The sequence below is a fragment of the Odocoileus virginianus genome, chromosome 33 (assembly GCF_023699985.2).
Source record: "Odocoileus virginianus isolate 20LAN1187 ecotype Illinois chromosome 33, Ovbor_1.2, whole genome shotgun sequence".
In the NCBI taxonomy this organism is placed as follows: domain Eukaryota; kingdom Metazoa; phylum Chordata; class Mammalia; order Artiodactyla; family Cervidae; genus Odocoileus; species Odocoileus virginianus.
This window is the reverse complement of record NC_069706.1, coordinates 18,901,722-19,190,079: the sequence shown is the minus strand read 5'-3', so window position 1 is coordinate 19,190,079 and position 288,358 is coordinate 18,901,722. Positions and strand designations below refer to the sequence as shown.

At 43.6% G+C, this 288,358-nt stretch overlaps 6 protein-coding genes, 3 non-coding genes and 1 pseudogene across 16 annotated transcripts in view; 4 read left to right on the top strand and 6 right to left on the bottom strand.

Moving 5' to 3' along the window:
• EEF2K (eukaryotic elongation factor 2 kinase) overlaps positions 1-54,727 on the bottom strand; it is a 68,345-nt gene extending 13,618 nt beyond the window's left edge. The window contains exons 1-15 of one of the 6 annotated variants that reach the window (XM_070461015.1): positions 54,405-54,727; positions 36,683-36,998; positions 21,286-21,386; positions 18,361-18,421; positions 17,422-17,459; positions 16,924-17,095; positions 12,830-12,979; positions 12,468-12,600; positions 12,105-12,232; positions 11,209-11,407; positions 9,151-9,218; positions 5,975-6,052; positions 5,089-5,151; positions 3,618-3,752; positions 3,319-3,507 (exon numbers count right to left, since the gene is read on the bottom strand). In XM_070461015.1, coding sequence (XP_070317116.1) covers positions 3,319-3,507; positions 3,618-3,752; positions 5,089-5,151; positions 5,975-6,052; positions 9,151-9,218; positions 11,209-11,407; positions 12,105-12,232; positions 12,468-12,600; positions 12,830-12,979; positions 16,924-17,095; positions 17,422-17,459; positions 18,361-18,421; positions 21,286-21,386; positions 36,683-36,922 — 1,755 coding nt within the window. In that variant the 5' untranslated portion in view covers positions 36,923-36,998; positions 54,405-54,727. Of the gene's footprint in view, positions 1-3,318; positions 3,508-3,617; positions 3,753-5,088; positions 5,152-5,974; positions 6,053-9,150; positions 9,219-11,208; positions 11,411-12,104; positions 12,233-12,467; positions 12,601-12,829; positions 12,980-16,923; positions 17,096-17,421; positions 17,460-18,360; positions 18,422-21,285; positions 21,387-32,494; positions 32,630-36,682; positions 36,999-50,179; positions 50,279-53,643; positions 53,763-54,404 lie in introns of those variants that run through there. The other 5 variants (XM_070461011.1, XM_070461014.1, XM_070461012.1 and 2 more) reach the window with 5 other exon arrangements.
• A 9,265-nt stretch (positions 54,728-63,992) lies between these two features.
• TRNAL-UAG (transfer RNA leucine (anticodon UAG)) lies at positions 63,993-64,074 on the top strand. The gene has a single exon. It is a non-coding gene; the product is annotated as a tRNA-Leu (tRNA).
• Positions 64,075-68,310: 4,236 nt separating this feature from the next.
• Positions 68,311-89,193, bottom strand: SDR42E2 (short chain dehydrogenase/reductase family 42E, member 2). The gene is made up of 11 exons (XM_070461010.1): positions 88,499-89,193; positions 87,930-88,025; positions 86,437-86,494; positions 85,654-85,772; positions 84,912-84,987; positions 81,100-81,182; positions 79,179-79,316; positions 78,569-78,634; positions 76,983-77,046; positions 74,904-74,977; positions 68,311-70,182 (listed from the first exon to the last, which is right to left on the bottom strand). Exons 1-11 carry the CDS (start codon positions 89,162-89,164, stop codon positions 69,943-69,945), a joined length of 1,680 nt encoding a protein of 559 aa, XP_070317111.1. The 5' UTR covers positions 89,165-89,193; the 3' UTR covers positions 68,311-69,942.
• Positions 89,194-94,262: 5,069 nt separating this feature from the next.
• On the bottom strand, positions 94,263-152,840 carry VWA3A (von Willebrand factor A domain containing 3A). Its single transcript, XM_070461009.1, has 36 exons — positions 152,782-152,840; positions 152,131-152,289; positions 151,322-151,406; positions 146,626-146,713; positions 146,178-146,301; positions 142,070-142,194; positions 141,895-141,972; positions 139,909-139,963; positions 136,098-136,196; positions 133,981-134,087; positions 131,653-131,778; positions 131,241-131,349; positions 130,963-131,028; positions 128,490-128,615; positions 125,619-125,754; positions 125,407-125,510; positions 123,956-124,036; positions 123,066-123,160; positions 118,103-118,222; positions 113,243-113,317; positions 112,894-113,038; positions 112,279-112,474; positions 111,020-111,090; positions 107,843-107,995; positions 106,313-106,403; positions 105,514-105,624; positions 104,885-104,982; positions 103,858-103,995; positions 102,821-102,929; positions 99,918-100,062; positions 98,824-98,968; positions 98,260-98,411; positions 97,379-97,502; positions 96,056-96,153; positions 95,839-95,904; positions 94,263-95,555 (listed from the first exon to the last, which is right to left on the bottom strand). The coding sequence occupies exons 4-35, from the start codon at positions 146,685-146,687 to the stop codon at positions 95,853-95,855; spliced, it is 3,516 nt and encodes a 1,171-aa protein (XP_070317110.1). The 5' UTR covers positions 146,688-146,713; positions 151,322-151,406; positions 152,131-152,289; positions 152,782-152,840; the 3' UTR covers positions 94,263-95,555; positions 95,839-95,852.
• On the top strand, positions 115,149-115,256 carry LOC139032921 (U6 spliceosomal RNA). The gene has a single exon (XR_011485559.1). It is a non-coding gene; the product is annotated as a U6 spliceosomal RNA (small nuclear RNA).
• Positions 152,841-156,694: 3,854 nt separating the features above from the next.
• MOSMO (modulator of smoothened) lies at positions 156,695-239,476 on the bottom strand. The gene is made up of 3 exons (XM_070461005.1): positions 239,189-239,476; positions 168,246-168,458; positions 156,695-163,562 (listed from the first exon to the last, which is right to left on the bottom strand). Exons 1-3 carry the CDS (start codon positions 239,292-239,294, stop codon positions 163,378-163,380), a joined length of 504 nt encoding a protein of 167 aa, XP_070317106.1. The 5' UTR covers positions 239,295-239,476; the 3' UTR covers positions 156,695-163,377.
• Positions 197,143-197,223, bottom strand: TRNAG-UCC (transfer RNA glycine (anticodon UCC)). The gene has a single exon. It is a non-coding gene; the product is annotated as a tRNA-Gly (tRNA).
• Positions 216,323-233,347, top strand: LOC139032846 (E3 ubiquitin-protein ligase RNFT1 pseudogene; annotated as a pseudogene).
• Positions 239,477-239,573: 97 nt separating the features above from the next.
• Positions 239,574-272,564, top strand: PDZD9 (PDZ domain containing 9). Of its 3 annotated transcripts, none has more exons than XM_070461002.1 (10): positions 239,574-239,794; positions 240,806-241,028; positions 245,257-245,494; positions 247,555-247,734; positions 254,974-255,163; positions 258,867-259,480; positions 263,369-263,522; positions 264,251-264,381; positions 265,898-266,022; positions 271,849-272,564. In XM_070461002.1, the coding sequence occupies exons 3-6, from the start codon at positions 245,464-245,466 to the stop codon at positions 259,258-259,260; spliced, it is 795 nt and encodes a 264-aa protein (XP_070317103.1). In that variant the 5' UTR covers positions 239,574-239,794; positions 240,806-241,028; positions 245,257-245,463; the 3' UTR covers positions 259,261-259,480; positions 263,369-263,522; positions 264,251-264,381; positions 265,898-266,022; positions 271,849-272,564. The 3 variants fall into 3 exon arrangements, with proteins under 3 accessions (XP_070317103.1, XP_020755029.1, XP_070317105.1); XM_020899370.2 differs by lacking the exon at positions 271,849-272,564 and adding an exon at positions 266,312-266,872; XM_070461004.1 differs by lacking the exons at positions 264,251-264,381; positions 271,849-272,564 and having other exon boundaries at positions 265,898-266,067.
• Positions 259,772-287,392, bottom strand: UQCRC2 (ubiquinol-cytochrome c reductase core protein 2). The gene is made up of 14 exons (XM_070461001.1): positions 287,262-287,392; positions 284,018-284,101; positions 283,771-283,920; positions 282,624-282,688; positions 281,236-281,292; positions 280,890-281,014; positions 278,460-278,557; positions 275,945-276,002; positions 272,461-272,556; positions 271,937-272,136; positions 267,418-267,498; positions 265,519-265,595; positions 263,355-263,508; positions 259,772-260,042 (listed from the first exon to the last, which is right to left on the bottom strand). The coding sequence occupies exons 1-14, from the start codon at positions 287,292-287,294 to the stop codon at positions 259,959-259,961; spliced, it is 1,362 nt and encodes a 453-aa protein (XP_070317102.1). The 5' UTR covers positions 287,295-287,392; the 3' UTR covers positions 259,772-259,958.
• Between the last annotated feature and the right edge of the window lie 966 nt (positions 287,393-288,358).

Genomic DNA, 288,358 nt, shown 5'->3' with positions numbered 1-288,358 from the left:
TTGGCAGCATCCCTGGCCTCTGTCCACTAGACTCCAGCTGTACTTCCAGAGCTGTGACAACCAAGGTATCTCCTGACACTGCTAAGCATCACGTGGAGGAGGAGGATGCCTGATTGAAAGCCAATGGCCTATGGAATCTTCATAGCAGAAATGCTACATAACAATGCACTGCTATACGTTCCCTCCAATTCTGTGCTCAGTGATGTTATGTTAGTACCTGGACACTGGCCACAGTGGGAGCATTTACACCAAGAGATGGTAAAATATTAAGAGTGCAGATTCATTTCAAAGTATGCTGTGTCTATAGCCATTACATTGTGATGAGTGCAAGAAACTGGAGTCTCTTCAGTATTTAAAACTATCATCTGATTCAGCAAAGGAGTCTTGCTCATGTCAGCAGCAAATAAATGAAGCTCCAACTCTGACAAAGAGCTTGCTTTTTTCACTTCCATTTTACTCACTAAAATAAGTGAAAGTGTCAACCAGTATCCACGTCAGAACTTCACTCCTTCTTCATCAACCACAATCAGAGGGAGGCTACAGATATGAGTGCCACAAAAGTTAGTGAAAGAATTCTGTAAGGATAAACTAACCCTATGGAATTCACAACAGAATATTTTTATTATTGTTTGTAAACCGTACTTTCCACTTTCATCACTAAATGTCTAATAAGCCTACATACATATATGAACAAACATTCCCTCCCCACCTGCAAGAACCAGTCATTAAGCATTTGCCAGCATACCACTGGCTAAATGAGATGTATTCAATCCAGCCCTCAGGGAGCATGGAGACTAGAGAAATGAGGGAATTTTCATCCACCTGTCAAATCCCCCTCTCCCCAACCAAACTTGCTCTTTCACCATCTAAAACAGGAAATAAAAATGGTGTAGGGGCTTCCCTGATGATCCAGTGGTTAAGAATCTGCCTTGCAATGCAAGGGACACCCATTCAATCTCTGGTCAAGGAAGATTCCACATGCCACAGAGAAACTAAGCCTGCAACCCGCAACTACTGAAGCCCACAAGCCTTAGAACCTGTGCTCCACAACAAGAGAAGCCACCACAATGAGAAGCCTGCACATCACAAACATCCATGGCTAATTCATTTCAATGTATAACAAAAACTACTGTAATGATGTAAAGTAATTAGCCTCCAACTAATAAAAATAAATGGAAAAAAAAAAAAAAAAAGAGTAGCCCCCGGCTCACTGCAGGTAGAGAAAGTCCACGTGCAGCAATGGAGACCCACCATAGCTAATAAATAAATAAATAAATAAATAAATAAATAAATCTTTAAAAAAGGCTTTGAGTTATCCCTGTGCATGCATGCTTAGCTGCTAGTCACAGCCAACTCTTTGCAACTCTCTGGAGTGTAGAATGCAGGGTCTTTCCAAATGGACAGATTTAATTAGTTAAGATGAGGTCATACTGGAGTAGGGTGGGCCCTAAACTCCACAGGACTGTTGTCTTCATGAGAAAAGAGACACAGAGACACAGACGGAAGGCCATGTGAAGATGGCAACAGACTGAAGTGATGTGCCCACAGACTAAGGAACACCCCAGATTGCCTCTACCCACCAGAAGCTAGAAAATCACGGGTATGTCGACACCTGATTTTGGACTTTGACATCTAGAACCGTGAGAGAATGAATTTCTGTTGTTTTACGCCACCCAGTCGGTGGTTATCCCTTATGGCAGTTCTAGGAAATGAACACCCTCTTGGAATTACATGTGAGGATGAGAAGATGGAGGAAAAGGTAGGAGGGAGATTTTTCACTGTAAACCTTTTTATATTAAAAAAAAAAAACTTTTTAGCCATAGGGTTGTCAAGGGTCTTCCCACACCCTCTCCCAGTCTGAGACCCACGACTGTCTGGGCCATGGCCAGGCCCACAGAGGAGGCCTGGTACCCTGTGCCCATGACGAGCCCAGCCTCATCCAGCCACAAGCCTGGCCTACATGACGGGGGGACGGGAACAGATAGCTGGGGGCACACGCACACCAAAGGCCTCTCACCTTCTCTAAGTACGGGATCACACTCCCCAGGACTCGTCAGGACCTGTCCACCGTGCCCATAGAGCAGGGGGCCCAAGAGGGAGCAGACACCCTCACGGATTCCTGGCACACCCGTCCTGTCTGGGGCCCCCTCTCTGGCCTCGTCTCCTGCACCTCCTCCTCATTCCCCATGCTCCAGCTACACTGATGCCCTCCTGTCCTCCAAACCCCACCCTGGCTGTCGCTGTTCCCTCCGCCCACAGTGCTCCTCCCACCCTTTGCCTGGCTGACTCCACTGGGTCTTCAGCTCTACCTTAGGGATCACGTCTTTCATTCATTCCACAAGTGAATGCTGAATATGGAGTCTGTGCCAGGCCTATTCTAGCCACTAGGGAATGATAATCAGGAAACCCCAGCTAAGGCCCTTCCCTCATTTGGGAGGGAAGCATCTGCTTCTCCCATCGCACCAGGTTGTAATTGCCTGGGAACATGACAGTCATCTTAACTCAGTCCCGAAGGCCAGAGACCAATTCTATCAGAGTCAGCTAACTTGGAAGTTAGCCGGGCCCCAAAGTGATGCTCAGGAAATTTCCAGGGCATAAACCCAGGGAGGGAAGGGTGATGGGTGGACTGTCCATGGGATGCTCCAGGCAAGAATATTGGAGTGGGTTGCAATTTCCTTCTCCGGTGGATCTTCCCGACCCAGGGATCGAACCTAGATCTCCTGCACTGCAGGCAGATTCTTTACCATCTGAGCCAGCAGTTCAATTCAGTTCACTCACTCAGTCATGTCTGACTCTTTGCAGCCCCATGGACTGCTGCACGCCAGGCCTCCCTGTCCATCACCAACTCCCAGAGTTTACTCAAACTCATGTCCATCGAGTCGGTGATGCCATCCAACCATCTCATCCTCTGCCATCTCCTTCTCCTCCCACCTTCAATCTTTCCCAGCATCAGGGTCTTTTCCAATGAGTCAGTTCTTTGCAGCAGGTGGCCCAAGTACTGGAATTTCAGCTTTAGCATCAGTCCTTCCAATGAATATTCAGGACTGATTTCCTTCAGGATGGACTGGTTGGATCTCCTTGCAGTCCAAGGGAAGCCACCAGGGAAGCTCACAAACCCAGAGAAGTGGGGAGGGAGGTGGGAGGGGGGATTGGGATGGGGAACACATGCAAATCCATGGCTGATTCATGTCAATGTATGGCAAAAACCACTACAATATTATAAAGTAATTAGCCTCCAATTAATAAAAATAAATGAAAAAAAAAAAACAAACTCAGAGGAGGAAGGGTGATGGGTTGACTGAGCCCCCACCCACTCACCTTCAGAGAGACATCCGCCAGGATGTGGTGGGGCAGCTGCGAGTACATGAGTCCCAGGCCTACGATGGCCTCCAGCTCGCCCAGGTCGGCCGCGTGCTCCAAGTGGAAGACCGCCGACTCCCGGTCCCACTCCTCGTCCTTCTCGCAGAAGCGGCCGGCCTCGTGGTAGCGCACCATGGCCAGATGGACCTGCCGCAGATGGCGGGTGGGCCTGGCTGCCTGTAGGTCGCAGCCACAGCCCAGGGGCCCCCAATCAGCCGGGGAAGCTCCGGGTTGGTGCAGAGAGGGCATCACCATACCTTCCCCAAAATGGACTTCCCGATTTTCTTCTCGAGGTCCAGAGCGTTGAGCCTCTGCACTTCCAGGGCCACGGCTGAAGGTCTCGGCAGGTGGAGGCGGGAGGAGTTGAAGAGATTCCACTTTTCCACGCAGACCTGGGGAGGACCCAGTACTTACAAGCCAGAGAAGCGAGAGGCTAGGGATGGACGCACCCTCCCAGCTACGAAAGCCAGCCTGGCAAGTTAGGGGGCGTGGACCCGTGTGGTGTCAAGTTTTCTTGGACAAAGGGGGCCTATTTCCAGTCTCCCGAATGATGCCAGCTCATGGGCACTGAGGCAAAGCTGAAGCACTAGGACCCAGAGGCTAGCACCACACACTGAGCAGCTCGGAGAAGGGTCCCCTCACTTAACCATTTGAGTTGGTCAGGGAGGCTCAACCCTGAGCTGCTGCCCACACAAGGCTCCAGAAGAGCCTGACTACAGAGCCGGCAGCACATCCACTGTGCTTTCTCGGCACAAGCCCAGGGTGCTTCTGCTGTTGGGCTTAGAAAATACGCCATGTCTCCCAGCTAAAGACACCCTTGTCCCACGTTCTCACAGGACAGAGCCAGGCTGCCTGCTGTGTGCATACATGAGTGTGTGTGCACGCATGTGCTAAATATCCTACAGTGCCCAGGGCAGCCCCCACAACAAAGAATGACCTAGCCCAGAGTATCAGTGGTGCTGTGGTTGGACAACCCTGACTCCACACCATGCTGTGGCCTTGACCTGATTGACAGATACCTCACGGTAAGTAAATATTGCATGTATTGCATGGTAAGCAAATGCCATGTGATACATAATCTGTGTTCTGGAAGCACCAAGAGACAAGCCTGCCCTGGTTATCAGGGAAGGCTCTTGGGGGAGGTGCCAGAGGGGTCCAGCCTGGGAGAGCAGACAGGCTTTGAGGAGATAAGACCATGGAGGAGGAAGGACCTTGCAGGCGGGAGACACTCGCCTTAGCAAAGGCTGGAGGCCAGAGGTTCAAAGTTGTGGCTCAGAGTCAGCTAGAGAAGAGGGTTCCTGAAGCTGGTCTTTCCCACACTTGCCTGATGATAATCACTGAGCTGCTGCTTAGAACTATTAGCCAGGACACCTGGGGAGAGTCGCTTAAGACCCTCATTTTCTTATATGTCAAAAGGGGATGAATAGGGTTAGCCTGTCTCACTGGGTGGCTGCAAGAAGTGTTCATAAATTAACACTAGAAGGAGCTGAGGGGCGTGACCACCCTAATCTCCTCTAATCCTCGCTGCTGATCCCTCAGCACCCCACCCAGGGCAGGAGCTCGAAAAGTATTTGCCAAAGGGATTGGCTCCTTTGCAAAATCTTCTTTTAGGAGATGTATGAATTGCCCGGGCAGGCAGAAATGATGTGACATGAAGGGGGAGACACAGAAAGAGAGCCCGGAAAAGACAAGCAGCAGCCACGACGAGGACTCCTGGGTGTGCATTACCCGTCCGGAGCTGCCCAGGCTGTCTTCATCCGACTCGTACCTCCGGTTACCGTTCGCGTGGCCCTGATGGAGGCAGAGATCAGAGTGATCCAAAGAGCGGCCCTTCCTTCGAAGAGCCGCCTCCTGGGGAACTGGCCCAGCCCTCCCAGGGGGCCCTCCTCAGGGAACTGGCTCAGCTCCAGGAAGCTGGCACATTTGCCAAGCAGAGAGGATGCTGGGAGACAGGCAGGACTGATGCGCTGGTCTCACGTGTGCATAGATGGGACAGATTCAAAGGCACAGGATCCTGGTAGGCAGGCACTGAGAAAACTGGCTTCTGAGAACAAGCGCTTCTTCCCTTAGCCAAAGCCCCCAGTCCCTGTCTATATTCACAGTATCAAAGCTGAGACCAGAGGCTCCCAGCAAGGCTGCCTTGATGCCCATGCTCCATGCTGGCATTGGGGAAAACCTAAGCAGCTGTTACTACCTAAAATCGCCCTCACCTGAATGCTGCTGGGAAGACAACTTAGGGCATTCTCCATCCTCCGGAACCTTCCCGAGGGACTGCTGGAATCCTGTGCCTTTGAGCTGGGCCCTTCTACCTACACCACCACCATTCTGGCCCACTGCCCAGCATCCTCTCTGCTCAGCAACCAGAGGTCCCAGCTTCACCGTTCCATGTGCCCACCATTTTCAACCTTGTGTCTAATCGCCCATGCTTATCCCCTTACTAAACTTACTAGTCCCCGTTACCTGTTTTATCTTCTGCCCTGCATTTATCTCAAATGACTTATATATTAATATACTTTATGCTCTTAAGACCCACTCACATTCCCCCCTAGTTCTCTATCCTTCTGGACAACTAGGCAACAGGGGACTCTGCTCTCATTTCCTGGGGGTTCCTTACATGCTCTCTGGGCTCTGGGTCGTCCAGGTCACCCCGCTTCTCACTGGGGTATCCGCTGTCCCCACTGTTCTCAGAGTCCTGTGGGGAGAAGATGGTTCTAGAATCTCAGAGGTCCTCTGAATATCTGGCGGTGACGTGATACCTGGAATCTCATCCATTTGCTCTCTCTCTGTTGCCCCATCTCCTCACTTAACATTCTCTTCCTCCTGGGTATTTGGCTGGGTAACAAGGGAGCAGTAAGAAATAGTGGCGAAGAACGTGGGCTCTAGACGCAGACTGCCTAGGCTCAAATATAAGCTTTGTGACTTGCCAGTTGTGACCCTGGACAGTTGTTCAGCCTCTCTTGAGCTTGATTTCCTGAGCTGTGGGGATTCATTATAGCATCTTTATCAAGGGGCTCTGAGGATGAAATGAGGTGTCACACTCAGAGTGTGGATCACAGTAAGTGCTATTATTAAGTGACTCACCCATTTCACAGGCAGAAAAACAAAGGCTGGTTTAAAGGAAAAGACACAAGGATAAAAATGTAGCATTGCAAACAATTATTTACAACCAAGCCCTTTGCCAAAACTGCACAGGTCAGTTCGGCACATTTTTTATTCTTCTAGATCTGAATTCTGTTGTAAAAAGGAATCTGGTATAATTTAGAATTTCTAAAACTTCAGTCATTTGTCTTTCACTGTTGAGTTGCGATCATATCTGCATGTCACCTGCATCACCGTTCAGCTAAAACTTTTATTTTCTTCCTTCTTTATTTCACTGAGAGACATTTCAAACACACCAATAAGAATAGAGAATTCAAAAATGAACTCCTGTGCCCAGTTGCCAAGTTCCAACAGCTCTTAACACTAGGCCTTAGTTACTTTAGATCTTTTATTTCTAAAAGGAATTGAAACATTTCTGTTAAAATGTAGACTTCTTAATGAGTCTCTTCCTCACCCCATTCTCTTCTTCCTTGAGATAAAACTCCTCTCACAAATTCATACTTCTCTTTTGTCATTTTTCCTTAAATAAACCATTTTATTTTACTTAATATATTTTTAAAAGCAGCTTGGTATCACTACCATGAATGTAAAACTTGGATCAGTCTCCTAGGCAGATGGGAGCCATGGGACACACACAATGGAATCCTTGGCCTCCAGTCTGGCCAGGAATCTGCTCCACCCCAGGAGCAGTGTTACCCTAAAAAGGCCTCTGCCCTGGTTTCTAGACGCACCCCAGGCTTTCCACTGCCCTCCCCCAGGCCTTGCTCTCTGTGAGTCAAATAACTATTCTATTTTTTTTAACTATTTCAATTTTTAAAATTGAGATATAACTTACAGACAACTAAACTGAAGTGTTCAGTGTGAGGAATGAAAGGCTGTTTTTGAAATCAGATCACAGGCTATACTCAAAAGCTCCAGGCAGCCCCCGCCTCGCACCTACTCTCTGAAAGACCTTGGGCTACATGTCCCATCCTTGGTAACCACCAAGCCAGGCAACACAGTGCCTCACTCAAACCCCAGCTCTGCACTTTCCAGCTCTGGGACCCTGGGCAACGCAGCCAGCCTCTCCAAAATACACCGTTCTCATCTGAAAAATTGTGGAGAATAACATGAAGGACAGCAGTACGCAGAGGGGTTCAAGGCCAGATGGCCTGGGTTTGAATGCTGGCTCCATCACTGATTGACCACGAGCAAGCAGCTTACCTTTCTGTGCCCCAGTTTCCCCACCACTAAGTCAGGGATATTGGGAGCACTGCCCAAGCAGTGCTGGGGACAAGCTGGTGGCTGAGGCAACAGATGGGAGGGAGACTTTTCTCCTTGCTAATCTTCCGAATCTTTTCCTTTTCAACCTACTCTGAATTTCTAAAACTCATCCTAATTCTACAAAGAAAAGTGAAAGTGAAAGTCGCTCAGTCGTGTCCGACTCTTTGCGACCCCATGGACTATACAGTCCATGGAATTCTCCAGGCCAGAATACTGGAGTGGGTAGCCTTTCCCTTCTCCAGGGGATCTTCCCAACCCAGAGATCAAACCCAGATCTTCCATATTGCAGGTGGATTCTTTACCAGCTGAGCCACAAGGGAAGCCCTAATCCTAATTCTAGGGTAAAATATAAAAGCTATTCTGAGAGGAGAAGAAACTATCAACTACCTCACAAGTTATGTGAGAATTAAATGAGAATTAAATGAGAATTATTTATCAGACTCTTAAAACTGTCTGTCCATAGTGACAATTCCGTATGTGCATCTCTTCCTACTTTCTTCTGTCACACAAGAGCTCTGCGAAGCAGTCAGGAGTGAAGCTGAACCTTCGGAGCTGAGCGGGCAGCTTAAGGTACCATTGGCTTGTGCAAGGGTGACATTTCTGCAAAGTCTGTTTAAAAAATTCTGATGAGCTTCTTTTATCACACAACTTCTTTTTTTCTTATGTCACATAACAACAGGCATATGTGAATCTACTCTTTCAACTGTAAATTCTATGAACTCCAAATGCAGAATAAGTATTTCTGATGTAAATAAAATAAATAAGTATTTCTGATGTAAATTAAACTGAGATATGCTAGTAAGTGTAAATTACTCACTGGATTTCAAAGCCTTTAAAAAAACCCAACAACTTTTATTTCTTTGTTTTGGCCCCACCATGCAGTACGTGGGATCTTAGTTCCCCAACCAGGGATGGAACCCGTGTCCCGTACAATGGGGGGTGTGGAGTCTTAACCACTGGACTGCCAGGGAAGTCCCTCTAATTGATTTTTGACACTGTGACATATGTTCCTCTGAACGCAAATATGTCATCTACGGTGTCTTACAGTTGAATCACGAAGAGGCTGCAGGAAATCTGTTTTGCTCATCAGACCTGGGCGCATCACAGCTGCCTGTGCTGTGCATTACACATTGGACACCCAGCAGAGCCCCTTCTCCCCCAAGACACACACTCGTGCCAAACCAAACCCAGGGCCGAGCCCAGCATGTACCAGCAGGTCACACTGCTGCTGACTTGGATTCTCTGCTCCAACCACCTCCGGAAACGGAAATGGACCCAGCTCTTCCCAGAGGCAGCTGCCTGTGCCTTTCTGCCAGTGCCCCGAGCAGACCTGGGCTGCCCACCTCTGAATCTGACGACTCACCCTCAGTTCCCAGAGGATGGTGTCCACTCCTGCCCATCCCACCCCACCCCACCCCCTCCACTCACCCGGTGGTTGTCCAGAGGGTCCTGGTCTCGAGGTGCCATGTTATCGAGATCGCTGAACACAGGCCAATCTGGGTGGGGAGAAAACAGAGACAGGCAGCAGTTCCACGGCTGGAACAGTTCACGAGATCTACCTAACCCAAACACAGCTGCTGCCAAGCCTTTCTTCTCTTTAATTTATACTTATTTATTTTTTGGGCAACACCACATGGCTTGCAAGATCTTAGATCCCTGACCAGAGATGAAACCCAGGCCCTCGGTAGTGAAAGCACAGTCCTACAGAAAGCACCACTGGACCACTAAGGAGTTGCCAAGCCTTTTTTATTTGACATTTATAAAGTACAAAAATGGGAGAAGAAAGTTGTTGGCACCTGAGAGGCCTCAGTTCCTCTTCGAGAATTTACCCAGACTCTCTATGTGCCAGCTGCCTGTACTTGTCCTGAGTAAGTGGCTTAGCTGCTGCATTGCCTCGGGGTTTTCATAAGGCAAATGGTGATATAATTGTGTATTGTATTGATCAGCATTATACACTTGACCTATGGTTAGCCCTCAGTGAGGTGCAGTTGTGAATGAAAAAAAAGGCATTGGTCCATTTGGGGTACCAATGGGGGTACAAATGGGGTACAAATGGGAAGTAGCTACAAATGGGAGAAGCCTTAGGTGGTTTAAAAACCAATAATTTTCTCGTAGATTTCAGCTTTTATCTCCTATCTCAAACTCTCACTAACCAAATCTGGCTTGTCTGCTGTTTTTATGCTTTTTTTAAATAATCTTTTTTTTAAAGGAAAAAAAATGTATTTATTTATGTTTGGCTGTGCTGGGTCAGTGGCCGCGTGTGGGCTCTTTCTCTAGTTGCTACAAGCAGGGGCTACTCTCTGGTTGTAGACGGAGGGCTTCTCCCTGCAGTGGTTTCTCTTGCTGTGGAGCATGAGCTCTAGGGCAATCAGGCTTCGGCAGTTGTGGCGTGCGGGCTCAGCAGCGGCAGCCAGCAGGCCCCAGACGTAGGCTCAATAGCTGTGGCGCATGGGCTCAGCTGCTCCGTGGCATGTGGGATCTTCCTGGGCAGGGATCAAACCGGCATCCCCCACATTGCAAAGTGGACTCTCAACCACTGGACCACCAGGGAAGCCCTCTTAAGTTTTTAAGAAAGTTTTTCATATTTTTAAATGGCTGAAAAAAATCAGACCTACTTTGTAACATGTGAAAATTACATGAAATTTAAAATTCAGCAACCATACAGTTTTTTGGAACACAGTCACACTGATTTGTTTTAAATATTGTCAGTGGTCATGTTTATGTTGCCCACAAAGAATAAAATATTTACTCTCTGGCCTTTTAAGAAACAGTTTGTCAACTCCTGCTCCAGACTATTCCCAAGGCCTTTTGGTGGTGGTGTACAGGCTTCTTTAAAAAGCATCCTCTCCTGCTCCCCTGGGGCTTCTTTCAGCTGAATAACTGACCACAGTCCTGCCAGTTCTTCAGCTCAAAACAATGGAGTCAGTCTTGCCTCTCCTCTTTCCTGCAGCTCCCACATCTGTATCACGAGTAAAGTCTGTCCATGAGTAAACTCTTGTCACTTCAGCTTCAGAATTAATGATCGCTGTTTTGCTCCTGTGACCTAATCACATGATGCTAATGAGTTTCTGAACCCTAAACAACCTTCAGATTCCTGCAAAAGCCCTCTTTGGCTGTGACAGACTTTCTTTTAAGATACTAGTCTTTATTTGCTAATACTTTATTTAGAACTTTTGCCTTGTATATTTTTAAGTGAAGTTGGGATAAAAGTTTTCTTTTTTGGTGTTTTGTCAAATTTTGGTGTAAAACTTTTTGCAAATTTCAATCACTGAAAAATGTTACCTTGCTTTCTACAATACAGGTGGTTTTGACAGCATTTGGATGACTGCATCTTGAAAGTTTATTAAAAGAACTCATCCATAAAGCCATTTGGGCCATCAATCTCTTTGGTTGGCATGTCTGATTTTCTAACAGAAGTGAAAGCCAATTTAGCCCTGGTGCTTGCCCCCTCCAATCACAATAACCAGGGGCCAAACCATCACTCACGGAGGTGGTCCAGTTTCTGGCTGTGTGGCGTGGCTGAAGATGGCGAGGAAGGGAGAGAGTCAAAGGTCACGTCACTCATGTTGTCATCTCCGGAGTTCTCTGAGAGGCGAAGGAGCAGTGGGGGCCGGCTTCCCGAGAGGGTCCTCACCCGGGGGCTCCCGCACTTTTCCTCTGTCCCCCTTAAGATGGTCTTGGCTGACTGCTGGAGAATTAACAGGGACATGGAGGTCACACAGGGACCTTTTGGGAACAAAGGGTTCTTCCTGTTGCCTGTTGGTCCCTCAAAACTTGAGACCCTTTCAGCCACAGAGGCCTTAGGGACTGGCAGAAAATCTAAAAATAATCAGAGGGGGATTAACCCAAAGGCCTCTATAAGAAGGGGCATCTGGAACATGAGCTCTGAGGGCCAGCACTCCCAAAGTGATGACCACCATTCATAGCCCTGAGCTGGGGGATGTACTGAAGAATCCCAAGCTGGTCTTTGACAACATGGCCTTATATCTGGTCCATGTACTGGGGGTGGTAATGGGGGTATAACAGGGATACAGCGAGGTGCTCAGTGAGCCAAGTTCAAGTCTTTTTTGTCAACACATCACACAAACCACAAATCACACACACCGCACTCACTATCTGTACACATCTGGTCCCCTCACTCTGGGCAAAAATGGACCCAAATCAAGCAGACCCCAATTCCTCTATTAGTGGGGATAGTTAGGAGGGCTGTGTACACTGGTTCAAAAGGGGTGAGGGACACAGATGGGACTAAGATTCTTCTAGCCACAATATTCCTCAATTAAGCATCACGGGGCCTGGGCCACCAGCACACAGGAAGCAGTTTTCTGGTCCTGCAGCAGAAGGGCCCTGCCAGTCCGCACATGCTCATACTGGGTACCTACCAGCAGCTTGGTGTTCTGATTCACTGCATCCCTCTCTCTTGGGGACAGGTCAAAGGGAGCGAGGCCCATGCTCTTGCAAATCCGGTTGCAGGCATGCGAGTGAAAGAAGAGAGCCATCCCGCGGACACCTGCAGACAAGAGTTGGGGGTCTGGAGCACTGTTCTGTTTTGGGGTGGGGGCAGGGCAGTACTGAGCACCCTAAATGTGGCAGGGGCAGGTGTAAAACATGCTAAGCAGGCAGGGGCCAGACGTCCCAGACTCCCATCTCCACATCTAGGGCAAGCCCATATATGACTTTGGCCTGCTTGCCCGGGTGAACAGGGAAGCATGGTCTCTGGGGCCATGCTGGCTTTCCCGGCCTACCGAGGTTTCCATCTCCAAAGTCAGTGCCCCTCTCGGTGTGGATCTGCGGGTCAGTGTAGAGGTCGCCCACGCCCTGGATGTCCACCACAATCAGCTGGTGGCCAGAACGCTCAAACGTGAAGTGGCTGAAGGCCTGTGGGGCGAGAAGAAGGAAAAGGTGACCGCAGAGACCAGGCTGTGGGCTGCGTGGACACCGGCAGACACTGCTCCGACAGGCTGCGGTACCCCAGCTCTGCCCACGTTGGGGGCCTTTCTCTGCAGGGAGGAGCATACAGAGGCAAGGACAAAGCAAGAAGCCCTGTTTAACTCGGAGGGGCCCGAGGTCTGCTGAGAAGGGACACGGGGCTCTGCAGGGGCCTCACCTGCGGTGTCAGGCGCACGTTGTCATCACGGACAAAGCCCGAGTTAGAGTTGTACTTGATGTACTTGCCCTCGATGTAGTGTTCCAGGTGGAACAGCGGCCGGCCCGGTCTCTCCGTCAGCTCTATGACGCACATCTGCATGATGTCCACCTGGTGGGAAGGCGGGAGGAGTCAGGGGAAGGGCAGGGCCCAGGTGGCACCCTCCTCTGATAAGAGGCTGGAGCAGAAAGGTTGAAAGTACTGATTGTCCCCAGAATCCATTCCCCTTTTCCTTTAGAATGAAAATTCCTGCTAAGGCCTGAATAAAGAAAGTGAAAGTGAAGTCACTCAGTCGTGTCCGACTCTTTGCGACCCCACGGACTGTGGCCTATCAGGCTTCTCTGTCCATGGGATTTTCTAGGCAAGAATACTGGAGTGGGTTGCCATTTCCTTCTCCAGGGGATCTTCCTGACCCAGGGATTGAACCCTGGGCTCCTGCATCGTAGGCAGACGCTTTACTGTCTGATCCACCAGGGAAGTCCATGGCCAGAATGGATCCCTCCAAATTTCATCCGTTGAAATCTCAATGCTCACAGGTGATGGTATTAAGGAGGTGGGGCCTTTGGGAGGTGATAAGGTCAGGAGAGAAAAGCTCTCATGAATGGGATTAGTGCCTGGAAAAAGAAACCCCAGAGAGCTCCCCTACTCCATACACTCTGTGAGGACACAGCAAGAAGGTGCCAGCATGAACCTATAACCCATTCTCCTGTATTTCGTTACAGCAGCCCAAATGGACTAAGACAACCTGAGTTGTAACAGGATGCACAGCCATCCAGCAGCGATGACATGGCTTGGCTTCCCTTGCAGCTAGATGTGGCCATGTGACTAAGCCCAGCCAATAGGAAGCAAGCAGCAGGGATGACGCAACTCCAGCCTGCTCTCTCCTTCTGGCCTTCCTGAGGCTGTAAGGTGGATACCTGCCAGTGAGCCAGAATTGACCATGCAAGCGGTCCGAGGCAACTTCTGGCAGATGGCAAACAACAAGATAGAAGGAACCAGGCCTCTGGATGACAAGGAGGTGAAGCACCAGCCCACCCTGAACCCCATCTAAGCGAGGCTATTTGATGAGACGGAAGGAAACCATTTTGAGCTGGCACACAGCTGTGAGTTTGTCTGCTAAGCAACTTAGCCTGTACTTTATGCTAATACAGAGAATTTGGGCAAGTTATTTCCCTAGTTTGTGCCTCAGTTTCCTCACCTGTGGAATGGGTGTAAGGATGAAAACTGTTGGTACAGGAAACAGTCTGCCAATGTTTGCTGATGTCATTATTATCAGAAGGCACAATTCTAGAGTGATACATACCAAACCATAACAGTGGTTCTTTCCCTACAAAGGGGAATCACAGGGAGCTCAGACATTCCTTGCTAAATTTTGCACCAAGTGTATGTTTAATTTTGTACTCAGAAGAAACTGTGTAAGTACTGTATATGTCTGTAAAGTAGGACAGGGAAGAGCTGGGACTCTAACTTTGACCTGTTACACAAGGTCACACCCATTGGTACCCTGTCAGTGTCGACGCCACCCACAACAGGAGCCAGGTCTGAGTTTCCCAAGGAAATGACCACCTAGGAAACTGTTTGGCTGAGTCAAGGAAGACAACAGCTACAGAGGCCAAAGGGGTCCAGAGCTGGGAGCTGAGGACCTCCCCAAACGTGGCCTCAGTTCTGAGAACCAGCCAGAGGGGAAGGAGCAGCTGGTTCCCAGCACATTCCTGTCCCCAAACTGGCTCTATTCCTACAAGGAAGCCTGTGGCAGGGCCACTGACTTGGCCAGGAGACAACTGGATGAGGGTCAGTGGCAGAGACACATCCTCAAGGCGACGGCCAATTCCTCCTCAAACAACCACATTCCTCTCCCTTCATCAATTCAACCACCTTATTATTCACTGAGCACCTCGCTCTGGGATAGAGCAAATAAGATAGATAAAATCCTTGTCCTCAGGGGAGAGAGACAACTGAAATATACATGAATAAATACATGAATAAGACTCTTTCAGATACTGCCAACTGCTCTGAAAAAAAGAAACCAAAACAAACAAAATGACATGACAGAGTTACTTCACCTTCATTTAGGATGGTCTAGCACAGCCTCATAGCTCAGTCAATAAAGAATCTGCCTGCAATGCAGGAGACCAGGGTTCGAATCCTGAGTCGGGAAGATACCCTGGAGAAGGAAATGGCCATCCACTCCAGTATTCTTGCCTGGAAAATTCCATGGACAGAGGAGCCTGGTGGGCTATGGTCGATGGGGTCGCAAGAGTTGGACACGACTTAGCAACTAAACCACCACCACCAGCACAGCCTAGCTGAGGAGGTGACATGAGCTGAAACTGAAATGTAAGGACTGAAGAGATCCAGTGATGCAGCCTTGGGGCACAGCCAGTTCAAAGGTCCTGAGGCAGAAACAAGCTTAGGGAAGAAGGGAAAAGTGGTCAGGCCTGAGTGCATGAAGTCACAGTCCCTGAGCGTGGGAATGTGACTTCCTGTGTTCACACCAAGTATGCTTAATCAAGGGCTCTGCAAACACTAGGCACTCAATAAATTCTGCTGGTTGCCTGGAAACGTGGCTCTCCTGAGGCACTCAGAAGATGGTACCTTATAGCTAGCAGGTACACCAACAGTAGGAGAGCTGAGTTGTGAATTTAGGCAGAGCAAAGGCCTAGCTCTATTTTCTAGCTATTTCCTCAAATGCATGCAGGCAACAGGAAATTGTGCTTGGGCTCAGGTCACCAATACCCTGGGGGCTCAAGTGAAGAAGCCAAGAAGCCTGCCTTTCCAAGGGGCTTGGAAAGTCTGAGCTTTCCAGGAATAAGCCCTGGCTCCATCCCTGCCTGTTTGGGCAAGAAACTTTACCCTTTTGTGCCCTAAATTCCCCAGGTACAGATAAGGAATCCATCCCGCATGCCCTCTCCTGCTTTTTCTTGGGAGAAAGCAATCTCAGCCCATCTAGTCTAAGAGGAAGGACCCATAACCCTGGCTCTAAGGGTGGGTATAAGGCTCAGGCCTGCCCAATCTGCATATTCCCACCTCCTGGCCATTATGATTGGCTCAGTGATAGGCATCTGACCTAATCAAGCCAATGAAATCCAGTTCTGAGACTTTCATAGAAACTTATGGGAAAACATGTCATTCCATCAAGGTTGCCAAGAAATAGAAAGGGAGCCTGCAGCTACTGGGGTCAACATGTCACTGCAAGTTGAAAAGTTGCCTAAGTGATGCCAACACAGAAGAACATTGAAGCTAGAGCTGGAGGAAGACTTCCAACAACCTCAATTTGGTCCTGGATCCAGCTGTGCCTGTGTGTGTGCATACTAAGTCCCTTCAGTCATGTCCAACTCTTTGTGACCCTATGGACTATAGCCTACCAGGCCCCTTTGTCCATGGGATTCTCCAGCCAAGAATACTGGAGTGGGATGCCATGTCCTCCTCCAGGGGATCTTCCCAACCCAGGGATCGAACCTGGGTCTCTTATGTCTCCCGAATTGGTAGGTAGGTTCTTTCCAACTAGTGCCACCTGAGAAGCCCCAGCTGTGCCTGCAGTCAGCCCTATTTCTCAATTATAAGAAGCAATCGGTTCCCCTTTTGGATTAAGCCTATTTAAATGGATTTCTGTCATTTGCAAACAAAAATCCTGATTAATAGACCCTATGCATAAATGAAATAAAAACATTCCAACTTGCACCAACGTCAGAGCTCTGTTTTTTGTTTTTTAAATTTTCTTTTTCTCCTATTTTTTGGCCACACTGTGGAAGCATCCAGGATCTTAGTTCCCCAACCAGGGTTTGAACCCGTGGCCACTGCAGTGGAAGCATGCTGTTTTAACCACTGGACCACCAGGGAAGTTCCAGAGTTCTGTTTTTAAGAATAAATAACTTTTGGCATACAGAGGACTTGACCTGTCAGGCTCCAAAAATGATGGGTTTTATTAGCTGCTGCTAAGACAGGAAAGAAGGGGGCCTGTGACCGGCACCTCCATCGCCCTCATCTCCAGGTCTGAGCTACGCTGTCCTGGGCTGCGCTGGTGTAGGAATATGGAAGGCAGGGGTGCCACACACCTGCTTGGGGGGCTTGTGCCGATTATATTCCTCTCCCCAGAGCTTGGCCTCCATCTGTAGACGCACGTCCTCGAAGTACACGTCCCTGTCCACGGACTCGATGTAGCGTTTTGCCACGTAGTTGGAGGCCCCCTTCCACTGCTGGGTGTGCAGGAAGTTGGAGAGCTTCTTCCTGAGGGGAGAGGCATCAGGGGGCCTGCCTGACACTCTGGGGCTCACTGGGACCCCAGCCCTAGTCCTCAGGACAGGGAGACCCTGTCTGATCTGGCCAACAGAGTCAGGAACAAAATGCAGGAGGTGAGAGGGGCTTCCCCACCCCACAGCATCCTTCAGAGATCTGGGAAGGAGGGGTCAAGGGACATACTCCCTGTTCTGCCCAAACCCATCCCTACAGCCTGGCCCAATGTGTGGTCCAAGTAGACAATGTCACAGAACCTCTGATCTCAGGAGCCTGAGGGCATCCGGGCAGGGCCCCCAGAGGCAGGCTAAGTCACTTACGTCCTGAAGCACTCCCTCATTGCTCCCCGGCCGAAGGGCTGAAAGACATGACACAGATATGTGCAAACCTCATGGACAAAATGGTGAGTTATACATGTACTCTATGTGTATGGAGCTCCATTTATACGGAGTACAAAAACAGGGAAACCAATCTCAGGTAACAGAATTCAGGGCGGTGCTCACCCTTGGGAATTAAGGAGTAGTGACTGGGGCTGAGAGGGTCTTCTGGGGGGGTGCCAGTGATTTCCAGGGTCTTGATCTGGGTACTGGTGACACATGTGTTCACTTGGTGAAACTCATCAAGCCAGACACTTTTCTGAGTGTGCGACACACTACAAAATGCTTCGTAAATCGACCCTGCTGCTTCCTATGCAGGAACTTCTCTTCTAGTTGATTTTTTTTTTTTTTTTGCAACCCACTGAGTTCATCTTGTTAGACGAACAGTCTTAAGTGGTGACTTGCAATTTTTGAAAACTGATACACACGTTCACAGTTCACTGATTTTCAACAAGAGTGTCAAGAAGAATCTTTGAATATATATGATCAACATATGAAATGTCCAGAAGAAGTAAATAAACAGAGACAGAAGTGAAATTAGTGGTTGCCCAGGGCTGGGGAAGATGAGGGAACTGGAGACTGACTGCTGATGGGTATGTATGAGGTTTCTTCTAGAGATGGTGAAAATGTTCTGGGACTGATCAGGGTGATGGTTGCACAACCCTTGACTATACTAAAAATCACTGAGCTGTTCACTTTAAATAGGCATGTGGTATGGCGTGTGAATTATATTCAATAAAGCTGCTATAAAAGATAAAATAAATACACAATAGAAAATACCCTAAAGCTTAAAAAAAAAAACAAACCAGAGGATGTGGAGGACAGGGAGTGGGCACTGCAGATGGTCAGCCTGGACCGCGCTGAACTTGAGGCTCTGCTCACCTGAGATGCCATCTTGATTAGGACTTCATCCTCCACCCACTCGCCGGTGACAGCATTGTACCTGCAGAGATCAGAACCCACCCCAGGGCGCAGCGTCCATCACCTGATCCTGTCACTCACTGGCTAAAGGTAGAAGACTTTTCTGAGCTTCCTGCCACCCTGAGGATCAAGTCCACTCTCTACCCACAGGCCCAGCTGACCTCCTGGGTTCGGTCTGTGGACACGCTCCCTCCTTCCCAGGCTCCCACCACAGTGGCCTCCTTCCCTTTCCTCAAAGACAGCTGTTCCTTCACCAAGTACCCTCTGCCCTCTACGCTACTGCTGCGCTGTGGGGAGGCTACAGCTCCTCCACCGGACTGTAACTCCACAAAGACAAGCCATGTCTGTGCTGCGTACTGCAGGGCCTGGTACTGGGGTTGCTTAATAAATGCATGCTGGCTGCACAAGTGATAAATAAATTTCTCTATTGTAACTGGTCTAGATAGTGAATGGTGTGTCCCAGGAAGGAAGGCGGCAGCACCCTCGGTCTTGCCAGTGTGAGGCCCAGCCCAGGTAGCTAGGCCAGTCTCCTGAAGTCTGTCCCGGTGCAGACAGCAGCGGTGAAGGGTCCCGCCTCTGAGTCCAGCCAGGAAAGGGGCCACTGGCTACACACCCAAGATAGAGAGGCACAGAGAGGGTTCCAGAACATTTTCATTTCTCTCTTTCCCAGGGATCCTCTTTCCCAGAGCAAATCTGCCCCTAGGCCTGGCTGGGCCTTAACAGGTTTGTCTGGTAGAAAGCTCTTCGGCTCAGTAAGTCCTGAAAATCTAAAACCTCCCCCAGGGCTGAGGCGTTCTCAGCTCTAGCAGATGCACCCCTGGTCCACCCTCGGTGGGGAGAGACTCCAGAACCTCCCAGCTCCTGAGAACAGCTTCCTCAGAGCCTGAAACCTCTACCAGGAAAAACAAGCAGAGGCTTGGCAGGTAACCTGCCCCAGGCCTGGGGGGGTGGGGTGGGGGAGGAAGGCTTGTCAGAGCCGCACATCTGCTGGCAACAAGCTCATGGCAAGTATTGCCTTCAATAAATAATGGCCATCATTATTATTAATTTTATTACCATGTAGGTGCCAAGGTAAAGCAAACAGTCTGCCCTCACTTCCAAGTAGACTGAAAGCTGAGAGGCACCCAGAAGGTGGGGGAGGGTGGAGACAAGCCATACTGGGAGGATCTTAACTGTCCTTCACAACCACTGACCTCAGAGGGGACAGAGGTGCTCTAAGTTCACTGAGCATTCACTGCAAGCTGAGTGCTTACACAGAACTCCTCAAGAACCATCACTCAGCCCAATGAGATCCATACAAATACTGTGCCCACTTTCCAGATGGGAGAACTGAGGTTCAGAGAGGTGAAATAACCTTCCTGAGAGCCAAGATTCAAACCCAGATCAGTTTCAATTTGACCTTTGCGATTAACCAGTCTGGGGACAACTCCACTGAATAAGAAATCTGTCCCAGTGAAGGGCCAGCTTGCAGCAGAGTTCTCTAAAGACCAGGAGAGGAGGAGGAAGCCTCCAATCTAGAAATCTCTGGACACTCTGGGCATCAAAGTCTGACCTCCCTCTGCTGGTAGTCAGAGCAGTTGAAATCAGCAAGTTTAGCTAGGAAATCAACACAGTTTGGTGTGGCCCCTGGTCCCTGTTCCTGAGGAGCTCTGGGATACACAAAACTAGCCCAGCATGTGAGTCCTGCTTCCCAAGGGCCTCCCTGTTGGTCTGGAAGCCACATGTCACCAACCAGCCACCACACTGCCCTCATAGGCAGGAAGAAAGAGAGTCCACATCCTGGCCTTCTGGGGCACCCATAATACCCAGCTGCTGGAACAGACCCCAGAGCCTGCTAGGAGGTCAGCCTCCAAAACGGGAAAGGGGTGCACGCCACGCTCTAAGCCATCTCCTCACAAGGTGTGAGCAGGAACACGTCGCAGAAAGGTGGAGGGGGTGCCACTGCTTCTGCCTGCCCAGCATCCACTCTTCTTTCTTCTGGCAACAGCACCCCAATTTTCCTTTGGGGAACCACCATCCACCATTCTCAGAACATATGGACTGGGTGGAGCTGATCCCCCAGCACTTTCTGATGTGTAGTATGTGATCTAGACTTGGCTAATCAAGGCAAAGCTCCTGGCACAGTGACTGGTTTAGTGGTGGGCCTATAACCAAAGCCAGGCCAATGATATTCAAATGTTACAAACTGAGTCAGATTCTTTTCCATTTGGTGAGATGAAACATGGGGCTCCCAGGGGCCATCAGTACCATTAATGCAAGAGAGTCTATCTGGTGTCAAAGTCAAAAGCATCCTTGGAGCACCTGGAATGAGCTATACCTGAAGCACACATAGATAAGTCAACCATTCCTCTTTGCTTAAGCCACTGTGAATTGGGTTTCTATCACTTGCATTTGGGCTATTTGTTACTGCAGCGTAGCTCACCCTAGCCTGTTGCACACTGTCTTATAGGAACACTGTGAGGATTAAATGAGATAAGGCACAGTGCTTGTCTGTGTATGTGTGTTAGTCGCTCAGTTATGACCCGACTCTTTGTGACCCCACAGACTTTGGCCACTGGGCTCCTCTGTCCATGGGATTCTCCAGGCGAGAATACTAGAGTGGGTTGCCATTTCCTCCTCCAGGGGATCTTCCCGACCCAGGGATTGAACTCAGGTCTGCTGTATTGCAGGTGGATTCTTTACCATCTGAGCCCCCAGGGAAGCCCTGCACGGTGCCTAAACATGAGTAAATACTCAAATATTGACTGATATTATTATTATTATATTCCCTTTTCCTTGATCTCCAGGGGTACTTAAGCTTCACTGATTACAAGCAAAAAAAGGACCCAACCCCCAAGGACCCCTAGAGAACTGGGGTCATACAGCACCTGCAGACAAGGAGCTGACCTGTGGCGCGTGGCGCATTCCGTGGCAACGTCTTCCAGGTGGAACTCAGCCCAGGGGTCAGGCATGTGCTTGGCTTTCTCGATTGCATGCTTCCAAGCTTCCTGCAGAAGCAAAAGGGACTGTTAGGCTTCTGGGACAGCGGAGGCCAATTCCTCCCGCCATGCGATTTCCCAGGTGTCTCCAGCCTCTCAGGAGGCAGACAGCATTATTCAGACAGAATTATAATCACCTATTATCCTTGTAGGAACACAGTTCCCAAAAGACCTCAAAGGGCATAGCCTTCCCACAGCCAGAAGTGACCTGCCTCAACTATAAAAATGAAGAAGAAAACGTAATACGCATAGAAAATACATACTGCTTTGCTTGTTACCAAAGAGTTGAGAATGAAAATATTATTCCCCACCCCTCTGCTCAGATTAGAAGACATTTTAACAGCTGGTAACCAGGAGTCTGACCAGGATGTGGGAAAATGAGTTCTCAAATACCATCAGTGGATATAAACCTCTTCTAAAGGTGGCCTGGCAATGTACTAAAATGGGAAAAAATGTATTCCTTCATTTTTTAATTAATTAATTTTTATTTTGGCTGTGCTGGGTCTTTGTTGTTGCAAGCAGGGGCTACTCTCTAGCCGTGGTGCATGGGCTTCTCATTGCAGTGAGTTCTCTTGTTGCAGAGCACGGGCACAGTACTTGTGATGCTTGGGCTTAGTTGCCCTGCAGCATGTGGGATCTTCCCGGACCAGGGATTGAACTCCTGTCCCCTGCTTTGGCAGGCAGATGCTTAACCACTGGGCCACCAGGAGAAGTCCCTATATTCCTTTATTTTGATCCAGCAATCCTATATCTAGGAATGTACCGTACAGAAATACAAACATAGGGACTTTTTTGGTGGCCCAGTGGTTAAGAATCAAACCTGCCTTCCAATGTAAGGGACCGGTTGGGGAACTAAGATTCTGCATGCCACAGGGCAACTAAGCCTGCACATCACAACTAGAGAAAGCCTACGTACCACAAGGAAGAGTGCATATGCTATAACAAAGACCCAGAGAATACAAAAAAAAGCAAGTAATACAAATATAAGTGTGCACACTTGTGTATGAGGGGTATTGTGATTGTACAAAACTGAATTCAACCCAAATGTCTGTCTGTGGAGACTGGTTAATACACTTTGACCATATTTAAAATGTTAAATAGCCCTGTGGTGAGAATTCTGGACTCTTACCCGGTCCAACGTCACTTTTTTATAAATATTATATAAATCATAAATACACCCCATTTTACTGCCCCAAATGAAATTTATAGACAATATAAGCTCCTCAATCTCAAAAAGTATATTAAAAAAAAGAGTATATCAAACTATGCAAAATATACATTGCCTTTACATTAACAAATGGCTAGATTCTCAGTTAACTACAAACAGATTCCCAGGAGACATTTCAAGGTCCTGGGGTGCAGGATCACTCCTGGTGCAGATCTGCTCTTCCATTCCAGGATTTAGCATCCCTGCCCTTCAAACATCCGGTGCCTCAGTGCCCTCCACTGTTGTGCTGCCCAAAAACACACGTCCCCAAATATTCAAACCCTGTTGAGAACTGGGCCTCTTGAGCACTATCTGGGAAAGATGACCAAGTCACGTGATGGAGAGAACACGCTGAGTCTCAACAGCATCACAGTATGGCCCCATTGTTTTGTTTGTTTTAAAAAGCTCATTTTACTGCTTTTATAATCCAAGGTGGAATCCTTTCCCCTTTAAACAAACACTCTGACACTCACACTGGGTAGTAACCCCCTCTCCATCTTTTCCTGCAGAGCTTGAACTGCTGCCTGACAGCCTCTACAGAATCCGTGAGACCAAAACTCCCTTCCAGGCCACAGGTCTGAGCCACAGGAAGGGGCTGGATACTGTCTGGGCCAGGCAGATTCTAGACCTCCTCTCCCCACAACAGCCTCCCTCAGCCTCCCAGGCCAGCTCTTAGGAGCTCTTCCATGGACTTGGGTTCAAACAGGACAGCTCCCCAGCCTTGGCCCGCCTAAGCTCCACCACTGAGAGCTGCTCAGAGGAGAGGAGGTAGAGGGACTGAGCTCATCAAGAAACTCACACAGAGGGACTTTCCTGGGGTCCAGTGGCTAAGAATCCGCCTTGCAATGCAGGGGACATGGTTTGATCCCTGGTCGGGGAACTAAGATCCAACATGCCTCAGAACAACTAAGTATGTGAGCCATAACGAAGATCCAACGTTAAGATCCAACACAGCCAAATAAATAAATATTAAAAAAAAAAAAAGAAACTCACATACATACAAGTACACACACACACATAGCCCAGGGCTCTCTTACTGTGGCTTTCTAATCTCTGCAAAGTCTAAAAACTTGGAAACTTAATAATTCACACTTAATGAAAACACCTGGGAAATACAGAAGACAGACAAAATTCAAACTTGCCACAGGCCATCCACCCAGAGCAACTGTTAACATCATCAATGCTTTGGAAATTAGTTATTTGCCAGATCCCTTTTGTGCATTTTTAAATAAAATTGGAATCACACTGCAGATATAATTTACAGCCTTTCAGGAGAGTGTTCTGCATCTTCCTTTTTTCTCCACTTTGCACAGGATCTTGGATCCAGTCTTTCCATGTCATATGTGCAGACAGGCTGGGCTGACCTCATATCCCTTCCTTGGTTGTAGGATATAATATAATTGTATAAATATACCTTAAGGTAGGGCTTCCCTTGTGGCTCAGCTGGTAAAGAATTCACATGCAATGCAGGAGACCTTAAGGTATTTCTCAGACCTAAGCTGATGGCTATTCGGATTCTCTCCAATGATCTCTGCTGAAGAGAACATTCCCTTATCTATATCTCTGTGCGCTTGTCCAAGAGCTCAGTATTTCAAGGGAATGTAATTGTGAGATCACATTTAAAGTTTAGTATTTTGGAGTTCTCTCCCAAAAAGATTCTCCTAGGTTACACTCCAAGAAGCGGAGAATAAACCACTCAAATTTTTTGACACAAACATTACATCATGAATTTACAAGTTAGCTGTAACAGCTCCATAGTAATCCACCGCATGGGTTTATCATTATTGACTTAACCTGTGGTTCTCCGCAGTGAGAATTTGAGCTTGTCACTGATTTTTCCCTCTTATACATAACCCTGCAGCAGACATGTTTACAAGAAAAACAGTTTCTGGATTTTGGTAATTTAAAAATGTGCCACAGTCCCCTCTAGTATTCCAGACGCTGTGAATGGCAGGAACGGCCTTCCGATCCCCGTACCTGCCAAGAAGCCTGCAGAGTTCTGTACAGGTGCCCTGTCTTCTGCCTGAGACACACGATTTTCCAAATGTATTTCTCAAAACCGATGACTAAGACATGCCCTAAGCCACCTAAGACAGGGCCCCTCAATCAACGAGGATTATCAACAGAAGTTACGTGCTGGCTGGGAGCTGTGGCATGAACCAAAAAAAAGTCAAAGAAAAAAGTATTTCAGAATTAGAGGGCATGATATGTCACAAGGTCAAAATTACCTTAAAAAAAAAAAACAAATCCAGAAAAGAATCAAGCCACACCTTACTGGCAACAGGTATGTTTAATGTAACTGACTTTTTTTTAAAGCACAATATAAAAAGTCTGGTACTAAGACTCAGTTCCCTGAGTTCTGGTTCCGGCCCACTGCTGACCCACTGGGGGAACTTCCATTTCCTCATTTACAAAAGACAGGGAAGAATGTTTTGACTACTAGTGGTCAACTTCTTTCCTGTCCCCACTAGAAATAGTGTCTCACTGAGTCCGAAGTGCTCTTTACAGGTGAACAAACTCAGCTGAGCTGAAATCACTGGTCCTGTTTAATCCCATCATGTTGGGAAAAACAGGTGGTAACTGTGGCCTGGGAAGTGAGTGCTCTCAGACACTGTGAGTGGAAGCAGGTATCGCCACCTTTGAGGGCCATCTGCTTATGCTAGATGGCTGGCCAGTAATTATGACCCTGCTTCATTGACTTCTGACCCACCCGTTCTGATCACCTACCACGTGTGACCGGCCGAGCTGGCCCAAAGATGGTTGGTGCTCATAATACTGTGTAACAGGCAAACACTGCAAACAATCGGCTCCTCCACAGAGGGATGATTATGTACACTCGGCATAATCCGATGCAGTGTTAAAAAGATGACGGCACTGATATGGGCAATCTCTAAAAGCTACTGTTTGGGTGGAAAAAAACAAAGTGCCGAATAAAGCAAGCAGTATGACACCATTTACTGGTGGATGAAGCCACTAATCAATACCATAGCTTTCTTAGACTCACAGAGATCAGCCTTGTGGTTGCCTAGAGGGAGGAGGGGAAGAAAAGGATGGAATGGGACTTTGGGGTTGGCAGATGCAAAGTATTACATTTAGAATGGATGAACGACAAGGTCCTACTGTATAGCACAGGGAATTATATCCAATCTTCCAGGATAAACCATAACAGAAAAGAATATATATAAAAAAGAATGTATATATGTGTATAACTGAGTCACTTTACAGCACTGATTGGCAAAACATTGTAAATCAACTATACTTCAATAAAATATATATGTGTGTATGTGTGTGTGTGTATACACACACACACACACACACATATATATATATATATATATATATATATATATATAGGCTTCCCTCATAGCTCAGTCAATAAAGAATCTGCCTGCAATGAAGGAGACCTGGGTTCAATTCCTGGGTCAGGAAGATGCCCGGAGAAGAAAATGGAAACTCACTCCAGTATTCTTGCCTGGAGGATCCCATGGACAGAGGAGCCTGGCAGGCTACAGTCCATGGGGTCGCAAGAGTTGGACACGACTACACCACCACCATTTGTATATATACATATATGAAAAAATACCATCAGATTTCTAAGGATGTGTGTGTCTGTAGATATATGCCTAAATGTACATTTACATATAAATGTATTTTCAAAGGTCTGAAAGTTTTACAGCACAGGGAATATGGCCAATATTTATATGACTTTAAATGGAGCATAATCTACAAAAATACTGACTCACATGTTGTACACCTGAAATACAATATTGTAAATAAACAATAGTTTAATAAAATGTTTAAAATAAAAAATAAAATACATTTAAGAGGTCTGAAAAATCATTTACACTAAGCTGAACCATGATTGTCTCTGGGAATAGAAGAGGAATAAGAGGTTGAACAAGGTGAATTTCAGCTTCATCTACATTGTTTGCATTTTTTTACTATGAGAATGTCTTCAGGCATTGCAGGTGTAAGTCATCGTTAATAAACCAAGATCACTGGATTAGATGATCTTAAGGTCCTAACAGCTCTAACATTCTCTAGTTGCAAAGATCCTAAAACTCAGTTGAGTGGACTAACTACTCTTCTATAAAACAGAGGCCTAGGAGTTTTCATAAAGAGGGAAACATAATCCTGGAAAGAGAACAAAATGACTTTGGTTCCTCAAAGCCTGCAAGTACAAAGTAAAAATAAATAAATACAAATATAATGATAATAAAAAACTTCCTGCTGTGTGGGTAATGTGTTTGTACAAGCGATGTTATCAGCTACTGTGGCTAGGAGTTTTTTTGTTTTTGTTTTTAGCATTTACTGACTGTGCCAGATCTTGGTGGTGGCACTCAGAATCTTTAAGTTGCGGCATTCTAACTCTTAGATGTGGCAGGTGGGATCTAGTTCCCTGCCCAGGGATCTAACCTGGGCCCCCTGCATTGGGAGCACAGTCTTAGCCACTGGACCATGAGGGAAGTCCCTATTGCTGCTGGGTTGCTTTTTTAAAAACGATTTATTTAAGTTTCTGGGCTGCGCTGGGTCTTCATTGTGCTTGGCTTTTCTCTAGTTGCGGTGAGTGGGGGCTGCTGTCCAGTGTGGACGTGCAGACTTTTCCCTGCAGTGGCTTCTCCTGTTACGGCACACAGGCTCGGGAGTTGCACTTCACAAGCTTAGTCGCTCCTTCGAAGGTGGGATCCTCCCGGACCAGGGACTGAACTCATGTCCCTTGCATTAGTGGGCAGATTCCTAATCACTGGAACACCAGGGAAGCCCCTTTTTAAAAAAATTGATGACTATTTTATTCTTACCCTATGACCCACTTATTTAGCTCCCAGATATTACCAAATAAAAACGAAAACCTTTGTTCACTCAAACTTATGTGCTGGACTGGCCAAAAACTTTGTTCGGGTTAAACCCCAAACTTTTTGGCCAATCAAATATGATTTGTTTTCTTATCATTGAATTTTAAGAGTTTTTCTATATATTCTGAATATAAGTTCCTTTATCAGATATATGACTAATAAATATTTTCTCTCCATTTATGGCTTATATTCTCATTCTCCTAATAGTGTTTTTTTTTTTTTCAAAGAGCAGAAGTTTAAAATTTTGAAGTCCAACTTGTATCAATTTGTTCCTCTATAGATCTTGCTTTTCAGGTCATCCAGGAAATCTTTGCTTTACCCATGTTCACATAGGTTTTTCTCTATCTTTATTTTTAAATTTTATTTTACATAAGTTTAGATGAAACTGTAAAGAAGTTGATTTACAATTTGTGTTAATTTCTGCTGTACAGTTAAGTGATTCAGTCATACACACATACATTCATTTTCATATTCTTTTCCATTGTGATTTAGTACAGGATATTGAATAGAGTTCCCTGTGTGAAGCTTTGTTCTTGAAACATCTGTTACATTCACAAAGTGTTAGTCCATCAGTCATGTCTGACTATATGCGGCCCCATGGACTGTAGCCCACCAGGCTCCTCTGTCCATGGGATTCTCCAGGCAAGAACACTGGAGTGGGTTGCCATTTCCTTCTCTAGCGGATCTTCCTGACCCAGGGATCAAACCCGGGTCTCCTACACTGTAAGGCAGGTTCTTTACCATCTGGGCCGTCAGAGTGAGCACTAAGAGAATGTTATAAAATGTTTTTTCCCCCATCATCACTTCTGTAGACTTTAAGAATAATAGCCCTAAGTCAGCCTTACTTGCCCCTCCTGACCAACAGTAAAAACACTTAAAACCACAGCCAAGGGCAAATAAAAGAAGCGGGAAGACGTGGGGATGCACAGTCACGCTCCGGGATGGGAAGAGGCCTTTGTGCTGTGTGGCTGCCCCACTCCGGGCCACACGCGTTTAGAGGATTCGCGCAATTTCCATGGAACCCAGCATTGACTGTAACAGCAAAGACCTGGAAACTGCCTCAGGGTCCTACAAAAGAAAATACTTAAAGAAAACGTGGCATATCTACACAATGGGCTGCCATGGGGCCACTAGAAAAATAATGGACTAGAGCCACGTTTACTGATGTGGAAAAATATGCATCATTTCTTGTTTGCTGAGGAAAAACTGTTATTAGAAAGCATACATGGCATTATCCTGTTATTGTAAGAAAATGTCCCTGTTTATTTAGTTGTGTCTGTATATTGAAATACACACTAAGACCTTAATAGTAACTGTATCTGAACTTTCATTGTTTTCTGTAAGGAACATACATTACTTTTATAAGTAACCAAACAAATAAGTATAAAAGAAACAAAGTTAAAAATCCTCAAGGAATCTTTGTTGAAAACAGTAGTTTCAGTTCATCTCCCCTGACCAGTAGGATTCAGAGAGGACAGGATGAGAAGGGTGGGAACAATAACCAGCAAAGTCATAACACTCCCTACGATTATGAAATGCCCTCTTTTCCTGGAAATCTTTCCTCAGACAGCGTCCTGGCTGGCACCTCATGGCAACCTTGCCAAAGACAGACAGGCGGGTAAGTTAGTTTTCTGATTCACTGATGAGGTACCCGAGGCTCAGAGAAGATGGAAGTAGCTCACCTACAGACCTGCAGCAACCATGAAATGGCAAACCCAGGACTCAAATCCAAGCCTGTCAGGCCCCAGTTGCAAGAAGTGGACTAAACATAGAGTTATCATATGCCAGCCATTCCATTCCCAAGTACCTACTTGACAGAAATGAACACATGCCCACACAAAGACTTGGGTAGCATTATTCGTAACAGCCAAAAGGGAGAAAACCCAAAATGTCCATCAGCTGACAAAGGGATAAACAAAATTGGTGTATCAATCATCGATAAAAAGGAATGCAGTACTGACACACACTTCAAAATTGATGAGCCTTGAAAACACTATGCTGGGACTTCCCTGGTGGCCCAGTGGGTAAGACTCCATGCTTCCAAAGCAGAAGGTGTGAGTTTGATCCCTGGTCTGGTAACTAAGATCCCACATGCCATGCAGTACAGCCAATAAATTAATTAATTAACAGATTAAAAAAAAAACCACCAACAATAACACTATGCTAAGAAAAAGAAGCCAGACACAAAAGGCCACATATCACATAATTCTATTTACATGAACTGTCCGGAAAAGGCAAAGCTATGGAGACTGAAAATACACTAGTGGATACTAGGGTCTGTGTGGAATAAGGATATGGGGGGGCAGGTGATGGCTAAGAAGTATGGGGTTTCTTTCAGGGTAATGAAAATGAGCTAAAATTGGTTGTGGTGATATGGATGCATAATTTTAGAAATATACTAAAAGCTACTGAATTGAACATTTTAAATTGGTAAATTGGATGGTATGTGAATTATATTTCAATAAAGCTGCTAAAAAAATCACAAAATAAAGGTAAAGAAGGGGGACTCTCCCCGCTCCCCGCCCCCCACTAATGAACATCTAGCATATGTCCATAAAGGGTCATGTGCTTCAAAAAGATGAGTCCCTCCAGCCAGTTTTGACACTCCTCAGACTCTTCCCATTTTCTAGACACCAGGTCACCGATTGCCAGAGGCAATCTCTTTTTGCTTCCACCACCCAGCAGGCCCTTGTTTTCCTGGAAGTCCAAATCTTTGTGGACCTAAGGGACACACCTAAGCTTCCCTTTTCCAGTTCTGTATTCCCAGAGCAGTGGGCGGAGCACCAAAATGGTCACCAGCTCTTTGTATGCACAGAGCTTCCTGCGGTCAGTGGCCAAAAGCTGCCAGGCCAGGCCCTTGCGGGGCTCAGGTGAGCAGGGACACCTCTCTTCCCAGTGAGTCATCAGACGTTCATCTGTCTCCTTCTGGGGTGATTGATGTACTTTGACCAAGCTGCCAGAGCCACCCTGGGTGGGTCGAAAGTATCAGTTTAATCACCAAAGTCTACAAGAAGGGCGTGGGAAGCTGGCGTGCCCATGTATCATGGGAGCTCCAATGCCAGTGCAGCCTCCTTGAAGGGCAATGGCCAGTGCTCAGCCAAGTTCAAACCCACAAATGTTTTTCTCCAGCCATTCCACCTCTGGGGATTTACCCAGCCGGTGCAACCTGTATAGGCACCAGGACACACACACATAAGAGACACAAATAAGAGATGCTTACAGAAGCACCATTTGTGGTAGCAAAAGCTTAAAGATGACCTTCACACCTACCCACGAGGGACTGGCTAAATATATGACAGTGCTTGCAGATAATGTCAAGATATTCAGCCATTAGAAAACTAAAACAAAATAAGCAAGACAACATACTGCACTCGTGAAGGACATCAAGCAATTAAGATCTCAGAACCTCGGGTTTACTATATGTCAAAACATCAGTCATAGGACTGCTGCACAGATTCAATGAGTTGATATGAGGAACCACATACAGAGCAGGCCTGTCCAACCCACAGAGCCGGTTATGTAAGTTCTAGCTGATGTCAGCTCGTGTGTGCCAATATGGAAGACAGCACAGGAGTGCAAAACAGGTAAAATAACATATCTGTGAAAAAGACAAGGAAGAGATTCACATATGTACATACGCTTATGTCACAAGAACATTTCTGGAAGGACATTCCCCAGGGAGACAGGGTCAGAGGTAGGAGGATTGCTTTTCACTGTTTATCATTTATGCAAGTTGAATTCTTTCTACAGAGTAGGTATAATATTTACATATTACAAATAAATGTATTTCAAAGTTTGCTCAGATATATGTATAGGAGATTTATTATAACACTGTAATAGGAAAAAAGGGAAAAAAACCCAAGTGTCCCTCAAGAGGAAGGGATTCCCTGGTGGCTCAGATGGCAATGCGGAAGACCTGGGTTCGATCCCTGGGTTGGGAAGATCCCCTGGAGGAGGGAATAGCTACCCACTCAAGTGCTCAGGTCTGGAGAATTCCATGGACAGAGGAGTCTGGCAGGCTACAGTCCATGGGGTTGCAAAGAGTCGGACATGACTGAGTGATGGACTGGCTAAATAAACCCCTGTACATCAAGTGATGGAATCCAACTTAATTCACTTAAATTAAAAAAAAAGGTGATCTCTGTATTTTGATAGGAACAATCTCTAAGATATTCTCAGACAAGGAAAACAATTCTTTTAAATGCAAATTTACACTTCATTAAAAAATTGAAAGCATACTATATGCTACATATGTTAATGCTAAAAAATGCAGACATTGTGAAAGAGAAGCAGAAACGGAATAATCCCACCCAAAGACAATCTCTGTTGGCATCTTGATGTATTTTCTTTCTTTTTTCCTCTTTTACAAACTTTATTAGAGTAATTGAAGGGAAGTTGGAAAAAAGCCCAAGTCTCTTCCAAATCAAAATGTCACATATAAATGATTTTGAATTATTGGTAAAATATTTGGAATATATTTTAGAGCAAATGTTTTATATTATATGAGTAAATCTTATTAGTAAAAGAGGGTCATTCAGAGTTATGAAAAAAAATTGAATGAGAACTATGAATAACAAACGTAAACATTCAACAAAACAAGATTACAAAAACAAGTCTATATGCAAGTACCTGTGAGAGCACATATATTACCAAATGCATAGATACATAAACATACATCTATGCATGTGAAAAACAGCATATATATACATACGGTGAGCAAAAATTGGAAGAAAAAATATGTCCATGTAAAAGTACTTATATAATATCGTACACAGAGACTTGATGTACTTTCTTTTAGGGTTTTGCTCTGTGTGTGTGTATTTACAGAGCTATAATCATACTCGATACCCTGTTCTTTAAAATTAACTCCAGAATGGAAGCACTTTCCCACATTATGATAGCATCCACTATAAACATCCTTCTGTTGTTGGCTGTCGGATATTCTACCCAGGGGAGGGCCCCCTGAGCGAGCCTGCTACCATCCCCCTGGGGATTCAGGCCACATTCCCTGGCCTTGACAGCGACAGACTCAACAGTTCACAATACATGCCTGGTACCTGCCAGGGTGGCGCCACCTTGGAGGAACGCCAGGTGGTCATTTTGATTAAACAACCCAAGTTGCCATGTCGACAGTAAATGAAAAACCATGTTCGGTTTGTTGAGTGCCAGGGAGAAGGAGGTTTGGAAAACTGAGTTGCTGCCTCCCTCTGAAGTCACCACTGGCAACAAGAATGCCATAGAGCCTGCCTTCTATCACCTAGGAGAGTGGGCAGCCGAGAGCTACATCTTGTCCTTAAATGGCCCTTCCGCCGAGAACAGGGATGGGAAGTGCAATGGGACACAGGCCCTCACCTTGCGGTCAGGGGCTGACTCATAAACAGAACGACATTCAAGAATGACAGATGGACAGAAAGGTCTGCTATGAGCCCCAGAGAATGTGGAGGAGATAGCCAGGGTAGGATGTCAAGGGAGCCAGACCAGGAGCTCGGTCATTTTAACAGACCCAGATGTCAGCTAAAAGAGGTTTCAGGCAGAGGTGAGAAAAGCAATGCCCGTTGCAGGAGCGAGGAAAGGTGCAGGGTCCCTGGAGGTCATGAGCTCCCATCCTCAGTGAGGGTTTTGACTTGCAGAATCTCTGAGTTTTGTGCTCACTCAGTTGTGTCCAACTCTTTGTGACCCTTTGGACTGTGGCCCACCAGGCTCCTCTATTCATGCGATTTTTCAGGTGAGAATACTGGAGTGGGTTGCCATTTCCTCCTCCAGAAGATTTCCTCACCCAGGCAGGGATCAAATCTGAGTCTCCTGCATTGTGGGCAAATTTTTTTACTGCTGAACCTTTGGGAAAGCCCATGAGTTTTAAGGGCAGCCAATTACTGATGTTTCTTTGGGGGAGGAGCAGTTACTGGCTCTGTTGCTCTCTTTATTTTTCTTCTTCTAAAAACATCCTTTTGGGTACATAAGCAATACATACATGTAATTTTATAAGTTTCAAATGTTTTAAAATGTATACAATGTAGGGACTTCCCCGGTGGTCCAGTGGTTAAGAAGAATCCTTAACCAGTGGTTAAGAAACAGGTTCGATCGTTGGTTGGGAAAGATGCCACATGCCGTGGGGCAACTAAGCCCATACACCATAACTACCGAGGTTGTGCTCCAGAGCGCAGGAGCCGAAACTACTGAAGCCCGCGTGCCTTACAGCCTGTTCTGTGCAACAAGAGAAGCCACTGCAAGGAGCCCATGGACCACAGAGTAGCTCCTGCTAATCGCAACTAGAAAAAGCCTGGGTGTCGCAGTGAAGACCCAGAGCAGCTAAAAATAATTAAAAAATTTTTAAAGTAGCATCTGTTGAAAAGATATATATATATATATAAAATATATATGCAATGTATTATAATAATCACAGTCCCCCTTTAGATCACTCTCCCGCAGAGAGAATTACCACTGATTCTCTGTTGGATACAAATTCCCTCTTCTCATTAGTAATTTTTAAATTTGTTTATAACATTATATAAGTGTTTGCTAAGAAAATACTAATATATGTGTATCTGTTTTTTGATACAAATAGGAATCATATTATATATTTCAACTTGCTTTTTTACTTCTCAGCACATAAAAATAAAAATAGCTAACATTTTGTTCTTATTATGGACCATCACTATCCCAAGAGCTTTTCATGGATTTTGGTTTCATGCCACAAAAAAATATATCTTGTGTATATCTTGGCACCATTTCAAGTCAATTCACATAGAAACATCTTTGCTTTAATGTAAATACAGCATTCTGCTAGGACCATGGTCTATAATTAAACAGGCCCCTCCTCAATGGAATATTTTAGCGGTTTCCATTCTTTCTTTATTACAAACAATATTGCAAAACACATATTTGAATATGTAAACTTCAACACTTGCACAAATGTTTCATTGCTTGTTCTCAACTGAGGGTGGTATCCTCTCATGTGCCCTTAGCAAATGTACAGTGGGGAACATTCTGGGTCATCATAATAAATAGGGAGGAATATAACAACGAATAGGCGGGAATCTGACATTTAGTGAGCTGGGATGAGACATGCTGAAAGTCCTACAATATGAGGGACAGTCCCACCAAATAAACAATTGTCCCCACCTGAAACTAATAGTCTATGTTTACTATAACTCTGACATATAAATACTTTTTACTTTAATAATGATTGTCAAATGGCCCACAGAGGTTTCTGTTTTATGTAAGTACCATCTATCTGTCCTCTGATGAGACAGCACCCACAGCAAAGTGAGTTTAGCACTCATCCATCTCCTCACTGATTCCAAATAAAGCACCTACTATGTGCATGGCACTAGGCATGAGTGATGAGCAGGCCACAGGGTCCTGCCCTCATGAAGCTCCTGTCCTAAGCCAGACCTATAGACAAACCTCCTTTTGCTGGATCACTCATCTGTGTTTCCTTTAAAGGATTCACCAGACTGTGTTTTGGGGTCACACTGTCTGAGACCCTCCAGCTCCTGGGCCCACAGGCAGCTGCTGCTTGATGGAGCCCTTCTGAGGGGTCTGCCCCACTAGGAGGCCACCAGGATCCCACTTCTCTGGAAGCAGCCCCCTGTTCTGTGATCCCCACTCCCACCCTGTGCCCTGGGCCAGAGGTGACTGGACCAGAGACAGAGGATGTCTGACTCAGGTGGACCAAACAGGCTTTCTCCTCCCACAGCTGGGATGGGAGAGGGTCAAATCCATCTTTGCATGTGGCTTTGTCTGTAATGAAGGGACTCCTGGGGATCCATTTTCCCACCATGTAGACTGAGGAGCAGAGAAGAATAAAGAATAGACAAGGAGATGGAGGAAGGGGCCAGAGAGGCAGTTCTGTGGCCTTCCAGGCTCCTGGATCTGTCCTCAGAGACCAGACATTGTTTCTGCTCCTGGGTCTCAAGAAACACTTCTTGACTGTTAGGAGAGATTTCCTCTTTTTTCCCCTTGAGCTAGCATGAGCTGGTTTACACTCCACAAGCCCTGACCCCTCTAGGCCCCTGGCGCCTGATTCCCTTGCGCATGGTGCGCATGGAGCTACAGGGATCAGGGTTTCCGTGCGCCCCCCGACTCACGTGGACAGACCAGGGGCCAGGATGCTCTCCCGTCTCCCCACGCAGCCCTCTGCGGGGGGAGTGTGTGTTTCAGAAGTTGCCTTAGGACAGGAAGGCAGGGCAAGCCGCAACCTGACCCTTCAGGGCCCCCCAACCTCAGAGGGGACCCACAGGCCTATTTCTGGAGCTGCCTGCCCCTGAGAGACTTAAGCTAGAACTCTGGCCTGAAAGGAAAAAGTATCCAACTGTCTGAGAACTAAAATTATTAATTTTCTAAAAACAGATTCTGCAATTAGAGAATGACTCCAATTTCAAATCCCAAAGTGGTAATAGGCCTTCTGCTCACAGTACAAATTGATACTTATTGTTTGTGAGGAATAAAAAAGGATGACAGTATTGCATTTTTAACTTTTTCACCACCAGTTATTATACAAAAGTCCAATAATGTTTGCCTTTCTCCTTCATCTCTATAACCAGCTTTGCCAGGGTATGAACACAAATTCCTAATAATATAAGCACCCTATTCCTCAATCCAGAAGAAGGATGTCCAACCTTAAGCAGAGGCTCTTTTGACCACAACCAACATAAAAAACTACATTTTACACCCTATCTCTGGACCCACATACACACACACAGGGAGGAAATAAAAATACTTAACAAACCTTATGTCATGAGAACCTTGTTATCAACAACCAATTTGGTCACTGAATATGTGTGTATAAAGGCATGTGTACATGTCCCTAAAATATGATCACGACTGTCAGAGCTGATATTTTTTTCCCTCTCTCTTCCCTCTCCAATATTTTCTGTTCTGTTCTATTCTGGGTCTTAAAAAACTAGACAAGGTTCCCACAACCCACACTAGTGGGCCCAGTGTAGATATTGGTAAAATACTGCTGGAAAGGAATGCAACTCGTATTGAAACAATGATTCAACGATTGAAACAAACAAACCAAAAACTTGTATTGAAATCTTCCCAAAAATAAAATAAAATAAAATTAAATTAAATTAAAAAAAGAAATCTTCCCACTTAACAGATACTGCCTCAGATCTAGAATTTACAGCATTGGCAAGAGTCTGGAAACGACCTCAGCCAGCGACCCCAACTCCCCATTCCTACGGCAGGTGAGCTGGGGCTCACCTGGGGTGGGGAGGGTGGCACCAGGGACCACTCACCTTGAAATGGAAGGAGCCGGCCGGGGACCCACTGGAGCCGTAGCGCTCGCTTTTTGCTAGGTTGCTGTGGCAGTTATTAACCTTGAAGTTGACATTCTGGTGTGCCCCGGGGTCATCGGTGATGGAGCAGATGAAGTAACCCTCCTCATCATCGTCGCTGTCTGTGTCTGAATCACCAGCCCGGGAGGCTGGGCCGCCATCCACGCCTTCCAGGCGGAAGATGAGGTCTTCCTCGGCCATGGTCCTGGGGCGCCCGTCTTACCCGAGGGCCGGGCGGCACAGCCAGAGTTACTGGGCAGATGCAGAGGTGAGGGTCCTGCGAGGGGAGCAAGAGAAACGGGGGTGCTGGGGCCCAGGGGCTGAGAGGTCGCCGGGCACCTCACCCCAAATACCACTGGCATAAAAGGAGCCGTCACCCTCAGACAGCAAACGACAGCTAGCCGGGGAGACACTTGGCAGGCAGTAGCTAGGAACATTTTAAAGGTACACACACACCCCTCCACCCAGTAATTCCACTTTGAAGCATTCAGAGCTTGGGACAGAAAATAAATGCTTCTTAAGTCACAAGGCTGATCTTTTCAGAACATAAATTACATCAAATCATGCTCCTGCCTAACACCCTGCAGCAGCTTCTCTTCACATTCTTAACAAAATCCACATGCCTTTTAAGGCTACAAGGCCTGTGTTAGGCTGGCCCCTGTCCACGTCCCCTCTGGCCTTGGCGGCTCTCCCAGCCCACGGGCTTTTTCTTTGTGTTCTGCGAATACTGGGGGCCCATTCGCACCTCAGGGCCTTGGTACTTGCTGTCACTTGTACCTGGAAAACCTTCCCAATGTCCCCACAGTGGGTCTTTCTCATCATTTGGATCCCAGTTCAAAAGTCACCTTTCCAGAGACATCTTTTTTGATTCAATTCAAAGAACCCCTTTCAAATGCACATCCAGTCACTCCCTAGCACGTCACCCCGTTCTGTTTTCTTCACAGAGATTTGCCCAAGCTGAAATCCTCTCATCTACTTCTTTATCATCTGCAATCCTGGTGCCTTAAATAGTGCCTGACACAGAGCAGGCCCTAACACACGTCCCTGGAATGGATGAGTGGTCTGAAGAAGTGTTCTCCATAGCATAATCAGTAACAGCAAAGAGAGGGAAAAGCCCACAGTGACCATCAAAGGAGACCTGTTACATAAACTACAGTTTTTCTACACCACGGAATACTATGTGACTGTTACCAAGAAAAAGGAATATAGATATACAAAGACTGAAATTCAGAGACTGTCAAGAAAGAGTTCAGCAACACTGTAAGATACAAAAATCAACAGTATTTCTATGTACTAGCAATGAAAACTCAAAAATGAAATTAAGAAAACAATTTCACCTATAATAGCATCAAAAAGAATGAAAAAACTTGGCTAGGGAATTTCCTGGCAGGCCAGTGGTTAGGACTCCATGCTTCCATGGCAGGGGGTACGGTTTGTTTTGATCCCTGGTCAAGGAACTAAGATCCCAGAAGGCACTCGGCCAAAAAATTAAACCCCCAAACCTGACAAACAAAAGAAGTACACGACTTGAACAGTGAAAAACACAACATGTCAGAAGAAATGAAAAAGAGACTGAAGTAAGTGTAAAGATATCCTGTGTTCAAAGATCAGAAAATTTAACATAGCTAAGTTTGAAATACTCCCCAAATTGATCTATAAATTCAACCCAATCACTATCAAAATTCCAGTGCCTTTATTGAATAATTTAACAGACTGGTCTTAAAGTTCACATGGAAATTCACAGGACCCAGAATAACCAAAAGAATCTTGTAAAAGTTGTAAGAATCATATTTTCTGAATTCAAAGCTTACTACAAAGCTAAAGTAATCAAGACAGTTGGTAGCGGCAAGAGAACAGACACAGAGATCAATGGAACAGTATTTAGAGTCCGGAAATGAACATTTACAGCCAACTGATTTCTGAAAGGGGTGCTAAGACAATTCAATGGGGAAAGAATTATCTATTCATTAGGACTTTTTTCATTTTTGCTACACCATGTGGCATGTGGGATCTTAGTTTCCCAATCAGCGATGGAACCCACATCTCCTACGTTGTAAGCAGAGAGTCTTAACAATTGGACCATCAATCAAGGAAGTCCCAAGAATAATTTTTTCAACAAATGGTGACAGACCAAGTGAATATACACATGCAAAAGGATGAAGCTGAACTCCTTCCTTACATTATACAGATTAACTTAAAATGGAACAAAGGCTTAAATAGAAGAGCTAAAACTGGGAAGAAAACGCAGGATAAAATCTTTGCAAAGCTGAGTTAGGCAAAGCCTTAAGATACTAAAATTACAAGCAACAAAAGAATAGATACATTGGACATCATCAAAATTAAAAACATTTGTGCTTCAAAGGACAGCACCAAGAGAGCGGAAGGACAGCTCACATAATGGAAAAAAAATTTTTGGAAATCATATGTCTGATATGGGGCTGTGACTCATACTATTGTTGTTGAATCGCTAAGCCATGTCCAACTTCTTTGCGACTCCACAGACTGTAGCCTGCCAGGCTCCTCTGTCCATGGAATTTTCCAGACAAGAATACTGGAGAAGGTTGCCATTTACTTCTCCAGGGGAGCTTCCCAACTCAGGGATCAAACCTTGTGTCTCCTGCAATGCAGATGGATTCTTTACCACTGAGCCACCGGGAAGCACCATGACACATACTACTTAACAATAAAAAGAAAAATAACCCAAATAAAAATGGGCAAAGGATTTGAATACACATTTCTCTAAAGAAAATACACATGGCCAATAAACACATGAAAAGAGGCTCAACATCATTAGCCATTGAAAGTGAAAGTGAAAGTGAAGTCGCTCAGTCGTGTCGGATTCTTTGTGACCCCATGGACTGTAGCCTACCAGGCTCCTCTGTCCATGGGATTTTCCAGGCAAGGATACTGGAGTGGGTTGCCATTTCCTTCTCCAGGGGATCTTCCCGATCCAGGGATTGAACCTGGGTCTCTTGTGTTGTAGGCAGATGCTTTACTGTCTGAGCTACCAGGGCAGCCCACTGGGAAGCACAAATGAGTCACAAGCAGTAGGATAGTCCAGTGGTTAGGCCTCCACACTTCCACTGGAGGGGGCAAGGGTTCAGTTGTTGGTCAAGGAACTGAGATCTCACACACTGTAGGGTGCAGCCAAAAAAAAATTTTTGTTAATGGAAAGTGACAAGTTTTAGTGAGGATGTGGAGAAATTGGAAACCCTCATACACTGTTAATGGGAATGTAAAATGTTGCAGTCACTTTAGAAACCAGTCTGGCAATTTCTCAAAAAGTTAAAACACAGAATTACCACTTGCTCCAGCAATTATGCCTGTGTGCTAAGTTGCTCATGCTCATGTACGACTCTGCAACTTTATGGACTATAACTGGCCAGGCTCCTCTGTCCATGGGATTTTCCAGGCAGGAATACTGGAATGGGTTGCCATCCCCTCCTCCAGGGGATCTTTCCTCACCCAGGGATCAAACTCAAGCCTCCTGCATTGGCAGGAAGGTTCTTTACCACTAGCACCACCTGGGAAGCCCTCCAGCAACTATAGTCCAAGGTATAATATACACAAGAGAAATGAAAACAGGTCCACAACAAAAACTTGTGACTTCTGTTTCACAGCAGTATTATACATAATAGTCAAAAGGGGGAACAACCCAAATACCCATTAACTGATGAACAAATAAATAAAATGTGGTCTATCTATATAACAGAACACTATTCAGCCAGGAAAAGAATGAAGCTCTGATGATACTAAGTGAAAGAAGAGTTCAAAAAAAGACGATAAAATGAATGATTCCATTTACAGAAAAATTCCAGAAAAGGCAAATCTATAAGAAAGTATATGAGTGGTTGCCCAAGGATGGGAGAGGCGAGTGTTGGGGGGAAATGGGGAACAATTGTGAAAGGGTTTCTTTTGATTTGATGAAAATGTTCTAAAATTGATTGTGTTGGTTGCATCACTCTAAATAGATTAGAAACCATGGCACTGTACACTGTAAACAGATGAGCTGGAAGGTTTGTGAATTATATTTCAATAAAACTAAAAGTTAAAAAAAAGAAAAAAATAAGATAGACAAGAAAAACCATTAAATTTAAAAGCAAGTTGCAGAAGAGCAGTTACACTATGGTGACCCCATCTGTGCTAAAAGAAAAGGTACATTTGTAGCTGTGTTAAAACTTCCCTGAAGGGCCCATAAGAGCATTACCAGCACTGAGATGGGCTGTGCCGCCGGGAGCTGGGGGTGGAGGAAAGTTTTTAACATTTTGTACACTTCTATACTGTTTTAACTTTTTATAAAGCTGGGTTGCTTTCAATATAAAATAATAAACAAGTGAAAGGCAAAAAAATTTTTTTAGATCAAGTCAGTAATTCCAATTATTCTTAACAGCTCTTTCCATTAGCAGGCAGGCTTATTGACCTGAGGTTTCAGCACTTTTCCTTTCTTTTTTTTTTAAAGATGCTTACTTAAATTTATTTGTATTCATTTATTTTTTTGGCTGCACCGCACTGCACGTGTGATCTGTTTCCTGAAGAGGGATCAGACCTGTGCCGCCTGCCACGGAAGCACAGATTTTTAACCACTGGATTGCCAGGGAAGTCCCCTTCAGCACTTTCTCGACAGTTATCACAGAAAAAAACATATTTATATTCTAACCCAGTGCATACCTACAAAATATAAGTTAAAATGTCGGGAAACTGAACTTAGCCTCACTCTGTACAATGCACTCTGCTATTTTCTATTCTTCTTGTTTTGCTTTTTTCTTTCTTTTTTACTCTTTATCCTTAATGCACCACCCACACTGATTTCTCAACTCAGTTTGAAAATCGCTGCTCTGGGTGTCAACGGCCGAGTTTGTCTCTGACCCTCTGGGCAAGACAGTCACCGCCTGGATCCGATGCCAGAGCCACCTGATCCTGCTTGTTACCAAGATCATCCCCAGGCTTGTGCCCACTTCTCTCCACCCTCGGCTGCTCCCAGCCCCAAGGCCTACTCTGCCCTGGTCAGCCCTTGGCCACGGTCCCTGCTGACCAAGACAGATGGTTGCCTGGGGCTGCACCCAGCCAGGTCACTGGCCTCTGGGGCCGCACCCATGCCAGGGGAGGGGCCGGAACCACAGCTTCAGCTTCAGACTGCAGGGCAGTAAAGCCCAGCGGTTAAGAGCCCGGGCTCAGAAGCCAGGCTGCCAACGGTTCGAATTCCAGTTGTGCTGCTGGCGACCTGGACTACGTTAGTTCATCTCACTAACTCCCCCATCCGTGAGGGCAGCTGAGTGGGAAAGTGGCCGGACTGAGGTTCCACAGTAGTTCACAGGGCAATTCAGGCCAGAACCCCAGCCCTCAGCCACATCCCACCGCCGATCTGACCTTTTCGTCAGTCCTGGGAAACAAAATGAGCTGCAGACAGCAGCTGTGACCCTGGCTGGCACAGTGCCTTGTACTCGGCAGGCACTTGATAATGGATTCCAGAACTGAGCGAGGGGGATCTGTTTTAAGGCTGTTCGGTGATCCTAAATTTGCTCCGAAGGCAGCCTTGGCAACGCCTGCTAACTGCCCCCCTCCGCCAACAGCTCTTCTCTCCTTAATAACAGAACCATGGCGTTTCAGCCAAGCATGTGGCCACTCAAAACAAAGTCTACATTTCCCAGATCCCTTTGCAACTAGGGGTGTCACCAATGCTCTGGCCAAAGGGAGTAGAAGGGCTGTATGGAACTTTAGGGAAGGGTTTTTAAATTTTATTTTATTCAAGGACAGATGATTTACAATGTTGTGTTAATTTCTGCTGTACAACAAAGTGATTCAGTTATACATAAAAATTCTCTTTCATATTCTTGTCACAGGATATTGAATATAGTTCCCTTTGCTACACAGTAAGACTTGCCTAGTGGTCCAGGGGGGTTAAGACTCTGCATTCCCAATGCAGAGGGCCTAGGTCAGGGAATCAGATCCCATACGCCACAACCAAGACCCAGTGCAGCCAGATAAATAAATTTATTTAATTAATTTATTTAATAAATATATTATTTAATTAATGATAATTTAATTAATTTAAGTAAATTAATTTATTTAATAAATATAAACTATCACAACATTGTTACTCAGCTATACCCCAACACAAAATACAAAGTTAAAAATAAATAAATAAATAAAAATTTTAAGAGAGGAAGTGTACCTTTCTGCTCTCTCTCCTTTTGGCTGGCTGGAATGTAGTTATGATGGCTGGAGCTCAAGCAGCTATATTTATCCATGAGAAGGAAGCCATGTGCTGAGGATGGCAGTCATGAAACAGAGAGAGACTGGAACAGCATAATCTTACATCATGGGGCAGCATCATTATCCTGGACTCACAATTTTCAGAGTTTGCTATCTAAACTTATGTAACATATTATAGTTTTCTTTTTTCCCTACAAGTTGCTAATTCTATCTGGTCCAGGAGCCCCATCTCTTCCCTGTCATAAAAAGTCATATCATCTCTCTTTTGACAAGCTGATGCCTGGGGAGGTCAGCCTGAGAAAAGTGTGGTCTGAGTCTGGAATCCTAACGTGGTAGCTGCTTCCACATCTGCCCATAAAGACTGAGCCCCTGGAGGATGTTGGATTCCCGTAAACAAGCAAGGAGCCCTCACTGGCCCATAGATGGGCCACTCATCCCCACGATGCCTGTTTCAATACCTACCCTCCTAGGAATCTCCATCAAACCTAGGCTTTGTTTGGCCCACAAAGGGCTTCTGTGTGAGCAGAGAGACTGAGACCCGGAGCAGAACCTCGGTTCCCAAGATGTCAGGATTCTCAAGAAGCTTTCCTCTGCCCCCACTCAGACATCCACATCTTTCCTTCCTAGTCCATGACACATCCTGGGAAAATACTTCTATGGAGAGGCAGCTGAGCAGAGTTCCGAGTCAGGCCTGAGTTCAAGGCCCAACTCTGCCACTTCCTAGCTGTGTGACCTTACCTCTTGGCCTCAGGTTTCTCACTATAACCTGGGATGCAGAGTTGCACTCACCCCTCTAACTTGATAGTGCTAGCACAGAGCAAGCATTAAGACCATAATTATCATCATCATTTTTATTACCATCACTAAACGGGGCTGAGTCCTGGGTCCCAGCCAGACTGGTGACCTGGATGCCTGGTTAGCAGCCAAGCCAAGCTTCTTTAGGGGTCCTCAGGGAGCAGGCTATCTTAGGCTCTGACCGCCGAACCACTGTTCACTGTTTCCTGCCATAAAGGGCTTCTCTGGCAGCCACAGGGGAGGAAAAGATGACTTCAATGCCTAGGTCAAGTCCTGTGGGCCAGGCCGCAGTGACGCCAGCCCTCCCTGGGGCTCCCCTCACCCCCTGGAGCTGACTTCCTGCTGTAGAAATGAGCTAGAATCTCCCACCTACCACTCCTGGGAGCCAGCACCCCAGAGCCAACATGGGCCATGCTGAGCTGCCAGGATAGCCACTAGTATATGCCCAGCACAGCAGAACTCACCAGTCCTTAACTGAACCACAGTGGACCAGGGTGGTCTGTGGGTCACCTCATGTCATACACACCTATTTCTGCTTGGGGATCTGCTTGTCCCCAGCTCTCAGGTCATGTGGTTAGGGTTGGGGATTCAGCCCCGGGTAACGGGGTGTGTCACATGACCCTGCTAAGCCCATCACGGCGTTCAGGTACTGTTCAAAGTGACCGACTCAGGGATGGGCATATGACTCAAGTCAAACCACTGTGACCCAGTCCCAGGTAAGCCTGGGGCTTTTGCTTGAGCAACTAGAAAAGATCAATCATTTCCTGCAGCATGTTAATCTGAGACAAGGGCTGAGGTCATCAGAGAACATCTGGTTGACATTTGGTGAAGCTGATATTTGGTGAAGAGCAGAACAAGAGATGAAGAGAAAAATGAACAGTGATGATACCATTTGAGATCCTGAATCCAAACATGCCTGAAGCCAAACTGCCTGCCTGGACTTCTGAATTATATGACACAATAAACCCTTGCCCTTTGGGGGTTGTGGGGGCCAACCTGGCTGAGTACACATAGGTTTTGTGTCACCCGCAATATGAAAAGTCCAAAACCCAACCAGGACTTAGGTCACTGTATGTTGTTTACATATAATTTTAAAAACCTTTTATTAAAGCACTGGAGAAGGAAATGGCAACCCACTCCAGTGTTCTTGCTTGGAAAATTTCATGGAAAGGGGAGCCTGGAGGGCTACAGTCCACGGGGTTGCAAAGAGTTGGACACAAGCGAGCACATACATACCTTAAAGCACAGGGTTAAAAACAACACCCCTTTCCTATGAGGGCCACTGTGTGTGCGCACACAGGTTAGTGAACACAACTCCAGTGAACAACCTGTGCAGCGGTACATGGGCAGCCCCGCTTCCCACCTCCAGGGGCAGCCGCTTCCAATCTTCTAGACGTGACTCTTGGTAGATAACACCACATCTCTAAGTAATATGCTTTCTCTGCCATTTCTTTTCTTAATTTTAATTATTTATTTCTGGCTTCATTGGGTCTTCGTTGCTGTGCATGGGCTTTCTCCAATTGCAGCATGTGGGTTTCTTATTGCGGAGGCTTCTCTGGGTGCGGAGCACAGGTTCCACGGCACATGGACTTCAGTGATTGTCGTGCACAGGATTAGCTGCCCTGTGGCATGTGAGATCCTCCCAGGCCAGGGATCGAACCTGTGTGCCCTGCCTGGGAAGGCAGATTCTTAACCACTGGATCACCAGGGAAGTCCTGTCTGTTCTTCGTTATCTATCGAGTTTCTGATATGATAAATGAAACTGTAGTTCCACTTCCCCTCATTACTTCCCTCCCCCATTCCTCCACTCCCAGACTGGTAGGTCTTCTGCTGCTTCCTTTAGATACCATGCCAAGAACTCTCTTTTTAAAAATTACTATGAGTATAGTTGATTTACAATATTGTGTTAGTTTCAGGTACATAGCAATGTGATTCAGTTGTACATACATATTCTTTTTCAGATTCCTTTCCATTATAGGTTATCTATCACAAGATATTGAATGTAGTTTCCTGTGCTACACAGTAAATCCCTGTTGTTTACCTAGTTTATATATAGTAGTGTGTATCTGTTAATCCTAAATCCCTAATTTATCCCTTCCTTCCCTTTCCTCTTTGGTAAGTGCGTTTTCTATGTGAGCCTATTTCTCTTTTGTAAATAAGTTCATTTGTATCTTTATTTTAGATTCTACATATAAGTGATTTCATATCATGTTTGTCTGGCTCTGTCTGACTTACTTCACTTAGTATGATGATCTCTAGTTCTATCCAGGAACTTTCTGTCTTATCCCACCAACCAGAAGGAGCGATGGGTTTCTCATGAGTTCATCTTACTCGAGACAGATGTGGTTTTTATGCTGCAAATGAGTGATAAGAAAGCAGAAGAGGCCTTTGCTCCCACTGGCTACAAAAATGCACAATGTTTACTGAACTAAGACAGACAAGTAACACATGTGGACAGCTTACTGTGTCCAAGGCACCATGCCAAGCTCTCAATGTGGACTTTCCCTTCTGGCCATGACAGGTGACACTGGGCAGAGAAATGACTGCCCACCTCCGACAGGGCCACCCCAGGGAGGGAAACGGAGCAGACCCAGGCTGCCCTGGACTGCTCCTGGCTTGTTCCAAGGATGTGCTGGGCTCTAGCTTGAGTTCTCAGTTTCCTTCAGACAAGAAACAGAAACTTATCTTGGTGCGTTCCCATGTTCACTGCAGCATTAGTCACAACAGCCAAGGTATGGAAACCACCTGAGTGTTTGACCCATGCCCAGGTAAAAGAAATGTGGTATGTCTATTTGTTGTTGTTGTTCAGTCGCTAAGTCATATCTGGCTCTTTGTAGCCCCATGGACGGCAGCATGTCAGGCCTCCCTGCCCCTCACTAGCTCCTGGAGTTTGCCTAAGTTCATGTATTATGTACACAATGGGATATTACTCAGTCTTAAAAAAGAAGGAAATCCTGTCATTTGCAATAACATGGATAACCAGGAGGACATTATGTTAAGTCAAATAAGCCAGACACACAAAAATACTGTATGATCTCACTTACACGTGGAGCCTGTAAAACCCAAACTCGGAGAAGCAGAGAGTGGTAGCATGCTGGTTGCCAGGGGCTGGGGGTGGGGTGGGGGAAAATGGAGAGATAATGTCAAAGTGTACAAAGTATCAGTTATAAGATGAATTAAGGCCTGGAGATCTAGTGTATAGCCTGGTGACTAAAGTTAATAATACTGAATTGTGTACTTGAAATTTGCTCAAGAGAGTAAATCTTAACTGTTCACACACACACAAAACAAAATAAAACAAAAAAAAAGGTAACTATATGAGATTATGGATGGTTTAATTAGGTTGATTGCGGTAACCATTTCACAAATATATGTATATCAATTCATCACATTGTATACCTTAAATACGTACAATTGTTATTTATATGTACAATTGTTGTTTGTTAATTATACCTCATTAAGCTGGTGAAAAGGCTCATAGGATGCTCAACATCGCTAATTGTTGGAGTATATGTGTGCTTAGTCACTCAGTCATATCTAACCCTTTGCAACCCTATGGACTGTACCCCACCAGGCTCCTCTGTCAGTGGGATTCTCCAGGCAAGAATACTGGAGTGGGTTGCCATACCCTCCTCCAGGGGATCTTCTCAACCCAGGGATTGAACTCACGTCTTCGTGGTCTCCTGCACTGCAGGCAGATTCTTTACCCACTGAACTACCCGAGAAGCCCAATCATTGAATAAATGCAAATAAAAATGACAGTGAGGGACTTTCCTGGTGGTCCAGTGGATAAGAATCCACCTCCAATGCAGGGAATGTGGGTTTGATCCCTGGTCAGATCAAACTAAGATCCCACGTGCCATGGGGCAACATAGCTCACCAGCCACAGCTAAGACCCAACACAGCCAAATAAATAGATAAATATTTTTTAAAAACCCACAATGAGATGCCACCTCACACCTGTCACACCTACCATCAAAAAGCCTATAAATAATATTGGCGAGGATGTGGAGAAAAGGTACACGTTTGTGTGGGAACGTAAATTGGTGCAGCCACCATGGAATACAGTATAAACTTCCTCAAAACGCTAAAAATGGAACTGTAATGTGGTCCAGCAATGCCACTCCTGGGTTTATATCCCCAAAAAATAAACCCAAACACTTAATTCAAAAAGATACAAGGACTCAATGTTCAATGTTCACAGCAGCACTCTTTACAACGTTTACAACAGCCAAGATATGGAAGTAACCCGTGTCTATCAACAGGTGAACTGATAAATAAGATGTATATGTATGTGTGTGTGTGTGTCTATAATATATATATATATATATATATAGATAGATAGATAGATACATAGATAGATAGTGGTGCTGGTTTAGTTTCTAAGTCGCTTCCGATTCCTGTGATCCCATAGACTGTGGCCAGCCAGGCTCCTCTGTCCAGGGGATTTTCCAGGCAAGCATATTGGAATGGGTTGCCATTTCCTTCTCCAGAGAATCTTTTCCACCCAGGGATCAAACCCAGGTCTCCTGCATTGCAGGTGGATTCTTTACCACTGAGCTATCAGTGGTATATAGGGAAGCCTATATAAATATATAAAAACATATACATATATACATACATATACACAATGGAATATTACCCAGCCACAAAAAAGTAATGAAATTCTGCCATTTGCAGTAATGTGGATGGACCTAGATATTATTATGCTTAGTGAACAAGCCAGAGAATACTATATGTTAGCACTTATTTGTGGAATCTAAAAATATAACAAATGAATGTTTATAGCAAAACAGAAACAGACACACAGATACAGAAAACACAGTGGGAAGAGGGTAAAATGGAGAGGCACCTTAAAAGATACAGACTACTATGTATAAACTAGATAAACAACAAGGATATATTTACAGCACAGGGAATTAGAGCCATTATCTTGTAATAACTTTAAACATTGAATTACTATGTTGTACACTTGAAAGTAATATAATACTGTAAGTCAACTATACTTCAATTTTAAAATAGTTGGAAAAAAAAAAAAGCTCAGTGTTGTGTCCAAGACCCTATATTCTGCAGTCACAGGACCCAGCTTGAATCCTGGCTCCCCAGCTAAGAGCCTGAAGTGCTCATCAAATGCCTTTCCAGGCTGTGTTTCATTTATTTGCTTGGGGGTGGGGATGGTAACAAATGTGTTGTATCAGGAGTTACTAAGTCAAGCGTCCAGCTAAAAATTCAGGTCAGTGTACTCCCGGCGTACGGTAGGTGCTCATAAATAAACATTTATTAAAACTATCTCAAGAAATAATATAGTTCGTGTCAGAATGCCAGAGTAAAAGGAACTGATTTACAGATGTCCCCACCCAAGAACCACTCACTATTCATGACCAAGTCCTCATGTCCCTGCCCCTGCACCTGAAGGACCCTCTTTCTGGAATGCCTCTCCCAACTGCTGCCAAATCCTTCTGTTCCCTTCAAAATCCAGCTCAAATTTTTACCTTCTCCAGAAAGACTTCTCTGGGTGGCTTCCTGTCTGGAAAACAGGGGGCTTCTAACGCTAGGAGTTGTTAGTGAGATCAGGCTTGTGGTGCCTAAGAGAGAACTAGCCCTCAAAAGTACTAGCAGCTATTATGCCTTGACCACACCCCAACCCCTAAATCACTCCCCTCCTCCCAAGCCCTCCAGAAGCATTTCCATTATATACAGAAACCCAAAAGTCTATGTCCTGGGAAGACTAATGCCCCCCCCAACAAAGATGTTCACACCCTAATTTCTAAAGCCTGCAAATATGTTCCCTTATGTAGCAAAATCAACTTTGCAGGTATGACTAAGTTAAGGGTCTTGAGATGAAAGATTACCCGGGATTATCCAGTGAGTCTTTATAAAACGGAGGCAGGACCGTCAGAGTCAGAGGAAGAGACGTGACAATGAAACAGGGGTCATAGAGAAAGATTTGAAGATGCTATGCAGCTGGCCTGAAAGACAGAGGAAGGAGTATGCAGGAGGCCTGTAGAAGCTGGAAAAGGCAAAGAAACAGATTTTCCTTACAGCCGCCAGACAGAACATAGCCCTGCTTTTGAACTTGGCTATCTTGGCTTTTGAGCTTCTCACCTCCAGAACTATAAGGAAAGAAATCTGTTGTTTTAAGCCACTAAATCTGTGGCAGTTTGTTACAGTAGCAATAAGAAACAAATATAGTCTAGACAGTAGGGCAATTTTGCCCTCGCAGGGGACACTTGGCAATAACTGGAGACACCTCTGGCTCTCACAAGACAGCCCCCACAACAAAGAACTGTCCAGCCAAACTGTCAATAGTCCTGAGGCTAAGAAACCCTGCTCTAGAAGGACTTTGGTGGGATTCCAAGGAGACTTCCCCCATCCACCTTCCCTCCTCTTCTCTTTTAAAAACACATCTCCATGCATACCAGAAAGAGACAGAGAAATCAGCTTACTCACTGATAAGAGCCGCGACCCACAGCTGAACCCAGGAAGACAAGTCAACATTCACTCTGCGAAGGCTCATAAAAACATCACTGCAGTTCACTGTGCTTTGTTCATACAAAGCTGTTATGATTCAAAGGTTATTATTTAAAAAACCAAAAATATACATTTTAGAATACAAAGCACAATATTGGAAGTACAGCTTCAATGAACAAAATGCACAAGAGGGCCTGAATTTTAATTTTTAATTATTTGCACACTTCTCATGTTCCCAGGTGGAGAAGGAAATGGCAACCCACTCCAGTATTCTCGTCTAGAGAAGCCTGTTTACGGAGGAGCCTGATGGGCTGCTGTCCATAGGGTCGCATAGGGTCGGACACGACTGAAGCGACTCAGCAGCAGCAGCATGTTCCCAGGACACTCTGTACTCTTGGTGGGTCGACCAGAGAGACAGCGTGTCTCACTTCTCAGGGCAACTCTGTGTTTACATAGCCTCTCGGTGCCCAGACCATGTGAGTGTCTGGAACAAAAGGGGCCGTGTCTTAGTCCTTCTACCTCCTAGCCTAGAGTACAATGCCTGGCACACACGAGGTTCCCTAGAAATGCAGCGTGCATGAAGGAATGAGTAACTGGAGAAAAGTGGGCCATGACTGCAGATATAATGGGCCTTGTAGACATGGAGGACTAGAGGGACTATCAGGTTACAACTACAAGGCATCTAGGGGTTACTTAGCCAGGAGACACAGTTGATTGTGTGGGAAAACCTGAGTGGGAAAGCCTGGATCATCGGGAGGCCCTCAAAAAGCAGCCAAGACCAGGATTGGGCCCAACAAGCTTTGAAGATGAACTGATCTGGGTTCAAGTCTGGGCTCTGCCACTACTAGCTGAGTGCCATTGGGCAAATTACCTAACCTCTCTGAAACTCAGCTTCCTCATCTGCATAATCCACTCATCTATCAAAGTGGAGCAGTATGAGCAAGGTGGAGAAGAGGGGAGAGAGCTGGTCTGTGGCATAGGAGCCAGCTGTCCATATGTTTTGTGCACCCTTGCCCAAATCCTTTTGCATCTAGGTGGGGCCAGGAGGCTACATTTGAGCTGGTGGAATGCAGACAGAAGTAACTTGTGCTGTTATCAGGCCCATCCCATCCCTGAGGCCCATTTGTGGCGCCCTGGCCAGCCTCCCGTCCACTGCAATCCTGTCCTGAGACACGTAGCCCAGAACAGAGTCCCAGTTTTCCAGCACCACTCACAAGAGAGTCCCAGCTTTCCAGCACCACTCACAAAGCTCCTGCTCCAGCGCTCCACTCAGCTCCCTGGAGAACAAGGGCTCCCCGCTCCCTGGGCTCACCCACACGGTGCCATCTGTTCGGCACACGCCCTAGCCTGCTCTCCCTACCCATGCCCTAGCCAATTCTGCTCATCCCTCAGGTCTCAGGTTAGATAGACGTCACCTCCTCCAGGAAGCCTCGCTGGAGCCCCAGGAGTTTGGCACCATTAGCTTCATCCTACAGAGAAGGAAGCTGAGGAACAGGGAGGTGAAGTGACTTACCCAAGTCACACTAGAAGGTAGGAGAGGTGGGTTTGCAGCCAGATCTATCCAGGGTTTCACTCAGCCCTGACTTGCTAAACCACTTTTAAACTGTGATTCCAGGGGCCATTAGCAGCAGCAGCAGCCTCACCTGAAAACTTGTCACATGTGCAAATTCTGGGGCCCCATGCCAGTCCTGCTCAAGTAAACTCGGGGTGGGCCCAGCAAGCTGTGTTTAAACAATTCCTCCAGGTGGTGTGGATATGCACCGAAATTTAAGAACCACTGGCCCAGAGACATGTTCTCAGTTGAGCCTCCTGCCTTTTGGCCACTCCCTGTGGAATCCTTGCAAGGTCTAGAAAGTGTCCCCGCTGGACAACTGGACACTGTCTGCCCTCTGATTTTCTAGCCATCTGAAATGCTTCTCTGGGTGTTCCACAGCCCTGGGTCTTTGGGGAACAAGAGACTGTCTTCTACTTTATCATCAAGCCTGTTGGTGACTCACTTCTTCCTTTGTTTGAAGCCTGCTTCTTGCGCCCATCAGCCTTGGTGGCAGGAGTTTAATTCAGCAACACTTGAAGGGCCAAGCCACTTTTATCCTGCGGTGGGCACTATAGCCACTTTCCTCTAGAACATTCTCAGTTCATTGGGATTATGTCTGCAGCTTCTTGATCAGCAGAACTCATCTCCCCAGCACAAAAATGTTTATTCTTAAATCAGTCCAGCAAGCCACTCTTACACTGAATGCAGTCCTGGTCATCAACTTGTCCTGTATCAGCTTTAAGAATCAGACCAGAAAGAGTAAATCTTAGAGAATGAGCCTGAACAAATCCAAGCTTATGCTGGTGACCCTCAGCTTTCTTCCACACTGCTCTCAATGTCCTGACACCTGGATGTCAACCCTGCCAAAGATTGGACCAGACTTCTTTGGGGAATCTGATCAGTGTGAGAAAAAGGGCCTAAAGACACCCTCCCTTGTGGAACACCAGATCACCCCAAGGGGAAAGCTGCAACCAAGAAGCCCCTCTCATACCCACAGACCTTTCATAGGGCTTCCTGGAGCCCCAGTTTCTTCAGCAGATAGTCACAGACCACCAGAGAGGTGGAAAGGAGAGCTTTCAGGGGCCCAGCCTCCTTCCAGCCTGTGGCTCTGCCCTCCTCCAGGCCCTCACAGTCCTCTCAACTCTGCTGGTAAATGGGAGAATGGGGGAGGTTTTTGGTGTCCAGCCTTGGGGGAGACACACACTATTTCTGCTCACATTCCAACAAGCCAAAACTTAGTCATGTGGCCCAAGAAATTGTAAGAGAGCCCAAGAAACAACCAGGATGCTATCCCAGGAAGAAAACACGGTGACCAACAGCCATCTCTGCCACATTATACATTAAAAATGTTTAAAATCATATCAGTGATACATCCTTAGTCAGCCAGAAAGTACCATCCTGTCATCCAGAGCGTGCGCGCGCGCGCACACACACACACACACACACACACACCCCTGCTGCAAATCACAGAATGTACACAAGTGATCATATGTAAACAGACCATTTCAAGGGATCCTTAGACCCTGACTTCCTCTCTCCTCATCCCCTGCAAAAGATAATTTGGGGCAGCAGCCCACATCCCTTCTTGAAGAACAGGAGAGGAGGGGGGATGGCAATCCCAACCATCATGTTACACCTGAAATCCCACTATCAAGCAGCTTTATTATATTTGTTGAATAACTGCCTGGAGTAAAAAATGAAAGGTGCTGCGGAGGCCAGGGAAAAGGAGGACACCTAGGAAACTCTAAATCCCACCTCCTCCTACAGGCATCCTTTCCATCACCACCTCCAGGAAGCCTTCCCCAGTGACCCCCCACTAGCCCCCACGCCCACGCCACACACAGGGTATCATCAGCTCCCACCTGCTTACTCTGTATTCCTTCCCTTAGCCCACCTTGCTCATTAGTACCTTCTGTTAGATTACTCTGGGCCTCAGTTTCCTCCTCTGTAAAATCAGAGGGGTAGGCAATTTCCTGGTTGAGCGGCCCCCAGGCAGCAGCTTCCAGGGCCGAGGACCCAGAAGTCAGGCTCCCACAGAACTTCCCCTCCGGCAGACTAGCCACCCTCCTCCCAGCAGCCCATCCGGCTCACTCGGGGCGCAGATGGGCGGGTTCCCCGCAACCCCCCACGCCCGCGCAGCGGAGCTAGGCCGGGACTCCCCCGGGGAGGCCCCCGCCCCGCCGCTCCGCATGCTGATGCCCGGCCCCTTGGCGCACTTGTCCACGGGGCCTGCCAACACCCGAGCTCTTACAGTCAACACTGCAGCAGCAAGGGTGCGTCGACATGTCCTTGAGGTTCCTGGAACTGGGGCCTCTTGTTCGGGGGCCCAGGTAGGCGATGCGGCTTCGGGCCCCGCGGGGAAAGGAAGGCAGCCTTCCCGCACCTCTGCGGGCCCCGAGGCGCCCCAGGCGGAGGCCCCCAAGCCGTGTCTCTCACACCATAGAGTGCCAAGTATTTTCCCAACAGGCACTGCCGTTAATCAGCACGACGCTCCCATTTTACAGAAGCGAACAGTGAAAGCCGAAGAGCTGAACCCTCACATTCTCCTTCCGCCTCGAGCCCCGGCTTTGAAGCACCGGACCCTGAGCGGTCCGGGCGCTGGCGGCACCGGGGCGCGCAGGCTTGCAGCGCCGGATCCCGGCCCCCTTGGCCAACCGCGGCCCCACCTACCTGCTTCGGGCGGACCGGCACGGCAGCCGCTGCCCACGGCCGCGAGGATCCAGAGGAGCTGGCAGAGGCTCGTGGCCCGGTGCTCCAGGGTGCAGGGCGGGCGGGGCCCCGAAGGTGCCGGGGAGCAGCGAGCCGGGCGCGCGGGCCGGCGCTCCGGGCAGGCGGCGGCGGCCGCGGGAACGATCCCGGGGCGCGAGGGGTGCGCGGAGCCGCTGGGATGATCCCGGGGCGCTAGGTGAGCGTTCCGAGGGCGAGTGCTGCGGCAGCGCGGCTTGCGGGAGGCGGATCCCCACACTGGCGGAGCTGGGGCTGGGGCCGGAGGCGGCCGGCTGGGGCGGGGCGGGGCGGCGGCGCTCACGTGGCCGCCCCCAGTGGCCGCCCCGGCTCCTTCTGCCGCCGCGTGGACCTCCCGGCGCTGCGTCTGCTGCCTGTCTAGTTCCTGTATTCAAATCCTTTCCCAAATCAGGAATGATCCGATCTCATTGTACGTCTCTCAAAATATTTTTTTTTAATCAGAAATCGCTTTTTTTTTTCTGATATCTGCTTTGCAAAAACTTAGGCATGTATGACTATGACAATTACTTGTGTAATTATTTGTATAGTACGTTGCTGTATTCATCTTAGCGCACGGCCTGGCATCTGCGTGCGTGCTAAGTTGCTTCAGTTGTGTCCGACTCTGTGTGATCCTATGGACTGTAGCCCGCCAGGCTCCTCTGTCCATGGGATTCTCCAAGCAAGAATAAAGGAGTGGGTTGTCATGCCCTCCACCAGGGGATTCTTCCCGGCCTGGCACCTAGTAAGTGCTTAATAAATACCTGGGAAATGAACGAATAAATATGGAAAAGTATAACGAAGAAAAGGAAATAAAACTAATGATAACCACTGTGAACAAGTTCATATTATATTCTTCCTGTTTCTCTAGTGAAAGTTTAGAAATTTCACCACTCTTAAATTTAGAAAGAAAAGACTTCGCTGGCCTTCCAGTGGTTAAAACTCAGCTTCCACTGCAGGGGGCACAGAAAAAAAAAAAAAAGAAATAACAGTGATATTTATCAAGGGTTTTTTCTCATACTATCTTCATATCAACTTTTGTAGCCCTACTGTTCAGATCATAAAACTGAGGTTTATAGAGATACACCTACCCAGAAGATTTCCAAGCTAGGGGCCCCAGGCAAACACAGAGAAACAAGTGCATGCAAACAGGCCAGAAACGGACAGGGTTATCTAGGTATGACTGTGGGAGTGTTTACAGTTTTCCTAACAAGAGTGGACTCTTACCTATTTCTCCTATCCACTCAACACTAGGTTGTAAACATGTGGTCAAGGGCTACCTGTCATTGGCAATGCCTTCTTTGATGAGCCTTTTTGGAGTTGTGATAAGAGCTGATATTTACAGGACATTCACTTTGTGTCAGGCACTGCGGTAACTGCTTTATGGACATTCTCTTTTTTAATTTTGGTCATAATCCTCTTATTGTCCCCACTTCATACACAGGGAGACTAAGGCAGGTTAAGTGACTCTCCCAAGTTTACATAGGAAGTTGCAGATTTTGACCCAGGTCTCCGTGTATATTGACCAACCCCTAGAGTGTCCTGTCCATAAGTCTTGACACTTCAGGTTTGTGTGTGTGTGCTCAGTTGCTTGACATGTCCAGCTCTTTGCAACCCTGTGGACTGTAGCCCGCCAGGCTCCTCTTTCCATGGGACTTCCCAGGCAAGAATACTGGAGTGGGTTGCCGTTTCCTATTTTAGGGCATCTTCCCGACCCAGGGATCAAACCCCAGTCTCTCGCGTCTCCTGCATTGGCATGAGGATTCTTTATCACTGCACCACCTGGGAAGGCCACTTCAGTTTTTGTGGCCCCTGAAAATTCAGATTCTGTTGGGACACAGAAGTCCTTCAGTTTACCGGCTGCAGTGGTCTCTGCAGGGAGTAGGTACGCGTTTATGAGGCGTGCAGTGAGGGTGACACTCAGGCAGCGCCTCATAAGGTGGTGAAGGGAAGGAACAAATAGAAATGGTCCTGAAACCATTGGTCATTGAGTGTTTCACCCTTTGGCCTAAATGCTACAAGTTTCAGAAAATGCAAGATCTAAAAGATACATATCAATTTTGCTTGAAATATTGGCTCCATTACTCATCTTGAAAAAAACTCTGGCTTTCAGCATAAAACAAAATTATACCTGGAAATTTTAACCATGGGAAAACTGGACAAGAACAAAGAGTCTGAGCTAGTCTGTTCAAGCCCAAAGAAAGGCCAAAAAAGAAAAAAGACTGCTCTACTTATAGCTCTGTGGCTCTGGACAAGTTATTTAGCTTCTTCTTTCCTCTCTTTGGTGTATGAGCATCTTTTGTCTTTAAGGAACCAGTACACCCTATTTTCAATTCATGAGAATAGCCCTCTCTACTCTCCTGGTCCTAAGATTGGACACATGACTAGACCTGGCTGGTCAGTATATTCCATCCCTTTCGCCCTGTTCATTGGTTCTGGGATGAGCATGTGACCCAAGTCAAGCCAATGAGATACTAATTTGGGTCTTTTATAGCTGCCATTTTAAAAGAGAATCTCTTTGAAGCAATGTAAATGTCCATCAGCAGATGAATGGATAAAGAAGATGTGGTGTGTATTACACACACACATGCGCGCGCGCGCACACACACACACACACACACACACACACACATGGGCTTTCCTGGTGGCTCAGATGGCAAAGAATCTGCCTGCAATGCTGGAGACCTGGGTTCGATCCCTGGTCTTATCTGAAAGATCCTCTGAAGAAGGGAATGGCTACCTACTCCAGTATTCGTGTCTGGAGAGTTCCATGAACAGAGGAACCTGGTGGGCTACAGTCCATGAGGTCACAAAGAGTCGAACTTGACTGAGTGAGTAACACTTTCATTTTTCATATATATACATACATAATGGATTATTACTCGGCCATAATAAAGAATGAAATAATGCCATTTGAAGCAACATGGATGGATCTAGAGATTATCATACTAAGTGAAGTAAGTCAGTCAGAGAAAGACAAACATATGATATCACTTATATGTGGAATCTAAAAAAGAAAAAATTGTACAAATGAACTTATTTACAAAACAGAAATAGACACACAGACATAGAAAACACACTTAAGCTTACCAAAGAGGAAAGGGAAAATTAGGAATTTACAGATATACACTACTATATATAAAATAGATAAGCAATCTGAAAAATAATATATATATGTATAGCTGAATCACTTTGTGTAACAATTGTGTTAGTTTCAGGCATACAGCAAAGAGCCACAGAGCTATAAGTAGAGCAGTCTGTTTTCTTTTTTGGCCTTTCTTTTTCACATTCTTTTCTATTATCAGTTATTATAAGATATGGAATATAGTTCTTGTGCTATCCTTGTTATTTATCTATGGGTATTTGTTCTTAAAGCAAATACTTATTAAGCTCCAATTGTGTGCCAAGTATTGTGTTAGGAGTTGGGGGAAAGACCTCCCTTTAGAGAGGGTCAAACAGGGGAGGAAAAGGGAAAACAAATTTCTCAAGCAGTCATGATTCCCGATACAAGTTGCAGGGTGTGCTATGAGAGAGAATTGTAAGGGGCAATAAGAGATTATAAAGGCAAATGCGGTCAGAAAGGATTCTCTGATGAGATGACATTTGAGTTGCACTCTGAAGGCTTCCCAGATGGCACCAGTGGTGGAGAATCTGCCTTCCAATGCAGAGATGTGGGTTTGATCCCCTGGAGTAGGAAGATCCCCTGGAGTAGGAAATGGCAACCCACACCAGTATTCTTGCTTGGAGAATCCCATGAACAGAGGAACCTGGCAGGCTATAGTCCATGGGGTCACAAAGACTCGGCACTGAGGTATTACTTCCAGGAGCTTCAGGTGCCCGGGGTGGCCTCAGCAAGGAGATGTGAACCAGATCATTCTTGGTTTTTACTTGATCCTTAATCACCCCATTTAACCACCACATAAAGCTGTTCAGACTTTACTGAAGAGTGTGGAATAACAAAGAGAATTAAACATAGGAGGATAAAAATTAAACTGTACCCTCATTTTTATGGTATCCAAGAGGAAAAATAAACCATTCACAGTGTTTCTTGGCACACTCTAATTCCAAGACTTACTCCATGTACTGAAGCCTGCCCTTTCTTCTCTCATGCGGACAGACATCTCCTCTCCAAGCACTGAAGGACAAAATCCCCACTTGTATTAGAAAAGCCCCACTCCTGGCCCACGGGATTTTTTTTTCCCCTCTCCCTCCAGCAGAGTAATCACGGGACTCACTAACCCACAGGATGCAAAAAATATCAAGAAAGTGAAAAAACAATTCAGAGAATGGGAGAAAATATTCATAAATCATACATCTGATGAGGGATTTATAGCTAGAATATATAAAGAACTCATAACTCAAATAAATAAAAAGATAACTCAATTTCAAAATGGGTTACAGATTTGGACAGACAGTTCTACAAAGAAGATATACAAATGGCCAATAAGCACATGAAAAGATCCTCAACATCATTAGTCATTGGAAAAATGCAACTCAAAACTGAATCCACTAGGATGTCTATAATCAAAAGTCAGGTAACAAGTGCCGGCAAGGATGTGACGAAACTAGAAAACTCACACACTGCAAGCAGGAATGGAAAATGGAAAACCACTTGACAGTTTCTCAGAAAACTGAGAAGCATGGGGTTCCCATGTAACCTAGAAATTCCACTCCCCAGCATATATCCAAGAGAGATGAAAATATATGTCTGCACAAAAACATCTGCAAAAATGTTCATAGCCACATTATTCATAATAGGAGAAAGGTGAAAACAACCCAAATGTCCATCAACCAATGAATGGAGAATTAAAATGGGGTATATCCACACAATGGAATATTATTCAGCAATAAAAAGAGTGAAGTACTGATCAACGCTAAAACATGGATAAAACTTAAAAACAATATGCTAAATGAATGGAGCCAGACAGAAAAGGCAACAGATATATGATTTCATTTATATGAAATGGCCAGAAAAGGAAATCCTTTGTGATGGAAGGCAGATTAGTGGTTGCTTGGGGGGCTGGGAAGGGAGTTTGTGGGGAATGGAGAGTGATAACTAACAGGTGTTCCTTTTTGGATGAAAAGATCCTAAAATTAATGTGGGGATAGTTGCATAATTATGTGAATATACTTAGCAATGAGCTATACAGTTTAAAGAGGGGTCTTGTCAAGTGCTTGGGGCTGGTGCACTGGGATGACCCAGAGGGATGGGTTGGGGAGGAAGGCGGGAGGGGAGTTCAGGATGGGGAACACATGTAAATCCATGGCTGATTCATGTCAATGTATGGCAAAAACCACTACAATATTGTAAAGTAATTAGCCTCCAACTAATAAAAATAAAGGAAAAAAAAGTGGGGTATGGTATGGTATGTGAATTACATCATGATAAAATTGTGACCCTCAAAAAAGGGTTCACAGTATCCTCCTGGTGCTTCAGGCTGTGACTCAGGAGAGAGATCATCAGCAAGAGTGCTATAGCCCAGTCTAGGTACGCGGCTGCTCCCCACTTCAAAGGATGGGAGTAATCCGCCCACAGGCTCAGGGAGGGTTGGAGAACTGCTCTAGCCACAAACGCCATGGGAACGAAATGCTTCTAAGCGCTGGCTCCTCTGATTCCCTGTTCACAGGAGGCCGTAGGAGTTATAGAGCAGTTTTAGGTTCACAGTGGAACCGAATGGAAGGATTTCCTGTACCCCTCCTGCCCCCACGCAAGACAAGAATAGCCTCCCCCATTATCAACATCCCCCGCCATGTGTTACAATTAACAAACCTACACTGACACATCACAGTCGCGCAGAGCCCACAGTTTACATTAGAATTCACTCTTGGTGGTATACATCCTAGGTGCCCGTGTGCTCAGCCATGTCTGACTCTTTGCAGGTTGCAACCCCATGGACTGTGGCCTGCTGGGACTAGCCCATCAGGCTCCTCTGTCCGCGGGATTTTCCAAGCAAGAACAATGGAGTCGGTTGCCATTTCCTACTCCAGGGGGTCTTCCCAACCCAGGGATGGAATCACATCTCTTGCACCTCCTGCATTGGCAGGTGGATTCTTTACCACTGGGCCACTTGGGAAGTCCCCTGCATTCTATGAGTTTGGTCTAATTTATAGTGACAAGCATCAGGTGTTATGTTTAGTATCATACAGAGCAGCTTCACTGTCTTAAAAACCCGTCATCTATTAATCCCGTACCTCCCCCTTACCTCCCAGAACCACAATGGGATGCTTTTAAGCAGAAGCTTAAAAAAAGTCCTTGCAAGTCCTCCTTTGCTCCTTGGCTCAGGAGGTCTAGGGCCTACTGTGCACAAAGCCATCACAGGGCCATTCAGTGACCCACCTGTAGCTACAGAAAGACTAGGAGAAGCTATGAAACCACTCATCTATCATTTGGACAGTGTCTTTCTCTCTTTTCCTGCACAAGGCAAATTCCAGGATTAGGGTGGGGCATGTATGGAACTTTAGATACATTTGCCCCAGTATCATTATGGACTTCCCTGGTGGTTTAGGCTGTAAAGAGTCTACCTGCAATTCAGGAGACCCAGGTTCAATCCCCTGGTTGGGAAGATCCCCTGGAGAAGGGGATGGCTACCCACTCCAGTATTCTTGCCTGGAGAATTCCATGGACAGAGAATCCTGGTGGGCTATAGTCCATGGGGTCACAGAAGTTGGACATGACTAACATTTTTACTTTTTTCACTGCATAGAAAAAGATCTAGCAGGATACAGCTAAACTGTTACTCATTTGGATTTGGTTTTGAAGGAGGGAAGTGGTGAGGAAGAGAACTTCTCTTTAACTTTATACAGATTTGACATCTGAAAAAAACTTTACAATGAGCATGCATTACATTATATTTCAAATTTTAAAAGACAAAAAAGCACTTTTCTTTACCAAAGTGTTGGCAGAGTTTAACTGTGTGGAGAAATTGAAGATGATTTTATTCTTTTATTTGAGCTTTTCTTTCTTAGCCTTGAGTTTCAATAAGAAACACATATTTATTACTTTAGTAAAGGTTATTTTTAACTGTCACTTCCATAAAAAAAAAAAGCAAAAGATAAACAGAGTCCAGTTGCCTTGGTTTCCACCGCCTCCCTACCCTTGCCTGCCTGGGCCTGGGTTTTGCATAGGAACAGTGCTCCCAGCCTCACCCTTAAGGCAGAACTCAGCAGGGAAGCTGAGTCAGCACTTCGGTAGAGGCCTGCAGGGAGTCAGGCCTGCTCACTGGAGCAGATAAGCTCACGGCCTTGCTTCCACTGGATTTTTGTTCTGTTGAAGCAACTGACTTGAGGGTTCTGAAGCGGCTCTGGAAACAGCTTTTCTCCCAGAAGACCTGATTTTTGCCTTATCTGGTCTAGGAGGTGCTGGATAAATGCTCACTTGAATTATCAGAGAGAGAGAGAGAGAGAGAGAGAGTGGGAAGGGCTAGGGTTGTGTTATGGAGTTCAAGTTCATACTACTCACACACACAACAGGCCAATAAATCAAGAGATGAGGTTCTGGGCCAGGGAACAGCAACTTTATTTGGAAAGCCGGCAGGCAGAGAAGATGGTGGACGAGTGTTCCAAAGAACCACCTTACTTGAGTTAGAATTCAGGTTTCTTTTATCCTAAAAGAGGAGGCGGGGGATGGCTGGTTGTTGCAAACTTCTTGGTGCCAGAATCCTTTGTTCTTAAAACTGTTCATGTAGGTCAGGTCACAAAGTTCCCGTAAACCTCCAACAGGACAAATGTCATTCTCTGTTCTGCAACTTTCTTTTGCCGTATGAATGGAAAAGTGTTATACCTTTAAAGATCAGAGCCTAGAGAAGGAGATATCCTGTATATTTCAGGTTGTAGGCAACAACACTTTACAAAAGATGCAGAGCCATCGTGACTAAGCACAGGCGACAGAACACAAAGGTTAGAACTAAAGGAATAGATTCAATATGGAGTCAGGTTTGTTCTTACCGTTACAGTTGCTGCTAGCAAATGATCCAACTACTGGAGAAGGCTTTGAGTCATTTGTTGGGGGATTACTCAAAGTGGGGCTTCCCTGGTGGTTCAAAGAGTAAAGAATCTGCCTGCAAGGCAGGTAGACCTAGGTTGGGTCCCTAGGTCGGGAAGATCCCTGGGAGAAAGGAATGGCCACCCACTCTCGTATTCTTGCCTGGAGAATTCCATTCATGGACAGAGGAGCCTGGTGGGCTACAGTCTTTGGGGTCCCAAAGAGTGGGACACTACTGAGCAACTAACACGTTCACTCACTTTACCCAAAGAGATCTCTACTTCCTCCTTGTGGCCACACGGGGTGACCTTTCAGAAGAGTTGAACAAAATGAATTCTGGGTGGCAGGAACTGGAAGTTGATGTGTTACGTATTTGCTCTGAATTTACTGCATTTTATTTTATTTTTATAAGGAAAACCACCATTTTGGTTCCCAATATTTATTCAAGATCTTACACAAAATATTTCAGATAATTGAGTTTTGGTCGTCATCTTTCTCCTCTTCATTTTGATTAATCTATAAGTAGCAATTTGTAACTTGGCTTTTAGCATACGTAGATTATTCTTCAAATATTTTTTGGTGAGATATTTCAAATACCTTTTGGAAAAGGGCACAATTACAATAATTTTGCTTTCTTTGCTTCTTCTATTGTTACAACCCCTCCACCAGCATTCCCAGCTTTCCCATTCACTTTCATTCTTTCCTGAAAAAACTACTCAAAATTGGCAGCATCCTTGATTCCATCCTCTCCAGGGCTGGTACAGTCCAAGGTAAACTTAGGACAGTACCCGCTTCTTTTTTGTTGCCCCGCTTCCCACAAGCTTTTTCACCGGCTCCATGGCGGCAGCAGAGGCAGAAAAGGCTACTGTATTTTTAAAATCTCACTGAAAATAGTCTCCTATGTGAAGAACACTGGATCTTGGAAGGGTCAGGAATGCTGGTTCTACCTGGGGCAGCGAACACAAATTTTTTAGCCTCTCTGAGCCTCAGTTCCCCGCTCTGTAAAAACAGAGTGGATACTCGTGATGACTGAGGGAGCCTACACAAGTCAATGATCTGTAAAAGCGTTCAGTGATATTCCTTCCTGGAATCACAGTGGCAAGGGCCAGGCCACGGGGCCGCCCAAGGCTGCAGAAGGACGAGAGAGTCCACAGGATGGTGACCCAGCTGGTTCCCCGAAAACCCGGGTTCCGCGCGGACCTGCAGCTCGGCCCTGAGCAAGCGCCAGTGCGACACTGCCCCCACGTGGTCATAGGCAGTATCTCACTCTCGCGGAAAACCAAACGCAAACATAGATGACGATTGACTATTAACATTTTGGAACTCCTTTTTTTCCTTTTTGATGCTGCGTCCCGACTATATTTACTACTGCGGATAACGAGAGCACTCCGATTCCGAAGCCCGGAAAGAAGCCACGGGGTTAGTACGTGGAAACAGGCGCCAGGACGCCAGGCTGATAGCTGGCAAACGTGGAACAATGGAGGCGGGGTTTGGAGAGAGCGAGGCGCCGGGTCATGAGACTAATATAGTACGTGTGGAAGACATTGCGAACGGGAGGTAGCGTGGCCGAGTGGTCTAAGGCGCTGGATTTAGGCTCCAGTCATTTCGATGGCGTGGGTTCGAATCCCACCGCTGCCACACCTTGCGGGTTTCACTTTTTCAAGTTCTGAATCATCTCCCAGTTATCCTTCGCCTTTTTTTGGTGTTTATTTTTTAACCTTCTGACGCTGTTTTTTCTTTTTAAAAAAATGGAATGGGGAAGGGAGGGGGAAAGGAGGAAACCGCAGCTCGGGGGACCTCACTCCTTTAGCCTTATACACAACCCCCACCAATCCTGCTACCTAAAAATACGAAAACGTCTCCCTATTTTCATGGTAAAGCATTTGAGATACTTTAAGAAGCTCTCAGACTGTCTGCGCTTTTGATTTAAGGCTTCAAAGCCTGAGGCCCAGGGAGAGGGCCTCTTTCGACCTTCCAGCGACAGAGGTTAGGTGGGGGTGATTTTAATCAAGACTTCACTTAGGAAGGGTCCCTTTCTGGCCTCCTCTGGTCTGCAGAGAGCTCAGGCTGACTCCATAAATCCCTGTTGGTAAAAACTGTGTCAGGCGACCTTACGGAGGGTCTGGGGGCTCGAGACCCCCGCCCCAGCGGGTTTATCAGCCTAGAGGTCCTAGCTTCATCGATCCACTTCCTACCTGGTTTTTGTGCTTGTTCATTTACTCATTCAACAACAATTTGTGAAGGGCCTACTCTGAATAGTTAGTCCTGGGTTGGGCTTTCTAGGTGGCTCAGTGGTAAAGAATCTGCCTGCCAATGCAGGAGATGAAAGGGACACGGGTTCAATTCCTGGGTCAGGAAGATCCCCTGGAGAAGGAAACGGCAACCCACTCCAGTATCCGTGACTGGGAAACTCCATGGACAGAGGAGCCTGGCTGGACTTACAGTCCATGGGGTCGCAAAGAGTCGGACACGAAATAGGAAGATCAACCTGAGGCTAAAGAGGAAGAGGGCAGACGGTCTTGACACGCACGAAGTTCACAGCCACTGAACTTTCCTCCATTGTACCTGTGAGGATTGTTATGCAGCATGAGGAAGCTGATCCCTCTGAGGACATTACATTTAGTTATTATATCTCCTTAGACTTCTGTTGGCTGTGACAGCTTCTTAGACTTTCCTTGTTTTTCATGACTCCCCCCCACCCCCACCCCAGTTCTGAGTAAGGCATTTTGTAGAAAGTTTCTCAATTACTTTGATTTCTTTTCATAATTAGGATTTGGGAAACATGTATATTATCTAGGGTGAAACAGATCACCAGCCCAGGTTGGGTGCATGAGACAGGTGCTCGGGCCTGGTGCACTGGGAAGACCCAGAAGGATCGGGTGGAGAGGGAGTGGGGAGGGGGGACCTGGATGGGGAATACATGTAAATCCATGGCTGATTCATGTTAGTGCATGACAAAAACCACTACAATGTGTTAAAGTAACTAGCCTCCAACTAATAAAAATAAATGGAAAAAAAAAATTTGGGACCTTAGAATCTTAAGGGATTTTGAAAGGAAGACCACAGAGGTAAAGCGTCGTTCTCTTCCACGTCAAGAGTACAGGCTATTGGGACTTCTCTGGAGGGCCAGTGGTTAGGATTCTAACCAATGCAAGGGGGTTGCAGGTTCCATCCTTGCTGGGGAACTAAAATGCCCCAAGTATGGCTAACAAAAAAAAAAAGTACACATTAGCAACATGATTTATTACTGTTGATGTTAACCTTGATCACCTGGCTAGGTCTTATTTGCAGGTTTCTCCACTAGAAATTCACACCCCCTCCCCAGCACTGTACTCTTTAGAATGAAGTCACTGTATACACTTAAAAAAATTTTTTTTTTAATTGGAGTGTAGTTGATTTACAACGTTGTGTTAATGTTTGCTGTAGGGCAAGGTGAATCAGTTATACATACACACATATCCACTCCTTTTCAGATTCTATTCTCATATAGGTCATTGCAGGATACTGGGTAGAGTTCCCTGTGCTCTTATTAGTTATCTATTTTATATATAGTAATGTGGAGTTGTGATATTCTCACTTTTCACTTCACTTAAGGGTGAAATGTTTACATCAGTTAATTGAAATTCTATACAAAGCAAGTGGTCTCTTCCCTCATTTATTAAATTTATTTGTACCACTATGGATTCCTAGATATTCATTTTATATTTTGGGAAATAATCCAATAATCATTTGTTCAAAGTGTTGTATCTTTAGCCACTGGGAGCTCTTATAGCTGGCTCAGGTGTCCTTTCAATATACCTCCATCATTGCGTGGTTGTTGTTTTGAAACACTTCTCACTTTGTGGCACCATAAGATGCTCCAGGTTCATCTTAAATGTTTCCTGTTCCAGAGTTTGCCGTTTATCTTAGGCGTCATGGGCCCTTTATTAGAGAATGGTATTAAGGAAACAAGATCTGGGTACCAGATGTGGTCTAGATACTGAGGTACTGATTGTTTCTAGGCCCTGTCAACTGATAAAACGATGAAATTTCCCAGGTGGCTCAGGGGTAAAGAATCTGCCTGCAATGTAAGAGACGTGGGTTTGATCCCTGGGTAGGGAAGATCCCCTGGAGAAGGAAATGGCAACTTACTCCAGTGTGCTTGCCTGGGAAATTCCATGGACAGAGGAGCCTGGAGGCCGACAGTCCATGGGGCCTCAAAAAGAGCTGGTCACAACTTAGCCACTAAATAACAACAACAAATGCTTAAAAAAATAAAAGGAATAGAGTCACAGATATAGAAAACAAACTTATGGTTATTAGAGGGGAAGGGGGGAGGGATAAATTGGGAGACCAAGATTGACATATGCATAGTACTTATGTAATAAGGACCTACTGTATAGCACAGGAAACTCATTGCTCTAGCGACTTATACAGGAAAAGAATCTTAAAAAGGGTGGATATATGTATATATGTATGTCATATATGTATGACTAAATCACTTTGCTGTACATCTGAAACTAACACAACATTGTAAAACAACTATTCCCCAATAAAAATTTAAAATGAAATAAAATATGAAAAGTATTAAAAAAAGAAAAAAGAAGAAGAACCTCATGGAGGGTGGGTTATCTGGACAGCCTCTAAAAACCCTCACTGGGACTCTCTCTGTTGGGTGGAGGTGCCCCCTCCTTTCCCATTGGTTAAAGACACTTGAGAGGAAGGAAGCTTTCTGATATAGTGACCCATACTCCAGGGTTTAGACATTCTACTACCAGGGGAAGAGATGATTTAGAAAAATTCAGAAAACAAAGAAATTGATTTTGCTTTTGAGTTTCACAAGCTGAGGTTTGTCAGTAGACAAAAGATTTAGATTATGTCAACAGTAAAAGCCTATTTTCCTTCTGCTAAGAACAGATTTCTCAGAGAAAGTCAGAGGGGAAGGTGAATTTAAATGCAAGCATGTTACTGAGAAGAAAGAAATCCCAAGGGCTGCCAGTCCCAACTGGTCCAAGGTTTGTGGATCTGAGACTGAGATATATCCTGGAGCTCAACCCAAGCTGTAGTCAAGGAGCAGAAAAGCAGAAATAACCCATGGGTCACGTTTAGCCCAGTGGGCCTGGAGCATCTCATCTACCTGCAGAGCAGTAATCCCCACATTCCTCCACTCTTTCAAGTTAGACAACCCCAGTTTTCTCATTTAAAAATGAGAATGATAATAAGCCCTATGTAAGAGTGGTCCTGAGAATTAAGTCTCAGAGCATATAGATGAAAGCTCTTTCAAACTGTCAAGCATTAAATATAAAGGATGAAGCATAAACAAAACATAAAGGATTATTGTTTTAAAAAGTTATATATACACATGCAATTCAACATAGTAAATAGAAGCACACATTTTTGAGCTGCTTCACAAATTTTCTTAATTGTTCAGCAGAGGACACCCCGTTGATGCTCCTGCCAGGGCCATGTTGGCCCTAACTAACGTATTTACTCCTCCCTATCACAGGTTTCTTTAGGTCTGTGATGGTTTTCTTCTCTGCTAGGATCCATAGTTTTATCAGCCAGTTCCACCTGTGTATATTATGATATATACACAAGTGTATGTACATACTAATATTTTGGTATCCACAATTGAAACCAAGATAATAGGGAGGCACTGTGTCTGTGGAGAGCAGGGCTGGATTAAGAAGTATTGTGGTTTAAACATTAAAGACTATGGTGATCACTACTGGCCCCTCAGGAACAAATAGAAGCAACACTAAATAAAAAAAAGTATGACCAATTAATTTCTAAAAATTCCCATTAAAACTTACTGCTATTTTTCCCAGAGAGTCGATTCGTTTTAAAAATTTTTTTTAATTTATTTATTTTTAATTGGAGAATAATTCCTTTACAATATTGCCTTGGTTTCTGCCTTACAACAGATTCAGTTCTTTAAAAAGTGTTTTTTTTTTTTTTCTGAGATTTAATTGACATGCAACATTATATTAGTTTCTGGTGTACAATATAATTATTTGCTATATGTATATATTATAAAATGGTCACAATGTTTAGTTACCTTCCATCACCACAGTTACAATTTTTCTTGTAATAAAAACTTAAGATCTACTCTCAGCAACATTCATAAACACAATATAGCATTATTAACTATAGTAACCATGCTGCATATTACACTCCCAGGATTTATTTACTTTTAACTGGAGGTTTTATCTTTTTATCACCCTAAAAAATATAGTTTTTTCTTTTTTGATGTCCCTTCTGGTACCAAAATCTGTGATTACTAAGCTGAATCATCCCCAGACTTATACCCTGGAAACCCAAAAAGGCCAAGTAGGACTAGGCAGAAGCCCAGGTCTCAGGTTTCCTTCCAACCCTGGCTATCAACACACAGGAGGTCTGATGAGTGAGAGAACCCAAAACGTAAGCCTAGCAGAAGATCAAACACAGTGCTCCTAGAATGGGTCTACTCCAAGATCCCAATCTGAGGGCAAGCCCAGGGAAGTTAGGGCAGCAAGGAGGGTCTGTGTCCCTACAGAGGTAGCAACAGACAGCGAAAACTTGCAAACGTCTGCCCAGCTTGCACAAGTGTCTGCAGTTCAGTTCAGTTCAGTCGCTCAGGCCCTACGAACTCGCCTACGTGACGTGACTGGAGGGGGTGGAACCAGACGGAAGGGGGCGGGGCTAGGACCCAATCGCAAGTAGAAGAGGGGAGGGACCCGACCCAGAGGGATAGGGCGTGCCCGCTTGCTCAGTCGTGTCGAAGTTTTTGCTACGCTCTAGACTGTAGTCCGCCAGGCTCCTCTGTCCATGGGATTCTTCAGGCAAGAATGCTGGAGTGGGTTGCTATTTCCTTCTCCAGGGGATCTTCTCGACCCGGGAATCAAACCCAGTCTGATGTCTCCTGCATTGGCAGGCGGGTTCTTTACCACTAGCGCCACCTGGGAAGCCCCTACCCAAAGGGCCGAGCAAGGCTAATTCCCTGGGGAGAAACCAGGGGGCGGGCTCAAGCTTACAGGTAGAGCCAGGAAGAGGGCGGAACTAGAGCAGGAGAGAACCCTGGGGCGGGTGAGACCTGAGTAGGGACGGGGAGAAGGCCTGGAAGGCGCAGCAGGCCGTGAGGCTAGGACCTTCCCGTGGCATCCTCTCCAGGCCAGAGGGAGCTCAAGACCCGAAGGGAGGAGCAGGGGCGTGGTCATGACTCAAGAGGCGGGACAGGGGCGTGTCTAAACACGGGGGCGGGGCAAGGGCGGGGTCAGAATGCTGGGGCCCAGATGATGATGGGTTAGTAGCTAAATCGTGTCCGACTCTTGCGACTCCGTGGACTGTAGCCCACTCCTCTGTCCATGGAATTCTCCAGGCAAGAATACTGGAGTGGGTTGCCATTTGCGCCCCGGGCAGACCCAAGCCCAGAGGGCGTGGCAGGGACAGGTCCAGGACTCCAGGGTGCGCCCAAGTCCGGAGGGCAGAGCAGGGTCTGGTCCGAGTCCTGAAGGCGAGGCGGGAGCAGGGATGGGCCGGCGATGACGGTCAGACGACGGACGGCTGCAGGCCTAGGAAGCGCAGGGCCAGGACGAGCAGGCCAAGGAACAGCAAGAGCCCGAGCAGAAGCCGCAGGAGCGTCCGCGCGGTGGAGCCGCGGGTCCGCCCGGCTGTTGACTGCACATATCGCTCCACTGCATCCGCGAAGCTGAACTTGTCCGGCACGTAGCCAAGCTGGGCGCGGGCCTTGGCTATCTGGAAGGTGTGCGTCACGGCCACACTGCGCACCTGCGGGGAGAGGCGGGACAGCCGCGGGGCTGGACTAGTGGGCGTGGGAAGCAACCTTTTTTCACTGGGACGGGAGAGGGTAGGGATTTCCCTTGCGTTGCACAGCGATTTGAAGGAAATGGCAACCCACTCCAGTATACTTGCCTGGAAAATCCCATGGACGGAGGAGCCTGGGAGGCTGCAGTCCATGGGGTCGCAAAGAGTCGGACACGACTGAGCGACTTCACTTTTCTTTCCTTTCCCAAAGTGTTGGATCTCGCGCCTTCGATGTCCTCAAGGGGAGGACTTCCTTTCTCTCTTCCGCCCCCATTTTCTTTGAGGGCGACGCCTCCAGGATGTCTTTTCTGCATCTCCTCACCCTATTGAATCTCTCAGTCCCCCAAAAGTAAAGGCCCCACCTCTGCACTCCCTTCCTTGGCCTAGAAGATGCTGGGGCTCAGGAGGACCTTGACACATTCTGCCTGTAGCCTGGGTGCAGCTCTCCGGAAATAAGTGTCTCCAGGGGACACCCTGGGCTTTTCAGCCCACAGCCCCAGATTGCGTCTGGGCAGGCAGGTCCCAGGGCACAGCCTTCACTCCCTTGCTGATTAACTGAGCTTCCCTAAGAGAGGAATTCAGTTATGCAGAAGTGCTGACTCTCCAGGGTCTGAGCAGCATTCCCTGCTGGCAGAAGTCCTGGGGTCCACAGGCTTCAAAGGTAGTACTAGCTAACAAGTAACTGAACTAGCACCCTGTGCCTGTCAGGCTAAATTCTTTCTGGGCCTTGTCGCATTTAATCTTCTGAAATGCTAATACCACCGTCTCCTCTTGAAAATTGATCAGAGAGGTTAAGTGACTTGCCCAGGGTTACACAAAGGAGCCCAATTCTAGCCCATGCCTTTCCCTGCTGTGTTAGGACTGGGAGGATACCCTCCCACCTGATTCATTTCTTCCGCTTTAGTCTACTAGCTGCTTGATTCCGCTGGGGCCCCGTACCAGCCCTTGGGTCAAGCCCCTGATTGTGGATGTTAGTGTGGGAGAGAGGGAGGGAGGCCAGTTCTTGTCTCTTTTTGCCGCAGCTAGCAAATTCAGGGCTTTGGGGGATACAGCTGTGAGCTAGATAAACAGGGGTCCCAGATCTCAGGCTTGGATGTCACCTCCTTTGGGAAACCCTTTCTAACTTCCTCAGAATTGGTTTATGTGCCTCTTCTGTGTACCCTGAAGTTTCTCATCACTTCCCCCAATATAGTCCTTACCACAGTGTGTTGAGTTGCCTGGTTGTTGGGCTGTCTTCCTCTTTGGATGGACTGTGAGCTCTCCATTAAGTGAGATTATAATCTTTTTGCCCTTCCTAACTTACCAGAGCATCAGGGACAGTCAGATCAGAGCGTGGACTGGAAGGATTTTGCAAATAATACCAAACACCACTTGTTGCTTTACTGTTTATGAAAGTGAAAGTTAGTCACTTAGTCGTGTCCAACTCTTTGTGACCCCATGGACTGTAGCCCACTAGGCTCCTCTGTCCATGGAATTCTCCAGGCAAGAATAATGGAGTGGGTTGCCATTTCCTTCTCCAGGGGATCTTCCCAACCCAGGGATTGAACCCAGGACTCCCACATTGCGGGCAGACTACTGGCTGAACCACCAGGGATAAACAGATTATTACTGTTTACAATCTGCATTAAAATATACTCTCTTTTAATAAACAACAAGGTCTTATATAGCACAGAGAACTATATTCAATATTCTGTGATTATGGACATCCCTGGTGATACAGTGGGTAAGAATCCACCAGCCAATGTAGGGGACATGGGTTTGATCCCTGGTCCAGGAAGATTCCACGCGCCAAAGAGCAACTTAAGCCCATGGGCTGCAGCTACTGAACCTGCACTTTAGGGCCAGTAAGCTGCAACTACTGAAGCCTATATGCCTAGGACCTGTGCTCCACAGCAAGAGAAGCCACTATAGTGAGAAGCCCGGGCATCAGGAAGAAGAGTGGTCCACACTCATCGCAACTAGAGAAAGCCCAAGTGCAGCAACAAAGACCCAATGCAACTCCCCCCAAAATTATATATCCTATGATAAACCATAATGGAAAAAAAGTGAAAGTTGCTCAATTGTGTTCAACTTTTGCGACTCCACAGACTATACAGTTCATGGAATTCTCCAGGCAAGAATACTGGAGTGGGTAGCCTTTCCCTTTTCCAGGGGATCTTCCCAACCCAGCGATCAAACCCAGGATTCCCTCATTGCAGGCGGACTCTACTGGCTGAGCCATCAGGAATAAACAGATTATTACTATTTATAATTAATAATTATATAATTATAAAATTTATAATCATTACTGTTTATAGTTATTACTGTTTACTGCATTAAAACATCCTCTCTTAATAAACAACAAGGGCCTGTATTGCACAGAGAATTACATTCAATATTCTATGATATGGACATCCCTGGTGGTACAGTGGATATGAATCCACCTGCCAGTGCAGGGGACATGGGTTTGATCCCTGGTCCAGGAAGATTCCATGTGCCAAAGAGCAACTAAAGACTGTGGGCTCCAACTACTGAGCCCGCATCTAGGGCCCACAAGCTACAACTACTGAGCTCCGCTGCTGCAACTACTGAAGCCTATATACCTAGAGCCCCAAACCATAATGGAAAAGAATATTAAAGAAAAGAATGTAAGGATATATAACTGAATCACTTTGCTGTGTAGCAGTAATTAAGACATTATAAGTCAACTATTATTCAATAAAAAAAATCCTCTCTTTTAAACTGTGTATGCAAATAGGAAGTAAGGACTGTCCTACCTCCATTCCTCAGAACAATGCCTGGCATACAGTAGGTGCTCAATACAAGTAAAATGAATGAAAAAAGGCTATGAAGTCAACTAGAGGGTTGGTTGGTATATCATAGACTAGCCAGCAGAGGGCGCCAGAGCCACGGTGCCCAGAAACTTCACAACTAACTAGGGATCCCTTGCCCCCAAATTGAACAAGGAAACCTCAAGCCAGGGGAGAGAAAGAGGAGCCAGCTCTCAGCCCGACCACAATTCAGCAGTACCTTGGCAGTTATTTTATGTGAATATGATACCTGACATTTCACAAGCTAGTGGTTAAGCTTGGAATCTTTTAGGTTTGGTCTGGGTTCAAATCTCAGCACTGCTACATAATGGTGATGGGCAGTTTATTTTACCCTCTCCCCCTCCCCTAGCCATGAGTTTCACTTCCTCCTCTGTACATGGAAGTGACAACAGAGTCCACCGTGTATAGTGGTTGTCAAGATTAAATGAGATAAACACAGTGCCTGGCACTTCATCACCACTCAATAGATGGTCCCTATTTTTATTTTTCTCTTCTCTCTGCTAGTCCGGATGGCTAAAAGGAGAAACCATAGGGAACTGCTTCTTTCCATGGCCCATTCTTGATTCTCTGAAGTGGGGATCACTGAGCTTTGAATGTGAAGCCAATTTTAGAATGGTGGGGGCTTGGTGTGTGTATGCATACTCAGTCGTGTCGACCTCTTTGCGACCCCATTGACGGTAGCCTGCCAGGTTCCTCTGGCCATGGGATTTTCCAGGAAAGAATACAAGAATACAAGAAAAAATACAGATCCTTCTCCAGGGGATCTCCTCAACCCAGGGATCGAACCCATGTCTCCTGCGTCTCCTGCATTGGCAGGCAGATTCTTTACCACTGAGCCACCTGGGAAGCCTTGAACCAATCAGTGATTGGTTCACTCTAGTGCTCACAATTTTTCACCATTAAATGAGATACTAATCTTTTTGGCCTTCCTAACTTAGCAGTGCATCAGGGACAGTCAAGTGAGAGAGAAAGGATTTTGCTTTACTATTTACAATCTGCATTAAAACATCCTCTGTTTTAGGACTTCCCTGCTGGTACAGTGGATAAGAATCTGCCTGCTAATGCAGGGGACATGGGTTCAATCTCTGGTCTGGGAATGTTCCACATGCCTCAGAGCAACTAAAGCCCATGTGCCGCAACTACTGGAGTCCATGTGCCTTAGGGTCCATGAGCCACAACTGCTGAGCCTGTGTGTTGTAACTACTGAAGCCCCTGCACCTCAAGCTGGTGCTCCTCAGGAAGAGTAGCCCCTGCTCATCACAACTAGAGAGAAAGCCTGCATATAACAACAAAGAGCTAGCACAACCAAGACTAAATAAAGGAAATACATGAAAAAGTAACGTTTAAATAAAAACATATTTTTCCCCCAAACATCTCTTTTATACTCTATATGCAAATAGAAAATGCATCATCATTATTTGAGAACACTGTTCTTAACACAGTAGGTCCTTACTTATTATTTACTTGTTCATTGAGCAGAAATTGTGAGCCTTAAACCGTGAGCTTGAATGTGTGTGCCTTGTGTGTGTGTGTGTGCGTGCACGTTGACAGTTGTTGGGGAGTAGAGACATTCCAGAAAGTGAATGTCATGGAACCTGCCTTCAGGAGCCTCCAGTCTGGCTGGGAAGGCAAGCTGCTTATGAATGAAATGACAGTGATGAAGGATGGGCTTGGAGTCGTCACCCCTCAGACCAAGAGAGCACAGCCTAAGCCAAAGCCCAGAGGCTGGGACGTGATAAAGCAGCTGGCCCTAGATCTGGGCACATATGGGAGGTTCTGAGACTTCAGACAAGCATCCAGTTACGGTGTCAGAGCGGGAAAGGAGAAGGGGCAGGAAGGCAAGTGAGGGGCACCAGGGCATAGGGGCTCCCTTACCTCACTCCGGGTGAGCAGCGGCGGGAGGCTGCAGATGGGCCTCAGGGCCAGATGCAAATACTCCATCACCGTGGCTGTGTGGGGAGAGAGGGACCAGTGAACAGGTGCCTGCTCTTCGCAAACTCCGGGGAGGCTCTCAGGGGCAAGTCAGTTGGGGGCATTATTTGCCTTGCTAGCGGTAATCTTCTCTTTGCCAATATTTTCCTGTTCTTGGGATTCCTTTAAATCAGTTTCTCGGCACAGCCTGGGGCACTTTGCTTGGTGATGAAATATGTCACAAGTAAGTTGTTATTAACATTAAAAGCCTGACATCTTAAAATAAATCTGAGCAGATTCAAAGTGATATCTACAACCATGTCTCTCTCACTTCTATTCCAGTATGCTCTCTTGAGTCAGAGAGAGAAGCTGGGGCAGTGATTGAACTCAACATGCGCTTTATACTGGATCACTTTTTTAAATGTTCCAGCTTTCCCCATCCCCTTGTACCAGCAGAATGCTGAGATAATAGGTCTGGGATGTGGCTGAGGCATTTCTAGATTTTAAAAGCTCCCAGGTGATTCTACTGTGCAGCGAAGGGTAAGAAGCTCTGAGTTACAGTTAGCTCACTGGGAACTGGGAATTTATAGATAATTCACTCAAACTGCCAGAAGCTGCAGTGGAACTTTTCTCAGCTGCGGGTCAGGAGTGTCACTCTTGGTGGCGATGCTGTGCAGGGGAAGCCATTCTGTGCGGGTGCCCCGGGAGACAGAAGTCTGCAAACCCCAGCTTTCAATGGCGAGCGTCCCAGTGCTCTTAAAGAGCAGCAGATCCAGCTGAGGTTTTCCAGAACTCAGTTATCTGTGACTGGAGGGCCACTTATCCCCTGGGGCTGATCACTCCACGCCTGGCACACGCTCAGCATTCCAGCTGGAAGGAGGCCAGCAGAGAGACACTGGAGCGTGGGAGTAGAGACTGACCTTCAGGGTGAGGAGGAGAAAGTGAAAGTGTTAGTCACTCAGTTGTGTCTGACTCTGCAACCCTACGGACTCTAGCCTGCCAGGCTCCTCTGTCCATGGAATTCTCCAAGCAAGAATACTGGAGTGGGTTGTCATTCCCTTCTCCAGGGGATCTTCCCGACCCAGGGATCAAGCCTGGGTCTCCTACAGGCAGATTCTTTACTGTTGAGCCACCAGGAAAGGCCCAGGGTCAAAACTGAACCTCCACATGTCCCAAGGCAGCCTTAACTCCAGGCTGACCTTGGTGGATGGGGCAGCCCCAGGGCTCACTCTCCTCTGCCTGGCTTAGCACTGTCCAGCACAGCAGTGGGGCTGGGAGTGGCCTATGGAGTCAGATGAGCCCAGTGTGAATTCTGCCTCTCCTGCTTTCTCAGCATGGCACTGTGGGCAGGCTGCTAACCTGCCTCATCTTTACAATGGGCCAAATCACACCCACCTGCAAGTGGGATAGAGTTTAAACAGGGCCAGGACTAGGGTGATGTGAGTAAGGTGCCTCGAGAGCAAATTTAAGGAGGCACCAGCTCTCAGGGCTGGGCAAGTGCAGATCAGGCTTGGAGCATTTGACGCCTGAGAGTGCGGGTCTTAAATTTTGTGCCTCTCAGCTAGGTCCTGGCTCTGGGTTTAAAATGAGGTAATGCATTGATGCTTTCCGAGCTGTGGTGCTGGAGAAGACTCCTGAGAGTCCTTTCGACTGCAAGGAGATCAAACCAGTCAATCCTAAAGGAAATCAATCCTGAATATTCATTGGAAAGACTGATGCTGAACTCGAAGCTCCAATACTTTGGCCACCTGTGAAGAGCCAACTCATTAGAAAAGACACTGATGCTGGGAAAGATTGAAGGCAGGAGGAGAAGGGGATGACAGAGGATGAGATGGTTGGATGGTATCACCGACTTGATGGACATGAGTTTTAGCAAGCTCTGGGAGATGGTGAGGGACAGGGAAGCCTGGCATGCTGCAGTCCATGGGGTTGCAAAGAATCGGACACAACTGAGTGACTGAACAACAACAACAATGCATGTACATCTGGCACGTGGAAGGTTTTCACACACACACACACACACACACACACACCCTTCCTTACCTGACAGGTAAACCCAGGAGGTAGGAACCTGGATCCAGGGCTGGCTGTACCCCAGCTTCTCAAACTGCAAGGAAACATGGCTTGAGGCGAGAAAACAGATACCTGAAGGGCTAGTGTGCAGAGGCCACAAACTGCCTTTACCCCAGAGTCATCAGAGCACCTCCTGGCCCCTCCTCATCTGCCCACCAGAGTGGGCAGTCCCCACAGCCAGCCCTAAGTTTACACCAGTCTTTAAATGAAAAACTATGACCTGGAAAACTAAGTGGGAATTGACGGCACAGAGCGGGTTTTTAAACTTGGGCTCATTCCCATCATTTAGTTATTTTTTTACATCTGCTTACCCAAACACACTCTAAGGCACTTATATAGAATTTACAGTAGTCTGCCAGGCTCCTCTGTCCATGGGGATTCTCCAGGCAAGAATTCTGGATGGGTTGCCATGCCCTCCTTCAGGGCATCTTCCCTACCCAGCGATCGAACCCACATCTCTTGCACTGGCAGGCAGATTCTTTACCACTAGCACCACCTGGGAATGTATGACCCAGGAATTCCACTCCCAGGTGTAGACCCAAGAGGAATGAGAACATATGTCCACACAACTATTTATACACAAATGTTCATAATAGCATTACTGATAACAGTAATTTGGGAAAACCCAAATTTCTATCCTATGATGAATGGATTAACAAAATTTGGCATTTCCACTGAATGGAATTTTTTTTTTTTGTAATAAAAAAGAATGAAGCACTGATATGACGCATCCACAGCAAGGATGAACCTTGAAAACATTATGCTAAATGAAAGAAACTTAACATGTTGTATGATTCTATTCATAGGAAATGTCCAGAACAGGCAAGTCTATAGAAGCAGGGAGGAAATTAGTGGTTGCCTGTGGCTAGGGATGGGGTGGGATGAGATGTAAACAGAAATGATAGCCAAAGAGTATGGTTTTTGGAGGGGTTGTTTTTGGGGAAGGTGACGAAATGTTCTAAAATGTGTTTCAGTGATGGTCATACTACTTTTAAAATACTAAAAACCGTTGGTTTGATGCTTTCAATAGGTGAACTGTATGGTCTATAAATTATATCTCAATAAAGCTGTTAAAAGTTGACATGCAAAGGGCCTGAATACCCTGAAGATATAGCCTCCAGTGTGGGGTTTCTGGTCGACCCCATCAAGGTGTCTGTAGCCTGCTGGGAGAGGAGGCCGGGATTCTCAGGGTGGGGGCGGTGCCTCGCTTTGTGAAGGCCAGCACCTCTTTTTGTGCTTTGCCCACCTCCTACTTACCTCTTTCAGGCCCTCCCTATAAAGTACGGAGGTGGGGGGCCCACAAGCCACACTTCACAAGACATCAACATAAGTCAGGAAGCAGGCTGAGAGGGACTGTGGCAAACTCGGGGAGCTCCTGGCCTCCTAAAGGCGTGGTCGTGACTCAGTTCCAGTGTCACCCAAGTGGACACTGTTTCCAAGCTAGCCTTTAATGTGAAACCTCCTGAGCTTTTGGAAAGAGGAAAAGGTGACAGGAAAGGAAGACGTGGGGATCCCGGAATTCTCACTTGGGTTGGTGGCGCTGTCTGGGCACCTACCAGTGGAGCCATCCACTCGAAGAGGTTGACGCTCTCCCCGTCATTGATGTAGTACGCCTGCCCGCTCTGAGGGGACACGCGGGGAGGGGGATGTCAGGCACAGGCAGTCACCTGACCCCATCCTTTCTGATGGCTCCTAGCAGCTGCCCCAACTCCCCATTCTCCTGAGCAGTCCTGGAGAAAGATCTGAACAAGTCCCTTTGGATTCCGGGGCTGCCAACTGACTAGCTGTATGACCTCGACGGAGTCACTTAAACTCTCTATGCCTCATTTTCTTCATCTGAGAAATGGGAGCATAATAATGGGATCTCCCTCTTGGGCTGTTCTAAAGGGGAACTATAACAATATATGTAAGATGCTTAGCATTTGGTGACTGTCACTCTGGGATCAACAACACCTACCTCCCAGGGTCATTTCAAGGAGCTAATGATGCTCTAAAAGGTATCATCCACCCCCCACCCCCGCCCCCCAGCTTTCCTGGGCTGACAAGCCCATGGGGTAACTTGAGTTGGGGAGATCTGTTGTGTGTGAGCCAGGGATCCCCTAGGGATGGGGGGGCGCCTACCTGCAGCCTTGGGGGTAAGGAGGGGGAGCACTGCGGGAGACTCACGGCCACGTGGCCCTTGGCGGCGGTGAGGGCTTCGGCGGCCAGCACGTGGGCCTGCACCAGATTGCGGACATGGACCCAGTTCATCCGTGTCCGTCGGTCCCCAAATCGGAACATGAACAACCTCTTCTTAATGTGGCTCTGGTGGGGGTGGGCAGGGTGAGAAACACAGACGAAGCCTGGAAATGGCTTTTAATTCCATCTCCAGGCCGACGGCTCCCCAGTTTCTAGCTTCAGGCCAGACCTCTCTGTCCCAGCCCCACTAAACCTTCCTGACAGCCGTCTCCACTTGGTGGCCCGTTTGGTCGCCAGATAGACAAGGCAGACTTGCCCTGTCCTGTGAGTGCTGACCCCACTTGGCCACCCCTGCTTTCCCTCGGCCCACAGCATCCAGGGCTCAGGCCAAAGCTCTGTAGCCCCCTCTGGCTGTCCCCTCCCTCCCTCTCTGCACCCAACCCATCTGCAAACGCAGTTGTCTCAGCTCTTACTATCTGTCCAGAATCTAGCCACTCCTCACTGCCTTGACGGCCACCCTCATCGCTTACCCGGACACTGAAACAGCCTCCTAACTGGTCCCCTGCTTCCACCCAAAGCCCCTGTGGGCTATTCTCCACACAGCTGGGGATCTTTCTGAATCCTAAGTCAAATCACGTCTCCTCTGCTCAGAACCTTTGGGACGCCTTTCTGGCAGGTCAGATGGCTAAGGAGACCCTTCTGCTCTGGATCCAGCAACTCTCTGACTTGCCTCCCACCGAACCCCTTGGTCTCACTCAGCTCCAGGCACTTGGCTTCCTCCCTGGAACATGCCAGCAGGTTCACACCTCAGAGCTTTGGACCTCCCATGCCCTCTGCCTGGAAGGTTCTGCCTACCTGTGTGATACACCTGGTCACCTCAAGGGCTCAGTGTCCCTACTCAAAGAGGCTCCCTGACTGTTGGCACCCTAGCTTTCCCCCATCCCGCTGCACTTTTCCTCTTTCTCCACAGTCCCGGGCACCTTCGACTGTTCCTTGTCATGTAAGGTGTTTTTTTTGTTTCTCTTCCTGTGAGAATATAAAGCCCACAGGAAGGGGGGTAGAATTGTCTATTTTGTTCACTGTTAGTGTTAGTCACTCAGTTGTGTCCAACTCTTTGTGACCCCGTGGACTGTAACCCGCTAGGCTCCTCTGTCCATGGGATTTCCAAGGCAAGAATACTGGAATGGGTAGCCATTCCCTTCTCCAGGGATCTTCCCAACCCAGGGATCAAACCTGTCCTGCACTGCAGGCAGATTCTTTACCATCTGAGCCTCCAGGGAAGTACATCCCCAAACCAGGAACTGGTTTTCATTTCCAGCATTATGCCCAAACTCTCTCCTCTGTTTGGATCACCTTCTCTCTACTACCTCATTTCCTTGGTTAGCTCATTCCCTATTCAAACAGCACAGGTGTCACTTCCTCCAGGAAGCCCTCCTGGACCTCCCCTGCCAGGCTCTCTCTGCTGTCCTCCCATTTTCTCCCTCTCACTTCAGCCCTTACCACCCTGAACCTGTGACTGTGGCACCTGTCTCCCTGACTAGGCTGTGAGAAATCTGAGGACAGGATCCAGAGCCCCTTGCGCCATATACCTGGCACCCAGCATTGTTTGGAGAGAGGTTTACTGTGTGAAGACCCTGGTGCCAGCAGCATGAGATGAGCCCTCTGGCCCTCAGGGAGCCCACATCTGAGCAGGGCAACAGTTTCCTCTGCCTCTCTGGGGTTGTAACTCCATGTCTACTCCATGGGTACCAGGCCTGGCTGGAGCACCCCCAAGAGCAGGAGTTCTCCCAGAACTGAGGGTACCCTGCTTGGGGCACTGACCCAAGACTGACATGGAGACCATGGACCTCATTCACACAATTTCAGCCGGTTCCTCCCGTGCCTTCAGCCTCGGGCTGGAACAACGTACCGCCACGCGGGGCAGGTGCCTCTGCTCTTCGGGGCCGTAGATCCCTGGGGGTCGGAGCACACACGTCCTCAGAGAGCCTCCTCCTACGACACAGGGGAGGGCAGTCAGGGGCCTAGGAAGCGGTGGATGAGCAGGAAGGGGGATGGAAAGGCTGTCCACATCTCCTGGTCCTTACCTGGACAGGCTAGTGGGATAGGCAGGTCCTTGGAGTTTCCTCATTCAATTAATTATTCTCTCAGTAGATCAGCTAGTCATTCAACAAACCCTATTCAGAATCATCCCCCTCCCCACCTGCTCTGCACTGGGTCCTGGGATGGACGGTGTGAAGAATCCAAGGAGGACCAAGAAATGGTCCCTGAACTCACAAAACTGACAGGCCAGTAACAGAGGCAACACCTATGTGCATGGCCCATGAGAGTTTAACCAGCTCTGACAGACGTGATCGCCTTTGACTCCCACGAGAGTCCTACTGTGCCCATTTTACAGATGTGCACAGACCCACGTGCCCTCATGCCAACAGCTGAAGCTCTTTCTTTCTTCTAGTCATTAGGTAAGGTCCATAGGGGTCTCAGAGAGGTTTTACTATGTGTCTGGTGCCCTCATCTGATGCTCTGGTAAGCCTGGAATTTTTCCCTCCAGGCAGTCCTATGAGGTGGGAGCTGTTATTATCCCTATTTTATGGATAAAGGAACCAAGGTTCAGAGAAGAGATGTGATTTGCAGGGCACACAGCTCAACCTAGTGGAGCTGAGATGGAGACCCAGGTTCAAGCTCTTTCCACTAACAGCTCTGGTGACACAATATTAACAACTAGACCCTCAGCTCTCTCAGCCTTGGTCTCTTCACATGGAAAATGGATGCTTTGTAACTAGTGGGTGCAGTTACTCTTTCCAGACAACCAGAAAGGAAAAGACTAGAGCCATTAGCATGAGAGCTGGAGGTCTGTTCCCCCTCTCTGCTGTGTCAGCAGAGTCTGCGGACTAAGATAGAGTTTGGTCCAGGGTTTCCCAAATTCTCTGCTGAGGGGTCCCCATTGGTGGAAGTGGGAGCCTGTCACCCTGTGGGGGGAGGTCTAGGGGTATAGCCTGAAGAGCTGCCCCAAACATATTCAAGCCTTAAGGAAGTCTACAAAAATTTCAATTTATTCTAATTTATTTGTGTTTAAGATTTAAAAATTTTCAGCTACTATTTGTAAATTATTGGACTCTCAACCCCATCTCCTTAACTGAGATGGAGCCTCCTGGTAGATGTTCCACTCCCCCAAGGCTCAGGTTCCCCAAGCAGCCTGCTCCCAGTTTGGGGAGCTGAGTGTATATCATCTTCTGGGACCAGAAGCCCACCTTTCTTTGGGATCTCCTTCCCCTTTGTACCAGGTCTGGGGGCAAATGTCAGTCTAGATACACCTCTTTTCTCTGAGGTGGCATTCTAAGACCCCGACTGAGTCAATGCCATCTTCTCACCCAGGAACATAACTCTGCATCCCGCTGACATGGGATCTAAAATCGTAAGAGTGGGCTCACCCTGAGAGACTGATCACCAGCTCCTGCCTCCCAGGTCCCTGGAATCTCCCTGACCCTGTCATTTCTAAGCCCTGGTGGTCATTTTTCTGGATCATATTTTCCAGAAGCTACCACATATCCTTCTAGTATAAATTCCCTTTTCTTCGTAAATTAGCCAGGGACGGTGCCACCAGGTCATAGCCTGCTCCTGACTGCTCCATAGCCTCCCTGACTGTTCCTTCTCCAACACCCTCACTTAACAAGGAAGCCCAGTGTAGTGGGTTGAATGGTGGGCCCCAAAAAGTTATGTCTGTGTCCTGGAACCCATGGATGCTACCCTACTTGGAAAAGGGGTCTTTGCTGATGTAATTAAGGTTCTAAACATGAAACTATCCTGGATTATCCTGTTGAGCCTTAAATCCAACGTCAGGTGTCCTTATAAGAGACTCACAGAGGGAGAAGAGGAGAGGCCACATGAAGACAGAGGCAGAGACTGATGCCAAGTGATGCGGCCATGCACCAAAGAAGGACCCCAAGCTCCTGGAGTCACCAGAAGCTGGAAGAGTCAAGCTCTTCCCACACACTTCTCCCACACACTTCTGGAGGGAGTGCAGCCTAAATGACACTTGGATTTCAGACATCTGACTGTGAACTACGGGAACTGTGAGAGAAGAAATTTCTGCTGTTTCAAGCCACCAGGTTAGTGGTGATTTGTCCTGGTGACCCCAGGATACTCACACACCCAGAGACATGAAGACACAACGCCTTCACATGGAGCTGGGGTCTGTAGGTCTCAAGACTCTGCTACAGGGTCCAGGCTGCTCCATGTCAGGCTAGAGGCAGAGTCTCTCCGGGACCAGCTGGGGGAGCAGGGACTGGAAATCACCCAGGGAGACTGTGGCTGGACTCCTGCGAGGCAGGTATCAAGTGAGCTTTTCTGTAGACAGCCTGGAGCTAATTTTAAACTCTGGGTCACCTGGGCATGGGGTAGGGGTCGGGGGTGGGGGGAAGGCTGGTCAGGCTGCAGCTGACATTGGCCAGTGGGGCACTGGGCGGCTACGTCACAGAGGGGTGGGGCCCAGGGTATCCGTGACTGTCCTGACCATGGAAAGCTGGGGATGCTTGCATAAATAATTCTCAGCTGGAGGATTAGGTGTCTGACTTGTAGGAGCGCTGGTCCAGCCAGGGGAGGCCCTGATAGAGAAAAGAGTTCTATTGCACAGGCTCAAACTCCTGGGAAACCCAGCTGGATGTTTCCACTGGGATAAACAACTGAGGCCTGACAGGTTTAGGGTGAGGGGGTGAGGTGGGGAGGATTTTAGGGGAAAGCATTCATGCTCAGAGACCACTCAGCCACAGCTAAGTGGAGCACAGTGGTTAAGCCCCAAGGCTCTGGTGTTAAGACTCCCCTGGGGGGAGGTGGGTTTTCAAACCCTAAGTCTGCCACTTAAGAGCTGTGTGACCTTGATCTAGGTCAGTTAACCTCTTAGCCTCAGTTTTCTCTCCTGTAAATTTGGGGATTATGATACCAAGCAACCTTAACCCTCTAAATCCACTTGGCTTCTGAGTTTAGACAGTGAAAGAAACCAGCTTTTCTGATTCTTTTTAATTTCTGAATTTCAGAAAGCAAATATAATTTGGATAGCCAGGCCTTTATCTGAATATATTTGACTCCTGAGTTTGGAAAGAAACTGGATCTCTTACCTTATACAGATGCTGTCAAGTGATAGGAGACTTTTGCTGAAAGGTGGTGGAGCTGGGATTTGAACTCAGTTCAGTCTGATGCCTGTATGTGGGTGTTTAGTCACTGCACCACACTGCCACCTGTGCTTATTCTATTATTATTTGTTTATGACAATATGATAAGAAGAGGCAATCCAGTTGGGCAGCCGGGGCCAATTTTTCTGGGAGTTCCTGAAGCACCCCTCACTTGCACAGCCCTTCCAAAGTGCCACACCTCACTGCATATTCATAAATTTGTACTCTTTTTATCTAGAAGAGGATTCCCCCAAACTGGATGCCCTCTTATGTGGCAGAAAAGAGGGCTAGACTTGGGCTAACCCAAGTGTCTCCCCACCAGACCATGAGCAACGTGAGGGCAGAGACTGGGTCTGATGTTTTCCAGGCTGTATCCCTATTGAATGTAGGTGCTCAGAATTTGTTGGATGTTGAATATCCAAGGCCCTGGGGAAGTGTCCTTTAGAAGGAAGCTGGGCCGCAGAGACATACCAGCTAAAAGCAGGAATCGCTCATGTGTTTCATGCAGGCAGCAGTGGACACGCATGTTTGCTGTGAGCAGGTCCCCGATACTTACCTGGGAGAGGCGTCCCATTGGCCATGAGGATCAACTGGTCAGCGATGGCTTTGGTTCGGGAGTAGTGGTCCGTATGCTGTTCAAGGACAAGGAGAACAGAGCCACCAGATGGGGTCAGGGACACTGAGGGTCACACTGCCCAGCCCTCCTGGCCCCAGGGCTGCACTTTTGCTTCTGACCAATGGGAGCTCACTTCTGGGACCCCCTCTGGGAAATGGCCAAGCCCTGAGCCCTACCGCCTCTCCTCTCCCTCTGGGTGGGAGCCACGAACAGAGGAGAGAGTTCAGAGCAGTAACAGTGGAGCTTCCCGTCAGCCACATCGCCTGTACTGGGACGTCGGCTGCACTGGGATGTGGATCTGGATGCGTGTCAGATGGACTGTTTACACGGAATCCTTGTGCTCACGTGGCATTTTCACATCATCGTCTCATTTCCAGCTCTCCACATCCCCACAGAGTGGTGTTATCATGCCCAGATGAAGAAGGAGAGCCTCCAAGTGAAGTGGTTAGCTCAGGGTCCCACGGCAGAAAGTCGCTTTGCTGGTTCAAGGCCAGGTCGGTGTGATTGCAAAGCCCTTGCTGGCATGACTGAAGTAGGAGAGTGCTTGAACCATGTCGTTTGAGGACTCTTTGCTCCTGGGTCTCACCCTGAGTTGTGAAGTTGACCCTGGCTCTGCCCACCCTTGCCCTTTGAACTGTGGGTCCCAGGTCTGCCCTGCCCACCTCCCCCAGAAGCCAGGTACCTTCTCCAGTGGGAAATATGGCACAGAGTCCTCATCGCCTTGCTCTATAGGCTTCCCGCCGAATGCCACATTGACGGTGCTGGTGTAGACAAGCCTTGGAACCCGCTGGCGGACACAAGCTGCAGTGACAGGTCACACAGCCACACACACACACACACACACACACACACACACACAGCGCTGATGTGAGCAGGGAGTCGGCTGAGGGGTGCCCATGGGGACCTCCTTGGATGAGTCCTCCCCCCACCCTCCAGCACACAGCCTGCCTCCTTCCCTTCACTTGGGGAGGGGCCAAGGCCCTGCTCTGAGAGTCCTTGGGGGCCAGGCTGGCTCACGCTTCCTTCTCAGTGTGGCTACCTTGCCAGGGACAGATCAGAAGAAAGTCTCACTCACTGGGGACACAAGGAAAACACACTCTAGAATTAGAGAGAAAAACAGGATGGAGGACAAGGCAGGACATGCCCAGAGAGCCCAGAGGTGGGTCTTCTCATTTGGACTTCAGCAACTTTTCTTGCTCCCAACCCCTAAGCCCTCTGCGCAAACTCCACTCCCATGTCCCCAGACACCCTGAGGTCACACTGAGCCCCATGCCAGGGCCTGGGCACGCCTGCAGAACAGGAAGGATGTGCTGCCAACAGGCCCTCCACGGGGGAGGGCAGGGGGTGGGAGGAGGCTCCCACCTTTGTCCCCCTGCCCTGGCCCCCAGAGCTGGGCCTACGGCAGCCCAGGTGAAAAAAGACGCGGCAAACACACAGCAGATCACACTCTGCCCTGAGCGCCTACCATCGATCACTAGTTTGGTGCCTCCAACGTTTATAGACTCGATCTGCTCTTTTTGCAGCTAAAAGGCAAGACGGAGGTGCGAGAGTCGAGGTGCTGTCTCAGCCCTGTAGCTGAGGCTGTGCGGCTGGGCTTGGGTGGGGCAGGGTTGGGGGCTGCAGCTCAGAGGCAGGGGTTCCGAGGGGCGCCTGGTAGTGGGGGGCCCTGGGCTCTAGTGCCCCTCTCTGCTCCCATCTGCCTGGGCTCCCTCACCTATGAAGTGAGGGACGAGCCCCTTGGGTGGTTGGCAGGATTTAATAAGCCCCCTGAGAGGACCTGATGCAGGGTGTGACACAGAAAAGGGCCTCAGATGTGTTGGAGTGCTTCCTGGCTCTAGAAGTTTCAGCTTCCTTCTCCATAAGACAGAGACAGTAATACTGTCTACCCAAGTGAGAGGGCCGGGGTGTAAAACGTAAAAACAACTGGGCCACAGTGAGAGTTGCTTGTGTATCAGGGACACGGTGAGGCCTTTACATCTCATTTAATCCCTACAACCACACAGGGAAGTGGGTGCCATACTGATTTTCCAGCTATATTTATTCTTGTTGCCGTTGTTTTCAATAGGTAATACAATCACAAGGTTAAAACTACTCAAACAGTAAAACTAATATGCAACGAAGAAGAAATTTCCCTCCCCTTTCTAATACAAATGTGAGTATATGCTTTTATTTTTTTAAAAAAATGTGTCAAATGCTGTTTTCGTACCTTGGAAATTGTTCTGTTATCAGCATATATTGAGCCACCTCATTCTTTCTCCTTCTTTTGAATGGCTGCATAGAATTTCATTGTTAGGCTATATCACAATTTATTTACATAGTCCCCAGTGGATGGGCATTTTGGTTAGTTCCTGTTTTGTTATTAAAACCAATGCTGCAAATATATGCTGCTGTTGCGGCTAAGTCGCTTCAGTCGTGTCCGACTCTGTGTGACCCCATAGACGGAAGCCCACCAGGCTCCCCCGTCCCTGGGATTCTCCAGGCAAGAATACTGGAGTGGGTTGCCATTTCCTTCTCCAATGCATGAAAGTGAAAAGTGAAAGTGAAGTCGCCCAGTCGTGTCCAACTCTTAGCGACCCCATGGACTGCAGCCTACCAGGCTCCTCCATCCATGGGATTTTCCAGGCAAGAGTAATATAAGTAAGTGTAATTTCTTAGCCAAAGGCTGTTGTATGCTTTGACAGATAACTCACACTGCTCTCTGGGGAGGTTGTGACATCAGCACTAGTTGTGTCCTCACTTAAGAGATGAAGAAACAGAGGCTCAGAGAGGTTAACTTAACTTTCCTAGTCACATAGCTAGAAAATGGCAGAACTGGCATTTGGTGTCACGGGCCAAATGTAGGCTGGGTGTAGCCCAGATCCTCCCTGGAATAGGTGAAGCGCATAATGAACTCCCAGGCATTAGGCGGGGGCAGGCAGAGCCGGGACCTAAGCCCTGTGTGTGTGTGGGGGGTCTCACCTGCTCAGCACCAGACATTCCGTAGGAGGCTACGTGGAAAACACAGTCCATGCCTTCGAAGGTACGGTGCAGGGCTTCTGCATTGCGGACATCAGCCTGAAACAGAGAAGAAAGACACGGAGGTAGCAGTCTGGGCCCAAGGTAATCAGACACAACAGCTGTGGCAGGTCTCAGAGTCAGCCCCCTGACCCCACCCAGGCCCAGCATCTGCAGAGCCCGGACAAGCTGTGGGGCAGGATTTACTAGGTGATTACACTGGGCGTCTGTCTTCAGCATCATCAGGCCCTCTATGGAGCTAAGTCACAGAGAACGTGCTCAGAGGTTTACACGCACTGTCTCCTCACCTCCCCACAATCTCTAGTGAAGCAGATACGGTTGGTGTCCCCTTTCTGTGAATAAAGACGTGAGGCTCAGAGGTGCGGGGCCCTGTGGCCGTGGCGGCCCAGCTGGGAGCTGGAGTCTGACTCTGGAGCCTGTGCTCTTCACTACCAGCCACCGGTTACACATCAGACACCAACCCCTGACCTCCGCCTGCCCCCCGCCCGTCCCCCAAGACATCATCACTGCACCTGGACGAACTCGGTCCCTGGGCACAGCTCCCACTGGGGTCTGCGGAGGTCGAGCAGGATGACAGAAGTGCCGCTCTTGGCCAGGCTGGAACCCAGGCTGAAGCCCAGGTAGCCTGCTCCTCCGGTGACCACAACCTTCTGCCTTGAGGCCTGCACGGGGGTGACCTGAGCCTTCTGCTGTTGAGCCGGTGTTGGGACTGTCATTGGCTCACTGGGTCTCTGCCCAGCCCCTGATCCCCGCCTGGGTCCAGGCCCTACCTCTGGGCCAGGGGAAGGTGAAGCTCCTGAATCAGGTACTAACCCAGCTCCTGAAGCAGCACTAGGCCCCTTCCCAGGGCCCAACACTGCTCCAGACACTTGTCTGGGTCCCAGAACATCACTAGGCCTCTGCCCGGAGCCTGACACTGCTCCAGGCCCTTTTCTGAGTCCCAGAACATCACGAGGCCCCTGCCCAGGGCCCAAGACTGCTCCAGACCCTGGGCCATGTTCTGTAGCAGCATCAGGCCTTGACCCAGGTTCTAGAACTACACCAGACCCCAGCCCAGGTCCAGACACATTCCCCAGGCCTGAGACCCCACCCCAGGCCTGACAGACAGGGCAGCTCTGCTGGCCCTGTCCTGCAGCTTTGCAGGCCTCTGGGGAGGAGGCTGCCGGGTTGGGCTTCATCTTCTACTGAGCCATGTGGCCTCGGGATCTATCCACCTGTAGGGAAAAACAGAAGAGCATATGCTCTAGAGTTGTCTTGAGTCGTGTGCATTATCAGACTCCTGGGGGCTTAGGGGACCTGCTGGTGGGAATTAGAGACCCTCTGAGTTCCCAAACCTATCCCTGTAGGAATCTTGAGAACTTCCAAGGTGGCTGCTGCCTTCCTCAGAGAGTCAGAGACAAAACAGCCAAGGCCTTGGGATTCACATCTCAGGAACCCAAGGCCCAAACCACATGGCTGAGATTTGCACCAAACATTCCCGACTTCTCTACCAGCTCCTTAAAAGCGCTGTTCCCTAAAAGCCCAGTTCCCATGTAGTATTAGAGGGAGATGGATCAAATCGTGCTACCTGGCTGGGGGGAGGGGGGCGCAGTGACTGCTTTCTGATGGAGAAATGGGGAGGGCTTCCTGGAGGAGGAAAGAAGGGAGGAGCCACGTGGGACCCAAAGGGCCTTGGTAACTTGTACAAGGGCTGGACCACCTCTGCCCTGGCAACTACTGCCTCCAGTTCTCCCAGATCCCCAGCAGTGCAGCTGGCTGACACCACAAGGCTTGCCCAACCCTCTGTGGGCTTCAGGATAAGGTCTGCGGTCCTTGGGGTCCAGCTCTGAGGATCCTGTCCTCCTCACTCAAGACTTAAAGCGAGCCAGGCTGTCAGTCACTGTCACCATCATCTCACCCCCTACCTCCTGCTCCTCCTGAGGATAAGGCTGGACCACAGGCCGGATCACCGTTATCATCATTAATAACAGCAGCAACATGTACTGTGTACTCTGGGTCTACCAGAGTGTGCCAGGCCCTGTGGATCCAGAGAGAGTAAACTCTGCTCTGCATAGTGGCTATAAAAAAAGAACAGGTGCGAGGGAGGGGACATATATATACCTATGGCTGATACATGCTGCTCTGTGGAAGAAACCAACACAATATAGTAAAGCAATTATCCTTCAGTTTAAGATAGAAAAAAAAAAGAACAGGTGCAACTGTGTGACTGAATGACCGAGTGCTGAGCCCACAGGTGTTGCTGGTGGTGGTCACAGGACGGCGTCTGGGACCGCTGTATGGGATGTTCTAGTCTCTGCCCTGCTGGCCACAGTTCTGAGTGAGGGATATGGTCAGGCCCCATAAAGCACTGGCGCTCACAGTGTAACGGGGAGGGGAGACACCCCAGATCTCAGTCATCACAGAGTATGAGTTCAGTTCCCCCAGTGGGAGGGGGAATGGAACCACAGGGTGGAACCCTCCTCGGCCAGGCCATGGCACTCTGCGCTGGGGAACAGTCTGTGGCTCCAGAGTGTTTTTCTATCCTGTGCGGATGCTTTCTGTGACAAAGGCTGGGACCCTGCCGCAGGTCGAATTTCCCGGATGCGCCCTTGGGCAAGGTCCTTCTAACCTTCCTGCACCTCAGCATCCACATCTGCCAGATGAACTCACATAACCCTGGCTGCCCTGTCCACCTCACCGACGGCAGGGCCCTCACAGGCCACCTGCACACATGCGCCAGGAGGGCTTGGATCAAATGGTGTCCGTGGCCCCCAGCCGGTCCTGTGCCTGGCACAGAGCAGGCTGTCAGTAAACAACCGCTGAATGAATGAAACCCCTGGGAGCTGTTCTGCCTCATGGAGTTTAGGGCTAAGCGCCGAGCTGGCCTGGCACTGCAGCATTTAATCCTCCCAGCAGCCTTGTGCAGCGGAGGCTTACCGCCCCCATCATCGGGGAGGGAAACTGAGGCTCAGAGAACATTTGCGAACTCTGATAGTCTCAGTGAATGGCTGGCCCTGGATCCAGGTCGCTGGGGACCCAAAGCGGGGTCGGGTGAAAGGCAACAGGGCAAGGCAGGGACCACTCCAGACCCATCGCCCTCGCTGGGTGGGTAGGAGCGGGGCGACCCATCCCACGTTGAAAGCCTCCTGCTGGGCGGCTCCGGGCGGGTCCTGCCTGCCGCGGCTGCTGCGCGCGCCCCCTCCCCGCGCCCCGCGCCCGGCGCCCCAGCGGCGCTCACCTGGCCGGGCTCCCGCGGCGCTGGTGATCTCGGCAGCACTGAGTGATCTTCGGTTGGTCTAGACGCTGAGCCGGGTGCTGCCGGGCCTCCGCCTCCACCCGGTCTCCGCCTCCACCGGGCGGGGCCGGCCCCGACTTCGGGGACTGCCCAGCGCCCGCCCCGCGCCTGTTTCCCCTGACCCTGCTGCCCATTCCACCACCTTGGTCTCTAAGGCGGGGACACTCAGGCTCTCCCAGAGGGGAAACGGAGGCCGGTCGAAGGGTGAAATGGGCCACGATGCTGATGGGGAGAGCTCAGGAACGTCCTGCGTGCTGGCCGGGTCCTGCCCGCACAGACGTCTTGAACCCCAGGATGTTTCTTTCTTCCACCCACCTATCCATCCACGTCCTCTCCCACGCGGTCCCTTCTGTTCAGCCTGCCTCCTGCTTCTTTCCTCCTGCCCTTCTTCCTTCCCTCCCCGCTTCCTCTCTTTCCATCTATTTATTTTCCCACCTACTCTTCCATCCATCTCTTGGTCTATTCATCCAGCCTTCTACCAATTTAAAACTGTTTTTTGTCCGTTCATCTATTCACCCGACATTCTGTCTTTCCACTTAATCCATCCAGCTTTTCATCCATCCAGTTCGTTCTGTATCTTTCTTTCCTCCCTTCCACCCATCTATCTACCTTTCATTTCTTGCATCCTCCACCCACCTCTGGGTTGTCCGTTCTCCAATGCCATCGTTCCACATTTAATAGGTTATTCTTCAGTGCTGTCCTTTCCCTTGCACTGGGGACCCAGATGGATCACACCATCCCTGGAAAACTCATTCGCAAGTGGCAGTGGCAGAGAGGCAAGAATGTGCCCAGGAGTGGAGCGGGGGGTGTGGCTGTGGGTGTGCTCCAGGGCTGACCCAGACCACCAAGGGCTGCTTACTTTGGAGAGGGCTACTGCAGAGGCTTCACCCGTATGAACCTCCTCTGTGGGCACGGGTAGGAGTGGGGAAGAGAAAAATCCTCAGCCAGCACATACTACGTGGCAAGTGGTAAGGTATCTTGCTCAATTCTCACAACTCTGTGTTAGCGCTGCTTGCTTCATTAATCAGGTTCAGAGGGATGAAAGGGGGCTCAGAGTGTAGTGGGGCAAGGCCATGGGGTCAGTCCTGGGTTTAAGTCTTGGCTCTGTCACTTTCTCGTGTGTGTTTGGGCAGCTACAGGGCTCGGTTTCCTCATCCATAAATCAGAACTGGTGTGTATTTTACAGCTGTGATGTTTTGAGGCTTGTGGCTAACAAGGTACCATAACAGAATGCTGAGTATGATGCCTGCCCAGTCAGTACTCAACCAATGGTAGCTGTTATCATTGTTATATGAGAGGTTGGGATTCAATCCCAAGACCTGTGATTTGCTGCTTTGCAAACCATGCATCTGGTCCGCCCTTCCATTCACAAAGACCCTTTCCTCTCCCACCAGCAGGGCCAGAGGACCCTTGTCCTCCAGGCCCAAGTGTAGTCTCATTAGGAAAAGCATAGTTTGCAACTATTAATGGGTATTACAGTTGAATTGTGATACCCTCAAGTTCACGGTGAAGTCCTAAGCCCCAGTACCTCAGCATGTGACCCTGGCTGGGAAGAGTCATTGCAGATGTAATTAAAGGTGAGGTCATACTAGAGTGTGGCCTTAACCCAGTGTGACTGGCATCCTTATAAAAAGGGGAAATTTGGACAGACATGTGCACAAGGAGAGCATCAGGGGAAGATTGGAAGCATGCTGCCAGAAGCAAGGAACTGGCAGAAGCCAGGAGAGAGGCCTGGAACACAGCTTTCCCAGTGCTTTCGGACCTTTTACAGTGCTCCTGGGAGCACTGTACCTTAATCTCAGACTTCCAGCCTCCAGAGCTGGAGACAACACTTCACACTCAGTCTGTGATACTTTGTCTCGACAGCCTGAGTGGCATAATACAGTGACCACAGGTTGTTTTCTCTGCACAGATGGAGATGATGTGGAGGGCAGCTGTCCAAGACAGAGACCAGGCTGATATCCACTGTGGCAGGGGTTGTGGTCACTGCTGTCTCCCTGGGCCGGTACAGAGCCTGGCCAAAGGCATGCCTTGTCAAGCTTTACTAAACTGTGTTTTCAAACAATTTATGAATTTTTACTTTCAATGTAACCATCCCCAGAGTGAGATACAGCCCTGTGGCCCCAACACACACACAAGGTAATCATTCTGACTTCTATCACCAACAAGAGTTTTGCCTATTCTTTTTTTTTTTGTACATTGCACACTTTGCGGGACCCTAGCTCCCCAACCAGGGATTGAACCCAGGCCCACGGCAGTGAAAGCATCAAGTCTTAACCACTGGAGGGAAGTCCCCAGTTTTGACTATTCTTGAACGTCATGTAAATGGGATTACACTGTACGTGCTCTTTCGTGTCTGGTTTCTTTTGCCCAATTTTGTTCATAAAAGCTTGCTGAATATTTTTAATTGATGTGTAGTATTCCACTGCAAATATGTATCACAATCTATTTGTCCATTCTACCACTGATGGGCATTTAATTAGTTTCCACATTCTGACTCTGATGAATAAAGATGTTATAAACATTCTTGTATATGTCTTTTGTCAAACGTGGGCACTTGTTTCTCTTGGAGTGGATTGCTGGCAGAGAGGAGGCATACTTTTTAAAAACATTATTTATTTAATTGATTTATTTTTGGCCGCACTGGGTCTTTGCTGCTACCCGCAGGACTTCTCCCGTTGCCAAGAGCAGGGGCTACTCCCTCACTGTGGTGGGCTTCTCTTGCTGTGGGGCGTGGGCTCTAGGGTGTGGGTATCAACAGTGGTGGTGCATGGGCTTAGCTGCCCTGTGGCACGTGGCATCTTCCTGGACCAGGGATCGAACCTGTGTCCCCTCCATTGGCCGAAAGATTTTTAACTGTTGGATCACCAGAGAAGTCCATATGTTTTACTTTAGTAAAATTTACTTCAGTCCATATGTTTTACTTTAGCAAAAATTGCCAAGCAGTTTTCCAGAGTGATTGGATCAATTTACACTGCCCTGCTTCCACCTCAGTGACATGTGAGAGTTCCAGTTGCTCCCTGCCTTGATATTGTCAGTCTTTATTTTTAACCATTCTAGTGGGTGTTGTGGTGATTCTCACTGTAGTTTTATTTTGCATTTCACTGATGGGTAAGGCTGTTGAGCACCTATATATACACCTATTTTCATATACATAAAGTTCATTTATATCTGTTTGAATCTTTTGTCCATTAAAAAAAGTTAAGATGTTTATCTTATTGATTTGGAGTTCATATATCTAGAGATGAGTCTGTTTTTCAAGTGTGATTTTACTTTTATAGAAAAAATAAAAATTGTATGCAATTTGAATATGTAAGTTTGCAATATCTAAAGTAAGTTAGGTGTTACATAAGAGCTGAAAGTATAAAAAATACTAGAAAGACCATGATCACAGTTTTTTAAAGATGCAAATAAAGTAAACCTAGCTACATAGAAAAGCTCATATACCACTTTCTAGTAAAAAAAATTAAAACATAGATGAGTCTTTTAACAAAGTTTATCTCACCAAACATTTACATACACACACCGCAATGATCACATCAGTTTAAAAGTACCTTTGATCCTATTAATTAACTAAAAGCAATTTTTCATGTCTTAGAAATGACCCTCAATGATGTAATACATGACACATTCATTTCGTGTGTACACAGTGGGGCTGGCCCAGCAGAGTCAGCCCAGTTTTCACAAGCTTGAGCCAAGAATTTGCTCTGGATTGGGCTCCAGAGCAGACTGCAGTCCAGTTTGGTTGAGCAGTTTGGGGGGTGGTGGCGAGACTCATTTATTTTTTCTTCCTCCAAGATGGGCTGATGCTGAGTCTGTGTTACAGCCGTGGACTGAGGCGGTGGGAAGGCATAGAGCAAGAGGATCGGGGCAGAAATGATCTCATCTGGCCGGTCTCCAGAGAAGGGCTCTCGTAACTAAGCTGCAAGCTCACAGTTTACTACATGTCTGCCACATGGCAGGTTCTGGGGACCCAGAGATGGTTAGGACACCAGCCTCATCCTGGGGGAGTTTATGGTCAGGGAGAAGAGACAAAGAAGCCAGGAAGCATGATGTGGAGTGCTAAGTGTAGTAAATGTCACCACTATAAAGAGAGATGAGTGGTCAGAATGCTATAGGGGAAAGGCTGGAGGCTCCCAGCTCTTGATGGATCCCAGGGGCATCTTCACAGAGAACCTGATGCCATTTGCTCTGTGCCTTGATGCATGAGAAGAAGTCACCAGACAGAGGGTGGCAGAAGGATGCTCCAAACAGGGGGCTTGGTGCAGGACTTCCAGCAAGGAACAGTCTTGTGACTGTAGTGCAGGGTGTGTTGAGGACAAGGCAGGAACATTAGGGTGGGCCCAGGGATAAACAGCTACTCTCTTGCAGCTTCTAGGGAGTCCTGGTGCCTGACGATGCTGATCTGGGAGTACCAGTTTTCCAGGGCACCTTGTGCTCACGGCAACTATGTGGTTCTTTGTAGGATGGCCTTTCTATGTGGAGGAATACTTGTTTTGGATCCCTCCCCATGGTTACTACTGTCCACAAAGCAGAGCATGCTGCCTGACCCGCACAGTGTTTGTCCCCTCCCCTTACCTGAGAACGCTTCTCTAAAAAGGAGAGACCTTCAGTTCTGGGTTGTTTTTCTTCTGGAGTTGGGACCTAGTGAACAGGAGATGAAGGAAGATGCCCAGATTTCTGGGCATGGAAGGCAGGAGTTCTTGGAGCAAGGGCGTCATGACTGGGGTGGGGCCCAAGGTCTGGGTGGGCTAGAGCTATGAGGCAGGGGAGAGGGGCTGCTTGAAGGGCATACCTGATGGATTGGGCCTGCCAGAGGAAGCCTCTGGCCTTGGTGATCTCCTGGGCCAATTTCCTTAAATCATCTCCTTCAAATAGTGGCAGCGCAGGATCCTTGAAAGAGGGAAATGAGTCTGAAGTTAGATTCATTAAATGAATGGGTGGGACGTGAAAATCCAAAATCTTAGGAGAAGAATTTTAGAGTGAACTCAGTGCAGCCTTCCTCCCAGTGCAGGGAATCTTGTGGGCCTCAGCTCGCACGTTTCCAGGGACAGAGAGCTTAATATATGCAAAGGCAGTCATTCTGTAAAGGGGACACTTTGCAATAAGATGTCTGAGAGTCACTGGAAACCGAGAGGGGCCCTGGACTTCACTGAAGTCAGCACTGCTCTGCCCTGTAGAACAGAAGTGGTATATACACCTTATCTCAATGTCAACCCCTTCTCTATTTCTTCCAGTAAAACAGCTCCACAGACATACCTTTTTCTTATGTCAACTAATGAAATTCCAGAGCTTAGCCTTAAAAATACAAGTTCTTACCATTAGTAAGAGAATGTAAGAGAGATGAAAGTGTTCCTTCTTCCTGGAAGCAGTAGTGGCAAAGGTCCCACTCTGCACCCAGAAACTATTCAAAGAATCTGATTTGATAAGGTATTAAATAGAGAACCTCCCCAATATTGTCAACTGTGTTTTCCTGTGTAGGATATGGATGAATATTTATTACTTTTACTTGTTCTGACCTCTATATCACTAGTAATATTTGCCCCCCAAACTGTTACTCAAACAAAGAAATCATGCAAAGCACTCAACTTCAAAAATTTTGCCATGCCCTGTGATAGTAAACTTTAATTTCCAAAAAAAAAAATTCCAGAATTCTGGTTGATTGTTCTACTAGATGATATGCTGGCTTGGAAATATTATGATTCACAGCAACACATCCCTAGAAGGTATGAATAGATACATAATCTTTCTAGCAGGTTGTAAAATCTTATTCTATATGTGTGATAAAACTTATGACTTTACTGTATTTATTTTTAACAGATCACACATTTGAATATCTGTACTTGAATGAATTTAAGGTGAGAAGACAGAAATATGCAGGAATGAAAGCATAGAACTTAGGAGCATGGATGTCTGGACTCCAGCTTTACCATCTACTCTGACTTTAGGTGTATTCCTAAACCTGGCTGAGCCTGTTCACTCATCTGTTAAATGGGTACAATAATGCTTGGTAGGATTAAAAGAGGTAATTTACAAAGAGTGAATTGTTAGTTAGGAAGAAAAAACCACACCTGTTGACACTGTATTGCACTGTTTCAACAGCGGCTCTACAACCTACCCTTTGGTGGAGGAAGCCCCTGGTCAGCAGGCCCTGCATTTCCAGAAGCGAGTCCTCACTAACAGGGCAGTGATAGCGCCCTCCGGTGAGGGTGGCCAGGTCTCTCAAGAAGTTAGCAGCAGTCCTGCGGGGAGGAACAGAGGGCTGGGGCCAGGCCCACCGATCTCTGTGAGCCCCCAGCCCCTGGGGAAGTCATGTCAGTGGGGTAATGGGTCTTGGGCCCGGAGGCTCTGTGCCATTGAGACCATGTCAGGATCACAAGCCCACTCTCCCAGCTGGTTTTTGGGTGGCAGAAGTGCTGCTGTGTGAATCATATTCACCGTATCAGGGTCGCCCTCTGAGCACATGGCCCCATTCCTTAATCTATCCAGTGCCGGCTATGTGTCTGGCCTGGCAGGGAGACAGTGTGACTTTTATGGAGCTCATGGTTTGGACAGAGAGATTAAATATAAATGTAAGTAATCACAGCTTTGCCAATTACATTAAGCATTTTTGTTTCAGAAGGAGCTGAATCCCTCCTGTTTAACACATGATCTTTCTTCCATGATAATTGTTTATGGAAGTAGCCATAGCTACTTTAAACTTTTCCCCCTAAATATTGACAAATGTGCCCCCAAGAAAGACGAAGTGGGAGAACACAGCGTGTGACTGACTGGGAACCGGTGCAAGTCTGTTTCCACACTGGAGAAAGTCGGGGTGCCCTGCTGACGGGTAGGCAGGGTTTCGGTGGGGTTCCCTCTCTGGTGCAATGCCTGCCCAGGGGCCTCCCAGCGGCTGACCCACGGGACTTGGGCCCAGGACAGCTCCGCTCATGGCCACGTGACCCTCAAACACGTGGCGGTAGGGAAGTGGTGCAACTCGGCCGCCTCCCCACTGCCCACCTGCAAGAGCAGTTCAGGGAGATGGTGTGCACTTTGACGTCTCTCTTCTCCTTCAGTCTCTGGACTTCACTGAGAACAAGGCTGCAGCTTGTGTCTGGCTTCCCGTCGGTCAGGAGGTATAGTGCTTCTACATCAGGAAAACTGAAAGCTTTCTGAAAGAGCACATAGGCTGTCTGGCTCAGAGAAGGGGCCAACCAGGATTCAGAAACCACTGACCTGCTATCCCCAAGTCTGCTTGGATCCCACCAACTTGTCATTAAGACTGTGAGCCTCCCCTTTCACCTGATGATAGACCAGGAAGCTGTTGAAGTTTAGGAAAAAGAGTGCAGCTCACTTCAGAGCTGGTTAATCCCAAGCAAGTCACTTAACCTCTCTGAGCCTCTGTGTCATCATTAATAAAGTCAGAAATTTGAGAAACTCATTCTCACTGGGTTGTTGGGAAGATGCAATGATTGAACACTTAGCAAATTCTAAAGTGCTCTCCTTAAACTCTAAAGCATCATGCAATGTCAGGATTAGGGGTTAGGACAGTATTTCTGGGTTGGGCTTGGTGGTGGAACTTGCCAGCAGTGCTTCCAAGACTGAGGTGCTCCCCTGAGCGTGCAGGCAGGTCACCCACTGCATGGCCTTGTGGCAAGCTGCGTCTGTGGCCTCCACCAGAGTGTCCTGCCACGGCTGTAGGCCCTCTGCAAAGCTGAGCAGGTTAAAACTGCGGAGCAGGGAAAAGAAGTGGGGGGTGGAGAGAGGAAAAAGAGATTTGTTTGTATCTGCCAGTCTATATTGAGGGCTTCACTGACGGCTCAGTGGTAAAAAATCCACCTGCAATGCAGGAGATGTGGGTTTGATCCCTGGGTCAAGATCCCCTGGAGGAAGAAATGGCAACCTGCTCCAGTATTCTTGCTTGAAAAACTCCATAGACAGAGGAGCCTGGCAGGCTACAGTACATAGACACGACTGAGCCCGCACACAGTCTATTTTGATCTTGGGAGAGTAACCTACACGAGGACACATGCTTATCCCTGAAGACCCTACAGCAAGCCCTGGGCCCCCTGCAGACCAACCAAGTTTGAGAAGGTACATGGTGAAAATTCTATATGTAGACAGATTTAAATCCCCCCTCAGTAATTGCTGCTTACTGGTTATATGATCTTGGGCAAATGACTTAATCTTTCTAAGCCCTTGTTTCCTTTTCTGAAGAAAGGGGATAATAACAGGATCATTGTGCAGGCTGAATGACCTCACACATGTAAAGTGCTTGGCACAAGGAAAGAGCTCTATAAATGCCTGCTCATTTTAATATTAGGGCAAGAATGAGTCCCAGCCTGGGGTCAGAGTTTCCAGCTGTCTCTTCGGGGTCAACCCTTCTGAGTAGAGAGAACAAACCACACCAAAGCCCCTCTTGAAAAATCCACAATTCAAGGCAGCCTGGTGGGTCCTCTGATCTGCTTGCAATTGTCACTGGGCCCAAGACGGATTTCTAAAAACCACTTTACTTCTGCAGTAGGAGGCAGTGTTCCTTCCTGCTATTCAGCTGAGCAGTTCAGAAGCCTCCAGGCCCCTTTGGAAGTGCGAGGAGGGAGTGGTCTCAGCCAGGGAAGCATCCAGAACTATTGCTGGATCTTCCTGCCCCCCACTCCACCTGTACCCCTGCCTCTTACCTGTCACAGTGCTTCCGCAGCTGTTCCCATATCAGCAGGGTAAGCTCCGTCTTCACCTGCTGCAGGTAGGGGCCCATGGATCCCGACGTGTCCAGCAGGATGCACACTTTCCTCTCCAAAATGACTCCGAACAGTCGGCGGCTCCCTGCTCCAGGGTGGGTGGGGACAGAGGCCAGGGAAGAGTGAGGGTGGTTTTTCCCACTGCAGCTATCAAATACACCGCACCAGCCCCAAATCTGATCATTTGTGGATCAGATGTGAACCCCTGGGAGATAGCCTCTGCGGTATTATTGCTGGAGTGGCCACCATTCAAAGGCAGCGTAGGTCGGTAGCCTGGGCTTTGGGAGATCAAGGTTTCCACTGTGACTTTGCTGTAGATGACCTGATTATAACCTTCCTGGGCTTGAGCTTCCTCACCCTAATGTTAGGTGATTGAGTTAAGTGGTGTCACAGCACTGTTTGGGGCTGGAAACAAAGTTACAGAGCACAGAGTCTGTACACTGGTCAACAGAAATCAAATGAGCATCCTCGGTGTGCCCAGCGCTGAGCAAAGTGCAGTGGAGATGAGGGAGGGTTCCCTGCCCTCATGGAGCTGCTAGTCGGTAAAGGAAAACGGATGTTATTCTAACAGCTACGCCTCTGCTGAGGGTTCTGACAAACATACAGGAGTATACACTGGGGGGATTCTGAAAGAGATGGATGTGGGGTGGGGAGCGGACAACCTCCGGCTGAGGATGAGGAGCAGCGGCCAAGGAGAGGAGGGAGAGGAGGTGTGTGTGGAGCAAACGGACTGAGAAAAGTTCTGAGTGGGAGAAGAGCATGCCACGCTTGTGGGACAGAGGGAAAGCTGGCGAGGTGGGTACAGGATTTTGGAATTATCCCAAGGGGAAACAGAGAGAGTCAGTGACTTGCCCACAGTCACACAGCCTGGCAGCGAAGCTGAGATTCACATTCAGGTCCTCTGATCCATGTTTTAAGGCAACAGCTAGCCCCAGCCCTTTTAGTGCCCCAGGGCTAAATGGAAGTAACACGGAGGAAGCCAAAGAGCAGAAGATGGCGTGTCAAGCGTTCCTGAATCACACCTCAGACCTCACTGGAGGCAGGATTAGAAAAAATGGAAACCTGCTGCAAAACGGGCTCACTGCTCTCCAGGGAAAGGCGGCCTGAGCTGGCTGGACCCACTGCCCAGGAATCTTCCAGGACTCACGTGGCGTATTCTCTGGCCACGCTCATGGCCACAAGAGGACAGGAGGGGAGCCATCCTAAAGCGTGGGGATGTTCTGTGAGGACAGCCAGCCAGCTCTCGAGGGCCCTCCCACACAAAAGGCCAGCTGATCCACCCTGGGAACCAGACAGCGGAAGGGAACCCTGAAAGCCACTGAGCCCTGGGATTGTCTCCCTAATCTAACTCTGCTTTCTTCGTCCATCTCCATCATCACTAACTTTCCCAGTTATCCTATTCTTATCCCCTGGATTCCTACTAGGTTCCCCTGACTGCCCTCCATCCCCTCAACAATTTATAATCCAGGGAGATTGGTTGTAACTTGATCACATTTCCCTTATTTAAAACCTTTCAGTGTCTGCCCATTCCTCTTAGGATAAAGTCTGGGCCATGGATTCATCTTCCTGGGGTGGATGCACCCTTTACTCTCAGCCAATCCGGCTTCCTTTCAGTCTTTGTACTCAGCCTCCTCTCCTGTTGAGCAGCTCAGCCACATCCTGGGAGTCTGTCTTCTCTTTGCTCAGGTGATGTCTATTCATTCTTCAGATCACCTCCTCAGGGAAGCCCTTCACGATCTCCCTGTGCAGGCCCGCTGCCCCTCTCTCCCTGCACCACACCTGTCTCCACCTTACACGCATCTCCGCTGTTCTTTGGGTACCATCCTTCTCCTCTGGACCACATGCTCCATGAGCTCAGGGACCACGTGGGGTGCTTCCCCTACCACCGCCCCAGCACCGACCGGGAGAACGACAGTCTTTGCTGATTAATGAATGAGTGAATCAGTGCAGCACCCTCTGGGTGTGTTTTGAGGTGTTAGATGGTGTTGGGTGTGTAGCTGTGTGTGATGTGGGGGTGCAACTCATGCTACACCATGAGCGACTGCATGGCTGGCCTTCACACTCTCTCGGCAGGAAGTGTGTGTCCGAGTGGGGAGTGCACACAACGTCACTGTTGCCCCACATTCAGCCGCTGACTTGACAGCGCAGCTGTCAAGGGACTTGCAGCCCCCTCCAGAGGCTTTGGAGAGCTACGGCAGACCAAGGACTGTTTATACCGGGTTCTACTGCAGAGGACTGGACTTAATGAATCTGCACAGGAGCCTGAGTGGCCCACACTGGGATGCTTCCTCCTATCATCCCAGGAACCCTCCAGGCCCCAAAGCCTAAACACCCTGCCGTTCAGTTCTAGCCAACCGCCCGGCCTTTCGGACTTGACGCTTCAGACCATCCTGATTCCCGTCCCCACGCTGCTTCTGGGATGTGAGCCTGGCTCCCAGCCAGCCCGGCCACTGGCCTCTCCAGAGGGTCCTCAATGCTCTCTGTAGAGAAGAACAGGAGCATCTTCTCTGCTGTAGACCCTCCTATCTCTACCTTCATGGACCAGTTCTTTGGAGCCCAATCAATGCTCAATTGAGGCTCCTGAGGGCCAGCCCCTCAAGTCACACCCAGGAGATGGGGTGTGGGAGACAGCCTGGACAGACCTGGTTCTCTCTGATGCTGTGGTCTGTGCTGCACCTCCTGTTATCCAGCACAATGTCTGACCTCTGAACCCAGAAGTCATGTTGCCGCTGGGTGACAGTTTGTGAGTGCTTAGCCTGGGAAGGAGTGACCCTGGGGTCCCTGGGGTTGCCCTCCTCCTGCCCCTCATGCCCCCCACCCTCCAGGACAGCAGGCAGGCTCACCAGACAGCAGCCACTGCAGCCTCTGGACGTAGCGGTGCATCAGCTTGTCCAGGTGTGTGATGTACACCTCCATTTCCCTGGGGGTGCACTCAATGTGTCTCACTGTCCCCTGGATTAAAGCAAGCAAAGAAAAATACTCCCCTGCCAGCTCTTTCTTCATATCCCCATCACCCCCGAAACAGTTTAGTCTATTGTGGTTCACAATTTTCGCAACACTGTAAAAGCATACATTTTTGTTTGTTTAAAAGCTTTTTTTTTCTTTTATTAAACTATCAAATGCGTGGGTTTAGGCAGGTGTGGGGGAATTAGGATGATGGTTTTTGTGTCAAATGTGGTCACTGTCATAACTAAAAACTAAAATAGTCTCTCTAAATTTTAAATAGAAAACCCTTAATGGTAGAATGGGAGGTCGATAAATTTCACATTAAAAGATGACCTCGGATGGAGGAGGCAGGCAGCATGATTAAATGCCCATGAAACTTGTATGGTGGATAATTTTTAGCTTTACAGTTGACAATGTTACATTAAAGGGCAAGGAGAGAAAATGGGGTCTTTTTTTTTTTAAAGCAGGATTAGATTTTAATTTTGTACTAAATTTACCTGTTCCAGTATCAAAGCAATTAAAAACTACCTCAAAACTAGGAAATAGAGAAGCCCCCCTGATCTCCTGCCATAACCCCTGTTTCTGGCCATCTTAACAGAACCACCATCAGAATCGGGGTACAGAGTTCTTACTTGTAAGGTATTCTAGCCACTGCTCTGTGATCTCAGCAACAGTTACTAATTCTCATCCCAGAGAGTACCTAGAACCTTGATCATGGTCTCAGGCATTCTGAGGGGCTGGCTTTCCTTTCAACAGGGTTCTGTATCCTATTCCTTGAGGGAAGTCCCCCTTTGCGGGGTTGGGGTTCTTAATAGGAGAAATAAAAGCTGGGGGCTCATACATTCGTGTGGACTTTCCCCTAACACACTCAGCCATCTGTGTCTAAGAAGAGACAGGAGCCAGGAGTAAAAAAACAAAACCAATCTTGACTTACATTGATCTCTATGCTGGGGAAGACACTGCAGTATTTGGCTGATGCTGACATCTGTACTGATTTTTGATGAGTGCAGTTGGGACCAAGGTATCTGGAGACCTCCATCTTTAGTTTCTTTAACCCATAATTTGCTACCCACTTTGGAATAAAGGAAAGAATGATTATCTTGGGTAATTTTGGCTTAATGGAATGATTGGCTCATCTTTCAAAAACCTCATATTTGAAATCTGTCTTGTATTTGAAATGTGGGGTTTCCCAGGTCCTCACCGAGACTACCTCACATGCATATTCCTGCCCCAGTGCTAGAGAGAGATGCAAAGAAATATGGGAAACAGGGAACAAAATTTACTGAGCACTTATTACTCCCTGGTCTGATGAACCCTGTGGCTTCCTCCATTTCCATTTCAGCCTCTTCCATGAAACTAGAATGGAAACCCTGATTGGTCTCAAGTTTAGATCAATAAGATATCACAATAAGAGATACAAGAATGACCAGGTTTAAAGCAATCAGAGTATGGTATCCAGGCCTGGACCAATCAGAAGCAAGCTCAGACTGACTGACTGGTTGCCAGAAGAAAAGATACCCTATCTTTGGATTCGAACAAGAAGCTGGGTTTTCAGTGCTTGCATCCAAAAGGACCTGACACCACTAAGGACTTTACACAAAATAGACTTCAATTAATCAGCAATCCTATTAGGTACAAGAGTCTTCAATTTATAAATATAAATGATATTATATTATATTTACATTATTTATATATAAATATATATATTATATTTATATTAATTATATTATATACAAATATAAATGAAGACATTGAGATTGAGTGACTAGCTACGGTCACCCAGCTAGGAAGTGGCAGACTCAGGTTCCCACATAGTTCTCTTTAATCATTATCCTGACACTTGACACAGTCATTCTAAGCAGATTTGGTCTCAATTCCAAGTGTGTCCACCTTCCCAGATATAATGGTTGGTGGGAGGAATGACTGCTTGGAGGCATGTGCTGGTACAAACAGCATAATACCTCTTGGCTGGAGCAGACTGTATCCTTTCTGGGCAACTCAATAGAAGATCTAGTCCTTCTTAGGCCCCTTCTTTGAGGGTACTTCTTGTATACGGAACCTGCGAGAAAGAGAGCAGTTATCTTGTGCAATTCTCTTATCCTCTCCTCCCTTCTCCATGTCAGTTTCTGTCAATCAAGTCAGTTGTAACATTCCTTAGGTGCAACTTGCTGAGAGATAGGAGGGACTCTTGGGGGATCTAGGGAGGTTTTCTGGGACCCCCCCACCCGACGCCCCTGTGCTTCTCAATGAGTTGCTATTGGGACTTGTGCCTCCTCACAGCTATCAATCCTGCTGACTCGGGGGATTCAAGCCCACTTCCTTCCCAGTCAGTCTGAGGACACCACCCCTCACAAACAGAGCCAGAGCGCTGTACCCAGGGACCCGGGGGAATGCCGACACCACCTTTTCCCACTCTACTGCTTTGTGTCAAGACTTTGCAAGCTCACTTCCCTGGGCTGGGAGATCTGAGTGGTTTGAGGATAGGCCTGCTCCGGGGGCACTGCTGTCCGTGTCCTGGAGGGGTCACCCTCCCATGGGCCTGATCACCTTCCAGGGGGCTGTCCAGACATCTGCTTAGCCGCCAACTCACCCACATTATTCCCCGTCTCTGTGTAGAACAGCAAGAGAGCTGTTTCTGCATCCCTCGATTGGGTCTTCTTCCTCCACTTGGCAGTCCCTTTCTTCACTGGCGGGGCTGCAGCTAGAGGACATTTGGGCTGTTGTCTGGATCTGTCTTGAGGGTTTATGTGGTGAAGCTGTGCAGTTTGGCTTAGAGACTTGTCAACTTCAGCTATGCTCTGCCCTCAGAAATGGGGCTCCAAGGTGGCTTTGAGGTCCTCACTCTGACTCTGAGTCAAATTGACTCTGGCCTCACCGGGATCAGCAAAGCTAGAGCTGCTGCTACTTACCAGGCTTGGTGCGAGGTGCCTCCCGGTCCCTGTCTGGTTTTATCCTCACAGTCCCCCAGTTTACAGATGAGGCACGGGGGACTCAGAGTCAGCAAGGAGCAGAGCAAAGAGTCTACCCAGGTCTTGCTGACTCCGGGACTCCAGAACTCTGCTCTGAACTGCTCTGCTGTTTCTGACATTAGAAGTAAGATACATGGTCTTAGATTGTATCAGCAGAATACCTTCATAAAAATACCAATGCCTTGTCATGACCGGCTGGCACTGGACACTCTCCTTAGTCCCTCTGAGCCTGAATTTCTTCATCAGTAAAACAGGAACTAATAGATTCCTTGCTGTATAGGATGGATGATTACAAGCTTTAAAGGGGACAGTCTTAGCAGAGGGCAGGCGCACGATCACCGATCACTTTAGTGACTGCCATCACTCATCCATGTCTTAGCCGTGTCTGTCCACCCCTCCCACCCCGTGCCCATGCCTTACCTGAGGGGATGCCTGCTTTGCCACTGAGTGGACGCCATGGCAGAGCTTTCAAGGGGGGCCTCTTCTCTCTGTCAGGGTCATCTTTAACACTCTAGAAAACAGGCAGCCTTTCCCATCAGAGGCCTGTTCTCTGTGGTGGGCAGTACCCCCATCACCCCAGCCCCAATATGTCAAGTAGGAACCTTTTCATGGAGAGGCCTGAGGAAGAAGTTTTCTCATATGTTCACCCCTCTCCTGCAGCAGATACGGAGAAGACTCTGGTGTTTGAGGTGAAAAATACGTGTGTGTGTGCATATATATGAATGGGTGCGTGCAAGTGTGTGTGTGTGTGTGTGTGTGTGTGTGTTATGAGAGAGGGCCTGTGGAAGTTCCCTGGTGGTCAAGTGGTTAGGACTTGGAGCTGTCATTGCTATGGCCTGGGTTCAATCCCTGGTCAGGGAACTGAGATCCTGCAAGCCATGAAATATGGCCAGAGAGAGCGCTTGCTAGGACTGCTGTGGGAATTTGCCTGAACCTTCTTCAACAGCTACCTGCCCCTCTTCCTACTGGCCTGGGACTTCTGGGCCTCCAGGATGACCAGCAACCACTCAGTAATTTCTGTGCCACGTCGGGCACCTCAGTTTTAAGGGAGGGGTTCCTTCATTACTGGGCACAGCTGGAATGTGGTGACAGCTGAACAGAGTCCCCCAGGCCCGGGGCCAGCTGACCCGCATCATCTACTCAGATCCTCTTCCTCGTTTCAGGAGGCCTGTTAGGGGCCCTGGTGCAACCCAAGCCCCCTCGCCCTGAAGGCCCAACCGGCAGACTCCGAGACCCTGGGGTTTCACCTCAGAATTCGGGAAGACGAGAAGGTGCCTGCTCCAAGCCCTGGTGGAGTCTGTGCACGTGTGGACCGAACCTCTCGAGAGTGCAGCCCCGGGAAGGGAGGGCGCTGTGTTCACCAGGGTCTGTCAGCTGGTGAAATGCTGAAGAGTTCACACACCTCACTGTGGCTTCTGCTCACAAGTCCTGTGGAGTCTGGGGTCTTCCCCCAGGCACACTCCTTCCTAGAAGCCCCTTGTGATTGTTACGGTGGACATTTTATGCAGGACAGATTTTGACAGGCTGTGAACAAGGATCAACCCTGGGGAAGGCCCAGGTCCAATCAGGTCCCTGTAAGCCTTGAGCAGAAGCAGCGAGAGCCCATTATATGCCCCTTCGCCCCTGAGAGGCCCTCCGGATGAGCCCTCCTGCCTTCTAACCAGCACGTGTAATCATGGGTGCCAGTTCCCTGGAATCCTTATACCACAAGGCTGGGATAACCAGGCAGAGCCAAAGCTGGAGTGGAAGGGGTGGCCAGGGCCGAGAAGCGGGCCGCTGGGTTCTCCTCCCCCTTGGAGGCCGGGCCCCTGACCACCGAGGACACTACCCCCGCCTCCACTGGCCCTGGGACCTGGGGACCTGGCCCAGGCCACTTCGCGATCTAGGAAAGACCAAGAGACAAGGTGGAAATAAAATCCTCTGTGTGTTATTAGGGGAGGGGAGTCAAACCATTCTGGCCACGGAGGGTGCTGTGGGCTTGGAAGGACGGAACTTCCTGGGCTGACTTCTCGGCTGGAGCACATTCGGCTTCTCTTTCAGGAGGGCTGCACTTTCCTGTCCTTTTCCAGACTGGTTCTTCAGGGAGGACACGAGTAAGGCACACTGCAGCAGGGATTGGGAGAGTCAGGCAGGTGCCTCCCCAGGGAGTGTGTACACACACAATTCCGTGCATGCACACACACACACACACACACACACACACACACACAGCAGGAGGGGCTGAGGCCAATGGGGCCTCTGGATTTTTCTTTCTACCCCTAGAGTGCTGCCGGGAGCTGAGAGTTCTATGGTCAAACCTACTAATGATAAGTACAGAGGTTCTGTGATGCATCAGGCTAGTTAGTGGGCGAGTTGGTGCCTGGGGGTCTCAAATCCTCTTGTCCATAAGGCATGTGGCTACACAGGCCGGGTAAGTGCCATCTTATCCCATTTTACAGGTGAGGAAGTAAATCTTATGAACTTAAAGTACTTGCCCAAGGCTACTGTGAGTATTCTTGCCTGGAGAATCTCATGGACAGAGGAGCCTGGTGGGCTACAGTCCATGGGGTCACAAAGAGTCGGACACTGCTGAGTAACTTCACTTCACTTCACTTCACTGCGAGTATACAGTAGATCTTCCATTTATTCTCAGGTGGACCTTGTCCCAAAGCCAGTTTTCCTCCATATGTGGACCCTGTGCCCATGACTGACCCTGGGGGCCCACAGAATGGTGGCATAATACTTGGTTCCTTTGCCTACCTGTTTCTCAACTGCCTGAAAGATTCTTCAATAATTATTCTCAATCAAAGCACTAGAAAACACCACTTGAATGTAAGTAATACCACATGAGGGTGGCTTAAACCAGTATTGCCATCTTGGGAATGTTTATATATATATAACACCTTGGGAATGAGTTTATCAAATGAGGGAGCAGGACTAATGGGCACCTGAGAAGCAGTTTTTTCAAAACACCAAAGAGGGGCCCTTTCAGGGTGGAATGCTCAGACACATTTTGGGGAGCCACAGGTCTGCCAATCCATGGCCCCACCCTCCCAGGAGCTCACAATGTAGTTGGGAGACAGGCAGTTCTGGCAATGGTGGTACTTGAAATGTGAGTCACCTACATGCTCATGCTCTGTCCATCCCCTGGCTTCAACTGCCCCACACCTCTATGTCTGGCCCTCATCTTTATCCACCTGCCAGGATGCCCCCACTTACTATCTCATAAGTCGCACAGACTCACCTCTGTTCTAGCCTCTCTTAACCCTGTCTTGATTTCTCTCTCTGGGTCTGTGGCACCACTGTCTACCAGGTCCCCCAGCAAGTCACCCCAGGATTTCTTCTTCTTTCTCACCCCGTGCATTCAATCAGTCACGAGTTTGGTCAATTCTTCCTTAAAAACATGATCTCAAGTTTGTTCCTTTGTGTCCATTCTCATTGCTCCTGATGCGATCTGGTCCCTCTCTCACCTCACCTTGAACCGCTCAACTCCTTCTCTGAGGAGGTGACACTTTAGTGAACCCTGAATAACATGGATGACCTCGGAGGGGAACAGCTGGCTGAGGAAATAGCAGGCGCAAAGGCAAATTTGGGAAGGAGTTTGATCTGTTCAAAGGTGTACAGGCCAGGATGCAGAGCACACAGACCTAAAACCAGTGACTTATAGGAAACCCTCATGTTTCATTGGAAGCCTTTGGTGTCTGTGGATCAGCACAAAGGTGGAGAGCTGACATGGGGGGAGTCGAGTCCCCCAAAAGACATGGTCCAAATTCCCGGTACCCGTGAATGTGACCTTACTTGGAAACATGGCCTTTGTAGATGTAATGAAGATTTAAGTTAATGAGGCTATACTGGAAGGGTGGGCCCTTAATCCAATATGACTGATGTCCTTCGAAGAAAAGAGACACAGACACACACATAGAGGGAGGAGAGCCACATGGAGATGGAGGCAGAGATTAGAGTGAGGCTGCCACAAGCCAAGGAATGCCAAGGAGTGCTGGTGATAAGGATGCCCTACTTGACCAAACTTTGTCATGCTCCTCTGAGCCCTCTTCTTGACTGGGTTTTAACTGCTCCAAAATCACTGCAATGGTGCCTGAAGCCATGAAATCGAAAGATGCTTGCTCCTTGGAAGAAAAGTTATGATCAACCTAGACAGCATATTAAAAACAGAGACATTACTTTGCCAACAAGGTCTGTCTAGTCAAAGCTATAGTTTTTCCAATAGTCATGTATGGATGTGAGAGTTGGACTATAAAGAAAGCTGACCGCCCAAGAATTGATGCTTTTGAACTGTGGTGTTGGAGAAGACTCTTGAGAGTCCCTTGGACAGCAAGGAGATCCAACCCGTTGATCCTAAAGGAAATCAGTCCTGAATATTCATTGGGAGGACTGATGTTGAAGCTGAAACTGCAATACTTTGGCCATCTGATGTGAAGAACTGACTCATTGTTAAAGACCCTGATGCTGGGAAAGATCGAAGGTGGGAGGAGAAGGGGACGACAGTGGATGAGATGGTTGGATGGTATCACCGACTCAATTGACATGAGTTTGAGTAAACTCGGGGAGTTGGTGATGGAGACAGGGAGGCTGGTGTGCTGCGGTTCATGGGGTCGCAAAGAGTTGGACACAACTGAGCGACTGAACTGAACTGAACTGTTGAACCCAGTTTTAGCAAAGAATCCTGTTTAGCTTGTTTAGCAAGAATCTCTCTACCCTTGACATCTAATCAACTTCATCTTAGTAACTTTCATTCCACTAACCCTCTCACTCTGCTCATTGGCTATAAGTCCCCAGCTATTTTTGCTGTATAATCAGAGTTGAGTTCAACCTCTCTCCCTGATTGCAGTCATCTTGAACAGTGTCTTCCTTGCCATTTTTAACAAGCATTGAAATTTAACAAGTGAAATTTCATTTCTAAGAGCAGTCACCACCAGAAGCTATGAAGAGGTAGAGATTCTACTCAGAGCCTTTGGGATGGGGGGTCATGGCCCTTTAGACACCTTGATTTTAGGCGCTAGCCTCTGGAACTGTGAGGGAATAAATATCTGTCATTTTAAGCCACCTCTTTTGTGGTCCTTTAATGACAGCCCCAGGACTCTAACAGAAGCCAGTGTAGTCAATGATTGCCCCATACATAAGGCATACCTTTTGGGAGTAGTTGAGAGCCTTTTCCATCTCAGACGTGATGGCACTGATATCATCACTTTCGTAAATACCTGGAAACAAAGTACATCATGAGTGTGTGGGCGGGTGCCGATTCTGGCAAGTGTCCATATCTGTAACCACAAGGGCCACCTCAGCGTGGAGGGGACCTCAGCCCAGGGGGCAGGCTGGGGTCTTAGTGGGCTGAGCTGACCAGCCCCCACCTCATGCTATCTGGTGGTAAAGGAGATGGGCAGATATAGTGAGGGTACCAAGAGCGGAGCCGGCCTTGGGACCCAGCGCCCGGGCACCCAGCCAAGAGCTCTCACCCACAGACGAGTAGGTCAGGGACAGGTCCTGCTCCTCTAGGGACTAAGATCCACCTTGAGGTTACTTAAAGTAGCTAATGTCTGCAGTGAATAACGTCTGTAGTAATATCTCAAATATGACTCATTTGAGTGGGACCTGGAGAAGGAAATGGCAACCCACTCCAGTGTTCTTGCCAGGAAAATCCCAGGGACGGGGGAGCCTGGTGGGCTGCCGTCTATGGGGTCGCACAGAGTCGGACACGACTGAAGCGACTCAGCAGCAGCAGCAGAGTTGTGACGCCTAAGAAAACAGACTCTGGGTTCAGCTCCTGGTTCCTTACTTACTACCTCTGTGCTCTGGGTCCTGTGTCTCAGCTTCACTAGCTGCAAAATGGGGTAATAATCACAACCTACTTCATAGGGTTATTGTGAGGAATGAATCACAACATGTTTAAAACACTTAAAACCGAGGTTGGCATAGAATCACTATTTTATAAATGCTTGCTATTATCAATAATAATCACCAATAATAACTTCAATGTATGTATCCGGCACTTTTCATGAGTTCCAGCCCCAGCTATGCCACTCATGTCTCTGGAAGTCATTTCTTGATTTGTAAATCAGAGAGATCAGAACACACTCTAGTGTCCCAAGCATCAATCCCTCCTGAATCACGTCACAATTTTGCATTGCCTGCACATCACCTAAACCATAATTTACTTAAAATATGTATTTTTTAATTTTTTTAATTGGAGAATATTTGCTTTACAATGTTGCATTAGTTTGTACTGTACAACAACATGAATCAGTGATAATTAAGCAAATATCCCCTCCCTTTTAAGCCTCCCTCCCAACCCCTACCCTATCCTTATGTTCATGGCATAGGGAGCTATATCGGTCCTGAGACTACTGTCTGCAAAGAAAGAGGTGGAGGGACCAGCACCACTCCCTCACCTGTGTCTCCAAACCAGTGGAAGCGCCCACCAGCAGCCCGGGTGACCTCCCTGTAGGCGGCGGCCGTGTCCGTGCGGCTGGCATAGCAAGCAGGGGGCATGGTGTCTGTCTGTGACTCACCCACATAGAAGAGACACACGTTCAGATGGAAGTCACAGCCCCCGCAGGCCTCGGCCATGTAGGCGCTGAGCATGGCCTGTGGGCAGAGAGGAAGGAGGGGCCCAGGGCTGAGGGCTTTTCAAGCTGCTGGTCTTGGGTCAGTTCAGCCCAGTCTCTTTCTTGAGGACCTACTGTGTACCAGGTCTAGTACATGGCACTGAGGAGGGAAAGATGGAAGAGCCTGGGTCACCATTTCCCTTACTATCTTAATAGATCTTGGTGGGGAGCTGGGCCTGAGATCTTAGACCGGCAGCCTCTAATCCCCTGGGAGCTCATGAGAAATGCAGACTCTCAGGCCCCTGGGAGCCAGGTCTAACAACTTCTGCATTTGAACATCTCCAGGTGATAAAGTCTAGATGGGAAAATCATGCGGGAGAAACTGGTCGCTAGGCGTCCACCCAGGGGAAGATGTGGGGGTCCTGGAGGATAAGGGAGGCCGAGACGAGGCTCACCCACCATGTCCTGGTCAGGGATGCCCCCGGTGAAGAGGTAGATGCCCTGTGACTGCTGATCTTCTTTGTCCTTGAAGTCCACTTCCACAGCCTTCCGCAGGGCGCTGAGGACGTTCCTGCTGCCCTGACACTGCAGGTTCAGGACCCACCTGGGAGGCAGGGAGGCCGTGCTGGCATGGGGCTGCCAGGCCCCAGAGGGGAGGGTGGGGAATGGAAGGCGGATGTTTCCCCATTTGTGTCTGTGCCGTCTGTTGGACGGCAAAGGTTCTAGAGAGAGCTACTTGCTGGGGGAGAGAAGGGGCCAGAAAAAGTATTACCAGGGAGGCTGCTGTCAGACCCAGCAGGTCACCTACCGCCAGGCGTTTTGTAAGTTGCTGTGGCTGGCAGCAACCATCTCGGGCCTCCAGCTTTCGATGGTGCTTCCGAACCTTGGAGGGAGGGAAAGAGGGCTTGTTTTTAGTGGGGAGATATGTGCCCCAGTTCACTGGACTTTCCAGGATTTTAAGGGGGCAAAATTCTGGTTGAAACTGAAAGTTGCTCAGTCGTGTCTGACTCTTTGCAACCCCATGGACTATACAGTTCATGGAATTCTTTAGGCCAGAATACTGGAGTGGGTAGCCGTCCCCTTCTCCAGGGGATATTCCCAACTCAGGGATCGAACCCAGGTCTCCTGCATTGCAGGCAGATTCTTTACCAGTTGAACCACAAGGGAAGCCCAAATTTCTGGTTACCTCCCCAAAATGTTAGGATGTCACCCACGAGCTCCTTGCTGGTCAGGACATGTCCCAGTATATTCACGGCGGGAGCAGAGCAGGGACCCTCCGTGTCGACCAGCCAGGACCAGTTTGGCCAGACCTCTCCCCTGAGGAAGGGTACTCCTCCCCTGTGTGAACTTCCCCACCTCCAGGGAGGGAGTCACTGTTCTCTTTTTGGCTCCCTTCACATGGATTCAGGGCATCTAAGGTATCTCAGATGGTAAAGCGTTTGCCTGCAATGTGGGAGACCTGGGTTCAATCCCTGGGTTGGGAAGATCCCCTGGAGAAGGAAATGGCAACCCACTCCAGTACCTTTGCCTGGAAAATCCCATGGGCAGAGGAGCCTGGTAGGCTACAGTCCATGGGGGTCGCAAATAGCACGGATTCATCCTCAAAGATTTCACTCTCCATCTGTATTAGTTTCTCTTTTTTATATGCATCAGCTCATTCTCTCTATGAGACAGAATTTAAATCTTTGAGAAGAAGATTTATCCCCTTTATCAAGGAAAAGCTGTCCCCTCTCTTGTTCGAGAGCAATTCCTCCAAGTGGCTTCTTGACCACAGCCAACCTTTCTGAGCCCCTGCCCCGTGGTGACCTCCCGTCCACCCCTACCCCCAGGTCTACTTTCCTCTTCACCTCTGCCTCTCTTAACTATCATTCTACCAGGGTCCACTCTGCTAGCTACGCCTCTCTCTTTCCTCTCCTCCTTCACAGACAGGCTCCCTGGAAAAACAATACTACTTCCTCATTATCTGCTTCTCAAACCTCTGCAGTCAAGCTTCCACCCCAGGCAGTTCTCTGGCAAATATTAATGATGACCTCCTTTCCTAATCCCATGGAAATATCTCTTATTATAGTTGGATAATGAATCCTCTATTGTAGTTGAATAAAAATTCTAACAATATACAGACAGTGAAAATTCTTTCAATTTTATCCCTCCCTCCAAATTTCTGTTAACTCTTTGTTCTATATTCTTTTGGATTAAAAATTGTTAGATAAAGACATATCGACGGAAGTGGAATTACAGCCTTTCTTCCCAACCCGGTGACCTTGTTTTCTACCATAAATCAGTGTTTCAGCCAAATGGATAGAAACTGCAAGTTTGTGAAGAGAGTCTGGAAACCTGGGGGTACTGAGAAAGAGGGTGGGAATCAGCTTAACATAGTTATTTTTTCACTTTACACAATAATTTTTAAAAATTTCCAGCAAAATAAAAGAAACAGAATTGTATAACCTATACTATTTATTTCCTTTCATTTGGACTTATTGAGGAACTTTTCGAAATGTACTCACGTAACTCTCCCACACTCTTTTGAATAGCTGCATAGAATTCTACAGTCAGGTTTATTTTACCAATTCCCTCTTGTTTTTTTTCCAGGTTTGTCAACTGTCAGAACTCTGCATTGAAAATCCCTTCAAGGTTATCTTAGCACAGTCATCTTAATATTTCCTTTGGATATTTCATAAAGGTTTAATTGAAGGAACAAAGGCCATACTGATCCAGTGCTTGCTTCAGTAGCACATATGCTAAAATTGGAACCATACAGAGAAGATTAGCATGGCCCCTGTGTGAAGATGATACACAAAATATTAGGAGCTTGGGATTAACATATACACATTATTATATACAAAACAAATAACCAACAAGACCTACTGTCTTGTTGACCTCCTGTTTAGCACAGGGAACTACACTCAATATTTTGTAATAACTTATAAAGGAAACAAATCTGAAAAACAAAATTATATATACAGTATATAACTGAATCACTTTGCTATACACTTGAAACTAACATTACATTGTAAAGAGACTATGTGTGTGTGTGCTCAGCTGTGTCTGATTCTTTTCGACCCTATGGACTAGAGCCCGCCAGGCTCCTCTGTCCATGATGGAATTCTCCAGGCAAGAATACTGGAGTGGGTAGTCTATCCCTTCTCCAGGGGATCTTCCTGAGTCAGGAATCAAACGGGAATCTCCTGCATTGCAGGCAGACTCTTTACTGGCTGAGCTACCAGGGAAGCACCGAATCAACTATACTTCCAATTTTAAAAAATGTAATACAAGGGCTGTACCAAACTACATTTCCACCAACACTTTCTAGGAGTGCCCTTTTCACCAAATTATCATCAGCACTGGGTACTATCAATCTTTTAACTGTTTGCCAAACTGAATTGCAAAATCATTATGTCTCATTGTTTTCCTATCAGGGAGCTCTATTGCCAGGTTCAGTGAATTCCTTCTTTTTTCTCCTTCTGACTTTGCTTTTGCAGGCCCTAACTCTGTTTCTTTCCAAGATCCTCCTTCAACTGGGAAGGGTGAAAACACCTTTCTCTCCTGGTTTTCCTCCTGCCTCTTGGACTGCTCCTCTTGTTTCTTAGGTGCTTCCCCTTCTCTGCCGTCCAAATGGCAGTTTCTCCCAAATTCTGTCCTTGGTTGGCATCTCTCCTCCATCGCGTCTCCACAGGTGCAACACGTGCCCTCCCACGTCTTCAGCTCATGCTGACGGCTAGAGCTCCAACCAGGAGACTCTCCAAACTCTTAAGGATCTCAGACTCTATACGTTTATCTTCCAAACTCTGCTCCACCTGGCACATCGCTTCACCATTCCCTCGTCCCTACAGCCAAACAGTGACCACATTCTGCATATGTAACTCCTTGCACCCCTCACAGGCCCCTCTGTCTGTCATTCCCTCCCCTCCAATACTGCATCCCTTCAGCCAGTCCTTCACCCTGTAACTCAAGTGTCTCAAGATTATTATCTTGCTTAAAATCCTTCAATATCTATATGTCCTATAGTATAAAAGCTCCTGCTTAAAGCCTCCATCATCTGGGGTTTCCTTTTGTTTCTGGGCCATCTGGTTCTCCCTCTCACCCTTTGTTCACACTCAACTACTCACACTGCAGGTCCCCAAGGTTGTGTAACACATCACACCTCTGTGCTCTGCTCACTGCACCACAAGGCCCCTTCTCCACATTCTGTGTGCTGGGGAAACCCCGGTTCTTTGTCAAGACTCAGCTAAGATTTCCTGACCCCACTCTTCCCAGGTGAATGGACTGACTCCGCCTTTGAGTCGATATGGGACTCCCATATCCTGCCTTCTACTTATTTCTTCAGAAAACATTTAATAGCATTTATATTTTAACATTCCTGCTTCCTACTACTAGGTCATAAGTTCCTTAAGAACAGGTATCATGTGTGTTAACTTCTAAATCCCTAATGCCTAGCATACCTACAGTACATGGCAGCCTTTCAATAAAGGTTAAATGAATGAATGGGATGAATGAATGAAAATGTTGTCCAAAATCCTTCTCTAAGCATTTTTCTGTAGAATTTATTAGGGAATGACTAGGCTCTGGTACAGTTTAATATATAATAATAACTGCTGACTTATTAGGTTGAGAACACTCCCCATATGATGTGAAGTTGTGTAAAAAAATATATATATATCTACCTATATTTAAATTATATATAATTTATAGATAAAAATATAAGTAACTATGTAGATAGACCTACAACTTAAATATTTATACTATTATATATATATCATATAATTTAAACATATGTAAACATACTACATATTAAATATTTATACTTTAAATTAAATTTATAGTTAAAATTTATATACATAATTGTGTATAAAATACATAATTTAACTATATAGCTATATAGTATTAATTTATATTATATATACTTATATAAGGGCTTCCCAGGTGTTCCAGTGGTTAAAAACCCACCTGCCAATGCAGGAGACATAAGAGACATGGGTTCAATTCCTGGGTCAGGAAGATCCCTTGGAGAAGGAAATGGCAACCCATTCCAGTATTCTTGCCTGGAGAAGCCCATGGACAGAGAAGCCTGGTGGGTTACAGTCCATGGGGGTCCATAGGGTCTCAAAGAGTCAGACACAACTGAAGCGACTTAGCATGCAGCACACACACCTACTTATATATAACTTAAATACATAGTTTTATATATAATGGAACCATGTAGTTTTATATATAAAGGTCTAATTTAATTCTATATAGCTCTATATAATCTATATAACATATAACTATATATAATATTGATATATCTATGTACAATTAAAATTTATAATTGGAATTCTGAATGTTTAAAATATCGTGGCTTGCTAGAACTGAGGTAGGAGCCAAGCCTGGGGACCCTTCTTTTTCTCTTTTGTGTTTATCAGCTTGGGAGCCAAATGGGGCAACGAGGCTGAGTTACTTTATCCTGGCTGATCAAACAGTGTGTTTTGGGGCCGCTTATCACCTTCACCCCAGGGGGACTGTCCTACAACCATTTAATTATTCAATGCCCCAAACAAGATGGTTCAAACCAGATAAACAGACAGCCCTCCTAGAAGGCCGGCTGCCCATACATCTGCTGTCCTGCCAGAAGCCTCAGCCTGGCGATGGCGTCCCAGCGCCCAGGCCCTCCCCACGGGGGAAGGCTGCGTACGCGATGATGTTGAAGCAGTCTTTGTTGGACAGCTGCTCCTCCAGCAGGCGTCGCAGGGAGTGCTGGATATGAATAATGTACATGGAATTGGTCACGGAGATATCGAGCAGTATAACCACCCTAAAAAGAAACACAAGCTTTAAGAGGAGAACCGAATCTCTCAGATAATGTTTATTCTGTTCCATTTTACTATTTAACGTTTTTTCCAGGGGAGTTCTGCACGCCAAATTCACTCCTGGCCAAATCTTCTCAGTGGCTTGAGGTCAACACAGGCTGAGGGGTCATGGAACCTTTTCTGCTGGAGGGTCTATCATGGAATAAAGCCTCGTGGTGGACACAGTTTAAGGGCAGGACTGCATATAATGATTTCATACATTTCCTTGTTTTAAATCACTAGCATTCATACTACAATAGGTTGGGGTCTGTGCAGGGAAAACAAAGAAGCTAAGCAAGTTAGATGGGGAATTAGATATAACTGGGGCCTCCGGGGAAATGTATCTTTTTATTTTCTCTCTCTGTTTTAAGATCTCTTGCAGTGGAGAAGGCAATGGCACCCCATTCCAGTACTCTTGCCTGGAAAGTCCCGTGGACGGAGGAGTCTGGTAGGCTGCAGTCCATGGGGTTGCAAAGAGTCGGACAGGACAGAGCGACTTTGCTTTCACTTTTCACTTTCATGCACTGGAGAAGGAAATGGCAACCCACTCCAGTGTTCTTGCCTGGAGAATCCCAGGGATGGGGGAGCCTGGTGGGCTTCCGTCTATGAGGTCATACAAGGTCGGGCACAACTGAAGCGACTTAGCAGCAGCAGTGTTGAGCCTTCTCTTTAGATCTTATAGTCCTATATCCTCCCCTCATTCTCATTTTGAGACAGCTATGGATTAGCAAAAGAAAATTTACCAGATATAGCATCAGAAGACCTTAGTTCAAGTCCCACTTTCTGTGGGGCCTTAGGCAAGTCACAGCACCTCTCTGATCCTTGCCGTGTGTGTCTGTGTGCTCAGTCATGTTTGACTCTTTGCGACTCCATGGACTGTAGTCTGACAGATTCCTCTATCCATGGAGTTCTCCATGCAAGAGTACTGGAGTGGTTTGCCATTTCCTACTCCAGGGGATCTTCCTGACTCAGGGATTGAACCTGGGTCTCTTGCATCTCCTGCATTAGCAGTCAGATTCTCTTTTTTTTTCCATTTATTTTTATTAGTTGGAGGCTAATTACTTTACATCATTGCAGTGGTTTTTGTCATACACTGAAATGAATTAGCCATGGATTTACATGTATTCCCCATCCCGGTCCCCCCTCCCACCTCCCTCTCCACCCGATCCCTCTGGGTCTTCCCAGTGCACCAGGCCTGAGCACTTGTCTCATGCACCCAACCTGGGCTGGTGATCTGTTTCACCCTAGATAATATACATGTTTCGATGCTGTTCTCTTGAAACATCCCACCCTCACCTTCTCCCAGAGTCCACAAGTCTGTTCTATACATCTGAGTCTCTTTTTCTGTTTTGCATATAGGGTTATCATTACCATCTTTCTAAATTCCATATATATGTGTTAGTATGCTGTAATGGTCTTTATCTTTCTGGCTTACTTCACTCTGTATAATGGGCTCCAGTTTCATCCATCTCATTAGAACTGATTCAAATGAATTCTTTTTAACGGCTGAGTAATATTCCATGGTGTATATGTACCACAGCTTCCTCATCCATTCGTCTGCTGATGGGCATCTAGGTTGCTTTCATGTCCTGGCTATTATAAACAGTGCTGTGATGAACACTGGGGTGCATGTGTCTCTTTCAGATCTGGTTTCCTCATTGTGTATGCCCAGAAGTGGGATTGCTGGGTCATATGGCAGTTCTATTTCCAGCTTTTTAAGAAATCTCCACACTGTTTTCCATAGTGGCTGTACTAATTTGCATTCCCACCAACAGCGTAAGAGGGTTCCCTTTTCTCCACACCCTCTCCGGCATTTATTGCTTGTAGACTTTTGGATAGCAGCCATCCTGACTGGCGTGTAATAGTACCTCATTGTGGTTTTGATTAGCATTTCTCTGATAATGAGTGATGTTGAGCATCTTTTCATGTGTTTGTTAGCCATCTGTATGTCTTCCTTGGAGAAATGTCTGTTGAGTTCTTTGGCCCATTTTTTGATTGGGTCATTTATTTTTCTGGAGTTGAGCTGGAGGAGTTGCTTGTATATTTTTGAGATTAATCCTTTGTCTGTTGCTTCGTTTGCTATTATTTTCTCCCAATCTGAGGGCTGTCTTTTCACCTTGCTTCTAGTTTCCTTTGTTGTGCAAAAGCTTTTAAGTTTCATTAGGTCCCATTTGTTTATTTTTGCTTTTATTTCTAAAATTCTGGGATGTGGGTCATAGAGGATCCTGCTGTGATTTATGTCGGAGAGTGTTTTGCCTATGTTCTCCTCTAGGAGTTTTATAATTTCTGGTCTTGCATGTAGATCTTTAATTCATTTTGAGTTTATTTTTGTGTATGGTGTTAGAAAGTGTTCTAGTTTCATTCTTTTACAGGTGGTTGACCAGTTTTCCCAGCACCACTTGTTAAAGAGGTTGTCTTTTTTCCACTGTATATCCTTGCCTCCTTTGTCGAAGATAAGGTGACCATAGGTTCGTGGATTTATCTCTGGGCTTTCTATTCTGTTCCATTGATCTATATTTCTGTCTTTGTGCTGGTACCATACTGTCTTGATAACTGTGGCTTTGTAGTAGAGTCTGAAGTCAGGCAGGTTGATTCCTCCAGTTCCATTCTTCTTTCTCAAGGTTACTTTGGCTATTCGAGGTTTTTTGTATTTCCATACAAATTGTGAAATTATTTGTTCTAGTTCTGTGAAAAATACTGTTGGTAGTTTGATAGGGATTGCATTGAATCTATAGATTACTTTGGGTAGTACAGCCATTTTGACAATATTGATTCTTCCAATCCATGAACACGGTATATTTCTCCATCTGTTTGTGTCCTCTTTGATTTCTTTCATCAGTGTTTTATAGTTTTCTGTGTATAGGTCTTTTGTTTCTTTAGGTAGATATACTCCTAAGTATTTTATTCTTTTTGTTGCAATGGTGAATGGTATCGTTTCCTTAATTTCTCTTTCTGTTTTCTCATTGTTAGTGTATAGGAATGCAAGAGATTTCTGTGTGTTAATTTTATATCCTGCAACTTGACTGTATTCGTTGATTAGCTCTAGTAATTTTCTGGTAGAGTCTTTAGGGTTTTCTATGTAGAGGATCATGTCATCTGCAAACAGAGAGTTTCACTTCTTCTTTTCCTATCTGGATTCCTTTTACTTCTTTTTCTGCCCCGATTGCTGTGGCCAACACTTCCAAAACTATGTTGAATAGTAGTGGTGAGAGTGGGCACCCTTGTCTTGTTCCTGATTTCAGGGGAAATGCTTTCAATTTTTCACCATTGAGGGTGATGCTTGCTGTGGGTTTGTCATATATAGCTTTTATTATGTTGAGGTATGTTCCTTCTATTCCTTCTTTCTGGAGAGTTTTAATCATAAATGGATGTTGAATTTTGTCAAAGGCTTTTTCTGCATCTATTGAGATAATCATATGGTTTTTATCTTTCAATTTGTTAATGTGGTGTATTACATTGATTGATTTGTGGATATTAAAGAATCCTTGCATTCCTGGGATAAAGCCCACTTGGTCATGGTGTATGATTTTTTTAATATGTTGTTGGATTCTGTTTGCTAGAATTTTGTTAAGGATTTTTGCATCTATGTTCATCAATGATATTGGCCTGTAGTTCTCTTTTTTTGTGGCATCTTTGTCTGGTTTTGGAATTAGGGTGATGTTGGCCTCATAGAATGAGTTTGGAAGTTTACCTTCTTCTGCAATTTTCTGGAAAAGTTTGAGTAAGATAGGTATTAGCTCTTCTCTAAATTTTTGGTAGAATTCAGCTGTGAAGCCATCTGGTCCTGGGCTTTTGTTTGCTGGAAGATTTCTGATTACAGTTTTGATTTCCTTGCTTGTGATGGGTTTGTTAAGATCTATTTCTTCCTGGTTCAGTTTTGGAAAGTTATACTTCTCCAAGAACTTGTCCATTTCTCCAAGTTGTCCATTTTATTAGCAGTCAGATTCTTTACTACTGCACCACCTTGGAAGCCTGTTCCTTGGCATATTTAACTATATAAACTATAATAAGACTCTTCAACGGGTTCCTTTGAGAGTTAAAAAATAAAGCAGATGAATGGTATTACAAACTTCTAATACATGATAAGTGGTAATGCATTAAGTAAGGTATGGAATGGTAATGATATAATAGATACCTACTGCTTCTTCCTACTCAGCATCCATTACCTCTGCTCAAAACAGTATCTTGATCTTTTTTTCTGGTGTGGGGGGAATACGTCTATCTCTATTGGTCCACTTGAGTTGAGTAGAGCTGACCCCAGCCCAAGCTTTAAAGTGGACATTAGACCCCAGGCAATCAGAACATCAAATCCTCTTGGCCCAAGTGGCTCATGGATGGGCCCACACCCTAAACCCTGGAAGTGCTAAACTGGAAGGAAAGAAGTTGGGAACTTTGGGTGGCTATCTTCCTACCTAGAGTGGACAGCCTGCCTGAAAACAAAGCCAAGAAAGAGGAAAATGGAACTGAGAGTTGGAAAGAAATTCCTGACATGTATGAATCTCTGGATCAAGCCAGGCCTGAAGACAGCTGCCAAATCCACGTTAGAATATAGTTACCTTAACCAGACTTCCCTGATTCGTTTCAGTTTGCACTCAGTTCCTTTTGCTTTTTAACAAAGACATAATGATGCTATTCTTGAGGTTGCAGTTAATGGTGGTGACTTTTCCCTCCAGGGGTTCTGCTGAGCCCTTATTGATCCTGAATCTAAAGGATGGATTCTGATGCTACCAACAGGAAATTCGTAAGTTGAATGAGTGCTGCGTCACACACGACACCATGAAAGACAAGAACAATACTGGGGGAAGTTACCTTTTTTCACAGACGGTGCCCCAGATTCTTCTGCTGGCCAAGGAGAGCCACTCGATCCGCCTCTCATACATCCGCATTGCTCTGCTGAGTTCTTTCTGCAAACTCATGGGCCACACACAGTCAGCAGTGCACAGAACATGGTTGACTAAGGGGCCTGTGGGGGAAGAGGGTGTACCCCACTTGGCTTCTGGGAATGGTGTGTCAAGGCCATGGGTATCCAGGCAGTACAAAAACCCCTCTAAAGCATGTACTAAGACTTCCCTTGTGGCCTAGAGGTTAAGAATCTGCCTGCCACTGCAGGGAACACCAGTTCGATTCGTGGCCCAGAAAGATTCCACATGCCACAGGGCAACTCAGCCCATGTGCTACAACTACTGAGCCCCCACTCTGGAGCCCGTGAGCCACAACTACTGAAGACTGTGCATCTGGAGCCCATGCTCTGCAGTAAGAGAAACCATTGCAATGAGAAGACCCAGCTCTACAAGTAGAGAGGAGCCCCCGCTTGCTGCCCTAGAGAAAGCCCGTGCGCAGCAACAAGACCCAGCATGCCAAAAATATAGATAAATAAATAAAAATTTGTTTAAAGATATATATATAAAAGCATGTACTTGTCTGTCACAAGCCTAGGAAGGGAAGAGTCAAAGTATTTCATTGCCTCAAATGGGGAGGAGGTAAATCTTGACCAAAAGGATTAGAGGTTTTTGCTTAAGGCCTCCAGGTTCCTGCCTGGAGAGGAGGTGGAGAAAGCTCCAGAAGGGCCTGAGCGTGCAGCACAGTCTGTTTACAGGAGGGGCTTCTGTCACTGGCTTGGTGCGTCCACATTCCACGACACCTTCCTCCCATCCCCCTCCCCACAGCCCACATTCTGACCAAGGGGACCCAGCGCTGACCTGGTATTCATACAGGAAGGGCAAGTCCACGTGAATATTCTTCACTGTCCCGTCATGCCATTCAAACTGCACCATTGCCTTCTGCACTCAGGTGTGGCCAGGAGGGGAGCAGGGGAACAGAAGCACAAGTGAGGAAGGATTTTAAGTTTAAATCGGTCACGGCATTCTCCAAGTCAGATGCAAGAGAGGGAAATGGGTTCTTAACACATCTGCGGGTGGATTGTGCCCCTCCCCATCACCAGGCCATTGCCTTGTCTGGAGCTGGACTTCAGGACACAGTCCCCTGAATGGATCAGGTCTGACCGCAAGCCGGCTCCCTTCTCAGGAGGTTCTTCTGAACACCAGTGTCTTTATTACAAGGTACGGTTAGAAGTTTTGGGTGATAGCAGAGTTGGAGACTTAAAGCATACTATAGTCATAAGTTCTTAGATTTGGAAACCCACATGGGCCTTCATGGACACTTTGAAAATCAAACTTGCTCATTCTGTTCATGCATCCTTCATCAAGGTGTCTTATCTGTATCTCTGTCACTCTTTCCATCTAGTCATTCATCTATGGGCTGCCAGGACTAGACACCCCCTGTCTCTTTCCTTTCATTCTTCTGTCTTTCCACTGATCTTCTCTTTTCTGGCCTTGCCTCGCTGCCTCTGGGATCATAGTCCCCTGACCAGGGATTGGACCCATGCCGCCTGTAATGGGAGTGCAGAGTCTCAACCACTGCACCACCAGGGAAGTCCCTCCACTGACTGATCTTTCTGTTCACCTAATATGCTGTCCTTCCACTTCTCCATCCTTTATCCTTCATTTAATCTTGACTTGTATCCTTTCATCTTTTTATTCTATCCTGTTATCTGTCCTTCCATCTGTTCATATTTCCATCCATCCATTCTTTCACCTATTCATCTATCATTTCCATCCATCCACTCACTCAGCCTTTTCCTCCCTCTTTCCATCCTTCTGTCCACCCACGCAGACATTCATTGACTGCTTACTTGTACTACATATAGGGGACAGAGTGTTGGGGAAGAGTATTTTCTTTTATAGGGCTCATACTTCTGTGGGGGTTAGACTTGTAACAAATACACACATACGCGCAATATAGGGGCAATAAGAGAAGTCTGTATACGGTTAGAGCAAGGGCCCAAAGAGAGAGTGTGTTCTGAATGACAAGGAGGAAACCTTCATGGAGGAGGTGACCAAGGTGCCCAGTATACCCCCTCCTTCCCCAATCTCCCAAGTTTCATTTTTCGTATCTTTGAAAAACAGCAGCTAGAGTAGATTTGATGAGAGTTCTAGAGTCCTGGGTGGAAAGCCTGCATCCCACTCCAAGCCCTCAGGTCCTGCCCCTTGGGCTCTGTCTCATGACCTCTATTTCCTGGACATTTCAGAAAGGAAATACCACACAGGAGCTCCACAGCAAAGGACTGGACAGAACCCTGAATCTGAGTTACCTCATGGATAGTTGATGATACTGTTTTCCGGAGAATAGGCACAAATTCCTCCACGGGAGAGAATGCATTGGGTGCCAGAACCTGATAAAGGCTTAGCTTCTTGGCTGTAAAAATAAATGGTGGGGTTTGAGGCACTGCTTATGAAGCCCCAAAGGGTTCATGCCTTCGGTCAGTCATCTGCATTTTGGGTTCTTCTCTCTCTGGGGATTTACCTTTAAGGCTATTGGTCTTTAGCCATTCTGTAGAAGTCATGTCCAAGTTTGGGAACTCAATCATGAGGGGATCCTCATGCTTTGGGGGTTTAGGCAAGAGACTCATGAGTGAACTCTTTGCAATCTCTGTGGAAATCTAAATTGAAATGAAAAGTCATCATTACATAATCATATTATAGAGCTGGAAAGTCCACAGTCTTCCCCCACCCACCCAAGGGAGCATGTTAAAACATTGTGCTTAGTCTCTCAGTTGTGTCTGATTCTTTGTGACCCCATGGGCTGTAGCCCGCCAGGCTCCTCTGTCCATGGGGATTCTCCAGGCAAGAATACTGGAGTGCGTAGCCATGTCCTCCTCCAGGGGATCTTCCCAACCCAGGGATCAAACCCAGGTCTCCTGCATTGCAGGCAGATTCTTTACTGTCTGAGCCATCAGGAAAGCCCAAGAATACTGGAGTGGGTCGCTTATCCCTTCCTTCTCCAGGGGATCTTCCTGACCCAGGAATTGGACTGGGGTCTCCTGCATTGCAGGCGGATTCTTTATCAGCTGAGCTACCAGGGAAGCTCTCTTAAAACATCACTTGTTAAATTACAGGCAGTTTTGCTTTTCCCTCCCATAGTCCCATCCCCATCTCTAGAGATGTGTGGAATTTCCAGGAGAAGACAGAGCTGAACCCAGCAACTCACTTCCTGTGTCATCTGTCCATCCTCCCAACTCCTTCCCACCCTTACCATTTGAATCAGCACCAAGGACTCCAAGATGACAAATGGCCCTGCCGTGGGCTCAAAACATAAGCTCCAGGGAACTAAAAAGCAACTCCTGTACCAAATCATTTAGGGAGCCCTGATCTAGCCTAGACTCCCTTGCCCACATTTACAACCAAAAACCTGAGGTTCTGAGAGGTTAAGTCACATAGCTTGTGTATGAGGAAAGCACGAAACAACAATTTCCAAACTTCAGACATTCGAGAACCACCTTCATGAAATTTGCTATATCTGAGTACCACTGTACTGTTATTTGTTGTTGTTTAGTCACTAAGTCATGTCTGACTCTTTTGTGACCCTATGGGCTGTAGCCCACCAGGCCCCTCTGTCCATGGGATTTCCCAGGCAAGAATACTGGAGTGGGTTGCCATTTTCCACTCTAGGGAATCTTCCCGACCCAGGGATTGAACTTGTGTCTCCTGCATGTGCAGGTGGATTCTCTACCACTAAGCCACCAGGGAAGCCCTATATTGTTATTTACTTAATATTTTAAAAAATCAAACAACTAACACTGTCTTTTTAATTATTTTTACTAACATTAATTGAAATTAATATTAATTTCAATTTTGATTTTAATGGACCCCTTTTTGTACTTAAATTATATATATATAGTTTGCTTGTTCGTTTTTGGCCACACCTTACAGAATGTGGGATCTTAGTTCCCCAACCAGGGATTGAATCTGGGCTCTTGGCAGTGAACGCACCAAGCCTGAAACATTGAAACTGTCAGAGAATTCCTAGTACTTAAATAATTTCAGAAAGCTCTATTTCTACCATAATGAGCTAGTTTTAAATTTATAACATTTAAAAGAATGTTAATCTGCATATCATCTTATCATTATTTTGCAAACTACAAGTAGTATATGCATTTCATTTTGGGAAACTCCTGGCAAGATTCTGACATCAAGCAGACCTGAGTTCAATCGAGACTAATCAGCTTTTATCTCTGCGATCTCAGGCAAATTATTTAAACTCAACTTCTGTTTTCTCATCTGTAAAATAGGGGTAATAACATCTGCTGGAGACCATTGCCGTAAGATAAAATAAGGCATTTAAAAAGATTAAGCTTTGTGCCTATCTTAAGTGCCTACACACTCAGCAAATGAAAACTATTAATTATTGCTATTGTTTATAGATAATCACATGGTCCCGGAGGCTGTGGAGTTGGAGAAGACTCTTGAGAGTCTCTTGGACTGCAAGGAGATCAAACCAGTCAATCCTGAATACTCATTGGAAGGACTGATGCTGAAGTTGAAACTCCAATACTTTGGCTACCTGATGTGAAAAACTGACTCATTGGAAAAGACCCTGATGCTGGGAAAGACTGAAGGCAGGAGGAAAAGGGGATGACAGAGGTTGAGAGATGGTTGGATGGCACCATCAACTCGATGGACATGAGTTTGAGCAAGGTCCGGGAGTTGGTGAAGGACAGGGAAGCCTGACGTGCCACAGTTCACGGAGTCGCAAGGAGTTGGACACGACTGAGTGGCTGAATTGAACTGATAGATAATCAGTAGAAGAGCTGAAGCTAAAGTTCAAGACCTCAGTCTAAGTGCTGTGTTTCTTTCACGACAGCTGGCCAGGTCAAAACATGTGGTACCCCAAGTCTTCACTCTCTGATGCTATAAAAGTATTTCCAATTCTCTTCTGTCCACAGCTAAGTTGTCTGTGCTATCTAAACAGAGCACAGCTTTTATGGCGCTTGTGTCCATAAACTTTCTGAGTTATTCTGCTGATAAATTAAACACCCTCAAGCAGGGCCTTTGCCCCAAATGAATGAAATGCTGGTGAGAAGATGTCTCCAGACAGCCTACCCTGTGTAGCTGAGGTTGTCATCATTCTCCAAACTGGGGGGAAGGGAGGGACAGTGTTTAAGTGGAAGGGGTGGCAGAGGCCTGATGACCTTTCTCTGAAATAAATTTTTTTCAGTTAGAAAATCCACCAGGACCCTTCCAGCAGAGGCTAGGGCCGTTCAGAGCTGTGGGGGTTGTGAGGGGGCGGGGCCTTGCCTTACGCCGTTTTTGGGGGCCTGGCAGCTGCTCCCTTGAGTGACAGGTGGGACGCCTCCACACCTCCAGGAAGGTCTGAGCTGCGGCTCTCAGCACCTACCTCCTGCATCGCGCCGGTGGGCTCCTCACAGGGGGCGTCGGGGTGCAGGGCTTGCACGTGGTCCTGGAGGCTCTGGGCCTTTTGGATTTCTGCCAGGAGCTCATCCACCTCCCGGCTGCTGCAGATCTGGGGGTGGTGGGGACAGAACAATCACCCGGTAGTCACCTGCTTACCGGCATGGCCAAGGTGGGAAGGGGCAGGCAGCCACATGAATCCCTAGGGCCAAGTGGCATGCTCTTCGAAGCGGACGTTATAAACAGGATCCATGTGCAAGACAGAGCCTGCCAATGCGGGTTCCCTTTGTACATTATTGGCTTGCGGTGTTTTAAATAGTTGAAAGGCTGTCTAACCTTACAGATGTGAAGAAACACTTAATACCCCCGCTAGCTATAATAGTAATTATTAAAGGACCATAACAAGGGTTAGAACACTGGAGAATTGGAACTTGAGGGGTGCAGGTGGAACTGTAAAATGGTGCAGCTGCTGTGGAGAACAGTTTGGTGGCTCCTCAAAAAATTACTACATGACCTAGCATTTCTACTCCTAGCTATGTACCTACAATAATTGAAAACAGGGACTCAGATACTTATCCACCCATAATCATACCAGTTCAGAGCAGCTCAAATATCCATTGACTGATGAATGGATAAACAAGAGGTAGTATATTCAGAAAATGGAATATTATTCAACCATAAAAAGAATGAAGTTCTGATATATGTTAGAACACAGATGCATCTTGAAAACAAGATGCTGAGTGAAAAAAGATGGACACGAAAGGTATATGACTCCATTTATATGAAGTATCCACAATAGGTAAATCCCAAGAGACAGAAAGCAGATTGACAATGAGCTGGGGCTTCAGGGGATGGGGGAATGGGGAATAATTGTTTTAAGGGTACAGAGTTTCCTTTTGGGGAGACAGAAATGTTTGGGAGCTAAATAAAGGTGGTGGTTACACAACTGCCACTGTTGTTCACTTTATTTATGAGAATTTTCTCAATTAGTTAAAATTTATTTATTTATCTGGCTGCTCTGGGTCTTTGTTGTATGTAAGATCTAGCTCCCTGACCAGAGACCAAACCCAGGCCCCCTGCATTGGGAGCATGGAGTCTTAGCCACTGGACCACCAGGGAAGTCCCTCAATTTTTAAAAATGCAAGGAAATCACACACACACACACACAAATCCAGATATCTGGCTCTTGTTGAAAAATCAGAAGACTGGTAGGTAACACTGGGGGTCATTCCTGCAGAACAAATAAATAATGGGCTAGGGCTGAGCAGAGGCGTCTCATTCGTTGGGGCAAGTGCTGTTTTGTTCATCACACTCCTTACCACTCACTGCTATGTTCTCATCAGAATCAGTTGTAATTTTTTGTCATCTTTGCACTGTTGTTTTGCTCATAATAAAGAAAACAATGAAATTTCTTTTACCCATACCTCCATCAAGAGTGGAAAAACAACAACTAAGCCAAGAGGTTCACAGGTTTTAAGAGAAAACATTTCTTATACCAGCCAGTTTCACTCACTCACCCATAGTATCTTCCTAGCCTTGGAGTATGTCACTTCTACAGAGTCTGGCCAGTGAGGTAACAAGGGGTTTTGCCCAAGGAAAATGTTGCCTGACCTTGGACCTTGTAACACTAGAACATACTTGTGAGATGCAAATATTCATTTACTCTTGGCAATTAGTAGTTAGCAGGCAAGGCACAGCCTGTAGCTCAACAGACAGCTGGATTCTCAATCTGCCATATGGATCTACGCACACATTTGCTGTCTTCTCCGTTACAGACACAGAGTGTGTGATGTTATTATTAACTGAGACAAGGACTAATGGATGGATTGGTACAGAATTACTTGCTCATTCAGAATTGATTGCTGTGTGTCTCTTGCAGTAAATGGGGTCTATCTAGGAGAGAGAACTGAAGTAACTGCTTCAGACTCAGAGCTTTGGTGGGAGCAGAGGCGGGGTGGGGCCCATGCTGATGGCTACTAGGTAGGAATTCAGAATTCTGTCAGCATGCAACCAGCTCATTCTGTGCATGCTCAGCTGCCCAGACGTGTCCAACTCTTTGAGACCCTATGGACAGTAGCCTGTCAGGCTCCTCTGTCCATGGGCTTCTCCAGGCAAGAATACTGGAGTGGGTTGTCATTTCCTCCTCCAGTGGATCTTGCTGACCCAGGGATTGAGCCCATGTCTCCTGCATTTGCAGGCAAATTCTTTACCACTGAGTGACCTGAGTAGCCCAATCAACTCATCATACACCCTGACAAAAGGATCTCTTGTGACTTTTTGTTGTTTCTGTTCTTCCCAAATAGTCTTTTTAATCTGATTTTACGTGAGTAAACCCATTGAGTTGGGGAGAAGGGAAGCCAGTACACACAAAGAATCTTTCTGGCCCAGATTCCCCAGGCACAACCTTGGAAGCAGGCAAGGATAGGAGGAGGGGGCAGCATGTTGGCTCAAGAGCTTACCTCTGTCTCTGGGCTGTAGCAGTGATAGTAGCCCCCAAAAGCTTCCACAAGGTTCTTCAGAACAGCCTGTGGGGATGGAGACAGAGTCAGCCCTCCCTAGGGCAATGCTGCTAGTCTTACAAGCTTTCTCCTTGTCTGAGCCTCTCAGCTGGGCTGACCAATGGGAGAACTAGGTACGAGGAGAGTTGTATTCTGATCCACAAGTTGGGGGCCTCAAAGGCTGGCCCAGCTCACTATCGCCAACCCAAGGGAAGCCTTGAAGATTCTTGGGTACTTACAGTTGGCACCTGATCATCACATTTGTAGGTGATGATATGGGTAATGAGGTCCCTTCCCATGGTAGACTGTTGGATGTAATCGGACAGGATTTCAGAAGGCTGATCTGGGCTGGGAAGAAGGAGGAAGAAGAGAAGGAGGCACTTCAGCAAGATGGTAATTCCCAAAGAAACTCTACCAAATCTAACCAATCACCTGTGTCCCAGGTCACGTGTGTTAAGATGCAGGGCATAGTGGGCCTCAGGCCTGGCTGGCCTGGCCCCTGCCATAAAAATCTGTAGATGAATGGCCTGGAAACACAGCCCTCTCTCAAGAGTACGTGAAGAGTCACGCTTAGAGGTCTTCTCTCTAACATTGCATTGGTTCTCCAATCCCTTTCTGGGTCTGTTTATCAGCTTAGAAAAGGAGACCTACCAGCTTCCCATGATGGTCACCAGAGAATTCAGCCCTTTCAGAACGAAGACTTTCTTCAGGGCTTGTAGCAGATTGCTGCCTCTGTCAGGCTTCAGTTTTTTCACCCAAAGCTTGAGTTCCTGGAGACTAGGCGAAATGATAAAACTGAGTAACAGTACTCAGACTAGGGACCAGGCCCAGGACAAACATGGGCTAGTGTAAGCCTAACAATAATTCTTTGATATGGATACCTTATTCCCATTTTATAGATGAGGAAACTGAGGCTAAGAGTTAGGATTTGCCCAAGGGGATACTGTAAGCAACTGGAAACGCTGAGACTTCAATCCAGGTGTGACTCAAGGGCCTGAATTTCTAGCAACTCTGCTATTTGGGGTCTGGGACCTAGCTCCTTTCCTCTTCAACTCTCCTGGAGGCAGATCTCAGCCTGAAACATGGGGTTAATCCCCAATCCAAAGAGTCTTGAAGGGAAGACACTAAAGCTGTGTCACTACGTCCCACATGGATTGGAATACACACTACTGGCAATAGGGGAATGACTCAATACGGAGCTTTCCTGGTTCAATGTCTCACGTGGCACTAGTGAGACAGCTCTGGTCTCCCCATTTCTCTTTCCTTCTGACACTCACCCCCAAAAATCCCCCTCAGCTCATTGCCAGTAAGTCTCTTTCATTATTATAATGGTTGAATTTCCCTTTTTAACAAAGAGAACAAATCCCAGGGCTGGCACCATCTCTAGTCAATAGGTTTCAAGCTGGAATTTAATATTACTGTTTTGTCTGCTTTCATTTTATTTATTTTTATAGCAACTTTCTAATTATGGCAAGTGATACAGGCTTCTCAGTTATGGCACTGATAGTTTCATTCAGAATAAATATTGGGTTATTTTTAAAATCAATAATAGTACAAGTTGTACAGAGTAAGTAACAGTAAAAGTGGCAAGGATATGACAAAAATCACAAGGGAAATCCAGGAATAACTGCTGTTGAGGAGCTCTTGGCTAGATGGTCTCAAGGTGACTTCCAGGTCTGACATCCTGGAGTTTTGAGATTGAACGAGAGTGGAAATCACAGTTAAAAAATAAACAATCTTATCTACTGGGTGCCTTCCCCATGCCAAGCACTTCCCATGCCAACAACTCTGTGAGAAGCAGGTATCCTCACCTTATTCTGCTAATGAGAGAGTTAAAGGGTGAGTCAGGATCCCCCAATAACTGCCAGAGCTGGGATTCAAAGCCTATGCTGCCTGAACGGGCACTTCTCTACACAGAAGGGCGCCCCTCTACGGCCAGTGCAGGACAAGGGAACCTCCGTCCCAGAAACCAAGCAAGTGGCTTTCCCTGGGATCCGCTCTGTGCTTTGGAATCCAATCCTGACTACCATGTAAGAAATGTTCCCTAACCTGAGTGTCAGTTTCCTCATCAGCAAAATTGGGATAGTAATCCTATTCCATGTGCTGGCTATAAGTATTGAGTAAGAGCGTACATGTGAACTGCCAAGCATGGCACTGAACACATGGTGGATAATCAAGGCTATTCCCTTCCTGGAAAAGAGATGTCTACTTTCAGGCATAAATTAGTAGAAATTCTTAGTTTAGTTACGTCTTAGTTGTTAAGTTGCATCTGATTCTTTGAGACCCTATGGACTGTAGCCCACCAGACCACTCTGTCCATGGGATTTCCTAGGCAAGAATGCTGGAGTGGGTTGCTATTTCCTTCTCCAGGGGATCTTGCCAACCCAGGGGTTGAGCCCAAGTCTCCTGAATTGGCAGGTGGATTCTTTACCATTGAGCCACCAGGGAAAGCACTAAACAGTGGAATTGTTAGGTAGCTATTAAAAAGAAAGAGGTTGATCTCTGCATATTGAGAGGAAATTAGGTGCAAAGCCAAGATGAAAAATAGTGTAATGTTCTCTTGATTATGTTTAAATAAAAGACGATAAACACACAGATGCATATATGTGCAAAGACTGTGGAAGTAGATTGAAGAAACTATTATTGGGACGTGAGGGAGGGGTAACTAGTGTGAGAGGGAGACTCGTCTGCTATTTTTTATCCTTTTATACTGTTGCAGTTTCTGAAAATCAGCATGCATCATTTTCATAATAATAAAACTATCTTTGTTAGATTTCTGGGTAGAAATGGTATCTTAACTTTTCGTTTTGTGGTGCTCATGGGGTGGTGACTTTTCCAAAAGTAGCTGGCTCCCTGTGTTTCTGTTTTTGTGAACTGTCTCACTTATTTTGCACTTTAATCTTTTGATAAAGACACGAACACTTTTAGAGAGGAAAGTGACCAGGCAAACACCCAGGCCAAGGCCAGGCAATCGCTCACCTGGAGGCGCTGACTTCTGTCGGGCTGGGCCAGAGGGCGCTGGTGGTAGCGCCGAAGGACAGGATGTACAGCTTGTCTTTATGGCTCAGCTGCTCGTCAATGAGGCTCTGGTGGGCAAGAGGACACCAGTGGCTCCCAGAGTCATGTGGAGCCTGCCTTCACCTCTCATGCTGTGGCTGGGCCCTCTGGGCTGAGATGAGAACAGGGTTGCTTAAGACTCAGCTTAGCAGCCCCAAGTTGACATTTGCTTGCTGCCCCTGGGGTCACAGGGGTCTAGGTGGAGCACCCTAGCTGCCCATCCCAGCCTGTCCTTGGCTGCGCATGGTCAGGGTGGGGCCTGGGTGGTCAGCCAGTTCTGACCACTAACTGCAGACCCAAGATCTCTTCTGGAGCAACCGCCACACACTTGGGTCATGGATGTGGGTGGGATGAGCACCCACTTCCGCATGCGCAGTGGCTGGACCCTGACTGCGGCATTTACATGTGGCACCCAGGGAGGAGCATGGAGGTGGGGGGCAGTGGTTGCTGTCCTGGCCGTGTGAGTTGGGGATGGAGTGATGGGTGCAGGGCCAGCCTCTTGGGTGTTCTCAGCTCAGCCTGGTGAGTATCCACCAGTAAGATAATGCTTCCCTCTCCTTCCTGGTGAGAGAGCTTACTCTTAGGTACGTTGATAAGGCGACCAGGGCCCTCGCGGAGGAGGAAGGGACAAACTTTTTTCTACATTCTCTCATCTTAGTCACATAAGACTTTTCTCCCCTTAAACTCTGAGTTGTTATGACAACAATCTATTTTGCCTAAGACTATCTTTCTTTAAGCCCAGAGCTAATGATTACACAGCAAAACATCTTGCTCTTTTTTCTTAAGCTCCACACTAATGATTATATAACAACAATGTATCTTGCTCAAAGGCAAGTTTTTCCTTCTTAACAAAAACCTTCTAACTAATCCTGCTATCTTAAGATGCATGTTGTGGGAGTGGGCCTGGTAAGACTTTTACAACCTTGAGATACTCTTTTGACCTATTGTTGGTAACCAATTAAAAAAGTATATAAAGCCCCACCCAAACTAGTGGGGCATTCTCTGTCCCCTTCTGATGTCTATATCAGAAGCTTTCTCTGTCCCATTTTCACTGTAATAAAATAAAGCTCCAAGTGACTGAAGCCGAGTCTTTGGTCCCAAAGAGAAATTTTGCTCTTCGGAGATAACAAATCCAACACAGATCACCGTAAGCTATCATTGGCCACCTAGAAACATCACCTGTTACCACCAAACACGAGCTCTGCCCTGGTTAATACTGAACCAGCCCACCAGGGGTATCTCTGGAAACTGGGCCCTGGGGATGTTGTGAAGGGCAGCCTGCACTGACACCAGTTCCCTGACACCTGCTGAGACCAGGAATGAGGACAAGTCTGGAAACGGGCCCATCTTGATCCCTCTCTAGGATTCTGGGACCAGCTACTGCTGCTCAGGTCTCATCCAAAGCTTAGAGGTTCCTCTAAGAAAACAGACCCTCCACATCACTTCTCAGAGACTACAGGGGCTTTTGCCTATGCCAGACTCTTGTACTGAGCGCTTCATTTGCAGGGGCTCCTTTTGTCCTCTGGCAACCCTGTGAGGTGGCGAGAGTCATCAATCCCTGTTTCACAGACGAGATAACAGAGGCACACAGCCCAGAAGTGGTGGAGGTGCCTGGGATTTGGCCCTAGAGCTCTTAGCTCCTCAGTTACAACCAAAGCAGCCAGGATCGCGCCTCATCAGGAAAAGGCTAGAAGCCTGTGCTGGAGTCGGTCCAACTGATCCCCACCTCCACAACCTCTTTCCAGGGAGCACAGGCTCTTGAGACAGTCAAGTTGGTAGGGACTGCCCCAGTGTGAATACTAGAGGCTCACACCGCAACTGCAAATGACTCTGAGGCCGGGTTTCGAAGAACTCAGCATATTTTTTTTTAACTGTCGGTGCTAATTAAGTGTGAACTGTTCTTTGTAAAATGCTCCATTTTGCACTTGCTATCAACAAAGCCATTAGCAATCTCACAAGGGAGGGCCGAGAGGAAGTGGGGATAGAGGGTGGGGAGGAAGAGGTGGTTCCAGGTACTTCTTTGTGCCAGAGAGACTTACCATGAGGTCATTTTGGAACTCCTCTTTCTGAGGGCCACTGCTGACAGCTGACACGTCAATGAGAATGCCGACTCTGGCCCCCTTGATGAGGCCAAATGCCTAAAATCAGAGAGGGCGTGCAGAACAACCAGCACAGCTCTGTGCTTCTGCAAACCTTTCATTGGGCAGCTTGTTGAAGCAGAAATTCAAGCACATTCCAGCCTCAACAAGAGGCCACACAAGGGAGTCCCATTTTGTAGAGAAGAGAGCAAAACTGGGTGTCTCAGTTTTAGTCTGGGGCATTATCTGCTTCTATTTGTGGCAACTTATTTAAAAATTTTTCCCCTTAATACTTACTGTCCACTTTTATAAAGTAACTTGTGTTCATTAAAGAAAGTTTGGAGATTGTAGAAAAGCAGCCTTTGTAAGACTGTTTGACATCTAATTACATCAGCTTATCTTTTTTCATTTCTCTAAAGCCTTATTTATTTTCTGCCTATTCTACCAATCAAAAGCAGATGTGTTAAGTTCTCTAGCTGTAGCAGTATTTCTGTGAATTTCTAATTATGTTTCTAACCGCTATTTCTAGCTACATGTCAATGCTGTTTGATTTACCTCGAAACTGTTCTTTCTGTTATAGCTGCATTGTGAATTGGAATTTTCATTCATAGGAAATTAATAGTTCTCTAGGGTAATAGGTTCCACTGGATGCTTGTCTTAAATCTTGCTTTATTGGATATCTAAGTTATTGTTCCTCCTTAAACTTGTTCCATACTTAGTTTTCTCCACCTCAGTAAATGGCATTTAACATTCACCTAGGCACTCTGGCCCTAAACTTACCCAATCCATCAGCAAATCCTGCCTGTTCTGCCTCCAAATCATACCCTGAATCCATCAATTCTCATCCCATCCCCCTACCTGGCCCTTGGGTTTAAGCCAACATCATTTCCTCCTAGACTTTGTTGTCTACCATCAATTTATGAAGCATCCAGAGTGATCGTTTTGAAACTGAAGTCAGATCATGTCACTCCCCTGCTTAAAACTCTCGTCTTTGGAATAAAATCTGAACTCAGCAAGGTCTTCCTGATCTGTGCCTGCCCCTAACTCCATCCGCTCTCCAAATGCTCACTCTGCGCTCTTGAGACAAAGTCAAGAGCTGCATGGACCTGCTTGCTGCTTCTGGAACAGGTCAAGTATGTTCCTGTCTCAGGGCCTTAGCATTAGCTGTTTCCTCTGCTTGAAACATTCTCCCTCGATCTCAACATCACTCCCTCACTCCCTTTAGGTGTCCGTTCAAATGTCTCCTCTTGGACTACCCTATTATTTAAACATCCCTGCTTCTATCTCACCCTTTCATCCCTCATCCTGCTTTATTTTTCTGTATAGCACCATCACAAACTAACTTTGTATGTGATTTGTCCTCTCCCCTGGACCATAAATTCCATGAAAGTAGGAGCTTTGTACTAGTCATGTTTGAATCCCCGGTCCTGGAAAAAGTGCCTGATATGCTGTAATCACTCAAACAATATTTGTTCATATAAAAACAGATGAAGTATGAAGCTTCCCAGGACATTGCCAATTTTCAGGGGCCAGAAGGAGTTCAAATTTGGGGCCAGGTCTATCCTTTGAAATTTTGAGAAAGCTGACTTTAGAGCTTTTATAATTGACAAATGCATTCCCTTAAACCTCGCCATTGAAATTCTAGAAATTTATCCCAGAGAAACAAATGGAAGAGTGCATGAGAGGGAATTGGAGCCCAGTGATGCCAGATATCCCTAAATTTTTTCAAGAGAAGACTGAAAGCAGACATAAAAGTGAAATAGCAGGATTTTAAAATCTTGACATCTAATTTTAAAAATATTTAAACCTATTGAGGCAAAGGAAAACATGGTTGCAGGGCCAGATTTGCCTGCATGCCACTGGTTTATAACCCCTGTTTTATCTTCTGCAGACATGGAAACAGACACCCAGGGAAGTGTGGTTTTGCTGACGGGAGTCCAGAACTGGGTACAGTGATGGACTATGCATCACATCAGGTGTGGAAGCACTCAGAAGACTCATGAGTTGATTTACAAGTGATTGCTCCTATGGAATCCAATTGGGGCTTATTCCCTGGCTCCTCAATAACTCCATCAGAAAAGGATAAAGGGAAGAAGGACCTAACCAGCAATCCCTGCCCCTCTGTCGAAAGTGCCAGGACAAGTGTGATGGGCGTAGGTGGTTGAGCGCGGCATTCCCTGAACTGAAGTTTGTAGAGGAGGTGAGGCTCTCATCCCTCTCTGCCTGTGTTACCGTGACCGACCAGAGGGGGCGTGCTACAGCTGGAGATGTGCATCTGCTGACCTGTCTTAAGCGAGAGAAGAGGGATCTGGATCTGAGATGTAGACTACACCCTGGAATCGGCTCAGGCAGCTAGCCTTAGCACTGTATTGTCACCTGCTGGGCGTATGTACAGGTGGGCGTTGGGGTTGGGTAGCATAAATTTCAACACTCACCTATCTCAGGCTTTGAAACAAGGGTGGAGGGTTGGACTTCCCTGGTGGTCCAGTGGTTAAGAATCTGCCTGTGAATGCAGGGCACACGGGTTCAATCCCTGGTCTGGGAAGATTCCACATGCTGCGGGGCAATTAAGCCTGTGCACCACAAATACTGAAATCCGCAAGAGCGGATTACTGAAGTCTGCAATAAGAGAAGCCTACATACTGCAACTCAAGAATAGCCCCCATTCACCACAGCTAGAGAAAACCCAAGCACAGCAACAAAGACCCAGCACAACCAAAGATAAATTAGAAATAAATATATAAAGAGTTGAGGATTGCCTGTCACATCATCACATCATGTAGTTACTCAGTCACGTCTGACTCTTTGCTACCTCATTGTCTGCTAGACTCCTCTGTCCATGGGATTTTCCAGGCAAGAATACTGGAGTGGGTTGCCAGTTCCTTCTCCAGGGGATCTTCCTGACCTAGGGATTGAACCCAGGTCTCCCACATTGCAGGCAGATTCTTTACCATCTGAGCAACCAGGGAAGCCACAAAGTGGTTAAGGATTGCCTAAGGTGAAAGAAACTGTGGGCCAGAAAGACATCAATTGGAAGAACATAGGCTAAAACAAATAAGAAAGCAAAATGAAGCTTAATTTGCTTATGAACACCCTTCTACCCTTTGGGTCTGAGAAAAACATTTAATCGAACTTTCAGAAGTTATGTCTGGATGATCAGCCTTAGTTGTAAATCTCACTAAAGGTCTGAGCTGAAATGGTCCAGGGGAGCTTCAGCTGTTCTCAAACAGGATGTTTCCTCTCCTGGTAACAGCTCTCTGGCTTTCCATGTGCAACCATCTGTCTCCCTTTCTCAGTCTGTGATGTTTGGGGAGATCTCACCCATTCTCCCCAACTACCCTGACCCCTGTCTTTCCCCGGAGTGAGCACTAGTTCAGGGTCTAGGCAGTTAGTGTATCTCACCCCGTTGGCTATGGTGATTGGTCTAAATTGGCCCAGAGAGAGTCAGTCCCAGGACTTGGGAGGATGCGCTGGGAAAGGAAGGTCACCACTACAGTGACTTAGAGCTGCTGGTGACCCTCATCTTCCCAAGACTGGGGAGAGCCTTACGGAGGGTAAAACCAACCCAGAGGAAAGCAGAGCTCGGAGACAAAGGATGACATCATTTGAACCCTAGGATACAGCTGTGTTTGGGCTTTTCATTTCTGTAGGTCTGGGAATTCCTTTTTTAGCTTTGGTTAATGTAAATTGGAGGTCTATTACTTGCAACAGAAAGGGTTCTAACAAATACAGATGCAATGACTGAAAGGAGGCAAAGAAAGAAATCTGTTACCTTCTTGCTGTTTTCTGTGAGCCACTGAATTCTCTGTTGATAGAGTTCAATAGCTCTGTTAAAACACCAGGAAGACTTGTCACCCAAGGTCAGTTCCAGCACCGAGCAACGGCCGCTCACATACACAGAAGGAAAATGCAGTGGGAATTTTTTTCTTTTAATGTGTCTAAGGCACTGGGAGAATATAAGGTAAAATCTAGCCCAGAAAAAACTGAAGGTCTTTGTTTGCTGGGGTAAAAGATGGAGGAGATTGTGGAAAGCTCTCTTAGTGTTACAGGTTGCACTGTAAACGGCGGAGCTAGAGGTGGGCTTCAAGGCAGGGTCAGTCTGTGCAGGATGGGAGAGGGTTCTTATGAGGAAGGTGGAAGAACATTCTTGCTCTTCTCAAATCTGTGTCTTCTCAGCTGAGACTTCTGGTCACCTGGACATGATCATAAGGGCACAACTGAGGCTGCTTAGCATCAGTTTCTCAGTGGATTGATGAACAAAAAACTTAGTTTTTGAATAGTAAGTGGCCAGGGGAACTTCTTGAGTTTCCCTTATTGCAGACTATTCCTATGGATGTTTGGAGATCAGCCTGTAACAGGCGCTCAAGTGAAGGACTCAGTCATCTGAATTTAACTGAATTGCCCTCATTGAGGTAGGTGGGATTTGGGGGCCCAGAAAAGGCCCTCTGGGCATGAACTCATGGATGGGGGGCAGTGGGCAGAGTCATAAGACCCACAAGTAGGTGCCAGCAAAGAGCATGGGCTCCATGATGAGATGTGCTTGTCTTTGAGACCCAGCTCTGTTGTTTATTAGCTGTGTGACTTGCACAGGTATGGTAAACTCTACAGTTTCAACATCTCCAATGTGAAGATAATAATAAGATTTTATTCAAGTCAAGTTCCTGAGATTTAGTTTACTTAAAACTAATTCTCTGAAAATCAATTTGCCAAATGACTGAACTGAATAGAATATTCCTTAAAATGCTGGATTCACAATTAAAACCAATCAACCAAAAATACTACAGAAATCTTTAAAATCTGTTTAAACTTCCAACTCAAGAAAATTTGCTATAAAAGTTACAGGTAAAATGCTTTGATAAATTTGACAAATTGGTCATCCAGCAATTGATTTTCCATGAACTGTCTTGAGAATAATACTATTTTTTGAGTTGTGAAGATTAAATAAGATAATGTGTGCAGCCTTTAGCAGAATTCCTGACACATGAATAAATGTTGGTGCTTGATTATTATTCTAACCTTTGAAGAAATCTCAGGCAAGCAGTAATCAAGCAAGCAATTGCTACACAGGGGTTGGTGCTAACAAAGTCTAGTTCGGGGGAATTCCATGGTGGTCCAGTAGTTAAGACACTGCTCTTTCACTGCTGAGGGCCTGGGTTCGATCCCTGGTCGGGGAACTAGGATGCCACAGGCTGTGAAGTGAGGCCAAAAAACATAAAGATAAGTTTTTTAAAAAAATCTGATTTAGGGACTTCCCTGGTGGTCCAGTAGTTAAGACTTTGCCTTCTAATGCAAGGGGTGCGAGTTCAACCTCTTGTTGGGAAACTAAGATCCCATGTGCCTTATGACTCCAAAACCAAAACGCAAAACAGAAGTAATATTGTAACAAATTCAATAAAGACTTTAAAAATGGCCCACATTAAAAGAAAAAAACTGGTTTGGAATTTGGGGGGCCTGAATATTTTTAACATACATCTGTAAAGATATGAACCCAATCAATCTGCCACACTTAATTGTTATAAATCAGATGAGGCAGCGAGGTTTCATCCAAAGGGGCCATGAGTTTTAAGACAGTGAGAAAAACTGATATAGTTCAATCTTCTTTATTTGAAAAAAGAGGACATTGGAGCCAGAGGTGGGAAGAAAACTGCCCACAGGGTCCAACAGAGCCTGTCGTTTGAACAAAGTCACTTTCAGGGTGCTGAACCCAGGTAATTCTTGAGCTCTGGGCTTGTTGGGAGGACATGAGAAACATACTTACTCAGAAAGCTTGGCTTCAAATTGGTGGACGGTCTGGATGGGGAAGTGCATTTTCTTTGAGACACTGCTGGCCTCCTCCCTGAAGAAGCAAAGTCTCATGAAAGGGTCTCTTGGGCTCAGGGGGCTGGATGACATGTCTCACAGGCTTAGGGGGAGGGGAGTGGCTTCCGACTTACGGCACAGCTGTGCCCTGGCATATCAGGTCAGCCAAAGTGAGTTTCTTAGACTTTAAACTGTGCATTGAAAGCCAATCTTCTGAATTCTCCCAGATTGAAGGCTGGGTCTCATCCCCCTGCAGCCTCTGTGAAACGGAAGCCAGAGTCAAGGAGAAAACAGTGCAAAGAGAAGGCAAAGCTCACGGTGCTTTAGGTCCCTCCACGGGGACCCCCAAGGGGTGCCCCTGACTGGTCCTACCTAAGAGAATCTGTTCAGGAACTCATCTTGCTGAGGCAACAGACGTGTGCAGAGAGGCCTGTGCTCTGGGCCACCTGCCCCCGATGATACTGGTTCCCATCCCTCACCTCATCCCCAGTATGTCCCCAGAGGAGTCAAGGGTCACTCGCCGCATCCTGCCTTGTGAGAGGCTGATACACAAACACACAGTGGCTAGACCCTGCCGACTACAGAACTCTGACCCACAACCTCTGCAGCAACCGGTCCATGGAGCCAAACCATAACCTCTCCAGGAACTGGATCAGGAGGTCTGGGCTGTGACGGGGCTGCCACCTTTCCTATTTTCATCCCCTTCTCAGCTCAGGACCAGCCAGAGAAAGCCAAACATACTCCCAAACCAATCACAGGAGATACCCAGCTTCTAGTTAGCTCATCTCTGGCATCCGTGTGCCTGCTCCTTCAGGGCACACCTGACGCTTCCTCATTCTTTTCACTCTAAAGTTTACCTAATTCCCTGCCTGCCTTTGAGTCTTTGCCAAACACAAGTGATGGGGGTGTGTTTGTTTATTTCTGTATTTGCATTCTCTGTATCTTTTCAGGTATATGAGTTCTGCCTCCCTCTCAGTCTGAGGGATCCTCCACAAATATTTGTTGACTAATGGAAGAGGGAATAAGTTTCCCTGTCCAGAGGCCAGAAACAAGAGCAGAGGATAAAATATCAGCGGAAGAATTTCCTAGTCATCACAGGAGTCTGGCCACGGCATGAACACGCCCACTTGCTTGTGCCTAGAGATGCCTGTGTCACTTACATAATGCTAAGCTCAGGATGTGGGTGGTGGCCTTGGTGACAGAGCTGAAGTCATTCACAGCAAGCATTCAACATCGCTGATATGTTCTGGGAGCCAGAAGGTGGGAGAGAGCTGACATGATGCTCTGAGCCCATTTTCCTTGTTCTGAGCCCTGCTTTGAGGTGCTAGGGCTACAGTGTGAACAAGACAGAAATGTTCCTGTCTTCTCGGAGCTCACATTCTAGTGTGGACAAAGGGTCAGTAAAGAAAAGCAAAATCAATGTACATCATTTTAGCAAGGAACAGTTATATTAAGAAAGTGGGGCAAGGGAATGTGACAGAAAATGACTAGGGTGGAGACGGGGAGTCACTTTAGCTGAGATGGAGGTCAGAGAAGGTCCTTCTGGAAGTTTAGGAGGAGGCAGCCCTGTGCGACCCTGGGAATGCACATTCCAGGCAGAGGCAGACTTGGGGCTGGATCAGAGTTCTTCCAGAACAGAAGGGTGGTCCCAGTAATTGGTGTGTAGTGAACACAGGCTATGTGTGACACGAGAGGAGCCTAGAAAGGTGCGAGGCCTAGATCAGACTCGGATTCTGCAAGAGCTTCCGGCACAAGCACCATTGTTTGAATGAATCAATGGGCCTTACATGTTGCCGCGGTTGGCCATGCCTGGGGGTGAGGAATCCCGTCGTCAGGGGAGGCCGGCTCAGTCCCACAGTGAGAAACCACCCTGCAGCCTCTGATGACTGTGGAAAGGACCTGCACTGCTTAGGCCACCGTGGCCCTGTCTACACCCAAGGATGGCCTTGCCTGCCTCCCGTGCACCTGCTGAAACCCCGCGTGGGTCCTGCTCGAGCATGTCTTTGTCACGCTGTCACTGCAGAGGGTGAGGTGGTGGACAAGGGGATGGAATTATCTGCTGTGGCTGCCCGAGCTGCCTTAGACAGAATTAGATCCGATAGAGGATTCTGAAGGAGGAATGGGCAGAGGAAGAGAGAGAGGAAAGAAGCGGGTGCAGTCCTGGGCCCCCCACTTACTAGCTTTGTGATGCTGGGCAAGCCATGCATCTCCTTCTTCACCAAGCAGTGCTTATCAACGACTCTTGTTTCTGCTCGGATTTGGTGGGCAGAAGACTACAGTCTATGGAATCGCAAGGAGTTGGACTTGACTGAGTGACCAACACACACACAGGAGGTAACAAACAAATGGACAGTGAAAATAAACTGCTGCTGTCCTAGTCCAGCTAGATAGCGTTGGGTGCCTTACATCTGTGCCTGAGGCCTGCTCACCCTCTGTTTCAAAAGGAAATTAGCAACTGTTAAAGTGTGAAAAACACGAATAATTAGAGCAAACAGTTAGGGCGACTTTAATGTGACAAGCACTTCACATATATTATTTATGTCTGTGAAATAGGTTTCATCATTGTTAACCTCATCTCACTGACAAGGAAACTGAAGTACTGAGAATTAAGTCATTTGTTCAAAGTCACCCAGCTGGTCACAGTCGCTCCAGTGGTGGAGCTGGGATTCAGACCCAAGCCGTATAGTTTGAGTCATGCTCACAATCACCATACTATATGGCCTTTAAATTACCACCAAACTCTGACTGTCTTTGTGAAGGATCGAGAGAGAACTGACTGAAAAGACAATTTTCTCATTATTTCTCTCTGCTAATTAATGTCCCGCCTGTTATCTTAGCCCCAGCCCCACACTTAGGGAGCTGCCGCTCTGCGTCATATAACCACTAGATGTCACTCTCCTCATCTTTTAGGACAACCACTTCCCTAGTGGGTAACACAGAAACAGGTAGACTTCTCATTCACCTTTTTCTTCCATTTTACTTGCCTTTGAAATGTTCCATCATGTTTTAGGACATGGATTTTGTATTGTTAACATTTGAAGAGCTACTGTTAAACACAGGCTTAATAGTGGTGGTGGCTCAGTGGTAAAGAACCCACCTGCCGATACAGGAGACTCGGATTCAATCCCTGGATCAGGAAGATCCCCCAGAGAAGGGAATGACAACCCACTCCAGTGTCCTTCCCTGGGAAATTCCATGTACAGAGGAGCCATAGAGTGGCAAAGATCGGATACGAATGAGCGACTGAGCACCATTAAACACATTACGGACTTTGACTGTAGACATACTGATTACACACTAAAGGATGTGCTTGACATACAGAAGAATACGATCTTTGGGGCAATCCATTCTCTCTTTCCCACTGCAATTTGTTTGTGAGGTAAATGAGGCCCCGGTTGTGGCTGATAAGTAAGAGAGGTCCTTGTTCACCTGGGAAGTCATGTATTTGATAAGAAATTAGGTGAACTAGATACTCATAGTATCAACATCTAAGGTCACTGAATGCTTCAGAATCTCCATACCCTACTGACCTTTGCTCATTTCCTTTTAATTAAACTTGCTTTCCTGTTAGTGCCAATACTTGAGAAAAGTAAAACACAACTATTTTCCTGATTTTTAATCACCAGCATTAAAATTGTATTGTTTTTGACTGATCATCATTTCAAAAGATTTTTGTTAAACTCTAGTATAGGTAGAGAGTTATGGGCCAGACTTGCGCTGACAGCTCCCGATGGCAATTGTTTCTACGGTAGAGTGAGTTGTGAATTCTAGACAATCCACTCACCACCACGAGAAGACAGCTCATCAACATGATGGGAGTCAGCCTAAGCCCACAGTTCTGGTTATTCTAGAGGTTAATTCTCCTGCCATAACTCTCTCGCTTCAATAGCACTTCCCAAAACTGATTTTTGGATTTAGATTTTTTAGGAAATCCTACAAGAAAAACAAATCTCAGGAAGGAGAATCTTAGAATTAAATTCCTTAGCCTTCAAGCTTTGATAACAAGGACAGCATCTTCACACCCTCCTGAATATTTGATGATATGGCCAAGAAGGCTATACTATTTCTATAAATAGCATAGAGATTCTTTAGTAATTTTTAAAGACAGGAGATTAGAGATGAATTCTTAACTAGTCCTGAGATCCTACATAAAGAAAGAAATACCCAGAATTTAATACATTCTGCATTCCCAGCTATGATTTGTGAGCACGGCTGCTCAGTAGAAGCACTTATGGTTTTTACCAGTAAGTCTTGTGTCTGGTTAACATGCGTAACCAGGAGTCCATTGTCTAGCTTTTGGTCAAGTTCATTGATATTCTTCTGGTTCAACTGCTTCTTTGGATCTCTGTCATTGTTTCTCCTCATGCTACAAAACACAAAGTCATTTGATCAATGCCCTGGTGCCAGACATTGAGGCCACGCGGTCAGGGCCTCCAGAAACATTTTATTTCTGTGTAGTAACTGGGGAAGTTTCTTGTGTGGATCTTGATAGAATGTGGACTCCAAGTTCATAAGACATTTTATTTTATTGTTTTTGGTAGTTAGGTAACTGAAGCCCTCAGGTGTAAGATGATGCAATTATCATTTATCTAGTCTCACTTAAAGGCACGTATTTCCCCCTCAACTCCCATGAAAAAAAATGTTGTTATTGTTGTTGCTTTCATTTGGAAAAATCAGAGAAGATGCTTACCAATGATTTTCCAGAAATGTACTGTCTTGACCATGGAAGACATCACTAATTTGTGCGGCCATTATAAAAATATCCAGGGCTTATTTTCCTAGGGAGCAAAATAATACCAGAAAGGGATGAATGCAACATGTAGACGATGGCCTTGGAGGGCATCTATATTCAGCTCAACTCTTCTTTAATTAATTCATTCAATAAGTCCTTATTGAACACCTACTTGATGCTGCAGATACAATAGTGAACAAGATGACCAAAAAAAGGTTTCTCAACTCCAAGGCTTCTGACATTTTGGATAATTCTTTGTCATGCAGTCGTCCTGGGCACTGAAGAATGCTCTACCTATCGGATGCCAGGAGCATCCCTGCCCCTCAGGTTGTAACAACTAATAATGTCTCTAAGTGTGGCCTAATGTCTCCGGGGAGCACAGCCGTCCCCGGCGGACAGTCATAGAGCTAGACATTGTCCTTGTCCTCCCAGAAGGAGAGACTGATGTTAAAAATTAAATATAGTAGGGGCTTCCCTGGTGGCTCAGCGGTAAAGAATCTGCCTGCCGATGCAGAAGACACATGTTCAATCCCTGGTCCAGGAAATTCCCACATGCCACGGAACAGCTAAGCCTGTGTGCCACAACTACTGGGCCTGGGCTCTAGAGCCCAGGAGCCGCAGCTACCGAGCTCTCGAGCCCGAGAGCCTGTGCTCCAAACAAGAGACGCCACTGCAATGAGAAGCCCTTGCATGGCAACTAGAGAGGAGCCCCCACTCACCCAAACTAGAGAAAGCCTGTGCAGCAGTGAAGACCCAGCTCAGCCAAATAAATGAATAAATGAAAAAAAAATTAAATATAGTAATAACAAACTGCGGAACGTGTGATGAAGGAAGGATAGAGAGTAATCGGGAAAGGAATCTACTTTGCATAGGTAAGGTGGTCAGTGAAGTGTCTTTTGAGCTTAGACCCCTTTGTTGTTAATTTTTGGTCACACCCCATGGCATGTGGGCCCTTGGCTCGCCAACCAGGGATCTAATTCATGCTCCCTGAACTGGAAGGTGGAGCCAACCACTGACCGCCAGGGAAGGCCTGAGCTTTGGCTTTCTTGAAGGATGAAACTGAGGTGGCCGTGTTGAGTGTGGTGCAGTCTGGACTAGGCGGAGAAGACAGCAAGTGCCCATAATGATTTAGAGGATGGGGGAGTGGAGAGGGAAAACATTAAGATGAGGCTGAGTTTTGCCTTTGATAACTGCCTCTGCACTCAGAGGGTGGGTCCCTGCAGCTACTGCTCACAGCTTAGGGGGTCAGTGGTAGACGTGGGCCTGACGGATCAATCAGATCCTCTCTCTGGGAATTCAGAATGAAGAGCTGTGAGGCCACCATGTACATTCAGAAGCAGGGGAAGACCATCTTCAGAGCCACGTTGAGGGCAGGGCCATTCCCTGCCTTGGTTTCCCTGGGGCCTTTCTCTCTTGGCTTCCTCCTCTCTCTGCTCCTTCCTAGTCTCTTTTGCAGGCTCACCTTCTTTGCCTGAGCATTTTAAGTTGGTGTTCCTCAAGGCTAAATCATGCACACAGTTCTCCTCTCACTTTCTCCTCTTTTCCTAGGCAAACGTCCTTGTCCTTGACTTCAACTATCATCTGTACTTCAGTGACTCCCAGTTGCATGTCAAAAGCCCAGACCAGTCATTCTGCCTGCAGACCCGTGTGTTCAATTACACTGGATATTTCCATCTGGAGCAACTTAAACTCAGCATGTCCAAGACTGAATTCAAATTTCCTATACACTAGCCTCTGGTCTTTGTTCTCTAACTTAGAGAAAAGAACCACCATCCATCTACTTATATGAGTCAGGAGTAAATTATTCTTGATACCTCATTCGCATATCCACTCCATCATCTAATCTTGCTTTTTTTCGGCCATTCTGTGCCACATGTGAGATCTTACTTCCGCCACCAGAGATCAAACCTGTGCCCCCTGCAGTGGAAGCCAGAGTCCTAACCACTGGACTTCCAGGGAAGTCCCTAACCTTGTAAATTTTACCTCTCTCAAATCTCACCACTTCTGTCTCCTCTGGCATTTCTCACATCTAGGCCTCTCTCACCTCTGCCATAGACGACTGCAGTAGATCCTAACTGGCCTCCCTACATCCCCTCAGTTCTCCCATCTAATCTCTTCTCACTGAAGTCAGAGTGATTTTTTAAAAACAGAAATCCAGGGCAGTCTCTGGTGAACTAGTAGTCAGGATACTGTGCATTCACTGTCACGTCTGGGTTCAATCCCTGGTCAGGGAACTAACAGCCCACAGGCCATAAGTTGCGGCCAAAAAACCCTACAGACCCAACGTCACATCCCCTCTTCTCCCTCTTGATTAAAACTGTTCAAAGTCTTCCCTTTATTTCTAGAATGAAGATTAAGATCATAACGATGGCATCTGAGGCTCACAGGCTCTTGCCACTGTCCACCAACCTCTCCAGCTTTCCTGCTCTACCCCCCTTCACCACGTCTGTGTTCCACAGCTCCCCTTCCCCTTCAGACCCTGGAATGCTGCACATTTCCTTTAGTCACAGGGCCTTTTCATGGGCTGGCTTTGCTCTGAACATTCTTTCCGCTCCTTGCCCCCAGTCATTCATCCTTGACTCTTCAGCTCAAACTTCACTTCTTCTGCGAAGTCTTCCCCACCATCCCATTCTATTCCAGGTTTCTTGTGTTATGTCAACTATCACAGAACTGTTCTCCTTTCTTTGAAAGTACTTGATTTAGAATAATACATTCATTACTGTGATTTTTATTTATTTTTTTTTCATTAGTGTGATTTTTAAAAATTGGCATCTTTCTCCTGTGAGACTGTAAATGACCTGAGAGCAGGGACTGGTAGATAGTAAATATTTTGAGGAGGGGAGGTAAACCTTGGTTCTTGAAGAACTGACCTCACTTCCTGCTCTTGGGTTCCATTAGATACTTGTTCCTTCTATTTCCTCCCTTTCTGCAGGAATTCCTTCTAATTCTTCCTTTCTGGCTTTCTGTGTGCGAAGTCACTTCAGCTGTGTCCGACTCTTTGTGACCCCTTGGACTGTCGCCTGCCAGGCTCCTCTGTCTATGGGGTACTCCAGCCAAGAATACTGGAGGGGGTTGCACTCCACTTCCCAACCCAGGGATCAAACCCATATCACTAGCGCCACGTGGCAACTTCATTTAGATTTCATGTTATTTGAAACAAACAAACAAAAAACAGCCATTGGGAATCTCCAGATGGAGTTGAAGCTTAACATTGGAGTGGGTGTTCTCATGAAAACATTAAATAGTTTAATGATGGTTCATGGGCTTCCCTGGGGCCTCAGACAGTAAAGCATCTGTCTGCACTGTGGGAGACCTGGATTCAGTCCCTGGGTCGGGAAGATCCCCTGGAGAAGGAAATGGCAACCCACTCAAGTACTCTTGCCTGGAAAATTCCATGGACTGAGGAGCCTGGGGTTGCCTATAGTCCGTGGGGTTGCAAAGAGTCGGACACAACTGAGTGACTTCACTCACTCACTCACTCAGTGGTAAAGAATCTGCCTGCCAATGCAGGAGCCGCAGGAGATGCAGCGTCGATCCCTGGGTCGGGAAGACCCCCTGGAGGAGGAAAATGGCAATCTATTCCAGGACTCTTGCCTAGGAGATCCCATGGACAGAGGAGCCTGGTGGGCTACAGTCCATGGGGTCACAAAGAGTCAGACACGACTGAGCACACACACAGCAACACACTGATGGTTCAGCAACTTGTTTTCTCTTTTGGAGCTTTAACCTTTTATTCAGAAGATTACCAAGATACTGTGGCAATACCTCAAAAAACAGCTGGCTTACAGTTTGCTGGGAAACTTAGTGGCCAAGACTGTTGGAATAGAAAGGCCTCGTGAACACTGGATGTCCCTGTCTCAGCTCCCTCTTTTCATGAACAACCTAATGACCTGGATTCTGAGGTGACTTGTGATGGCCGATGGAGGGGTATTTGGGCTGCATAAAACTAACAAAAACAATGTGATGTGCTAAAAGGAGCACTGGACCGTTGGTTTCTCCATCTGCAGAATGGCATGGGGATAATAGTAACTGTGACGTCTGCTTCAACTCCATCAAGAGGATCAGGTCAAACTGAGAATATACAAGAGCTTTGTAAAATACAAAGTACTATAGGAATGAGGAATACCATTTCAAAACCTGCCGCATCTTCAAGCACTTCAGCATATGACTCAAGCACTCATTCATTGTGTGTACATTTTTTTTCTTTCTTTCTTTTTTTTTTTTACAATATTGTAGTGGTTTTTGTCATACATCATTCTGTGTACATTTATAGAGTGCCTATTTGGAGCCAGAGAGCCCCGGTACTGGGTAGGCAGAGATGGACAGCCCTTGCCCTCAGGCCTTTGCTCAATGAAACCTTCTCAGGGAGGTCTTCTTCGATTACCCATCCTCAGACAGTGCCTCCTCTGCCCTGTTTTGTTTCTGCTGTAGCACATTTCATCATCTGATGTTCTATATATTTATTATGTCTCTGCCCCACTCTCCCCTACCCATCAGTCCACTAGAAGTAAGATCCTTGAGGGCAGGAATTAGTTAACCTAAGTTAGAACGGTTCTTTGTAATCATTGCCTAGAAAAACATTGCCCCCAAAACATTTGTTGAGTAAATGTACTCAGGGCAGGTCCGGAGTTTAGACAAAGGTGGGCCACGTTACCTTGGGAGACTGGTCACAGGAGGGGAGGAGAACATGCAAACAGGTCCTTAGGAAACGGCATCTTGTCAAAGGGAGAGAGGTAGCCCTGATTAGCGGATAAAAGAAAATCTTCAGCTACGTTCCTGATGTGCTAACACCTGGATCTAGGATTCTCCTAATGATAAAACCTCCCCCAGGGTTTGTATTTTTAACTGCCTAATAACCTTTAGTCTTGTCCCCATCCAATCCATTTTACAATCTGCTGCCAGAATGATTTTCTGATATGCAGAACTGTCTGTATTCTTACCTGTTCAGAACCCTGCCCATGACTCCTCAGTACTGTAGACAAGCAAACTAGATCTTCTTCAAAGACTTTTCACTCCTTTTGCCTCTATTCTTTACTCACCTCTCTACCTCATCTTGCATCCTTTTGTGCACCCTGATAACCCCACTTATACACCTTGCTAATTCATTCTCTTCTTTGCTCAAGTTGGATCTACTTCTAGAAATGCCTTTGCAATAAAATGTTGTTTGATAAGAAAACCCAAGAAGTTTTTCCTGAACCCCATTTGCTGCCCCCAGCCCCTAAGGAGGAAATAATTTCCTCCTAGTCCTGCCCTCTGGCTGTCTCATAACAAATTGCCACAGTTCTTCTCCCATCACTCCCCTTTTTACTGTTGTACCCCAGCACCTAGCACGATGCCTGGCATGTAGACAGCAGGTGCTTAAGACCCAGGCTCCCGAGTCTTTCTCACTGCAGAACTTAGTGTCTGGGCCTCCCCCACCCTCTTTTTTTCCCTTCTGTCAATACTTGTGACTCTCAACCTCACCTGCATTTCTCTATTTCTCCAACTCTGGGAGAAGGGCCCTGGTCATCCCAGGACTCTGTTTTTCCTGGTTCCCACTTCTAGTTCCTCCAAGCAACAGTGAAGCTTGCCCTGTCGGGAAGTGTTAGCTGGTATCCAAGGTAACAGACTGCACCACTGCAGCTAGAGGCAGGGACAGGGAAAAACGTTCCTCACCCCGGGGAAGAAATTACCACTTTGTGGCTTGTAGCAACCTCTCCCTGGGCACTCTGCTTTTCTCCACCCCCACAAAAGCCAGGAGCAGGATTTGGACCTCTTCTGTATTTTTAGAACCTTTGGGTCATCAGAAAACTATGGTTTAGACCAGTGGAGCCCTGCTGCCTGCTGCCTTCCTGTGGTAGGAACTGAAGCAAGACAGCACAGAATCTGTGACATGCGTGAAAGCTCATGACCTTGCTTCTCTTCTGCAGATCCCCTGGGGCCCTCCAAACACACTCCCTGGGAGAGGTCTGGCAGTCCCTCACCCCCACCAGCTCCAGCTCCACCCAAACCTGGCTAATGCAACAGCAGGCTCAGTGATCTCTTAGCATAAGGAGAGATCACCTACTACACTGGTTCCCAAGCCCAGATGCCCATCAGAATCATCTAGGTTGTTTGCTAAGAAAACATACATACATTCCCATCCAGCAGACTAATACAGAACTGTAGCAAAGTGTGGGAACATGAATCTTTAACAATGGTTCCAGGTGATTATGATGTAACCAGCTCTTAGCCCACAGTTGGGGACCTTTCCAGCTCCTTCTACGGAAGTCAAGAGAGATGAAGTGACATACTCAATGGCAACTAACTAGCTCGTAGCAGTGAAGGGATCTTCACGTAGTTTTTCTTCTCCAGGTCATTTCTCAAATCACGATCTTCACTTACTGAGTCTTTAGTTGTAATTTAGAACATGCGCTACTTGTGGTAGTCACTATGTGATTGATAGAGAACCCCTTCAGATGTTGACCCCAACATAGAGGTCACTGATCTATAGGTCAGATCAGAAACAACAAAATCCTTCAACATAGAGAGAGCTCACCTATCACCTCTCACTCTGGGCAGACTAGTCATGGGTGAGAGTAGCAGCTGTAAATCATGGCATTTGGTCAACACCAGCGAGGCAGGAGAGGAGGAGACCAGAAAGAGGAAAGGAAGTCAGAAGAGGGAAGAGTCACAAGATGCCGAGAGAAACCAGCCAAAGGCTACTCTGTGAGCAAGAGGTGAGGGTCCTTGGGCCCACCTTATTGGAAATCCTGGGTAGAAGGGGCTGGCTAGCTTTGATACACCAGTTTTGGAGACACAAGGTTTACCACCCTCACAACATCCTTTGCTCCTGGATACACGGGTTTTCAACATTTTACAAGAAGTAAAACCCAACATTGAAAAGTTCATTGCTACTGCTTTTTTCTATTGGAGTTTACATGACACATACTCTGGATGTATTTAGGCCAGATGGGTAAAGCTGAGTAAGGTTTTCAGGCTCTATGACCAGTGTAGGAGAAAGCTGTGTGCTGGTACCTACCATCTTTCTCGGCTCTCCTCAGACTGTATACAGTTCATGATTGGCCTCGTGTGAGGAACTGGATCACAATAGGAATTTCTCTTTCTCACACCGTAGATTCGTGGGACTTGCTATATACTATACTCCAGTATATATGTACTATTCTCTGTACTCTCATGCTCAGGGCCTGGGTTCAACCCCTTGTTGGGGAACTAAGATCCCACAAGTCACACGCTGCAGTCAAAAAAAAAAAAAAAATCCCCTTTCCTTTTTTTAAAATTGAGGTATAATTGACATACTACATTAGTTTCAGGTGTACAATGTATCTAGTTAACATCTAGTTAAATTTGTTTTTTATAAGCCAACTAGGTCTGAGGTATTTTGTTACAACAGCCCAAACAGACTGACAATATTATTGCGATACACTTCTTTAGACACTAATTTGTATTTTGCTGTATTTCTTCCCTCCATTTCAAGCAGTTGCAGGTGCTTTTTGTTGGGTTTAGAAGTGGCCTGAAGTGAACAGTTTTTTCCTGTCTTTTGTAAAAGCCTGTTACTTAAAAGATTAAAATGACATGCCAAAACATGGGAAGTGATGGATGTATTTAATGTCAAGAGGAAAGTGGGAAAGTATAAATATTCTTTCAGTTAAAAGAGACAAAAACCCAACTCAAACTGGCTTAAGGAAAAAAGGGAGTCTATATACTCAGAAAACAGAAAAATCCAGCAATAATTTTGGCCTTGAGCAAGGCTTGATCCAAAGGCTAAAATTGTTAACAGAAATTTGTCTCCATTTCTCAACTTTTCTTTCGTGATGGCTTTATTCTTAGGTAGGCTCTTTAGTAGGAGTGGCTGGCGAACTTGGGACGTCAGCTCAGCTTTCCCCTCTGCAGCCTTCAGCACCCTGAAGGAAGGAGAACAACTCTTTTCCAGGAGAGTCCCAGGACTGGCTTGGTCACAGGACATACTCATTCCTGAACCAATCACTGTGACTGATTGGCCAGATCTGGCTTCTGTATCTAGTCCTAGAGCCAGAGGGTGAAATTAGCCTCATGAAAAGATCTGTTTTTGTTGTGGTTTAACCAAAGAAGGGGACACTAGGCAAACATGACTGAGGAAAGCCAAAGCAAGAGAGAACAGTCCCCAGAAAACCAGAGGTCGAGAAATCAGATCTGAAATCAGAGGGAGGAGTGATCTGCACAGTGTTTGGTAGCCATAGTGGTGAGATGGCAAGACCTAAGGGGAAATGGATCCTTGGTACATCCAGGAAGAAAGTCCAGAGGCATAGGGGCTTCTGGCTCACCAAAGGTTACCATGCCCCAAGTGTGGGAATTATTGCACCATTCGGCCTGGAGTAGCTGATGTTTCAGCAGCGGGTATAGGGGCTTACCACCAGAGGGACAAGTCAAACCACCAGAGGGGGCTTCCTGAAGTTTCAGCCACGGGTCTCTGTACAACTCTAGGGTATCCCCAGTGGCCAACAGATTTCCTACCAACAAGAAAGAAGGAATCTAGTTGATTTTTTAAAGTGCTATAGGTAGGATAGGGGATGGCCTTTTGGGGAAAATTTCCCTATGTGCTCAGTTCTCAAAAGGGTTCCGATAAAACCATTGGATGACATGATGTAATTCACTAGTTCAGGAAGTAAGCACTATAAAATACCAATTAGCAATGATTGCAGAAAACTTGACAATGAGCAGTGAATAATGGCAGATTAAAGACAATAACTTATATAATTTTTTCTTTCAATATGTAATATTCATAAGTAGAGACTACCTTTTATGGTGGTTTGCATTCCACATCCAGAAGAAGCAAACCATAGATTTAGCTGCTCATGTCTGAGCCAAGGAATCATGCATCTGGGACAAGCTATTTTTATTTTCTTTAGACTAGCCAAACTGGCAATGTGGGACAGCAGAAGCAGTTCTAGATTTTAAGTCAGGGAACCTAGGTTTGAAACTCGGATTCACTAATGAAACTTTGGGTAAATGGTTCACTCTTCTGATTCTTAGTGTTTTCTAGTTTATAAAATACTGTCTCCTACCTCATAGGAGGAGTATTAATTGACATCTGGAAAAACACAACATGGATTTAATGTTAGCTTCTTTCTCTAAATTCTTACGAATGCCACCATTTTTTAACCAGTTTAAAAGAAAATGAATTGCTTTAATAGAGTAATTGATGTGCTTCAGTTAGAATGTCAGATTATTATATTTGGCAAGGGAAGCTTCTGTTATCTAAAGGTTAAGTTCACAGTTGCATTATTTGTAATAGCAAAGACTGGGAGACAAATGTACAATAGAAAGGAGAAATATATCTATATTATACAGTATGTAAGACAGCTATCTATCTATACAGTCATTAAAAATGAGGAAGATCTATATTTACTGACACAGAAAGATAGTCATCATAAATTAAGTTAAAAAAGAAAGTAGTGCTACTCATGTATAATATGATCTTGCTATTGTTAAAACAGTTGAACAGGACACATCCACATATATATATGCAAACACCACACACACACACACACACACACACACACACACACACACACACACACAGAGTAAAGAAAGCAGTCTCTGAAAGAATACCTAGTAAAGTGTCAACAGTGGTACTCTCTGGAAGGTGTAATGTCAGGGAGGGAACATTAATTTCCTATATTCATTTAAAAACTACAGACATGTGTTACTGTTAAAAGAAAAAATATTTTGTTCCAATTTAGGGTCATGGTTAACTTTCTTCTCCATAGCAGCCCTGAGGACAAGAAAAAGTTACCAGTGATCCTGAAAGCAAAAATAAGCTTAAGTATTTGAGTGGTGTATGTGTGTTGGGGTGGGGGGGGACTGCAACACACAAGTCCAAATTTTGCTCTCACTAACTACATTAGCAAAATATGTAGAAGATGAGGTAGTTAAAAACTTTCTTAGATATATGGATTACTTTTTCCCCTCTAACACGACTTATCAAGGTTAGTGGGAGAGGTTTTCTTTGGTGGTTCTTCAACTACATTTGCATTTTGCCACAGAAAACAAAGCAATGTGAAAGAAAAAGGTTTTAAGTTTTTTATTTAAGAAAATACTTGAATTGTCTTACACAACTAAATTAAGTATTTAAACAACATGAAAAGAGTGCCAGTCAGGACATAGCATTCATTTTACTGACTTGCCCCAACAGATAATAAATATTGATTTAACGGTGACCAAACACATTGGCAATAGCTACTAAAGTGCCATAAGATGGTCAGTTGAGGATAATCTCTTCTAAAACGAGATCAAATCCTTGAGTCCATTCCTTTTAGCAGAAACAATTAAAACCATCTTGGCAGAACCAGGTCTCGGCAAAACATACCACATGTATGGAAGGCTTCAAGAGAATGAAGAACCCACACACTTGAAGAAGCCTCCAGAGTTCTCTTCAGGATCAACAAGGTGCTTGTTATCATCGTGGTCCTCTGTATGAGTATCAGTATCAGAGCACTGTGAATTTAGTAGTAAAGTGTCTTCAGTCCAGAGAAATCCTAAGGGGGTCAGCAAGACCGGCACGTTACACAGTCCAATACTTACCAATAAAATAACCACACTCACCCATAAAGGTTGCTGATCTATGCATGTCTCTGCTTTCAGGAAAAATTTCACTGAAACAATCCTGGCAGATAGGTGAGTGAGCCTTTCACATCTCCAGGAAACAGTTTCATAGTTCTCCTTTATAACCTAGCCCCAAATTTAACCATGATAATTCATGTGTAAAGCACTGTGTCAGGGCTCTGAACTATGAGAAAGCCACATTCTTTGAATTCAGAAGTTTGATCAAATTATAGAGAAGTGTTTAATAACAGCAGCAACTAACACTTGAAGGTTTACTATGTACCAGGAACTTTTCATGCTTTACCTCATTTAAACCAACAATACCCTATGAGGTAGGTACTATCAGACCTGGGCTACAGATAAGAAAACCAAAGTGCACAGAGGTTAAGTGATTTATTACATGATTTATTGTGGAACTGAGACTTGAATCCAGGCAGTTGATTCTCCTCTAGTTAGTTCTGTTACAGAGGTACAAGCAAAAGAGAAACACAGCACAAAAAATTAGATTATTTAAAATACAAGAGGGATTAAAGAAACTGCAAGGGGGAGGTCATACAGGCACAGGTAAGACAGAGAGCAAGGTGTAGTAAAAGAATGAAGTTGGTTTGTCAGTAAAAAATGAAAAGAGAATGACGGGAAATCAAACTGAAGAGATAGCCCGAAATCAGCTCATTAACGGTTTTCAATATTATGCTAAAGAAGCTTGGATTTCATTCTGTAACTGTGGGCATAACAGGAACTCAAGTGAAGAAATGAAGTGTTCTTCTGTGTTAAGATTATTTTGGCAGAAGTGATTTGGGCGAACTGACGTAGATGGAGATTAGTTGAAGAAACACTAATTCAAGTGGCTATAGAATTTGGAAAACTGTCCTAGGTCAACAACTGCCCAAGGTCTATTTGTCAAACACATTCTTTTCTTCAGTACTGAGTGTCTTGCTGAGACCTAGTTATGTGACTTTGGGAAAGTCAAGAAGCCTTTGAATCCTTGATTTCTTCATCTGGAAAATGGAAACACTGAACATGCTTTTAGATTTCATCCAGCTCTGAAACTTTATGAGTCTCCTGAAGAATTTCTTCTTGAAATTTAATCTTGGGTGGTCTTAGTCTTTAGAACTGGGGCTTATTTGTAGAAACCTTGAATGTGCTTGAAAATATCCCAGTGTTTTTTTTCTTGCTGGGAAAAGAACCAAAATTCTAAAAAATACATTATGCTTTCTATCTTTAATACAACTTATAAATAACTACTTTTATTTTGTTGCTGGGTAACTGTGACCCAGAAGAGTTGACTTTGCATAAAAGGAACCCACAGTCCTCTAGTCTTGGTGTTTTTCCTATAATCTTCTCATACAGTGGTTAGAAGAGAGTTGATGGAAGACTAACTCAAAAGTATTTTTTAACTCATATTATTGTTCTTAAGAGACAGTCTGTTGCCTTTTCCTATAAAGAGAAGAAAAAGGCGTTTTTCCCCTTCTTAGAAGTTCAATATTTAGTCAACCACTACAATTTCCAGTTGACCTATTCATTGACATTTATAGAAATTAACCCTTCAAATACCTCAAATCTGTGTTATAAATTGAGGTAAGATCTGAATGGTGCAAAAGTAGGGTGACCAATTAATTTCTTTTTGCCTGGAACTTTCTCAGTTACAGCACTGAACATCTCATGTCCCAGAAAAGCCCTGTCTCAAAAAAACCGGGATGGTTGGTCATCCTAAGAAGATGCCGTTAAGGTCCAGAAGCCAAGAACATCCAAATCCTACCTTGTCTTAAACTCCCAGTTCCCCATGAGGCTCCTGCAGAGGCCATATAAAGAAATAGCAGTGAATGGTAAACCTAGTGTTTTATTTGATTACTAGTTACGATTAGGCTAGGCTACTCCCAATACTCCTAAACAGAGGTACAGTAAAGCTGGGATGGAGCATGTGAATGAGTCTGGAAACCAAAGTGCTCTACAATGCTCCTTCAAGCCCAATTTAAAACTCTTACAAGCTGCGAGTCTTTGGCCTGAAATAAAGTAGAAACAGAAGACTGAGGCAAAGATGAAAGGGTTTGGGTCTATGTGCAAGGAAAAAAGAAAAGATGAGAGAGACTTGGCTCAGTACCTCTCTTCAAGTCCATGGAAATATGATATAGAAGAGGGTGCCACATGTATGGTCTTTCATTGCTGAGTGCCTCTTCTTATTGGTAAACACACACTAACCCATGTTGTGGACTATTAATAGCATCTCTTCCCTAGGGGGTAGGTAGGAGAGTGGGAGAGGGGAGACCTTTCCCTGGCACAATGCTAACAACAAAATCAAACCAAGAGGCATGGAAGTGTCACTGTGGGAGTATGTGAAACCTCTATAAAAAATTTATTTCTAAAATAAAGTTTTAAATTCAAAGCTTGTTTCAAAGTAATAGAAGCCTTTTTAGTTTCTTTAGTAGACAATTTATTTTGATAAACTTGCTCAATAACAAAAATACAAGTGAAGAAAAATTATGTTCATTTTATACAGTTTGTATTAACAATTTGTTTTTAAACTATTAATTGAAAAATGCTATAACCAATTAGAAAACAATCCTTAATAAAGTTTGGGGTAATATACAGCCTTGATCACAAACTTTAAAATCTCTGGAGGTGATATAACTAGGAAGTCCTGTGTAGGGAATCCAACCGACACAGGCCATTTTATTCCTTCATATGCATTTATCCTTCAAAAATTAGTTCTGAAAGACAGCTTACTATTTTGAATTGTGAATGAAAATTTAATATTTTAAAAGAAGATCAAAGTGGGTTGATAAAACAGCTACTATAATCGGAGTAACTTGTGGCTAGTAGTCTTTTAATAAAGACAAAATAAATGCAACATGTTCTTCCCATGAAGCCCACGATGCAAAATAATAGCTAAGAGTAGTATATTCAAAGTTAGTTTCCAATACCTTTTCAGGGTCTTTCCTCAAAGTCAATAGATTGTATGTCACCAGGACTGTTCACTATTTTACTTAAGAGATTAAGTGAATTCACAGAACATCAAAAGGGATATCAAAGATTTAGGCAAAAGAGTAAAAATCAATGAAGTGTTTTGGTCATCTAGAACATTAAAAAGAAAAAAAAAGCCATCCTTCAAAAGCAAAACAAATGAAACAGAAAATAGGTTTATAAGAAATAGAAGAGTCAGAAAAATTACATACACACATTAACAACATAGAACATGGATTACCTTTGGAAAGAATCATACTGAAATGTTTGCTTTTAATGAATTGAAGATTTTTCTTGTTTACAGATGTTTAGGCATGTTCAATAGGAGCTTCCAAAAATTTCAAACTAAGTCTTGTGCAAATAAAACCTATAAATATTTTTCAGCAGATTTTACAGTGATGTTCTTAGGTATGAGAAGAATGCACACACTCTAAAAACAATGTAACAGACAAAAGTTTGACAAATGATTGCACCATTAAACAGTGTTTTATATACAGTTTACAAGATATGATTTCCTGCTATAAATTAATACTGTACTATATAGTACTTATTATAGTGACCTTTTTAAAAGCAACTGCTGACAATTGTCTATCTTTTCACTTACAGGATTTATAGAATTTTATATGAATGAGTCCATTTCAATGTTTGGTCTGGAAGAGTACAAAGATGTGACTTCACATACTACTTGATGGGATGGTTTTCATCCTGGGTTAGAGTGCGGACTGGTTAGAGGGAGTTTCCCCCATCAGTCCTTTGTGCACTGGACCTCCAAGACAGTGATGAAATTAAAGACAAGTTTATGGTTTGTGTAATAGATACAAATAAAACCTTAAATTCTGCAATCTTATATGCGATACCACTGTAAGTGAAAGAAGTAAACAGTGGGGAAATTCTTAGCAGCTGAGAAACTTTCTCTCCCCATGCTCTTGATCCAGTTAGAAATACTTAGAGAAACTATTTACAATAAAATTAATCTTTTGGAAGAGAAAAGCTCTTGGTCATTATCATAAATTAATTTGAACCATACTTTGCTTATTAATAACACTTTACTTCAGTGGTATAATGGTGACAACCAAAGCTTCCCTTCAAAGTGATCCACTTGACTGAGGTCCAATCAAGTCACAATGAGAACTGCAAGCCCAAATGTCCACAGCACATGTCCAGTGGTATTCTTAGAATGGACTAGACATCATAGTACTTGGGGAAAATTAGTCTCCCTCAGGCATTTCCTAGAGATTCCTTTGAACTTGGGAAGGAAATGGGTGACATTCTCCCAGTACACTCAAGGAACACACCACAGTGGTGGGCCACTTCTTACCCCGACTCCTGAGTGAGCTGAAACACTGGGGTTTTCTTCCACACTCAAATACTGCTGAATTAACAGTAAGAAATATGAATGTCAAACAAGCCAGTGTGAAACACATCAGGCTCCTCCAATTCATACCTTGAATAACTGAGGAGGCAGCCCCATCTCTGAAGTAACCATTAAAAAACAAACAAACAAACAAAAAACCAGTGCATTCATTTCCGTTTGTGTGAAACAGGGACCTACACTCTGCTGAGAGGGACACTTGGGGTGCCACTGCCGTGAAAGGCTCTCCTGCCCCACATTTCAAACAGCAGATTACCTATCATGTTCGCCTGGAAAAACAGCTAGGCGTGAAGGCATGGAAATGTGGAGAAGAGAAATACTGTATTTTAAAATGATCTGTGGGCTCAAAGGTTAGCTGCAACGCTGCTTTCAGGAAGAAATACAAAGCTGTGGGGTTAGTACAGCTCTTTAAACTAAATGCAAAAATGTTAGCTTTTAGCAAACAAGACATAAAGCATTTAAAGAAAACACTGTATTGCTCATATTTTTGGTAAAGGAGATTATTAATAATGCTTACAGATGAAAAGAATACTAATTTTTATGGCAGAGTAAAGCTAGTGTTATAAATAGCCAAAATATTGTAAATTGATCTTACTAGTAGATTTTGAACTTACGTAAAGTTGTGTGCTTGAACATATAAAATGCATTATTAATGTAACAGACCAAGCCAGTTGAAAAAGAGAACCTCTGTACAACAGACAACAGTTGCCAATAATTTAAATAGTGTCAGATTCCCCAAATTATAAGATTTGACATGATCTTACCTTCTACTATCATGTACAAATAAATTAACCCTACAAAGAATTTTAGCTTAACTTAAAATTGCACCTAGAAAGGTATGGGATTATTTGTACCTATTACAAAAACCAGTTAAAATCAAGGGCTGCTACAAAGAATGAGGTAAACTGAAGACTCTCTCCACTATGCAGCCTTCAGATAAATGGCTTTTTTTCTATTGAGTTCTAGGTTTGCACACCACAGTGTTTTGCTAGCAAAGCATTCAGAGTTCTCTTCCAGGAACTGTTTGCATGTGTGTGTATATAAATTTACACACACACATACACACACACACATATATACACACTGTATACTGCATCAGCAAAATATATATATTATATATATATTTATATAAATATAAGGAACATTTCCCCCAGCCACCCATCCCCAACATGTTTCTTAGTGTTTAATTTTTTTTTTTGTACACAGAGAATAGGGAATTTCAGAATTTTTACATACATTTTAGCAAACAAGTTTTGATCTATTGGCTTCTTGGTGCAGTGATGCAATGGCAATCCATTTTGGTGCCAAAGACTCATACCATTACAAGGAAGCTGTGAACACTAATTTCTTAGGAGGTGAGGCCAGCCCCACATGAACATCTTTTGCATCCCTCTGGTCCACCATGATTCATAAATACTTAGACTTTTTTCTTTTCCTCCCTCAAATGAATCATTAGACATTAAAAATGGAACAACAGAGTACAAAGGGCCACATGCTTTTCAGTATAAAGCATTCTCCTTCACTAGGTTGCTATCACAGTGCAGACCTGACTGCCTGAATATGCTCAGGAGATTTAGTCAATATTGTCTGTATTTGGTTATGGAAAAGGCTCTCCTTATTTTTTGTTTTTAAATCCAAAGTGCATAGTGAGAACAAATCAAAGCATGTTTTTTCTTTTCAGCATCAGTTTCATCTAAGCATCTTCCTATGTGAGGACTACTCAGATGCCTTGCCTTTGTCCTCCCCACCCTCCAAAAATAAAAAAATAAAATAAAATTAAAAATAATAAAAGAGTCAAGCAATTTAGACATTCATCAGCCTGGTAAACAAACTTTGCCGGCAAATAGAAGTCCTACTATTGTAAAGAAAATTGATAAGACAAAAAGTACATATGATGACCCAACTACTGTGTTGTTGGGTAATTTATAAGGTTGACCTCCGACTTCATTGATGTAAAATCCTATTGGAAATATTAGGGCAGCCATACAGAAAAGGATCACTGTAAAACAAACCAAAACATAACATTAGTAACATGGTTTGGTGATTGAGAAAACAATGAAAATTTGGCACAAAGGAAGTTTATAAGCAGGGTTGTGGATTGATGACAACATGGTCAAATTCTGTTACAACATGGACCACTTATAAAAAGGTTTGCATATATTACAGATCCTCCAAGCCTAACACTTAAATACAACAAAAGCTGGCTTAGCCTTTTACATACAGTTTTGAATACAAGCATTAAGAAAGGCCACCAAACCTACTAAATAATTGTATATACAATTCTTGGCCATTTAAAGTAGTGGCAGAGGGCTCAGTCAGGCAGGGGCTAAGTTCTGGCTCTACTAGTGTAATCCTAGTCTTCTGAAATTCTGAAAATGGGTAAGTTGTAGAAGAATAAACAAAACAATTTTAAGTCCTTTGCACAGTGCCAGGTTGATATTAAGTGCTGAATAAATGTTGATTATTATCATCCTAGTACTATTTTCCCAATTCTCTGCTCTTCTCAGTTGATATTAGTTATAAGGAATTGAGAAAAGGTACATACAAATATAAATACTATTTACCTTACTCTGATTTAAAGTCAGCTAGTGGAAAGAACCAGACTTCTGATATGAGGCACCAACTGTGGGTGGTTCTCTCTCATGGACAACACTCCAAAAAAATAGAAAAGCACAACTCTCCCAGTTTTCTGAGTACACAGAGTTTAAAGAGGGGGCTGAAGGGGTAATCTTTGAGTTTTGTATACAAACACAATGAAATATATTATTTGCTAAAATGCTTTCAGAAAGATATCAGAAAACCCTGTGTTTGGGCAGAAGTTATTCCACAGTTGGTTGTTTTAGAAATAGCGTGCTCCCCTGTGCTACAACCAAAGAAAATCTCTTCTCAAGAAGCACAAATTACCTATAGATAGGCTGGCTCTTCCAAGAAAATATTTTGTGCTTTTTGAAAGCATATGCATAGTCTTTCAATTTTCTCTGAAGGCAGAAATATTTCCTGAGTATATTGTGAAGGCAGATTACTGTAGTCATCCCCATAACTAACTGAATGAGATTTTCTGTGTTAAACCCATTCCCAGCAATGACAGAATCCTAGATAAATACACCAGTTGACTCTTGTCCTAAATTATTTGTGTTACTCAATCAACAAAATTTAATAGGAGAGTTCTGAAAAGGCCAATTAGAAATACTTCCTGGAAGGAATAGCTCCTGAAATGTAGTAAAAGGTAACATTTTCTAAACACACCGGCATGCTTGTTTGCTTTGCACTATTTAGGTGACTATTTTATATTAAATTGACATAGAGTTTGTTTTCTTTTTGGGCATATGACCACATCAAATAAATGTTACATAAGCAGATTTAGATTCTTTTGGATACCTAGTACAAAACGAATGAAAAATTCAGGTATTAAGTATTAGATTTTTTGGCCTTTCTGTTGTATAGTTAGCAATAAACAACTTTATTAGTGCTGCCAATGTCCCCTCATCAGTGTTATTTGTCACCAACCTTTAATGGTTCTTAAGTCTTAATACGGTTTGGTAAGTAAAATGAAACCAAAATCTAAATAGCTATAGACAATCTAATAAAAGCAATGGGAAAACATTATTGTCTTAAAAACAATTTGTTCTTTAATATAGATTAATTTAACCTCAGGAAACACTAAAATAATTTAGAAGTGCTTCAGACATATGCAGATATTATACTTGTTCATTCTGTTAACTGATGTGCCAACTTAATTCCTATCCTTTACTATTTTCTACTATAAAATAAAAATCTATCCTTTATAGTAAACATTTACCACTTAAAGACTATATTTAAAGTAGGGTTTATATTTTGCAAGTGTTAAATATTTTCCAAATTGGTTAGGAACAGCTTAATCAAATTTCAAGGAAGCAATGAACACCTGATTGTATCCAACAGTGATTTCTAATCCAAGGAATCAAGTCATCTATACTTCCTGAGGAGTTTTTAATGCTGGTGGATGAGATTTTTTTTAAGCTCTTGAGACTTGAGAAGTTACTTCAGATCTTAAAATACTGTTAATGCTGAAAATATCTATCAACTTTTGACAATTAAGTTCTGGGTCCTACAAAAGTCTGTAAAGACATAACTTCATATCCTGAATGGCACAGATTTCTCAGTGGTGAGGGCCAGATATCAGGTGTACTGGCAGACAAGTAAATTAAGGTGGCAAAAGCAAGGACAAGAGCCAGACTTGATGAAAAAGACCTGTCTTTTTGTCACTCTTGCTGCCACAGGTGAGCGCCTAAAGTGTGGCTCTCCTTTGAGCACTTCCTCTGTGTAAACCCATTAGAAAATAATTAGTTTATATTCTTAACAAAACTATTGAGAAGTACATTTTCAAAGGCTGAATGGTAACACTAGGGGGAGCCCAACCCGTCTTCTGACTGCCACCCCAGTAGACTAGCCGGGTTAACAAAAACAATGCATTTAAAAAGAAGCTAAGAGAAAGGTTCTACACTTTCTTAGATGACATCAACTCTAAGATACATTGTTGAACCAAAAAACCAAGATACAGAATAGTATAAATAGAATAAATATGTATTTATAGAACACTCACACATATACACATATATGTTTCTACACATTGAACACCTCTGGCAGGAAACCCCAGAAACTGGTGAGAATGGTTGCTTCCAGGAAAGGAGTAGTGGATAACTGGGTGACAGGGCCATAAATGAGATTTACTTTTCACTTGGTGACCCTTTCATAGGCTCTTAATTATATATCATACACTTACTATTTTAAGAAGTTAAATCATTTAAACTGAAAAATAAAGGAAAAACATTCTACATTTCAAGGTAGTACATTTATATACATAACGTAAATATTCTCTCTTGAAGAGGAATGAAAAACAAGATAATCAAAGATCTTTCCTTTTATTGAGTCACAAGAATCAATGGCTCATCTGAGTAACTTAGTGCTTTTGACTCATACTACTTTGCTAAATCACATTTTAGATTTTTGATATTCAGAGCATAAAAAGTGAAACTGTTAGTTGCTTAGTCGAGTCTGACTCTTTGTGACCCCAAGGACTGTAGCCTCTGTCCATGGAATTTTCCAGGCAAGAATACTGGAGTGGGTTGCCATTTCCTTCCCCAGGGGATCTTCCCAACCCAGGGATTGAACCCAAGTCTCCCGCACTGCAGGTAGATTCTTTACTGTCTGAGCCATCAAGGAATATGCACTCCCAAATTTTAACTAAATCCTTCTGCATGTTATTTTACTCCTAAAGAGTGAATTCTGTCTGGATAAGTAACTGTATTTGTAACTAAAGATTCTCTTTAAATTCCTCATCAGTACCCTTTAATTTAGTAGTCCCATCTCTGTAACTGCTTCTAGACCCTACCATTTAGAAAACTGTCTCAGGAGGTCTGACCTCAAACAAGATCATCAACTTATTTTACATTTCTTAGCAAGGTTGAAGAAGCATTTTTATGTCAACTGCAACTTGATCTACATTTTAAAATTAAGGGAGAAATAGAGATGAAAATAAAACAACAGATCTGCAAACGTATACATTCTCTAAAGAGAAAGAGCTTCACAGAGAGATAGGGAGAAAAAGAGACTCATGAACTAATATCCCTATCCTATGATCTTTAAGAATAAATTGAGTTTTAACATTAATAAGAATACATGGCATTATGCCTGCCCATATAAATTCTACATGACAATATCAAGGGAAAGTAAGCTGTGCTATAATATTTATTTTTTTAAAAACTTAAGAAAACCTGAGATGATTATAAGATATTGAATTAGAAATTAAATCCTGCATTATTTGGCATAGGTATAGTTATGTTATTCTTTAGTGCAGAGTCTCTTAACAGGCCCTATTGGCATCTGGGGCCAGATAAGCCTCTGCTGTGGGGCTATTCTGTGCATTTGTACACTTCTTAGCAGCATCCTTGGACTCTGCTCACTACACGCCAGTAGCTTCCCTTTAGTTGGGAGAATCTAAAATGTTTACAGACTTTGACAAATGTCCCCTGAGGGATAAAACTGCTTTAGAAAGAAGAAAGCAAAATTACAGGAATCTTTCCTTTGTGCATTTTTGTTGCTTTTAGTTTGGGAAAAGCCTGTGTTGTGTTTTGAAATTAAACCACTTTTGCAAAGTATGAGAGAATGTGTAATATATGTATCATATTCTTGGGCATAGCTTAATGGCATAAGAAATGTTGAGAAACAATTGTTAGAAAGCCAAATGTGTTGATTTTTCAATGATCACACAACAACTTACAGTAGAAACTCAAATCAATAATATTAAAAAGCAAATCACCACCTTAAACTAATTTATATTTCTGTATATATTTTTCTAGATTTATCTTTATTTGACAGAAGATACCAATACCATTAAGAAGAGGAAAAGACTCAGGTTAGTGGTAGCTCTGAGTCACAGGCCTGGAAAACTTATGTCACAGTGTGAGCAAAAATAAAATTCATTAAAATAGCACTTTATACAAAGCAATTAAGGTCTGGATGTCCTGGTCTTGTGGTGAGAATTCTGAAGAGCTGATGGGACTGCGTGGAGTCTATCTGATGGCAGTACGTAAATGGTGCTCTTTGATGATTAGAGAGTCCTTATTATTGAGACGTGATTATCTTCATAAACATACCAGGGTGAGTGCCTTCTAGACAAACTTAGTTAGCACAGGTTACTTACTTCCAGTGAATGCTATCCATCGAGCATATTTTGTGGCTTCTCTTCGCCAGTGGGAAGCCACCAACAAACCACAAGTGACAGTCAATGAAATGATTCCCATGATGATAAAAAACAGTGTGGTGACCCACTCTGGGGGAAGCCGAGGTGGGATGCATGTCCGGTCTCGTCCATGGATTGTCTGACACTGTCGCACGAGGCCCACAGTGAGTGCTCCTGGGGAAATGCAAAACACAGGAACATGTGAGTGGGTTTGGCACACCCAGGGAATAGTCCCTACCAACACCCCTTAAATCTTATTTCTCTCTGAGTGGGTCATCCAAGCACTTAATTCCACTGAGTCCTACTCTGCAGCATTCTGCTGTAGTCTGCTATGTAGAAATACTTCATTGAACATGCAAAGTAAACTTAAACAAACCCTACAAGTCATAGAAGGCAGTTAATTCAGTCATTGATTACTTTTCTGGGTGCTTGCGTCAAGCACTGTTCTAGGCTCCAGGGAAATAAGTGAACAAGAGAGATGAGGTTCCTCCTTTCACTGGGCTTATCATTCTAGCAGAAAGAACTGAAACTTTTCTATTCCCAGATCTAAGTCTCACCTATATTGTTTTGACTGAGAAGAAACATACTTTTTTTTTTTTTGATGGTTTTATTTAATTTATTTTTTATTTTTTTAATTTTTTATTAGTTGGAGGCCAACCACTCTACAATATTGTAGTGGTCAGAAACATACTTTTTAAAAAATTAAATACAAATTTGAAATATTTCTAAGTGTAATATGTAAATAAAATTAAATAATGGATTAAATACTATAGCCAATATTATTTTATTAAATGTAAAAGGTCTAAGAATGTTGCAATATATGTACTTTTCCATGAAATTCAAGAAAATGATAGAAAAACTAGTAAGTTCACCCCATTTGGTAGGTTCAGCAATTTTCGTACAGTGTAAAAGTGCTCACACTGCTAAATCATTACTAGCATGCGTCAGCAAAAAAGCAGAGAGGCGTCAGTGCTAACTTTTAAAGTACCCCTTCTCCCATTTAAATAAATGGAAGTGTTTTTTGTAAAAATTAAGTGCTATTTTTAAACAAACATGTTCTCATGTCAAACCTAAGGAACCCCTCTATCAAATTTGGGGTAAATTAATTTACAGAAATCTAGACAAGGAAGATGAAAAAGTAATTTATTTTATCCCTTTCCCCACTAAGAAGAACAATTAAAATGTTACTTTTGAGTAAAACTTGCTTGCTTCTCCCTTTAAGAGCAACTGCAAATGGGAAAACAGCTGCCAAAAATACAAGAAATTTCTGGAGCCACTGAAAACATAATAGATTTCTGCATCTTTTGTTGATCTTATTTTCTCATTATGAACAACTACAACAAAAAGACATTAACCTCAAAATCATAGCATGTGCCTTCCTTTGTTGAGGCATTTTGGGAAGCTGCCCTTGGTCTGAGAAGACAGACCAGGGCTGGAGCTGTATATATATGTGCATATGTGGGGCTGTTGGTCGGGGGTTACTGCTTTCCTGCAACTTGCCTTTGCGATTAGTACATTTTTACAAATAATCAATGTATTCAAAGAAAACAAACCAAAAAAAACCCAGCTCTGCTCTCAAAATTGAGTTGTGGTCTTTTTCTTTCTCTAATGCTAACTTCGACTGTAACTTTTCAAGAGTGGAAGACAATAACTCAAACGAGTTGGACTTTTTCTCTCAAATAATCTGATAATTAGGTGCTTCTTGTGATCTCTGAAGAGGTGCAAAGAGCATTATAATTATGGGATCATCTCCAGCAAGGTGGAGGAGTTGAAGGGCGGGAAAGGGACAGAAAATGAGCAAACCTCCACAGTAATGCCACACTATACCTCCTCCTATAGTTGCTGTTTGGAGTGGAGTGAGTTCATAGGCTCGGTTCAAAGTTTCGGACAATCACTAACCCCCCAGATCTGGGGTTGAACCTGTCTCCTGCTCTGGCAGGCAGATTCTTTACTACTGAGTCACTTAGGGAAGCCCAACCTTTTTAGTATCCTGGTAATTGCTTGAAAACAGAAAAGGGGCGACAATAGGGATGAGGAGGTACCAGGGAGTCGCATAATTGTTAAAATGAAACACTAAAAAGTTTTCTTGAAAAGGAAACTTGGGGGAGAGGGTGTACTATGATAAGCCATTTTATAGTAATTTGGGAAATAAAGAAGGCATTCACAGCAGTGCTCAAGCACTTCTATCAGAAAACTATTCCTGATCACTCAGCAAAAAAACTTCTAACAAATTACCCTCTGTAGTCACTGTCTCATTTATAAAAGCTCTAATTACTGTGAGAATAGACAACAGGCAATGAAAGACCCTCTGGAAAAATTCAATATTATGGATTCTGATTACAGTAACAACTTTCTTCACGACTTAAATATCAATACAAAGACACTTTCATCAGTAACTCTAAATAGCCAGCACAGTGAAATTTAAATTTGAGAATTATTCTTTGTTGGTAAATATTTGAGGCTGTAGGTTCAATATATCTCTCCTTCAAAACATTTCTGAGTATCCTTTTGTTGCCCCTCTTACTTTCCATTTATGGACTTGGCAAGGAGGACTCGAATTTAATTTTCTGCGCTGTAGATTATTACGCTTTCTGAGGAGGACTGCTTTCTCCTCTCCTGAGAGGCACACCACACCAAGTGAATACAAAGATAACAAGTAAGAAAATGAAAATTATAGCTATCAGTTCAGTTGTTCAGTCATGTGCGACTCTTTGTGACTCCATGGACTGCAGCATGCCAGGCTTCCCTGTCCATCACCAGTCCATCACCAACTCCCAGAGCTTGCTCAAACTCATGACCATCAAGTCCATTGAGACAGCTATACTTCCTAGAAATCAAGTGGAGATAACCTGACAGATGTTCAGCTTTAAAAGAGGAGTTATGCTCCTATATTTACAAAAGGCCTTATCATCACAAATCAAGACCAAATATTCAACAGCTATGTTCTGGAAGAAAAGAAAGCTAATACTAACAAGAAGGTATACTGTATATAAGAAAATCAATTCACAAATATTTTATTTAGTGTTTCTCATGTGCTCACATTTTTGTACTGGTTTGAGATTACAAAACTAATACTCTGTCACACTTTCAGTTAAAATAGTTTTTTTTCCCCTTAAATTATGCAAGTGTTAATGCAAATAGTGGTTTGTCAATGTTTTTGCTAATATTCATTTTCTTAAGATTCTAGGGCAATATAATTTATATCAGAGTTACATATTTTCCATAAGCTGTCTGGATGTAGGGAACTGCAAGGGTAATTGTGCTGCTACTGCTGAATGTGGTAAATTCAGGTACTGTGAGTACCTGAACTTTCACCAGGTCTTTAAATTTCATCTTTTACCTCAAAGTATTATCTCCTACCTGCAGATTCAAATCCACCACTCACACTGACTAGCCAAGATCTTTTATATCCTCCAAATTCTCTGAATACAATTATAGACTGGATCACATAATTGAGCACTCGGTTTCTTAAAGTAACTTTTATTTATCTCTCTATTAGTTCTGGCTTCGCTGGGTCTTCACTGCTGTGTGGGCCTTTCTCCAGACGCGGTGTCGAGGCTCCACGTCGTGGCGGCTTCAGTGGTTGCGGCTCCTGGGCTTTACAGCACAGGCGCAATAGTTGTGGCGCGTGGGCTTAGTTGCTCCGTGGCATGTGAATCTTCCCAGGTCAGGGATCGAACCTGTGTCTCCTGCATTAGCAGGATTCTTAATCAGTGAGCCACCACGGGAGCCCCATGCACTTGATTTTAAGGTAGCTTCTTTCAGACCCAAACAGAAAATGGGGCAACTGAACGTTTTACTTCACTGAAAGCCATCAGAATGGCCTGCAGCAGTGGGTGCAAAGCAGGAATTAACAAACATTTGGTAAAATTAAAAAATACACTAAATTTAAAAATCATGGTGCATTAACTAAATTCTCCCATAGAACTCAGTGTGATTTTTTGAAGCACACTAAATTAAGCATAAACTTAGCCATTCATTAATTTTTTGCTTTATCCAAGAGGTCTTCTGTTTCTTGAAGGGGTCTGTAATTCCATTTCCCAAACAGCCAATCCATCTTTACCCTGCAGCTGTTTCCTAGGTAACCAATCTAGCCAAATAAGACTTGCACACAACAGGAAAAAGGAAATCAAACCAGGAACTATAGCATGCCATATGCCTCTTAGTATCTCACCTGTGTATCAAAACACAGGAAAAAGAAGTCATAATTTCCTGTTAAGTAGGGAATTTTAACTGAGGAGGCTTTTGACACCCATCATCTACGGATCCAAACACTGCTGAAATGATTTAACACAGCCAGTTTGAGCACGTCTGTTGCTACAAGGAAGATGATTACAAGGCATGTCATCACCATGTGTAAAAGCTGTGTTACAGAAAATCTGAAACACAGGAGTTGTAAAGCACTAAGGCACACATACCCACCAATCCGTCAGAGCAAACGGAGCGCAGTAACTGCTCAGTAAACTGGCCATGATTGGGTTTTCCAATATAGGCTTGAATTTGAACAAAACGGCAAAGTTATTTAACGTTTGCCCTCTCCCATCTTCCCCTTGAATTTTCTTCCTACTCGCGTCCTCTTCATCTCACGGGGCTCTCTTTGTTAGTGAAAGGTATCGGGAACTAGCCCACCCAATCGCTACCACTGATGTGGATCTCTTACTTGACTTTCTCTCTGGGGATATAAACATCTGATCTTGGCAAGCTAGCATGCTAGTAATGTATGGGTCTTAATGATTGATAAAGGCTTATCATATTGCCCTTCGCAAGAGCATCTGTTTAAGTAAGGGACGATATTCCAACCGAACTGAAAATTAGAGTTTTATGTTTTAGTGACAGGTTGGCTGAGGAGATTTAGGAGACTCTGGAGGCAGGTGAGAAGAAGCCTGATAGGGGCCCCAATGCAGGCACTGATATACACTTTCCTGTGTGAGTCATAGCCTAGCAGCTCATACTTTAAATGAATAGTGACACAGCACAGAAAATAATAGTCCACAGGTAACTTACACACTTCACATATTTAATGTTTTCCTCCAGAAGCACTACTAGTGATGATTATTTTTTATCAGCTGTGATTTCTGGGTTCTACCTTAAGAAGTTGTTGTTTACTTGCAAAGTTGGGTCCGACTCTTTGCTGCCCCATGGACTGTATGTAGCCTGCCAGGCAAGAATACTAGAAAGCGTTGCCATTCCCTTCTCTAGGGGATCTTCCCAACCTAGGGATTGAACCTGCATCTCCTGCATTGGTAGGCCAGTTCTTTACCACTGAGCCACCAGGGAAGCCCACTTTTAGAGGTTCAGTTCAGTTCAGTCACTCAGTCGTGTCTGACTCTTTGTGGCCCCATGAATCGCAGCACGCCAGGCCTCCCTGTCCATCACCAACTCCCGGAGTTTACTCAAACTCATGTCCATCGAGTCGGTGACACCATCCAGCCATCTCATCCTCTGTCGTCCCCTTCTCCTCCTGCCCCCAATCCCTCCCAGCATCAGGGTCTTTTCCAAAGAGTCAACTCTTCGCATGAGGTGGCCAAAGTACTGGAGTTTCAGCTTCAGCATCAGTCCTTGGACCCAGGACTGATCTCCTTTAGGATGGACTGGTTGGATCTCCTTGCAGTTCAAGGGACTCTCAAGAGTCTTCTCCAACACCACAGTTTAAAAGCAAGAAACAAATTAGATTTCCCTAATTCACCACTTCCCCATTCTCTCCTGTGCCCATCTCAAGTCTGCTGCACTCTATATGAGAATGATCCACTACCCCCTATCACTTCAGTAGATGCCTTTGTCTGTTACTTTTCAGAAAAGATAGGGGCCATCATACAGCAACTCCTTAACTGTTCACCATCAAAACTTATGAATTTATCTGTATATACTTGTTCTTTCATCTTATTGATCTTTCTACCTTTGTTTTGGATCCTATTCCCTCTTACTTTCTCTGGGAGCTTGCTTAACATTATTTTCTCTTCCAGATTGCAAAAGTCTCCCCTATTTTTTTTTTTTTAAGACCTGTTTACTTTTTGTTTTTTGGCTGCACCACGTGGTGTGTGGGATCCTAATTCCCTGACCAGGGATGAAACCCAGGCCCCTTGAATTAGACATGGAGAGCAGTAACCACTGGACAGCCAGGGAAGCCCCCCAAACCTCCCCTAGTATAAAACAGGAGCACCTCATCATGTCGAGTCACCCTCTGGCCTCAACATGCCTGTGCTTCTGTCTGCTCTGCCTAGCATCCTTTGTCCCCGAGCCTGGTCAAGAGTTCCTGTCTCCACTTCCCTGAGTCCTGTTCACCCTTTAATCTACTGTACCTTGGCTTTTACCCCAACCACGCCCTGACACAGCTCTTGCCAGGCTCATTCATTTCACACTGCTGACTTTGATGGATATTTCTAAGTCCTTTTCTTAGATATAATATCTAATATAACTGAGCATTTGATATAACTTCATTTCCTCTGGTTATAGTGACTCCACATTCCATTAATTTTCCTCTTGCCTCTTAGGTTTTACTTTCTCTTTTTTCACAGGTGCGTTTTTTTCTCTGCCATGGTGTTTTTTAGGGATCTTTGTTGGATCTTGTTTTTCTTCTACACACTGTTTCCTTGATTTAAGTCCAAGTGGCTTACAGAAGTCTGGATGATATTGCTTCTTTTTCCCTTTTTTTCATATTTGGTGCTCAAGTTCTTAAGTTAATTCTTATTAAATCATCTCCAACATGCATGAGCACATCAGGCTTTCACACATGCTGTTCCCTCTGCTTAAACTACTCTCAAACGGTTACTGCCTACAATTTCAAATTCTAGTCACAGCTTAAAAGTCACTTCCGGGAAGTCTTCCTCGACAAGCTCTTACATTCCCATTCTGGGCTGATCGCTCGTCTATGGTTCCATGGCCCCAATCATACCATTATAGCTGTCTCCTTACTGAACTTGAGGGAAATCCTAAATTTATAGCCAGTAGGTCAGAAATGCCCCCTCACCCCAAACTTGTGGCAGTGTATGAATTAGGGGCAATCTTGTGGAAGACAGAGCCCTTAACTTGTGGGATCTGTGCTAACTCTAGGTGGCTACTGTCAGAACTGAAGTGTATTACAGTGTACTCGGGAGTTAGAATACATACATTTACACAAAAACTTGTATATGAATGTCCAAAGCATTATTCATAATAACAAGGAAAGTGGAAACAACCCAAACGTCCATCAACTGATAAACAAAATCCATAGATTATTATTCAGAAATTAAAAAAAAATGTACTAACACAAGCTACACGTATGAGCCCGATGTTAAGTAAACAACAACAAAAAAGCCAGACACAAAAGACCATATGGTGCATTATTCCATGTGTATGAAATATAACAAATAGGTAACAAACAGAGACAGAGATTAGTTGCTGCCAGGGGATAGGGGAGGGGGAATTGGGAAGTTTGGGGTTTCTTTTTCCTGGGCTGATGCAAATGCTCTGGAACTAGATATTGGCAATGACCGCACAGCATTATGAATATACTAAAAATCACTGAATTGTACACTTTAAAAATGATGGATTTTATCTCAAACAAAACCCAACAGATTAACCAACTTAATTTCAACAGAACACCAGAATTTTTGCCCCAATATCCCTCTATTACTTCCCTTTCTTTTGTACTTATTACCATGTAAATTACATCTTTATACATTGTAAGCCCATCAACACAGTTTTATAATTATTACCTTATTTTAAAGAAAAAAAAGAGGACTTCCCTGGTAGCTCAGTGGTAAAAAAATCTGCCTGCCAACGCAGGGAACACGGGTTCAATCCCTGGTCTAGGAAGATCCCACATGCTGCAGAGCAACTAAGCTTGTGCACCGCAAGTACTGAAGTCCAAGAGCCTAGAGCCTGTGCTCCGCAACAAGAGAAGCGACTGCAATGCAAAGCCTGCGCACTGCAACTAGAGAATAGCCCCTACCTGCTGCAACTGAAGAAGGCCCACACAGCGCAATGAAGACCCAGCACAGCCTAAATCAATCAACCTTTTAAAGAGGAAAGGATTACTAGCAAAAAGACATTTATACTGACTTTTATATTCACCTTTGTAGTTACTTTTACTGGTGGATTTCTTCAAGTGGATTCAAAACAGTGCCTCATGCCCTTTTATTTCAATTTGAAGACTCCCCTCAGTATTTCTTACAGGACAAGTCTGTTTGCGGTGAATTTTCTCAGTTTTTATTTATCTTAGAATATCCTGATTTCTCCTTTGTTTCTGAAGACAGTTCTGCAGAATTTTAAGTTGACAGTCTGTTTCTTGCAGCATTTTGAATATGTCATCCCACTGCTCTCTGGCCTCATGGCTTCTGATGAGAAGTCAGTTGCTAATGGTTTTGAGGATCCCTTGTATATGAGGATTCACTTTTTCCCTGCTGTTTTCAAGATGCTCTTCATGCCTTTGGACTGTTTGACTATGATGTAGCTAGGTGTGAATTACTTTGAGCCTATCCTGCTTGGAATTTGTTGAGATTCTTCAATGTGGAGATTAAAGTTTTTCATTAAACTTGGAGAGATTTTGGTCATTATTTCTTCAAATATTCTTCAAGCCCCTTCTCTGTTCCCCTTCTGAGACCTGTTCTGTATGTGCTAGAATACAATATTCCCCCCTTAACCACAGTTTTGCTTTCCAGTTTGTTACCTGCAGTCGACCGCAGTCCAAAAATATTAAACGGAAAATTCCAGAAGTAAACAATTCTAAACTAAATAAAATTGATTCTAAATAAAATTGTTCAAAGTTTTTGGGGTCACAAAGAGTCAGACACGACTGAGTGACTGAACAACAAAATGAAATAAACAATTAGGTTTAAATTATGAGCTGTTTTGAGTAGCATGATGAAATCTCACACCATCTGTCTCTGGCCCACCTAGGACATGAATCATCCCATTGTCCAGTGGGTACACACTGTATGGGCTACTGCCTGTTAGTCACTTGTTGTTCAGTCACTAAGTCACATCTAACTCTCTGTGACTCCATGGACTGCCACCTGCTAGGCTTCCCTGTCCTTCACTATCTCCCAGAGCTTGCTCAAACTCATGTCCAGTAAGTCGATGATGCCATCCAGCCATCTCATCCTCTGCCGTCCCTTTTTCCTGCTTTCCCAGCATCAGGGTCTTTTCCAGTGAGAAGGCTCTTTGTATCAGGTAGCCAAAGTACTGGAGGAGCTTCAGCATCATCACCAGTCTTTCCAATGAATATTCAGGGTTGATTTCCTTTATGATTTTTGGTCATGTAAGTTATCCAAGAGACTGCCGGGGTATCCCAGTGCTTGTGTTCAGGAACCCTTATTTTACTTAGTAATAGAGCTAAAGTACAAGACTAGTGATGCTGGCAATTAGGCTATGCCAAAGTGAAACCATAAAGAGCTTCTTTTAATGTGAAAGGTGACAGTTTTCAGTAAGAAAAGAAATTGTATGCCGAGAATGCTAAGATCTATAGTAAGAATGAATCTTCTATCTGTGAATTGTGAAGACGGAAAAAGAAATTCATGCTGTTTTTGCTGTTGTACCTCAAACGGTATAAATTATGGCCATAGTGTGTTAAGTACTTAGCTAAGATGGAAAAGGCATTAAACTTGTAGGTAGAAGACATGCCAATTGATGGCAATGTGTCTATAGGAAAACATCAACAAAGAATTCCCTAAAACAAATGATACCAAGCCATTCACTGCCAGTAAAGGATGATTACATAGCTTCAGGAATAGGTCGGAAGGATATAAAAACTACTAAAGACACTGTATCTGCAAATGAAGAACTCACTGCCACAGTGTTGAAGTTAAAGACAGAGATCACATTCACATAACTTTTATTCAATATATTGTTATAATTGTTCTCTTTTAGTTCTTGTTTTTAAGTTCTTACTCTGCCTTATTTATAAATTAAACTTTATCACAGGTATTTATGTATAGGGAAAAACACAGTATAGAGGGTTGAGTACTACCTGCAGTTTCTAGCCTTCACTGGGGGTCTTGGAACATACCCCCTCAACGGGGCGATAAGGCAGGAACTACAGCATTTCCCTTACTGAAGTATAAGAGCTCTTTAAATATTTAAAAAATCAGGTATTTATCTGTGATTTGAGCTACAGATATTTTACCCACTCCTGCTTTTTTCTAGAGATAGGTTTACCTTCAAAACTTGCTTCTTGTCAAAGAGATGGTCAGACCTAAAGGGTAACATTCAATTACACTTGGCAAGAAAGGAGCTTCTTAAATCCTGGAATTATTTTCTTTTGGAGTTTAATATTTTAAACCACCACATAAAGCCTCTGGTGCTAGAGATACAGTGAAGTGTGCTATTTAAAGACCACAAGGCAGAAGAGAGGAACACAAGCAGAACCCAAGAAATTCACTTCACTTACTCTAGCTTAACAGAGGATTTCCTTTTAATTTCCAAAATTAAAGTGTTTGAAAATACTTCCACAGAGTGCTTTCTTTCCAAAGTAAACTTTCCAGCCACAAAACAGATGTAAACAACCTCAATCAATAAAACAGAATCAAATAACCTCAACAGATCAAATATATATATGATGGCATTAGAAATCAACGGAAATAATGGATTAAGAATTAGAAAAGAACTAACTTTTTAGAAAGTTAGAAAATAATTTTCTAATTAGAAAAGAATTAAGATAGATTCCTATTAATACCCTGTATCAAAATAAGACAGCAGAAATATAAAATTTAAACCATAAAATAAAAATTAAAAGGAAAATAGGGGCTTCCCTGGTGGTTCATCAGTGAAGAATCCAACTGCCAATGTAAGAGACATGAGTTCAATCCCTGGTTCGGGAAGATCCCACGTGCCCTGGAGCAACTAAGCCTGTGTGCCGTAACTATTGAGCCTGTACTTTGGAGCCCAGGAGCCCCAACTCCTGAGGCCACATGCTGCAACTATTGAAGCCCACGTATCCTAGAGTCTGTATTCAACACGAAGAAAAGCCATGGCAATGAGAAGGAACCACAACAAACAGGAGGCCCTTCTCAGCACAACTAGAGAAATGCCCGCGCAGCAGCAAAGAACCTGCATAACCAAAAACAAACAAATATTAAATCAAATTATTTTTTAAAAAAGGAAAATATTCTAGTTGACTGTGTGGTCTTAGGAATGGGGAAGACCCTTCAACTATATATGCAAAGTCAGATTATATAGAGAAAAACATCATGATTGTAATTTAAAAGTAAACAATAATCACTGTGCAATACATATTCTTTATATATAGCGAGTCCTTTCAAATCAATGTGAAATCGAACATCAAAATTGAAAAACGGATGAAAGGATGTGAATAAGCAATTCATATAAGATGGCATACAGGATATCTATAAAGTATATATACTTTATAAAGTTCATGCTTTCCAATAATCAAAGAAATGCAGACCAAAACAGTATTTCTACTTTTTTGGCTACAGGAAAAATAAAAAATATGAAAAAAAAACCACAAAACACCAGGTTAAGGAGGTAAAGTAAGATATTCTCCTATAAGATAAATTTCTAAACGTATTCTTCAGGGCAATTTGGCAACATATATTAAAACCTTCAAAAATATATCCGTATCTTTCAATCTAATACATACAAGAATGTAGAATACGGTTAAGCTGGCACTTCAAAATATCAGGGAAAAAAATGTGCCAGTCAATGAATAGCACTGGGGCAACTGCCCATTATTGGGGGGAAAAATAAAGCTAAATATTTAAAATTATGGATAAAAATAAATTCAAAATGTTATATATAGCTAAATATAAAAAAACAAACAAACCCTACAACTATAACCCTGAAAAGACTTAAAAAAAAAAAGGACACAAACCCTCAGCTCATAAAGAAAAAAGAGATAAACAAAACTTTAGGGACTTCCCACCACCACCGGTGGTGCAGTGGTTGAGTCTGCTTTGCAATGTAGAGGACACGGGTTTGATCCCGTTCATGGAACTAAGATTCCACATGCTGCAGAGCAAACGAGCGCACGTGTGGCGATTACTGAGCCCGAGCACCACAATTAGAGAGCCCGCCCGCCATCAGTGAAAGATCCCACATGGCGCAACCAAGACCTGACACAGCCAAACAAAGAAATATTTCAAAAACCCTTTAACCTTATGACGAAAGAAACCATAAATAATAATGAAAAAGAAAACTGAAAACCAAAGTGAGGCTGGGAGAAAATATTTGCAATTATATCACAGTTTAATATTTGGAATATATGAAAAAGTGCCAGAAATCAATGAGGAAAAATTAAATACTTCAAGTATATAAACAGAAGAGTGGCCAGTAAGATAAAAAGATGCTCAGGGAAGTCCCTGGCAGTCTGTTGGTTGGGACTCCGGCTTTCACTGTGGAAGGCCAAGGTTTTATCCCTGGACGGAGAACTAAGATCCCACATGACTTCGGCATGGCTAGGGAAAAAATGCTCAACTTCATAATAAACAAACACAACTTAAGACAAAATACCATGTTTTGGCCATTAAATTGGTAAAAACTAAGGAAATTTGTATTATCCAGTACTGGAAAAGGTATGGGGAAGCGAATACTATTTTACACACTGTTGGGATGGTGGGAAGAAAACTGGTACAGTCTTTTGGGAGACCAATTTGAAATAATAACAACAACCACATCAGTTAATGCTTATGTAGTACATGTCCCAGGTACTATTCTAAGTGCTTAAGGTAAACTAGCTCATTTCATCTCTTTGTAATACTACGTGTGTCTTAGTTGCTCAATTGTGTCTGACTCTTTGCAACCCTATGGACTATAACCTCTGTCCATGGAATTCTCCACGTAAGGATATTGGAGTGAGTAGCCATTCCCTTCTCCTGAGGATTTTCCTAACCCAGGGATAGAACCCAGGTCTCCCGTATTGCAGGCAGATACTTTACCATCTGAGCCACCTGATTTGAGTCCCTATAATACTATGAGGTAAGTACTATTATTTCTCCAGCTTATAGATGAAACACTGAGCCACAGAGATGTTGCATAAAATCATACACAAAGACGTTGAACCTAGGAAGTTCGGCTCTAGACTCTTATTATCCACTATGCTATATTATAGGGCTTCCCGGGTGGCTCAGCAGTAAAGAACCCGCCTGCCAATGCAGGAGATGTGAGTTCAGTCCCTGGGTTGAGAAGATCCCCTGGAGAAGGAAATGGCAACCCACTCTATTATTCTTGCCTGGGAAATCCCATGGACAGAGAAGCCTGGCAGGCTACAGTCCACGGGGTCGCAAAACAGTTGGATGCAACTGAGTGACTAAACAACAACAAAATGCTATGTTACACAGCAGTTAGCAGCCTTGGAAATACACTGCTCAGATTTCCCGTGAACACACCTTGAAATTTAACTCCAAAATGCGGTTAGCCTACAGCTGTGAGTACCTTTTAAGATTCACTCATTTTTCAAGATCAAGCCTTTTTTCCCCTCAGACAGCCTCTGGTCAATAACGGAGCATAAAGGAGCTCGAGGGCCTAGCCATTTCTGCCCAACACAGCACTACTCCTCTAAAAGGTAGGTAATCTTTACTTCAGAGTGTCCCACTGAGTCGGCTGACTCTGAAATCTCTGTAGCATGCTCTGACCACTGTCTCTCACCTTTTGTGTCTGCCCCCTTGTTTTTCACAGGCACTAACTCTCTCAAATACTATTTGCAGTTCTAATTCTGTCTCAGTCGTCAGCTTCCCAGAGGACTCAATAGATACAACTGAGCAAAACTTTAAGCAAAGCCACCTCTTACCCAGCAGTTTCATTTTTACATATGTAATCCAGAGAAAATTCTGCATATATAAAGAAAAAGGTACGGATGTTCACTGCATTATTATTTATAATAGTGAAAGAAACCTAAACACTGATGGATAGAGGAATGGTTAAATTAATTATAGTACACACACTATGGAATACTGAAAAGAATGAGATAAGTCTGTGCATACTAATGTGGAAAGATTTCTTAAGACATCATGAGAAAAAAGCTAACCATAGAACAATGTGTATCATGAGATTCATTTATTTAAAAATGTACATTTCTGTAAGTACACATATACACAGATGTATAGGAAACTTGAGTAACCACTCTTACTTCTGGAAAGGAAAGATGGGGGGGTAGGAAAGTTAGATATGAGCAAGAAAACAAACCTGTATTTTCTTTTTTTTTTGGCCATGCCGCATGGTTTGCAGGATTTTAGTTCCGCCCCCTCAGGGATTGAACCTGGGCCCCAGCAGTGAAAGTGCCAAGTCCTAACCAGGACTGCCAGGGAATTCCCTCAGCTTTCATTTTAAAATTTAAAGTGCATTCAAATACAGTTGATCCTCATTATTTGCAGATTTCACACTTGCAAATATGCTCACCCACTAAAATTTATTTGTAACCCTCACATCAACAGTTGAGGCACTTTAGTGGGCATCCAAAGACAACGGCATGTGTGCAGGATGGCAAAAAAAACGGGGTCACCTAACATACACATTTTCAGTTGAAGTTAAACCAGGTGATGCTCTGCCTGTTTCAGCTTTCATACGGAAAACAAGTGTTCTTCCCATGGTCTCTTTATGCCATGTTTTTACATTTGTGAGGTTTTTATTGGTGATTCTACTGTTCACTTTTTAATTTTTTGGCTGTGCTTCTGGGCACGTAGGATCTTAATTCCTCGACCAGGGATCAAGTTGGCACCCCCTACATTGGAACTGCAGTCCTAACCACTGGACCCCCAGGGAAGTCTGGAATTGGCTGTTTACAATGGCCCCCAAGTATAATGCCGACATGCTGCCTAGTGTTCCTAAGCACAGGAAGGCTGACTTTCAGAGAAACAACATGAGTCAGATACGCTCTGTTCAGACATGAGTTATAGTGCTGTTGGCACTGTATTATTATATATTATTAGTGGCATATACTATTTATCTATTAACATATCAGTGGTCTATTGAATCCTTAAGGGATCTTTAAACAGAAACACACAGCTAGGTAGCGAATCGACTGGCTGATGAAATGTGGCTACAGGCTCACAGTAACCTAACCCTTAGGGGCAATGATCCACTGTTTACTCACCCAGCGTCTGCAGTGACTTTACAGAACATAACTACCAAATGAGACTCAAATCAAAGTTAAAAAAAAAAGGCACAGGAGTTATGTTAACCAGAGTCCATTAAAAATAGAGAAATAAAGTCCTCAACAGGGGTCAAGTGTTCTCCTGTGCACTCAAATTCCACATCTCTGACCTTTCTACTTTTCACGTGGTGCTGACAGTGCTGTCTGGACTTCTCTAAACATAAGTTTTTCTTCAAAAGGCCCAAAACAAAAGAATTAAAGAAATCAGAACAAATAACTATTGACACCCTAGGTTCATTCAAAAAGACTGAAGATTTTACTATGAAAATGACATCTTGGTCAGCTTGAACCTGAACCAACATATTAGCCACTAGCCATATTTGGTTATTAAGAACTTGAAACACGTCTATTGTAACATGTTTTAAACAATAATCAAAAATCTTTTTAAATTTAAGAAATGCAGAGAGCAGACAAATTTTTATTTTCAGGCTCCAATAACTATTCATTTTTGTTGTTGTTTAGTCACTAAGTCACGTCTGATTCTTTGCAACTCAGTGGACTATAGCATGCCATGCCCCTGTCTTCCATTATCTTATCGAGTTTGCTCAAATTCATGTCCATTGAAGCAGTGAAGCTATCTTACCATCTCTTCCTCTGCCGCCCCCTTTTCCTTTTGCCTTCAATCTTTCCCAGCATCACAGTTTTTTCCAGTGAGTCAGCTTGTCACATCACATGGCCAAAGTATTGGAGCTTCAGCTTCAGCATCAGTCCTTGAAATGAATATTCAGGACTGATTTCCTTTAGGATGGACTGGTTTGACCTCCTTGCTGTCCAAAGGAGTCCCAAGAGTCTTCTCCAGCACCACAATTCAAAAACATCAATTCTTTGGCCCTCAGCCTTCTTTACGGTCTAACTCTCACAACCATGCATGACTAGTGGAAAAATCAGAGCTTTCACTATATGGACCTTTGTCGGCAAAGTGATGTCTCTGCTTTTTAATATGCTATCTAGGTTTCTCACAGTTTTCCTTGTAAAGAGCAAGCATTTTTTAATTTCATGGCGGCAGTCACTGTCTGCAGTGATTTTGGAGCCCAAGAAAAGAAAATCTGTCACTGTTTCCACTTTTTCCCCTTCTAATTGCCATGAAATGATGGGACCGGATGCCATGATATTAGTTTTATTTTAATTTTTACCTTTTTAAATTATGAAAGTATGATAACACATTTATAGGACTCTTGGAAGATACAGGACAAGGTTACATATAGTTTCATTATATATTAAAATTATTTTTAAGTAGATAAATTAACATTTTTAGTTGGAGTTTCAATAACAAACTCTCAAAAATTAATAGAAGCAATATACAGAGAAGTAGAAGGATACAGTTGATGTGAAAAGCACTGTGAACCAATTCAACATAATTAACATTTATACAATCTTTGCACAACAGTAGGATACACATTCTACTCAAGTATCCACAGATTGTAAACTAGGAGACACTGGATCATATCCAGGGACATAAAACAAGGTGCAAAAATTTCATGGTCTAGAGGTACTGACTGGTAAAGGAGTATATCAAGGCTGTATATTGTTACCCTAATGATTTAACCTATATGAAGAGTACATCATGTGAAATGCCAGTCTGGATGAAGCACAAGCTGGAATCAAGATTGCAGGAAGAAATACCAATATCTCAAATATGCAGATGACACCACCCTACAGCAAAAAGCGAAGACCAACTAAAGAGCCTCTTAATGAAGGTGAAAGAGGAGAGTGAAAAAGTCTGCTTAAAACTCAACATTCAACTCAGCCATTAAAAAGAATTCATTTGAATCAGTTCTAATGAGATGGATGAAACTGGAGCCTATTATACAGAGCAAAGTAAGCCAGAAAGATAAAGACCATTACAGTATACTAACACATATATATGGAATTTAGAAAGATGGTAACGATAACCCTATATGCAAAACAGAAAAAGAGACTCAGATGTATAGAACAGACTTGTGGACTCTGGGAGAAGGCGAGGGTGGGATGTTTCAAGAGAACAGCATTGAAACATGTATATTATCTAGGGTGAAACAGATCACCAGCCCAGGTTGGGTGCATGAGACAAGTGCTCGGGCCTGGTGCACTGGGAAGACCCAGAGGGATCAGGTGGAGAGGGAGGTGGGAGGGGGGACCGGGATGGGGAATACATGTAAATCCATGGCTAATTCATTTCAATGTATGACAAAAACTACTGTAATGATGTAAAGTAATTAGCCTCCAACTAATAAAAATAAATGGAAAAAAAAAACCAAAAAAAACTCAACATTCAAAAAACTAAGATCATGGTATCTGGTCCCACTACTTCATGGCAAATAGATGAGGAAACAATGGAAACGGTGACAGACTTTATTTTCTTGGGCTCCAAAATCACAGCAGATGGTGACTGCAGCCATGAAATTAAAAGATGCTTGCTCCATGGAAGAAAAGCTATGACAAACCTAGAGAGCATATTAAAAAGCAGAGACACTACTTTGCTGACAAAGGTCTGTATAGTCAAAGCTATGGTTTTTTCAGTAGTCATGTATGGATGTGAGAGTTGGACCATAAAGAAAGCTGAGTGCTGAAGAATTGATGCTTTTGAACTGTGGTGTTGGAGAAGACTCTTGAGAGTCCCTTGGATTGCAAGGATATCAAACCAGTCCATTCTAAAGGAAATCAGTCCTGAATATTCAATGGAAGGACTGATGTTGAAGCTGAAGCTCCAATATTTCAGTGAAGTATTGGAGTTCTCCAATCAGCTCCACCTGATGTGAAGCACTGACTCACTGGCAAAGACTCTGATGCTGGGAAAGACTGAAGGCAGGAGGAGAAGGGGATGACAGCGGGTAAGATTGCTGGATGACATCACCGACTCGATGGATATGAGTTTGAACAAGCTTTGGGAGTCGGTGATGGACAGGGAAGCCTGCTGTGCTGCAGTCCATGGGGTCCCAAAGAGCTGGACACGACTGAGCAAAATGAACTGAACTGAAAAAGATACTGAAACCATACAGAATCTGTTCTCTTATCACTCTGGAATTATGTTAGAAATCAATATCAAAAGATATTTGAAAATAACCCACATAATTTCAAGTCAATGTGACATTTACCAAGAGAGATCTTTGACTTAGCTAATCAAAGCCTCAATCAAGTCAGGATGAAAAAAAAAAACAGAGGGTATTACAGAGAAGAAAGCATTTAACTGAGAAATTAGTATCAAAATGAGAAATTAACATTAAAGATAATTTAAACAATATCCCATGCATTTGGAAATTAAATGTCCAATTTAAGTAACGGGTGTATCTAAGAAGTCATAATAAGGAAAATTAGAACATATATGTAAAAGAATAAAAATGAAAAGAATTTACCAGAATTTGCTGCATGTAGCTGAAGCTGCTCAACACAATTAAATATAATATGGAGTCCTGAATACGGAATGAAAACAAATAAGGGACATGAACATAAAGTTTTGTGAAATTTGAACAAAACCTGTACTTTAGTTAGCAATACTATATCACCTATTAAGTACTTTTTCTTTTTTTATAACATAGTATTTCTCTATATTCTCAGAATTGGATTAGAAGTTTCAAGCCTCATTCAATTTTTTTTTAATCACTAAGATTATAAATTTTATAGATTTTTAGCAGTAATACTAGATGTTAAAATACATGGAACTATATCAAAATTTTGAGTGAACATATATTAGAAATCTAGCATTCTATTCATACTAAGTAAAAAAATGGAATAAAAATTTTTTAGCTAGGCAAAATTTCGTAAATATTCTAAAATATACACACACACAGACACACACACAAAAGCTTTTTTGCTAGGCTTGGGAAAGAACAAAAACAAAAATAAAGATATGGAGAGATTTGAAAACATAAATGAAATGAGAACACTGAATATGAAACAGGAAAAGTGAAACAAATTAGATAAAAATAAAAGATCATCATATAGTCTAGTTGTTTTTAAACATGGCTGCTCAATAGAAACATATTTAGAGGCATTTGTAGTTTTCAAAAAATTTCAAGATAATTCTGTTATGCATCTGGATTTTAAATGGTGATAACAAGTTTTTCTACTAAAGGAAGCTTTAGTGATACACAATTCTACTATTTTCTTTTCATGACACAGTGGTATTAAGTGAACAATACTTACATTATCACAATAGTAAAAGATGTTTATCAGTTGTCACAATCAATAGCCACACACACAAAAAGATAATTACAATTGCCACAATCACAAAACTAACCAATCTGATCACATGGACCATAGCCTTGTCTAGCTCAATGAAACTATGAGCTATGCCATGTAGGGCCACCCAAGACAGACGGGTCATGGTAGAGAGGTCTGACAAAACGTGGTCCACTGGAGAAGGGAATGGCAAACCACTTCAGTATTCTTGCCTTGAGAACCCCATGAACAGTATGAAAAGGCAAAAAGGTAGGACACTGAAAGATGAACTCCCCAGGTCGGTAGGTGCCCAATATGCTACTGGAGATCAGTGGAGAAATAACTCCAGAAAGAAAGAAGAGATGGAGCCAAAGCAAAAACACGACCCAGCTGTGGATGTGACTGGTGATGGAAGTAAAGTCCTATGCTGTAAAGAGCAATATTGCATAGGAACCTGGAATGTCAGGTCCATGAATCAAGGCAAATTGAAGTGGTCAAACAGGAGATGGCAAGAGTGAACATTGACACTTTAGGAATCAGTGAACTAAAATGGACTGTAATGGGTGAATTTAACTCAGATGACCATTATATCTACTACTGTGGGCAAGAATCCCTTAGAAGAAATGGAGTAGCCATCATAGTCAACAGAAGAGTCTGAAATGCAGTACTTGGATGCAATCTCAAAATGACAAAATGACCTCTGCTTGTTTCCAAGGCAAACCATTCAGTATCATAGTAATCCAAGTCTATGTCCAGACCAGTAATGCTGAAGAAGCTGAAGTGGAACGGTTCTATGAAGATCTACAAGAACTTCTAGAACTAACACCCAAAAAAGATATCTGTTTCATTACAGGGGACTGGAATGCAAAAACAGGAAGTCAAGAAATTCCTGGAGTAACAGGAAAATTTGGCCTTGGAGTACAAAATGAAGCAAGGCAAAAGCTAACAAGAGTTTGCCAAAAGAACACACGGGTCATAACAAACACCCTCTTCCAACAACACAAGAGAAGACTCTGCACATGGACATCACCAGATGGTCAATGCCAAAATCAGACTGATTATATTCTTTGCAGCCCAAAGATGGAGAAGCTCTACATAGTCAGCAAAAACAAGACTGGGAGCTGACTGTGGCTCAGATCATTAACTCCTTATTGCCAAATTGAAACTTAAATTGAAGAAAGTAGGGAAAACCACTAGACCATTCATGTATGACCTAAATCACCTAATGACCCTTACAATTATACAGTGGAAGTGACAAATAGATTCAAGAGATTAGATCTGATAGAGATAGTGCCTGAAGAACTATGGACGGAGGTTCGTGACATTGTACAGGAGGCAAGGATGAAGACCATCCCCAAGAAAAAGAAATGCAAAAGGCAAAATGGTTGTCTGAGGAGGCCTTACAAATAGCTGTGAAAAGAAGAGAAGCGAAGGCAAAGGAGAAAAGGAAAGATAGACCCATTTGAATGCAGACTTCCAAAGAATAGCAAGGAGAGATAAGAAAGCCTTTCTCAGCGATCAATGCAAACAAATAGAGGAAAACAACAGGATGGGAAAGACTAGAGATCTCTTCAAGAAAATTAGAGATACCAAGGGAATATAGAGGAAAACAACAGAATGGGAAAGACTAGAGATCTCTTCAAGAAAATTAGAGATACCAAGGGAATATTTCATGCAAAGGTGGGCAAAATAAAGGACAGAAATGGTATGGACCTAACAGAAGCAGAAGATATTAAGAAGAGGTCGCAAAAATACACAGAAGAACTATACAAAAAAGATCTTCATGACCCAGATAATCACGATGGTGTGATCACTCATATACAGCCAGACATCCTGGAATGAGAAATCAAGTGGGCCTTAGGAAGCATCACTACAAACAAAACTAGTGGAGGTGATGAAATTCCAGTTGAGCTATTTCAAATCTTAAAAGATGCTGCTGTGAAAGTGCTGCAGTCAATATGCCAGCAAATTTGGAAAACTCAACAGTGGCCACAGGACTGGAAAAGGTCAGTTTTCATTCCAACCCTAAAGAAGGGCAATGCCAAAGAATGTTCAAACAACTGCACAATTGCACTCATCTCACACACTAGTAAAGTAATTCTCAAAATTCTCCAAGCCAGGCTTCAACAGTATGTAAAGTGAGAATTTCCAGATGTTCAAGCTGGATTTAGAAAAGGTAGAGGAACCAGAGATCAAATTGCAAACATCTTGGATCACCAAAAAAGCAAGAGAGTTCCAGAAAAACATCTATTTCTGCTCTACTGACTATGCCAAAGCCTTTGACTGTGTGGATCACAACAAACTTTAGAAAATTCTTCAAGAGATGGGAATACCAGATCACCTGACCTGCCTCTTGAGAAATCTGTATGCAGGACAGGAAGCAACAATTAGAACTGGACATGGAACAACAGACTGGTTCAAAATAGGAAAAGGAGTACCTCAAGGCTGTATATTGGTACCCTGCTTATTTAACTTATATGCAGAGTACATCATGGGAAACGCTGGGCTGGTGGAAGCACGAGCTGGAATCAAGACTGCTGGGAGAAATACCAATAACTTCAGATATGCAGATGATACCACCCTTATGGCAGAAAGCGAAGACCAACTAAAGAGCCTCTTGATGAAAGTGAAAGAGGAGGGTGAAAAAGCCAGCTTAAAACTCAACATTCCGAAAACTAACATTATGGCATCTGGTCCCATCACTTCATGGCAAACAGACGGGGAAACAATGGAAGAGTGACAGACTTCATTTTTTGGGGCTCTAAAATCACTGCTGCAGATGGTGACTGCAGCCATGAAATTAAAAGACGCTTGCTCCTTGAAAAAAAGTTATGACCAACCTAGACAGCATGTTGAAAAGTAGAGACATTACTTTGCCAACTAAGGTCCGTATAATCAAAGCCATCCTTTTTCCAGTAGTCAGGTATGGATGTGAGAGTTGGACTATAAAGAAAGCTGAGCACCAAAGAATTGATATTTTTGAACTGTGGTGTTGGAGAAGACTCTTGAGAGTCCTTTGGACTGCAAGGAGATCCAACCAGTCCATCCTAAAGGAAATCAGTCCTGAATATTCACTGGAAGGACTGATGCTAAAGTTGAAACTCCAATACTTTGGCCACCTGATGCAAAGAACTGACTCATTGGAAAAGACCCTGATGCTGGGAAAGACTGAAGGTAGAAGGGGACGAAAGAGGATGAGATGGTTGGATGGCATCACTGACTCAGTGGAGATGAGTTTGAGTAAACTGTGGGAGTTGGTGATGGACAGGGAGGCCTGGGGCGCTGCAGTCCATGGGGTCACAAAGAGTCCGACATGACTGAGCAACTGAACAGAACTGAATTATAATTGCAAGCTATAATGGAAACATGATTAAACTAAGAATATAAAATAATTACAAGCAATATGGGGGGTTCAGTAGAGTGATGTAGTGGTCTCAGTTTTTTGAATGTTGAGTTTCAGTTTCAAACTAGCTTTTTCACTCCTGTCTTTCACCCTCGTCAAGAGGCTCTTTAGTTCCTCTTCACTTTCTGCTGTTGAAGTGATATCATCTGTATATCAGAGGTTGTTGATAATTTCTCCCAGCAATCTTGATTCCAGCTTGTAATTCATTCAGTTTGGCATTTTGCATAATGTATTCTGCATGTAGGGCTTCCCATGTGGTGCTATTTTAAAGAACCTACCTGCCAATGCAGGAGACATAAGAGATGCAGGTTCAATCTCTGGGTCCGGAAGATCCCCTGGAGGGCATGGCAACTCATTCCAGTATTCTTGCCTGGAGAACTCCATGGTCAGAGGAGACTGGTGGGCTACAGTCCACAGGATCACAAAGAGTTGGACATGACCGGAGTGACTTAGCATACACACATACTCTGCGTATATGTAAAGAGGGTGACAATATACAGCCTTCTCATACACTTTTCCCACTTTTGAACCAGTTCATTCTAACTGTTGCTTCATGACCCACATACAGGTTTCTTAGGAGACAGGTAAGGTGGTCTGGTGTTCCCATCTCTCTAAGAATTTTCCACAGTTTGTTGTGATCCACACAGTCAAAGGCTTTAGTGTAGTCAGTGAAGCAGATTTTTTTCCTGGAATTCCTTTGCTTTGTCCATAGTCCAGTGAATGTTGGCAATTGGATCTCTAGTTCTTCAGTCTTTTTGAAACACAGCTTGTACATCTGGACAGATCTTGGTTCACATACTACTGAAACGTACCTTTAAGGATTTTGAGTATAACCTAGTTAGCATGTGAAATGAGTATAATTGTATGGTAGTTTGAACATTCTTTGGCACTGCCCTTCTTTGGGACTGGAATGAAAACACCTTCTCCAGTCCTGGCCAATGCTGAGTTCCAAATTTGCTGATGTGTTGAGTGCAGCACCTTAGCAACATTATGTTTTAGGAGTTTAAGTAGCTCAGCTGGAATTCCATCACCTCCATTAGCTTTGTTCGTAGTGATGCTTCCTATGGCCCACTTGACTTCACAAGACAGGATGTCCGGCTCTAAGTGAGTAAGCACACCATCTTGGCCATCCAAGTCATTAAGACCTGTTTTGTATAGTTCTTCTGTGTATTCTTGCCAACTCTTGTTAATCGTTTCTGCTTCTGTTAGGTCTTTACCATGTCTGTCCTTTATCATGCCCATCCTTTCCTGAAATGTTCCCTTGGTATCCCTCCTTTTCAAGAGATCTCTAGTCTTTTCCATTTTATTGTTTTCCTCTGTTTCTTTGCATTGTTCAATTAAGAAGGCCTTCTTGTATCTCCTTGCTATTCTCTGGAATTTTGCATTCAGTTGGGTATATCTTTCCCTTTCTCCTTTGCCTTTTGCTTCTCTTCTTTTCTCAGCAATTTGTAAAGCCTACTCAGACAACCACTTTGCCTTCCTGCACTTTTGGTTTTGGTCACTGCCTCCTGTACAATGTTACAAACCTCTGTTCATAGATCTTCAGGCACTCTACCCGGTCTAATCCCTTGAATCTATTTGTCACCTCCACAGTATAATCATGAAGGATTTGATTTAGGTCATACCCGAATGGCCTAGTGGTTTTCCCTGCTTTCTTCAATTTAAGTGTGAATTTTGCAAAAATGAGCTGTTGATCTAAGCCACAGTCAGCACCAGGTCTTATTGTTGCTGACTGTATAGCACTTCTCCGTCTTAGGCTGCAAAGAATATAATCAATCTGATTGGATGTCCATGTGTTGGGTCAACTCTTGTGTTGCTGGAAAAGGGTGTTTACTATGAGCAATGTGTTCTCACTCTTGCCATCTCTTCCTTGATCATGTCCAATTTACCTTGATTCATGGATCTAACAGTCCAGATTCCAATGCAATATCGCTCTTTACAGCACTGGACTTTAGTTTCACCACCAGATATATCCACAACTGAGCATCATTCCTGCTTTGGCCCAGCTGTTTCATTCTTACTGGTGCTCTTAGAAATTGCCCTCCACTCTTCCCCAGCAGCACACTGGACACTTTCCAACCTGGGTGGCGGGGAGCACACCATCCAGTATCGTATCTTTTTGCCTCTTCATACTATTCACGTGGTTCTCGCAGCAAGAATACTGGAGTGGGTTGCCATTTCCTTTTTCAGTGGACCACATTTTTTGTCAGAACTCTTCATTATGACCCATATGTCTTGGGTGGCCCTGCAGGGCAAGGCTCATAGCTTCACTGAGCTAGGCAAGGCTCTTCACCATGACAAGGCTGTGAGCCATGAAGGGGATTCTTTTTTGTCAGTTACCAAATATTATACTACCCACCAACAACCACAGCCAACATTAGAGAATTCACTACAACTTATTTATAACATGGAAAACACAAATGAACTTTTTGGCCAACCTAATGCAAACATCATGGGAGATCTAGTCCAAATATTGCTCTTCTGGGAACCCTCTGGTGGTGCAGTGGTTACAACTCAGTGGTTTCTCCGCTGTGGCCTGGGTTTAATCCCTGATCAGGGATTGAAGATCCTGCAAGCCACAAGGGGAGGTAAAAAATACCAAAACAAAACAAATATTGTTCTTCTTATGCCTTTCCCACTCTGGTAAGGTGTCATGAGAAAATACGCTGCATTTTTCTCAAATACCCAGACTTCACACTATGAATTAACTACAGATGATAGATAAAATCTTGACTGTGTGATGAGATTACAGCAAACACCAGATTTTTTCCTTTCACTTAGTTATATTATTTCTATTAAACATAAGTTCATCAGATAATGCAGAATAACTTGTTAAGCTGTTTGAAAGCTATTCTTATTTAACATGAGGGCCAGTGAAGGGCAGCACAGGATACTGGTTAATAGCATAGTAAGCCACAGGAGGTCTGTCTAGGGTACTGTCACTCACTAGCACTGCAGCTTTGGGCAAGTAACTTATCCTATTTCACTTTCTTCATCTGTAAAATGGAGATAATAAAGAGTACCTATCTTACAGGCTACTGAAGATTAAGTGAGTTTAATATTATAAAAAGCTTAGAACAACGTGTGGTACACAGAAGTGCTTAATAAATTAATTATTAACATTGAGAAGATGTTTCATATAAACAAAACACTTCTGGCTACCTAACTTGGGGAACACGTAACTAAACCCTTTCAAGGGGTTGCATTCTATGCAACTGTTTCCTATACTATTTTCAGACAACTGACATTTAGAATTTCTCAAACCTACCTCAACTCAATACATATTTGAGGCAATCGAGGCATCTTAGCCTATCTCCTCATTTGTAAATAGAGATCTTCTATTATCTATATGGGCTTCCCGGTGGCTCAGTGGTAAAGCATCTGCCTGCCAATGCAAGAGACTCAGGTTCAATCTCTGGGTCAGGAAGATCTTTGGGGGAGGAAATGACAACCCACTCAGTATTTTTGCCTGGACATGACATGTCCCATGGACAGAGAAGCCTGGCGGGCTACAGTCTATGGGGTTGCAAACAGTCAGACATGAACGACTAAGCAATTGAGCAGGCACGCATGCACACATTATTATACAGGGTTGCTAAAAGTATTTATTAAGTTAAATACAGTATAAACAGCATAGTGTCGAGGTGTTCCTCCCACTTAGTTTCAACTGATTCCTACGTATCCAAATCTAGAGAAAGCTGAGCAGATTGGTTTTCTTTGCCCTGAGCCAGGGCCCTACATTCACTTGGTAAACTTTTGGTGCTCAGGTAAAAATAAACACTCTCCATGTGTAAAATGATGGCAAGCATCCTATGAATTGTGATCTAAGTCCACAAAAACTTGAGAAGAAAATGAATGTAATTATGTTCCAGCAAATCACAGGAACTATCTTTTGAGTTGAAAGTCAGGTAAATTTAAATGCTCTATATATGCAGTTTATTATTCCATGAAGTAAGACAGGTTAAAAGCATTAAAAAAAGGTGTAAGTAAATCTCCAGATGACATAGTCGTAATGAATTATCAAGAGAAGAAACATGCTTTTAGGATTATTTCTTACTTTGAAAACTGTCAGGTAACTGCTGACTGGGTCTACCAGTCAGAAACCTAATGCTTGTGCATGCGTGTTTAGTTACTCAGTGGTGTCCAACTCTCTGTGATCCTTTAGACTGAGTCCTGCCAGCCTCCTCTGTCCATGGAATTTTTCAGGCAAGGATACTGGAGTGGGTTGCCATTCCGTCCTTCAGGGTATCTTCCTGACCACGGACTGAACCCACATCTCCTGTGCCTCCTGCACTGAGTAGGCCTTTACTCACTGAGCCATAGAGGAAGCCCAGTGCTCCTCAGAGGGGCTTAAATTCCTCCTTAATGAGTCTGCTGCATCTCCCAGAGCAGCTGTTTTGGACTTTTCCATTCTCTGCAAATTCTCTTATGCCTGGCCAGAGTAGATAAACTTGCTTCTCACTTAAAGGGAAAAACAAAACAAAACAAAACCGAGGTCATGTAAATGAAGCAACCTCATTTGCCCTCCTTTTCACCTGAAAACATCTCTGAAGCTCAGGGCATAATCTCAGAATTTCTCTATACCACCTCTTCTTGTGTGTTTTTGTTATTGTTGCTGTTAAGAGCTTAACAGTAATTTTCATAGTGATCTTTTAATTGATGTATGGTTGATGTAACTTCCTGTTTCTTTTAAAGGAGATGAACTCCTCCCTCCCAAAGCTTTGCTGTTGTTCAGTCAGTCTGTCCTGTCTAACTCTTTGCAACTCCACGGACTGCAGCATGCCAGGCTTCCCTGTCCATCACCATCTCCCAGAGCTTGCTCAAACTCATGTCCATTGAGTCAGGGATGCCATCCAACCATCCTGTCCTCTGTCGTCCCCTTCTCCTCCTGCCCTCAATCTTTCCCAGCATCAGGGTCTTTTCTAATAGTCAGCTCTTCACATCAGGTGGCTGAAGTATTGAAGCTTCAGCATTGGTCCTTCCAATGAATATTCAGGATTGATTTCTTTTAGGATGGACTGGTTGGATCTCCTTGCAGTCCAAGGGACTCTCAAGAGTCTTCTCCAAAACCACAGCTCAAAAGCATCAAGTTTTTGGCATTCAGCCTTCTCTATGGTCCAACTCTCACATCCATACATGACTAATGGAAAAACCACAGCTTTGACCAGATAGACCTTTGTTGGCAAAAGAATGTCTCTGCTTTTTAATACCCTGCCTAGATTTGTCATAGCTTTTCTTCCAAGGAGCACACATCTTTTAATCTGGGAGCTGCAATTAGCATCTGAGGTAATTTTGGAGCCCAAGAAGATAAAGTCCATCACTGTTTCCATTGTTTCCCCTTCTATTTGCCATGAAGTGATGGGACCAGATACCATGATCTTCGTTTTTGAACGATGAGTTTTAAGCCAGCTTTTTTACTCCCTTCTTTCACCTTCATCAAGAGGCTCTTTAGTTTCTCTTTGCTTTCTGCCAGAAGGGTGGTGTCATCTGTATATCTGAGGTTATTGGTGTTTCTCCTGGCAATCTTGATTCCAGCTTGTGCTTCATCCAGCCTGACATTTTGTATGATGTACTCTGCATATAAATTAAATAAGCAGGGTGACAATATATAGCCTGGACATACTCCTTTCCCAATTTTGAGCCAGTCCGTTGTTTCATGTCTATTTCAAACTGTTGCTTCCTCACATGCATACAGGTTTCTCAGGAGGAAGGAAAAGTGGTCTCGTATTCCCATCTCTTTAAGCCTAACCTTTACCTGATTTCCTTCCCACCCTTTCTTTTGACTTCAGTTGCCTCCTGGACCAGTGTGTCTTAGTATTTAACCATATCAGAATCTCTTTAATGGGTGCATGTATGTATCTTGCGGGGGTGTGGAGGGGGTTTGCTGTCATTGCTCTTTAGTCGTTAAGTGATGTCTGCCTCTTTGGAGACCCTATAGACTGTAGCCCGCCAGGCTCCACTGTCTGCAGGACTTCCTAGGCAAGAATAGTGGAGTGGGTTGCCATTTCCTTCTCCAGGGGATCTTCCTGACCCAGGGATCAAACCCAGGTCTCCTGCACTGGCAGGTGAATTCTTTACCGCTGAGCCATCAGCAAAGTATGAGGAGGGGGCACTTGTTTTAAAATGCTGATTATCTGGTTCTCAGACCTACTGAATCAGATTCTCCTTATATGGCACATTTTAAACAAAGTCCTTTTTTAAAATTTTTTTGGGCCACAAGGCAAGTGGAATCTTAGTTCCCTGACCAGGGAACAATGGATCAAACCTGTGCCCCCTGCAGTGGAAGTGCAGAGTCTTAACCACTGGACCATCAGGGAAGTTCCAGTAAAATCCTCTTGTTGTCCTTATGCACATTAAAATTTGATAACTGTCTTAGACTATGGATCTTTCTTCTCTGTACAAATGCAAGGTTTATGTTTTTATATAAAAAAACAAACTATACTTCTTTTAAATGACTATTCAGATTGCAGATTGCCACACCATCTCTCTTCCTTTATTTTAAAAACTATTTATTTATTTTTAGTTGCACTGGGTCTTGGCTGCTGTGCATGGGCTCTCTCTAGTTGCAATGAGCTGGAGCTACTCTTTTCTACGGTACACAGGCTTCTCATTGCGGTGGCTTCTCTTGTGGAGGACAGGCTCTAGGCACACGAGCAGGCTTCAGTAGATGCAGCATGTGGGCTTAGTAGTTGTGGCTGCAGGCCCAAGAGTGAGCAGGCTCCAGTAGTTGGGGCGTATGGGCTTAGATGCTCAGAGCCTTGTAGAATCCTCCCAGACTAGGCATCAAACCCTCATCCCCTGCATTGGCAGGTGGATTCTTATTCACTGAAACACCACTTCTCTTCCTTAGCTCTGGGAGGTGTGTGTGTGTGTGTGTGTATGTGTGTGTGTGTGTGAGTGTGTGTGTGTGTGTGTGATTTATCTCATTAACTTGTTCCTCACACCCTCTGTAACATGATTTTCACTTAATTGCTCTAAGTAGGTTGTTCTTTCCAAGATCATTCATGTCCTCTCAGTTTCTAAATCCAGAGATCTTCTCCAGTCCTCATTTTCTTTAGCTTTTCTGTAGCTTGTGACACTGGCAGCTCCTTCTTCCTGGCTCCGTCTTTGCTATCCTGAAGCCATACTCCTGGTGTTCTCTGGTCTCTGGGGCTGCCTCTTCTGTTTATTCTTCCTCCTTAAATGTTGTAAATCCCAAGGCCCTTAATTCTTTTACAGAATTTTAGCCTCATCTTCTACCTGCTTGGGTGTCTTATTGTTACTTCAGACACACAATGCATATAAGAGGTAACTTTTTGATTTCCCAGTTTTCTACATTCATTCAAATATTTACTGCCCATCACTATATATGCTAGGCACTCTCCTAAGTATTGGACATAAAAAGTTGTAAAAGGAGATGAATGCAGACACTCTTAATGAAACTGTCACTGCTTTAATCACCCATTTTGGAAATCATAAAAGTATCCTGTTGCTTGCCTCATTTTGTTCCTTCTAATATATTAAAAATTATTCTTTGCAAATTTTGTTTGTTCCTTCCATTTACACTACTATCATCCATATCTAGATCTTCTAATATTGAAATCATTCTAATAACTTCTTAACTAGTCTCTCTTCTTCTAGACCCTCCTCCTATTTCATTCATTCACCATGTATTTACTGAATGCCTTCTGTAGGCAAGGCACTCTTCTGGGTACTGGGATATAGCAGTAAGGCAAAGAACATCCCTTTTTTCATGAAGAATATATCCTGGTGGAGGAGAAAGGAAAAAAAAAAAAAGAATTGTAGATAGTCACAAATGTCACTATAATACTGGAAAATTATATGGGGTTAGGGGTTAAAGAAGAAGAGGAAGCAAATCTTAGATTCTCAGAGTGGTTAAGGAAGGCCTCAGTGAAAAGTTGGTATCTGGCTTAGATCCTATCACATTACTGATTAATTTTTTTCAAAATACCACTTTCATGTTATCTCTCTGCTAATTGTTCTTTTTGCTGTTATTGTAAATGCAATCATTACCTTCTTAATTTTTACAGGCTATCTACTAATTATAAAACAAAGGCCAAAATTCCCACCTAACTTTCTAATTTTTCTAAAAATCTCCTACAGATTCTATTTCAACTCAAAGTTACTGAGTGCTGAAAAGGATATGTCTGCCATTGTCTTTTTCTTCCCTTCAAAAAATACCCAACTGAATACATATTCCCAACAAGTCTTATCATGTCCTTTTTACAAATAAAAGGAAAGAAACCTACCTAAGATCATTCAGCTAGTAAGTGACAGGATTGGCCCATAAATAACAATAAAAGCTGCTATTTATTAACACATATGTGCCAAACTATGTGTTAAGGGACTTGTTTGTCTTTTTTATTCCTTATCACTGAAAGAGGCATTATTATGATTAGGAAATTGATATGATTAGGTGTAATTTAATTATTAGAAACTGAAGCTTAGAGAATCATAAGTAATCTGCCTAAATCACTAGTGGTCAAAATAGGATTAAAACTGAGACATGTCTGATTTAAAAGTCTATTAGACAACTACGCTTAATCAATTCAATGTCATGTGGAAAACTGCAACCCTGGACCAACATAATGATCTCCTTCTCCCACATCTCCACTTACTCTGCGGAACTCTACTAAGAAAAAATATATAACCAGAAGACTGGGATCATTAAAAAAATTTATGTCCCATAGGCCCAGCAAGGCCCTCATTATGACCTGGAAATCTTCCTGCTTTTCTAGACAGCTCACTCTCTACAGTGGCTATCTCAACCTTTTCCACTCTCCTAAAACTTCCAACCTTATCATCCCCTTTACACTTCTAACAAATGACACCTTCCATTACACCGCAGAGAAAATACAAGCCATTGGAAGTAAACTCCCTCAAATTTTACCATCATATCTAGAAACTAACTTAACCTGCTTGATCCTTACTTCCTTTCCTTCTGTCACAAAGGAAGGTGTACCGTACCTCCTGAAGTCTATCCCTCTGCTACGCTCCCACTCTGCTTTGTGTCATCAGGGTCCTTCCTAAAACAAGAGTTCCTTCTCAGGCTTTCCTAGTAGCCCAGTGGCTAAGAATCCTCCCACCAATGCAGGGGACATGGATGGGTTTGATCCCTGGTTGGGGAAGACTCCACATGCTGTGCGCCACAACTACTAAAGCCCATGAGCCTACAGCCCATTTTCTGCAACAAGAGAAGTCCCCGCTCACCACAACTAGAGAAAGCCTGTGTGCAGCAACAAAGACTTAGTGCAGCCAAAAATAAGTAAGAATTCCTTCTCTTTGATGCATTATCAACCCCTCCCTTTCTACTGACTACTTACCACCATCAAGACAAGCTCAACTCTTCTCTAGCTAAAACTGACCCACCCCGGACCCCACACTCTTTTCTACTTAACTAACCTCCCTCTCCCTTCCACTGGCAAAATTCCATCTCCACTGCTATCTTACTTCACCTACTAGTCATTTCTCAACCCACTATGAATGAGGCTCCTACTCTACCACTTTACTAAAATGTTTCACCAAGGCTATTAAAAATCTCTTTAAAACTAATTTCACTTTACTTTGGTAACACTGCTGACCATTTCTTTCTTCTTGAAGGCTCTTTCTCCCCAAGATCAAGATCTTCTTCCACAAGATCAAATTTTCTTTTGGTTTTCCTCTTAAGTCTAGCACATGGACACATGAAGCTACACTTCATGTGATAAAACTGTGCTGAACTTATTAATACATAAACACAAGTGACTACAAGTAAAAGTATGGATAAGATCTGTAGAATACATCAATGTCAATAATCTAGTTATGATATTATACTACAGTTTTGCAAAAATGTAGATACAGAACAGGAATAAGCTAGGAATAGAAATGAACTTCCTCAACCTGACAACTATCATACATGTATATTATAAATATAACAGTAGGATATATGTACATATATCAGTGTTGGCATACTTACTGGAGAAAGACTGAACGAATATTTCTGTGTAAGATCAGGAATAAGACAAGGATATCTACTCTTGCTGCTTCTATTCAGCACTGTTTAGCTAAGGCAACTGGGCAAGAAAAATAAATTTATGGAAATACTATTTGAATAAATGACTGTAAAAAGATTGCAGCATATAATATCAATATATAAAAATTGTGTTCCCATATACTAGTAATGAACAATCTGAAAATTAAGAAGGTAATGATTGCATTTACAGTAACAGCAAAAAGAACAAAACACTAAGGAACAAAATAAAATAAATGGTTAACTTCTGGTTTCTAGACCAGTATGTAAGGAACTTAGATGCTGCCATTCTTGCCCAAAGAACAAGAAAGTGACAAACTCAACATCAAAACTTTTCTTAGATCCATCAGAGAACTGAGGACACAGGACAACTACAACTATTGAAGCCCATGTGCCTAGAGTCCATGCTCCACAGCAAGAAAACCACCGCAATGAGAAGCTTGTGCACTGCAGCTACAGAAAAGCTGGAGCAGCAATGAAGACCCAGCACAGCCAAAAATAAATAAAATAAAAAACCCTGTAACAGAAATGAAGACTGCCTTTGATGGGCTCATCAAAACAGTAGACACAGCTGGAGAAAGAATCAGCAAGCTGGAAATGTCTATAGAAAATGTTTGAAACTGAACTGCAAGGAGAAGAGAAGATAAAAAGATAGAATATCTTAAGAGCTGTGAAACAATGCCAAAAGATATAACATAGCATATTGAGAACACAGAAGGAGAAGAAAGAGAAAAAGGAACAAAAGAAACATCTGAAATAATGACCAACAATTTCCCAAAATTAGTGACAAGTGGCAACCATAGATATAGGAAACTCAGAAAATCAAGCAGGATAAATATCAAAAAGCATACAAGGGACTTCCTTGGTGGTTCAGTGGTTAAGAATCTGCTTTCCAACACAGGGGATGCAGGTTCGATCCCTGGTCAGAGACCTAAAATCCACATGCCACGGGGCAGCTAAGCCCCCACACCACAGCTGCTGAAGCCTAGAACTCTACAGCCTGTGCTCTGCAACTAGAAGTCCCAGCGCCACCCAGCACAGACAAAAGGGAAAAGAGAGAGAGAGAGAGAAAACAGTTTGTGCAAAGGAATAATAGAAACAATGTATTCAGTGAAGTGAATGACAGTGATGTTGCAAGGAGGAACTGGGAATTTAATACTCTATAATAAGGTAGCTGCACTGCCTCTGAAGTGGTACTCAACATACTATTATTTAAAGAGGCCTTGGATTAGCTATAAATATACACTACAAACTTGAGGCCAGCCACTAAGAAAAATTTTTTAACTATAACTCTTTCACCCTGAACACTACAAAATGTTGCTGAAATTAACAAAGTTTTAAATAGATAGTAAGATATCCCATACCCATGGATTGGAAGACTTATTAGATAATAGTTTCCCACCTGATTTATAGATTCAATGTGATCTTTATCACAATCCCTGATGGGTTTTTTGTTTTCTGTTGTTAACAATCAACAAGATGACCCTAAAATTTATATGGAAATATAAGGGACTTAGGAATGGTCACAAACATCTTGAAAAAGAACAAAGTTCAAAGATACACTTCTTGACTTCAAAACTTACTATAAAGCTACAGTAATCAAGACTGTGTAACAATGGCACAAGGACAGACAGAGATCAACGGAGTAGAATTGAGAGTCCCAAAATAAACGTGATCTCACATTTATGGCCAATTGATGTTTAACAACAGTGCCAAGACTATTCAGTGAAGAAAGAATAGTCTTTTCAACAACTGGTGATGGGACATATGTGAAAAAATAAATGCAGACTCTTGCTTCACGTCATATACAAAAATTAATTCAAAATTGAAAAGAAATCTGAATGTAACAGCTAAATCTCTGAGAACAAAACTTAGGAAAAGACCTTCACAACAGTGGATTCTTAAGATATGACATCGAAAGCACAAGCAATAAAACAAACAGTAGACAGAATGGACTTCAAAGTTAAAAACATCTGTGCATCAAAGGAATTCATGAAGAAAGTGAAAAGATAACCCACAGGACAGGGGAAAATATTTTCAAGTCATATGTCTAATAATTATCTTTTATAACTCAATAATAAAAAGACAATTCAATATAAAAATGGGCAGAGGATCAGATATTTTTCCAAAGACAGAATAGAAATGGCCAAAAGCGTATGAAAAGTGCTTACCATTATTAGTCATCAGGGAAATGGAAATCAAAAGCACAATGAGAATCTACTTCATATCCACTAGGATGGCTATAATCAAAAACACAAGTAACAAGTGTTGGTGAAATGTGGAGAAATTAGAATCCTCATACACTGTTGGTGGAAATGTACATTGGTGCAACCACTTTGGAAAATATTTGCCTATCAGTCCCACATAAAGTTAAAGACATGATCAAGCAATTTCACCCCTAGGAAAGCAAGAGAAATGAAAACATATGTCCACATAAATATGTGTACGTTAGTGTTCATAGCAGCATCATTCATAATAGCTACAAATGGTAGAAACAACCCAAATGCTCATCAATTGATGAATTATTGAACAAAATGAAGTTTATCTATACAATGGAACATTATTTGGCCAGAAAAAGAAGTGAAGTACTGATACATGCTATGACACTAAAGGATAAACCTTGAGAACATTATACTAAGGGAAAGAAGCCAGTCACAAAAGGGCTATATGATTCCATTTACATAAAACCTGCAGAATAGGTTAGGGCTGGAATATTTGAGGGCGTGGTGATAGCTGAAGGGCATAGGGTTTCTTTTTGAGGTGAAAAAAATGTTCTAAAACTGACTGTGGTGATGGTTGTACAACACTGAATATACTAAAAATTGTACACTTTAAAGGGATGCACTATGTAGCATGTAAAATATCTCAATAAATCTGTTTAAAAAAAAAGAAAGAGATGGAAAAAATAAGCTCTTCATGATCTAGCCCCTATTTCCCCATCATCCTTTGACACCACTCTTCCCTTCACACTACAGTAAGCAGGCACATTGAGCTTCCAGGTTCCCCACACACAACTTTACAACAAACAAACAAAACAAGCTTCTGAGACTGTAAACTTGCTTCTCCTTCTACCCGGAACACGCTTACATCCTCCCCTTCTCTGGTTAACTTATTCTTCAGAGCTCAGTTTGGATGTCACTCTTCTGTGTTGCGGGCCATTTCTAACATTTCAAGCCTGAGTTAGAGGCGTTCCAGTGTACTCCCACAGCAATATGCATTCACTACTGTTTTAGCACTCTTCTTACTGAATTCCAGTTAACTGTTTGTAGCTTTCAGTAAAACTGAGTCTTTATTGCATCTCATCCTAGAGTAGGTAAAAAATACTTTGTAAGAATGGAATAAACTAACTGTAAGTCTGAATCACTTTTGTGATCATTTGTCAGCTCAACAGAATACTTGAAAAAAAAGTTCTGAACTGGAACTATTTAATTGTAAAGAGAAAGGCACTGGTCATAACCTGCCTAGAAATACACATGGAACACTCATGACACTTGAAGCAAGTTTTCAAGTGGAAAAACAGTGACCTGCCTTAGCTGGTTTAGCTTTACACAGACATACACGTTTAACCTGTTAGGAAAAACAAAGTTTTGACTTTCACATACAACTGCATTTGAATCTTTTCCTGAAGAGATGCATGATAGGTTCTGAATCCCAACGAATAATCAATCTACAGGTTAGTGTGCAAAATAAAAGACCCAAGAGAGTACTGAGGCTCAGAGCACTCTTATCAATTCTGAATCTGGGTGAAGTTTGAGCAGATAGTATGAATTCCATATTGAGTCCAAAACAACATGGTAACACACTTTTAATAGATTTCTTCTAATATAAGAATGGATATCAGAAACAATTTTGCTAGGAAACATTCCAAATCTGGGGGGTTGGGCAGAGAAACATGGGTTTATGGGGAAGGAATCTGAGAAAATGGTCTTTATAGCCAAACATTAATTTTTGTGTGAAGCTGTTTAACAATCCAGTGATTTCAAAATTTCTATGAGAGGTCCAAATAGCTGATGAAAAGCCCTTAAGAACACAACAGCATTTTCTGTCCAGAAGATTTTAGTGCCTAAAGTTCAAGTCAACTGATCATCAAACTACATGTTGGTGGCGCACTGAAAGGAGAGGGAGAGGCTTTAAACCTGGAGAGGAGGCTGAAGAAAGGAGAGTCTCCCCAAACTGTAAGACCTACGATAATCTATATGACGTTAAAGTGTGTTAGATATTTCCCCCTAGACAGGTAAGGGGCTTCCCTGGTGGCTCAGAGAGTAAAGAATCTGCCTGCGATACGGGAGACCTGAGTTTGATCCTTGGGTTGGGAAGATCCCCTGGAGGAGGAAATGGCAACCCACTCCTGTATTCCTGCCTGGAGAATCCCCATGGGCAGAGGAACCTGGCAGGCTACAGTCCGTAGGGCTGCAAAGTGTCAGACGCGACTGAGCAGCTAAGCACAGACAGGAAAGACTAGAAGAATAAATGTCAACTTAATTAAGAAAGAACAACAGGCAACCCTGTTTCATGTTAGGAATCATACACATATCTAACAGCCTTGAGAAAAAAGTTCTTTTGAACTTGGAAGTATTCAAAATGGTAGGAATGTACACTAAACAATCTGTACTTTATAACTTTTAAAAACATGAGCATCACAGAAAGTGTAAAGGAAGTAATACTCTGATCATATGTACTAATTCACATATATAGTAGTGATGCAATGGTAAATGGAATGTAAATGTAGAACATGAAATATAATTTATCACCTTTGGGAAAATAAAGTTTTAGAAAGAAAAATTAAAGGAAATATGACTAAAAAGAGTATATATACAGTGCAATAGCTCAGTCATGTTGCTCTTTGTGGCCCCATGGACTGTAGCTGCCAGGGTCCTCTGCCCATGGAATTTTCTGGAATGGAGTGGGTACCATTTCCTAGGGCATATTCCTGACCCAGGGATTGAACCCGAGCTTCTTGCATCTCCTGCATTGGCAGGCAGATTCTTTATCACTAACACCAGCTGGGAAGCCTCAAGAAGATTACATATAACAATTCCTACAAGAAAGAGGTTCAGTATAGTAAAAGGTAATTTAGGACTTCCCTGGTGGTCCACTGGTTAAGAATCCACCTGCCAATGCAGGGGACATGGGTTTGATTCCTGCTCTAGGAAGATTCCACATGCTGGGGGGCAGCTAAGCTCTACTGACACAACCACAGAGCCCATGAGCCCTAGAGTCTGTGCTCTGCTCTGCAACAAGAGAAACCACCACAATGAGACGCCCACGTCCTACAACAAGAGAGTAGCTGCTGCTTGCTGCAATTAGAGAAAGCCTGCGCACAGCAACGACGACCCAGTGCAGCCAAAAATAAAAATAACTTAAAAAATTTTTTTAAAACGGTAATTTGAAAAAGGAAACAGAGTCATGGATATAGAAAAACTAGTGGTTACCAAATGGAAGAGGGGAAAATTAGGAGTATGGGATTAAAAACTATATGCAGCTATATAAAATAGATAAGCAACAACGATATACTGTTTAGCACAAGCAACTATAGCCATTATATTGTAGTAAGTTTTAACGGAGCATATCTGTAAAACATTGAATCAATACGCATACACCTGAAAGTAATACTGATAATCAACTATGCATCAACTTAATGTTATTTTTAGAAATAAGTTTAAAACACCCTTCTGGGGCTTCCCTGGTGGCGCAGTGGTGAAGGGTCCACCTGCCAATGCAGCAGACACGGCTTTGGCCCCTGGTCCAGGAGGATTCTACGTGCTGTGGGACAAATGAGTCCGTGTGCCACAAATACTGAGACTATGCTCTGGAGCCCAGGAGCCGCAACTACTGAAGCCCACAAGCCCTAGAGCACTTGCTATGCAATGGGAAGCCTGAGCACCGTGGCTGAGGGGAGGACCCCACGTACTAAAGCCGGAGAAGGGCCCAGGCAGCAGTGAAGACCCAACACAGACAAAAAAAAAATGAATAAATGAAATTAATAAAAAAAAGAATGTCTTTTGATGAAGCAGGAAAAATGGCCAATTTATTTTAAAAACAAACACCCACCATCTGATATTTACAAAGTGTAATTATGCGCTTCTGATGTCAGGATCTGCTCTCTATTTTTTTTGGCCAAGACATGTGGCATGATGGATCTTAGTTCCCTGACCAAGGATCAAAGCTGTGCCTCCCTGCATTTGAAGAACAGAGTCTTAACCACTGAACTGCCAGGGAAGCCCCGGATTCTCTCTCTCTAAAGACCAGGGTCCAGGAGACTTCCCTGGTGGTCCAGTGGTTAAGAATCCGCCTTCTTATGTAGGTGACACAGCTTCCATCCCTGGTCAGGGGACTAAGATCCCACAGGCTGTGGGGCAGCTAAGCCCACACCACAACTAGAGAGCCTGCATGCCACAACGAAAGATCCTGCGATCTGCAACTAAGACCTAATGCAGCCAAATAAATAAGATAAATTAAAAAAAAAAAGACCAGGGTTCAGCAGCTTATCTATGACACTGATGTGAAAGTGAAAGTGTTAGTCATTCAGTCATGTCCGACTCTGCCAACCCATGGACTGTAGCCCACCCATGGACTGCAGCCCACCAGAGTCCTCTGTCCATGGGATTCTTCAGGCAAGAATACTGGAGTGGGTTGCCATTCCCTTCTCCAGGGAATCTTTCCAACCCAGGGATTGAACCCAGGTTTCCTGCATTACAGGCAGATTCTTTACACCAAGGATGCCCATGACATTGATGAAATGATTATAATAATAATAAAAAATCATAACTTCTACTATGTAAAGCAATTGAGTAGTTACAATAAAGAAAAATTACATTTGTATGTATGGGTATATATGTATGTGCATGTATGTGTTTAATGTAATCATTATATTCTGAAACTGAGATAAGGGAAAACTCCAGTAGTTTAATTGATAATAATTTTTATTGATAGTCAACTATATACTTACATTTTCTGCATAAAATATGTATTTCTTAAAATGAATGGGCACAACTTAGGAAAAGAACTGAAATCAATAATGCAGAACTAAAGAAATTTAATGACATAAAATATGACAGGTTTTAAAAATTGCAACTGCATCCAGATATTCTTCCAGAAAGTTATGGTTAGCTGGCCATACCAAAACTGCTGGAAGCTGTTCTCCGTTGTTTCAGTCAGACAAGGGTCTCCAAACGAATACAGAAGTTTTCATATTGAGACAAAGGAATTGAAGGCAAGCACTGAGGCAGGAAACAAACTAGAAATTCAATCTTCTTGCCACTGTACGGGCAGACATTTGGAAGCTGTCTTTCTCACTTCCCAAACAGAACCTCAAGTGTTTGGGTTCAGAAAAATATGATTTTGTCCTAACCTCTACTTCAAAACCTTAACATTAGAATAAAGGGTGCTCAAAATAAATTTTGCTTCCCTATCACTCATAAATCTAAAGGGGGGGGGGAAGATAAATAGTAATAGCTACCACTATATTCTGGGCACTTATTTAGTGCCAGTCATAGTATTATTAAGTGCTTTACGTATACTTATTTAATTCTCAAAATAATACAAATGAGGAAACTCAACAGGTTAAATGACTAGGTACCAGCTAGAAAAAGGTCTGATTCGACTGCGTTAACAGTTTACTATTTAGGCATATTTTGGTAGAACAGTGTTTTTTTTTTTTTTGGTATGTTTGTCCAGAGAGTTAACCCTTAGAAACATCAACAAAGAGGTCTTGTAAACTCTGCTTCCACAAAAGCACATTCTTCAGAAACTCTGCACAGGAAATACTAAAATAATTTTCTTCAGGTGTTTAGAAACTCAGTTAATCTAATAAAAGATTGTAACACTATTTTACTTTCTTAATTCTGATAAACAAATTTTAAAAATTAATCTGATTGCTAATCTTATTTCTTTCTAACATTATGCTGAAATTCTGGGCCTAGGTTTTCTGGACAATTTCTCTGGGATGTGCTGTGTTTAGTTGCTCAGTCATGTCCGACTCTTTGTGACCTCATGGACTGTAGCCCGCCGGGCACCTCTGTCCATGGGAATTCTCCAGGCAACAATACTGGAGTGGGTTGCCATGCCCTCCTCCAGGGGACCTTCCCAATCCAGGGATTGAACCCAGATCTCCTGCATTGCAGGTGGATTCTTTACTGTCTGAGCAACCAGGGAAGCCCAAGAATACTGGAGTGGGTAGCCTATCCCTTCTCCAGGGGATCTTCCCAACCTAGAAATAGAACTGGGGTCTCCTGCATTGCAGGCAGATGCTTTACCAGCTGAGTTACTATATTATTTTAAATTACATTTTAAAATCATGCACTTTAAAGATAGTGGAAATAATGAAGTGATGCCATTTGCAGTAATAGAGACGGACCTAGAGATGGTTATATTCATGAAGTCAGACACAGAAGGAGAAATATCATATGGTACCCCTTGTATGTGGAATCTAAAAAGAAATGATAGAAATGAACTTATTTACAAACTAGAAACAGACTCCCAGACTTTGAGAATGAACTTATGGTGGCCAGGTGGTAAGAATGGGAGGAAGAGATAGTCAGTTTGGGATGACATGCACACACTGCTATATCTGAAATGGATAACCAACAAGGACCTACTGTATAGTACAGGGAACTTTGCTCAATGTTATGTGGCAGCCTGCATGGGAAGGTGGTTTGGAGGAGAATGGATACATGTATCGTATGGCTGAGTCCCTCTGCTATTTACCTGAAACTATCACAATATTGCTAATCGGCTATACTCCAAAATAAAATGAAAATTTTTTTAAAAAAAGACTGGGCCAACTGGAATAATCCAGAATTTAAAAAAAAATTAAAGATAGCAATTCAGGAGTGATTAAAAAATAGAATGAATTCCATTTTGATTGTGCTAATTCAAGAAGAGGTTCTTTAAATGCTTCAGTTTAAAAGTAAGTTTGGAGATTTACAACGCAAAGCACTTTAAGCAAGATTCAACTAAATTCTTGTATAGTTTAATTCTTCCCATCATTTTTACCCAGAAAAATCTCAACAGCAGCTTATGTACTCAAATTATTTACATATTTTCTTCCTTAATCAGTTCCTTTTCAAAGGAAAGAAAGTTCATTTAACAACTAGTTATTATGTCGTTTCACTGCTATTTTTATTTGCCTTCTTTAATGAATGAATCATTTCAAAATCACAGTTTACAAACTGATATTTGTTTCTACTATCTCTTGTGGAAAAAATGCAGGTCCAACAATTGCATTCTCTATCACTTTCCCTGCCGCATGTCTCACCAGCTCCCCATAAGATATTTCAAGTTACAAACAGATAGATGTCTTTAAGAATGAAGCTCTCGCCTCTTTCCCGGCTGGAACCATGAAGGGTGCACAAGAGAAGGATTTCCTGCTGTGCCAGAAATCCTTAAGAAAAAGCGAAAGAATTTCGCAGAGCTTAAGATCAAGCACCTGAGAAAGAAGTTTGTCCAAAAGATGCAAGGCAAGAAGGAAGCTTATCTATGAAAAAGCTAAGCATTACCACAAGGAATACAGGCAGATGTACAGAACTGAAATTCAAATGGCTAGGATGGCATGAAAAGCCGGCAACTTCTATGTACCCGAAGAACCCAAATTGGCATTTGTTACCAGGATCAGAGGTATCAACGGTGTGAGCCCGAAGGTTCGAAAGGTGCTGCAGCTCCTTCGCCTCCAGCAGATCTTCAATGGCACCTTTGTGAAGCTCAATAAGGCATCAATTAACATGCTGAGAATTGAGGAGCCATACATTGCATGGGTGTACCCAAATCTGAAGTCTGTAAATGAATTGATCTACAAGCGAGGTTACGGCAAAATGAACAAGAAAAGAATTGCCCTGACAGACAATGCACTGATTGCTCCATCTCTTGGGAAATACGGAATCATCTGCATGCAGGATCTGATTCATGATCTATACCATTGGAAAACATTTCAAAGAAGCAACTTCCTGTGGTCCTTTAAACTGTCTTCTCCACAAGGTGGAATGAAGAAAAAGACCATCCATTTTGTAGAAGGTGGAGATGCTGGCAACAGGGAAGACCAGATCAACAGGCTTATTAGAAGGATGAACTAAGGTATCTACCAGGATTATTTTTGTAATCTGGTCAGTTAATAAAAAATTGAAACAAGCTGGAAAAAAAAAAAAAAAGACTGAAGCTCTCTCATTTACAACTTTCAGGCTCAGTTATCAATACAGACTATGCCTATAAGTAATCATGAATTTGACACTAGCTATAATTCAGCAGGAAACTAATTATTGACAAAGTAGGAGGAATGAGAATCAAGAGAAAATCTTTCAGGTCACCTTGGAATTCCTAATGAAAAGAGTGGGAAGTGTCACACACCTTTTAATTTAGGAAGGCAGATTTCAAAAAGGTAGGCATGATGGCATGGAATGAAATTCTTGAAGGAAAGGAGATACAAGAGGTCAGGAAGCTCTTGAAAATGAGGTTCTGACTAATTTTACAGATGATAAAGAAAAGAAATAATAAAAGGGAAGGGAGGAACAATAAACGAAAGAGAAGAACTAAAGAAACCAGGACTCATCTGAACAGCACACTGTAACAATTTAAAAAAGTAGTGTGGTATAATGAACAGGTTATGGGCTTTTAAATTCAGCTCTACCACCTAATTAAATGTGCCTAACAAATCATTCCCTTCTTCAACTATACTTGTTCATCAGCAAAATGGGAATAACATTTCTTGTTAAGAGCTACTATAGGGGGTTCGCTACCTACCAAGATCAACATTTCCTTGCTGGTCCCTTTGTCCTTAGGTATGGCCCACTAAGAGAGCACAATCAGAGCACTGTATTCAAAAGTTAATTATTTTTTCCTTGGTAGTTACATTATCAGTCTGACATAGAGTTAGGCTCACTGGTTTCAATTTGTATTCAACAGTAGGACTTACTTTCTTGCTATCATTTTTATTTTTTGTGAGTATGTGAAACATATACATAGTTCAAGTAAAGCTTTTTTTTTTTTTTTAGCATTTCATTATAGTGGTATTATTATTTATATAAGGTAAAAAAAAAAAAGTCCATTTGTACATGGGCTAGATTCTATATTCTAGTATGGTGACATTTATATCTACAACGAAAGGCTACACAGCATTTATGATCAATTTTAAGATAACTGCCTATGACTATTGAAAAGATTATAGCAAAGAATCTCCAAAAGTTAGTCCCATTAATTTTAGTTGACACATGTGCCAAGCACTGTTTTATATACATGAATGCTTTAACCTTTAAAGAGACTTCTGAAAAAATAAATAAATAAATAAAGAGACCTCTGAAGTATGTCAGCCAAGACCATGCCACTAGCAAACAGCACAGGGAGAATTTGAATCCAGATTCTAGTCTGTATTATTAGTAACTTAACTAATGTAATGTCTCCTGCATTCAAACCCATCACCCAATGATCTTACCATTTGGGGGCTACAGCATTTAAGCCTCTTTTTGTTGTTGTTTTGTTGTTTAGTCGCTAAGTCATGTCCAACTATTTGGCGACCCCATGGACTGCAGCCCACCGGGCTCCTCTGTTCATGGGATTTCCCAGGCAAGAATACTGTAGCAGGTTGCCCTTTCCTTCTCCAGGAGCTATTCCCAACCCAGGGATGGAATCCATGATTCCTGCATTTGGCAGGTAGATTCTTTACCACTGAGGCACCAGGAAAGCCATATCTTTTCTAGCTTACTTAAAAAAAAAAAGTGTGACTTAGGAAAATTACTATATAACAACTTTTCTGAGTGTTAATAAAAATTTAAAATACAATAAACTAATATGGACTAAATCTCTTTTGATTTCTCTCATTCAATTAGCATTTATTAAAAGAAAGCTGAGTGCAGAATTGATGCTTTTGAACTGTGGTGTTGGAGAAGAGTCTTTAGAGGCTCTTGGACTGCAAGGAGATCCAATCAGTCCATCCTAAAGGAGATCAGTCCTGGGTGTTCACTGGAGGGACTGATGTTGAAGCTGAAACTCCAATACTTTGGACACCTGATGTGGAGAGCTGACTCATTTGAAAAGACCCTGATGCTGGGAAAGATTGAGGATGGGAGGAGAAGGGGACGACAGAGGATGAGATGGTTGGATGGCATCACTGACACAATGGACATGGGTTTGGGTGGACTCCGGGAGTTGGTGATGGACAGGGAGGCTGGCGTGCTGTGGTTCATGGGGTCGCAAAGAGCTGGACACGAACTGAGCGACTGAACTGAACTGACACATCTTTGGGCTTCTTAGTAAAGAATCTGCCTGCAATTCAGGAGAACTGTGTTTGATCCTTGGGTTGGGAAGATCCCCTGGAGAAGGGAATGGCTACCCAGTCCAGTATTCTTGCCTAGAGAATTCCATGGACACAGGAGTCTGATAAGCTACAGTCCATGGGGTCGTAAAACAGCTGGACACCACTTAGCAACTAACACTTTCACTTTGGGAGACAAAGTGAGTCAGTTTGCTCTTCTTCCTTCTCCAAATCTCAGTGAAATGACCCAAGCAATTTACATTTAGAAAAATTCTATAACAGCATGGGAAAATGTCAACAACAGAGCAGAATCGCTAAAGAATTTCTGGAATGCAGAAGAGAATAAGTTCACAAAAAAGGAGCAAGTGTTTCTGTAGTTTATAATCATACAGTCAAAAGACAGTCTTGTTCCTCAAAGAAATGGATGGATTCTCCTCAAAAACAAAAAACAAAAAAAACACCCCAAATCAGAAAATGGGAGCCCTTAGCCACATTAGAGGGCTTTGGCTGTATACTTAAGGGGATACAAGAAAAGTCACTGGGAACTGCACCGTTTGGGATGGCTGAGGATATCTGCAACCCAGACTTTTTCAACTGGATGTGAACTGCTTGAATGGTCAAGCTGGGGATCTGCCACAAGTTCCTCAAGAGGGAGGGCAGAAGGCAACAGGAGGCGATATATAAGGGATAAAGTATTTAAGTATTTACATTAACTCTAGGCTAACAAAGAGAACAAAAGCATTGGCCAACAACTTAACAGAGACAAAAATAAAGAAAGAAAAGAAACAGAACAGTAGTAAAAACCAAAATGCACCAACCTCCCTGCTAACTCTGAAGATATTCACAGTAACATTAATTAAAATCTTAAGTGGTGAGGGATAAATTGGGAGACTGGAATTGACATATACACACTACTAGAGATAAAATAGATAAATAATAAGGACCTACTTATATAGCACAGGAAGCTCTACTGAAAACTCCGTAATGACCCATATGGGTAAAGAATGTATAAGAAGAGTGGATACACCATGGAATATTACTCAGCCATTAAAAAGAATTCATTTGAATCAGTTCTAATGAGATGGATGAAACTGGAGCCCATTATACAGAGCGAAGTAAGCCAGAAAGACAAAGACCATTACAGTATACTAACACATATATATGGAATATAGAAAGATGGTAACGATAACCCTATATGCAAAACAGAAAAAGAGACTCAGATGTATAGAACAGACTTGTGGACTCTGGGAGAAGGCGAGGGTGGGATGTTTCAAGAGAACAGCATTGAAACATGTATATTATCTAGGGTGAAACAGATCACCAGCCCAGGTTGGGTGCATGAGACAAGTGCTCAGGGCCTGGTGCAATGGGAAGACCCAGAGGGATCGGGTGGAGAGGGAGGCGGGAGGGGGGACCGGGATGGGGAATACATGTAAATCCATGGCTAATTCATTTCAATGTATGACAAAAACTACTGTAATGATGTAAAGTAATTAGCCTCCAACTAATAAAAATAAATGGGGGAAAAAAAAAAAGGTGCCTTGTGAAGAGCTCCACGAGGTGGTAGAAAAGATACAGCTATCCCCAAATTTATTTGGCCAAGAAACCCTTTCTTCCAAGAGCATATCAAAGGACATCAAAAAAAAAAAAAAAAAGAGTGGATATATGTGTACGCATAGCTGATTCACTTTGCTGTAGAGCAGAAGCTAACACAACACTGAAAATCACCGATACTCCAATTTAAAAAATACAACTTGAAAGTCAAAAAAATAAAATCTTAAATACAAGGTGGTCCACTTAAAGCAAGCATCTTACTGGCTACCAGTGTGAATCGAGGTGGTTAACGGATGATATCTACCTACTGGATGGTTACAGGCAAATACTACTGATAGAAACAGTCCTCTAAAACTCTGGAAGTTAGTCCTATATCAGCAACACTTCAACGTAAGAGTTTGTTTTCTGATCCTAACCCATTAAATCTTGTGAAAGTGGGAGTCCTGAAAGTGATCTTACAGGCCTATATACATCGAAGATTCATTGCTACGGTTTTTTCAGTGATTCAATTAGTGATTTTAAAAATTTAAACTTTCAATATAATTGTTTTATCTACAGGATAGGAAAATACAGAGTTTCTCATTTTTTGCCTCATAATAAGCAAACGAATAGGACTATAACAAATTATCTTATAAGTTACCTGTGATTATCAATCATCCTTTACTTTTAGAACACTTTATTACTTGGTTACTGACTTCAACAAAGGAGGTCAAGGTCATGGCTTATATAGTTGGCTGGTTAGGAGGAAATCTATTTTTGGGCCACAAACTACATCCATAGCGCACTTAGCAAATGTTAGTTACAGTAAGAAGGTTGACAGAAATGTGGTTTAGTATATTCTGTCATCATTACTGGAAAATCCCCAAATACATGTTACCTTTAATATGCAGAACAACTTGTATATAAGCATTTAAATAGGCTACCTGAGACTTCCCTGGTTGTCCAGTGGTTAAGAATCTACCTGCCAATTCAGGGGACATGGGTTTGATCCCTGGTCTGGAAAGATTCCACATGCTGAGGAGCAGCAAAGCCTGTACGCCACAACTACTGAAACCTGTGTACCCTAGAACCCATGCACTGTAACAAGGGAAGTCACTGCAAGGAGAAGCCTGCGCACTGCAATGAAGAGTGGCCTTCACTCGCCGCCACTAGAAAAAGCTTGCACGCAGCAATGAAGACCCAGGGCAGACAAAACCAAATAAATAAATACATAATAAGTAGGCTGCCTGGTACTTTTTTCTCTTAGTGCACTAAACTGGAAGGAAGAAGACAGCAATCCAGGTTGAGTATCAGGCATGTATGGTAAAAATGATATGGGCAACCAGGTCTGACACAGTGATATGTCCGAATTGGAAAAAAAAAAATCAAGATTGCTTTTGGTGACTGTATGAGGGGAAACAGCCAATTTCAACATTACATTTTATGCACTGCGATGTGATAAGAGAGTGATCCATTTAGCTCCTTAGCAACAACAGCGACCCATCACAGGTGCCTGCACATAGGGTGGCAGGTGTTTCCGGTATGCTGATCTGTCCAGCCACTCTGCAAGGCAATAGGCATTATCCCCATTTACAGATGAACAGCATAAAAAGGCAAAAAGCTAAGACACGGAAAGATGAACACCCCAGATTGGCAGGTGTCCAATATGCTACTGGAGAAGAGCAGAGAAATAGTTCCAGAAAGAATAAAGACGCTGAGCCAAAGAGGAATGGACGCCCAGCTGAGGATGTGTCCGGTGGTGAAAGTAAAGTCCAATGCTGTCAGAACAATATTGCATAGAAACCTGGAATGTTAGGTCCATGAATCAAGGTAAATCAAAAGTGGTCAAATAGGAGATGGCGAGAGTGAACACTGACATTTTAGCAGTGAGTGAACTCAGTGGACAGGAATGTGCTGTGCTGTGCTGAGTCACTCAGTTGTGTCCGACTCTTTGTGACCTCATGGACTGTAGCTGCCAGGCTCCTTTGTCCATGGGGATTCTCTAGGTAAGAATAATGGAGTGGCTTGCCACGCCCTCTTCCAGGGAATCTTCCCAACCCAGGGATCGAACCCAGGTCTCCTGCATTGCAGGCAGACTCTACTATCTGAGCCACCAGGGAAGCCCAAGAATACTGGAGTGGGTATGCTCTCCAGAGGATCTTACTGAACAAGGAATCAAACCGAGGCCTCCTGCATTGTAGGTGGATTCTTTACTAGCTGAGCTACCAGGGAAGCCCCCTTCTCTGCCTTCTACCCAGCTATTCCCGTTCCCGGACAGACACTCAGTAGGCACAATGCAGCTACAAGTCCAATGCGACCCATCCCAACTAGCCCAACCCAATATGCTGCCGGAACACCAACTCCCGCACCAAACAATGGTTAGGAGGTTCCATCTTCCTCAACCATTTCCAGGTTTTGTGTTTGTAGAAGACAATGCTCTCGGGGTGGAGGGACAGGAATGAGCGAATTTAACTCAGATGACCATTATATCTACTACTGTGGGCAAGAATCCCTTAGAAGAAATGGAGTAGCTCTCATAGTCAAGAAAAGAGTCCAAAATGCAGTACTTGGGGTACAATCTCAAAAATGACAGAATAATTTCAGTTCATTTTCAAAGCAAATCATTCAACATTACAGTAATCCAAGCCTATGCCCCAATCACTAATGCTGAAGAAGATGAAGCTGAATGACTCTATGAAGATCCACAAGACCTCCTAGAACTAACACCAAAATAAGATGTCCTTTTCATCAGCAAAAGTAAGAAGTGAAGAGATACCTGGAGTAACAGGCAAGTTTGGCCTTGGAGTATAAAATGAAGCAGGGCAAAGTCTAACAAAGTTTTGCCAAGAGAATGCACTGGTCACAGCAACCCTCTTCCAACAACAAAAGAGATGACTCTATACAAGGACATCACCAAATGGTCAATACTGAAATCAGACTGATTATACTGATTTAATATATTGATTATATTCTTTGCACCCAAAGATGCAGAAGCTCTACACAATCAGCAAAACAAGACTGGGAGCTGACTGTGGCTCAGATCATGAGTTCCTTATTGCAAAATTCAGACTTAAAATTGAAGAAAGTAGGGAAAACCACTAGGCCATTTAGGCATGATCTAAATCAAATCCCTTATGATTATACAGAGGAAATGAAAAACAGATTCAAGGGATTAGATCTGAGAAAGAGAGTGCCTGAAGAACTATGGTCAGAGGTTCATTACACTGTACAGGAGGCTATGACCAAAACCATTCACAAGAAAAAGAAATGCAAGAAGGGAAAATGTTTGTCTGAGGATGCCTTACAAATAGCCAAGAAAAGAGAATTGAAAGGCTAAGGAGAAAAGGAAAGATATATGCATCTGAATGCAGAGTTCCAAAGAATAGCAAGGAGAGATAAGAAAACCACCTTAAGTGAATAATGCAAAGATATCAGTTCAGTTCAGTTGCTGAGTTGTGTCCGACTTTTTGCGACCCCATGGACTGCAGCATGCCAGGCCTCCCTGTCCATCACCAACTCCGGGAGTTTACTCAAACTCACGCCCACTGAGTCGGTGATGCCATCCAAACATCTCATCCTCTGTCGTCCCCTTTTCCTCCTGCCTTCAATCCTTCTCAGCATCAGGGTCTTTTCAAATGAGTCAGCTCTTTGCATCAGGTGGCCAACGTATTAAGAGTTTCAGCTTCAACATCAGTCCTTCCAACAAATATTCCGGACTAATTTCCTTTAGGATGGACTGGTGGGATCTCCTTGCAGTCCAAGGGACTCTCAAGAGTCTTCTCCAACACCACAGTTCAAAAGCATCAATTCTTCGGCATTCAGCTTTCTTTATAGTCCCAACTCTCACATGCATATGTGACTACTGGAAAAATCATAGCTTTGTTGATCATAGACTGTTGTTGGCAAAGTAATGTCTCTGCTTTTTAATATGCTGTCTAGCTTGGTCATAACTTTTCTTTCAAGGAGTAAGCGTCTTTCAATTTCACGACTTCAGTAACCATCTGTAGTGATTTTGGAGCCCCCCAAAATAAAGTCTGCTACTGAAAACAATAGAATGGGAAAGACTAGAGATCTCTTCAAGAAAATTAAGCTACCAAGCGAACATTTCATGCAAAGATGGGCTTAATAAAGGACAAAAATGGTATGGACCTAACAAAAGTAGAAGATATTAAGAAGAGGTGGCAAGAATACACAGAAGAACTGTACAAAAAAGATCTTCATGACCTAGATAATCACGATGGTGTGATCACTCACCTAGAGCCAGACATCCTGGAATGTGAAGTCAAGTGGGCCTTAGGAAGCACCACTATGAACAAAGCTAGTGGAGGTGATGGAATTGCAGTTGAGCTATTTCAAATCCTAAAAGATGCTGCTGTGAAAGTGCTGCACTCAATATGCCAGCAAATTTGGAAAACTCAGCAGTGGCCAAGGGACTGGAAAAAGTCAGTTTTCATTCCAATCCCAAAGAAAGGCATTGCCAGAGAATGCTCAAACTACCTCACAATTGTACTCATCTCACACGCTAGTAATGTTCAAAATTCTACAAGCCAGGCTTCAACAATATGTGAACTGTGAACTTCCAGATGTTCAAGCTGGTTTTAGAAAAGACAGAGGAACCAAAGATCAAATTGCCAACATCTGCTGGATCATCGAAAAAGCAAGAGAGTTCCAGAAAAACATCTGCTTCTGCTTTATTGACTATGCCAAAGCCTTTGACTGTGTGGATCACAATAAACTGTGGAAAATTCTGAAGGAGATGGGAATACCAGACCACCTGACCTGCCTCTTGAGAAATCTGTATGCAGGTCAAGAAGCAATAGTTAAAACTGGACATGGAACAACAAACTGGTTCCAAATAGGAAAAGGAGTACGTCAAGGCTGTATATTGTCACCCTGCTTATTTAACTTATGTGCAGAGTACATCATGAGAAACGCTGGGCTGGAAGAAGCATAAGCTGGAATCAAGATTGCCAGGAGAAATATCAATAACCTCAGATATGCAGATGACACCACCGTTATGGCAGAAAGTGAAGAACTAAAGAACCTCTTGATGAAAATGAAAGAGGAGAATGAACAAGTTGGCTTAAAGCTCAACATTCAGAAAATAAAAGATCATGGTATCTGGCCCCAGCACACGTGGCAAAGAAATAGAGGAAAACAATACAATGGGGAAGACTATAGATCTCTTCAAGAAAATGAGAGACCAAAGGAACATTTCATGCAAATGTGGGCACAATTAAAGGACAGAAACACTATGACCTAACAGAAGCAGAAGATATTAAGAACAGGTGGCAAGAATACACAGAAGAACTGTACAAAAAAGATCTTAATGACCCAGATAACCATGATGGTGTGATCACTTGCCCAGAGCCAGACATCCTGGAATATGAAGTCAAGTGGGCCTTAGGAAGCACTACTACGAACAAAGCTAGTGGAGGTGTTGGAATTTCAGCTGAGCTATTTTAAATCCTAAAAGATGATGCTATGTAAGTGTTGCAAATAGCTGAGATATGCCAATAAATTTGGAAAACTCAGTAGTGGCCACAGGGCTGGAAAAAGTCAATTTTCATTTCAATCTCAAAGGAGAGCAATACCAAAGAATGTTCAAACTACCACACAACAGTGCTCATTTCACATGCTAGCAAGGTCATGCTCAAAATCCTCCAAGCTAGGCCTCAACTGAGAACTTACAGATGTACAAGCTGGGTTTAGAAAAGGCAGAGGAACCAGAGGTCAAACTGCCAAAATCCATCATATAAAAAAAAAAAAAGCCAGCAAGGGAATTCCAAAATTCATTGACTGTGGTAAAGCCTTTAACTGTGTGGGTCACAACAACCTGTGGAAAATTCTTAAAGAGATGGGAATACCAGCTATCTTACCTGCCTACTGAGAAACCTGTATGCAGGTCAAGAAGCAACAGTTTGAAATAGACATGGAACAACAGACTGGTTCCAAACTTGGAAAGGAGTACATCAAGGCTATATATTATCACCCTCCTTATTTAACTTATATGCAGAGTACATCATGCAAAATTCCAGGTGGATGAAGCACAAGGTGGAATCAAGACTGCCAGGAGAAATATCAATAACCTCAGATATGCAGATGACACTGCTCTTACGGCAGAAAGTGAAGAGGAACTAAAGAGCCTCTTGATGAAGGTGAAAGAGGAGAGTGAAAAAGTTGGCTTAAAACTCAACATTCAAAAAACGAGTATCATGGCATCTGTTCCCATCACTTCATGGTACATAGATGGGGGAAACAACACAAACAGTGACAGACTTAATTTTCTTGGGCTCCAAAATCACTGTGGTCAGTGACTGCAGCCACGAAATTAAAAGACGTCTGTTCCTTGAAAGAAAAGCTATGACAAACCTAAGCAGCATATTAAAGAGCAGAGACATCACTTTGCCCACAAAGGTCAATATAGTCAAACCTACGTGTTGCAGGAAGGGGGACCCCTTTCAGGGCCTGAAACTGGACTCTTGTCTAACACCTGTAAATGAGTTGTCTGAGGAGACACATGTGCTGACAAAGCAAGAGATTTTATTGGGAAGGGCACCCGGTTGGAGAGCAGGAGGGTGAGGGAACCCAGGAGAACTGCTCTTGAGATTTTTGTGCCTTGAAAGCACCCTTCTTCGTGAAAAACCTAAGGAAGGACCTTTACCCCCATATGGAGGGGGAGGCATGGGGGCTTGAGATCGCCCCATACCTTTTTCACCCTGTTTTGAGGATATTTTAGGGATTTTAGGATCGAATTGTATAGAAGGCCTAATTGGAAATGTAGCTCTTAGACTTTTAGAAGCGTCTTTGGCAAAAAGGGACCAATTCTCATCAGAATGATAACGAGCTGCTGCTTCCTCTAAATCTTCCTCATCTTGGGGTGAAAGTTGTTTTTCTTTTTCGTCCCCATCTTCTGGATGACTACCGGTGTTCAGAGCAGCTAACATTTCTCTTAACTGTTGATAGCTCGGTTTGGACTCATCATCGTCTTCATTTCCCTTAACTGTCACTCTTTCGGATTCATGAGTTGGATCTAAGGCATCTCTAATCATACTCCACAGGGAGAAGGTATCGGTGGGCACCTTCTCTGGTCCATGTAAAGTATAATAATCTCTTAACTGTTTTCCCACCTTTTCCCATGTATCTAAGTTAACAGTGTCCTCTTCTGGGAACCAAGGACATTGCTCCTGTACAAATGTGAAAAAAGATTGAATTCTGGCCTTTTTTTACTTTAATGCTTCTCTTGTTTAATAGTTGTAATATCACTCCAATAAAAAGTTGCCTTTCTTTTGACTCACTGTTACCCATTTTTGTTAGCAATTAGGAGAAGAAAAAGGAGAGGATCTTTAGAGAAGAAGGAACCTGAAACGTACCCACCTTTCTTACCCTACCTTTCTTATGCAGGGGGGCCTGTAGCACCCTAGTGGGGTCCTAAAGAAGAAACCTGAAGCCTACCCACTTTCCTCACCTTACCTATATTATGCAGAGGGGCCTGCAGTGCCCTAGTGGGGTCCTAGCCGTCCTGAAAACTATACAATGAGGGGGCTTACCTTCAGGTTCCCTGTTTGTGGCGCCGCTTACTGAGGCTGGACCCCAGCACCTACGGTTTTTCCAGTAGTCATGTATGGATGTGAGAGTTGGACTATAAAGGAGGCTGAGTGCCAAATAATTGATGCTTTTGAACTGTGGTGTTGGAGGAGACTCTTGAGAGTCCTTTGGACTTCAAAGAGATCTAACCAGTCAATCCCAAAGGAAATCAGTCCTGAATATTCATTGGAAGGACTGATGCTGAGGCTGAAACTCCAATACTTCAACCACTTGATGCAAAGAGCGGACACACTGGAAAAGACTCTAATGCCTGAAAGGTTGAATATAGGAAGACAAGGAGGCCACAGAGCATGAGATGGTTGGATGGCATCACTGACTCAATGGACATGAGACTGAGCAAACTTTTGGGGGACAGTGAGGGACAGGGAAGCCTAGGGTGCTGCAGTCCAAGGGGTCACAAAGAATTGGACATGACTGAGCAATTGAACAACAAACCGATGAGGAAACTAAACTTAGAGGTCAAGCAAGAAGTCCAAAACCACATAGCTTGAAAGTGGCAGAGCCAGACTCTGAGCTGAATTCTGGCCTCACGCCTGTATTCCTTTCACAACATCTTTATTAATATTTTCCCAAGAATTCAATATATTATATCATATACACCCACTTTTATTTTAAATCAAGAGATGGATGGATGGTGAAAGAGGAGCATGGAACTATTTTTTGGTTGGGAAAAATAGAAAGAAAAAGCATTCAGGTAATTTTTCAAGCACAAACAAAACATCTACAGCAAAGCCTAAATTAGAAGCCAAGTATCAACAGAAACACTTTTCAAGTTAAAAACACTTAATTTGTACCATTTGTACCCCAACTGACACAGAAAATACTATTTTCCTCCTTATTCTATTCATTCATAGGGCCCCTCAACAAACAGTAACAATACTAACCAGGACTAATGGTCCCTCTCATGGGGGTTGGATGAAGAATATTGGATCCAGCTTATTCTGTACCACTTTGCTTTCCCATGGAGAGATCATTCATCCACTATAAGTTCCTTATCTTCCCCATGTCTACTTCCTACCATCACACACCACACAAATCACACAGACATTCATGCACTCATACAAATCTTCCTCATCTCCACTGAGTTAATTCTATCTCTGGATATTCTACCTCAAGAAATCTCTTACATACATTTTCTGCAAGTCTTCTTTTTCTTCCTCTGCCAGGGTGATTTGTAAGTAAAAAATGACTCAAAATATTGTTGACAAATGTTAAGAAGAATCTCAGTGAAGCACCTCTGTCACATAGAAGAAATCTGTGTTAAAGTCAAAGTGACAAAGGATCAGAGATACAAGCTATTTCTACTTTTTAAAAAGCTTTTTATCAGTAATGTAACTGTATTGCTTTCTATTTTTTTATACAGAAGTAAATATTTCAGTCACGACATGGTCTTACAGACTAGCCTAGTAACCTAATTTCTGTACTGACCCACAGAATCAACTAATCAACCTACAAATTAACTTTCATCTTAAAATATTTTTTTCAGAGTTGGGAATAACTAGATAGTAGCTGGACCTTACTCTCCAAAATAAAAACCAACTGACAACATGGAAAAAAATTATGAATTTCGTGGACATACAGCTACTTCAAGAAAACTTGGTATATTAAAAATATAAATATCATATCTGTGAAAATGAGAGATGACAATTAGGGATGCCAAATCCCTCTTTCCTGATCAGCCCCTTTCTGCTTCGATGTTCTATACTCACTTGAAATAGAACCTCTAAACCAAAATCATCACTTTTGCCCTTAAAGCAGCTCACTGTCCAAAGTTCCCAATTCTGTTCCCTACTCCAGGTTTAAAGACTTAGTGTCAACCGTAACACTTCCTCTTTCCTGCCGAGTGCAAATTGGAGTGAGTGCTAAGGTACAGAGATCAATAAATTTTACGCCCTGTTCTTTTTTATATATATAAAATTTTAAAAAATTATTTATTTTTGTCTGTGCTGGATCTTCGATGCTGCGTGGGCTTTTCTCTAGCTGTGGAAAGTGGGGGCTACTCTTTAGTTGCGGTGTGAAGGCATCTCATTGTGGAGCACAGGCTCCAGAGTGACCAGTCTTCGGTACTTGTGGCACATGGGCTCAGTAGTTGTGGCTCCGTATAAAGCACACGCTCCGGTAGTTGTGGTGCGTGGGCTTAGCTGCTCCAAGACATGTGGGATCTTCCCAGACCAGGGAACGAATCTGTGTCTCTGGCAATGGCGGGTGGATTCTTTACCACTGAGCCAGGGAGGAAGCCCTATTCTTACAGAACTTTAAAAATCTACGCTAGAAAGCAGGGAAATTAACATACAAATAGCCATAATACAGATATCCTACCATGAAAAACACACAAGAGGGAAAAATCACGTGAGGTTGGGGATCAAAACAGATTTTTATGAAGACAGCAGTTGATATATGCTTGGAAGATGGGTAGGACACTGACCGACAGGAACTGCTAAGCATGAAAGAGCATCACACTGAGAATAAACAACATAAACAAAAGACTTAGAGATGAATAAAGAGACTACAGATTATACTTAGGAAACAGAAAAGTAATACAGAGGGGCTGGAATGTAGACCCATGTAGGGAAAAGCAGGATCAAAAGTTGGTGAGATAAGCCAGAGGCATGTTGCGAAGATCACTAAGGGCCTTCTGTGCTATGGTAGATGAGGGTCACTGAGGGTTTCTGGTCCAAACATATGCAGTAGTTAAAAGCCAGGACTCTGGAGCTAGATTCAAATCTCAGCTTTCCACTTAGCAGCTGTGTGACCCTGGACAACTTACTTAATTTCTTTGTATCTCTGTGGGGCTAATAGCAGCACTTAGGCATGTTGTGAGGATTAAATTGGTTCACACATGTAAAAAATGTCTAGAAAAGTAGCTGTCATAAAGCAAGTACTTATAAGTATTTGCAACTATTTAACATCATGAGAAACGCTGGGCTGGAAGAAGCACAAGCTGGAATCAAGATTGCTGGGAGAAATATCAATAACCTGAGATACGCAGATGACACCACCCTTATGGCAGAAAGCGAAGACCAACTAAAGAGTCTCTTGATGAAAGTGAAAGAGGAGAGTGAAAAAGTTGGCTTAATGCTCAACATTCAGAAAACTAAGATCACAGCATCTGGTCCCATCACTTCATGGCAAATAGATGGGGAAACAGTGGAAACAGTGTCAGACTTTATTTTTGGGGGTTCCAAAATCACTGCAGATGGTGACTGTAGCCATGAAATTAAAAGATGCTTACTCCTTGGAAGGAAAGTTATGATCAACCTAGATAGCATATTAAAAAGCAGAGACATTATTTTGCCAACAAAGGTCCGTCTAGTCAAGGCTATGGTTTTTCCAGTGGTCATGTATGGATGTGAGAGTTGGACTGTGAAGAAAGCTGAGCGCCGAAGAATTGATGCTTTTGAACTGTGGTGTTGGAGAAGACTCTTGAGAGTCCCTTGGACTGCAAGGAGATCCAACCAGTCCATCCTAAAGAAGATCAGTCCTGGGTGTTCATTGGAAGGACTGATGTTGAAGCTGAAACTCCAATACTTTGGCCACCTCATGTGAAGAGTTGACTCATTTGATAAAACCCTGATGCTGGGAGGGATTGGGGGCAGGAGGAGAAGGGTATGACAGGATGAGATGGCTGGATGGCATCACTGACTCGATGGACATGAATCTGAGTAAACTCCGGGATTTGGTGATGGACTGGGGGGCCTGGAGTTCTGCAATTCATAGGGTTGCAGAGTCGGACATGACTGAGCGACTAAACTGAACTGAATATTACCATCCTATCCTTTAGAAAGATAAATTTAGCAGTGATGTATAGAAATGAACTGAAATAAATCTTCCCATACACTTTAGAGGTTCCTCAAAGATAAAATACTTTTTCATTCACTTAAAAGAAATATCTCAGAATATTTAGTACAGTTCCTTACAGACCACACATATCTTAATAAGCATTTATTGTGAGACTGTCTATAATAAATACAGTGGTATAGGAAATATCTACGTGAAGATTTAAGGAATATTCACACTAAATGAAAGATTTATTAAAATGGATGGTACTTTACAAGTGAACTGGTCATAAATGAAATGGCCTTGGAGATCTTTGCCTTACTTTGAACATGTCCTATTTTTGAAAAAAATTTCTGTATTATAGCTGAAAGTGGACCAAATAATGTTCCAGGTAAATAACTTACTGTGACTATACCACAAATGGGGAGACCCAATGAAATTCCCCTCTCCCATTTTCTTACTTGACCCAACCAACTGCATTTTCTTTACTTTTTTTAATCTCTAATGATAGCAGTATATGGTCTCTGTTGAACAGATCTATATTAAAAGTCAACAGCTGCCTTTTTGCTCAATATACACAACAGCAAGTGTCAAAATACCAAATGTGACCTTTTATTTATAGCAAAGCTAGTAAAGAGACATAGAAAAAGTGCAGTCTTTTCATCTCAATTAAAAAGAAAAAAAAAGCAATTTAAAGAACTGTCAGTTTGCTTAAAAACTGAAGTCATAAACAGAAATGTCATGTAAGTAAACTATATATTCTGGTTTATACATACTCATAAGTACATGCAAGTATCATTGATAGCAACACCCAAATCTTTATGCTTCTTTGTCAACTCTAAAGCAATAAATCCCAAAGGACTATTTCATTCTACTTGCCCATGGCATATCCAGTAAGGATATTCAATTTAGCTGTGATTTACAGCTAATGAGAGAATACATAATAAATTTTAGAGAGGTATGTTACTGAAAAGTGATTTTGATCCAAATACTTAGTTTTAGGTACTTAGATTTTCAAGGATCCTATGTTCCCTCATTCTCTTATCCAACCTCTCTACTATTTCAACAATACGCTTGCTAAATGGGCGTCCCTGATGGCTCAGACTGTAAAGAATCTGCATGCAATGCAGAAGACCCAAGTTCGATCCCTGGGTCGGGAAGATCCCCCAGAGGGAGTGGCTATACACTCCAGGATTCTTGCCTGGAGAATTTCATGGACAGAGAAGTTGGTGGACTACAGTCCACGGGGTCACAGAGTCAGACTCGACTGAGCAACTAACACTTTCATTTTTTCACCTTGATTTTCAAGGATCCTTAGGTTCCTTCATGCTCTTAGTTAACCTCTCTATTTCAATAAGGTTGTGTTAGTTAGCTATTTCAACAATAGCTTTGCTAAATATTACCTTTTCATCAGTCTACAGTCAATAAAGAATAAAATAATGTTAGCACTACCCATAATCTATTGTTACCAAGTGGACCATGCTTTTTAAGTATCAAACTTATCAGCAGTTACTTGCTAGCTGGGCAAAGAATTCTAGAAAGTACCTGGAAAAACATGTGTAACTTCAGAGCTTGACAATAAAACATTCTGACAACCAAAAAAATATGAATGCTATGTTTATGTGAATAATCATAAATAAGTTAAGTTGTAGATATGAAATTTACACTTATATATTATCACTGCTGCCACAGTACAGCCTAATTTCTTGGGTTACTCAGAGGATATAAAACAAGGTCACTATGTAAACAATTATCCATTCAAGTTGATTAAGCTATTTATAACTCAATAACAATAATTTCATGAACAGCAATACTTTATTACATGTCTAAATTTCCCCTGTAAGATTATGAAATATGGCCCACTGCTTAAGTATGCACTGAAATGGGGTATGGAAAAACTCATAAACTCACAGGTACATTGAAGAAGCTAATGACAACTACAAGAAATTTTATTTCATAAACAAAAACTGAAGAATTTTCAGTTGTACTATTTGCCAGGTTTCTATCAAGAAACTATCTCATATATCTCAAACTTATTTTCAGCCTTTGAGGTGAGACTAATTGACTGTACTCTAACTGAAAGCTTTACAGATCACTATAGTCCTTTAAAAATAATTTGGGAAATTATATGATTTTCACAATTCACTGCAGATACTATTCTTTAATTTATCTATTGTTCAGTCACTCAGCAAACCAGTCAATCTTTAATATACAGGAGAACAGAAAGTTGGGGTCTAAACCAGCGCAGCAATTTGAAGTTCTACAAGAGGTATTAACCACATCTGAATGATATAACTTTGATTAATAAAAAAATCATCAACTACAACTTGTCTAAGATCAATTATATGGCTAGCAAATTGTGGGACTGGGATTTGACTACATGTTGATCTAACCCAAATCCTGTGTGCTCTTTCCAGTATGGTAGGCTGTCTTTCACTTAGAAAACCTCTTTAGTCTGTTTCAGAAACATATAAACTCATGCATTCCTTGGTTTTGGTACTTACATATATCCCATGAAGTTAACATCAGAACTGCAACTGACTTCACAGTCTGTATTTCCGGAAAGCTCCCTTCCCCAAGCTGGATTCAGAAATATTCACCACAGACACACTATTGCCTTAAATCTCTTTTTAGAACAAGATAGGACATAGGTAAATAAATGAAACAGATAATACAAAAGGGAAACATTTTAAAATTAGGATGTTTTGACCTTTCATATAACAATGACTAACTTGAGCATTTGCTATATATTAGGCCATGTGCTAATTCTTCATATGCCAAATTTTCTTACAACCATCCTTTGAGATAAATATACTATTCCCAATTTTATAGCTGAGAAATCAAATTACATGCCCCAAACCATAAAATTCATAAAAAGGGAATTAAAAAATCAAATCTAGATTGACTCAAATCTCATGGGTTATTTTACTACACTGCAACTCCAATACAAACTCAACATTTATGAGGAAAGGGGTTAACAACAGAACTATTTTAGGTTTATACTAAGCTGAACAGTGGAGGACTGATGTATATTACTCTTACTATGCCAGCTTTGAAAGGGGTTCATGCAGCCAAGTGAGGAAGAACTCAACAAGTCTCGTCAGTCTAATAAATGCAACGGCTGTCATCACTCTGTAATACCTTTTTCAGAATTTCCTTCCTCTTAGATTTTTCCACTCTCTCATGACTTCTGTCTATGTTCTTGGTCCCAAATTCCCCCTCACCAAATCTTTTAGGTCAACTAGCTTCATCCTTCATCCTGAAGCCGCCTACATCTCTGTTGATAATAGTAAAAAGAGGGGCTTTTTGGAACTAAGGTTGTAAAATAAATGCTTTGTTCAGGAAATCTCATCTCATATTGGAAAATCTGGACTATGATGTGAAATTCACAGTATTATAAATTATTTCAAGCTTCAAGTATGATCTGTGAACACTGTAAAAAGACTGGTCTTTGAATTTTTATTCAAAGTTGTTATTTGATATGCTGAAATAAGTAATACTGATGATGTTACTTTTTAAAAAACCAAGGAAAAAATTTTATACCACTTTACCATTATGAAGAAGTGGTATTCTTGGAAGGCAAAGAAATTAACTGGCCCCAATATCCATCAACTGATGAATGGATAAATAAATGGGGATACACCACACAATTTGGCAATAAGAGGAAATGAACTACTGATATTTGCTATAATATGGATGAACATTGAAAATATTATACTAGGTGAAATAAGCCAATCACAAAAGACCACACATTGCATGATTCCATTTATATAAAATGTCCAGAATAAGCAAATCTACAAAGACAGAAAGCAGTCTGCCTAAGAACCAGGAAGTTGGGGGGTGATGGCGAAGGGATCTGGGGTTTCTTTTGGAGTACTGAGAATATTCTAAAATTGACTGTGGTTATATAAACCACTTCAGTGTACACTTAAAATAGGTGCATCTTAAGGTTAATGAAACTATATCTCAAAAAAACTGTTTTAAAAAAGAAATTTACTGGGAAAAGACTCAAAAGGCCATTGAAGAAGTTTTGTTAATGCTTTTTAAGTTAAAGAAGAGCACAATCTCAAGATTTTTGCTCTCTGTGGTAAGCCAGTTCTGTCCTTCTCAACAAGTCATGTCCAAAATGATTAACACGACAAAGTTCTAGATAGTTTAGTTTGTTTAACAAATGATGTTACAAAGCTCCTTCACACCAAACCAACTCTGATTACTGAAGCTGTCACAGTTCAGGAAAAGGGCTTATCATCTAATAATTTTCTACTATTTAATATACAGATGTGCTTCGGAAGCTTGTAATTTTAATGTTTTAAACCAAAGGCTACCAACTTATAGGCTAGGATCTACCTAAAGATCTTGAACTCTTATGTGACAGATGTCAAGCCCACAGTGTCCTATCTGAGGTTTACCAGGATTTTTTGTGGAGAGAGTAGTGGGTAACAGAATGGGAAATGAAATCCCTCCTCATCTTTTTCAATCATCTGCCAGTCTTCGTACTTGAGAAAAAAGAAAATCCTTCCTTGCAAAAGGCTAGCCATCTCCTAGGTTTCAACCAGCTAAGGCTTTCTTCCCATTTCTGATATTTTTATCCATGAGGGGTAGGGTGGAGGTACCGCTGTTAAGAATATCTAAGTTTATCTGTGTCCCCTCACTCAATCTTTCTCAGGTCAGGAGGAATGATGTCATTTGACTGGCAGTTTAAGATAAAAAACTGGGCATAAGTGGTCCAACTTTTTGCCCCTGGGAGCAAGTTGCCTAAAGGGAGCACTCATCTCTTTCGTTCTTTCCCACTGGAAGTCCTACAGAGCAGGTCCCCCAATCCTGCCTGGGACTGGAGAATTAAGTCTGTTCAATTTTGAGGCCCAGTAAGAGGAAGCTGGAAAAGGGAAAGGCTACCCACTCCAGTAATCTGGCCTAGAGAATCCCATGGACAGTCCATGGGGTTGCAAAGAGTCGGACACAACGGAGCGACTTTCACTTTCAAGAGGAAGTTACTTGTCCAAGGATATAAGTCACATTCTCCAATATCCTCTTTATCACATAATAAATAATATTTTGGTTCCTAAATATCTTACTCTTTTTTTCTCAGTTAGTTCACAACATAAATAGGGATGAGGATGATAACGAGACTCCTTAAAAACTCTCACATCGGCCGAGCTGGGCCAGAGTTGCCTGCGACGGGGTCTGAAGGTGATGGCTCTGACCGAAGGCCTCAAGACAGCGTTTCCCGCTGTTCCTGCCGTCGCTGCTTGGGCCTTGGTCCGCTCACCGTCATGAGAGGAGACAGAGCCCTGAAGCAAAGAAATCACAGAAAATGTATTCACGGGCCATACAAGCCAACTGCAGTCAACTGCACAGCCCTGCAGGAGCTGCAGGCGGTGAGAATGCCTCAGCCTCCCAGTGTGTCCGAACAAGACGGACAGGAGAAGCTTCCTGTCTTTATTCTGGAGATGTTCATATCCAGATAAGCTCCCTACCTAAAGAATGTGCTGAGAATCCAGGCTCCAGAAATACAAGGTCAGGTGTCCACAGCTGTACGCATGGATGTGTGCATAGTCGCTTACGGAGCCACTCCCACAACGAAGCCAGGCAACCTGATGATAGCGACACGGAGTGTGGAGATCATGGTAGCAGCTCCTTCTCAGAATTCCGGTATCTCTTCAAGTGGTTGCAGAAGAGTCTTCCATATATTTTGATTCTGGGTGTCAAACTTGTTATGTAGCATATAACAGGAATTTCTCTTGGAATTGGGCTGCTTACAACTTTTATATATGCAAACAAAAGCATTGTAAATCAGGTTTTTCTAAGAGAAAGGTGCTCGAAGATTCAGTGTGCTTGGTTACTGGTATTCTTAGCAGGATCTTCTGTTCTTTTATATTACACCTTTCATTCTCAGTCACTTTATTACAGCTTAATTTTTTTAAATCCTACTTTGGACTATTCAAGCTTCTGGGAAGTACTTTGGGTTGTTGGAATTACAGACTTCATTCTGAAATTCTTCTTCATGGGCTTAAAATGCCTTATTTTATTGGTGCCTTCTTTCATCATCCCTTTTAAATCCAAGGGTTATTGGTATATGCTTTTAGAATTATGTCAGTATTACCGAACTTTTGTTCCCATACCAGTTTGGTTTCGTTACCTTACGAGCTGTGGGGAGTTTGGTAATGTAACTAGATGGAGTCTTGGGATATTGCTGGCTTTACTCTACCTCATACTAAAACTTCTGGACTTTTTTGGACACCTGAGAACTTTCAGACGGGTTTTGAGAATATTTGTTACACGACCAAGTTACGGAGTCCCTGCCAGCAAGAGACAGTGTTCAGACGTGGATGATATTTGTTCAATATGTCAAGCTGAATTTCAAAAGCCAATTCTTCTCATCTGTCAGCATATATTTTGTGAAGAGTGCATCACCTTGTGGTTTAACAGAGAGAAGACCTGTCCGCTGTGCCGAACTGTGATCTCAGACCATATAAACAAGTGGAAAGATGGCGCCACTTCATCACACCTTCAGATATACTAGGTTTTCAACTTAATACTAAGGCCACAAAACACTAATTTTATTTGGTTACAGTGACTACTGGTAAAGATATTAGAATGGATTTTCAGGGCTGGAAGTTAAGGAAAATGTTCCCAAATGGTTTTAGAGTATTATAGTTAAGTGTGTAGTCCAGTTTATCAAAATATGAAATGAAAGATCCTATATTATGTAAGTAATGTTCAGCCTAATGCATATGCAGCATTTATTCTGTCCTTATGTGACCTATGATGACAGTGCTACATTGTAAATGTGTTTTCTTGTTAATGTTACCAAAATGACAACTAGTGGTTTTATAGGAATTCAGGTATTCTTTCCAGACACTGTTTTCAGAATAAAGAGTATTTTTCATAATATTTTAAGATACACATTACCTGAAAGTAGAATTTTCTTTAGCATTGACTTTTATAATTCTCATTCTAAAAATCCTAAATTTTTTCCTAAAACTTGTATTTTTAAATGAAAGCTATAAATGCTATATTTTACCTGCACAATCAGAATTTTCTAAGGAAGACTAATTTACGGAGGATGAAATATTTTAGTATTGTGTTATTCTCTTCCCCACGTATGATTAGCAGTCATTGAGAATAAATGACAAATTCCTTTTCTTTGTGGACATAATACATACAATCTTGCCCTCAGCTTTAATGTTCATGATTTTGCTTTTTGTATAGTGCCATGGACTTTCTAGAACTAACTATTAAAATAATTCACATGAATTACAAAAAAAACACAAAACTCTCACATCCAATCTAATTTTAAAAAGAACAAGAGTGAAGATACTTTCAGGAACAAATACACTATGACAGACTATAATCTGAATAAGAGAACCAATTCTAGAGAGAAAAATTTTGTTTAGATATAAGGAAGAGGTTCAAGTTCCATCATGTGCTGGAAGACTCCTGAGAAACAATTGGAAATCTTCATAAAGAACACTAAGTAAATCCATCTAGGATGATATAGGATGGTAACAATCTTCAATGGTTGGGCTTAGCCAGTGGCTCAGCAGTAAAAAATCTGCCTACAAAGCAGGAAACACAGGGTTGATCCCTGGGTCAGGAAGATCCCCTGGAGGAGGGCATGGCAACCCACTCCAGTATTCTCGCCTGGAGAATCCAGTGGACAGAGAAGTCTGGCAGGCTACAGTCCATAGATACAAAGAGTTGGTCACGACTGAAGCGACTGAGCATGCACAATCATAAATGGTCACTGAAATCTGTGTCATAAAGGGATGCCTCAATAAAAGGATCTCTAGATCACTTATATTTATCAGGAGCATCTTTGTTGATCTTGTTAAAAATCTTTCTTTTTCACTAGAATTGTCTCGTGAGGGATGAGAAAACAGTAACTGTGAGGTTAAGGTATTTGTACAAAGTGCAGGACATCCCTTTAATACTGAAACCCCAATCTCCTTTACCTCTTCTGTTCTGGCAAAAATTTAAGCCACTGATGTATGCACAAATTCCTACACAGGTAATACTTCAATGAAGAGTGTTCTTGAAGGGAGACTTTGCAACCCTGAAACTCAAATCTCATGTGCAAAGCACCAACTTATGGGGGAAAATGTAGAAATGACTATTTAACATTGGCTAAATATAAGAACCCTAGGGAATCAAATCAAGTCATAGATGTCAAAGTGCTTCAAAAACTATAAAGCACTACATAAAATAGTCTTGATATTGAGTTCCAGTAACTAGTAGAAATTTGACCCTAGTATAGCAGAATTAATGTAATTCTGCCATTATATTTACCTATCATTTAATACTTTTTATTACATTAATAGAAACTCCTAAGGGTCCTTACTAAAGTATCCCTCCCCAATGTATATTCCCCATACAAACGACATATATTTCTGTTACACTCTAGAGTTCACTGGTGGTCCAGTGTTTAGGAATGGGGTTTTTCACTACCATGGGCCTGGGTTCGATCTCCGGTTGGGGAAGTAAGGTCCTACAAGCCACTTGTCTTATGCCACAGCCAAAAAACGGGGGGTGGGGGGTGGTGGTGGTGGTGGTGGTATTCATCATATCTTTAAAAGTTTGTGCATAATCCACAAGCTATTAGAATAAATTCAGGAAATGCTATCACACACAGATGAAAATTAAAGAATATAGTTTCTCTGTATTTGGGCCAATACTATAAAAACACATTAAAAACTGCCAGTATGGGACTTCCCAGGTGGCTCAGTGGTAAAGAATCTGTCTGCCAATGCAGGAGACACTGGTTCAATCCCTAGGTCGGGAAGATCCCCTGGAAGAGGCAACAGCAACCCACTCCAGTATCCTTGACAGGAAAATCCCATGGGCAAGAGGAGCCTGGTGTGCTAGAGTCCATGGGTTTGCAGAGTCAGACGTGATTGAGCATGCCAAAGCAGGGGACATGGGCTTGATTCCTGCTCCAAGAAGATTCTACATGCTGTGGGGCAACCAGGCCTGTGAACCACAACTATTAAAGCCCACATGCTCTAGACCCCAGGCTCTGCAACAAGAGAGGCCACCCCAGTGAGCAGCCCATGCACCGCAAGAAGAGTATCGAGCCGAAGAGGAGCCTCTGCTCACTGCAACTAGAGGAAGCCCATGTGCAGCAATGAAGAACCAGCACAGCCAAAAAAAAAAAAAAGAAGTCTTAAAAATGGTAAATTAACAAAAAACACAAAACTTCCAGCATGAAACATGGCTCATAATCTTACAGTAATATAGTTTATTAGTTGGGATTTAAGGAAGTTATTTTACTCAGCTTTTTGTTTTGGGATATTTCATTTCCTTTTGGGATATTTCATTTCCTTTCAGAAGCTGAGGAGTACAGAGACTAGAAGTTGGAGATGAGAGACTAAAAGAGGAGAAATAGTGATGGAAAAGTCCAAAGCCAAAAGGGAAGACAAATTTATCTGACTTGTGCTAAGCTTTGATGTTTCCTCACTTCCAAGCATCTAATGAGATTGTGTCAGTTCTCAGTAATAAGTTCTGAGCTTCAGTTTCAAAACTGGGATTTTGACACCTATTACAAATTTGAACAGCCATACAATGATATCTAACCTTTAATGAGCATTTACTATGTATCAGGCATTGTTCTAAATGTTTTACATGGATTAAACTCAATCATTACAATAACTCACTGAGATGTTATCTCTATTTTACAGAAGGGGAACTTTAGAGAAAGGCCAGGTAGCTTAACCAAAGTAACAGAGCTACTAAGCGGTAAAGTTTGGATTTGAACCCTAAACTTTCCCTTACTAGTTTATGGCAGTGGTTTTCAAACTCCATTCTGAGGAACCTTTCAGCTCCAGGAGTTCTATTTTCAAAATATACTTTGTTCATTTAAAAAGCTGCAGTAAAAACACCGCAATCAAGACTTTTGTACAATGTATAATGCACCAAAGGGAATCAACAACATATTAACTTTTTGCTGCCAGGTAAAGTCACTTTTTTGCAGATCTTAGCATAGAGCCAGTCCTGCTACCTTTGAAACCTTAACTGAACTTCCTGTAAATGTTTCATTGATTTGGAAAGTGTAACTCTGCACTGATTTTTTTTTTTTTAACTCAAGACTAGATCTGTCTGTTCAAGTAAAAAGTACAGTGAGCATACAAGCTCAAACACTAGGCAAGATTCAGGTACATCTTACCACAATGCAAAGGTACAGGAGTGAACAAATAAACACACTACTTCATTCATTTTAAGTTTGGGGGAGCTCACTGTCTGACATATTTAACCTTAAGAAATATAGCTTAGGGAATTCCCTGGTGGCCCAATGGTTAGAGCTCCATGTTCTCACTGCCAAGGGCTCTGGTTCAGTCTCTGACTGGAAAAGTAAAATCCCACAAGGCATGGCCAGAAAAAAAAAAAAAGAAAGAAAGAAAGAAAGAAAAGAAATACCGGGTAGATATGATTTTGAAAAAATCTCCAGTGTTTGTACTATCTCCTCTTATTCCTCTTGCTAAACACAGAATATTTAACTGAAAGGTATCTTGAGATGGCAAGGGAAACTGTTAAAAAAAAAAACAAACAAACAATCACCTCCTCCACCCCCACTTCAGCCACACATCACCAGTGTCACAGTCTGGACCTTGTGCCCCCAGCCCCCTGCCCTTCCACTCCGCTGTATCAATAACTCTCAGCGAAGTCTTCAACTCGACGGGTCTACGTCAACTATTCCACTGACCATATGCCATCTAGTATTCAATGACTAAAATATATATAACAGCTTTCTTTTTCACTTTTACTCTTCATCCAGCTGAGATTTAATGAGCTATCATTACAATATTTTGACCAATGCCCTAAACACTTGCTCCTCTGTTACTTTGTTGCGTGTATCTGGCAAACCACAACTCTGAATGAAGCTGTCTATTGGCTTTCATCACACACTGGTGCCAGAGTAGCTGAGCACCAGGAGAGGGTCAACAAAGCATAGATCGGTTATCACACTTTCTGTTCAGGACCACTGACTCCAGTGAAGTTTCCACACTGCTAGATAATCCTATGGCTTCCAGCTGTCTCTCACAACTATTATTTCAAACATTTTCTACTTCTTTCAAACCTTGGTCTTCTGTCCCTCCCATCTCCAAGGCAACTCACAGCTGATGACTTTGCCTAATTTGAAGGAGCTGTATTCATCTTATTCTTGTTTTCTTTCAAATATAATAAAGTATAACATCTTCTCAGGAGTGTTATGAGATTACTCATCTCTCTCTCCTCTCTCTCTAAGCTGTTTCCTTCCCATGGACATTCAGTCTATTTTATACACTGGGATTCCACTTGAAACTTCTTTACAAAAGGAGTCACTGCACGCATAATCAGATTAAAAACAAGTCAGGAACTGGATGTCACACACAACTAGTAACACTGACATTACTAACATTTTCAGAAACAAAGCCTGCAGTTTCACCAAATTTGAAATCATTCTGATATTTTCTTTACATGCTTAACAGTTTTAAAAAAACAGATATAATTAACATATAAGATTGTGTATATTTAAGGTACACAGTGTTTATCTGATACATTTATAAGTTGCAATATCACCACTGTAGCAATAGCTAACAATGCTACAGGGTCACATAATAATCATATATGGTTTACAATTAAGAGCTCTGCTATGACTATATAGGCAAGAAAAGGAGCAGAAATTTTTAGAGTGTTATTTTAATAACCAGTAAATCTGACAGCATGATTTTGTGTTACTAGGTCTAGATGGGGGAGAGAAAGGAGGAGGAAGCAACAAATGTCCCAGCCACGGCTTTTTTTAAGAGCTAAAAATACTGCAGGATAAATACAGAATCATAAGCAATACTTAAGAAGTAAGTCTGACAGCATAGTGATACATGCTTACAACAAAATATTCATGGAGGGAGTCTGATAGTCCCAACTCTATTCCCTTCACCTGCACTGAACAAGCAGAAAAAATGTTTATTCCTTTACTCCCATCAGCTCTCCTGGCAGCTGTTACATTAATTAAAGTTTTCGTCTTACAGGTCTGGGTGAGTGTGAGTGAGTGAGTTTGTGTGTATGTGTGTGTGTGGGGGGGGGGGGGGGTGTGGTGTAGTTGGTGGCCCAAGCCAGGAAAAATGCTGCAAACGCATTCACCTGGGATATCCTTCAGAAAGATGCCCACCTCTTTCCTGAGGGCACCACCTCGTCGCTGCTGCCTACAGTTCGGTGGTGTTACAGCACGCACTGTTTGCTACTGGGCTGCCTACAACTCTAACGTGTTACTTAATTTTCTAACTACTATTAGGATCTCGAAAGCGTTTTGTGATGCGCTGGAATGAAAGATGCTCCATAAAATGAAGTTTATTATTAGGATTATTACAGCTCCGGGGCCTAAAATAAAGCAAAATTATAACCACATAGACTTCAAAGGGAAAATCGGAAGCCACATGTAACTCAAACACTGCCAAGTGGGCAGGGGCTGGGCAGGGGAGCGGGTCTGAGGCTCTCATCCGGCGCCCCCCACCGCCACCAGCTCTCGCGGCACCATTAACCCGGTCCTGCCCGGACCTCTAACCCGGACGCCGCTTCTTAGGGTGGGGGAACGAGGGTCAGCGGTCGGCCCCGACTCCTTTCGGCCTCTCGTCGCCCGTCAGCTCTATGGGGACTCTCACACCCCACAGGCTGCCTCGCCCCGGGCCCCAGTCTCACCGCCTGGTTTCTAATTCCTTCACAGGCGCCTCAGTTTCTTCCAAATCGGTTTCCTCCCGTCTCCCACCTTGACTTTTTTTTTTTTTTTTTAAAATCCAGGACGACACTCGTTCCTCCCTTTGCTGTCCCTCAGGTTGGCGGCTGTCTCCCTTCACCCTCTCTCCCGGTCCAGGACCACCAGCCCGGTCCAGATCTCCTCGGCCACTTCGCACTCAGCCCGCGGTGCCGCTCCCCTCCGTCCGGGGGTCTGGCTCGCGACCCGAGTGTCCCCTTCGCCAGCCCCTCGGCAAGGCAGCCCGGGTCGCCTCACCGCCCCCTTCTTCTAGGCTGGCCGCCGCCGCCGCGCATCCTCCAGCCCCGTCTTCTCCTGAGCCGGGTCTCCCCTCCCCTCCCTTCGCCCTCAGCCAATCCCCCGCCCGGCCCCGCGCGCCTGCCGCTCGCTCACCCGCGGACTCCCCGGTGTTGATCCAGTCCGGGTTGGCGATGCTGGCGATGGCGAAGATATCGGCGGCCAGAAAGAGACATCCTGAGATGATGGTCAGTTTATCCATCTCCCCGCCCCGCTCCCCCCACCCCCCGAGCCCCGGGCAGGCCGCGGCCTCACGCCTTCCGCCCCATGGGCCGCCGCCGGGGCCAGAAGACCCCACGCCGCCGCCTCGCTCCCCCTCAAACCCCGCGCGCCGCTCGCGCCCTCCGCGCGCCCGGGACTAGCAGCCGCGGCGCGGCCCGCACAGCCGGAACCGCCGTCCGCCCCGGAACTGCTCCGCCCGCCCGCCCCTCACCCGGAAGCGAAGCCGGGGCGCTGGGGCGGCCGGCTCCGGCTCTCGGCCCCTGACGACCCCGTTCTGTTCTCTCGGTCCAGCCCAGGCTGGCAGCCCCAGTCCTTCCTCCCGCCCGCCTCAGGCCTTGCTCCGCCCGGCTTCTTCTCGGCCGCCCGCCTCGCTGCCCTGGAGTGGGCAGGAGCCTCTTTTCTTCCGGCAGGAGGTGGCCTCGCGACCGCCGAGGAGCCAGTGACAAGCACTTGTCATCTTGTATTATCGTTGCCTCTGCCGTATCCGTCAGCCCGGGACTGCTCCATTTAGGGAATGATTAGGGACTCCTGCTTGCAGCAGGCGCTGTAGGTGCTGGGGGTGCCGGAGTGGACAGGAGAAACAAGTTTTCTGCTCTCAGAAAGCTTACCTTCTAGTGGGGGAAGAGACAGAAACTTTGTTAAAAATTCATCTTTAATGCTAGGTGTTAATCTGTTAATTAAATTGGGGGTAGATCTGAGGAGAGGTCTAGGGGGCGGCGGTTTTATGATACTTAGCATGACTAGGGAAGGTTTCACTGAGAACGCCACGTTCATAAAGACCTCATGCGTGAAGATCAGGGCAAGACTGTTCCAGACAGAGAGAAAAGGAAGTGCAAAGAAGGTTAGGGAAGCGGGCAAGGAAGAGGTTGGGCTGTTAAAGGAACTGCAAAACGGTTAGAGAAAAAGAGAGGTAGGCAGAGTTCAAATGTAGGACTTCGAGAGCCGTGATAAAGAGTTTGAATTTTGTTCTCAATGCAACAGGAAAGCAAGGGAGGGTTTAAAGCAAGAGGGTGACAGGTCTTATTTAGTCTGTAAAAAGAGTATAGATTGTAGGTGGGGAGGGGCAAGAACAAAAGCAGGGATACCAGTTAAGAGAAACAGTAGTCCAGGAGAGAGAGAAATGTAGCTTTAGCTAGGATAAGAGTAGTGAAGATGGGGGACAGTGGGCAGATAGGGTTGTTTTGTAGGCAGAGGAAAGGACGTGCTGATAAATGGGAGGGTGGGGGCAGTTGAAAGAAAGAGAGGATTCAGGGACTGACTCCTAAATTTTTGGCCTGAGTAACTGGGTGTTTGATGATACTATTTACTGAGGTGGGATGTGGGGAGGGGCTTAAGTTGGATGGAGAAACAGAAAAAGAGATGGTTGGCAGAATTTGGTAGCAACACATATGGTCTACCACATACCACATAGGATTTTGCTATCAAGCGGAGGTTTCCTTTTCTTCCATGACTCATGTACTTAATCACTATTAACCCTGACGTTGAGTCCAGCTCTTTCTTTCCCAGAGAGTTCCCCATGCAGTGAACAAGAAATGAGATGTTCATTTTCTCCATAAAGGCCACCTAGGTCATCTCTTGAAAGACCTAGAAGAGTGATATCTGTCTCTATTTTTGGAATGCCTACATGCCCACGAAACTCAGCAGGTTTCAAATTCCACCAGTCCAACAGCCTTGCAGAAATGCACAGAGTTATCAGTATCACCACATAGATTGGGTAAGGAAGTTCAATTGCTTGCTGATAGACTTTCCTGTCCAAACATTGGTCTCTTATGGTGGGGGCGGGGGGGTGGTGGGAAGGGTAGGGTTTTTATTATTATTATTAAATCATATGTTTTTCCTCTGCCACAGAAATTGACACAAGCTGATTTATATGTTCCAGGGATTTAGACATAATGCATATCACATTACTGCAGGAATTTTTCACTGTTTGTTATTGTTTAAACACTGGAGAACTTTGGCGGAGTCATTTTCTTGGCTTCTTTCTGGTGTTTCTGCTGCCAAGTAATAGAAGAAACTCCAACTGTACAGTTCTAAATTCTCAAACAATGTCCACGGATGTTCACCATTGGGCCAGTTGAGAATCTCAGGGTGAAATATTGGAACACTTGCCTATTCTGACTGCAGCTAAGTGGAATTATGACTTGATTCTTGTGTTTAAAAAATACAAGCATAAATTCCTTCTTCTACCCAGGCATCCCTTCCTGTCCCTCCTACCTTTGCCCCTCCATAAGAGGTCTGAAAAATCTAAGCCTGAAACACAAAAACAACTATTACAAAGTTAAAAGAATTTAAAACTTTTTTTCTACCATATTAATAGCTGCACATCACTACATACAACAGCCACCTATCCTATTCCTTACCAATCAGGATGTGGGGTGAAAGGGGTGGGCAGGAACCAAATACGCTGTTTACAGATTTCCTATTAGTCCCAATAATTTGGGGCTGGTTTTAGCCTCCAGTTTGATTCTTGCTTGCCAGTGTAGTGTTTCAGAGTCCCAAGACTCTCAGGACAGGACAGATCAGTCTGTTCTCTATATCTCAGTCTAGATTTTTGTAGAGGCAAACCCTAGGGGTTAGGGAGACATGGTGTGATGGAGTAAAAAAGAATACAGAACCATATTTCAGTCCCACCCATGCTACTAACTTGAACCTGGGAAAGTCACATCACCTCTCTGGGCCTCTTTCCTCTATCTGACTAACAGACTCCCAGCGTCAGGCACTCCGTTTCAGGGATAGCACCTCCGCATCCTCTCACCTCTCTGCAGAGCAGCTAGAACTTTTGTATCCAGAGAGAAGATGAGCCCTGAGGCTGCAAAGGGCAGAAAGTCCTTAAGGACCCAGGAAGACAGAAGGTGCCCGGGAGGGAGCTATGCCAGCAGCCCAGAGTCACAAATAGTCACTCTGTGGTTTCTAAAGGGCTCTGGGCATGGCAGGCCTTGTCGTGATGGATGTTAGGCTTCAGCCCAGCAGAGGCTGAATCCAGAGAAGCCCTCAAGGAAAGCTGTGGAAGGGACTGTGCAATCACTCTTCTCTTTAAGGAGGATCTTTGGCCTGACAGGGTAAAGGATGCACTGCCTCCCTGGGGATCAGGTTCACCGTGCAGGCTAAGGATGTGGTGAAAGCACCATACATGTTCATCTGGGGTTTCTGGGGTTAGATGAAATGAAAGAGCTAAATCCAGAGGCTAGTAACTTGTGCAGGGGGTTCAAATATCATTTAGTCTCTTGGATTGGGTTCTGTGGAAGCTGACTTAGAGACAGATTATTGATTGCAGTGCAAGAAGTTTACTGATTTAATGATTACAGTGCAAGAAGTTTAGGGAGTGCTTTTAGGATCAACTCCTGTGGAGGAATGGAAGGAAACAGGACTGGGCAGAGGAAGCAGTTTGACTGTGGTGCAGTCACAAGAGGCTTTGGCAAGTCCACAGGGAGCTCTGAAGTGGTGACGGCTGTTCTGAGTTGTTCTGAGCTGGGGTAAAAGGGCCAACAAAGCCTTGATATCTCTGCTTGGACCAGTCATTGGACGCTAGTCACGGGGCATGACCTTGGGTAATGTGGCTCTTCAGCCAAAGACAATTCCTTGAGAGGGCTGACAGCTGAGGGCTGTCAACCTACAACCTCCCCAGTAACTGGGGCATCGGTCCTCCAGTCCTGAAGGGGGACAAGGTAGGACAGTGCAGCATTTGTTCTGAGAGCAGCACCTTCAGGACCCAGTGGAGTCTTTTCCTGTGGGAATAGGAAGGTTAATGGGACAAAACAGAACTCTTGCTGCTGTTGCTGTAGCTCACCTTAAGGTATAACCGACATACTCATCATTTCCTGCCTCTCCTATCCTTCCTAGATTCCTCTCACCCTCAGCACCTCTAGGTGGCTCACATGGTGGCATGGCCCAGACCTCCATCCCTAAGGGGGTTGAGCCTCTGGTTGCCATGGACCTCTGAGGCTGTGGCTGCTGAATTTGTCTATTTACTGTAAAATAGGGCAAAGGAGAACTGAGGCACCCAGGTAGATCATGTGGGTGCCAAGCCATTTTACTGCCGGTGAAAAACTGAACAATCATAGTGCTTCCCTGTGCCCAAGGCTATGTATGCTCCTCCTCTACAGGGGATGGGGTCCTCATTATTACCTGGGCAGCAGGTCCAGCTCCAGAATCCCGTCTTGGCGTCTACTCGTTCGTGCTGTCCCTGGCATAAGCTGTTGCAGGTTGGGTTCTCTGGGAATACTCTGAGTTGCAGGGCATTTACTGGGGAGTACTCTCCCATCTGTGGACAGAAGGAGGCAAGGCCTGGCAGAGGGAGAAGTCGGGTTGCCGAGCAGCGATAGGAGGACCTCAGAAGGTCCTTAGGGAACTCTGAAGCTGAGATGGCCCCTTACGGTTGTTCAAGTTGGGCTGAGGGAGCCAGGTTTTTTACCCTGTATCAATCGGTCACTGGTTGCTAGCTGCCTTGGGTAGGTGTGATCTCGGGCAAGGGCTCTCTTCAGCTAGTGGCAGGTTTGAGGTGGAAGAGAAGGAATAGATCCTTCAGTCCTGAAGGGGGATCTGGGCAGCACAGCATGGCATCCGCAACAGTTGGTACCTTTCAGTTCTACCAGTCAATGTGATCTTGGCATTCACTATAAAGAGTTTTCAGTCTGGGATGGAGGGAGGGTCCAGGGACCCTGTGCGCCAGGTCCCTCACAGGACCTTGAAGGCTGATGTACTTGATTCCTGCAAATGCTCACCATTCTCTACTGATAGGAAAATGGAGGGAAAGGATGCGTTTTATGACAGAATTAATTTAGTGTCTGGACAGAAGCCTCGCCAGACTGAAGGAGGAATCAGGCAATCTATCACAAGGAGCTACCTGCAGGAGATGCCTTGAGGCTGAGAGTAACAGGGAACAGGATGACATTTCCTTCTGAATAAGCCACTTGAGCACAAAATTTATTCAACAAGAAGTCTTCCCTGGTTAACTGGGTAAAGCCACAGAAGCAGCTGAATAAGCTGGGATCTCCCAGTTTACCATGGAAATCTTTGGACAGTGCTACACCTCACAGGTGCTTGATTACTGTTTGTTGAAGGCATGAACATAAGAGACTTTGCCTTTTGGTTTTATCAGAGTCCGGATGACAGTGCGTGCGTGCGTGTTAAGTCACTTCAGTTGTGTCTGACTCTGCAACCCTGTGGACTGTAACTCGCCAGGTTTCTCTGTCCATGGGATTCTCCAGAAGATGCTGGAGTAGGTTGCAAGGGATCTTCCCAACCCAGGGATCGAACCCTTGTCTCCAGCATCTGTCTGCATTGGTAGGAGAGTTCTTTACCATTAGCGCCACCCGGGAAGCCCAGGGATGACAGTACTGCATTATTTCATTGTTTTCTATTTCTTATAGAATTTATTTTTGATAACTTATACTTTCCTAAAATTGTTCACTTCATCTGTTTTTTAAATTTAAGTTCCAGGAGGATAGAGCCTGTGTTTGTTTTGTCTATTGTTGTGTCCTTTGCATCAGCAAAAACCATGGAGCAGGCTTCCAGTAAATATTTGTTGTGTGAGTGAATGTGTGTGTGGGCGGGGGGAATGGATTATTTTGGAAAAAAAGAAGGAAGAATTAATTCCTCTCCTAATCGTGACTCATTTTTTTCAGTCCACCCTTGGCCTTTTCTCATTCAAAACATTCATGAATAAAGTGCAGTTCCAAAGCAGTTGGCGCTGTTAATGTAACAGTGTTTGAAAATACCATTATTGGGAGCTCAGCAGGACATCTGTGCTCATCTATGAAGTAGTCATGATATTCTGCAGACCATTTACATCTCTGAGGCCCCCTCCTCTAGGTTTCCTCTACCCTCTCCATTTCAGTAGTTTCCAAGAATGGGTGATGAACCCACTGTGAGCCAGGCACTGTGTTAGTCCCGCAGAAGTTTTGTTTTTCTGCGCCAAAATTTCCATGTACTGCATTCTCCAGGGTCGGCTGAAGCACTGTGGTGACCGCACTGCCGCGCAACGTCTGGGAGGCGGCGTCGCAGCGCCCCCTGGGGGCCAGCTCGAGATCTCCTCGCCACCGGCTATCGATCCGCAGTGCGCCGGCTCCTGGTTCGAAACAGTTGGGAGATGGACTGACTCCAGCTTCCGCTCAGGGAGGCGCTCCTGAGCGGCCTAGCCTCCCAGGGCCATGAAGAAGTCTGTCCCGAAAAACGTTAAAGGTAACTGGGTATGTTCTGGAGACCAAGACTCCTTCACTTTTCCTCGTCTGTAAAATGGGGACATCACACTCTTGGCTTCTGAGATAGCGTCTCACCATCTTTTGTTTACCAAACTATAATTTACATACAGGAAGAGGCCCCCCCCCCCCTTTTTTAGTGTATAGCTCTGTGAATTTTGGTAATCATATATCCGCATTTAACCCCCTATAATCAGGACGTGGCGCTTCCACAACCCCTGAAGTTACCTTGTGATGCTCGTTTACTGCCAACCCCTTTTCCACCCCAGCTCCCGACACTTCTGATCTGTTTTCTATAGTTTTGCCCTTTCTACTGAGAATGTCACAAAAACGGAAGCATACAGTATGGAGTCTTTTGAATCTGGCTTCTTTCACTTAACCCTGCTGTCTTTTGTGACTGGGCTTCATAGATTATATCAGGAGCATGTTTAATTTGCAAGCTGAGGTTGGAACTCAGACCCTGTCTATGATGCCAGTTCTCTGTTTGCTCAGGAGCCATAGACTTGAGGAGGGAATGACCTGTTCCAAATTGCTCCTGTAATCCTGAAAAGTCTTGAAGATGGTGCCTTCTTTATACTAGGATTCTTGCCAGGAGAATCGCCATGGACAGAGGAACCTGGTTGGCTATAGTCCCCGGGGTCACAAAGAGTCAGACATGACTGAGTGATTAAGCACACACTTAATTTTCCTTCCAGTCAGAGAGCATCTGTGGTTGTGGGGAGGGTGAGGTTGGAGACAGGCAAGGACACTTGCTTGAAGTTGAAAGGACTGTGAAACCTCTGGAGATGTGGGAAGCGCCACCCCCAACAGTGGGGAGGACTCCTGAACCCACTCCCCCACCCCCAAACACTACAGTCACATGGATTTGGCAAAGGTTTGGCAACTAGCTGTTTGTCACTTCTTAAGGAAAAGTGCTGGCTGTGTGAAAGGCTGGAAGAGTGTGCTGAAAACAGGATTCCCCAGAAGCTTCCTGTGAACTGAAAATGAATCTCAGAAGCATCCTCTTGGAAAAGTAACTTGTTGTTCTAAAGCACTCCTCAGTCTCTGAAACTTTTCTTGTGAGATTTAGTTCTGTATAAAACATATTTCAATTCCTCACTACCCATTTTCCTGGATTTTCCTCCCAAATGCTTATTTTCTACTGTCCTTTTCCATTGACATTGTCATGACATGCTTGGGTGAAGGCAGTAACACTTTCTCTCTTCCAGTCTGGACCCCACAATCCATACAGCAGCCTGAGGTGTTTGTTTCTTTCTTTGAATGTGATCTTAGCTTGTCCTGCCAAGGTCGCTTCTAAGATTTTTTTAAAAATTTATTTATTTTACTTTACAATATTGTATTGGTTTTGCCACACATTGACTTGAATCCGCCATGGGTGTACCTGTCTAAGCTTTCCCAGTGAGGTAAAATGGCTGAGCAGCCTGTCTGCGACGGCTTTGCTCCTATCTGTCCCTTACTGGTCTCCTTTTATGTTCTTTCCTGTCTCAGAATCTTAGTTGTTCTCTTCCACCATACTTTGCTTAAAGGTCTCATATTGGGCCTTTCGACCTCAATTCAAATTTTACCTCCTCTGTGAGCCTTGACCCGTCTTCCCCACAGGAGACTTAACCTGTTGGTCACCCTCAGAGCTCTCTGTATTTTTCCTTCATAGCATGTGTTACAGTTTGTTGTTCAACCTATGTTTACACAGCTCATTGATATTTGTCTCCTTCACTCGGCTGGAAGATTCATGAGGGCAAGAAACACTTCAGTTTCCTAGCACACTGCCTGTATCAATAAATATTTGTTAAGTGAATGGATAATAACTAACTTTAATCAAACATCACAGTGTGCTAGGCACTGTGAAAAAGCCCTTTAACTGTCTCCTTTAATTCTCATAACAACCCTCTGAATGGGTATTTTTATTATCCTCACTTTACTGATGTGGAAACTAAGGAAGAGAGAGGTTAAGTCACGGCCCTAAGATTCTGGTGTTAGAACCCCAGTTACTACTGTCATGCTGATTTCTAGCAGAAAGACTAAAACGAATCTCTCCATTTTTAGGAAAACAAGTCAACCTCAAGGTCAAGCCATCTGTACACGACTTGAGCAAAACTCTTCAGACCAAGCTCACTGTGGGTACTCTGGGATTAGGCCTGATCATCATCCAGCATGGGCCCTACCTTCAGATCACCCACCTCATTACCAAGGGAGCTGCAGCCAGGGATGGAACACTCCAGCCAGGTGACTGTGATTTCCCCAGGCCTCCCGACCCGTCTACTCTGCCTCCCTTTCATCTGCCTGCAGGGAGACTCAGGTTGTTAGGTTCCAGTGTAACAGTGATGATGGTGACATTGTTTGAAGGCTTTCAGTGGGCAAGCCAGCTGCTACTACTTGTATAACCCTCCCTGTATTCACTCGTTGAATTCTTTTATTTATTTGTTTTTGGCTGCTCTGTTGCTGTGCGGGCTTTTCTGTAGTGGTGAGCAGGGTCTCCTCTCCTGTCGCAGTGCTTGAGCTTCTCACTGGAGGTGGCTTCTCTTGTTGTGAGGCATGGGACTGAGGGCGCACATGCTCCAGTCGTGGCTCCTGAGCTCTAGAGCCCAGGCTCAGTAGCTGCGGCACACGAACTTAGGTGCTTCACGGCACGTGGAATCTTTGCAGCTCAGGAATTGAACCCAGGACTCCTGCTTCGGTAGGTGGATTCTTTACCACTGAGCCATCAGGGAAGCCCTATTTATTGAATTCTTATAATAACCCTTTAGGTAGGAACTGTGGTTATCATCCACCTGTTGCAGATGAGGAAACTAAGGCTCAGTGAGACTCAGTTCCTTTTCCAGGTTCACCTCCATCTAGAAGGGATTCATATACAGGAATAATGTCACTCCAGCATTTATGGCTCTGTATGGATAAGGCTTTCTTCTTTTGTAGGCAGTGTGAATCATCATTAATGTTTAGATGTGTGATCTCATTTCACCCGGCTGACAATCCCCAAGGTAGATTCTGCATTAAACCGATATACAGATGAGGAAACAGATATTTAGTAACTTGTGCGTTGTCACACCAAGGAGTGGAGATTTGAACGCTGTCTTTGTCTGTACTTCCCTGCTTCTCTTGTCTGTAGATGAATGAATTTTCCATCCATTTCAAGACATTTTCCCAGTGCCTTCTCTGGGCTGTGCTCAGGAGTCAGGGACACACAGTGGGATGGTAAGGTGGTGGAAGGAAAAACCATTCAGTGCGAGCCGGCCTGAATTCAGGCCCAGGCTGTACCTCTTTTGTGGGTTCTTTGACCTTGGACAAAGTCCTTTAACTTTCCTGGCCTTACTCACCTCATCTCTAAATTGGGAAATACCACCTTTGTCAGAAGTTGCTAGTATTTGATGAGATAATCTTTATGAAAATGCTTGGAGAGCCACAGTGCTATGGAAATATTGGCAATCCTTTCTCTAAGGCTGTTCTTAGAGATTCTCCAGACTTGTATCTTGTTTTGTTGTTAACCAAAAATGATTGTGTATTGGCCAAAGTATTGGCTAATATTTTTGCATCAGGTCACCTGATGCAAAGAGCTGACTCATTGAAAAGGACCCTGATGCTGAGAAAGATTGAGGGCAGGAGGAGAAGGGGATGACAGAGGATGAGATAATAGGATGGCATCATCGACTCAATGGACATGAGCTTGAGCAACCTCCAGGAAATGGTGAGGGACAGGGAAGCCTGGCATGCTGCAGTCCATAGGGTTGCAAAGAGTAGGACATGAGTTAGTGACTGAACAACAACAATAAAAGTGATTGTGGTACCACAGCCCTAGTGGATTAAACCACTGGTTTGCAACTCTGGTTACTTACTCGAATCACCTGGAGACCTTTAAAATAAAAATGGCTTGGTCCCATCTCCCCAGAGGTTCTGATTCAGTTGGTTTGGGGACAGGGCAGTTCATGGTTTAAAAGCTTCTCAGGTTATTCTAATTGTAGTTAGGGTTAAAGGCAGTGGATTAAGGAATTAAGTGGATCAATGATGCTGTTATGAAAGTTTACCTCACCTTAAAATCCAAAGCATTTTCTCCACATATCACTATTTGGTGCTGGGGAAGAACCTGCTAGAAAGAAAGTTCTGGACTTTGAATCCAACAGAACTCTAGGCCAGGTCCCATGGGCCTCTTCTTCCTGTTCTCCTTAGATTTTCTGGAGTTAGGAGACAGACGCTGGTTGATAAGCAGAGTGCACACTCATTGGAGTGGGATGGGAGTATGCTTTCATGAAACAGAATCTCCTGGTGGGGGTCATAGTTAGTGGGCTCCTGGAGGTCAGAGGCAGTCTTGAATTCATCTTTTAATGAATTCAAGGGACTTAACATTAGCACTGGTGCATTTATTATGCCTGTGCTTGATAAATGAAGAGTAAGTGAGCATTTGTTCTAGGCATTTTGCAAGGTGTTTCCACATCTATTATCTAATCTTTGCAACACTCCTAGAAGGTAGATAACAAAATACAGAGGCTCAGAGAGATGAATTAAATTGTTTAGTAGAGAGCTAAGTGGGTGGTCTAAGCTGATTTGAACCCATGTCTGCCCATGTCTGCTTAGAAAGCCCATACCTTTGACTAGAAAAGAGATTGCAATATGGAGTAAGTCCAGAGCCCCAGATCTCTTCATGACAAGTCAGGCACTTCTCTTCAAGGTCTAGGATTCAAAGGTTCTGTAACTCAGTCCCTTTGACAATGATTATGAGATTTTGAGAGCTGATGGTCCTAGAAACCTGATTTTTTTTTTAACCCCGTTACCTCCCAGCCCCATTATTTCTTATGTGCTTTGAATTTCTCTTCTTTTGGTGTTTCTTAATAGGGGTTCATCTTGATTTCCTAATTTATTTTGGCTAAACTTTAAAATCCTTTTGGCCAGCATAGTTTTTAGCAAACTCTGATATCCAGAATCTTAAGAAATTAATATAGCATTTTTCTTTTCTTGGAGAAATTAATATAGATTTGAAGGTAAAAATTATGTACTGGTCACCAGCCTTACTAGGCCACATTAATTCAATAAGCGTTTCCTGAATGCCTGCTGTGTGCATGCATCAGGCACTGGGGTGTAATGGTGAGCCAGTCATACGTGGTCTTGAATCACACAGAGCTTATGGAATTTATAGCCTAGTTGAGAGAAATGGGAGAAAAATAAAATCTACTTTTTGGTAGTGGCTTGGCTGCTGAAAAATTGATTAAATATAGATAACTGGGACAGTTTATACAATGTGGTTCCTTCAGCCCATTAAAACAAAAAATGTATAATATTAATATTTATGAATGCCAAATTGGTGCTTCTTTATGAAAGACAATGTTAATGTCTCTTGCTAGAATAATCATATTCATACAATGACACCTTTGGTTTATAGCCAGGATGGTCAGGCAATTAAGCTGTTTATTTTCTGCCCTCTCGATAAGTCACCTTTTTAACAACATAATTAAGCAGCATGTCAAGCCATAGCTTTCAGCTCTAAACACCCCTTTTAACATTAGGCAAGTAAGCTTATCCCGAGAGGGTTTCTTTTTTTTACATTTTAATTAACCTCTATAGGGTGAACAGCTGTTTCAGATTATACAATCTCTAGGTAGCTGGGAGAAGCCCTGTTTCATTCTGAAATTAGCCACAGCTGTCTTTAAAGACCAAAGTAGAAGCTTTTCTCCACCCATCTCAGTATTCATTTTCTTTAAAACTGTGACCTTTGTTTCTGATAGAATCAAGCACTATGGAAATTTGTCTTTGGTGTTCCTTGGAGGCTTCCTTTAGGATCAGCATAATTTCCAATTATAGCAGAGTAAGGAGTAGTGCTTCCCAGGTGAGACTCAGTGGTAAAGAATCCACCTGCCGATGCAGGAGACACGGGAGATGCAAGTTTGACACCTGGGTTGGGAAAAACCCCTGGAGGAGGAAATGGCTACCCACTCCAGGATTCTTGCCTGGAAAATTCCATGGACAGAGAAGCCTGGTGGACTACAGTCCATGGAGTCACAAAGAGTTGGGAAGTAGTGATAGAGAAAGTACTTCATCTTGACTCTTTTCTACTCTGAGGTTAGACCTCAGCTGTCTTAGAATGAGGTGATTGAGGGATCCCTAGCTTCCCATGCACAGCGGGGTGAACATTCTTTGGGACTTATTAGGGTCACTTTATCTGACGTTAGCTCTGAAGTCTCTATGACCATGTGGCAGGATGATAGTACTTGTATGAGCTGATAACTAAGATTTTATTTACCCAATGTGACTCTGTCCTTAAAAATCAGTTTCCCTGTATTCCTTCTTCTCTTGCTAGATGCCCTTATACCAGTCAGGGGTCTTAACTGCAATCAATAAAGAAGTTCTATTGTTGTTGTTGTTCAGTCTCTTTAAAATGTTATGTCCAACTCTTTGCAACCCCATGGACTGTAGCACACCAGGCTTCCCTGTCATTTACCATTTCCCAGAGTTTGCTCAAACTCATATCCTTTGAGTTAGTGATGCCATCCAAACATCTCATCCCCTGTTGTCTCCTTCTCCTGCCTTCAACCTTTCCCAGCATCAGGGTCTTTTCAAATGAGTGGACTCTTTGCATCAGGTGGCCAAAGTATTGCCCTTCCAGCATCAGTCCTTCAAATGAATATTGAGGGTTGATGTCCTTTAGGATTGACTGGTTTGATTTCCTTGCTGTCCAAGGGACTCTCAAGAGTCTTCTCCAGCACCACATTTCAAAAGCGTCAATTCTTCAGCACTCAGCCTTCTTCATGGTCCCCGCCTCTCACATCCATACACGACTACTGGAAAAACTATAGCTTTGATTATACAGATTTTTGTTGGCAAACTGATGTCTCTGATTTTTAATACTCTGTCTAGCTCTGTCATAGCTTTTCTTCCCGGAAACAAGCATCTTCTAATTTCATGGCTGCAGTCACTGTCTGCAGTAAATTTGGAGTCCAAGAAAATAAAGTCTGTCACTGTTTCCTTTGTTTCCCCATTTATTTACCATGAAGTGGTGGAACTGGAAGCCATGATCTTAGTTTTTTGAATGCTGAGATTTAAGCCAGCTTTTTCACTCTCCTTTTCACTTTCATCAAGAGGCTCTTAGTTCCTCTTCACTTTCTGCCATAAGGATGATGTCATCTGCATATCTGATTTCTCCCAGCAATCTTGATTCCAGCTTGTGATTCATCCAGCCCAACATTTCGCATAATATACTCTGCATAGAAGTTAAATAAGCAGGGTGACAACATACTGTCTTCTCGTACTCCTTAACCAATTTGGAACCAGTTTGTTGTTCCATGTCCGGTTCTAACTGTTGCTTCTTGACATGCATTTAGGTTTTGGAGGAGGCAGGTAAGGTGGTCTGATGTTCCCATCTCTTTAAGAATTTTTCAGTTTGTTGTGACCCACATAATTAGTCACAGGCTTTGGCGTAGTCAGTGAAGCAGATGTTTTTCTGGAATTCTCTGGCTTTTCTATGATCCAGAGGATGTTGGCAATTTGATCTCTGGTTCCTCTGCCTTTTCTAAATCCAGCTTGAACATCTGAAAGTTCTCAGTTCACATACTGTTGAAGCCTAGCTTGTAGAATTTTGAGCATTACTTTGCTAGCATGTGAGATGAGTGCAATTGTGTGATAGTTTGAACATTCTTTGGCATTTCTTTTCTTTGGGAGTGGAATGAAAACTGACCTTTTCCAGTCCTGTGGCCACTGCTGAGTTTTCCAAATTTGCTGGCATATTGAGTGCAGCACTTTCACAGCATCATCTTTTAGGATCTGAAATAGCTCAGCTGGAATTCCATCACCTCCACTAGCTTTGCTCATAGTAATACTTCCTAAGGCCCACTCGACTTTGCACTCCAGGATGTCTGGCTCTAGCTGAGTGATTAACCATCGTGGGTTATCTGGGTCATGAAGATCTTTTTTGTATAGTTCTGTGTATTCTTGCCGCCTCTTCTTAGTATCTTCTGCTTCTGTTAGGTCCAAACTGTTTCTGTCCTTTATTGTGCCTGTCTTTGCATGAAATGTTCCCTTGTTATCTCTAATTTTCTTGAAGAGAGCTCTAGTCTTTCCCATTCTGTTGTTTTCCTCTCTTTCTTTACATTAATCATTGAGGAAGGCTTTCTTATCTCTCCTTGCTATTCTTTGAAACTCTACATTCAGATGGGTATATCTTTCCTTTTCTCCTTTCCCTTTCGCTTTTCTTCCTTTCTCAGCTATTTGTAAGGCCTCCTCAGACAACCACTTTGCTGTTTTGCATTTCTTTTTCTTAGGGATAGTTTTGATCACCGCCTCCTGTGCAATGTTACAAACCTTCGTCCATAGTTCTTCAGGCACTCTGTGTATCAGATCTAATCCCTTGAATCTATTTCTCACTTCCACTGTATAATCATAAGGGATTTGATTTAGGTCATACCTGAATGGCCTAATGGTTTTTCCTACTTTCTTCAAGCTCTCCCTTGAAGTTTAAAGAACTTTCTTCAAGTTCTGTAAAGGCACTGAATTTAGAACATTTAATCTGACAGAATTCCTGGAAAGCCTTGAGAACCAGGTTTGGAAAATGATGAGAGAACAAAAGACCATGGAAACTGGGTGCTCCTGTCTCTTCTCTGTATCACCTGCTTCAGGTTTAGTGACCCAGGGGGACTGACCAATAGCTGGACCTAGTCTGCATGTCCATGCCTTAGCTGCTGGGTACAAATGAATAAATTGGGTCTATTTAACATCCAGTTGGGAGGTCCAGCGACGTGGCTGTCAAGATGTGGTTCTCTTTCCGTCTGCTGGGGCCTCAGAAGCTGCATGGCTGGCCATCATACTCCCCTCCCTGTTCAGCTCTGTCCTACGATAGGAGACCTAGGTGTCAAATCCCTTTGAGCTTCCATACTCTCTGCATACACATCTTCAACTTAATTAAAGCATGCTAAATGTCCAGTGTTATATGTAGAATTACTTGCTCAATGAATACTGCATAAGGAAAGAATATTAAACTGAAAGGCTTGATGTTTAATATGGTCTGCTTACTGTGGAGGGCATTGGCAATGGCCAGGCAGGTATAATATAAAGTAGGTCATTTGTTCACTTAGTGTAAGTGATTTTTTTCTTTAACAGTAGTAGAGCCATTTATTTTACTTGAAACAAGCACATTTTTAGAATCTTCAAGGATGGTTCAGATTATAAATCATTTTTAGCCTCTGTCACACCAAGGACTTCTGAAATGTTCTAAAAACATGCTATAATATCTACCATTACACTGACTATTAAGAAACATCTTGCATGTATTCATTATTCACTGACAGGATCATTTTTTTTTTTTATTAAATAAAGTTTGAAGCCTGGTTTTGGTTCAAAATGAACCAACAATGTGAACCTATAAAATGAAATACTTCACACACACACAAAAAAAACCCACAGGAAGAAACATTGCACGTTGAAGACAGAAATGGCATGATCTTTTTTAAACCATCATCTTAATTTTACTTAATTTTTTCCCTTTTTCAGGTGATGTTTTGATTAGTGTTGGCTATGCAAATGTGTTAGGTTATACTCTTCGAGAATTTTTAAAGCTTCTGCAACATATCACCATAGGAACAATACTACAAATAAAAGTTTACCGAGATTTTATAGACATACCCCAAGAATGGCAAGAAATATATGATTTAATCCCTGAGACCAAATTCCCAATCACACGGTAAGTAGTTAAGTTTAGGAAATCTTTGTTATACTACAGAATTCCCCAGGGTCTATGAAGCACAGTCTTTGTTAAATGTGAGAATTATCAATTGGACCTTGTAGGAGGAATTAATGACACTGTCACAGTTCAGTGGGTTTCTAAATCCTTTTGGAAGGTACAATCTGTAGGACCTAATATGAGGCAGAATGATAAAGGCAAGAAAGAGCCTTGGACATGGAGTTTAAAAAGGACCAAACTACCTAGTGGCAACTCTGCCTTCAAACCTAGATATGTGACTCCCCCTTTTCCAATGTTAGCCCTTAAACATGTGCTGTGAATCCCTTTCCTCATTTGTTTCCAGCATATTCAGTTCTCTCTCTGGATCCTTCTCAATAACCATTAAGCCTGTTTAAAACTCTTCCATCTCAGCAAAGCCCACTTTAATTCCACTCCCCTCTCCTTTCCTTACCAGCCACTGTCCTGTCCCTTGACTCCAAAGCTGTTGAAAGAGTTGTATTAAACATTACCAGTTCCCCAGGAGACACCACATCCCACCTTGGTGCAGACCTTGGCTGAGAGCCCTTTACCCCAAGGTCACCTGCAACCTTCATACTGCTGATTTCAGTGGACTCCTCTCAGTCTCTAATTTTGCCTGGCTTCTGAGCAGCAGCAGGCACTTTACAACCTCCCACCTCAACTCTTGTTGAAATATAATCTTCCCCAGACTTCTGGAGTACCATACTCCCTTATCTCCTTTTGTCACTTCCTCGTGATTGCCTTTTACCAAGCCTTGTCTTTGGCTTTCTTCTCTCAATCTGCTAAGCAAACTCCTTGGTTTCTATTAGTATTCATATATTAATAATTTCCAAATTGTATTATCTCCAAACTTGTATAAACATCCACTTGATATCTGTATCATAAACCTGTTAAACTCATTATGCCTAAAATAAAAAGCCAGTTTGCCATTGTCTTAGTGGGAGAGCATTTGCTTAGTCAAACAAGTCAAATTTAAGGGCTGGCTTGATTTCTCTATCTCCTTTTTCTTTAAGTGGCACATTTAGTGTTCTGATCCAAGAGTTACTGTTATTAATTCTGACCAGGTCCCTAAGCACTAACTGTACAGCTGTGTACCTTTGCTTATTGGGATGTGCTCAAAGAAGTGTGGCTAGGGGCTCTTTACTAAGATTAAAAAATGGCCCATATTACTTCAGAGTCCAGCTTGTGGCCACGGGGACTGATATGGTTCACAGATATGCTTTGCTTATCCCCCTCACTGTTTTAGACAGTGTTGAGAGAAAGGAGGATATATAGGAGAGCTTTTTCCAGGGGCCAGTAATACTCTTATTACTTGACCTGGGTGGTAGCTACCAAGGTGTTCAGAATTTTTTTTTCATTCAACTTACTTGCATTTTTCTGTTTCAAAAAAATTTTAATGAAAAAAAATTGAATTGCTAAATTTACAAATCTAAGATTTCATGGAAAGAATCATCATCTCTGGTTTCTCCTGAAAAACAAAAGATGGGCTCATGTCCCCACATGGTAACAGTGGACTAGAGCTGGATAGCAGTTGTTCCCTTCAGATCAGATACAGAATGGGGAAAATTTTTCTCTCAATAACTAAACCAATCCTGCTTTGATTAAAAATCATTAATGATAATACTGGACTTATTGTTTACTATGTGATGGACACCGCTTTACAAGCGTTGTACCACTTAATCCTCAGGACAGTTCTATTTATCCTCGTTTTCCAGATAAGAAAACTGAAGCCAACAGAGTATGTAAACTTGCCAGAGGCCACAGGGCTAAGTAGTATACGTCTGTGTTCAGAGCAGCAACATCCAATAAGAATTCTCTGTGCTAGTGGAAATGATCTGTATCTGTGCCATTCCGTGTGGTAACCATTAGCCACAGGTGGCTGCTAAGCTCCTGAGATGTGAAGATTTGTAACTGAGGAATTTTAAATTAATTCAAGTTTAATCAGTTTAAATTTAGCAGCCACACATAGCTGGTGGACCCTGTATTGGAGAGTTCAGCTCCGGAAACTGAGCTCTTCACCATTTGCTTATGGAACAACTACATTCTAAGTAGAGTTTGAGATTCAGAATATTAAAAATCTAGGGATGGCAGGTTGGCCATTCAAAAGCAAACACAGAATACAATTTAAGTTATGAGGCTAAAATCCACAAACTTAGAACACCACCAATCATGTTCTGAATCCCTTAATTAAGCAAAGGGCTTAAAGCTAAGGCATGTTAGCACCTTATGCGGAAAAGGGTGAGGAAGGGGCAGAAGGGGAACGAAAAGGTTTATTTCGCAAAGTTGTAAGGCTTCTTTCAGGAGCAGATAGCACTGAGTGCACAATTCGCCATGTGATGCTCTGGGCAGGCCTAGTGAAATTAAAAACTGTTTCCAGCGAACCCTGACCTATGCTGACTTGTGGCATTTCTATCTAATGCCAGTTTAATAAGAACCTGGCTCTGCCACCTGTCTTTATGGTGATCTAATACAGCTACAAAGAAGGTCCTTTGAGTCTGAAGGCAAACTGTTCTAGTCCTGAGATCTGCTGAATCTCCTTGCATGGCACTACATCAAAGATTACAGAAAATTGTACAATTTAAGACTAGTGGCTTTCAGAAAAAAATGACTCAATACCAAATGCTATTACCAGAAGAGACAAACTTTAGGGAAGATCTGTTCAGATCCTTAGGAGCAAGCAAACAAACCAAAAAAACCCACAAACAGGCCTCCAAGGATGTTAGGGAAAACATTAGTAAGTCTGATAGGTTGGAGGGGCTGGGGTAGGCAAGAAATCCATTTCCTATTAGCAGGACAGAAGGTAACGGAGGTTCATAATTACAAATATTTAGTTTTGGATCTGCTGGCTAATAGCACCAGAATGAGGGGTAGCATGTGACAGCTTTTGTTCAGGAAAATAATAGCAGGTGCATGTGCTACAGGCATTAGAAAAGTTCAAGAACCCTGTTGGCAAACTAAAAAAAAAATAGAATCTTCACAAGTTTTTGGATGGCAACAGCAAGGTGGAATAGTGCATGATGACACATCTGGGTGGAAGGGTATTCTACATATCCACATTTGTAAACCCAATTGAGAAGCAAAGAATGATGCTCAGGAGCAAAAATAAGATTCAGAAGAATAACCAATGATAAGCATATTGAAAATCTTTGAGGCCCATTATTTCTGGACACCTCCTTGGAAATCAGTAATATTCTATTATTGCTGATCCCATGAGACCCATGAAAACTGAGTTCCATGGGTGAGATGGCTACACTGACCTGTTATTCTGTGTGAGGGGAAATCAACCCACCCTTTAAGGCCTGCTAATATTCTGGTCAGTAGTCTCACTTAAGTCTGTGCACAGCTTTTTAAAGTAATGTGAAATAATTTAGGGAAGAATTTGATTTCCATTTAGGAATGTAAACAAATTTAAAGGTAATTTAAACAAATTTAAAGAGGATCTTAGTTCCTCTACCAGGCACTGAACCTGAGCCCTTGGCAGTGAAAGTATGGAGTTCTAACCATTGGACTGCCAGGGAATTCCATAAGGGTAATTTTTAAGAGAAGATTTTCAATAACAGACAGGTAGTGCCAAAGCTAAACTGTATTTTTTCTTTTATGATCCAAAGCAGGTTATAAGACATCTTTTGATAATGAATGTGTAGACATTAAGAATCCATTTCATTCACTAGTCTTTCCATTTCAGCACAACAAAGAAAATTGAGGAGGCAAAAGATATCGGATCTGTCACAAGCAGTGATGATGATGAAGCTTTTGATACAAGACTTAAGTACTATAAATATCCACAGTCCACTGGACATTACCCTGTAAGGAGACCAATGTCTATCTCCAGAGAATGGCATGGATATAAAAAGAATAACCATGTAATGTGTGTAGGAAAAGACATTAACTGTGATGTGATGATCCACAGAGATCACAAGAAAGAAGTGAGGGCCCCTTCTCCCTACTGGACCATGGTGAAGCAAGACAATGAAATCTCCTCCTCCTCCTCAACCTCCTCCACCTCAGATGCATTTTGGCTGGAAGACTGTACCCCTGTTGCAAAGGGCAGTGGTGAACCAGTATCACGATTTGGTTAGGCAGCAGTTTTCAAATCTGTGACCACAGAAGCATTTATCTTGAAAACACCCATTTTTTTGGTGCACTTTTGAGTGTTAGGTTGATAAATACTTGAAAGAGAGACTAGAAACAGAAGAGGGAGAAGATGAGAGGGGAAAAAAAAAAAACACACCAAAATTGTGCCACAGTGAAGATAAACATAAAAAATGAAGCAGTGCAAATATAGGCTACAGCTAACAGGTAATATATATTTTACACAAATAACTCTTTTGGAAAAAAGGCAAAAGGGGGTAAAACCCAGATCATTTAACTGTTCTTACCCAAGAATACAGACTTTTAACTGCTTTTATCTTTAAAAGCCAATAATAATCTGGAGATAGTTACTCTGATAGCCACTTAAGCCTTAATTTTAAGTTTCTCATGCTTCTGTACTTTATAATTATATTCCTGTTCTCCTTAAAAGCATCTAAAGCAAAAACTCAACATAAAACAAATACCTGATGATTAACTAATTAGGAAAAATGCAACAAAAACATTTAAATAGAATGCTTTATTGACTTTAGGTCAGTTGGGAACAGTTACCTACATTTATGCTTTATGGTATTTCATCTCATTGGAAAAAAAGATAAATGTTACATTAGAGACTTTTCACTTTCATGTATCTGCTGCTCTGGGTTGACAAAACGTTCAGTTCTTTCCTGCAATATGGGATTCAGTATTAGAGGTCATCAATGAAAGGTGTATGCCCCAAATTTCCACTTGCTGCCATTGACTTCCGGCCAGAAACAAACTTCTTTGCAGCCTTTAAGACAGAAACAAAGACAGAAAGTTAATACAAATAAGCAAATAGACAAACTTCTGTTACTCTGAATATTTCATCCTTTGTGTGACTGAGCAAGCGTGATGCTCTAACGATGACAGTAGCTGTGAAAGAGGGAAAAGGAATTTCTGACACTGCAAAATAGGGTAGTCTCCTGGAGCACGGCTGTCCGCCTCTGTGTCTGTATTACAATGGCAAATAGTCCGAGTCAATGAAAATACATCGGTTGTTAACTTGTCAAAGTTACACTATAGCTTAGTGTTCTTTATGCCACTACTTTAGAGTTCCAAGTCTGTTCGTTTACATCAAGCACAGTACCATGAGCAGCGGTGCTTAGATCAGCTTTTTAAATAAAGATGGTATTGGAAGCAGCTGGGTTGGACTCGTGACAGTACAGTATATAAGACAAGGACAACCATTTGGAAGAGTACACAATGATGAAGCCTCTATACAGTCAGCAAAAACAAAAACAAGACTTGGAGCTGATTGAGGCTCAGATCATGAACTCCTTATTGCAAAATTCAGACATAAACTGAAGAAAGTAGGGAAAACCACTAGGCCATTCAGGTATGACCTAAATCAAATCCCTTACAATTATACAGTGGAAGTGAGAAATAGATTCAAGGGATTAGATCTGATACACAGAGTGCCTGAAGAACTATGGACGAAGGTTTGTAACATTGCACAGGAGGCGGTGATCAAAACTATCCCTAAGAAAAAGAAATGCAAAACCGCAAAGTGGTTGTCTGAGGAGGCCTTACAAATAGCTGAGAAAGGAAGAAAAGCGAAAGGGAAAGGAGAAAAGGAAAGATATACCCATCTGAATGTAGAGTTTCAAAGAATAGCAAGGAGAGATAAGAAAGCCTTCCTCAATGATTAATGTAAAGAAAGAGAGGAAAACAACAGAATGGGAAAGACTAGAGCTCTCTTCAAGAAAATTAGAGATAACAAGGGAACATTTCATGCAAAGACAGGCACAATAAAGGACAGAACAGAAGCAGAAGATACTAAGAAGAGGCGGCAAGAATACACAGAACTATATAAAAAAGGTCTTCATGACCCAGATAACCCACGATGGTTAATCACTCAGCTAGAGCCAGACATCCTGGAGTGCAAAGTCGAGTGGGCCTTAGGAAGTATTACTATGAGCAAAGCTAGTGGAGGTGATGGAATTCCAGCTGAGCTATTTCAGATCCTAAAAGATGATGCTGTGAAAGTGCTGCACTCAATATGCCAGCAAATTTGGAAAACTCAGCAGTGGCCACAGGACTGGAAAAGGTCAGTTTTCATTCCACTCCCAAAGAAAAGAAATGCCAAAGAATGTTCAAACTATCACACAATTGCACTCATCTCACATGCTAGCAAAGTAATGCTCAAAATTCTACAAGCTAGGCTTCAACAGTATGTGAACTGAGAACTTTCAGATGTTCAAGCTGGATTTAGAAAAGGCAGAGGAACCAGAGATCAAATTGCCAACATCTTGTTGGATCACAGAAAAAGCCAGAGAATTCCAGAAAAATATCTACTTTTGCTTCATTATACTATGCCAGAGCCTTGACTATGTGGGTACAACAAACTGTGAAAAATTCTTAAAGAGATGGGAATACCAGGCCACCTTACCTGCCTCCTTCGAAACCTGTATGCAGGTCAAGAAGCAACAGTTAGAAATAGACATGGAACAATAGACTGGTTCCAGATTGGAAAAGGAGTACATAGGCTGTATATTGTCACCGTGCTTATTTAACTTCTATGCAGACGACATCATACAAAATGCCAGGATGGATGAAGCACAAGCTGGAATCAAGACTGCTGGCAGAAATATCAATAATCTCAGGTATGCAGATGACATCACCCAAGAACTAAAGAGCCTCTTGATGAAAGTGAAAGAGGAGAGTGAAAAAGCTGGCTTAAAACTCAACATTCAAAATACTAAGATCATGGCATCTGGTCCCATCCATCACTAATGGCAGACAGAGGGGCAGACAGTGAAAACAGTGACAGATTTTATTTTCTTGGACTCCAACATCTCTGCAGATGGTGACTGCAGACATAAAATTAAAAGATGCTTGCTCCTTGAAAGAAAAACTATGACAAACTTAGACAGTGTATTAAAAAGCAGAGACATTGCCAACAAAGGTTCATATAGTCAAAGCTACGGTTTTTCCAGTAGTCACGTATGGATGTGAGAGTTGGACCATAAAGAAGTCTGAGTGCTGAAGAGCTGATGCTTTTGAACTGTGGTACTGGAGAAGACTTTTGAGAGTCCCTTGGACTGCAAGGAGATCAAACCAGTCAATCCTAAAAGAAATCAGTCCTGAATATTCATTGGAAGGACTGACGCTGAAGCTGAAGCTCCAATTACTTTGGCCACCTGATGCAAAGAGCTGACTCATTTGAAAAAACCCTGATGCCGGCAGAGATTGAAGGCAGGAGGAGAAGGGGACAGCAGAGGATGAGATGGTTGGATGGCATCACTGACTCAATGGACATGAGTTTGAGCAAACTCCAGGAGATAGTGAAGGACAGAGAGGCCTGGCGTGTTGCAGTTCATGGGGTCACAAAGAGTCGGACACAACTGAGTGACTGAACTACAACATCGATGATGAACTTAGGTGCCAAGTGAAATCAAGTCAGGACTGCTATCTTCCAATAGTCTGCATATTTTTTCTACCCACAAGGATAGACCCCTTGGTGAGAAGATGGCTGAGACTGTGACATGAAAGGGGAGTTGGCATTTTTAATACAGAAAGGACTGATTTAGGGTTCATTTTGTAGTTCATGTACTTGTTAGGCATAGTAGGGAATACAAAGAGGTATAACACATAGTCCTTGCCCTCAAAACCAGTCAATTTTATAGCAAACAGTATGTGAAAAAAAAAAAAAAAAAAAAAAGAACAAGGGCAGGAGAATGTCTTAGGCTGAGAAAACTAAAGAAAATCTTGAGATGGTGGACTGTGAAGGATTGGCAGGATAGAAAGTTTATTTTGGAGGAGGAAAAATACCAAACTTGACAATTAGTGAATCGTATGAAACTGCCAATATTTGACTCTTCTTGACCTTTAAAAATTTAAAATAGTTTAACCTAATGCTAAGTTAGTTGAATGAGGAAGATAGACTTCCTGAGTTGACAAGGAAGCTATCTGCAGATCTGATGGGATTGAGCCTCTGCCTCCACACCAGGCAGATAGATACCAAATACCCTGAGAATAGCATATACACTCCTTATGCATCCCTTCTGAAATGGCACCATTAAGGACAAGTTATGTGATGTTAAACAGATTTTCATTTGCTTACATTTATGACATCAGCGTCAGCTACTGCATCAATCTGCTGAAGAACTGTGGATGGCGGAGTGTATGAGCCAGCAGCTAGAGCCTGGGAACCAACTTCATCCAGGAAACCCTCAGAAGACTCCACTGACATCAGGTAGCCAGCTTTCAGCTTGTTCCTGTCCAGTGAAAGGTGTGTAAGTAAGGCAGAAGGCAGTTTTATGGAGCAAGTTAAAGTATGTTCCCAAATCCTTAAACATGTTTGAATAAATATGCAAACTAACAGCTTTGAAATTTCAAGAGTGCTAAAGGTCTCCATTCCATTTCTTCAGTTTACCAACTATTTTATTATTTACATTATCATTTTGAAAGCTGTCATTATAAGATTATACTAAAAACCCAACAGAATGCATTTTGCTTTTAGACTAGAACTCAGATCTAGTTAAAAATATTTTAGTGTGAAGTCTTGATTACTGAAGGAATTCTAGCCTCCTGATACAATTTTGGTGATAATATTAGACATCTCTACTAAAGAAAATACCTGTGAAGGCTCTTCTCACTGTCCCTTTAGCAGAATGCTGTGGACTGGGATTTGTCTCATTGAGGACAGAACAAGTGGGGAAGGAGAATTTAGGTCTTTATAAGTGCCTATAGCTTAAATATGGGCACAAAAGCATCAATTTGAAATAAAATCCAATTCATAATTATCCCAGAAAGAAACTGGTGTTCAATAAGGCACTTGAGTTATTTAACTCAAACTCCGTAGCAAGATGTCCATTTAAACATAATTACAATTTAATGGAGCAATTTTACCACACTGTCAGCTTAACTGAAAAAAGATTTACCTGCAGTAAACTTTACCAAGAGATTATTAGTTTGTCCCTTCAGCAATGACACCTCACTTTCTCTCTTTCAATACAGGAAGACTAAGAACCAAAACGTTTTTGAACTAAAAATGTGTCAACTCCATCAAAATGGCAGGAAATAAACAGAACTTGGCATTAATAACCAAAATTCTACACTTATTAAGAAAATACATTTTCTTAAATAAAGTAAGACTTGAAACAGATTTTTCCTATGATTATCCAGTGTTTCAATTTGTTATAAGTATTTGTTTCTGATGCAGTCATGTAGAGCTGCATCCTATCAGTCCTTGGTTCCATGTATACAACATTTAATAAAGTATGTTGTACTTATTTGAGAGATGCACTTTGTATGAAAAATATAGTAATACTAATGAGGAGAGAAATGGTAAAAGGTTGTTCCCTCCTGGGTTGTAATTCACCATCGTAACTTCCTTTGTGGACAATACTAAATGATCTTGAAGACTGTCTGAGTTTTAGGATCCACATTTTGAATTGTCCTAAATGGATGAAGTCAAATTTAAATGTTTTAATCTTCTGTATGAAAATGCAAGCTGCTTTGTAACTCTGTCCATAGTTTGTCTCTTTTAGAGAAAACTCCCAGAACTACTGAGTTAACAGGTTTGTTGTTAGCACTTGCTGTTAGCACAGTGAGGACAGTGGGATTTAAAAAATCACCAAATAGATGGATGTTGCAATTTTTTAAACAGGTATCTTTTATAGTCTATCAAATCAGTAAAGAGAAAAAAAAAAAAGCTGCTAGTGGTTATGATGGAACAGGCACTCCTGATGATGTGATTATAAGCTGGTACAACCTTTTAATACTGTGACTGCAAAATATATAAACACAAACATATATTTTAATGCAGAGCCTTTCATTATCATATTTATAACTCTTGGCCTAGTTGCAAATCTATACCAAAAAGTAATATGAAATATGAAATTTTTTTAAGCCCAAAGATATCCTTTATAGTTTATAATTTCCAACTGCCAACAAGTATATTCTGACATACCAATTACTTCAGTAATCTGAATAAATGAAAACAGCTTTATAAAGAGGTTGGTAATGATAGATAATTATTTATTAACTATATATGTTAATTATTTATTAACAACTATATATTGCAGTATTAGCAATTATGTTTAAAAATGGTGAAGAAAATATTCAAAATGTTAACAATTATATCTCTGGGTGGCAGGAATATATTTCCTCTTCTTTAAATACTTTTTTGTACTTTGCAATCCTATTGTACCTTTGTTACAATAGTATTTTAATTAGAAAAAAATACAACTTTCAAATAATTGAAAGTTAATATTGACACTTACTTGGCAGCTTGGACATCTGGATTAGAAAGGTTTCCTTGAGCAATTGTTTTTACTTGGTTATAAGCAGCCTTGATAACCTAGGATAGAAAAGTAAAAGCTGGTCATCTTTGATCAGTGCCAGAGTCTCCTGCAGTATTCCAGGTGCTCCTCTATGAGGCAGAAACACAAGATGGAAATAGTTGTGTCCATTTAGAATTTGTAAGTCACTATGTGCTGCTTACACTTCCAATAAAGTAGCTGTTTGTACAATATCCAAGTAGCCAAGCTTCTTATAAACTTTAAGGGGCAGAGGGCAGAGGATGGCAGTAGGGTTTAGGAAAAGAAAACTCAGGGATTTATAATTGCTTATGAAGAATAAGCGTCTTTTAAATTTCCCCAGGCTCTCAAAGTATCATGTAATTAATACTGCTATCTAAGAAGAAAGCAGTAAACCATACGCAGCCCATCTGTAAAGACTGTCCATGCCTGGAATGCTGGAGTCATGAAGGATCAAGTTCTAATGATGTGAGTGGGTATAATAAACTGGGCCCATGATTTGCTCCATCCCAACCTTGGCATCATTCGGGGTCTGTTAACTTACTTTACCCTCCAAGTGAGCTGCCTATTTCCATAGCCATACCCCAGACCTGAACACTGAAATCCTCAATTCCAAGACCTTTGGCCTGTCTTTAATCATGCTATCCATATCTTCCATTTTTGCCAACATCTCTAGTTCCTTGATTTGTCCACTTTTGATCTATCACGTCCCACTGACTTTACTTCTTTAGCCTAAATCCATGAATTATCCTTTCAGCCACTCCTACCAGTGTTTCCAACTCCTGCCACCTCTTCATACTTCTGACCAGCCTACTTTGCAAGACTGCAACCTGGGATCAACCCTACAGCTTGCCTCCTCCATTTTTCCATTAGGCTAGACATCTGACTATGAATCCGCTTCTCTGCTCATTCTGTGTGCATCTAGGCACTCCTCCGTCCCCAACCTCTTACTTTCTTTAAACTCTCCTTCTTTCTCTTATTCTCAAAACATGATTTAGCTTCCTACCTCACCAGGGATGTACTTCCTCATCTCTGACATCCTGTTCTCCCATCAGCCTTTATGTCCAAGGATAAAATGTCTATTTATACTTTGGATCCTGCTTGCTCTTGCTTTTACAGATTTAATTCACCTATACTTTCCTATCTCCTATATTCACTCCAATTTCTTTCCTTTCAGTATGCATGTCTGTCTCTTCCTACTTAATCTCTCAGTGTAAACTCGACTAAAATCTCACCCACTCCCCTACACCTGTACCAACTTTGCATCTTTCTTCTCATTCATTTCTTAATATTAAAATAAATTTTAGTTCACTTCCAATGTCTTGTAAAAACTGATATTGCCCAAGTTTGCTAAAACTACCAGACTTCCCTGTGGTAACTAAAGGGATGTTAATACAGATTAGATCAAAAGATTGTTAACAAGTCTCTCTTTCTTGGTCTCCAAATATACCAGTTTCTCTTCTTTTTGTTTTCCTGGCCATTTCCCCTAGCTTGACCTTGAGTTTTCTTCTACAAACTTTCGTATGTAACCCTGATTTCAACACACTTTTCTGTTGAGGACTCCCAGTATACATCTTGGCTTTGACCTCACTTGAGTTCTCCATTTAGATACCCTAGAAGCAACTTAATGCCACATGTCCACACAGAACCAAAATACCAAGGAGGTGTTTCCTCCCTATTTCCTGGAAGGATTAGTATATACATTTTCCATTTTTAACTTTCTTCCATTGCAGATAACACTTTAATGATATTATACTAGACAGAGAGCTGATAAATCACAGTATTCAAACATTCTATATTTTCAGTAAAAAAATGTTAACAGGAGAAAAAAATCTTGTGATAATTTTTCAGTTTGCAACTTACATCTCCAGCAGATGCAGCTTGTGAGATGGTGTAGAACCCAAAGAGTCCAGAATCTGAGTAACTGGCATTAAAAGCAGACACCTGAAATATAATGAAACTTTACTGTATGTCATCCTACCAGGTAAAACAGGGTACAGTTTCCCTAAGGTTGTCTAGAGAAAATATGTACCTTCACAGTATAAGCAAAGAGATGAATTAATATTTCACTTAACTGGTTCTATTAAGGACTGAAGTGTTCTGTACACAGGTTACCTTTTTCAGAACTATAATGGTTTTAACTTTTCTCATTTAACTCTTTCTAAAATGGATTGCTCACTTTCCTTGGTATTTTCTAACCTTTGGATGATTAAGGGTTAATGCAAACAGTAACCTGTAAATATTACTACATTACTAGTATAGATTCAATACAGCTGAGTGATGCAGATCATGGTCCTTGACATTAGACAAACCTGCTTTCTTCCCTCTGCTGTTGGTGGTGACTTCCTTTTCACCAATTCACTTTTACTTTTTCTTCAGACCAAAGTCAAACGGTTAGAAAATTTTTTCTGCTTAGAAGCAGGTGTCCAGGGGAGCAAGAACTTTAGCCTCTGGAAAGCAGGGCTATTTCTGTGTGTAGTCTGAGTAGAGTGTAAGATCCTTGAGGTGGATATGACATCCTAGTAAAGTGCTTTTCAGTGTTTATGTGGACCAGTAACCTAAGGGTCACTTGTGTGTCTGAGCACTGTATGCTCAGCTGTATCTGACTCTTTGCAACCTCATGGATTGTAGCCTGCCAGGCTCCTCTGTCCATGGACATTTTTTAGGTAAGAACACTGGAGTGGGTCGCCATTTCCTATTCCAGGGGATCTTCTGGACCCAGGGATCGAAACCACATCTCTTGCATCTCCTGCATCTGGAGGTGGGTTCTTTACCAATAGCAATACCTGGGAAGTCCAAGGATCACTTGAGTTGTTATAAAAAACACACTTCCAGGTTCCCACAACTGATCCACTACAGATGAAGCCCGAATTTTAAACTATATTCCAGGTGAAATTTGAAAACCATGGGTTCGGTCCATATGAAGCACACAAAGATATGCACTTTAATCACCTGAAGTTTAATTATAATTCTGAGACTAACCTAGTCATTCTCCAAATTTCTGGCCAAATTCTAAAGTAGGAATTTCTGTTAAATTATGTCACTAGATTAAACTCCAACTATCCAAAGCATCATTAACGTTCAGTGGAAAAGAGTAAAGCATGAAAAAAAGAAACCAGAGTAGACCACAGACTGGAAGAAAGACCATTTGGAGGAACTCTAATTTAGGACTAATTTAAGATAATGGTTTGAAAACTGTGCTCCATGGAACCCTAAGGCTCTGTTTAGAAGATTCCAAGGGTTTCACTGTCAAGTAAGACTTCTACTTTTTTAAAAGCAAAAGCTTTTGTGTTGGGCATTGCAGCTGGGAAATGGTATTGGATTAAAAAAGGCTCCTGTGCTTAATAACCTACCTGTGCCATGAGCTATTGCTGAAATTATGAACAATACTTAACCCTACAATTTTGTGTTACTTTTTAAATATATCATTGAGTACAGCACTTTAACAGCATCATCTTTTAGGATTTTAAATAGCTCAGTCGAGTTCCTTCATCTCTACTACCTTTGTTCGTAGTAGTAATGCCTCCTAAAGCCCACTTGACTTCACATTCCAGGATGTACAGCTCTAGGTGAGTGACCACACCGTCATGATTATCCAGTCATTAAGACCTTTCTTGTATAGTTCTTCTGTGTATTCTTTCAACCCTTTCTTAATCTCTTCTGCTTCTGTTAGGTCCTTACTGTTTCTGTCCTTTTTGGTGTCCATCCTTGCATGAAATGTTCACTTAGTATCTCCAATTTTCTTCAGGGGCTTGTTGGTCTTTTCCATTCCAATGTTTTCCTCTATTTCACTGTTCATTTAAGAAGGCCTTCTCATCTCTCTCCTAGTTGTTCTCTGGAACTCTGCATTCAGTTTTGGGTATATCTTTCCCTTTCTCCCTTGCCTTTCACTTCTCTTCTTCCCTGAGCTATTTGTAAAGCCTCCTCAACCACGCTGCATTCCTGCATTTCTTTTTCTTTGGGACGGTTTTGGTCACTGCCTCCTATACAATATTACGAAGCTACATCCATAGTTTTTCAGGCACTCTGTCTACCAAATATAATCCTCTGAATCTATTCATCACCTCCACTGTGTAAACACAGGGGATTTGATTTAGGTCATACCTGAATGGCCCAGTGGTTTTCCCTATTTTCTTCAATTTAAGCCTGAATTTTGCAATAAGGAGCTCATGATTTGAGCCATAGTCAGCTCTAGGTCTTGTTTTTGCTGACTGTACAGAGCTTCTTCATCTTTGACTGCAAAGAATATAATCAATCTGATTTTGGTATTGAGCATCTGGTGATGTCCATGTGAAGAGCCTTCTCTTGTATTGTCGGAAAGGGTGTTTGCTAAAGTGTTCTCTTGACAAAACTCTGTTAGCCTTTGCCCTGTTTCATTTTGTACTCCAAGGCCAAACTTGCCTGTTATTCTAGGTATCTCTTGACTTCCTACTTTTGCATTCCAGTCCCCTATGATGAAAAGGACACCGTTTTTTGGTGTTAGCTCAAAACTGGGAAAGGAGTGCAACCAAGGCTATATCTTGTCACCCTGCTTATTTTACTTATATGCAGAGTGCATCATGCAAAATGCCAGGCTGGATGTATCACAAGCTGATGATACCACCGTAATGGTAGAAAGCAAACAGAATGAGGGTGAAAGAGGAGGATGAAAAAACTGGCTTAAAAATGCAACATCCAGAAAACTGAGATCATAGGATCCAGTCCCATCACTTCATGGCAAATAGAAGCGGAAAAAGTAGAAGCAGTGACAGACTAATTTCTCGGGCTCCTAAATCACTGTGGACGGTGACTGCAGCCATGAAAGTAAGACGCTTGCCCCAGGGCAGGAAAACCAAGACAAACCTAGACAGCTATTAAAAAGTGGAGACATCACTTTGCTGACAAAGGTCCTCATAGTCAAAGCTATGGTTTTTCCTGTAGTCATGTACGGATGGATATGAGATTTGGACCATAAAGTAGGCTGAGTGCCAAAGAATTGATGCTTTTGAATTGTGGTGCTGGAGAAGACTCTGAGAGTCCCTTGAACTGCAAGGAGATCAAACCAGTCAACCCTAAACTATTGCTGAAGCTTAAGCTCCAATTAAGTTCACTGAACTGAACTGAAGCTCCAATATTTTGGCCACCTGATGAGAACAACTGACTCATTGGAAAAGATTCTGATGCTTGGAAAGACTGAAGGCAAAAGGAGAAGGGGGCAGCAGAGGATGAGTCTGTTAGGCAGAACCACTGACTTAATGGACATTCAGTTCAGTTCAGTCGCTCAGTCGTATCCAACTCTTTGCGACCCCATGAACCGAAGCACGCCAGGCCTCCCTGTCCATTACCAACTCCCGGAGTCCACCCAAACCCATGTCTGTTGGGTCGGTGATGCCATCCAACTATCTCATCCTCTGTCGTCCCCTGCTCCTCCTGCCCTCAATCTTTCCCAGCATCAGGGTCTTCTCAAATGAGTCAACTCTTCACATGAGGTGGCCAAAGTATTGGAGTTTCAGCTTCAACATCAGTCCTTAACACCCAGGACTGATCTCCTTTAGGATGGACTGGTTGGATCTCCTTGCAGTCCAAGGGACTCTCAAGAGTCTTCTCCAACACCACAGTTCAAAAGCATCAATTCTTCTGCGCTCAGCTTTCTTTATAGTCCAACTCTCAAGTGCACACATGACTAATGGAAAAAACACAGCCTTGACTAGACAGACATTTGTTGACAAAGTAATGTCTCTGCTTTTTAAGATGCTGTCTAGGTTGGTCATAACTTTCCTTCCAAGGAGTAAGTGTCTTTTAATTTCATGGCTGCAATCACCATCTGCAGTGATTTTGGAGCCCAGAAAAATAAAGTCAGTCAGTGTTTCCCCATCTATTTGCCATGAAGTGATGGGACCGGATGCCATGATCTTAGTTTTCTGAATGTTGAGCTTTAAGCCAACTTTTTCCACTCTCCTTTTTCACTTTCATCAAGAGGCTCTTTAGTTCTTCTTCACTTTCTGCCATAAGGGTGGTGTCACCTGCATATCTGAGGTTATTTATATTTCTCCTAGCAATCTTGAAACCTTCCAGCTTGTGCTTCTTCCAGCCCAGTGTTTTTCATGATGTACTCTGCATGTAAGTTAAATAAGCAGGGTGACAGGAACATGAAGTTAATGGACATGAAGTTGAGCAAACTCCAAGAGAGAGTGGGGATTTTGGATTTTTTAAGCATTCTTTTTATATTAGAATAACAGTAAGTTTCTGATAGACCCATTAAGGTCTTCAATATTACAAAGATTTTCTTTGTGTCATCTTAAATTTTAAAAGCAGATTAACACTAAGAGCAAGTTCCCAGGACAACACTGCAAACACTAAGCCTTTGAAAACGAAAGGAAAGATGTTCACGGTTCAGACTCACATCAAATGGCTGGTGAACTCCCTTGGCAACAGCCTGGTACAGAGAGCTGGTGGCATTGCTGCCCCTCTTGACATGCGGGCCAGCACCGAGGACATGCTGGAGAACGCTGAACGCGTTTGCTTCTGCACTGCCGATGGCTGCGCTCTCTGCTACGAGAGCAGCATGGACCAGACTGTCTCCATTCTGTTCTCGAGTTTCACCTGGGGCCACGTCAAGAAAGAGCAAAGAAGAAAGCATTTTTTGGTTTTATTCTTCAATATTCTCTATGAGACAGTATTACTGCATTAAGATGAAGCTTTTCTCTGGCCTGGTGCTCTCCTAGATATCCTTCCCTTCCCCCAACACATTCACAAACATACGTAACACATAATACCCAAGCAACTGATACTTTCCACAATGATACTATCTCTTCCTACATTGATACTGTTTGGTAGTAAACAATCAGGTCTATTATACTCCAATATGCTATTGTGGGGGAGAGGCGGCATCCTGGTAAATTAACCTTAACAGAACAAAATGCTTACCTCCATGGTACTTGGCTTTTGCACCAGATAAACCAAGGCCACCCCTTATGTTAAGAAACTGTTCAGCAACTTGCTTTAGAACAGGATGACTCACACCTATTTCAGTAGAAACAAACAAAAAAACACTATAGAACCAGAATTTCTAAAACACAATTGTAGAATACCTACTATTTTAATATAAGCAAAATATTATAATGCTACTCTTACAGAGATATGCATTTACAGCTTTATTATATATTCATCTAGAACCTTTTTTTCTATGTAAATATTAATATTATCCTTCTTATTTTTAAAATGGTATCATCTATTGATACTGTTTCTAACTTGTCTTTTGTAATTTACTTCTGAGTGGACTACACCAAACATTTAATGGTTATAAAGAATTCTATTATACCGATGTACCATTATTTAATCAATCTCTTCCTGATGGACATCAGTATGTTTCTAATAACTGGCTATTAAAACAATACTGCAATATGCATCAAGAGGCATTTTCAAAAGGAACGAAGAGATACTCCACAAAATGGGAAAAATATTTGCAAATCATGTATCTGGTAAGGATTAGTATCCAGAATATATAAAATACTCTTAAAACTCAACAATGAAGAACAAACAACCCAATTAAAAAATGGCCAAAGCACTTGAATGAACATTTCTCCAAAGGAGACAAACAGCCAAAAACACACACAAAAAGATGTTCAATGTTATCGATCACTACAATCAAAAACCACAATGAGATACCACTTCATACCCATTAGGATGGCCATAATCAAAGACATATGATAGTACATATTGGTGAGGATGTGGAGAAGTTGGAATCCTTATACAATGTTGATGGGAAAATAAAATGGTTCAATTGCTTTGGAAAACAGTCTGATAGTTCTTCAAATGGTTAAATAAGAGAGATATCCTATATCCTAATCCTAGCAATTCTACTCCTAGGTATACACCCAAAAGAATGAAAAAGATATTTTGTTGAAAATTTACACATGAATGTTTTCTTAATAGCTAAAACATGCAGGAACAACCCAAATGTCCAACTGGTGAATGAACAAAATGTGGTAATATTTTTCAGCCAGAAAAGGGAATGGAACATTGGTACATGCTATAATATGGATTTACCTTAAAAACATTATGCTAAGTGACTAAGTGAAAGAAGTCAGTTACAGAGGCTATTACTGTATAATTCTCTTTGAAATGTCCAGAATAGTCAGCTCTCTACAGATAGAAAGTAGGTTACCCGTTGCCAGATGCAAGGTGGTGGAATGAGGAGTGACTGCTAATGAGTGTGGGGTTTCTTTTGGGGATGATGGAAATGTTCTAAAATTAGATAGTGGCAATAGCTGCACAATTCTGAGTATGCTAAAAACCACAAACTGCACACTTTAAAAAGGTGAATTTTACACAATGCGAATTATACCTGTTATTATTTATAAAACAAATGAACAAAATCCAACTACTGCAAACAATATCCTCACGCAAGTATTTTGTAAACTTGTCAAAATATTTCTGAACGGTAAATTCTTAAAATAGACCTCCAAAAACATACCAGTTTACACTCCTGCCAATAATTTTTGAGTGCCTATTTCTCCATACCTTGGTTAATACTGGGTAGTGTCAATCTTTTAATTTTTTGCCAACTTCACAGATTAAAAATTTCTTAGTTATTACATCTTTTACAATAATTGTATACACACATGTAACACTTTCTGCACGAACTGTTTGTTCTTCCTTTTGTCGATTTTTCTATTAAACTGTTCTTAAAAGCTCTTTGTAAAAAGCTCTTTGTTTAGAGAAATTTGCCCTTTGTCATAGGTTTTGCAAATACTGTAATGAATTTAAAAGTTAGTACTTAAAAAAGTTACTAGCTTTTTTTCCCCACAGTTGTGGAGGATTTATTTACATACTATAAAACTGTGTTGGGGATATTTTAAAAATTTTATTGATGTACAGCTGATTTACAATGATGTGTTAATTTCTGTTGTACAGTAAAGTGATTCAGTTATACATATACTTTTTCATTATGATTTATCACAGGAAATTGAATATAGTTCTCTGTGCCTCATACAGTAGGACCTTGTTGCTTATACATTCTATCTATACTAGTTTGCATCTACTAGTCCCAAACTCGCAATCTTCCCTCCCCGACACCCCTCAGCAACCACAGTTCCGTTCTCTGTGAGTCTGTTTCTGTTTAAAATTAAAAAAAATACAACATTACTGTTGTATTTTAGATTCCACATATAAGTGATATCATGTGGTACTTCTTTCTCCTTCTAATTTACTTCACTTCGTATGATAATGTTTACATCCATTCATGTTGCTGCCAAGTGGCATTATTTCGTTCTTTCTAATGGCTGAATAATATTCTATGGTATGTATGTACCATATCTTCCTTATCCATTCATTTGTCAGCGCACATTCAGGTTGTTTCCATTAAAGACTAGCTATTAAAATACTATCAGGGCTTCCCTGGTGGCTCAGTGATAAAGAATCTGCCTGCGAATGCAGGAGACTCAGGTCTGGGATCAATCCTCGATCCGGGAAGATCCCAAACGCTGCGGGGCACCTAAGCCCGTGCGCCACAACTACTGAAGACTTACAGGCTGTGCTCTGCGACAAGAGAAGTCCCCACGGGGAGAAGGCTGTGCACTGCAACTAGAGAGTAGCGCCCGCTCTCTGCAACTAGAGAGAAGCCTGTGCGGCAACAAGGATCCAGCACAGCCAAAGAAATTTAAAAAATTACGTATATAAAAATCCTATCACATACTGACTTTCTGACATAACACAGGGGAAGTTCTCAAATTTTGTTCCATCCAGTATTCACATAATTATAGCTTAAGGGACTATTTTTTTAAGTAACTCATAGAGAGACAGTGAAACAATATCTTTATTCTTAACTATAAGTGCAACATCTACTAGCAGTGCACCTTAGTTTTTCTTTTTTCAATTAACCGCTTTCTAAAATGAGACAGAACGGAGAACTGTGTAATCAGAATTTAAGAAAATACCCAAGTGAGTATGTTATAAATTGAGGCTGGTTACCAATATAGTGATAGAATTACAATGCACTGGAAAGGTGTCCCCTTCACTACCGAAATGATTACAAAAGGAAAAGTCAGCAACCTCAGGGAATTTCCTGACTATCTACCACTTTCTCTGGGAGCCAAGAACCATGAAACTGTAAGTTATCTAGATATTGATATAACTGTAAAAGATGTATATATACACAGTTACATATGATAGTATCTGATTTTACAGTTTCAAGGATGATTCTGCCTTCTCATGGAATATAGTTTCCTGTGCTATGACACAGGATCTTGTTGCTTATCCACTCTATACATAACAGGTTGCATCTGCTCTTCCCAAACCAACCCTTTCCCGCGCTCCCCCTTGGCAACCGTATGTCTGTCTTCTATGTTTGTGAGTTAAAAGAACTACTCTTAAAAGCAGTAAACTGACACGCAGGTAACTGCCAACTTACCAAGTCCAATCAAAGCCATTCTTGCACTTGTAAAATGATTCTGTACAAAGTCATGTAACTGAGAAAGTGAAAACATTTATCAGGTTATACTGGTAAGAAATATAAAGAACTATAAAAACATCAAAGTGCAGTTTAGCAGAAAATAAACAGTCAGGCTCAAAAGCTGCTATAATGAACTATAAGGGACTACCTAGTACTGAATTAAATTGAGCTTTTAAAATCCATTGCTAGAACTGAATTGGTGATGGTTATGTAACTGTGAACAGAATAAAAACCTGAATTGTGCATTTTAAATGGTGAACTGTATGATATGTAAATGACATCTCAATGAAGCTGTTAATGACAAAAAAAGACACAACAAAAATTAGAGCACATATTGGCTTGAACTTGAAGAAATGGGACTAAGTTTGTGATTTTTATTATAATGTGATTTAAGTAGTACATCAGGTTCGTCTTTATACAAGTAGTAATAAAGCACTGTTAACATTCTATAGTAGAGCTAATAGTTATATCACTATGTTCCTCTTGCCTGTCTTTGAAGATTTTTTTGCTACTAAGTTACTGTCTATACCAGGGTTTCCAACCTGGATGATTACAGAATTATTTTGGGAGCTTAAAAAAAATTCATCAATGTCTCCCTACTAATATCGGCTAATACAGTAGATTCAATGTGAAATCTTGGAATCTTTATATAAATAAAGTAGGGCTAAAACATGCATTCTCAACTATACTACTGCTCCCAAGAAAGTGAAAATTACTTCTTGGGGGAAGAAAAAAAAATCCTTTAAAGTACAAATATACATATAGTGCATAAACAGATATACAGTACATCTGTGGTGTTAAAAATTCACGGGGGGCGGGGGGGCGCGGGTCGTGGTGGCTAAAAAGGTTTAGACTAATGTTTAGACTTGCTGAAGCTCAGTTTATTTAGAATTTGTGCCCTAAAATGAATGCTGTCTCTATCTATGGAGCCATCTTGGAAAGTCATATTCTATTTTTTTCCTGGTGATGTTTTTCTACTGAATGCTGCTTTTGGTCAAAGTGTTCCAGCACCAATTTCTTTAGAATTTCCTTTAGCCTAGGGATACATTTTAAAAATGCTAGTAACTTTGATAATCATGGTTAATATCTTGGTATTTGTCTATGATACACACACCTTACTTTTTGAAAAATGGGACCCCTTAATACATCCTATTCATAAATTATTTTGATAATATGCTATGAAAATTTCACTATCAATCATTATTCTTGAATAGCTGAATAGTATTCCATTCTACAGATATTTAATATGTTCTTTAACTAGTTCTCTAATATTGGATATTAAACTTGTTTCTAATTTTTCACAATTATATGCAATGCTACAATAGACATCCCTGTAGGTGAATGTTCTCTTATGTGCATTCTTTTAGCTACCTCAGTAATATATCTTCAGAGTGAATCTGATTTCTGAAAAGCTTCAGAAACTCACTAGAGGTCAGTGTTATGAAACATATTGACTGTTCCAAGTTGGATGATACCAGTTCCTAATTTTTTTAAAAAGTGCCATATGAATGATAGGCATTAAATTGATAACTGAATAGTTTTCTTAACCAGGAAGTAAGTCGAAAGAGGAAAAGGAAACAAAATTCAGTTTTCTATAGTGGATAACCAGAAATGAGAATTTAAAAAAACCTTAATTTGAGTCACATGTACTTTGAAAGTGTTGATAATTCCGTTTTTCTCTTAATGTCTTTTGCTAAAAAAATTATTGGGGAGGGGGACTGAGAGTGGTAGGAGTAGGAAATTAAGATTATATACACAAGTCTACACTTGCAGATTTAATGCAAGTACTTTGGAAGCCAAGTCCTGTGATACACACGTGACTGTGACATGACAAACCTGTACTGCCAGCAAAGCAAGGCAAGTGTACAGGAGAAGGTGAACGGGCTGGTAAGCTGGCTGATGGAGGAACGGGAGGCAAGGGTGTGGAGGGAGTGGTCAGTCACAAGACTGTGTGTTTACATACTTATCTACTATTTACAAGATACATATACAAAGAAAAGGGTCTAGAAGAAAAATATACCTAGGTGCTAACAATGAGTGCCTTCAGACAGCTGAGATTTTTTTTGGTCTTTATTTTGCCTGTCTTTATTTTCTGAAATTTCTGTAATGAACGTGCCCCTTTCATAATAAACACTTTTTTTTTTTTAGTTGAAAGATACACAGAAACTGTTCAGACAGAATTTTAGTTAAAAAGCAAGTTGATGAATGGGCAATTCCCTGGTGGATCAGGACTCTGCTCTTTACTGCAGGGGACATGGGTTTGATCCCTGGTAGGGGAACTAGGATCCCACAAGCTACGTAGTATAGCCAAAAAAAAAAAAAAAAGCAGCAAAGTGATGGAAAAAAAAAGCAAGCAAGAGAATCTCTTAAATTAGAAGATAAGAAAATTAGCAAACAAAACTGAATGGGAGATGAACATGCAAATTAATGTGAAAATGAGCACATTTAAAAATGTTAAGTGTTTTATCAGTACCTCATCTGGTGTCACTTTTCCAATCCTATAATCAGGACAATATAAGGAATTAGCCAAGGCATTTCTGTAAGCAGTAGCATGCAAATTTTCAATGATGTCTGTAAAATAAGTAAAGAAGCAGTTACAGAAACATTATTTAAATGAAGACAACACCATGTAAAGAGCCTCGAAAACAACTATACAACTTTGGTCATTGCATTCAAGCATTGAAAATTTACTATCATTTAACCTCTAGCAACTTCTAAAATTCTGCCAGTAGAATGTGCTGAGAAAAATAAGATTCTCTGATAGCAGCCTGTAAATGTCAGAATCCACCTAAACATTTCTCAAACTTTAATCTACCTAGTATCATCTCGAAAGCAGAATGGCCTGGGCTTTAGATTCAGAAATCTGGGTCTAATTACAGTTCTGCCATTAACTTGCTGTGTCACATTGATTAAATCAGCTAATCTGGATTTTGTTCACTTCTAGGTTCCCTCTCCAGGTAATGAGGGAGTTGTCAGGATAAGAGAAGATATGAAAGTGTTAGTGTTAGGTCACACTGCTAGCTTCCAGGGGTCAAATGCTACTGCCAAGCTGCACTCCTCCCTGGCACTGTTCCTACTTCTCTGGTTCAGTGTCTTTGCTTGAGGTGTTTGTCTTTTATCTGCTTATTATTTGGGCAGTACCTCTATGCCAAGCACTGAGTTGGAAATACAGTTGAGTAAGACACACACCTCCCCTCAAAATGTTGAGGGGGAAACACTATGGAAGTATTACGGGTGTGATGTTAGTAGTGTATCACTAGGGAAGGGCACTGAGAACTGGAAAGGAGTTAAGAGAAGTAAAATCTGGGATGAGTAGGTGTGTCCCAGGTGAAAGATCTGGGAAAAACATTTCAGACAGAGAAATCAGACAAAGACATAAAGTGTGACAGCAGCTTGATTCAAAGGGGAACTGCAGCTAGGAGAGAAAGAGATAGAGCAAGAAACAAGGGAAGTAGGCAGGTGCCAGATCATTAGAGTTAATATATATGCTAAGTTAAAAGACTCTGGGCCTTATCTCATGGATAACAAGAAGCCTTTAAAGGATTTTCACTGGATTTTCATGTCAGAATGATCAACTATCACGGAAACACAGAAGATGGATTGAAGAGGTATGCCTGAGCAGAGAGACACCAGCCAGCAGACTATAATAACTCTTCATGCACAAAGGATGAGGGCTGGAGCCTCACTGCTACCTGTGGGGAAGGAAGCTACTCAGGACACAGAAGTCATCTTTTCCACAATTTTACTATTCTATTTCTTTTATCAAAAGTCTGGAGTAACAAAGTTATCACCATGAAATGTAATATGAGCAAACAGGAGTCAAGCATTCACTATGTTCCAGACACTTGACGGGCCTGCATCTGAATGAAGTCCACGCCATTCTGAGCCCCTGCAGTTGGTCACCTGCTTATACCTCAGTGGTCTACCTGCACATTTCTGCTCCTACCAGAAGTTCCATGACTTCTGAGAATCAGAAGTGCTTTTTTATCTTACAGATTTGTTCTGCCAGATATGCTTGTCAAGATTATATAACCAAATATTCTATAAAAAGGTTTTTTTAAATTAAGTTGATTGCTTTGGAAAAACCCAATAAAAAGGAGTTGGCTAAACAATAACAGCAATATATAACAGTAAAAGCAGCAGCAGCAGCAGCAATAAACTGCTGCCAGATTTGGTATAAGTAAAACAATCATTAAAAAACACCAGGGGGTGCTCTGACACAACCTAGAGGCGTGGGGAGGGAGGGAGGTGGGAGGGAGGTTTAAGAGGGAGGGGACATATATATAGTTATGGCTGATTCATGTTGATTTAAGGCAGAAACCACAATACTGTAAAGTAATTATCCTCCAATTAAAAACAGAAGACTGTTAAAAAACAAAAAACACCAGGGAACTTCCCAGGTGGTACAGTGCTAAGAACCCATCTGCCAATGCAAGGTCCATGGGTTTGACTCGTGGTATGGGAAGATTCCACAAGCCGAGGAGCAACTAAGCCTGTGCTCCACAACTACTGAACCTGCGGGCCTAAAGCCCACGCTCCACAGCAAGAGAAGCCCGCTCCCCCAAACTAGATAAAATCTGTGTGCAGCACTGAAGATCCAGCGCAACCAGTAACTAACTAACTAAACAAAAAAAAAAACAGCGGTGGGAGGATGGGCATAAAACACAGGTAAAAGGCCTAGGATTCTGTAATAAATTTACATAATAACATGATGAAAAATAATCAACAATACAAATGTTTAGAAATGAACAATGTTTTAAAAAGTGGACAAATTTTTGCAAAGTGTTATTTTCAAACCCAAGGCGAAAAAGAATTTCCACAGCAATTTTATTCCTCTACAAACTGATTTTCTCGAATCCCAGTATCTTAGAAACAATGGAATATAATCTGAAAGTGCACTTACGAGCCTGTGGATTCTGAAAAGCCACAGCTTTGTCAATCCTTAGCTGAGACTGAAGGGCAGCTACCTCCCAGCGTCGAAATTCTGGTGCTGTGGTGACATTGAGCAGGAACTCCATTAGAATATCACTACAGAAGACACGAAGCTCAGAGTTACCAGTCAAAAATTTAAAACAAACATCCATTCTACATAACTCTAATGCTCTTTTTATTAAACTTTAGGCAGCTTGTGAGTAATAATCCAAAATCAACATCAGAGGTCATGCTGCATAAAAAAAAAAGAGTAGAACTGAGCAACTAAGTATTTCTTTAAAAGCAGATCTTCTAAATAAACACACACAGGTACTCACACATCATCCCGCAGGCATTCCACAGTATAGGCCATGTTTTCCCTTGTTGAAGTCACGCTGAGTCAAAAATAAATTACAGTGAATTATCTAAATCAGAAAAATAAGCTTTCTCTTACATCTTCATTAAATCAATCTTTTGGAAAAAATATTTTGAAGTATAAAAAGTATAAGTAATAGTGAACAAAAATATGCACACTCAACTAAAGCTTTTAACTATTTAAAAAAATCTTAAATAAGAAAACAGTTAAGTATTTCAACTTGACAAAAAGGAAGAAAGTCTTGACATATTACACTTGGATAAACCTTGAAAACATTTTTCTCAGTGAAGTCAGTCAGTCATGAAAAGGTAACAAATACTGTGTGATTCCACTGATATGAGGTACCTGGAGTAGTCAAAATCATGGAAACACCACAGAATGGTGCTGGCCTGGGGTTGGGGGAAGGGAAGGTAGTGTTTAATAGCTACAGAGTTTGGGCTGCGGAAGATGAAAACGTTCTGGAGATGGGTGGTGGTGATGGTTGCTCAATGACACTTATTGTTATAGAACTACACATTTTAAAGGTGGTAAATTTTATCTTATGTGTATTTTACCACAACTTAAAAAAGAAAAGGCAAGTTTAAAGTTGAAGATCTCTTTGTATCCTTCCCAGGCTCTCACACTTTCTCCCACTTGAGACAAACATAATCACAAGCATTACATATTGTTAAAAACCTCCTACCTTCAAAAAATCTTAAAACTTGTTTTCTACAAAACATTTTGTTAAGTCTGCCATGTTGATACAGACTGAATTCATTTCATGCTGTTCATTCCTAACTGTAGTAGTCCCAGCATATTATTTTATCATGATACTTATCCACCTCTTTAAAGATAGGCATTTAGGTTGTTTCCAGTCACAATAAAGAACTCCTTTGTGCACGTGGATTAAAAACTGTTAGGTTGTAGAATATGCTCATTTTTAATGTTAACTGGTATATCTTGATTCTTTCCTAAGTAGCTGTATCAACTCATACTCCCACCAGCAGTATAAAATGGTACTGAACTACTGATTATACGTAAAGATCACTGTTGCTGGCCTCTTCTTCTGGGAACAGCCTATTCCTATCTTTGTTCCTATCCATTTACTCTTTGGTTGTTTTCCTAATTTGTAGTTCTTTATTTTTCCAAATAATCCTCTCCATATTACATATGTTGCAAATACCTACTTTTAGTTACTTAGATTTTTTACTTTAAGGCATAAAGATGTTTTACATTTATGCAGTCAAATTCATCAGTCTTTTTCTTCTTGTGCCTTAAACTGTTAACCACCTTGATAACAGAGACAAGTTCCTTTACAACTAATCATCTTCTGGTGTTTTCACTATTTCTGATTATTTATTTTTAACAAACCTTAATTTACCACCAACTGCTTCAATTCCACGGGTTATCTTGAAAGACGAAGCTCCTTTTGTAGTCTTGGAAAAGAAAAAAACAACCATTTTTGGTAGTTTTTAATGCCAAGTTTGCCAAACATCACTTTATGTCAAAATCTAATGTTTGTCATTAAATTCAAAAGGAACACTAACTAAAAATACTGCCTCCTTTTAAGGAATACCCAACAAAGTTGACCCAAAAGCACAAGTATAGATTTTTATACAAAGTACATTTAGATAAAAATTTGATTATCAAATACATGCTTGTTGGATTCATTAATCTATTGTGAAGGAGATTTGCATATGGGGAAAAATAATTTTCTTTCAATTTCTGGCACTTCTTTTTAAAAATTAAAAATGTCCTTTTTTTGGTACATGATTCTTTTATTTTTAAAAAATTAATTTATATTTAATTGGAAGCTAATTACAACATTGTGGTGGTTTTTGCCATACACTGACATGAATCACCCATGGATGTACATGTGTCTCACCATCCTAAAAATGTTATCTTTTTACTGATTTCTTATGCTCTGGCACGAACATCCAGATGGACTCTAATTTACTGCTTCTCTGTGATAAGTATCCTGTGATTTTTTCATGCTATACCAGGGGACTGTACTGGGTTGAAAACTGATCCCCAAAATTCATGTCCACCCAAGAACCTACAAAAGTGACCCTCTTTGAAAACAGCCTTTGCAGATGTAAGTATGTAAAATGAGGTCATGGTGGATAAAGAGTGTGCCCTTTAGTAACAAGGATATTTGGACACAGAAACACAGACAGACAGGGCCACATGAAATCAGGGGCAGATACTGGAATGATGTAGCTGCAAGCCAAGGAATGAAAAGGACTGCTGGCAACCACCAGAAGCTGTGGGAGAGACAAAGGTATGATTCTTCCTAGAGCCTTCAGAGGAAATATGGCCCTACTGACACAACAACTTTGACTTCTAGCCTCTAGAACTGCGACAGGATAAACTCCTGTTGTTTCAGCCACAACGTTTGAAGTAACTTGTTATGGCAGCTCCACGAAACCAACATAGGGGTGTTGCTTTTAGCTTTTCTTTTCTGTAGGACCAAGATATCACAGATTTCTAAACACACGGAAGTAATAAAGATGCTTACCAAACTGGATGCAAGACGAAGCAAATGAGATGTTCCTAAATTGTTGGAGTTCTCATATCTGCTGCCTGCTTTAATGAACAAACCAATTCTTGATGCAGGAGCATAGTTTTCGAGAGACGCAATCACTAAACCATTTGGTAACCTGGTAAACTGTGTATAAAATAAAGCAGGGATGTGATTAATGTCTTTATGTTACCAAGAACAGTAAGGTGTGTATGTGTCCACTGAGTAACTCAGGGGGACTAACCTCAAGGTCCTGAGGATGTGGAGGCACTCCTGCAGGGGCTGCTGCGGCTTTAGCTTTAGGAGCAACTTTGAGGGAATAAAATCTCTAAACACAAAAAAAGACAGGTTACCATATTTCTCAAAAGAATAGTGCATTGTATCCGAGTTGGCCCAAGCAATAGAGGGTGTTCAGTGGTAAAAAAACTCCATGGGAGGATTCAGCTGATTAACCTATTAACTAACCCACCAGTTTACCCATGCCACTCTTAAATCTCTATTTGTGATCTGTAGAGCTTGAAGGAACATGAGTTGAACATGTTCATTTCTTATATAAAGATTCACTACATTTTCTTTTAACTACCTCATTAGAGCTCCAAGTGGTCCTTTCTAGGCTCTAATGCTTTGGAACTTTTTAAAAAAGTGTGGAATAGCCACATCCAGACCTTTTTATAGGTTTTAGCATTACTGCTTCTCTTATCTGCTTAAAGAGTCTCATCTTTTTAGTCTACTTTCCAATACGACTTCATTTCCTTAATCATTTTAGTAACCTTTAAAAAGCATATCAAAGAAAACTTCATCCAAGCCCCCAAATATTTCCCAGAGTATCTTCACTCTCTTTTGTGCTACATTAAGACTACACAATTAAAGGTTTTTTTTTTTTTTTTTTAAATCTTCTTTGACTAATATACCCTGAGATTAACGACAGCTTCATCCACAGCAGATTCTCAGAATGTAATATGCAGCCATGGGAAGGGATCCTCTTAAACGTCAGATAATGCATCCAAAATGTGTAATTTTATTCAGCTTTTTTCTTGGCAAATGATATACAATGCCACAGAATTAATTCTGATTATGTCTAAGGATCATAAGGTTACTAGTGGAGATGCTGAGAATTAAACCTTAGTACTCCCAGGATTAAATGAACATGCTGCCTGAGTTTCCCAAGGAGCCCCTCTGTTGTCCAGGAGGGCTGCTGGTTGTGCATTCAGCTTCAATGCTGTACTATTGAAAAGTTGGTTCCTAGTTTTCATTTGCTGTTCAGTTCAGTTCAGTCGCTCAGTTGTGTCCGACTCTTTGCGACCCCTTGAACTGCAGCACGCCAGGCCTCCCTGTCCATCACCAACTGCCGGAGTTTACCCAAACTCATGTCCATTGAGTTGGTGATGCCATCTAACCATCTCACCCTCTGTCGTCCCCTTCTTCTCCCGCGCTCAATCTTTCCCAGCATCAGGGTCTTTTCAAATGAGTCAGCTCTTCACATCAAGTGGCCAAAATACTGGAGTTTCAGCTTCAACATCAGTCCTTCCAATGAACACCCAGGACTGATTCCCTTTAGGATGGACTGGTTGGATCTCCTTGCAGTCCAAGGGACTCTCAAGAGTCTTCTCCAACAGCACAGTTCAAAAGCATCAATTCTTCTGCGCTCAGCTTTCTTTATAGTCCAACTCTCAAATGCACACATGACTAATGGAAAAAACATAGCCTTGACTAGACAGACCTCTGTTGACAAAATAATGTCTCTGCTTTTTAATATGCTGTCTAGGTTGGCCATAATTTTCCTTAGCGCTTTCAAATTATAAGTTACAATTAGCTTTACTTTATCATCATCAATTTCATTCGCTGGGTGTGGTACAGTTAACTCTACTAGTGATTCTAGCTTTTGATTTTTCCAGGAAGTAAAAAATTTAAGATATATGGGCACATCAGTTGCTGAGGTAGATTTAGGTGCTCTCCTCTCAAATGTGCCTGAGCAGTGACACTTCATCATAATGTACTTTCTGTAATTTGTTCCATTCAAACCTGTTGCAACGAATTATACTAGTAACTGTCCATACAATTACTATTTTGTTTTAATAACAAAAGATGTATAAATTTATCCTTATGTACAGTAAGTGTTGTAAGTAGAACCAACAATTGCTCTCAAGCTTACTGCAATTTGTTTACATTGGTCCTCTTCAACTCTGTTATCTTTGAGTTCTTTTTTCTACTGAAAGGTGAGGATGGAACGAATGAGGAGATGGTTTTGAGGTTTTTTGCCAGTCCAACTAGACTTCCCTCTAAGGGTTATTAAAATCATCGGTTAATTTAGGGGTGCTAAGAAGGCTAAGAGAATTACAGTCTAAATCAAGGTCATTTGTATAATTCATAGTTTATCTATTTAAATATTAAGTACCCGGAAACTCCATTCCTTGGTTTTTCGAACCTTCTTCTAGTAGATTACTACGTTTCTTAGCAACCCAGGCTCTCTTGGTATTTTGAGCTGGATAATTCTGTTGTGGGTGGCTTTGAGAACTGAAGGATGTTCAGCAGTAGCACTCCCCCGCCCCTCAGGTTGTTACAACCAAAAATGTCTCTAAAGTGAAGTCGCTCAGTCGTGTCCGACTCTTTGCGACCTCATGGACTGTAGCCTATCAGGTTCCTCCCGCCATGGGATTTTCCAGGCAAGAATACTGGAGTGGGTTGCCATTTCCTTCTCCAAAAAATGTCTCTAGATGTTGCCAAATGTCCTCTGGGGGCAAAACTGGCCTGAAGAGTTGTTTTAATCTCAGAGGTTGAGACTGTTCCCTCTTGATAACCACCAGTCCACAATGATGTAACACTGATACAGGAGTTTTCCCCAAGTGACAGCGATGTGTCACTCGGACATGGAGGAGGAGCCTTAAGAAGCTCTAAAGGAAAGGCCAAGAACCCCTCCTGGATAAATACTAAAACGAGATCAAGAAAAGCACACTTTATGCAGGCAGGACACGACAGTAACAATCAAGTTCCAGGTTCACTGAAAAACGCTATACAGGTATTAGCTCATTTCCTTCTTATGATTTTACTCATAAGCCCGCTTAACAGTTGGAGAAGCTGATGCTACACGATATGCCAAGAAACACAGGCAGCAGCCGATAGGGTAGGGATGGGGGACCAGGTCTACGCCGGCCTCCTGCGACACAAATTTCGCGGTCTCCTTCACCTGCACGCAAGTGCAGCAATGACCTTCAAAGGTGTCTCCACCGAATCGCCTCACCTCTGCTCTCAAGCCCTCTCTCTCTCTCTCTCTGCACGTTTTCCTGCATTAGGTCTCCTCTGCTCAAAGCATGAGCGGGCCTTCCAACGCCTGACCCACCCAGCCTGGAGCCCAGTTGGCCCGCAGGGTTCAGCTGAAGGGCAGAACGAAGCCCAGCGCCCAGGGGCCCCAAACCAGGCAACTCCGGTCCGTATGACCTTGCTGACCATCTGCTCTCCAACCCTTCCCCAAGCCCGCCAGCTGTGCTCACCGAGAGGGACCCGGCTCTGGTTAACAGCTTCATTGCTCAAGATTGTTCTGAGCCTAGGTCACTGCCGCCTTAGAAAAAGCAAGATGGTGGCGGACGGCGGCAGTGGCCCAGCTTTCCCTGCGACACTCTTTCCCACGTCTCTTACGTGAGGGACTCTCTAGACGACCGGCTGCGCTCTACTGCTCCTTGGAGGTTGGGCCAGTCCAATTCCTCCAAGACATAGGTTAGGGAGACGCATAATTTCGTAAGGAAGTATTTAGAAGATAATTTAAGTTACCGCTTTTTTAGTTCTCTTTCTTGCCTGGATATCCACTCTGTAACCTTCTGACTACTCCTGGGACAGCACATCGCCCCCCCCCCCCCCGCCACTTTGGATTCTCCCGATCCGGACTGTCCAATGAAAGAGTCGGGTTCCCGGGTTTTCACCCGCGGCGTCTGGGCTCAAGCCGTCTGAACTCCAGGACTTCCCGCTCCGTAGAAGCCAGCGGCTTTAGAAGAACTTCGTCTGTCTGCCGTTATGCAGAGACTTAGGCTTCGAAACCCGGTGTGATCGCCTGTTGCTTGGTGAAGTCGTCGTTAGATCATTAGCTCCATGAGGACATAGGCCTTGTCCAATCAATTCGCTTCTTTAACTGCCAGACCGCTCCAGGGATACTCTTGGGTGAGACGGAAGCTTAGGAAATCAGTACAACTAAGGTCTCTGCTGTCCTGGAGTTAATAGTCTAGGCTGGGGTTACGTAGAAAATAAAAACTGCACTATAGTTTTGTTTTAGAAAAATTAAAATGTTTTCAATCGTAGTGGTGTGCGTGTGAGTGGGTGAGAAGTGGAACTTCTAAGCTGAAGCTTGTCTATGGAGAGTCACGTGACTGCTGAGAAAGTGAAGTGAAAAGTCGCTCAGTTGTGGCCGACTCTTTGTCTTAGTCGTGTCCCACCCCATGGACTTGCAATGCAGTCCATGGAATTCTCCAGTCCAGAATCCTGGAGTGGGTATCCTTTCCCTTCTCCAGGGGATCTTCTCAACCCAGGAATGGAACCGAGGTCTCCTGCATTGCAGGCAGATTGTTAGCAACTGAGCTATCAGGGAAGCCTCACGTGA

Coding starts and splice junctions, on each gene's coding strand:
- PDZD9 (XM_070461002.1), top strand. CDS start 245,464: ATGAAGAAGTCTGTCCCGAAAAACGTTAAAG. Junction 245,495..247,554: donor TGTCCCGAAAAACGTTAAAG/GTAACTGGGTAT, acceptor CTCCATTTTTAG/GAAAACAAGTCAACCTCAAG. Junction 255,164..258,866: donor ACCAAATTCCCAATCACACG/GTAAGTAGTTAA, acceptor TTTCCATTTCAG/CACAACAAAGAAAATTGAGG.
- MOSMO (XM_070461005.1), bottom strand. CDS start 239,294: ATGGATAAACTGACCATCATCTCAGGATGTCTCTTTCTGGCCGCCGAT. Junction 168,459..239,188: donor CAACACCGGGGAGTCCGCGG/GTGAGCGAGCGG, acceptor GCATTTCCCCAG/GAGCACTCACTGTGGGCCTC. Junction 163,563..168,245: donor ATGGATAGCATTCACTGGAA/GTAAGTAACCTG, acceptor TTTGTTTTACAG/TGATCCTTTTCTGTATGGCT.
- SDR42E2 (XM_070461010.1), bottom strand. CDS start 89,164: ATGAAGCCCAACCCGGCAGCCTCCTCCCCAGAGGCCTGCAAAGCTGCA. Junction 77,047..78,568: donor TCGAGTGGATGGCTCCACTG/GTAGGTGCCCAG, acceptor GTTTCCTTGCAG/TTTGAGAAGCTGGGGTACAG. Junction 74,978..76,982: donor CTCCTGGGTTTACCTGTCAG/GTAAGGAAGGGT, acceptor CTCCCCACACAG/CCACGGTGATGGAGTATTTG.
- UQCRC2 (XM_070461001.1), bottom strand. CDS start 287,294: ATGAAGCTGTTAACCAGAGCCGGGTCCCTCTCG. Junction 278,558..280,889: donor TTTTCAGAATCCACAGGCTC/GTAAGTGCACTT, acceptor CTTATTTTACAG/ACATCATTGAAAATTTGCAT. Junction 276,003..278,459: donor GAAAAGTGACACCAGATGAG/GTACTGATAAAA, acceptor TCACTTTCTCAG/TTACATGACTTTGTACAGAA.
- VWA3A (XM_070461009.1), bottom strand. CDS start 146,687: ATGGCCGCACAAATTAGTGATGTCTTCCATGGTCAAGACAGTACATTT. Junction 136,197..139,908: donor TCACAGAAAACAGCAAGAAG/GTAACAGATTTC, acceptor CTCTGATTTTAG/GCATTTGGCCTCATCAAGGG. Junction 103,996..104,884: donor CAGTCTGCTCCAGCCAAGAG/GTATTATGCTGT, acceptor TTTATTCCAAAG/TGGGTAGCAAATTATGGGTT.